The 240,418-nt window shown below is 52.6% G+C and overlaps 13 protein-coding genes and 2 long non-coding RNA genes across 23 annotated transcripts; 4 read left to right on the top strand and 11 right to left on the bottom strand.

Moving 5' to 3' along the window:
• Nucleotides 1-8,974: 8,974 nt before the first annotated feature.
• Nucleotides 8,975-25,041, bottom strand: GATA2 (GATA binding protein 2). Of its 2 annotated transcripts, none has more exons than XM_015875391.2 (5): nucleotides 24,876-25,041; nucleotides 19,015-19,464; nucleotides 17,792-18,391; nucleotides 15,154-15,332; nucleotides 8,975-12,316 (listed from the first exon to the last, which is right to left on the bottom strand). In XM_015875391.2, the coding sequence occupies exons 2-5, from the start codon at nucleotides 19,241-19,243 to the stop codon at nucleotides 12,146-12,148; spliced, it is 1,179 nt and encodes a 392-aa protein (XP_015730877.1). In that variant the 5' UTR covers nucleotides 19,244-19,464; nucleotides 24,876-25,041; the 3' UTR covers nucleotides 8,975-12,145. The 2 variants fall into 2 exon arrangements, with proteins under 2 accessions (XP_015730877.1, XP_015730876.1); XM_015875390.2 differs by lacking the exon at nucleotides 24,876-25,041 and adding an exon at nucleotides 19,888-20,144.
• On the top strand, nucleotides 19,021-28,765 carry LOC107319976. Its single transcript, XR_001558060.2, has 3 exons — nucleotides 19,021-19,122; nucleotides 26,471-26,893; nucleotides 27,342-28,765. It is a non-coding gene; the product is annotated as an uncharacterized LOC107319976 (long non-coding RNA).
• A 466-nt stretch (nucleotides 28,766-29,231) lies between these two features.
• Nucleotides 29,232-48,260, top strand: LOC107319735. Its single transcript, XR_001557911.2, has 6 exons — nucleotides 29,232-29,425; nucleotides 37,419-37,519; nucleotides 38,654-38,794; nucleotides 39,406-40,665; nucleotides 40,991-41,187; nucleotides 42,004-48,260. It is a non-coding gene; the product is annotated as an uncharacterized LOC107319735 (long non-coding RNA).
• A 4,087-nt stretch (nucleotides 48,261-52,347) lies between these two features.
• RPN1 (ribophorin I) lies at nucleotides 52,348-59,790 on the bottom strand. Its single transcript, XM_015875382.1, has 10 exons — nucleotides 59,344-59,790; nucleotides 58,979-59,043; nucleotides 57,369-57,675; nucleotides 56,952-57,161; nucleotides 55,792-55,984; nucleotides 55,367-55,466; nucleotides 54,983-55,121; nucleotides 54,674-54,793; nucleotides 53,979-54,224; nucleotides 52,348-52,937 (listed from the first exon to the last, which is right to left on the bottom strand). Exons 1-10 carry the CDS (start codon nucleotides 59,773-59,775, stop codon nucleotides 52,755-52,757), a joined length of 1,995 nt encoding a protein of 664 aa, XP_015730868.1. The 5' UTR covers nucleotides 59,776-59,790; the 3' UTR covers nucleotides 52,348-52,754.
• A 5,078-nt stretch (nucleotides 59,791-64,868) lies between these two features.
• Nucleotides 64,869-83,056, top strand: RAB7A (RAB7A, member RAS oncogene family). The gene is made up of 6 exons (XM_015875077.2): nucleotides 64,869-65,000; nucleotides 79,024-79,084; nucleotides 80,073-80,199; nucleotides 80,955-81,173; nucleotides 81,395-81,523; nucleotides 81,704-83,056. The coding sequence occupies exons 2-6, from the start codon at nucleotides 79,032-79,034 to the stop codon at nucleotides 81,797-81,799; spliced, it is 624 nt and encodes a 207-aa protein (XP_015730563.1). The 5' UTR covers nucleotides 64,869-65,000; nucleotides 79,024-79,031; the 3' UTR covers nucleotides 81,800-83,056.
• A 2,569-nt stretch (nucleotides 83,057-85,625) lies between these two features.
• On the top strand, nucleotides 85,626-87,193 carry LOC107319845 (histone H1x). The gene has a single exon (XM_015875076.2). It carries the CDS (start codon nucleotides 85,876-85,878, stop codon nucleotides 86,521-86,523), a length of 648 nt encoding a protein of 215 aa, XP_015730562.1. The 5' UTR covers nucleotides 85,626-85,875; the 3' UTR covers nucleotides 86,524-87,193.
• Nucleotides 87,194-89,255: 2,062 nt separating this feature from the next.
• Nucleotides 89,256-91,302, bottom strand: LOC107319847 (histone H2A type 1). The gene is made up of 2 exons (XM_015875078.2): nucleotides 91,269-91,302; nucleotides 89,256-91,186 (listed from the first exon to the last, which is right to left on the bottom strand). Exon 2 carries the CDS (start codon nucleotides 91,131-91,133, stop codon nucleotides 90,753-90,755), a length of 381 nt encoding a protein of 126 aa, XP_015730564.1. The 5' UTR covers nucleotides 91,134-91,186; nucleotides 91,269-91,302; the 3' UTR covers nucleotides 89,256-90,752.
• Nucleotides 91,303-92,129: 827 nt separating this feature from the next.
• On the bottom strand, nucleotides 92,130-94,962 carry HMCES (5-hydroxymethylcytosine binding, ES cell specific). Its single transcript, XM_015875075.2, has 6 exons — nucleotides 94,734-94,962; nucleotides 93,695-93,838; nucleotides 93,459-93,578; nucleotides 92,905-93,071; nucleotides 92,632-92,824; nucleotides 92,130-92,548 (listed from the first exon to the last, which is right to left on the bottom strand). Exons 1-6 carry the CDS (start codon nucleotides 94,914-94,916, stop codon nucleotides 92,342-92,344), a joined length of 1,014 nt encoding a protein of 337 aa, XP_015730561.1. The 5' UTR covers nucleotides 94,917-94,962; the 3' UTR covers nucleotides 92,130-92,341.
• Nucleotides 94,963-95,033: 71 nt separating this feature from the next.
• Nucleotides 95,034-111,268, bottom strand: COPG1 (COPI coat complex subunit gamma 1). Its single transcript, XM_015875074.2, has 24 exons — nucleotides 111,122-111,268; nucleotides 109,653-109,705; nucleotides 108,769-108,849; nucleotides 107,947-108,018; nucleotides 107,078-107,157; nucleotides 106,550-106,625; nucleotides 106,344-106,436; nucleotides 105,242-105,328; nucleotides 104,949-105,106; nucleotides 104,205-104,338; nucleotides 103,784-103,851; nucleotides 103,497-103,685; nucleotides 102,958-103,053; nucleotides 101,798-102,041; nucleotides 101,348-101,423; nucleotides 101,027-101,130; nucleotides 100,795-100,920; nucleotides 100,331-100,399; nucleotides 99,836-99,978; nucleotides 98,667-98,838; nucleotides 97,612-97,709; nucleotides 96,016-96,154; nucleotides 95,797-95,895; nucleotides 95,034-95,404 (listed from the first exon to the last, which is right to left on the bottom strand). The coding sequence occupies exons 1-24, from the start codon at nucleotides 111,156-111,158 to the stop codon at nucleotides 95,274-95,276; spliced, it is 2,625 nt and encodes an 874-aa protein (XP_015730560.1). The 5' UTR covers nucleotides 111,159-111,268; the 3' UTR covers nucleotides 95,034-95,273.
• A 3,018-nt stretch (nucleotides 111,269-114,286) lies between these two features.
• COL7A1 (collagen type VII alpha 1 chain) lies at nucleotides 114,287-138,490 on the bottom strand. 5 transcript variants are annotated; one of them, XM_015875070.1, is made up of 118 exons: nucleotides 138,357-138,490; nucleotides 137,432-137,513; nucleotides 137,043-137,223; nucleotides 136,799-136,958; nucleotides 136,625-136,718; nucleotides 136,364-136,522; nucleotides 136,111-136,274; nucleotides 135,909-136,038; nucleotides 135,710-135,829; nucleotides 135,340-135,489; nucleotides 135,134-135,250; nucleotides 134,912-135,061; nucleotides 134,675-134,803; nucleotides 134,436-134,582; nucleotides 134,221-134,346; nucleotides 134,007-134,150; nucleotides 133,799-133,924; nucleotides 133,579-133,725; nucleotides 133,374-133,502; nucleotides 133,161-133,307; nucleotides 132,932-133,054; nucleotides 132,703-132,849; nucleotides 132,491-132,627; nucleotides 132,288-132,414; nucleotides 132,067-132,210; nucleotides 131,795-131,955; nucleotides 131,657-131,698; nucleotides 131,504-131,530; nucleotides 131,348-131,392; nucleotides 131,075-131,167; nucleotides 130,880-130,951; nucleotides 130,551-130,586; nucleotides 130,426-130,479; nucleotides 130,210-130,278; nucleotides 130,006-130,119; nucleotides 129,708-129,734; nucleotides 129,556-129,609; nucleotides 129,414-129,476; nucleotides 129,266-129,325; nucleotides 129,151-129,186; nucleotides 128,976-129,020; nucleotides 128,763-128,798; nucleotides 128,571-128,615; nucleotides 128,440-128,475; nucleotides 128,335-128,370; nucleotides 128,214-128,246; nucleotides 127,971-128,042; nucleotides 127,802-127,861; nucleotides 127,681-127,716; nucleotides 127,495-127,575; nucleotides 127,341-127,376; nucleotides 127,227-127,271; nucleotides 127,058-127,129; nucleotides 126,893-126,937; nucleotides 126,777-126,803; nucleotides 126,664-126,705; nucleotides 126,498-126,578; nucleotides 126,388-126,423; nucleotides 126,274-126,309; nucleotides 126,117-126,197; nucleotides 125,958-125,993; nucleotides 125,699-125,770; nucleotides 125,515-125,559; nucleotides 125,302-125,337; nucleotides 125,173-125,208; nucleotides 124,980-125,084; nucleotides 124,851-124,886; nucleotides 124,695-124,730; nucleotides 124,506-124,544; nucleotides 124,368-124,403; nucleotides 124,119-124,250; nucleotides 123,723-123,932; nucleotides 123,606-123,641; nucleotides 123,448-123,492; nucleotides 123,207-123,278; nucleotides 123,001-123,045; nucleotides 122,682-122,744; nucleotides 122,326-122,370; nucleotides 122,168-122,203; nucleotides 121,819-121,854; nucleotides 121,591-121,635; nucleotides 121,344-121,376; nucleotides 121,173-121,235; nucleotides 121,052-121,087; nucleotides 120,864-120,944; nucleotides 120,709-120,777; nucleotides 120,583-120,618; nucleotides 120,462-120,503; nucleotides 120,321-120,365; nucleotides 120,172-120,216; nucleotides 120,060-120,095; nucleotides 119,920-119,979; nucleotides 119,703-119,828; nucleotides 119,543-119,614; nucleotides 119,364-119,399; nucleotides 119,066-119,125; nucleotides 118,929-118,973; nucleotides 118,817-118,852; nucleotides 118,699-118,734; nucleotides 118,565-118,621; nucleotides 118,351-118,422; nucleotides 118,078-118,149; nucleotides 117,957-117,992; nucleotides 117,796-117,876; nucleotides 117,667-117,720; nucleotides 117,482-117,535; nucleotides 117,343-117,405; nucleotides 117,187-117,249; nucleotides 116,921-117,037; nucleotides 116,645-116,722; nucleotides 116,520-116,573; nucleotides 116,313-116,361; nucleotides 116,185-116,232; nucleotides 115,916-116,005; nucleotides 115,604-115,699; nucleotides 115,353-115,472; nucleotides 115,090-115,269; nucleotides 114,287-115,011 (listed from the first exon to the last, which is right to left on the bottom strand). In XM_015875070.1, the coding sequence occupies exons 2-118, from the start codon at nucleotides 137,502-137,504 to the stop codon at nucleotides 114,974-114,976; spliced, it is 8,826 nt and encodes a 2,941-aa protein (XP_015730556.1). In that variant the 5' UTR covers nucleotides 137,505-137,513; nucleotides 138,357-138,490; the 3' UTR covers nucleotides 114,287-114,973. The 5 variants fall into 5 exon arrangements, with proteins under 5 accessions (XP_015730556.1, XP_015730555.1, XP_032303166.1 ...); XM_015875069.1 differs by lacking the exon at nucleotides 122,168-122,203 and adding an exon at nucleotides 122,021-122,056; XM_032447275.1 differs by having other exon boundaries at nucleotides 132,932-133,051.
• A 7,488-nt stretch (nucleotides 138,491-145,978) lies between these two features.
• LOC107319990 (cytochrome b-c1 complex subunit 1, mitochondrial) lies at nucleotides 145,979-154,870 on the bottom strand. Its single transcript, XM_015875418.2, has 13 exons — nucleotides 154,739-154,870; nucleotides 153,924-154,064; nucleotides 153,402-153,488; nucleotides 152,504-152,633; nucleotides 151,536-151,734; nucleotides 150,844-150,923; nucleotides 150,618-150,733; nucleotides 150,203-150,346; nucleotides 149,330-149,490; nucleotides 148,243-148,328; nucleotides 147,694-147,782; nucleotides 147,080-147,155; nucleotides 145,979-146,205 (listed from the first exon to the last, which is right to left on the bottom strand). Exons 1-13 carry the CDS (start codon nucleotides 154,799-154,801, stop codon nucleotides 146,141-146,143), a joined length of 1,437 nt encoding a protein of 478 aa, XP_015730904.1. The 5' UTR covers nucleotides 154,802-154,870; the 3' UTR covers nucleotides 145,979-146,140.
• Nucleotides 154,871-155,129: 259 nt separating this feature from the next.
• SLC26A6 (solute carrier family 26 member 6) lies at nucleotides 155,130-161,281 on the bottom strand. Of its 2 annotated transcripts, none has more exons than XM_015875379.1 (20): nucleotides 161,198-161,281; nucleotides 160,466-160,621; nucleotides 160,212-160,351; nucleotides 159,999-160,109; nucleotides 159,543-159,718; nucleotides 159,295-159,459; nucleotides 158,994-159,146; nucleotides 158,702-158,784; nucleotides 158,460-158,607; nucleotides 158,248-158,361; nucleotides 158,040-158,117; nucleotides 157,758-157,853; nucleotides 157,552-157,658; nucleotides 157,291-157,360; nucleotides 157,050-157,142; nucleotides 156,749-156,853; nucleotides 156,043-156,228; nucleotides 155,901-155,955; nucleotides 155,468-155,592; nucleotides 155,130-155,387 (listed from the first exon to the last, which is right to left on the bottom strand). In XM_015875379.1, exons 2-20 carry the CDS (start codon nucleotides 160,600-160,602, stop codon nucleotides 155,364-155,366), a joined length of 2,166 nt encoding a protein of 721 aa, XP_015730865.1. In that variant the 5' UTR covers nucleotides 160,603-160,621; nucleotides 161,198-161,281; the 3' UTR covers nucleotides 155,130-155,363. The 2 variants fall into 2 exon arrangements, with proteins under 2 accessions (XP_015730865.1, XP_015730864.1); XM_015875378.1 differs by lacking the exon at nucleotides 161,198-161,281 and adding an exon at nucleotides 160,819-161,091.
• A 1,430-nt stretch (nucleotides 161,282-162,711) lies between these two features.
• Nucleotides 162,712-187,016, bottom strand: CELSR3 (cadherin EGF LAG seven-pass G-type receptor 3). Its single transcript, XM_015875381.2, has 35 exons — nucleotides 183,947-187,016; nucleotides 179,619-180,251; nucleotides 178,601-178,823; nucleotides 178,362-178,477; nucleotides 178,062-178,150; nucleotides 177,691-177,848; nucleotides 177,360-177,523; nucleotides 177,078-177,203; nucleotides 176,716-176,885; nucleotides 176,433-176,618; nucleotides 176,222-176,332; nucleotides 175,867-176,035; nucleotides 175,475-175,616; nucleotides 175,170-175,290; nucleotides 174,685-174,868; nucleotides 174,494-174,595; nucleotides 172,373-172,467; nucleotides 171,949-172,158; nucleotides 171,647-171,830; nucleotides 171,228-171,377; nucleotides 170,979-171,156; nucleotides 170,548-170,715; nucleotides 170,106-170,232; nucleotides 169,746-169,952; nucleotides 169,471-169,645; nucleotides 169,059-169,171; nucleotides 168,683-168,762; nucleotides 167,956-168,082; nucleotides 167,378-167,491; nucleotides 167,099-167,235; nucleotides 166,906-167,012; nucleotides 166,413-166,586; nucleotides 166,077-166,277; nucleotides 164,837-165,914; nucleotides 162,712-164,567 (listed from the first exon to the last, which is right to left on the bottom strand). Exons 1-35 carry the CDS (start codon nucleotides 187,014-187,016, stop codon nucleotides 164,540-164,542), a joined length of 9,417 nt encoding a protein of 3,138 aa, XP_015730867.2. The 3' UTR covers nucleotides 162,712-164,539.
• A 694-nt stretch (nucleotides 187,017-187,710) lies between these two features.
• On the bottom strand, nucleotides 187,711-220,074 carry NCKIPSD (NCK interacting protein with SH3 domain). 2 transcript variants are annotated; one of them, XM_015875364.2, is made up of 13 exons: nucleotides 219,833-220,074; nucleotides 210,483-210,595; nucleotides 209,598-209,793; nucleotides 205,955-206,042; nucleotides 203,321-203,949; nucleotides 200,676-200,846; nucleotides 199,949-200,035; nucleotides 198,933-199,071; nucleotides 193,925-194,005; nucleotides 192,579-192,707; nucleotides 191,057-191,149; nucleotides 189,737-189,909; nucleotides 187,711-189,174 (listed from the first exon to the last, which is right to left on the bottom strand). In XM_015875364.2, the coding sequence occupies exons 1-13, from the start codon at nucleotides 220,001-220,003 to the stop codon at nucleotides 188,971-188,973; spliced, it is 2,274 nt and encodes a 757-aa protein (XP_015730850.1). In that variant the 5' UTR covers nucleotides 220,004-220,074; the 3' UTR covers nucleotides 187,711-188,970. The 2 variants fall into 2 exon arrangements, with proteins under 2 accessions (XP_015730850.1, XP_015730851.1); XM_015875365.1 differs by lacking the exon at nucleotides 219,833-220,074 and adding an exon at nucleotides 218,615-218,650.
• A 3,460-nt stretch (nucleotides 220,075-223,534) lies between these two features.
• IP6K2 (inositol hexakisphosphate kinase 2) lies at nucleotides 223,535-239,892 on the bottom strand. 2 transcript variants are annotated; one of them, XM_015875350.1, is made up of 6 exons: nucleotides 239,764-239,892; nucleotides 230,386-230,682; nucleotides 228,073-228,295; nucleotides 227,203-227,378; nucleotides 225,668-225,843; nucleotides 223,541-224,319 (listed from the first exon to the last, which is right to left on the bottom strand). In XM_015875350.1, the coding sequence occupies exons 2-6, from the start codon at nucleotides 230,585-230,587 to the stop codon at nucleotides 223,822-223,824; spliced, it is 1,275 nt and encodes a 424-aa protein (XP_015730836.1). In that variant the 5' UTR covers nucleotides 230,588-230,682; nucleotides 239,764-239,892; the 3' UTR covers nucleotides 223,541-223,821. The 2 variants fall into 2 exon arrangements, with proteins under 2 accessions (XP_015730837.1, XP_015730836.1); XM_015875351.1 differs by lacking the exon at nucleotides 239,764-239,892 and having other exon boundaries at nucleotides 223,535-224,319.
• Nucleotides 239,893-240,418: the final 526 nt, after the last annotated feature.

Raw genomic sequence — 240,418 nt, 5'->3', positions numbered from 1 at the left:
GGCTGGCGGTGGCTGCCTTCTTTGCTCTCCTCTCCAGCATCAGGTTCTGCTGCTCTGGTGCTGCGGTTCAGCCAAACAGGGCAGGGAGGGAAGGAGGAAGGAGTGGGGGGAGCTGAAAAAAAAAAGAAGAAGAAAAAAAAAAAAGAGAGAGAAAAAGAGAAAAGGCAGTCATTTGGGGCCTGGGCATGGTGGTGGTTTCACCGCTTCCGCTGCCTGATCCACCTTTTCAGACACGCATGAGGAGACTTCTGAGAAATGGCCCTGGGCTGGCCCCAAGCACTTCAGCATAACTGTACACACGCGTGTGTGTGCGAGCACACAGCCCTGCACACATACTTGCACACTGGGATCCTTCCCATGAGGCTGGGCTGCTCACAGCACACACTCTCACCGCACACCTACCACCCTCCATCCACAAAAGCGGTCTCTTTCATTTCCCACGAGAGGAGGAGGTGGGAGAGAGGGAACTAGAAGGCTGCGAATTATTCAGCCTCATATCTCACCTCCCTCTCCGTCTGTCACTGCCAGCCAGCTCCACATTCAGGAGCCATGGCTACCAGTAGGCAAAGCTGGACAAATGTGCTTTTCACCTTGAGACAACTTTCTGTCGCATTGTAAAGTAGTAGTAGTTGTTATTCTTTTCAGCATTGCCTTTCAGAGAAACCTCAGTACTGTTCTAACTCTACAGGGCTAAGCTGCTGTTTGGTTATTATGATGAGCATGCTTTGTGCTGTGCTTGTGGCATTTTCTTTCCCTAAGTTATCCCCTCCTCGCTGGCAGCCAGCCCCAGGAGGCTTGTCTTTCATGCATATTGACAATTACCTTGTGCTAGAGCAAGGCTTTTCCAAACCCTTAGCAAATCTGTTATTTCAAAGGGATGTTGCTGTCAAGTGCCCAGCTTGTCAGAGAACTGTGAGCTGGAGCCAGTAAAGCAGCAGGTGGTACCCAGGTGTGTTAGGTTAATCCTCAGCTCTTTTAAGCTAGTTACTTTCTCCTGTGAGTAACTAGGATGAGCACAGGAGAGGGTGTAGCCCTTGTTATTTCACAGTTGTTTGGTACTTGCAGGCTCTCCCTTATTTCTACAAGGTAGGTGGTGTTCTTTCTCTTGTGTCATGCATGGATATGTCAAGGTAGTGGCTGAAGTCTTAGTGTTTGAAGCTTGTGTCTGTGAGGTGGTGTTTCTGAGCCTTTTCAGGGCAATTCTGGTGTTGTGCTGTGGCTCACATAAGAGCAGATGGTGTAGGAGGGAGTCTAGCTGGCACTTCTTTGCCTGACACTGTAGTTATAAACAACTAGTATCAATCAGAAGCTCTGCCTGAAAGGCAAGTAGGCACTGTCTCTGTTTTAATAGGGGAAATCCTGTGCACAGAGATTTCAGGACCTGGTGGCTGGAGTGCAGAGCACATGGAGAGAAAGCTCGCTTTTGCAGAACATTTCCCAAGGCATCCAAGGACTCTTGCAAAGCCACAAAGCTTGCCCTATAAACCACAGCTGCAACAAAAGAGGAAGAGTCCACAGCAGAACTTGGAGCATATTAAACCTTGAAAATAGGTCTCTTCTTGGGGGAGGTATATTTGTATTAATACATATGTATGTGTACATGAAGAGCTGGGTTTGTTCAGCACTGGGGCTAAAAGTGAAAGCAGGCTGTAGGAACACAAGCAGGGATGGTGATGTCAGGCAAAGCCAAAGAATTGACAGGGATTGATCGCACTGTGGCATGTAGCAAGGGCATCACAAGGAGAATGGCTGGTCTTCCCAGGCCCAACAGACACTAATGGAGCAGAAGTAAAGGAAAATAGCTGGTTTGTGAGCCACAAAGGTAAATTCTGCAAGGGTGTAAATATGAGAGACGTTGAAAAGAGAGTGCATAACTGGTGCATAGAGCTTGGACCAAAGGAGCATCTTTGTGGGGTACTAAGGAATAACACAATGGGGGGGGGGGGGGGGAGGAAAGGAAATGTGAAATGAGATTTAAAATGGGAGTATCTGGTCCCATGTCAGTTCCTGCTGATCCTCATGCAACATAATGTGGTTGCTGTTGAGTTCAGAGTTGTGCAGGCTCCTGTGAAGGCACAGCAGTGCTCAAGGTTGGCCCTGGTGAAACTCCACCTGAGGTGGCTGCGTTCCTGTGCATTGAGTCAGGAGGTCACAGTACAATTAACTCTTTAAAGGATGCAGGACCCTTGCTGAGGAGGCCTGGGTCCCTTGTGGACAGATTTGCTTGTGCTGGAATGACACTGGCCAAAGGAGTCTCACCATGGACAGGAAATGCAAAGAGCCAGCCTATGTCTGAATAGTGTAAGAGAATTTCCTTCATTAGACAAGCCTCCTGCATACTTTGCGAATATGCCTATGGCATGGTTTGCAGTCACAGCTGCATTCTTTACCTGCGGCACATTTTCAGCTTTGTGCATTCATTCTTTAATGCGTTGTCACAATGCTTTGTGAGGGTGGTAAATCCTACCTTAACAGAGTGAGTAGAGGCACTACACAACCTGGATAAGAAGGTGTAGAGCTCATTGTAGATTTCTGGAGTCCATCCTTCCTGGACAGATTGCCTCCTGGATCACTTTGGAAAGCACAGAAGGAAGTGTACTGGAGATCCCTGATAATATTATCTCAATCCTTGTGAGTGCAAGGTCAGTAGAAGAAAAGTCGCTCCCTGCTATGTCTGGACTGCAGGCAGACAGGCTTTGCTGGGCAGGTCACAATCGTTGTTCCCTGGTCAGCTGGGCCAGGGATGTGGTTGGAGCTCCCTAACATCTTTTAGCCTACACACCCGATCCCAAGGAGCCAGGGCAAAGCTGCTGCAACCTTCAACATGAAAGAACCAAGGGCTGGCTGAGACCAGGGCTTACAGTAAGTATTGTTTCCTTTCCTGAGATTATCTGTGTCTCACCTTCCACTGGAGCAAAATTCGCTTCCTGGTGTGAAAGTGATGGAGAAGGAGATTAAAGAGAGCAGATAATGCAGTGGGAAAACATTTCTTTGCATCTTTCCTGGATAGAAGCACTGTCTCTGTTCCCATCACTTGCAGGACCAGCTGTGGTTTCTGGCAATGGCAGGCACAGACATTGCCCTCCAGGTTCCTTTCCCTTTCATTACCCCTCTGGAGAACAGGACTCTTGTTAAAAGCCATGGATGTATCACTGGGAACCAGCTCTATTATGCACCAGCCAGTGAAGCAAGATAGGAATACTCTCCCATAATCTAGGGGTGCCCTGCTGATCTGTTACCAATGGGACTATCTTTAGTGGGATCAGAGCCTGCCCTTTTCCATGTCCCAGTGAGACAACACCTGCCCACCAGAGGACAAAGAGGAAACCTGTTGCGATGGGGGGGAAAAAAAGACAGAGTTCTCCCCAGAGAGGCTGTTTGATTAAGAGCATCTTTCTGCTAGCCAGCTGGTTTGTTAGCTGAGCATCCAACTAAGCTTCACCTCTGTGCAAGAGAGAAAGTCTCTGTGAAGCAAATGCCGTGAACACAGTTTTATATAATCCATCTGAAATCTAGGGAAGTCATTGTGGGGAAAAAGGCTGTGGGCTAAACAAGCTCCCAGGGGTCAGAAGAAAACTATCTATCTATGGCCCAGGGGCTGCTCTGTGTCACGCAGACCGTTGGCCCTGTCCAGAGCTTAGGCCAAAGAATTGAGATGTGGCTGGATGCATTTGTGTATGCTGGAGTTTTGGAGTTTGAGGGATGCTGGTGGAAGTGTAAATGTAAGCAAAACTTTATTTCACTGGATGCAGCACGTAACAAGAAGTTCACCTTCAGTTAGAAAGGATCTTAATATGACCTTCCTTTTTTTGCCTTTTTTCTTTTACTTTTTTTCCTTTTTTTTTTTTTTTAAAGGGGGTATTGTTTTGAGTTGTTAAACAGCTGCTGTGTTCCACCCCAGTAATGGCTGCAATTGAGCAGTGAATAATATAACACTTAGATAAACAGCCGGTAAAATAATTTGGGATCTTTCCTTAGGGGGCAAAGCAGGCAAGTTACTCTACAAAAATAAATCATTATTCGCTCTGCCTAGGAAATGAAGTGTTCTCCTTTCCATCACCAAGTGGGCTGTCACGCATCTCCTCCCTCCCTTCTGTGCTGGAAGCAGCCCAGTTCTGTTTGTAACACTCTTTTACCACCTTCAGCTTCTGAGGAGGTTAGCATTCATGCATCTCTTATGTTTCTTATTGCAGCCTTTGGCTTCTTCTCCATCTCACCCCCAATCTCCTTAAAAACAGCCCCTCCCAGATGTCCATCTGCTGTCCTGCGCCGTCTCCTCATTCAAATTGACCATATCAGAAGAAGAAGTTTGGCGGATCCATTCCTCCTGCAGCACACTGATGTCACTCAGCACCGCTGTGCTGCTTCTGCAGGGCAGGACCAAGGAGCGACGGGCCTTGGGTCTTGGCCTCCATCGGATGAACAATTTCCCGTTGAAGGTTACTCACTTCCTGTTTTCTGTATTTAGACAATCTGGGCCTATAGGGAGGCTTTGATTTGTTGTAAACTTCAGCTGGTTTTAGCGTTAAGTAGTGAGAGAGAACACGGCGGGCAGTGGAGGGGAAAGGCATAGAGACAAATTAGTGCTATTCCATACCATGACTGTTTTCTCTCTGTTTTCTAGCGACAGTCAGAGCATGTGAAAGGAAGGCCAGCAGCTAATAGCATGGGAGATGGAGGCAGCATGGCTTCACAACGGGACGGGTGCACACCGGGCTGTGCCTATGTGCAGCACAGGGAGCAGCCGGGCAGCACACACCGATGACTTAATTCCTCCGATGTGTCACTTCTGCCCTACACACAGCTGTATGGAGGAGGCAGGGAGGAGCCTCTAACCTGGAGACTGGAGTGCTGTGCCCTTCCTCGGTGCCTAGCAGCACACACCACGCACTGAGCTTTGTTCCTACTTGCCCAGAAGTCTGCTGGGATGAGCGAGTCAGCACTCGCAGGCAGCTGATAGGGCAGGTTGTGTCTTTGAGATGCCTGTTTTACAGAGGGGAAACTGAGGCACGGAGTCGTGCACCTTTGCTCGTTATCAGAAAGCGAGCGTGGGAGGGATCGCGGTGAGCCCTGGCGCCAGGCGAGCAGTGCTCTGTCTCCTGGGATGTGTCGTCACCAGGAACGTGTTCCCTGTGTTGGATCTGTGCTCAGCTGGAGAGCTGCAGTGTCACAGCGTGCCTGTGGGTGCAGAGGTTAACTGAGTGATGTGGGTCTGTCTGCTCCCTTCTCTTCCAATGGGTCAACTGTCAAAATGGGGTACTTTTACTTGGGGCTACAAGAAGGAGGGAGAGGGGGAAAGAGGGGGGATTAAAAAAAGATTAGAGAAAGAACTGAATTGCAGTAGGAGGTGGTAGATGAATGTAAATTTTACAGTAAAATCCTTTCCAGAAACACCCAGAAATCCCTCCAGCAGTATAACCTGCTACCAAAATGACAGTGTGGGTAGGTGGGAGTGAATGGAAGATAATCATAACTTAAACAGTTAACGTAAGTGTTCTACTCTTGCTTCCCAAGGAAAGAAATTTGCTGCATCCTCTCTTGTGATGGAGGGTGGGCACAAGGCGTTGAGCTCTAGAGGAAAACAAAGCCACTGAGGAAGACTTTGGTGAAGCACTGAAGTGTTGGGAAGAAACAAGTCCATGCTCACACTCTGCCACTGACAGGCCCAACTTCAAATGATTTATGGATGCCACCAGCCCTTCTGAGCCAGAGCCAGCTTTCTTGCAAGTAACAGCCCAGAGCACAGAACCATGTGGACATGGGAGCAGGATGTAGGCAGGTAGCTGTTTTCTCCTTGGCATTGTTGCATGGGCTGGGTTAACATTATACTTCCCTGGTGCAGTTTTTATAGACCAAAACAGTAGCAGTTCCCTCCCTCTGTGGTATGTAAAAACCTTCCCTTGCGGGAGGGGTTGGTTCTCTATTGTGTTACCTGGTGGCTAATTTTATTTATTTATTTATTTATTGCATCTGAAAGTGACACTCAGCCTGAACCAAGAATCACTGCAGAGAATTGCACCCAGCGCCATTCAAGCAAAGGGTGTTTCTGAATCGGCACCAGTCGGCTGCTGAGGTTTGATCTGTTAGATCCAGAGCAGCCTGGTTTGCACTCAGATCACCATGCTTAAAGAACAGTCACTTAATCTCACTTAGAAATGTTTACTTGCAAGGACCAGATGGCCCAGGGAGTTGGGCTAAACGAAGCGTTTTACTTCTGGGTCATGTGTTCTAATCCAGCCCAGGTTGGTAATAAATGAACATACTCACCTGATAGCCACTTTTGGCTCCGTTTTTGCTATTTTTCAGGCTGGTTTCCAAGTAGATGTCACACCACAAAATCTCCCTCTGTGCCGTGCCACAGTCACTGCTCAGTCAGACCATCTCAGCGGAGAAGCCAAGGATCAAATGCCCTGAAGTGCCAGACTGTTTTCTTCCCCAGCCTGCAGGTAAGGGGAAGTTGTGCCATGTCGTGCCTCTGCCATGGGCAGCATTTCAGTTTGCAAGGCTGCCAGTCCAATCCCCTCCACCAACATGAGATTCATTTAAAAATAAGTAAATAAATAATGGGGAAATGTTTAATTGCAGTTGACATATAGCAGAGAGTGCCTGTGAACTTTACACACAATCACTGATAACAGCATCAGAATTAATGCCTGCTTCCCACTTGTCCTGCTATAAGCAATAAACGTTTGGCAAGTCAGTAAATAACAAAATTCTCATGTGGCCATCTACAGGTCACAGGGATACTTAAGAAGTTTGCGTTAATTATACCATGTTTGCCATCAAAGGGGGGCTGTTAACCCTTTGAGCTGTTGCAGGAAAGCAGTGGAGCTGTTTGGAAGCAAATGAAGTCTTGCCACTAAAAAAGTGCAACCTTTGAAGGGGGGGGCTGGGAGAAATGAAGCAAAAAACTCACTAGAGCTCATGGAAAATAGGCTACATTTTCAGCTTTCCTTTTATTTATTTTGTATTTTGACATCAAACACTCCCTGTAACCTAATCTTCTCAGCTTTTGATGTGGCTGTGGAGACATGACAATTAAGCACAGCTTAAAACAATAATCCCAACAACGGGAACTGAAGGTAAGTGGTGTCAGGGTTCCCTCCTCGCAACAAACCTGTCCCCCTAGTATTTGGCAGTAGTGAAAGGACCATCAGTCCCAATTTGTTGTCTCAGTACCAGCTCTGTGCTTCCACTTTGTGTTGAACTTTGCACGCTTGCTCCGTTTCCATTCCCTGCTGTTTGTTTTCCTTCTGCTTTGCAATATGTCTGGAGACAAACGGGACACACGCGTTGCAGAGGGCTGGTTTGATCTTTTGCTGTTTAGTGGCACCCGATGAACGTGGCAATGTTTGTTATATATGCTGCAGGAATGGGCCCATCCCAATGTGGGGATGGAGCACGGCCCCAGTGCTGCCAGCGGGTAGCACAGCCCCCATGAGATGCCAACAGAGAGGCAACACCGAGGTGAATCCTCATCAAAGCCTGGGTTTGGGTGTGTGATGTGCAACCAAAGCAAGTGGTTGGATTATTCTAAGTTGTTTTTTTTTTAATGATGTGGTTGGTGCTCCTGTTCTCTCTTCCCAAGAGTGTGTCTGGCATTCAAATATGGAGCAAGGGTGGGTGACTTCACTTATAACTCCATTTTGAACCCGTCTGAGGATGAACGTGTTTCTTCGTAAATGAAGCTTGCATGGTATGCCATAAATTGCTTCTTTTTTTTTTTTCACTTTTTTTAATGGGTGTTTGCACTAAGCCTTGCTAAACAAGTTAGAGAGATGATTAACTTGTCTGAAATGGCACAGGAAGGCCTTGTCCTGGCCGTCCTGTGGGCTTTGTGCAGCACATCCAGAACTGCTGTGGCCCCGTGTCATCTGCTTGCTAGCAGGGCCTGCAGACAGGGCCGGGGTGGAGGCTGCACCACTAATAAGCAGTGATATGAAAGGTTGGAATTTGCACATGTTCACTGAAAAAGGAACTGGTGTGTTTTTTTTCTTTTCTTAATAAGCAAGGAGTTATCCCAGACTGGCTTCCACAGAACTGAGCTGCTACTCCCAGGGGGTCAAAGGAGGAAACCCAAAGTTCATTAGCAGTTTTCTTGCAAACATTGTTTTAGTCGCAGCAGCTCTCGCCCCCGCGCATGGCAGGGACACTCGCAAGGGCTTTGTTTCACTTTATACAGCCCCAAGAGTTCCTTGTGCGGGTCAGACCAGAGCATGTGATGAAAGCAACACAACGTGTTGGCCATGGGAGAGCTGGCCGGTGGTGAACCCTCATCCCCAAGAACACAGACAGCAGAGGGGCTCCAGGCTGGCTGTCTCCCCTTGCTCCTTTCATGCCATGCATGACACCAAATGGTAAGAAACACCAGACTCTGTCACACCAGAGTGGGAGCCTACAGCAAGCTGTGCCTGGTCTAACAGAGGCTATGCCCTGAAACCCATTGGGATGCTTTTCCACGTCTACGGCGCAGCTTTGCCAACTAAAGGTTTCCTTGCTGAAAGCAGCCTGCGGGACAGAAAGCCGGGCACAGGTCACTTCACAAAAAAGGTATTTTATTATTCTTAGCAATATTCACCTTGAAGGAATATGAGGAAAGCATACGCTTTTTTTACAGACAATATATAAACATGTTGTACATAATTAACAATAACTTAGTTCACTAATCCAAAAATAAGCAAAATTAAAAAAAAACTTAAAATAAAAACAGAAAATACTGCAGATTTTATTTATTTTTTTTCTTTTAATATGCTGATACAAGTACAAAATAATTTAAATCTCAACTGCCATTGTCTATGCTGCAGTGACCGACGATATATTGCACTTTGTCAACTGTATCAGTAATCCCTGTCTTCCACCCACGTCCCTTCCCCACCCCCTGCACAAATCCTACCGCAATTTGAGTCGGGTACAAATAATGTACAACTGTACCATTGTAAAAGGTAGAAAGTAAGAAGGATCCGATTCTTTTGGGGTTGTTTTTTTTTTTCCCTCAGTAGATTAAGAAGGTTTGTGATTTCTCCCAACTGCTTTTTGTTTCCCCCCGTTCATTTCCACTTCTTTACAAAGTGCACCTATATGCCTACACAGACCAGGAAAAGGATGCAAGCAGGATTTTCCATGTCTGCCTGCTTCTTAATTCATCACCAAATATTCGAATTACGTGGTTAGAAAAAGAAAATCAACATACAGCCATTTTTATTTGTTCTGTTGTGGCTTTGTTTTTTCTTTTTTCCCCTTTCTTTAAAGCAGGACTTTTGCAGTAAAGATACAATTGGCTTGATCCAAAAAAAACCAAAAACAAACAAACAAACAAACAAAAAAAAACAAAAAAAAACCAACCCCAACAACGACAAAAAAAAAGTTAAAAGTTTTTTTTTTTAAAAAAAAAAAAAGAAAAGAAAGAAGCTTGTCACAGAGTTAAGCTTACATGGTTTACATTATCAAACCCCTCTGCTCATTGGGGCGTTTTCATCAGAAGTATAGCTAAATATGTACACTGTATGTTATACTGGAGCTTGTGTTCACGAGAGGCATCAGATCATAACAATCAATAGAATACACTTCACATTCGCAATAGCTTTGTTTTCGGTCATTTACGTACAATGTGGTTTAATAATGGGAGATCTAAACTTTTTTTTTTTACTTTTTTTTTTCTTTTTTTTTTCTTCTCTTTTTCTTACAAAATGCTCTATGGAAAGTGGCCGTACGGCACTTTCCCTCATCTCATCAGCTGTCGCTGCGTCTGGGATTTGACGGATGTGTGAAGCTCAAACTGATTGTCTCTCCTTTTCCCCTCTCCAGTGATCTCAACCTCATTTCTGCCCTTCCTCCCTGTGAAGTCTGTGGGGGCTGGATGCCTGAGACAGCACACGCTGCCTTGCTGCGTGCGGACCCGCTGTCGCGCTGCCCTAAGTTTACCCAAGAAGCTGAGCTGCATTTTTCTAAGCAACAGCTGCCAACACAACAGAACAAAATGCTTCAACCTCAGCAGTCTGTGAGTTGGATGGTTTTATGCCCTGCCATTTTATTTTTCCTGTTGTTTTGCTGCATGTTAGCTGCAGCGATTTGGTATTTCACCCCTCGCTAACGCAGGACTGCCTTCCGGGAGCGTCTTCCCACCAGTTAGTCAGATGGGAGCTGTCTGGTTCAAGGAATAATAGTGTAGCTGGGAGGGGGGCTGTTGTGTGGGGTTTCTTTTTGTTGTTGTTTTTTTAAAATAAGTCATTCTTTTCCCTAACATGAAAGAAGAAATTGTGTCAAAAATAATCACTGTCTTGGGCGCACTGAAATCCCATACTGCGGCTACAGTTCTTGCTTTGCCCACCCTCGCTTTATTCCCTTCCTAGGGGATATTTTGGTACAGAAGATAGATGGAGCAAATCTAGGGAGGCCGCTGAATAGTGTCCCTTCCCATATTTATGAAGGCAGATTTTCATACAGGGTAGCCATTGCAACCAACAGCACACAAACATGCACTCAGAGGGGTTGAGGCTTTTTGTGGAAAACAAGAGCAAAATAAATATGACTTTGTGTCTGATTTCATTTTAAAAATTAAGTTTTTATAAAGACATCCTTTTTCTTTTTTCTTTTTTTCTTTTTTTTTTTTTTTCTCCTTTCCCCTCCCCAAACAGAGTCCACAATAGAAATCCAGCATGTGTGGCTTCCAGTGAGCCGATTCCATCCTGGGAGGCTGCTTATATCTCTTTACAATATTCACAGTAATAACAAAGAGAGAAAGGAAAGCCAGTTCCAGCCTCTTCTTTCTGCTTCTGCCACCTTTTGCTTTCTGCTACACAACTCAATATCGACCAGGTGAGTTCTTCTTTTCCTTATACCTGAGGGGGCAAAGTGCATTACAGGCACCACTACACGTTTCTGCAGGAGACCCATCACTTGCAAGGCTTTAGTCCAGCATGAAGAATTAAACCACACGGGAGCACAGATCCCCTTTTTCGCCATCCCTACATTCTCCTCTTGGCAGAACATTTTCTTACTTGGTGTCGTCTTAGGTAAAGCCCCATGTTCTCGATCTCTGGGTGGGTCTCTTAGTCGTCAGGTTTTATCCCATGGCTGTAACCATGCTGGATGGGTGCGGATGTCCAAATGAGATGCTGGAAGATGGGTGGATAGGGGTAGGTGTTGGTAGGATGTGTCCAGAGTGGCTGAAGGGTGGCAAATGCCCCATAGGTGCCATGTGACTAGCAAGGGCAGCAGCGCTGAAAGGAGACGATTTCTCTTGCATGCACTTGGACAGTTCCTCAAAACACTCAGAGCCTTTCTTGCTTTTCTTTGATTTGTTGGACATTTTTCGGTTTCTGGTCTGAATTCCTTCTTTCTTCATAGTCAGGGGTCTGTTCACCTGCAAGAGATGAGAAAATCAGGCTCATGCTGACAAAATGACTTTATTGTGCAAAAATGAAAATATTTGGACAGCCCCCATGTGTTTTTCCTGGATGGAGACCTTTTTCTGGCCAGAAAAAGAGGGGAAAAAAACGGTGTTTCTCTCTGTAGAACTTGTTTATATTGATTTGTTTAATAAAACCACACACACACACACACAAACCCAGACATGAAAAACAAATTGAACTGAATTTGGCAGCCGATGACTCTCTTTCCCGTAGGCTTGCCCTCAGTCATTCATTTCCTAAGAGAATGAGATCAAACCAGGAGGCACACGTTGACCTAAATTCAGACCTTAGACGTGAACAATCCAACACCAGTAACCTCAGTTACCTGTAGTTTAAATAACTTTACAAAAGGACAAGTGATTCCTGCTTAGAACAAATTTCTTTTTAAAAAATAACAAAAACACAAAGCCTTAGATGCGTTATTATTTTTAAATCAAAACGAAGATGCTCCGTTGGGATCAATTCTTGCCCAGAGCCTATTTCCCACGGCCAAAAGATGCACAGAACATGCTTAGTTAAAACCAAGTGTCATGCACAATTTGGCCTGCTTTGCCCAAGCGTTAGAAGCCAAGCTCATACATTGTAATGTCATCTAACTTAGCATCACTATGCTGACAAAGAATGGCTGTCACTCCCCAGGGGAACCTTAGAGACCAAGGGAAGGAATAAAACAACAACCAGCCCCCCCCCCCTTCCCCCCCCAAACCAATAAAAGCCCAGTGTACACCGCGCAGTTAAGACATCAATCCCCGCGACACATGAGATGAGCAAATACTCACATTGTGCAGTTTATAGTAGAGTCCGCAGGCATTACAAACTGGGTCCCCATTGGCGTTGCGTCGCCATAAGGTCGTGGTGGTTGTCTGACAGTTGGCACAACACGTCCCTGCTCTCCTGGCCGCTGACTAACCAAAAGAGAGAGAAAATTAAAAATCTATCAGCAGGAGGAGGGGGGGATCATGAGAAAGGTCAACTTGGGCTCGATATTTAGGTTGGGTAGATCTAATACTAAGGTTTTGCAGAGCATTGGGGCAGAACGAAAGCTCCTGTCAGTTTCGTATGCTGTGGCCGTTGGGTTTTTGTTTAATGTACATATTCTCCTATGCAGGCTGCAGTGCTGAGCCCCGTGGCACCATGTGTGCAGAGGGAACAATGCATCTCTTCAGCTCCCTGAACAAAAAATTTTAGGAGGGGGAAATCGATGTTTGATTTGTTCAAGGTTTCCCTTTGAAGGATTCTAGAATGTGTCAGGAAAATCTATTTTTCTTTCTCCTCCCCTTTTTTTATTTTAAGTGACCAACTTAAGTCAGTGACAGTGTAGGGTTGGAAAAGAGGTAATGATCTTAAAGAATGTGATTTCCCAGCCCCCCCCCCTCCTCATCCTCTGTCCTTTTAAAGATGTCCACAAAAGAAAACCAACCACATTGCTTAGCTGGGTGCAGTATTTATCAGAGCCATCGCTGAAAATTCAGTTTCCATTTACAAGTGAAAAGGAGAAAACAAAACTGGCTCCAACTTTCTTTAAATATTTAGCAAACCAAATTTCATGCCTCGCAGCAATGATTGCGCTGACCCGGCTGCCGCCTCTGTCCCTACTCAGTCTCTGGGCTGACAAGCCCTCAGCCAACCATCTTTAAAAAAAATATATAAAAGGATCATTTAAACAGCATTGTTCTGCCGAAACCAGGGCGGAGGGAGGGGCAAAAATATCCCAAACATTCACCCACCTCCCAAAACAAGAGCAGGAAGAGAAGAACAGCAGGCAGCGGGTGATTTCTGGATGGGCCCTTCTCTAGCAGGCCTTACAATAATAACACTCTGCTCGCTGGTTGGAAGCATTGTGGACTTGTCAATGGCACCCCACATTTTGGGAAAGAATTTTATATAAGAAAGCTATGGTTCTGCCTCTGGAAGTGGGTGAAACACAATTCAGTGTGTGCAATTGGGTTAAAGGAGAGGACTCGATATTTTCTTTCCTTAAATTAGCGCAGTTTACTTACTAACACACATAAATTGTGTTAATTTCCCCAGGGCCTTGCTCTCTAGGTATTTCTGCAATTAGCCACCAGAGCCACGCAGTGAAGCAGCAGCAAGGTTTGCATGAAGCACTGATCACCTCTGCGAGCTGACAGCATCATCCCAGTGTTTGGGGTTTCCCAAACGAGAACGCTGAGCACTGGTGGACCCGGCTCACAGAAGGGCAGCGCTGGGTTTGTAAGCGCTCACTGCTGGTTTTACACTCTGGCTCTGTAACTCTCCCAAAGTGATGGACGGCTCAGCAGCTTAAAGCGGGAATCAGCCCTTTGGGACTTGTATATTTCAGCCCCCAATCACTTGTGAGAACAGGCCGAAGGCAGAGGGAAGGGGTACCCCCTACTGCAAGTACGCTCATGCAACCCAAACACAATTAATGCCAGACCTCCAAGCACTGACATTAATGATGGCTTTGCTATTGCATGTCAGATGAACACATTCCCAAAGATGGCCATCTCTCTTCTGCAAACAAGCAAACTACAGTGGAAAAAGGGGCAATAAACAAAGCTGTAAATCAATTAAAACAACAACAACAAACAACCAAACCAAGAGAAAAGCTCTGTGGATGCTTGCAGTGGGGTAAGTACAGAAAATGAAGAGCAACCCTCTCCTAGCACAGGGCAAGGTGGAGCGCTATGTTTGCAGATGGGACGCGGCTCACTGATACTGCTCGGCTCAGTAGCCTGTCCCATTCAGCCTGCAAAGCACTTGAGCCTGAGAGATGATAATATTACACTGTTGTCTTAACATTTTTCTGTATGTCAGTCACTAAGCAGCCTGCATAGCTGAAATTCTGACTCACGACAAATCTTCTGCATCTCATCCCAGCCTCAGAGCAGCGGTGCCAATTTTCTGCTCTCCAAACCTCATTGAAACGTGCCCACGAGTAGCTGAGAGACTTAGGCACCATAAATCACAAAGCTCCAAAAAAATATATTTATTATTCTTAGCATTTTACGCCTTATTTGTGGAATAGAGTGTATTAGAAATTTCAAAACAGTGAGCATGACTGGCAAGGCTCGCCTATAGAAACTCTCTAAAGCTTTTAGAGTCAGGAAACAGATACACAAAGTTTCCTTATCTTTAACGTACAGATATCCGGATAGGAAACTACTACCAGGAGCTCAGAAAGGACATTTTTTTTTAATGGCTCAAATGAAAATACAAAGTATAGGTGACTCCATGGAAAAATAATAGGATTTCTTTTTTTTTTTAACAGTAGGGGATTGTCTGGGGAGGGAACCAATATTAGTATTGCCAGAGAATATAAGAGTGAAAATTACTTCATGGCTTTTATACAAATAATTATTAAGTAGGGAGCAGTAGCTTTGACTCATCTGATTTGTTTTGCTTTTTGGAGCTGGAACTTTTTTTTTTTCCTTTAGCACACGGTGGAGAACATTGACGCTCATAACCCTTTCGCTCCCGAAATGTCCCGAGAGGCCAAATGAATGAGGAATTAAATTAAAAGCTGTCATCTGAGGATAAACGGGGAGACGGATACCCGATCTCCCACTGGCCTGGCAGCGCAGAAGCTCGGCTGGGGGCTCAGGGCAGGGGGTGGGGAGGAGGGGGATCTGCCCCCAGGCATGGCCTGACCCCGCTGTGACTATGGGGCTGAGGGCTGTGGGATGTGTCGGGCTCGTGCCTGCGTGTGGTCCCTTTGCTACATGTATCCCCCAACCCAAAGAAAGTCAAAGACACCTACCAGCCTTCGTTTGGGTTTAATGAGAGGTCGGTTTTGACCGTTCATTTTGTGGTAGAGCCCGCAGGCGTTGCACAGGTAGTGCCCGGTGCCATCTCTTCTCCAGAGAGGGGTTGAGGTAGCCCCACAGTTCACACACTCCCTGCCTTCTAAATGGAAACACGAAGAAACCGGATTTCTTTCTTTAAAAACAAATTCACAAAAGCTTTTTGCATTGTCCTTTAGGCATTTTCCGAAAGTCAAAACAGAGCGTTAAGGTTCAAGCACGGGCAGACAGCAGGGACACGCGCAGCACATGCAGCAGGGAACCTTGAGAGCACCGTGAGTAGTGCATGTCACCAGCAGAGATCAGCTCGTGCTCCCCGTTGGGAGGGAAGGACTGACCCGGTTATGGTGCTGGGAAAACAAGAGCTCCCTCCCGTACCCACGGCACTGTGGTGTTGGGGCTGTGCCTTCTGCCCTACACACACGCACACACACACACACACCTGCAAACACACAAGATGTGAAACAAACAAACAGTAACAAAAGAAAAAAAAATGATGAAAAAGAACTAAAAAAAGGGGTTTCCTAAAATTAAATCTAAGCATAAAGACCTCCTCTTCTGGGCTTGCTCTGTTTGCTGCAAACACTACCGGCCAGGAAAGCAAAGCCGAGCAGGTTGGGAATAGACACGGCGTGCAAAAGTCTGTTATGAGTTTTGTTCTAAAGGCACAATACCAATCCTTTAGAAACTTCAGTTCCAGCACTGACTCTGGGAATTATTGTAAAAAAGTCCTTTTCTGTCATTTTTTCCCCCTAGATGCAGTGGGGAGCAGCTACCCACGCTACTGCTTTGTGCTTCAGCACAACATGGGAAACATGGCAAGACAGAACGGCCCTACGGAAACCCAGCACGCAGCTCCTACGTGTGTCTGTGCCTCAGAAAGCTCTCTGCTAGAAGTTCATTCGCCTCCGATGGTTCGAGGGCAGGTCTGCTTAATATAGAAATCTCTTCATATAGTTTATGCAAATCCTACAGCGTTTAAGCAGAGAGGAAATTCTCCTTTTGCTAATAACTGCAGCGGGCCACGCCGAGTTCAGCGGGGTTGTGCCTCCTTTAATCTAGGGAGTGGGTGGCTTTTAAACAAGGCAGTGAAAAATGAGGGGAGCTCTCGGCGTTGCGTTTGGAGCTTTTGTCCCTCCTTGGGCAGGAAGCTGCCGGAGTCGCCGTGTCGTGAGCCCGAGCTTTCCTACAAAAACACCGGGTGGTCACGAACTTTCCCCAGTTCCTCACACAGGGGGCTCCCATGCAGGAAAAAAAGAAGGAAAAACAAACATCGGAGCCCCAAGCTTCCTCCATTTAATAAAGACGCCGGCGACCACAGGATAAAATAAAAAGCTCCTTGAAATCCGGTTATCTTCAGAGATGGGGGCCTTGGGTCTGTTTGTAAATAGGGGGCTCAGGCTGCTAATTGCCTCTTCTTACCGTGCTGTGCACAGCCAAAAGAATGCATGCACGCAGCAGTGACTGCATTTAAATAGTGGACCGTGTGGTTCCCTTCAGAGGGGCTGTTTGGAACAGAGCTGGTGTCTGATGCTTTTGTTGCAAAACTCGTAAGGGAACACACTTCTGAACTGCTCTAAAAATAATTGCATGTGGTGCATTCAATGGTGTTTAAGAATACACACACAACAGCTTATCCGGTCGCTAATTTTTAAGGGTTATCTTAATTCAGTACCAATACACTGTATTGAAATACATCGTACATCATTTCTTCCTGATGCTGAGGATTTTAAATCAGGAAGGTCGGAGTCACAGAAATTCCCTTAATTCTATGTCAGTCTGAACAAGCGGGGGTCACTGCAAGGCGCGATCGGAATTCCATCCATCGCAGTTTGCTGATTTGGAACTGCACTTCCAGGTAGAAATGCAAGGCAGAGCTGTGCACTGAGAAAGCTCTGCACTGCGGAGCAGAGATGTGTGGATCAGGAAAGAAGGAGTGCTTTCTGGTTGGGCTGCAGTAAGTTAGTGATGACTGGACACCTTAGTCTTTAGCACTGGTATGTAAACTATATTTGAACTTTTGCTCCTTTAAATGTGAAGGAAATAAGGCCCGCACGGAGCGGCCGGGGAAGTTTCGCTTTCACCCTGCAATGGGGCCTTCTCTCTTACTGAAGAGGAGACGTGAAAATTATCAAAGGGGAAATAACTCTGAGCAGAAAGTCCCCACGTGGAACTGGGGGGGGGTTTAACAACTTCAGGGGAGCCTGAGCCCCTCGGGGGCTGCAGCCTGCCGGGGGCTGTTTGACATTCTTCCCCATATAAATCCTTCTTTGTATGTGCGATCTGCTGTGCCGACTCTGTATCCCTCAGCCCCATCTGAGTGCCCCGGGGCTCTGCGGCCACCGCCAGCACGATGGCACCAGGGAAGCCTGGTACAAGCTTAATTTAAAAACAGCAAAGCACGGCCAAGCAGTCACCTGCCCTTCTGTCCCAGGGAGAGCTGGCACAAACTGCTGGCCCTACAGCCGCCTACAGCTTCAACCATATACACAAGCACAGCCAACCACGACATGCACGCATGCAGCACAACAGCCCTAAATTTAGTCCTCCCATCCCAGGGATATCATCAATGCATGATAGGGGTGCTCTGCTTACCCGAACAGGATCTGGCCTTGCTTCGTGGCTTGGGAGTGAAGCTGGATGCTGGGCCCCCCAGGAAGCTGCCTGGGTGGAAGAGGCTGCTGCTGTAGTCATGGGCAGCTGGCACGTAGGAGGGGTATGTGGGGATGGGATGGTGGGTGGAGGGCTGGGCCCCCATGCTGGTGAGGCTGCTGCGGAGCGGGCTGGCGCTCTCCATCTTCATCCCTTCCGACAGCGACACTTGGTACTTGATGCTGTCTTTGTCCTCCTGCCTGGCCCCAGCGGAGGACGAAGGGGAGGCAGCGCTGGTGGAGTTGGGGTCCGGAGACACTTCCTTGGGAGGGGTCGGGGGGAAACCAAAGAGATGGGAGCCTGAGTGCGAGGCCGGGGTGAGTGAGGAGACAGATGCGGTGCTGGACGTGCTGCTGCCAGGGTACACCGAGATGGCCCCGGGTGCTCCAGCTGCCGAGGGGTGCAGGGGGGTCTTGGTGAAGGGGTTGACGGTCCAGGGGTTGTGGTGATGGGCAGACAGTGCCGCTTTGCTGCTGTCCAGCCAAGGGATCCCGGGGCTGTGGATAAGATGAGGCCGGCACATTTGACTCCCGGTCAGGCGGGCTGTAGGGACACAAGAGCGTCAGGGATCAGTTAAATATGCCAACTCTCAGCTCAGAGTGCTGCAGGGGAGCCAAAGCAGGGTGAGATTTCCCAGTGCAAAGCGCACACAGCCCCTCATCCACATGCCCTCCAAGGGAGACCCCCAACCACCTGGGAAAGCTCAGAGGAACAGAGCTAGTCGGGGAAGGAGCAAAGGACCCCCCTTTCCTCCCACCCCACCCTACCCTACAAGAAGCAGCAAACCCCCTTCTGTGCTGTCTTCCGAGCTGCCACAGTGCTCTCTCTTCAGATCCTACAAACACCCCAAGTAAAATCCATTGCCGATTTGAATCTGTTCGTATTTTGCATCCGGGAAGCAGCCGTGTCTGAGAAGTTTGAGCCTCTGCACACACTATTTCCCCTTCCTCTCTCACCCTCCCCTTCTTTCCCTCCCCTCCGCCAATGCCTGGTCATTGCTAGGGTTAAAATCTACCCATGCCTCCCTTTCTGTTCTATTTCCTTCCATCTCCTTTCCCCCCCCCACCGGCCCCGACACACCGGAGCAGCTGCAAGCACATCTCCCCACCCACACGTCGGAACGGGCTGAGGTGGGGAAGGGGCCGAGGAGCGGGATGCTCATTTACCGTGCGCCTGGCTGTAGGAGACCCGGGCCCGGGCATGGGCAGAGTTGGCGTAGTAAGGGTTGCCCTGGGAATCCAGGTGGTTGAAGAAGACGTCGACTTCGTCCGGAGGTAGGAGCTGCGCTGGTTCCATGTAGTTGTGAGCCAGTCCCGGGTGGTGGCTCTCGGGGTGCTGCCCGTTGAGCACGGCGTGGTGGGTCATCCAGCGAGGCTGGTCCGTGGCCACCTCCATGGCCTCGGGCCTCCCCTCCCGCTCACCCGCGGGGCAGCGGCGAGCGGCGGTCGGGGTCTGCAGGCGGAGGTACCGGGGAGGTTTGTGGGGGGGAGGTTTAGCAGACGGGCGATTGTTTAGGAGAAAACCGTCGGGTGTCCGGAGATCGCCCTCGGGAGGATGCGGGGTGGGCCCCGGAGTCAACGCGTCCCTCTGTCCGCGGGCGGGTGGCGGGGCAGCACCTGTAAAGAGACACGGGGTGAGCGGGTCCCCCTAAATGTATAGCGAGGTGGCGGCCGAGCCCCTCCCCCTTCCTAAAATATCTGCTGCCCCCGACTCCTCACCCTGCTCTGTCCCGTCACTAAATAAACAGATCTCATTTCGAACTTTACAAAAAAAAAAAAAAAGAAAGAAAAAGAAAAAAATCCAAAGGCTTCCTTCCCCCCCCGCCCCCCCCAGCCCTCTCGCTACAAACGTCAACAGGAGTTTTTCCAGCTGGCTTCAAAAGGGGAGAGGGGGAAGGAAGGACGGCAGATCCCATAGAGTCCCAGCGAGAACTTGGGCTGACACAAAAGGAAAACGAAGGACGGAGGAGAAAGGGAACGAGGGCAGAAGGGTGGGAGGAGGGGGAAAAGCGGCGATGCCCCCCCGCGCCTCGCACTTACCCGGGGCGGGAGGCAGAGAGGAGACGGGTGCCCGCTCGGAGGCTGCGGGAAAAAGGAGAACGAGAGGAAAAAAGAAAGGGGGAAAAGCCGAGCGAGCGCGGGAGGAGGAGAGCGGGAGGTTGGATGGAGGGTGTTACTCAGATGGCAAAGCCGCGGCTCTGGCCGGCTCGGTCCCATCCCCGCGCATCCTATATGAGCGCTGGCGCCAGCTGGCCGCGGCGCCGCAGACGGGCCGGGGCGCGCAGGGCCGGCGGCCGGGCCAGCCAATCCCGCCGCCCCACACCGCCCCCAACCGCACCCCCGGCCCCAAACGGAGCCGGCCCGGGGGGGCGCGGCGCGGACCCCCTCCTCCGCCCCCTGCCCCCGCCCGCAGCATCCTCGCCCGGCAGCGCCGTGGGGGCTTTCCCCGCCCGGACTCTGCACGCCCCTGTGGGGCGGGGACGACGGAATAGGGGGGTCCCGGCGGGGTGCTCGGGGATGGGAGGGGGATCGGGGCGGGAAGGGTTCGGCGCCGGGGGGCGGCTCCGTCGGGGGATGCCCGGGCGCGGGGCTGCGCTGCCGCCGGGATGCGCGGGGCCGGGAGATGGAGGCCGGTACCGGGGAGATGGAGGCGTCACGGCCCCCCCTTCCCCCAAACGGAGCACAGCGGGACGGAGCCCGGCGCGGTCGCTGATGGCATCACGTTATAGTTGGAAAACGGCAAAAAGAAACAAACTCGAGGCTCCGCATCGAGCGGGCACGGCCGGATCCCGTCCCGCAGCGCTCCCGGGAAGGGTCCGCGGCGTGTCCCTCCCGGTGGGGCAGCGGCGCCGCAGCTCTGCCTTTATTTTCCTTCCCCCCTCGGTTCTTTAAACGGTTTGATTATTCGCAGTCACCCCCGTGCTTCGGGCCGTGCGTGCCCGGGAGCTGCCCCGCACAGCGGGAATGCTGCGGCCGCAGCGGGGCTCAGCTCCGGGTCTTTCCGAAAAGAGCCTCGGGACCCATCCGCTTTTGGGGCAGGAAAGGAAAAACAAAACAAAACCGACATAAAACCAAAACGAACGCAGGGAAAGTCGCAGCCAGACGCCAGCCGCGCTATCGGGGCTGCCGCAGGTCCTGCTGCACAGGCTCTGCCTTCCCGTTCCTCAAACCTCTGCTTTCGGAGGAAAAGGGAAACGAGCGCTGAAGCCTCCGAGCGAGGAAATCGTGGAGCAAAGCCGGCCGGGCAACGGCAGCGGCTCCCACCCGACGGCGCGGCCGACCCGGGGGTACCCGGAGGAGTCGGCGAAGGGAGCACCGCTCCGAGCCCCCCTCGGGCAGCGCTGGGAGCCGCGGCCCCCCCCTGCCCGACCGCCCCAGTCACTACGACGCCGGGGCTCTGACGTCACCGCCACTGCCAAATTCGCCAGGAAATGAACTTTCTTTTAAAAAATAATAACAATAATAATAATAATAACGGCAGTAATAATAATAAAAGCCTCCCTTCCCCCTCTGCGCTGCCCGAGCGAAGCGGGGCTCCCTCGCTCCTGCCCGCTCCTCACCCGCTGTCCCCTACGAGAGGCCCCCAGAAGGGGCTGCGGAGCACCCCCATCTCCGCGCCCCTTCCTCTGCCTCCTCCCCGACCTGAACCGGGCTCGGGGGGCCCCGGGCCGGGCAGGACGGGAGCGGCCGCTGGGTGGGAAGCGGTCGGGGCTGGGGAGGGCAAAGTGCCCCCGTGCCCGGGGCGCATGGGGACGGAGCTTCCAGGGAAAAGGAAACAAAGCGAGGGGAAAATAAAGAGGAAAATTTCAAAATGGAAAAAATATATATAAAAAAAGGAAAGTTAAAAGGCAGAGCGAGAACCGAGCGAGCTTTCTAAAAATCAGGCTTCTCCTTCTACGGCCGAAGGTGTTTTCTTACCACGGGCAGAAATAACTCTACCAAAACCAGACAGATATCCCCAAACCGAGACTTTCCTTTTGTTATTACGACTATTGTGTAAAAAGGGCGAGAAGGAACCAAAGCGGCCGCTCGCAGGTAGGTCTCAGTACACCCGGGCCGGGTGCGGGCATCCCCCGAGAAGGGCCGCAGCCCCCGGCCGTGCCCAGCGCTCCGATGATGATTATTACGGATGTTTTAATTACTGCCCGGCTGCCAATCGGCACGGGGCCGAGTTTTTTGGGTTTTCTTTTTAGTTGGTTTTTGTGTGTGTGTGTGTGTTGTTTGGGGGGGTCAGGGGGTGGGCTGTTTGTTTTAGGCAGGTGATAAAATCGCAGTTAACGAGCTGATAATTCGTCCGTGTTTGTTTTAAAAGACAAATTGTAAAGATTAATCAGGCGGCTTGATTTATGGCGAGGCAGACCCCGGAGCTGCCCGCCGAGGGCTCTCTCCCTGAAGCCCCCGGCTCGGGTTACCCCGGGGCCGGCGGCAGGAGCACAACAAAAGGGCCGAACGAGCTCCGGCTCCGGTCGCGCTGCCCCGAGCCCGGCCCCGCCCGGGGGGTCCCGCTGCCCCGGCGCCTCCCGGAGCGCCCAAACCCCCACGTACCCCCCCTGAATCCTCCTCAAAACGAATGAGCGATCCGGCGGGGAGAAGCGATATCAGCTCAGCGGAGAAGGGAGGATTCCTACCGAACCGGCTTGGAGCATTTTCATTTCTTACGCTTTATTTTATTTATTCTTTTCCTCCTCCTATCTCACATCCCCGATGCCGGTGACCGCGTTGCGGACCCGGGGTTGGAAATGGAACGAATGAATGAGTTCCCTCCGGGGAGCGCCGCGCAGGGCAATGCGGGCAGGAGGCTGCGCTGCGCTCCGCAGTCCTTTCTCCGGGCAGCCGAGCCCCGCAGCTCCTGCTCTCTCCCCATTCTCCTTCTTTTCCCTTCTCTCCGCTTATTCCCCCATCTCCCCCCCCCCCCCTTTTTTTTTTTTCTTTTTAACCGATATCCGGCCTCACTTTTATCAACTTTATTTTCTTATTGCCGTCCCATTATTATTATTTCTTGCAATAAGGGAGATCTCCCAGCGCTGGCCGCACAACTGGTCCTGTGGATGTGATTGACAAGTGATGTCACATCGCTCCGGGGGGGGGGGGAGGGGGGGGCAGACGGCACCGTGTTTTAGCAACAGTTAGCGATGGAGCTGACACCTCTGCCCGGGCAGACGCGAAGCCAGAAAACAAATATCGCAGTATTTATTTACACGCCCAGATTGGGGCTCTTTACCCTCTCCCCCCCCCTTCCATTTTGTCTTCTTTTCTGGGGGGTATGGAGGGGTGGGGGATTACTCGCTTTCTGCCTCTTTCTGTGTTTTTTCCCTCCGCTTTTCTTATTAATCTTCACCCCTCCACACCTTCCCCCCCCCCCCAAACTCCTCTGTGCATTACCAGCACGTATTAATGGCTGCTAATAGGGTTATAAAACGACACAGTCACCTTTTAACCACAAGACCCAATTTAGGCTGCATTAAAAAAAAAAAAGAAAGAAAGAAAGAAAAAGAAAAGAAAAAAAAGCAACAGCTCGGGGAATAAACCACGACAGAATCTCTTTTTCATTCTTTTTTCCCCCCTTAATCTCACAGAAGCCGCCTTGCTGTCCCCTTCTCCTCCTCCCCCCCCAAACCCCACTAAGGTTTGTCCTACAGCGTGGGAATGGCGGGTCCCCCCCGTGCCCGTCCACATACACACACACGCACAACTTCACCTCCGCTCTGCCCTCACTTTCCCCTCACTTTGCTTCCCCCCGGTGAGGAGGACAAACCCCACCGTCCTCCCCCCGTCACCGCCTTTTGTGCACGTTCCCAAAGCAGAACGAGTGCGGGGGGCTTCACACGGACACATTCATCCGGATAAAGGTATACCAAGAACGTTCAGCCTCTGCCTCGAAAGGTTTCGTTCTCAGGAGCCCGCTGGATTTCTTCCTTTTTTCTTCTTTCCCTTCTCCTCCCCCAGTCGTTTCCCCCCCCCCCCCATTTTAAGGTGATTTCGGATACCCCGCAGGTCTCATTCTGTTTCCCCGCAGCGCAGCGGGTCCGGCACCGCCCGCGGCCGCGTAACCCCGCGTATCCCCGAACCGGGCTGACTCTTCGGACCGTTTTCTTTCTTTCTTTCTTTTCTCTTTCTTTTCTTTTCCTTTCTTTTATTTTCTTTTATTATTATTATTATTATTTTAATTGCGTTTAATTAATAAAGATCCTCTCGGGTAGAACAGGAGAACAATCCCTGGCCAGAGAACCCCGCACCTTCCTGATGGAAATCGCTTTTCTTATTGAAATCGCCTCAAATCCAAGCTCCTGTTGGCTATTTTTTCTCCCCCCCTATTGCCTTTCAGCCTCGGCACCCCAAAGCAAAAGGCGGATAAAGAGAGGGGGACTTTGCACATGCACACACACACACACAACAAATAGGGGAAGAGAGAGAGAGAGCGGTGGAAGAGCAGCAGAGAGGAGCGGGCCGTGCTGGGGTAATTCTAAATCATGCAAAGCCCCATAAAGCTGCCGCACGGGACTGGGCCGGGCGGCTCCCGGCGGGCAGGTGCTCTCTCCGGGCAGAACAAACCCCTCATCTTTGTGTTTGCTGTCCAAATCTGCCAACAATGGGAGCGAGGAGATATAGGATGCGGGGAGGGGGCGAGGGGTTCCGCACACACACACACACACACACGCACACCCCTTTGCTCCGGGAAAGTGGCTGCCCTGGGTGAAATGCAAACTTTCAAAGATGGAGATTTAAATAATTAGCGCGGTGATAATAAGAAGAACGAGGGGAGCTGAAAGGGGGGGGGGGAAGATACGAGGGGAGAAAAAGGGAAAAGAAAAGCGAACGAGGGCGGCCCCGCACCCCGCAGGGTACCGACGGGCAGAGCAGCACAGCCCCGCGGCTCTGCGGTGCCTCCAGCCGGGTCTGTGGAAGGAGGAGGCCGGGAAGGGATGAAGGGATTTTTTCGTTCTTTACTAAACCGCCCCGCTCTGTTCCCCGGGGAAAATCGCCCCGGGCGGACGGACGCGGAGCGCCGCGGAGCCGCACTCCCTTACCTTGCCTTCCTCCCGTCGCTGTTCGCCGCCCGCTGCCTGCGGAGCGACCGCTCTCACCTTCGGGCTGGGGAGGGGGGCTCCGGCCGCGTGTCCTCCCCCGCCCGTGGGTGCGCGCAGCCGGCGGAGGGGCTGCCCGAGGAGCGCTCTGCTTCGAACTGGCGGCACTTCTCGAGCTGAGCCCTTTTTTTTTTTTTCCTCCCTCCTTCCCCCCTTCCCTTCCTCCCTCCTCCCTCCCTCTCTTTTCCTCTCTCCCTTCTTTCCCTCCCCTTCTCTCTCTCACTCTCCTGCATTCAAGGATGGCACAGCGAGCCACTGTGTATTTATGTACATAATAAGGCAGCTCGTCCCCTCCACTTCATTTGCATCATTACAATATCTGTACAAGCACATCACATTGTCTGTTGCTTGCACCTTTTGTTACGGTTGCTGTCACAGTCTACGCGACTTGACTTTCATATTTTAAATGAATTGATATTATACCAACACAACACACGCTCGCATCTCCGGCGCTGGGAACGGGGCTCTTCTGCCCGCAGCTCCGCGCCTCTCCTCCGCCACCGGACCCCGAGGAAGGTGGGGCGGGGTGGGGGAGCGTTTTGTGGTGTCAATTGTGGATATTAAATATCCCTATTCCTATTAATTTTTCTTCCACCTTTTCATACCTGGCTGACCCTTTTTAATTTTATTTTATTTTATTTTATTTTTGCACTGACCAACCTGTTTTTTTACTAACTTCGTGTCTCTTCTCCTCAATCTCCCTTCCCAAACTCAATCTTTCGGTCTGTGCACCTGCAACTAAGAGAGACAGCAGATGAGCTGGAAGAGGCACGAGCCTCAAAGAGTCGTTGTTATAGCTAGAAAAGAAACGGCGAAATACGGATTTCGTAGCACTGGGCGATTCAGCCTGAACGAATGCTTTGGGAAATGTCGCCTCGCCTTAGTCCCCGGCTTGGCACTGCTCACCTGCTGTGCCTTTACCTCCCGGTGCGTGCGTGTGTGCGGGGCTGGGGTCCCCTCGCCGAGCCCCGGAGGCTGCATGGGGTCGGCGGGAGCCGGGGTTGGCCGCGGGGGCAGCGCCGAGAGCGGCAGTGGGGGCCGCGCCGGATCGCCGCGGGGCGAGGGGAGATTTTCCGATGGAGGGTCGGGGAGACCCCCGGAGCGGGGAGCGGGCAAAGAGTCCTAACGGAGGGACAAAGGCCGGAGCGTCCGGTGGGGGCCCTGTGCGAGCGGGGGAACGAAATACGGTTCGGGAAGGGAAGGAGAAAAGTTTCTCTGGAGCGGAATTATCATCATAATGGAGGTAAAAATGTGAGCAGGGGAAGGGAGGGGGGAATCCTATTCTGCTGGCATTTTCTGTCTGTCTTTGTGATATGGTTCGGGGGAAAAAGGGTCCTTGATATGCGGGAGATAATTCTTATCAGCTCCACGCAGCCCATTTCTAAAGTAAGTGTTTTAATTACTCCTCCCGTATTACCCTTCATCCTCTGAGAGAAGATACGTTCTCAGATTTATACAGGGGAAAAAAAAATACAAAAGAATGTGGTATTAAAATATATACGTATATACATATCCCCCTCTTTTTCCCTTGTGCCCAGGACGAGGGAGACGGCACCGCATCCCTGGATCGCCCCGGCACGGAACGACTCCGGAACGGGGGAGCGTCGCCCCGGAGTAAAAACAGCACGAAAAGCGGCTTTGGGAGCGTGCAGAACTACCCCGGGCGGGGGCACACGGGGGGGTCCGAAGCGACGGCCGGGGGGGTGCTGAGAGCTGCCGAGGAGCCGCTGCGCTCCCGGGGCGATCCGCGGTGCTCTGCCGGGATATCCCGAGCTGTGTGCGGGGTCAGAGCCGCCCCCGAGTGTCACGAGAAGCACTGGGGACACTGGGGGGAAAGCGGTGTCCCCCCCGATGCCCGCTGGAAGAGAAGGAAGCTTTCTTCTGCTGTTTGCCTTCTGTAACTAAAGATGTCATCTGAAAGTCTGGGAGGAAGGGGAGACCGTGCTCAGCTCTCTTCCACGGTAACAACCATATTCTTCGTATGGAAAAATATGATAGTCAGCGGGGAAGGCTTTTTTATTTTATTTTATTTTATTTTAATTTCTTTTTCTTTCATAAAATAAAATAAGAAAAGGGGGGAAAAAAGGAAAAGAAAAAAAAAAAGCAACCTTTTCAATATTGATTCAACAAAAAAAGAGAGGGAGAGAATTTTAAAAGGAGAAGAAGCAGCAGCAGCAGTGGGGAGAGAATATGGGCTCAGCAACTCTCCAGGTTCGCTTCCTTATTATTACTATCCAGGGGTAATTTTTCATCTCTGCTAGCTAATCTTTGTTCCTTGTGAAGATAATGAATAGCCCAATCCTTATCTCCTGGGCTCCTGGAGGCTGCTGGAGAATGGGGTTGAACAGGGTTGAAAATTGGTTCCAAAGTGCTGCTGAATAAATGGTGTTCCTTATCTCTCGCTTCCAGATTATCGGAACCCTTTCAAAACTCACACAACAAATACAGCCACCGCATCTAATGCATCATTTACCAGAGCAGATCTCCGCGTTTGATCGGCAGATAGGCAAAATCTATGTATTCCTTGCTGTACTTAGTATGCATGGACGGCGGGCTGCTGTGCACGCGGGGTGCCCCGCCGGGCCGGGACACCCCCGGGGCTCTCAGGAGTGTCTCCTGCCCTTCCCCGACGCGGGGAGCGGGGTGGGAGAGCGAGGAACGGCGCAAGGTGGATTTGGCCCCGCTGGGACCTACGGGGGAGGGTAGGGGGAAACGAGGTGCCCGCCGCTGCTCAGCGCTGTGGGGCAGCAGAGCAGGACCCCAAAGCCGGGGGGTTTCGGCACCTCCGGCTCGAAGCTGAACGAGACCTTTATCCCAAGGGAGGAACGGGACACCCGCAAAACCCCACAGAAAGGGAATTCATCCCGCCTGGAGTTTGCCTGAAGTCTGTCCGCTCAGAGGAGCACCAGGCTCTTGCCTTCCTTCCTTTCTTTTTTCTTCCTTTTCATTTTTTTTTCATCTTCTTTTAAACTTTTAATTTTTTTTTTCCTTCTCTATTTTATTTTATTTTTTTAATTTGATTTTTATTTTGGCCACTACCAGCATCATAACAACCACCTCTCAACCTTGGCTCCAGAGCAGGTGATTCCACAACGCTGAGCAGCCCTCATCACCCCCTTCTTTCCCCTGCTCAGATACCGAACAAGACGGCGTTGAACTGCGCTCCTTATGTCCCCAGCACTGCCCCATTAAGCACACGGTGCCCGCAGTGCCCCCAGTCCCCTTTGCCCATCCCCTGCAGTAGGAGCCGTCCCCTTGTCCAGGTAAAGGAGAGAAACTTCAGCGGGACGTTGTGTGTGAGCAGCAGCCCTGTCAGCCCCTGCCCGTGCCCAGGAGTTTTGCAAATGTTCAACTTGTACTAATTTTTTCTTTCCAGTTGTGTTCACAGTTGTTCCCCATAAAAAATGGACCTGTGTTAGTTTATTAATAACCTAAACATTACGTATTAAAGACCTATGAGTGACACGAGATGACAAAAAGCTGTATTTTTCCAATATACACAAGCACACATTTAATAACCTTCTATTGCATCTCAGCTAGGCCTTCTCTCTGATGGTTCCCATGGCAACTGAGATAAAAAAGCAGCCATTTTCCATATCTCTATGAAAGTCTATTATATTGCAGGATTAGTTCATCTTCTGCTAAGGTCAAACACAAAGTCATACAACCTGAAATATTTAGAATCCATGTACATTCATTTTTTTATATGCCCTTTCATTTCCCACAAAAGACGGGGCTCCTCTGAGGTTTTATTCCCCGAGAAAATGCTAAGCAAAGCAATAAAAAAAAATCACGATTAGCGGCTGATGAAAAGTTCAATTGTTTCTTTTTTTTTTTTTTTTTCTCCTCCCTAAAGTTTCCCCCCCCCCATAACCCCCCCCTTAAAAAAAACCACGCGCTATTGTTGCGCAGATAGCGCCTTCCCCATTTATCTCTATCAGCAGCCGTGATTGCGGCGATACGGCCGCTAATTGGGGCCGGCCGCGATCTGCGGGCGGACGGCGTCACCTTCTGGCCGAGCCGGGCACCATCCCGAACACCTCCGAGGGTTCGGACAGAAATCCCGGCTGTTTGAAGACACACATATTAAAACACAAGAGGAGAGGTTCGCTGTCATCTGCGCCACGAAGAGCTACGGCGCTTTCTTTGCTTTTCCTTCTCTTTTTACCCAAGGTCACTCTTGAAAACCAAATAAGGGAATGTGTGTGTGTAACCACAGCGTAATTCACTGTGTTCCCCCACCTGTGCACGTATAAACACCCACACCTGTGGCTCTGCCCTCTCTTTCAGGCTCTGCCCCTATAAGAAGAGAGCAGACAGCAGTGTTTTGAGGGTTAATGTGTAATTTTGTGCTTTTAAGCCTTGGGTCACTTGCTTTTTCTTTAGACAGGAGGTTGTTGTGTTTCTGGTAGTGGAATTTATAGGGAAGGGCAGAAGGCCAAAAGCACACCCTGAGCTGGATGTCTGAAGAGGAGCACAGAGCAACCCAAAATGTAGGTGGTTTTCTTTTTTTTAAGCCTTGTGGTTTCTTCCCTTCCCTCTTGCATCCTTCCTATCCTGGCAGCAGATGCGCTGTTTGGGGTCTGCAGCCCTGAAAAAACCCCTAGAAGCACCAGAGGAGCTGCACCCTCTGCCCAAAGCTGTGTTCCCTGCAGCATGCCCATTCCTCAGGGCAGTGCTATTGCTTCCCTTGGCACTCTGCTTGTACCCCTGGAGGAAGGGGCTGTCCCCAAACCTGGTTGCTCAGGGATGGCCCTAATGGGCATTCTGCTTTCTCAGCCCCACAAACGTGGCTCAGAGTGGTATGGGATTCAGGGGAGGGTGAAATGCCCCAGGTTGGCCCTGGGCTGTTATTCTGTCTCTGTGACATCTGGTGCATTGCTGCGAGTTCCCAGAAAGAGGCCCTGATAGAGGACGTTGGGGTAGGGAGAAAGGAGCTGACCTCGCGATTAAAAGCCAAAGGGAATGGAAATGCTTCAGACAGCTTCCAGCAGACGTCTCTGGGAAGAAAATCTCCTTGTTCTGCTCCATCGGGCCCTGGTGGGCAGCTTTGTCTGCTAATTGCCCGCTTTGTGCTGTGCTGGAGATGCGTGATTTATCCCCGCTCCTGTCGTTGTGCCTGAAAAGATCTTGTGGAGTTGGAGAGGGATTTAAGCCCCACTGATCCCTCATGGATTCGTACATTCATGTGGTCTTATAGCAGTGCCAACAGCCCCGATGGGCTCAGATCAAAGATGCTCATCTCAGACTGGAGCCTGGAGCTGCTGGGATCCCACCCATCCCAGTGCTCTCAGTGATGCTCAGATCTCTGCTCAGAGCAGGGTCCCGTGCAGGGAGGAAACCTTCACACCGCATGGTGCTCTCTGTGATGGGGGAGAAGCAGAGTAATTATCTGATTAGCAGCAATAAGCCTTGCTTACAGCTTGAGATAAATGAATGTTTGAAGCCCTCTTGGCTTTTTGGCTGCGATCAAACGTGGCATCAGTTTAACAACTGTATCCTTTATCTGGGGAGGGGAAGGCAAGCCTATCTTGATGCGGGGCGTGAACTTGAGCTAAAAGGGCTCTCCTTCAATTTTTTTGCCTGTGCTGCGTGATGCTGCTGGGTGATAGAATGGGGAGCACAGGGCTGCAGTACCACGAGGATGAGGACAGAGTGTGGAGCTGAGCAGGATATTTGGAGAATGGTGAGTGGAACACATGCCAGGTGCCCCTTCCCTTGTTTTGCCCAGCTTTGTTTTGGAGACGGGTGGGTGGTGTAGGGCAGAAACCTGCCCAGCCCACAGAAGCCATAGCAATACTTCCTATGGGGTTGATAAAAGCAGGTTTACTATTTTTATACTTTTTCTTTCTCTGGAATCCAAACCAGTCGTTTCCATGTCCCAGGCGCATCAGGAGGCCAGTGCAGTGTGATGGCTGTGCACCCTGTGCAGGTGAAACAGGAACATCCCTGCAAGCAGCCCTTTCCATAAGGCTGAATGCTGAGCCTTGCCTGCCTGGCGCCTAAACAAAGCCCCTTCATTTGGTACCATGGCCACATTTTTTGGATGAAGGGATGGATTTCTCCATAAATCACTGTTTTTTTCCTCAAATTAAGAGGGGAAGAGAAGTGGGGAGGAAGGGGAACCCCCCAGTCCTTGTCTTGGTGACTCGTCATGCTTGCTTTTAATTGACAGAGCTCATTATTAATGTTTTCCAGCCGCCTCTCATCCAGGGCTCAAACCTCCCTTTTAAAGCCCTGTCATGTTCAAAATTGACGTGTGTTGACTTTGGCCTGGGAGAAGCTGGGCCCTGGCTGTAGGTAGGAACTGCATGTGTTTAGTCTGGCGTAAGTTTTATTTTCCCCTTTCATCAAATTAGTTCAGCTGTATTTTTATTTTATTTTTTTTTTCCTAAAGGAAAGAAAAGAAAAACTCTTTGACAATCCAAAGCTCTGGGTTAGAATTGCAGCATGGCGTTAAAACAACAAAAAATAACTCACAAATATGGGCTGGGTGGGATGGGGATGCCCTATAAGGCTCTGCCTTGAGGAGTGGCAGATGCTGGGGGAGAGGAGAGCGGGGGATTTAGTTTAGTTTGAGCTGCCTATCTCAGCGCATTGACCATTAGTCTCACCCATTCATGTGCCATCTCTTTCTGTGTTGATGCTGTGTTGTATCTGCCGATGTAGCTGGGCTCCACCAGGGCAACACCTATAGCATCCACTAGCTGCTATTAACATAGAATGGTCTGGGTTGAAAAGGACCACAATGATCATCCAGTTTCAACACTGCTATGTGTAGGGTCACCAACCACCAGGCCAGGCTGCCCAGAGCTACATCCAGCCTGGCCTTGAATGCCTCAAGGAATGGGGCATCCACAGCCTCCCCAGTGAACCCCCAAATCATAGAATCATAGGGTAGTTTGAGTTGGAAGGGACCACTAAAGGCCACCCAGTCTACACCACAATGAACAAGGACGCCCAAAGCTCCATCAGGTGCACAGACCCATCCAGTTTGACCTTGAGTGTCTCCAGTAATCCACCACCTCTCTGGGCAGCCAGTGCCTCACTGCCCTTACTGAAATGAAGTTCTTACACCCAGGGAAGTGTGGGGGAGGTGGAGCACTGCCGCCTCTCCCCCTGATCCCTCTCCAAAGGGTCCCATACAGAGGGGCTGAAATATTTCCTAGCAGCTACTTCTGTAACATTAGTGAAATCAAAGCAAAACGTGTCAAAATTCCCATTAAGACACTTTTGACTTCCCTTGTTTCAAGACAAAGTGTCTTTGCCTGCAGGCAAGTTTTGGGTTCACCACAGTGGCCATGGGGGACTATTGGATTACAGGGCAGCTTGGAGCCAGGTTTTGCTCTTTGGGGTAAGGGCTTTTTCTAATCAGGATTGGTTTAATTCTGTCATCTGAATTATGAGTTTGGCTCTGTTTCTGGCTGCCACAGGAAGGAGCCGAGGGGAAGGAGTGTGCTGCTAGAGGAGGGGAGTGGACGAGGGCAGATCCCTGGGACCTGCTCTTTGCACTGCAAGAACTTCATATTCACCTTTCAAATGATGATGGATAGTGGAAGGTGTGAGACTTCCAAGGGTTTTGCAGATACAGACTAAACCTCACCTCCCCACTTTGTCACTGATGAACATTGGCCTGATTTCCAGGTGGGGAAACTGAGTCAGGATGTATGCTGCCTCTATCTTCTACAGCAGGGAAGGAGGCCAGGGGATGTGGCACCACTAAAGCTGAGCGAATTTCTCATTAAACAGAGGAGATGGCAAAGTCTCTCATTTCTGCCTGAGAAAGGCAGTGTCTCCATATCCTGGCTCATGTATCAGGGGAAGCTGTCTGGCCCTCACCACATCCTTACACTGAAAAGGATACTTTTATTTTTTTCCCATTCCTTTCTCATTCCAAGAGCGGGGGTGGAAATCAAAAAGCTGTGCTTTCCCTGTTTTTCTCCTGCAAACTTGCAGAAGGCAATGGAGGAGGCAGAAGTAAGGCAGCAGGTGGACCCCGTTGCTCGGTGTGAGAGATTTTTGGGTCCAGACTCTATTTGGAAAAGGGAATTGCTTCCAGTTGCCTGCAAGGGGAGGAGCAGCTGCCAGGATGAGTTTGGGCAATTGCTGGGTAAGTCACTGGAAACTGCACTGCAGTGCATCTTCTCCTTTGTGCCAACATGGCAAGTGGCTCCTTGTGCATTTTCTCCTTGAGAATAGAGCCAATTCAGTGAGACCTTCCCCATCTCACAGCAGTGAGACCCCGCTGTATGATAACCTCTGCTCCTTGGTTATGCTTGGATCACAGTTGTTCAGAGGTCTGGGCCCAGGTTGGACTCAGATGTGTTGGCAGAGATGGAGAAAATGGGTGAGCTGCAGAGGAGTCTTCAGCAGATCTACCACTGGGTCATGTCCCACTGGGTTTTTAAAAGGTTTCCTTAGCACCAAAGAGATCTAGTTGGTACGTGAAGTGTCTTCAGCCCATTGGATTCGAGGACAGTGAGCTGTATGCTCCCTAGCTGGGCCAGTCCTTGGCTGGAGCAGGGAAACTCTGAGTAGGGCAGTTGGATGGTACAAACAGTGCTGGGTTTTGGCTTGTTGGTGTTGGCCTTGCAGCAGTCAGCTTACAGCAGGGCTCAGCTATAAGGGGACAGAGGCTGATGTGATGTTTTTGGCTTGGTTCCTTGCTGGCATAATCAATCTTCCAGAAGAGATGCTCTCTGCTCAGCATCTCTGATGTTATCAAATCCCCACTGTCAAGTGCAGGGTGAAAAAATGTCCCAGTGCTTTCATTTTCAGTCACTTAAGCCCTGAGCATCTCTAAAGCCTTGGTTCCATGCTGCTTTCTGCATCCTCACCTCCCTGCTGATGAGTGGCCATTGCACAGGGGAGACATCTCGCATAAGCAGTGTCCTGCTCTGCAAGGTGCAGCTCTGTTGCAGCAACATCTCCAGTGGGATTTGGAGTCAGTAATGGGTGCCTGTCTTGGAAGGGCAGAGTTTTGTCTTGTTTTATGCGCTGGTGTGATGAAATATTTGTGCAGAATGCCCCTTTCTGAATCTTTAGATATGGATCATAGACGAGAACCATGGCTTGTATCTTACAGGGCAGGTGCTGGCTCATCTGATTCCTTTCCCCGTATCCTGGTTTGTTTAGTCTGTAGGAACCTTCATGTCAGAGACTCTTTCTTCCTAAACTGGAATCTGATAGCTGCATGCAAGCCCAGGAAATCAGTAATCCTGGAATTCTTTTCTTGGCTTCCTTAATCTGAGGGAGTCAATGTGACATCTCCTTGACAGGGCCCAAAGGTATTCCAAAAGTAGTTTTATGGGGATAATACTTTGGGATGTGCTGGTTTGTCTGCATTTGGGACCCTGTTGTGTATTTAAGTCTGTTGAGGATTGAAAGATATGATGATAATTTATGGATTGATGCTGAGAGCCAAAGTTCCCTTAGGTCATTGTTGTAGGCTTCTACCATGGAGCTGCTGGAACCATTATCTGGGAAACATGAGGTACCTGTGTGTCTCTTTGAGTGTCTTCACCAACATTTGCCAACCAAGGAGTCCGTATATCCCGGTCTCCTGTTTTCTATCATTTAGAGGGAGATACTGAAGGGACAGTATATGATGTTGGCTCAAGACTTGGAGGGCTGCACCCTCTGACATAAGCCACCAGGTTGGGAAGGACAGGGATGGCACTTCCCAAGGCCATTAAGTGGGACAAGCTCCACTGTGCTGCAGCAGCATGTCTTCTCTAGTGCTACCTCAAGCCCTGTCTTGCAGCTACCTCTTGGAGAGCCTTGGCCATCCCTGCAGCTCCAGCCAGGCATTACAGTGTGCGTTGCCACACATCCATGCGGGAGGAATTTGCTCTGGTTGCTGTGCTGGGGCAGAGCTGCCTAGAGCTGCTAGGTTAGTGCTGGCTCCCCTCACCCCAGGGTGCCCCACCAAAATAGCTGCTATGGAAAGAAGTTTGTTGACTTTTTTCTTTTCCTTTTCTTTTTCTTTCTTATTCTTTCTTCCTGTGTTCAGACTTCCCCAGGCCTCCTCAGAAGGCCCTGGCATATCATCCTACAGATGTGGCATAAAACCCCTGGTTGCAAAATATATCCGTCCTGGCAGTTAGTAGTGTTGTGCAATCTCCATCAACTTACGGAAACCACTGTGAGATCCTATTAAAGAGAAACTCCAGCCCCATCCATCACTCCAGCCACAGTCACGTGTCCGGCTGTCAGGCAGGAGGGTACAGGCAGGCTGTAGGCACCAAGGAGAGAGCTTTGCCTTGCAGTGGGTGCTCTATTGCAGGGACAGACAGGATGGGAGATCTGGATTGACAATAGCTCCCATTGTGCACACCAAGGGCTGTGGGATCACAATCAGACATGGGCAGACCTGAGCTGGAGGATGTGGATCTCACCAACTCCATCCATCCCCTTCCTTGAGGCACCTTTCCTTCAGCCCCGTTGTCAGACCTCACAGGACATTGGGAAGGGATGTAGTGTTGGTACGAGCATCCGTTGCTGACGGACCCCGCTCAACCTGGCAGCTTTATTGTGTGACACCTCTCCCTCTCTGCAGCCACATTAATCCCCGAGGGCTGCCCAACCAAAATTACTGGTGCTCCATTACTCTGCTGTCAGCATCTGTTTCCCTCGTGAGAATCAGGCTCCACATCAGAAAATAATAAAGGCGATATTATGAGCAGAGGGGAGAGGAGATTAAAAAACCTGTTCAAAGAGCCTGCTGCTCCCTGTGCTGTTTATTGCACATCGTGGCTTTGCGTTGTTTTTGTTGTCACTGAAGTTGGACTTTTAATTTTCCTTCGATCATGAAGTGACTGGTTTGTAATTTCCCTATAGCTCTGAGGATTCAAAATCCGAAACTGTTGCTGTGGGTTTTCATATTGTTTTATTCAAAGTACCTGTTGCTCCCCAAGATCAACTGGTGAATGCTCTCATTGCTCATTGAAGTGCTGATAAAACCCTTTATTCCCTCAGACCTTGACACGCACTGGGATTAAGCCAACCTCCATGGCAGGGACGGGGTTGTTGGGGGGTCTTTGTGACCCAGCGCTGGGCTGGTTCTTCTCCCCTTGGAGTCTTGCTGTGATAAATGCCATTATCCAAGACTTTTTTTTCCTTCTTTTTTTTTTTTCTTTTTAAGATAGGATTTTCTTTCCAGAATGTTTTGGTCAATTTTCACCCTTAATGCCTTTGGCTAATGAGCCTGCTGAATCCACAGAATGGTTTTCATGCTCTGACACATTTGTGCTGCAGGTTGGCAGCTCTAAAGAGAGAAGATATTTAAGTCCTGAAGCCAAAAACACTATATCCTCAACCCCTGTGCCAAATACTTTATCTGTGATTGTTGGTTTTTTTCTCCCTGTTGATGATGTACCTTTATTTAATGGGTGACTTGTGTCAGTACCAAGCTAGACAGGTAAATTGTGTAGGGTTGTGCTGGGATGATGCTATAACCGAGGTCTACTGGCTGGGGATCACTGATACTCCACTCCAGATGTGGCCTGCACACCCCTGTGGATGCAGACCCATAAATGATAGAATATCCTGAGTTGGAAGTGAACCATAAGGATCACTGAGGCCAACTTCTGATGGCAGGAGGACAGCAGGGCTCTGCCTTGCTCCTGGTCCATCTACAGAGCCAGGTTTAGGGCTGCCCCACCAACACTTTTCATTGGCATACACACACACAAAAGGGGGGGATGGGGAGGGAAATGGAGCAAAATAAATTAAAAATCCATTTGTTTCTGAAAGAAATCTCCCAGCTGAGCTTTCCCAGCTCGACGGTAGGGGACGGTTGCTTTGTAATCACACCCAGCTTACTGTTGAAAACATTTTGGTCAGATTTTTATCAGCTTCGGAACAGGAGCAGCCCCAAAGGACTGTCTCTGGGGAGATTAGGTGGCTGCCAGCGCAGGGCAGGATCCTGTTCAACCAGCTGGGATATGCTGCGAGTTGCATTGATTTGTGCCTGCCTAGAGACTGCATCCCCTCTGTGCTGTGGTGGAACTGGGTGGCTGCTATCTGACCAGGTGATGTGTGTGGTGGGGAGTGGGCATGGGGTTGTCATCTTCCCACAGTACCAGGGAAGCTCAAAAGAGAAGAGTCCTTGTCCTCATAGTGGTGTGGAAGGAGCAAGGAGGCACAGGGCTGCCCTATGCAGACGGCACCTGTGTTAGCATTGAGTTCCCAAGATGGAACCCAATGGCAACTCCAGAAGAGCTGGAGACAAGATGAGAGAGCAGGTGGTGTGTGAGGAGCTGGAAGGAGTGAGATTTCATGGAGTCATAATGATTGAAAAAGATATCTAAGATTATTTAGTCCAACTGTCAACCCACCACCCACATCCCTTGGTGCCACATCTCCACAGTTGTGGAACACCTCCAGGGACAAGGGACTCCACTGTCTCCCTGGCAGCCTGTTCCAACCACCGAGCACTCTTTCAGACAAGAAATGTTTTCTAATATCAGACTTGAACTTTCCCAGGGCTACTTAAGGCCATCACCTGTCGTCCTATTGCTGTTACCTGGGAGAAGAGGCCAACCCTCACCTTGCCACCACCTCTTTTCAGGCGGTTGTACAGAGTGGTAAGGTCTCCCCTGAGCCTCCTCTTCTCCAGATTGAACCATTTCAGTTCCCTCACCTGCTCCCTGTAAATCTTGTGCTCCAGACCTTTCATAGCTCCCTTGCCCTACTCTGGACGAGATCCAGAGCCTCAAGGGGCCCAAAACTGAATCCAGCATTCAAGGCACAGCCTCACCAGGTCTAAGTACAGAGAGGCAGTCACCTCCTGCTCCTGCTGGCTGTGCTACTGCTGATACAAGCCAGGATGCCATTGTCCTCTGCAGGGACAAATCCTCTGCAGGGACAAATCCTCTGCTCATCTTCTGCTCCCCTCTCTGACTTTTATACCCTTACAGAAAGAGAACAATCCCAACCCATCAGCAGCAGCATGAGCCAGCAGGAGGGAGGACAGTGAGGCGGCAGAGGCTCACACCAGCCCAGTGACACCTGGAAAATGCTGGTGGCTGCACTGGGCAGTGCTGGGGTTTCCAGTAAGCCTTGTCCTGGGGCAGGAAGCGTGCAGCAGGAGGCAGGAAGCTGCTGCCTGTCTGTCCTGCATTCCTGCGTGCTGGAAAGCCGAGTCATGCTTCCTGCAGCCTGCCTGGAGCTCCTACGCCCCGAGCAGTACAAGGCTGGATACAGCCCTGCTGCTCTGCTTGGGAATGAGAGCAAAGGGATGCTCGGGTGCTCTGGTCCACCCTTAGGTGCCCAGACTCCAGTTGCAGCCCCTCTGGTGCTTGCAGCACAGCAGGGAGGTGTCTGTGCTCAGGGGAGATGAGGTGCATCTCCTCCATGCTGCACACCTTCCTGCTCTCAGGTCCCATTTCCATGCACATCTCTGTTCTCCTCTTCCTCAGTTTGGATCCTGGAGAAACCTAACCATCAAGCACTGCAACAGCTGGCAATGGACCTGCCTGTACAAGTTGTTTCCCCTCCTCCACATATCTATATCAATGGGATATTGATATAGATATGGGATATATCAATGTCAACAGGACAGCCCTCTTCTATGCTCCCCTCAGGATGCATCCTTGGGATCTTCTCCCCAACCCTCTTCTGTGCCCATCTTTGAGTTATTTCCTTTAAGGTCCTTCTGCTTTAGTGCTGGTAAGATCTCAACTGGATCTCATTGTAGTTTCTATTTGTTTTCCTTCTAGATATCTGCAAATCCCATCCGCTGGTGGCCACTGACTGCTTAATTTATCAACATGCCATATAGCTGAACCTGGGCAATGCACTGGCTCTACAATGCATCACTGAGAGGTTTTCAGGTTTGTTTTCCTCCAATAGCCCACCAGGTGAGCACAATCTTCTACACGTTACAAATGTCTAAATATGCTCATATCATCATCTCTGTTTCTTTGTCTGTTTATTCTTATTGGATTAGTGATCATTCAGTTTTGGGGCTCTCACTATGAGATATTAGAGGTCCTGGAGTGTGTTCAGAGGAGGGCAACAGAGCTGTGAAGGGTCTGGAGCACAAGTCTATGGCAAGCAGCTGAGAGAACTGAGATTGTTCATTCTGGGGAAGAGGAGGCTTAGGGCAGACCTTATCACTCTCTACAATTGCCTGAAAGGAGGTGGTGGTGAGGTGGAGGTCAGCCTCTTCTCCCAAGTAACAGCACTAGAATGAGAGGTGATGACCATAAGTTGCCCCCAGGGAGGTTCAAGCCAGATATTAGAAAACATTTCTTCTCTGAAAGAGTGGTCAGGAATTGGCACAGGCTGCCCAGGGAGGTGGTGGAGTCCCTGTCCCTGGAGGTGTTCCAGAACTGGGGAGATGTGGCACAGAGGGATGCGGTTTATTGGCCATGGTGGTGGGTCAGTGGTAGGACTGGAATATCTTAGTGCTTTTTCCAGCCTTAATGATTCTGTGATTCTCTATTGTTTACCTGGTTGGCTTGGATAGAAAAGCCCATCTGAGGATCATATCCTGGCCTCACTCTTCTACTGCTGATTACAACATTGCTGCTGCTCACAACACCTGGAAGCAACCTGACATCTCTTGAGAGCCCACCTCTATTCATCAGCTGCTCTGTGCTCTTTGAGTGTTGTTGCAGGCTCTGGTGGCTCCAAAGCAGCTCACGGCCAACACGTGCTAGTGATGCCAATGTCCCTGCCCTGTCCAGCAGCGACCCCAGACTGCACAGAAACCCACCCCATAGGAAGCGGGATCACAGCTGATGACTGCGGTTTCCCATGCGGCCGCCGTTCCCACTGCCATTGCCTTGTTGATGGGGCTACAAGCACACTGCGGGGTGCCGACGTGGGGATGAGTTATCCAGAGCTCTGAGTACGGCAGAGCCAGCGGGGTTCCCATGGAAGGAAATCCCAGCGCTTCATGAGCTCCAAAGAATGGCAGGCAGCAAGGAGCAGGAAGCGCTTGTTAGGAAGGAGCGAGGAAATGGAGCCTCTGCCCCAATCCAAGCAAACTTTTGAGGACCGGAAAGTGGGAGTAGGAAGGTGTAAAAGTGCTTTGAGCTTTGGCAGAAGATTGCAAAGGGCAAAGGGTGAAGGGAGAGGGACAAACACCGCCGCAGAGCTCAAGGAAGGGGCAGCCTGTGTGTGCGTGCCGTGGAGGGGACTTCACGGTGGAGCTGCTAATTAAATAAAGAAAGGCTCATCGCCATGCCTGTTAGGTTAACTCAGCAGGGATATTGCAAAAGCAAATTCCTCCCAGCAAGTGTAATTACAGGGCCGGAATTCCTCCAGTTCCTTGTCCTTGCTGTGGATTCTGCTAAAGCCATCAGGTGAGGGGGAGCATAAAAGTCCTGTGCAATAACAACCCCCTCCTGGAGAAGCAAGGATTTCACATCAAGGCTTGACACTTTTCTCGCTGATTATTCTGGGGTGGAAAGTACACGTCAGACAAAACAGTCAGGGTCGTAGGGCTGCTTCCCCCAGGGTGGCACGCTCTCATTAGGCGTGGAAAGAAGACAGTGAGGGGTCTGGGCAGGGCACTGTCAGGATTTGGGAGGTGCCCACATGCAGGATCCAGCCCCTTCTGCTTGGCTGAGAATTTACAGCACTCAGATTGCTACATCCCAGTGCATCGTTGGAACATTGGGATGCCTGGGCTCATCGTGGTACCCTATGCTTACGTGGGGAGGGAAGACGCTCACAAGAGTCAGCACGTGAAGACATCTCACCTGGTTTTGGGGGACAACAGGTACCTGGGGACACGGGAACAAGGCAGACCACTAGGTATGGGTCAAGGGGAGTGCTTGGGGCTGGGCAGAGGGGATGGAACACATGGAGTGGGGGGAGAGGAAATGTGTGGGGGAGGAGAAAGGGTGAGCCTGGGACCTTAAAGAGCAATTAGTCAAAGCTGAATTGTTTTTCTAAACTCTTAATGAAAACAAAGAGTGGGGCATGGCCCAGATGGTGCCAGGGGATCAAATAAATGTCGCGCTCAGGAAGCAGCTGCTACTGGGAATGTTTCCTGCCAGCCCCGCTGCTGCTCGCAGCCACTTTTATTATTTGTTATTTTTCAGGACTGCAGCTGGGGTTTCCCTCCAGCTGTGTGGAATTACACTTAGAGCTGGTCCACGAAGAGTCCACAAGCGGTTGTCCCTGCCTGAGCATCCCTGGGGCACTCAGCATCCCTGCAGCCCTGATACCCCCACCCCGGAACAGAGAGGTCCCGTCCTCTAACCCAGATGCTTTGTGCCTGTATAGGGGTTTATCCAAGGTGAGTATCCCATTTCCCCACCCGACCCCTGAACTGGTTCATGGGGGCTCAGCCTGTGCCTGCTCCAATCCTGTAGCTGATATGAATGACCAAAGTTGAGAATTTTTATGAAAATGAATAATTTGGGATGTTGTTTTCATTTGCCTGCTGCTTTTAGAAAGACGGAGAGATATTTACCTGTAATCCCAAGGTGGGTGTTATTGGGGTGTACCCTTTCCAAGGGCCATCCAGATGGTGATACCTGTAGGATCCCTCCCAAGAAACCAAGTGCTCATATCCTGGCACTTTGCCTTTTATAGACTGAAAACCCCACAAGAACAGCAGGGCAAGACTCTTGACATATAGCCTTGACACAGGAGCTCTGCCAGAACCAAACCCCCTGCTGCTTTGGGATTTGAAGGTGCCCACCTGGGGTCTGGTGGTTGCTGCTTCCCAGCTGTGACAGCCTTGGCCAGCTCCTGCTGGAGGCACTGCTTCCCTGCCCATCATCGCATGCCCCGAGCTCGCTGTTACGTCCTCAGAGCCATTTGATCCACAAAAATCACAGCTGATCAAAGGGGCAGCTTACGGGAACACGCCGTTGGTGACTTCCTCTGGTGGTGCCAGGGGCTGCGCTGCAGAGGAGAGATGCAAGGGAAGAGATTGTTAACTGCTCAGCCTCCCTCAGACAGCACAGGCAAAGAGATTTTCCTAAAAAGATTTAAAAAATAATAATAATTAAAAAACCACAAAGCTGATGGATGATTTTAAATTTCCCTTTGTTTTTTTTTTTGGTTTTTTTTTTTTTTGGGTTTTTTTTTGGTTTTTTCTTTTCAGAAGCATATTTAAAAGATGACCAGGCAGGGATGACCACTGATCTGAACTGAGCTTGTGACTGGGTTCTATGCTGAACCAAAGCACCAAACAGCTGAGATGGGAAACATCACAGAGACTAAGCAGACACGTGGTGATCCCACCCTGTGTGCTGGAAAGAGACCGCTCCCAGGTAAGAGGGGGAAGCTGGTGGTGATGATGCATTCCAGATGACACCATGAAATCAGAGAGGTTATTTATAGGTGGCTAATTGATTAGGGCAGCCACAGCAGGAGGAAATGACTTTCAGGAGTGCCAGCCAGCTCTGGAGAGGTGTCAGGAAGAGCAGAAAGTCCCAAGATGATCAAAAGGCTTGAGAAAGAGATGTTGTTCCTGACTTGGATAAGGCCCGAAGAGAAGCCACGTGCCTGTGCTGCTCACAGAGCTCATTGGTAGGACAGAGCTGCTGTAGGTCTGGGAAGCCACCATCAAATATTGGTGGCTGTGTATGATGCTAGGGCAGGAGACATCTCTTGGCTCTTCACAGCTGACCTTGTGGGTCTTTCTTTTCTGAGCTCCACTTAGAAGCTTGAAGTTCTCAGCTTTAATTCATTGAAGGCTTCAGAGAATGCCCCAAAATCTGCTCAGTGTCTTCCTAGGTGGGATGAGTTTATCCCACAGCTTCTTGAGCAGAACTCATTCCCTTCAGCCACAGGATCATAGAATAATTAAGGTTGGAAAGATCACTAAGATCATCTAGTCCAGTTGTCAACCCATGTCTCTGATCACTCTGGCCATGTCACTCAGTGTAACATCTACCCTTTTAGTGAACATCTCCATGGGTGGTGACTCCGTGGGTGGAGCAGCCTGCTCCAATGCATTAGCATTCTTTCAGAGAAGTTTTTCCTAATATCCAGCCTGAACCTCCCCCATAGGTACAACTTAAGTCCACAACCTCTTGTCCTGTCAGCAAGGTTGACCTTGTTGTTGGCTGTTGGGCTACCCAAATCAGCATCTCAGAGCAATAGCAGCTCTTTTTCTTCTGACTTTTTTCTTCTTATAAATTTTCTTATTATTCCAGAATAAACCTGTGCAACATCACATGCCTGTGACAGGGAAGAGGCCATTCTGAGGAGGCAGTATCCCAGCTGGCATGGATGTGGCTCACAGGGAGGTGGTGCCAGCCATGCCGGAGGGAGCATGCAAAGCAATGTGAGCAGCAATGGTGCACTGTCTCAGAGACTGTTCATTTGGAAATGGTGCTCTTTTCAACGGTTCTGTTATCAGATGGAGCATTTCCTTCATCAGTGTTAATATCCATGTAGTGAAACAATGAAAGGGCTTCCTATCAGTTCCAAATAGGACGTGAAAAGCTCTCAGCGTTAAGAGTAGAGGATGCTGGAATAGGGCAATGGGAAACGCCTGAGTCACTGAAATGCCTCTTTGATTCCATTAGGCTGATATGTTCAAAAGGGAAGAAGAAAAAAAAGAGAGAGAGCGAGAGTGGAGCTAGTTAATGATCTGAGGGACAGAGGGCAGGAAGGGCCTGCACTCAGCGTGATCCCTGCAGAGGAGGGAAGGCACGGAGGGATGTGCTGGCATGAGCTTTGGAAAGTGGTGAGCACAGCAGGGAGCTGTGTGCAGGGAGCCACACGGTTTGTTTTTGGAGGGAGGGGAGGCTCAGTAGGGGAATGGAGAAATCCTTAACCCTGTGCACTTTGTCCTGCTGCCTCCTGGCTGTTGTGGTGCAGCGTTGTTCCCCCTGCCTGAGTGGTGCTCTGTCTGTGATCTCTATCAGGGTAGGGCTGTGCAGTGATGTGCAGCACAGAGCAAGGAAATGGCACAGGGAAAATGAAAGGGCTGAATGTGATTTAAAGGCTCCACCAAGTGCTGCAGGCAGGGGGGGGGAAGGGAAAAGCCTGTTTGCCAAGCATCCAAGGCCACCAGCCAGAGCAGGAGTGGTGCCCTTGCCCACCATCCCATCTGGGAGGGCACATGGCCACTTGTGCTGGAGCTGTGGGCACTAGTGAGGGATCTGCCAAGGCTGGGAGCACCTGCAGCCTGGGGCACAGCAAGCAGGATTTCCCGACTGGAGTGGGGCAGGCAGCCAGGGCCATGCAGTCACTGGCTGTTGCTCTGCAGGGATTGAAGCACTCACTGCCCATCCTGCCAACCAGGTGTCAGGCTGCTGTACAAACATGTGGGCTTTGACACGTGCCAGGTCAGGGGCTGTGAGCAGATTCTTTTCACTTTTTATTTGCTATTGTAAGAAAAGCAGCAAAGAGAAGGATATGGCAGATCTCTGAGGAGGGTGGCCAAGCTCTGCATTCCCAAGCCCCTGCTTTTTTTTTGCTACGTGCCCACACCTGCTCTCCAGAGAGGTGACCCACTCCTTATCCCTCCCCATCCTTTACACAGGAGGTGTGCTGGGCTCTCAGGTACAGGGCTGCCCTTTGTGGCAGTGAGATGGGAGGTGCTGAAAAGCTGGGGAGCTGTGCCAGCTCTGCTGAAAACCTACCCTGGGGAGCGGGTGGCCAGGAGGCTGGTGTACAAAGGGCTGTCCTGTCCTCACACCTGTGGGGAGGCCAGGTGCTGACATCGGGGGGACTGAGTGCCTGGCAGGAGGGAAGGTGATCATTGCGCCTGGGCATGGTGCTGTGTGGAGGGGATGGAGGAGCACGGGTAGTTCTCTTCCCCATCTATCCAGCACTCAAATCAGGGCATCCAGGTGGTGCTTGCTGGGATGCACCTTGGCCAGTTCGTTTTCTGCCACTGTAGGAGAAACTGGTGCCATCACTGAGCTTCAGCGCTGGCGAAGCTTGGCCGATGGTGCCCTCCCGCGGTACAGCAGTCCGGCTGCGAGCCGCGTCCCCGGGCGGAGCTGTATCCAGGCCGGGATGCTCGCAGTGCCCAGGGGAGGAGATGGCTCTGGGGTTCTGAAGTCAGCCCCACCAGCGTCCCGTGGGATGCGCTCGTGCTGGACACCCGCTGAGACCCCGGGGCTGGAATAAAGGTTCGTGGAGCCTCAGGTGGGGCACGAAGTGATGGGGTGGCCCCAGAGGAGCTTCTCGGGATAGGCAGTGTGTGGTGAGTTACGCTCAGTGCTCATACACCCCTGCTGTTTGTGCCCTGAGCAGGGACGGAGCGTTTCTTTCCTGTCCCAGCTGGGAAGGGCTGGGTCCCTGCCAGCTTTCCTGTTTGTGTTCCATCCTGCCGCTCCCCAGCAGCCGGGCTCTCGCAGATCCCAGCCCTACAAGCCCCCACTGCACTACAGGACACACTGGGCCATGCGGGTGGCTTGGTCCCTGCTCCACATGTCCCCAGGGGCTGTGCAGGAGGAGAAACAGTGTCAACCAGCTCTTTTCAGAGTCTGAGCAACACCTGTAAGCCTTCAAGTCACAGCCTTTGGAGCTGCAGGCATGTAAGGGGTAACTCTTTGTTTTGCTGGGGTAGGGGGAGGAGATGGGCTCCCTCCAGCTGGCTGTGCCAGCCGATCCACAGGCATACAGTGGTGAGAGATGTCTCCTGGAACTGTCAGGACACGAGGACAGAGGTTCCAGCCCTGCCCTGCAGATGGGCTGAGGTAGGGCTGCTATCAAAGCAAAGCCTGGAAGCTCCAGAATTAGGAAATTAAGGGCTTGCATTGTTTTCCCCAGTCCAGATGGGGTGGATACCAGGCAGGATTAGTCTGGCAGAGCTTCCCAGTATTCTGCAAGGGGCACAATAGGACCTTAAAGAGAAGAAGCTGCACTGATGACAGGTGAGAGGCACATCTCTCAGCATCCTCTGCCTCCTTGATGCACATGGGATGCACTCACTGCAGGTGCTGCTGCTTTGTGCTCCGCTATGACAGGGAACACTTCCCTATGTATCCTAGCACCACTGGGCTGCAGGGTGGGCTCAGAGGCACCAGCCCTTTTAAGGCATGGGGAGAGGAGAGGTAGGGTATGGTGGGGAGGGATGGGAGCAATGCCTGAGAAAATAGGGATGTGAGGTAAACAGATAATTATCACTTGTGGGAGTGATGGCTCCTCTGGTACGGAGTGAGGTCATGTGGGGAGCAGAGCAGGAAGCTGCTAGATGGCACCTCCTGCCCAAATACATGTCCTTGTTGGGCATGGATAGAAGGTCCAGACCTCCTGATGAGGCTGGGGCTCAGCTGCTTCCTCAGGGTGCAGGGTGATGCTTCAAGCCTTATGTGCTTTACATGGAATTTCCCAGAGTCTGGTGCCTGGGCTCAGACTCTTGGCACAGGAGAATGATGCTGGTACTACAGACAGCACTTCTGTATGAGGATGTGCCTCCCCCCCTCTGCAGCTGGTTCCTGCACATAGGTTGTTCTGTGGGTGTCTGAAACTGGTTTGAGGTTGTTTCTGTAATGGGGAAAAGGGGAAGGAGGGAGGAGAAGCCCTTTCATGCCCATTCAGTCCCTGCAGCAGCCATGCTCCTGCTTCTGAGTTTTGCTGAAACCTATATTGCTACGAGCCAAATATAACTGAATAGAGAGACACACCTGAGCTGTGAGGGGTGGTAAGAGAGAGCCAGGGGTGTTCACTGCAGCCTGGGGAGCTGCCACTCCAGTGAGCTGCAGTGATTGCCCAGGTCCTTGTCAAAACCACAGCTTTGCCCTGTGGCATGCAACAGCCTCTGTTCCCCTGTGATAACTTGTGAGCTGTGATAGAGCATGAAGCCATGGGGAACACAAGCACATGTCATCAGTCAGCTCTTCTACTGTGGGTAACCCATAGGCTTGGAGCTGGCTTGTGCATGGCAGTGCTCAGTGTAGCAGTGCTATGCTGGGCTGTGAGTGCACACAGGCTGCTGAGAGAAGGTAGAAACTCGCTGCCTAGCCCACTGCAAGAGCTGCAGTGCTGCAAGCCGGGCTGGGAATTGGAGAGATAATGGCACACCTCAGGCATCCAGCAGCAGCACCTCTGGGTCTGGGGAGCCTGGGGGGCATCTCGCTGCTGTTGTGGTCCCACAGAGCATCCGGAGCATCTGTTGGGCTTTAGGGCCAGGCATCAATGCACCCTGGCTGGCACACCGTGTTTATGAAACCCCCCATTCTTGCGGTTGACCAGAAGGCTGAAATAAGCCTGTCCGGAATTGGTTGCAGGGCTCTGTATCCTGATGTGGTGAGGAGCTCAGCAGGGTGGCTGCTGGCTGTGAGGATGGTGGGGTTTGGCACAAGGAGCGCCCCAGGGCCCCGCCAGCACCCGGAAAGCTCAGCCTGGCACTAACGGAACTGTGATAAAAATGAACGTGACCAGGACAGCGAGGAGAGGGAGATTAATGTCTGATTGTCAGAGGGGAGGAAACTAAGGCAGACAGTGCTCAAACAGATACTGGAGAGGGGCTGGTGCTGCTTTTCCCAGTATTGCTGCATCTGTAGGTCCGCATCTACCCCTGCGGCCTTCATGGAGAGAGGAGAGGACAAAGGGCATGCAGCCAGCCCATGTCCCATCAACATCCCACCCCTGCAGGTGAGGGACATGCTCTCCAGACAGGCCTGAGCAATACCATCATCAGCGCTTGCTGCCTGAAGCATCACATCACTGCACATCCCTGTGGGGCTTTTCATAGGCCAGGTTTGCTCACTTCCCCAAAGCCCCCGCAGTCCCCTTGTGGGGAGGATTAGTTCCATCAGTGTCAGTGAGCCCAGCAGCGCTTCTCTCCAGCCCTCCCTTCTGTAGGTCATCTCTGCCGGCCCCGATCCCCATCCCTTCCGAGTGAGACAACCCAAGTGTGGACCTGCAGGGACACCTGGTGGCTGCCAGCCTCACTGCGGGGCAGGAAGGTCCCCGGGGCTGCGTGGGAGCTGCGTGACTGCCCCGTGGGAACTCGGCCTGGGACTGCTGCAGCGTTTGGTTTGGTTTGAGATTTGTTCATTTGTGGTAGCAAGTAATTAGTGTCCCCCCTTTCTCAGCTCTGCTCCACTTTATTGGGACAGTGCTGAGCTCCTCTGCAGCTATGTCTTTCCAGTTCCTTATTTTTAGAAGCCATCTTTTATACAGCCCAAGCAGCAGCCCCAGCACAGTGAGCTCTATTAGGATGCTCACTCTGGTTCTCTAATACCCTTTAGCACCGATGTAACTCACTCCCCGCTGATGGCACTTGGTCCTCCACACCTGAGCTCATAGCTTGTCCCTTTTGCCTGCTGCTAAGACATGGTGCCATCTGGATTTGCTCTTTCAGCATCTCCTCCCCAGCCTGTAGGATTTCCCAGAGGTCACAATAAAAGTATGCTGACTTTACTATAGGGATTCTGAGCATCCCCTTCCTTTTCCCTGCTCCAAATCAGTGTGAGGTTAATCTGTGAGCAGTGAGCAGGAGACCTTCAGCCTGGAAGGACATTTGGGGTGCCACATTCTCTGGTCCTGACTCAGCCCAGGACCTGGACCCTTCCATGTTCAGAACCAGAGGGTAAGAAATGCCTGGGGCCCCATGCCCAGGCTGATGTCTGCATCCTTCAATGAGGAAGGATTTATATGACACCCAGCACTGCTTTTGCCATGTGCTCGCTGCTCTCCTGCTGCCTTCCTGTGTGCTCTGAGAGGTGCCAGCAGGGGATCCCCTCCTTTCAATGTCTCACAGCACACTGAGAACCTCTCTGAGGTCTCTCTTTGCTTTCAGCTCAGCTCCCTGCAACCAGTGGTTACATGCACGGTGCAGCCACATCCCTGCTGGCCGGGACATGCTCTGCACCCGCAGCCCTGCTGCATGGGCTACAAACCAACACAGCCCTCATGTTCCCATGAGGAGCATGTCCCCATGTCCCTGCAGCCTCCTGATGCAGTGGTGCCATTGGGTACAATGGGAGACATGCTGGGCATCACACAGGGCCGCACAGGGAGCATTTGAAGGGGAAGCCCTCAAGTTGTAGCCATCAAAGATAGGTTTGTGCCACCAGGGCAGGCAAGGCCCACGCCATCCTACTGAGCCCTGCATCCTCCACGTGCACAGCCACAGCCCCCAGGAGGAGGCAGTGCCTCCAAGCACAGCTCAGGGCCTGGCACCTGGTGCTGGTTCAGAGTGGCAGGGGGGGTTTTGTGGTGGCCCAGGTGAGGTCAGGGACACTGAGCCAGGCCTGGAGAGCTGGGCAGGCCCTGAGGAGCTCCCCAGGCCGGGGAAGTTTCCTGTTTGCTGCCCTTGCTGAAGCATCGGCCCTGCAACCGCCGCCGGGCTCGTGCTTCCGGCCGGGGCTCCCGCCCGGAGCCCCCCTGCACTATCAGCTCGCCAGATGCCTTTTTCAGGATACTGTGGTAAAACTGTGCCGGGCAGGCGCTGTCATTTGGGGTTTTCTCTCATGTCAGCCTCGAAGACAAATTGGACAAGGAGGAGCGGGAGGGGAAAGAGAAAATAAAATTGAAAAAAAATAAAAAAAATAAAAATAATAAAAATAGAAGAAAGGAAGATGCCCGCTGCCATCCGCCTCAGGGGCCGTGCAGCAATGGCACCACCAAGCTGTGGGGTGAGGTGATGGCGGGATGGGGTGGTTGCCTGGCTGCTGTCGGCCTCTAGTGGTGGCGATGGAAGCGTGGTGCCATGGTGGTGTTGCTGCCGGTCCCAGCGGTATCACTGGCTTTCTGCCTCCCCTCCTGTGCTGCTGTTCAGTCTGGATGTGGCCTCTGTGTGCTGCCTCTGCCAGGATGTCATCCTCCATTGAGACACCATTTCAGGTGCTCGTCCTCCATCAGGATGTCAGCATCGATCAGGATGTTGGCCTCCATCACAACACTGTCCTGCACTGGGACCTGGCCCACACCATGATGGCAGGGGAGCAGCAGCAGCGTGCACTGCCTGTCTTCACCTAGCAGCAGCAGCAGCCAGGCAGGCCACAGTGCCCCAAAGCACCCACAGTGCCCTCCTGGTCATTGCTCTGCACTGTATAGCAATGAGCATTTGCTGTGCTGGGCAGACTGGTAGCTGGCTGGGGCAGACTGGGAGAGCATGGAGGGGGAAAAGCTGTCCTCTGGGATGCAGTAGTGCAGCAGCACCAACTGTCCTGCAGCAGTGTGAAGGACAGGGATAGCAGAGGACAGCAGAGCCCAGCACACATCATGGGCAGCCCAGTGCCACCCTGCCAGGCAGCGGCTGTGCTGAGCCAGTGACCTGAAATCATGGCCGCTCGCTTTCACTGGCAAATCTTGTGTTTGTGTGGTTTCCTTTTCCTTCTTCAACATACTCTTTTTTCCTTCTCTCTTAGTGTTGTTCCCTTTCCTGTGGAGGCAAATAGCAGCCCTTCCAACCTTTTGGTTCCACATTCTGCATAGGAGCAAAACTAATCAGAGTCCCAGCGGAGTTCAGCTTTAATTACCCGTGAGATGCTAATCTGCTGCAGGGTCTATTCGTTCCTTCATCCAAGCTTTCCTTTTCCTTCTGCTGCTCTGCAATTCCCCTGGCATGTCTCCTGATTCCTTACAGCCTCCCCAGGCAATTTGCTCTGAACAAGAGCCAGATATTGTCAGCCTGTGCCTGACCAGGGACTTGCTGGACTGACTACAGCTCTGGTGGCAGAATGGACAGTGGCTGTGGCTGAGCTGGCAGCAGCGAAGGACACAGTGGGTGCAGGAGGAAAGCAAGCAAACTGAGCCACACAGCAGAGAGACTGAGCTCCTTGATCTCTCTCCTGATGAGGACTGCTCCTTCAACAGCACCTGAGAAAGGTCAGCCACCAGGGGAGGATCTGCTAGCCAGAAACCCATGTGCAATGGGGCTTTTGCAAAACAATTTAGATTAATTTTGACCCCACCCCTCAGGCTGGAGGCCTCTCCCTTTAAATTTGACAGCTGCAGCCCTAGTTGACCTACTTATTGTTCTCAGGTGTTATTGCTCTAGCTTTTCTCCAGCCTCTGAGATCCCAGTAGGTGCCATTTTACTTTTTTCTTTCTCCTTTTCTAGTGTATTGTCAGGAGTAAGTTTGCAGGAATCCATAAATTGTTCTGATTTTTAGGTCGCTCTGCTGCTGAACAATTGCGGGGGGGTGTTTATGATGTATATGTGTTGCTGTAGGTTATGGTTGTGGAAACTCAGCTGTCCTTTTTTGGGAGGTTGTATGTTTTAGAGCACAGGGTGCCTCTGTGCTGTGTCTCCCTAGCAGCCCAGGGGCTGCACACACAGCCTAACCCTGGGCCACCTGCCTGGTGTTGCCCTTCGCATGTATAATTGCTGGCTCAAGGAGCAGTAGCACTGTGTTTGCACAGCACTAGGGGCAGTGGTTGCCCGAGGAGGGCAGCAGAATGTAGAACAGCAAAGCATTGCTTGTTCCAGTGGCAGCTTTATCCTCAGACACTGGAACTGGGACAGCTCTCCTCAGGGACCAGAGGCCACTTTTTCTAGGGCTGTCTGCATTCATCCCTATTTATAGCAGCTATCTCTGCAGCCAAAGCTTCCTTTAAAATGTAGGATCTGAAGCTGCCCAGCAGGCACGAGGGCTGAGCCATGTCAATGATCAAGCAGGGCCCCTGGGAGAGGGAGGGACAGACACAGTGACACTCAGTGTGCCCCCACGGACTTTTGATGTAGTGGGTGTGACAGACACTGCTGTACTCACCAGGGACAAGGCTGCTGGGAGGGATCAGGGCAGGAAGAGTGGTACTGCCTTTCTCTTTCAAGGGGGAAAGATAACTCTCAGATCAGCAATTTGATCGCTCTCCTCCATCCCCTGGACCTGATTACAACATCTCAGATGCAACAGTAGGTCCTGTCTCACTGTAGGTGCTCCTGCTACCTCCCTATGCCCTGCATGTTTTGTTACAGGTTAATGATGATTAATTAACAGGTTAATAATGATGTAAGGCCAGGTACAGCTACCATAGGTGTGGTGAAGCCACAGAGCTCTCCTTCTCTCTCTCCTGTCCAATGTTTCTTAAAGAAGGAAATAAGTATGCACTAATTGGCACCTTGAAAGCTGGCTCCTGGCACCAAAAGCTTCCTCAGGCACCAGTCCAGGGGCTCTGAGCAACAGCAAGAGCTGAAACTGAAGTTTACTGATGTTTCTCAGGCCTGCTAAAAACATGTGCCCTCTCAGGAGGGAAAAGCCCTGGGAGAGGAAAAGTTGTGTTTGTTTAGCAGAGAACTGCACATCATCATGGAGTGGACCTGTCAGGGAAGCGACAGACAGTATCAGCAGTCTGAAAGGGCTGGGGTGTGCCCAGTTGCAGAGAAGTGTGTTGTGTTTTTATTCCCTGTGAGGCTGTAAGTGCATGCATATCCTTATGGAAGGAGGGCTTGGCTCTCCTGCCTCAGTCAGGGCTGTGCAGGTTGGCAGAGCTCTGCATGTTCCTGGACTAGAGGCAGGGATGGGGCACACAGCACTTCTTCACCCTCCCCTCCCTGTCCCACCATGGAAAGGCAAGGCAGTGGCAGTTTTATCTCAAAGTAGAACAAAGGGTTCTTTTATTCTTTCAGGAGATGCAACATCTGGATTTGCCATGAGCATGTCTGTGCTGTGTCAGCTTGGCCAGGACACATCTATACAGGGAAAACTGAAAGTGGGAGACTTCTGTCACCAGGCTGAGTCTCACTTCTAGGAAAGAAACCCTGTTACCAGCCAAACAGTATGATACTGTGGTCCCTTGCACAGCAGGTGTTGCTGAGCAGACAGGCTCGATGGAACAATCTAAAAATAAAACATACTTGCAGATATTTTTCACATTAACTTTTTTTTTCCTTATTTTTTTCTGGGAAGGAGTTTTGGCTCAATGTGTATCTATTCCCAGGCTTCTCATCTCCTTTCACACCTCTCCCCTCCACCTGACTGCTATACTGGAGAATTACAGCGCATCGAGGATGTTGTCAATTTTGGTGACCAGATCCTGACGCTTGTTGGAATGCATCTTTTCATTCTCAATGTAGGTGTCCTTCTTGAGCTTGCCAGCTACAAGCCGCTCAGCTTCCACCGAAGACTTCAAAACAAGCTCCTTGACTTGGCCATCCAGCTTCTGAATCTCACTTACCTTACAGGAATAAGAAACAAAAGGGATATTAGAGAAAACAAAAAAAATACCCCACAAAAATCCTCAACGTCCCTACAGTGAAGCTGGAATAGATGACTGAGGTATAGCAAAAGATGAAGTCAGTGCTAAATAGAAATGTCTCCAATCCCTGCATGTTGCCTCCTGAGCTGCTGCCTCTTCCTGCCAACACATTATGAGGAACATCTCATGAATGGATAATTAAGCAGAGCAGATGTAAAAGGGCTCTAAGGACCCAGGAGCCATACTGGCAGGAGACAGATGCAATGACTGTTAAAGAGAGCTTAATGATGGGTTTTAAAGGCTTTAAGCTATATCACAACTATGACAGCTGGAAGATGTGCCCCTGCAGTTAATGTCAATGGTGTGCAAGCAACAGCTCTATAATGACAGAGCTACCCCTTCAGGTAATAACAGATTAAGAAAAGTGTCTGTTGGTTGAATGGACCTTAGTGATTAAAACATCCCCTGCTTGGGGTTAGGTGGCTGTTCCAGGTAAGTTCTGAAATACAGCAGATGCAGTGAGGTGTGCTCTCTGTATTGCAGCTTTCAACACAGCACAGCAAAATACCCCCTGAGGAGCATCATGTTATGAAAGATCTATCAGCATCAAATTTATACCTGGAAGAAAATATGAGATTAGGGAGATGATAATAGCTTGGCCTGTGTCAGTAGTAGAGTCAGAACTGATGTTGGTAGTTTCCATTTTTGCCAGCTGTCCCAGTAATGAGCAAAGTGAGCATCAAGATTGTGTTACAAAACTACTACCCATGCAGCAGGTTTTAGGGGCTGCTTAAGAAACAGCACAAGCAGCTGTTTAACAACATGGCTGCATAACCAAGATTACTGCAAGTGGAAAAAGAAGGAAAAAAAAGTATCTTTCCCTCTGGCAGGGATCAAGACAGTTTTTGCAGGGGAGAGGGAAAGATACAAGCTGCAGAAACTAAACACCATATTAAAAGTCAACTCAAATATCTGACTGAGCCAAAAGCAGGAGAGCTTTGGAAAATTAACATTTCTTACTTTATCACATAAGTCAGAGCCTTCTGTCTTCAGTTTAGACTGCAGACCAGCTATTTCATTTGTCAGGGCCTTATGTTCTGTCTCCAAAGACTTCTTGCCACTGTTTAAGGTGGAGATGTCCCGTGACTGTTTGTATTTATTCACTGCTTCATCGAAATGACGGTACAGCCCAAGTCTCTTGTTTACCAGAGTAAGCACTTGCTCTGTGATGCAGGCAACTTTCATCCGAGCTTCAGCAGCTGGATCCTGGAAGATGACAGAAGATCAAAGCAGTCCTATCTTTGATCTGCATTAAGCCTTGCCTGATATGTACCACAAGACTGTTACAGAAATGGCACTCTTTGCAATTAGGTCAACTGACAGCAACTAGGAAACGGTACAAGTACTGACTAGGGCAAGCACCCTTCAGAAATTCAGCACAGCCCAACAAGGAGCTTGAAAAATAGCAAGCAAAAGCACTGCAGAAAGGTTTGTAGATGTTCTTGTTTATCAGAGACAAATTGTTACATATATATTTTTTTATCCAGGAGGCAAAACTCAGATTAGCCACAGTACACCAAACCCTGTGGGAGTTTAACAACAGGGATCCACTTAAATGTCAAGTGGGAACAGCTGGTGAGAATTCTGGCATGAAAAATCACTGGCCGTAGCCTGAGTAAGCAATTAACATTTGCAAAGAGCTCTTCATACAGTACCTTAGTGATGGAGAAGTCCAGCCTCACGTAGATGATCACAGTGAAGAACAAGATGTAGAAAGCTCCAACCACCAGCAGAGGTTCCTGCAGCATCAGTATTTTATTGAAGGAGTAATGGACCTACGAGAGAAGTTTGAAACACTGAGCAGTGACCCATGTTACCAAAGGACAGAACACCTTAGGCAGCAGAACAAGCTGTAGTTAAGGAGGTGTTCATTTCTGAAACCAAACATGAATGTTTTGGCCATCATGACAAATACAGAGGAGGCCCAACTGGTCAGGTAAACCTCACAGGGTGGATATGCTCACCACTATGTCTTGGATGTGCTGCTCCACCAGGTTGCTCTTGTGTGCCACAATAACTGGGCGTCCAAAAGTGTCCAGGTATGTGTAGTGAAGCTCATCTGAAGCACGATTGATTTCATAGGGGCTGTCCACATGGATATTCCTGTGGATAAAGCCAGACAGTCCTGTCTGAGTCTACGCTAGGACTTGGCTGGCCAACTGTGGCCTCCAGCATAAGGCCAATTATGCAATTTAAACAACACTCTAAAAGGAAGCAAAGCTGTGTACCAAGGTCTCTACAAGTACAGTCAGTGTTGTTTCACTGCCTTTAGTCCAACAGAACAGCCACAATAACTGCTACCAACACAGCATCTTCTACAGCAATAAACCAGGAGTAACAGCACTTACTTGGCACCTTCTGGAAGTACAATCTTGACAGTCAGAGAATCTGTAACTTGCTCATCAAACACATGGTCCACAAATCTCATTTTCAAGGCATACTGATCGCCTAGGAGAGTGAAGACCACGGAGTATTTAGGTTTCAAAGAACAAGGAGCAAGCCTGAAGCTCAGCTTCTATTAGAAGCAAAACCAGAATTCAAACAGATGCGTCATACAGCAGGGGGCACTAGCGCACTCAAAGATGTTTTAAACATGTCTACAAAAACCTGTAGGAAGCACAGGAAAGAGGAATGGATTTGCATATTCTAGAAATAGCTCCTAGCAACAATTGCTAAGGTACAGCATAGCATGGCTTTGAATTCATTACTGAACAGCAACCACCTTTAAATGCAGAGGAAAAGATTTCTTATTCCCTTTGCCCAAACAACCCACCGAGATTGTAGAGGTATTCGTAGCTTGGCAGGTTATAGCCAATGATGTAATGGGTTTTCCAACCCCCAAAAAGTGGGAAGCGGGGACGGATCTCCATCTCAACAGAGTCATCCAGGACCAGCAGGTGGCTGGTGGAAATGTTTCCAATTTCATCTCTGTAATAGACGTCCTGAGCAGCAGCTGGGAGAATGGTCTGTGTGAAGAGAAGCAACAGTCAGTTCCTTGACTAAGAATTAGTTCCAGTGGAACTGACAAAGCCACCAACAGCAGTTAGGTATCAGAAAACAGTGCTCCCACATGAGACAACAAAATGCCATTCAGCACTAAGAGGTAAAATTGTGGTATTCTGAGTGATCAGTCACTGAAGTGACTGCCAGTAGTCAATTTACCTGACCTATAAGCGAATGTGAGTAAGTGGAATGTGGAAAATCAGGGCATTCTCCAACCTAGTTTCAAATATTCCAGACAGCGGAGGATTTCATCTCACCTACCAGAACAGCAATTCTCTTTTCACTCCAGCTCACTGCCCCGAGCTCTCACTGAGCTTGCTGGTTTATGCACAGCAAAATGAGATTTCTCTTTGGCAGCATCACCTTGCAGAACTACATCAATCAATTCTGGAGGCCTCAAGCAGTGAGTGGGGAAGGTTTTGGTTCAGATGAAGACATAAAATACTTTCTCATATCTGGCTAACAGAGCCACAGCTTTAACTTTTGTTAAGTGTTTTATGAGCAAGGAATGGATGGCTGAGTTTCCAATTATTGTTCAACGTGCTATGATAGAAAAGGCAACTCTGAAAACAGGAGGATAGGGAAAGGATGAAAGGCCTTTGTATAGTGGAAACAGGAAACCAGAACTGTTAATGCATTTGATTAAGGGGTTTAAGACAGTTCTTGAGGCTGGAGGGTTAAGAGTGCAGAGAGATGCTACATGCCTGGCATACGCAGTTTCTTTGGCCACCAGGTGTAATAAGGCATATAGCCTTCAATTTCTATTTCCAAAAACCACTTTTGGCTTTTTGGAATGATCCTTCTCTAAAAACATATCAGAGCTTTAATAATCCCGTATTACTCACAACTGGATATTAATTTATTGATGTACTTGAATCTAGGGATATGAGGAAGAAGCCACAGTATGAACAGGTGATGCAAAATGCCAACCTTGAAAGACTTGACAGAAGAGATTCCGCTGTCTGGTTGTCTCTGGTAGTCGTATCTGGAGAAGGGCCCTTTCAGCACTGCTCCTGTGTGCTTTAAATCAACTGTCTCTTCAACTGCAATGTTTCCCCAGTGGGACACCTCAATAACTCGGGTCATACTGGTGATGGTCAGGAATGGACTGTTGTTTTCATAGTGCACCTTCAGAGTGTCCTAGCAGGGAGAGAAAGCAAGTGACTAACCCAAAGCGAGGAGCAACCTCCCCTCCCAATTATGGGTCTCTATGTCCCCAAGAGAAACTTCCTCAACAAACTCTACAGAGGTGAAGTTGCTTCTGTATGGGAAGACTTGAGCCACCCCAGCCCAATCCACACAGGATACCAGGTACCATGGTCACAATCTCTCTGTGCAGGTATTTACCTGGCTGTATGGAGGGATGTCCTTAAAGGGACCATATTCAATCATGTCTTCTGTGCGGGAAGGGTTTCCCAGTTTGGTATAACTCTCTACATTCCTTGAGGCCAGTTTGACACGAGTTGTTTGGGTCTTGGTGAAGTATGGTGAGTAGAAATAATGATTTCCTTCAAAGACCACAAACTGCTTCTCGCTCTGGGTAATGTGAGTGGGGTAAGGCTGCAGGACGTGTGTGAAAACCATTTCAACAGAGACTCGGACCTTGGCCCCAGGTGCCAAAGGAGATGGCAGCTTCACAGAGAAAAACTTCCCACTGCAAGGAAGAAGAGGTAGTGAGATCTCCCCTGGAAAACAGTCAGATCCAACCCCCCCTGTGCATGGAAACACATGAGATTCTGTATTGGATACATGGTGTGCAACTGGGAACAATGTTTTATTTGCTCCCCAGAGGCCTCATTCAAGAGGGCGAGCTTACTCTGTACTGAGAGGGCAGGACAACAGGAAACATGGGGTGCACTGTGTTTAGGCACAATTATAGCCTCTTTCACAGATATCTGGGTGTCATTTTGGGAATGGAATGGTGATATGCTCCTGTCTCTAGTTCTGCATTTATAATGCATGCTTCAGTGGCATTTTCCTATTCTCCAGATGACAAGAATGATATGAATCAAAAACAGCATGTGCAAATGTGTTTGAGATATCTATAACTTGTCTTCTGAACACGTTCCACCAAATCTTTATTTTCAGCTTTTGCCTACAGGAACTGAAACCAAAGTACTGTTAGGAAATGAGTACAGTTTTGGAATGGGGTACTACAGAATGCATTGAGGTTTCACTATACTGCTTAGTAAGTACCAGATGGATGTGAGCAGCATGTGGACTTCACACCATGCCTCGTGTCCCACAAGCAAAATAATGTGAGGCTTCCAGCTATGAGGAGCCCAGATCCACCTGAGCAATGTAACTGCACGGCTGCCATCCCCTTAACATTCAGCAGCACTGTACTTTTGACATGCTTTTAAAAAGATCCTTTATTTTCTCAGCACGGCTTTGAAATCACATGCTGGCCCTGCATTGCAACCCATGCACAGCATCCCAAGGTTGGCGGGGCAGAGCCCGAGGCACAAGACAGTGTGCTCTGTCCCCACAGCAGGGACTACAGTACCCCACACACTGTTAATTTCCACACCACAGACTAAGAACAGTGCTTGGGGATACAGCCAAAGAGCATGTGTAATTTGTCATCACCACTGCCAATCATCTGAGGCCCCATAAGGTATTACTAGAGCTATAATTCTTCCACCTGATGGAATAGCATGTTACTTAGGGACGTGGTTGAGCTGACATGGTGGTGATGGGCTGATGGTTGGAATGGATGATCTTAGTGTTTTTTTCCACTGTTAACGATTCTGTGATTCTTACAATGCCTTTGTGCATCAGGACCTGGCCTGACTGCTGTATTCCTTAGCCCTGCAGTCAGCACAGAGCACATCTCAGCTACAAGACCAGGGCTCTCCCTGTTCACAGAACAGTGAAGCACTTCAGTCTCAGCCTGAGGACAGCGCTGCAGCCCAGATGTGTAACTCCAGGCACAGTCCTCCGAGGGTCACACTCACCTTTTCCCCTTCACTTTCGTCTCTTTCACTTCCAAGATGTTCTCCTCCTCTTCCTCACCCTTCACCTGTTCCAGAATACAGCGATCAATGCTCTGTTCTTTCACTCAGTTAAAGCAGCCAGGTTAGATACTATACGTAGCTTTTAAGGGGATGCTCCCACTGGCTTTTAAGGGGACGTATAATCTGACAGGGAAGCACCCACCACCCATAACGCTGCCTGGGGTCAGAACCTCATCCCGCTTTGTTCCGCTGCCGACGTGTCCCATCCCGGCGGGGCGCGGCGCTGTGCCGACGTGGCCGTGCCGCCCCGTGCCGTACCGCAGCCCTCCATTCCTGCGGGTCCCCCCTCCGCTTCCCACACTCACCTGCACCCCCAGGTAGGCCAGGCGAGGCTCCAGGCCCGGCTCTAGAGCCAGCAAGAAGGAGGAGGCGGCGGGGCCGGACGGTGCGTTGGCCAGGCTGAGCTCGGCCGACACCTTGGCCAGGTGGGTGCTCAGGTCCACGGTTCGCCGCACCTCGTCCAGCTGCAGGTCGGCGGAGGCGGCCCCCAAAGCCGCCAGGCAGAGGAGCAGGCGGCACAGCAGCCCCGCCATGGCCGACGCGTGCATGGGGAGGGCGCAAGATGGCGGCGCCCGCGCTGGACGGGGAGGGCACAAGATGGCGGCGCCCAGAGGGATAGGAGACGGCGCGATGGCGGCGCCCAGCAGCGCGTGAGGCCCCCGGTGAGGGAGGTGGCTGTGCGAGTGCCTGAATAGAAAGGCGGGGTCTGATACAGGGTCTGCTGAGCGCTGCTGCATCTTGGGGCTCCCCCTGCGTGTCAGTGTGGGTTTGGTGTGTAACCATCCTCTCCAGCTGTCCCTGCCCTTCCTCCAACCCCAGCCTCTGTCATTGAGACTAAATGAACTCCAGACTGCCTTGATTTCCCCTCCCTCCCTCAGGGAGATTTCTCCTGGCAAAGGGAGGCTAAGGAATAATGCACATTCCATCGTGTCTGAAGATAACTGGGTCTCAGTTGTTACATCCAGAGCCAAAGCGTTGGATTCAGCCCAGATCCTGGCTCTGAGCTTGCTGCCAAATGTGACATTTCAAAAGCTGACCCGTCCCAGACCCCAGAGAGCTGTGAGTCAGGCTGTGATCCGCTCACCCCGTGCTCAGATCCATTCCTAACCGTGATAATTGAGTCATACTGAGTCTGTGTAGCATCTGCTCTCAGCTCTACCACATCGTCCCACATTTATCCTTAGGCTGAAAAGCCTTTAGGATTCTTGCTTGCGGGTCTAGTTTTGCTTGCAGGCCCCTCTCACTGCTGTCCTGCATGCGGTGTGGATGTGGTATGACATAGTGCCAGGCTACAGCTACTTGTGCTGAGTTAATGCTCTCAGAAGGCACCAGAGAAACCCTGGCCAGGTTTGCTGGTTCCATCTGCTCAAGCAGGAAGGGAGAGGCTGGGTTTAAATATGACAAGTGCTGCGGGGCCCTGGCCAGATGCTGCACACTAATTGTTCCAGGCTGCAGGGCCAATATCCCTTGTCCATAGCCCGTTCCCTTGTCCCAGCTGGGTAGCTCAGCTCCTCTGCCATCTGCAAAGGATGTGCTGCAGGGAAAGTGTGTCAGCACAAGGAGGGGATGGAGCTGCTGCCAGCCCAACGTCTGCTGGGCCTGAGGGGCAAGAGTGGTCTGCAAGGGGGATGCAGAGAACATTCCTCTCCCTCCCATCAGCCCCACAACACTGAGGTTTTGCAGTCCCAGCCCTGAGGCTGTAGGTAGGATCTGGCTGACTGACAGCTGAGTTGACTTAGCCTTGCTAAGGCCCTTGAAAAACAGCCTGTGGGGAGGGGGAAGAAGGAAAAAAAAAAAAAAAAAAAAAAGGGAAAATTCCAGTTTTGTTATTTTTACAACCTCATTTTTCAGCCAGTCAGCACAACTCACGCACAGCTTGTGCCAAGGAAAACATGCTGTGATTCCTGGTTTGGGCTCAGGAGTGGTGGGTCTGGAGGGGGTTGTTCAGGGCTTAGTTGCTGCCCTGTGTTCATAAGCCCTGGAAACGTGTCCTGCTTTCACAGAGGCATTGCTGAAGGCTGCTTTATCTGTACAAAGATTAGGAAATGTTTTTGTTTGATTGATCGTGGCTGCCATTAACGCACCTCTAAGTGCTGATAACACACAACCTTCAACCTCTTTGTGTCCGCGTCTCGCCGCCAGGAGGAGCCCAAGCGTCCCTTAATACGAACTGCGTGTATCAGCCCAACTGTGCGGTTCGAGTCTGATCCATCTGATCAGTGGCACTGAGTTTTGCTTTCTGATCCTTTAAGGCCCTGCAAACGTGGGTGCTGGGAGCCACCTCATGTATAGTGCAGTCCCAGAGCCGTGATGCTGTGTTTGGCATCAGCAGGGTGTGCTGAGGCACTGCACCAGGTTCTTGGGGCAGCAACCAAGCTCCCATCTTTGTATGGAACTCCTCAGCTTTTCTCAGAAAGGGAAACACTCCATGTGTATTTACCTTGGAAGCCCATTATTTGTGTGGAGTGTGTTTTCTGTTTGCCAGAAATTCAAGCAGGGACATGGAGCCCAGTTCTGAGCAATGGGATGATTATTGAAGCTGTAACATTCACCCACAGCCATTTCAGCTTTAGGTGATTCTGTTTGGCCGGACGTACCTTCATTTTGGTGGCTCAAGGATTTGCAAACAATGAGGCATAACCCCCTGGGATGGAAATTGCAGCTGCTGGGGCACCAGGCATTGAAAAGCATCGTCCAAGATAAAGCAAAGTAAACCTGACTGCCCACACACCCTTATCCTTCAAGGCTGAGTATCTTTGCCACGCACTTCAAAAACATGCACACAGAATTATACGGTTGCTATTGATACAAAACTTACTTCTCCTTTTAGAAGAGATAAGAGGGGATTGCGAAAATCTGTGATTTGAAAGGACTGAAGCAGATGGACCTGAAGCCAATATGTGCTTGCAGGGAGGTGGCTGGATTGTAGAAAGGCTTTGTGCTGCGGTGTGTGGCTGTGCCCTTCTGAGACAAGGACGCAGAAGAGCCCCAAGGGCCTCTATAGCCCACATCTGGCCCTTCGCATCCAGGATGGACCTGCAGAGACTACATGGAGATGGTTTGGTTCCTACTCGAAAGCTTCCCCTCTCCAAAATGCCTTCAGGACACTTTTTGGGCACTGACTGACTAAGGAAGGAGCTGCCTGCAAGTCACCTGTACCATAAAATATCCCACTCACAGTGCTCACATGGCATCAGGCTCCTGTCGTATGACACATCCTGGGTACAACAACAGCATGACACAGCCACCTTTGCCACAAAACCGCCCAGCTGCGGGGCTCATACAGCCAGTCTGTGCAGGGAAGAGCAGCGGGACACAACCCATTGGTCCTGCAGGCTGTTCCAGGCCTATCTGGCCTGGCCCTGTGGCTGTAAATCCACTCGTGTAATTAGCTGGGAGGTCTCAGGCACACCAGACCTTCACACTCATGGCTTCAGAACCTGGTAAGTCGCAGCTTGCAGAACAAGCTGCTGTAACAAAAGCTTGGTTCCTAAAGAGAGGTCAGTTCTGCAAAGGCCTGTGCTGTTCAGTGCTGGCTATGTGCGTTGCTCTCTATTTAATAGAATTCCTAGGGTTTAAAACAGTATTTACAAACGTCCCTACTTAGAGGGACCTAGATCTGACAAGGTTACTGACTCACTTTGGCCTCAGGGAAGTTACTTCACCCCTGGATCATCTTTTCCATTTGAGTACTGAGACCAATCATGCAAAATTACCCAGCAGACTGCCAATGCAGCTGTAAAAATTAATTACCCACTATTTAGCACCGGGTAAGAAGTGAGAAGCTGCTGCTGCTGTTGTTGGAGAGCCTCTGTACCAGAGAGATCAGCTCAGAGACCCAGAGGGTCTCAAAAGACCATCGCTATTAGTGGGACAGCCTGTTGATGTGAATAGGATGTAGGCACCTTTCTGCTACCGAGCCTGAAGTTGGAACTACAAAAACATGCCTTTGTCCTGTGACACTTGAGTTTTCTGTGGGCTTTGGCTCTCACCAGTCCAGGCTCCAGGTCATTGTGGTGACAAAGCTGTGTGGTGGCTGTTTTACTTTGTCCACTTTACAGAAGCAGACAATTGCTTCTCCCTGCTTGCCATGCCACAGCCAGCATGGGCCCTTAGATCTAAGAGGATGTCCCTGTAAGTCTCAGGCTTTGACAGATGCATTTAGACCCTTTATCAGTGCTTTGTTTTTATGATGTTCAGCCTCCAGCAGCTGCATTTCATCAGTGAGCAGGGATGCCAGTAATCCCCTGCACTGTATGCAGCATCCTCTGCACCTCAGGAGAAGCATGAATTAGATCTGGCATAAGATAACATGATTGCAGCTGCTTCCTGTGGTTGGTATCTGGTGATCTAGTCTTGTCAAGAGCCAGAGTTTTACTTTCATGTGTTGCTGCTGTAAGATTTAGAAATCAGCTAAGGATTGCAAAGGAGAAAGCATCAGTAGATTACCAGAGCAGTATTTGTACTGCAGGCAGGGATTAGAGAAGAGGGCAGGCAAAAGACTACAGCTGTGCTTTTGCCAGTGGAAATGCTTATGTGGTCATGTAAGAGCAGAAGATTTCTAGTGGACAGAATGCCAGAAGCAGCAGGGTGAATCTGGTTTAGCTTGGAGTACAAAAACAAGATATTGTGTGTTTGCTGCAGCTTAGTTCCTTTTTTTTTTCAATTTTATTTTAGCAAGTTCTGACATTACGATGAGTTTTTTTGAGGAAACTGGCCTGGAAAGCAAAAGAGGGCAAGAGAAAAACATTGCAAAGCTCTTGAGAGGACAGCTTCACACAGGGATGACAGGATGGTCAGCTGGAGCTTTATCTTTCCAGACCTAAGAGGCAACAAAGGGTCCCAGTGCTGTGAGCAGCAATGAGGAAGAGGGAACACAGGACTCTGGTGAGCTGAAATAGTCTGGGCAAGTACTAGAAGAATGAGCAGGTTCCCTCTAAGCTTTTAACATCGCAGATGGTTCAAGGTGGGATGGCTGTATGTCCATGGGAAGTGGGTGAGTGCATTAGAAACTACAAGGAACATCAGCTAAGTCAATGTACAGGTTGGCTCCTGGACCTCTCTGCAATCAGCACACGGTGAATCTTTTTGTGTCCATGCTGTTTCTGCTCACTGTGCCACTGTATGGACTGGCAAGAGGAAGGGAGGATCCCTTCCAGTCCAAGGACCAAAGAGATGATGTTTTATTATCCCTCATTGGATGGCACAGACAAGCAAATAGAGATTAGATGTCACAAAGGGAACAAATCAAAGCTGAAGACGTTCTTACTTCCTGGTTCAGCACATGAAATATGCTGAGGTTCCTGCAGTGGTAAATGTCTGTTTGCTATAATATCTAGCTGCCATCTGTGCCCAATGACAAGCACCCAGACCATAAGGCTCTCTCTGCAGGCAGTGATGCTTCTGAGAGCCAGGATTCCTGTGTTCTTCAATGTCCCACAATGGACCAGAGGTGGCTGCTGCAAGACACAGCTGTGGGACACGCCAAGAAAGCCATTAACTCAATGCAAGGTTATCCTCTGTGTAACTAAATAACGTCAGAGATGGGCGGCAGGATCGCTCTGTGATAGAGAGGGAAGGAGGAAATGTTACCCACGGCCCTTGATTGCTTTTTGTATTGTGTAATAAGGAAGAAAAGTGAAATGTACAATCAAATCATTCCAACTGGAACGACCCCGCTCCCCCCTCCCCACCAGCACAAGATGGCGGCGGGCAGCGAGCGATCACGTGACACTCTCCCCCTCCTTTCCTTCCCTCCCCCTTCTTCCCTTCCCTCCCCCTCCCGTTGGCTGCCGGCGCCGTGATGACGTCATGACACCGGGCGGACCCCGTGACCGGAAGTTGTTGAGGGGGGGGAGGCGGAAGTGAAAGCGGGGAGGTGGTTGGGCCCGATAAAGCCGAGCGAGACGAGCGGGGGAGGCACAGCCAGGATCGGGCGGGCGCTGCGGCCACACGCACCACGGTCAGTACGGGGCTGTGTGGGTGTCTGCCATAGGGTTCGGGGCGGGGGGTGCCGGCTCCGGCCCAGCTGCTGTTACTACAGGGCGGGGGGTGGCCTCTCAGGCCCCTCCCTCCGGCTGGAGGGGCCGCTGGGGCCGGCTGGGTATGGGGGGCGCCGCCTTTGTGCTGGGCCCGGTGCCGCCGTGGCAGCTGCTCGCTCTCAGTGTAATACTGGGCTGTTGTGTCGAGCTGGGGCCGGGATCGGCGCTTCCCCCGGAACAATGGAGCTGAGGGATCCTTAGCAAACGGCTCCTCCGCCCAGAGCCTCGGGCACGGCGCTACCGAGGCCTTCCTTGGGCTGTGAGCTTCTAAAGGCGGGTGTGTGGGTGTCCTCGCTGTCAGAGCCATGCGGTGGTCCATGGAGAAGCAGAGCGCATTGTGTGTGTGGCATGTGGCGTGCTGCGCTATGGGCTCGGAGCTGGGGCTGCCCCCAGTGCTGAGGGTTGGGTGGTCAGATGGTGACTGTGCTTCAGGTGGGATGGAGAGGGCATTGGGTGCTGCTTTAGAGACAAGCGGGCTGCTTAGGGAGCATTTAATGCTGCCAAATGTGAGGCTGGGAGGGCTGGCAGTTATTGCGAAAGGAGCTCTCAGCGTGTGCAAAGCCTGAGTCAGTTCGAAGGAGTGTGGGAATGGATGTTGGAAGTGCTTTTTGTTCGGAGTATAATAAGGTAAATGAAATGATGGATGCATTATTAATGGCTCAGGTATATTGAGGCTAATGAATATAGGAATACTTAATCGTTGTGTTAAAGTGAAATGTGTTTTCTTCCTTGTAAATAGTGGATTTCTTATAGTAGTAAGGCAGCTTAAAAAAATAAGTGCCATAATCTGGAGGAAGAGAGTTAACTGCATCAGAATGAATACATCTTAACCAGTAGCTCTGAGTTCTTTGAGTAAAAGATTGAATTCTCAACACTGTTTTCCTGCAGGCTAAAAATACTTGCTGATAAGCAGAGCTGTTGGGATATGTGTTGGGTTTTTTTATGAGTAAACTGAGAACACATGATAGAACAAAGTCCTCCCAGCTGTAAGCAAGCTGTTCTTTGTTTGATAATTGTGAATTGGAAATGTTAAAGCTTCCAGCACCTGGCTGGCCAGCTCTGAGCTGTGCCTTTTGGTGTGGGCTTGTGCTGGGAAAGTGGGGAGTTACCTGCCAGCTGTGTGTAGTGCTTGGCTGTGATTTCAGGGCTCCCTTGTGGTTGTTCTGTGTGTGATCAGTGGTGGTACTAGTGATGCATGATAGAGGCTGCAGCCTTGCTGTGCTTTCAGATGGGCTGGGCTGCTGAAGTGAATGTACTCTGCACTTAGGAGATAGATTCGAGGTTGTGTTGGGTGGAGCCATTTGAATATTCCTTGTTTAATAATCAGAGCTTCATTGCTGTACTTCTTCAGGAAGAACAAGTATACTTGTCTCTTCCCCCCCCCCCTCCTTGTGACTCTCAACAGCTGACTGAACACATGACTTGCTCTCCATGAACTAATGAACAGGCTCACCATGCCTGAGTCCTTAGAACCCAAAGTAGCTCTAATACTGCCACTTCAAAATGCTGCCCTTTCTTTTGTGCTGTTATGCTAATATTCCTGGTGTAGGAAAACTGTCAGATCTGACCTCTCAATAGGGAAGGCTCTGAAAAATCCACTAGCAGTTTCTTGCTTTCTTAATGTGCAGCATGAGGTATAACTGCTAAGGTCTGAAATTCATTTAATTCAACTTCCTTTTTGTCCGTGGTGTCATGCAGTGGCCAGTGTCCTCAAATACTCTATTAATAGTTCAGCATGGCACACTGAGACTTACACCTTAAAATGGAAAGATGCCAAGGTAAAAGCTTAAATAACTGTTGCAGTGACTGTGTTACAGTCATCCTTTCCTTTCTGCCAAATTCAGTGTATCAGCCGCTACCCAGAGCAGCACAGATGTGTTGTGATGCAGGTGAGTCCTGAATTGTAAATGGAAAGCATACAGACTCTGCTGTTGGATCTCTGCTGTGTGATAATATCTTCCTTTGTTTTCTACCCCAAAACCAACGTCTGTGGGCCAAAAGGTTTAGCAGATTGAATTTCTGAAATGCCTTTTTAAAGCTACTGCTGTTGACTTGGAAGGTCATTTGAATTACCTGTCAGAGCGAATCTCTGGCGAAGCTTGTCCTTGAGGAAACATGACAATTAAGATCAAACCATCTGTGCAAAACTATATATAGATTTGTTTCTAACATGTATGAGTTTTTAGTCTGACTTCTCTGCAAGAACGAGACTAGCTCATGTGGAACTGAACATTTGACTGTAAACTAAACCGCTTGTGCTGGGTGAGGATGTTCTTTCAAATGTTTCATCCAGAGATGGTGCTTGGTACCTGGCCTTAGAATGAAGGCTGTGGAATAAGGCACTGGGATATTTGCATTTTTGGAATGAGCTTATGATTGCCTGGGCTCACAGATGCTTGCAGTCCCTCCTGTTGTAGCATACCAGTTTCTTTAGTAACAGAATTGAACTGTGTTAAGTGAGAGTTTGGTGCTTACCAGTGTTCTCTGCCTCCTGGGCTTCCCCGTGGCTGTGACCTGACCCACTCTGAAGCTCTTATTGCTAGGCCTGCTGGTACTGAGATCCTCTTGGTAGAAGGGGATGTAGATGAAAATGAACTTGGGTGCTGAACTGACTGAGTGCTGGTATGTTTATGCCTTGTATGCTGCTCGTCTGACAGCAATCCAGCATCCTTCAGATACAGAAGCACTTCTTTGCACAGCGTAGTTTTGATAACTGCAGTTTAATTGCCTGTTGGGGTTGAGTTGATTTCCCCCTGCAGCCTTTCCGAATGATCTCCTGCAGTTGTTGTGTGGCAGTCTGCCTTCACACACAGTCAAGTTGTGTTGGATTGTGAAGATAAAAGGTTGCTTTCTGCAGCAATGATCCAAACGTGGGCTCTGCTTCTCAAAACAGGATCGAGCATGGTAGCAAATTGAATGACAATCACTAATACCCCATTTTGCAGTTTTACATTTAACTGCTTTATTAAAAGGCATACTTCCCTTTAAATGTGATTTGAATAAAACTTCCAGATGAGTGTCCAAGGTCAGTGACTCCAGTTGTGCTGTTCAGAAATAGCAGGCAGTGAAGGGATGCTCCTCTATCACGTGGCTGCTGCTATTTTCCAGTATCCTTGTTTCTCCTGCTGCACTCCACAGACTGTAGCATGCTTGAACTCTGTGCATGCTGCTGCATTTTCTGCTTGCTGGAGATCCGCTGTGCTGATGTCATTGTTGCTGTCAGTGCTGCTCCTGTGAGATTGCTCCTCCTCCCGGTGCCGGAGCCAGCACTGCACGCATGAGAAAGCTGTGTCAACACTGCTGTTGCTAACTCACGGTTGGTCAGTGACAGAGGGGAACAAGCTTGGCTGGGCCACAGGAGTGTGTTGACTTGCAGCTGATCTCAAATAGCCTTGACATCTCTCACTGGAAAACCTGTTCTGAGGGCAGGACTGTTCTCACAGGGCAGTGAAGCTTCATGGAAAGTGTGTTGTACTTGAAGTGGATTGAAGTGTAAACTTGTGCCAAGAATCCTATTTGTGTAGTTTGAAAGCTCTAGAGGTAGTGAGTTATTTGCCCTCTTGCTCATCCAGAACTATCACCTGAAGCTGACATTTGTATATGTAACTGTGCATGCTTGAGTTTTAAGCAGGAATTCCTGAAATAAATGGCTAGATCTTTATGTAGTTATTCAAGGAAGACTCTTTTCTGGAGCCTGTCCTAGCTCACTACATGTTGCAGCTTTGATTACTTGGCAGACTAGCTGGACTAGTTATGCAGTGGGTGAAAGTGAAGGCAGATAGCTGCAGCTTGCCTTAGGAGGCTTCATGGCTGTGGAGTGCCTGGACCTCGATTGCTGGGGCTGCCAGTCTTATCTAATGAGTCCTTACCAAACACTGGGTCTCTCTTTGCTGGGAAGCAGCTTGAATAGTAGCCTGCTTGGTGTTCGTCTCCTTCAAGTGGGTTGAGTCACTTGGCTCTGTAGGTTTCTCCTCCACTTGACTCCCAGATATTGATAATGTATCTGAACTGCAATCTGGCACTGTGATAATATTGGCTTGAGCACAAATGGTGAGACAGCTGTAACTAAGGCATCCCCAGCTCTGATCTTCCCTCTAGCAAGAAGATATATTTTACCTGCACTGCCTTCTAAATAACACCACACAAGTCACTTCAGTGAGACTCTTCTGGTCCTTTGTAGAGAATAACTGAGCTGGTAAATATCACAGGAGCTGTGTAAGAGGGAGTAATGTGCAAAGTATGAGTCTGAAACAATCACCACGGTAGGAATTCCTTGTGAGGCATTGACTCAGCTGTCATGGTGAGCTGTTTCTCTCCCATCCTGTGACTGCAGTACTTGTCCTTCCTGCTCAGCAAACTGCGTTAGCATAGTAAGAGCTATTGAGTGTGAGTAGGATCAGGACTGCTGCTCACAGACCTAGGTGTAGTTCTTAGATTGCAGCGTGTCTCTAGAAGTCATCACCTGTCTTTGAGCAGACTCATTCTTGAGATTAAGACTTCCTGAAAGAAGAGGAAGGGTGTTGCTGTTAACACTGGTTTTGTACTTCACATCTGTGCGTTTGGGATTGCATCTCCTATCAGTATCTGTCCTGTCCCACTTATTAGGATCCTGGTGCTAAAGCAGAGCAGCTCTGAGGTGCATAGTCTTGCAGCTATCCTTCATGCCATTGTTTGTGACCCTCGTGCCTGATCCTTTATTGAAGTCTTCTCAGTTACTTGTTTCCTGCCCAGCCTCTAGGAACTGGGGAAACTAGCAGCCAGCATTAGATAAAATGAGGCTTGTTTACCAATGGCAAGGTCTGAGATCTGTGTTTTGTTTACCACTGTGAGGAATATCTAACTCCTTCTGTCTGTGTTTCTAAAACTGAAAGCATGATAGGAATGTGTAAAATCTTAGCAAGCTGGAGACAAAGCTAGAAATTAATCCCAGTAGTTGAAAAATAACATTGGATATGGTGGAGGCTTGACAACTTCTCTGTTTCTTAGTGGCCCGACAAATTGGTCAGTCTTATCTATTAGTTATCGTCTGGATTATAACCCAGCTGCCTCTGTGTCTCGCTAACATGGGAACCGTGCTGGGCGTTCAGTATTCATATAGAGGTTCCTGAAACTTGTTTGGTTCCACTGGTGAGGTGGCTGTGTGCCACCAAACTGGCAGCCCTGGCTGTGCGATCCAGGCTGTATGGGCACCATACCATGTTTCAGTTGTATAAGGTTTATGTAGCTTGCTTTGGCAGGTCTCCATTAAGGATGTTCTTGTACAGGCATGGCAACATGGAAGCTGCACTGCTTTGTGTAGGCAAGGCCCTTAGTCAAGACACATGGCTTACTGCCTAGTGTCTCCCAGCAGCCAGTGAATGTGCTCAGCTCTCCTCCCACATCCTGAGATTGTCTCCCCCAGGGCAGAATAGGGGAAGTTGAGCTCCCTTTAATAAAGGGGGAGGGGTGTTAAAGCAAGCATGCCTGCTCTTGTAACAGCCTTATCCCTGGGGAGGATTGGAGTTAGCTGGGAACTACATGAAATCCTGAGGGATTTGGAGCGCTGCTTCCTCCTAGGAGGTAGGGGCACATCAATATTCATACCTGAGTGGCAGTGTAACTTGAGCCTACAAAAGGAGGGTAAGTGAAATCTTCAGGCTCATGCTTTCAGTCTGTTGGGGCTCTTATGTGTCTTCTCATTCCTGGGAGAAAGATATCCTGTAGCGTAAGGAACCTTTGCCTTGTGGAGGAAGTCTGGGTGAGGTGGACTAAGAAACTTCCTGACTGGGGAACATCCAGCTCTGAGGGAAGCTTTTTATATGGCTTTCTCACGGGGCTGTTTTTGTACAGCCTGAAAACTGCTGCTTCAGCACCTTGTTTTTCTGAGTGTCCTGGACTTGGTGCTGTGTGCTTTAGCACATTGCTGCTTTTGAGGCCTTCTTGTACAGTTGCAATCTCAAAATACCTGCTGCTGGCTGTGAAGATGATGATGTTTGTCCTCTAGCTGCTGATGAGCATAGCAAGCTATCCAGGATGGCTACCCAGCATATCTACTTTTATTGCATGTGTTGTACATCCCTTCCTCAGGCTCAGGGCATTTCTCAGCTGGGAGAGTTTGCTTATGCTGCTATAATCTTAGGAGCAGCAGTGCAGGTAAAGTAATGTTTGTGTAGATGTTGAGAGGTGACCTCCAGACCTTTCCTACTGCTCTTAAGCATGCAGGTGGTCTGACTAAACATGTAGAGACACATCTACCTTTGTACAGTAAGCAAGTGAACTCATGCTTGCTTAGCTCCCACTTTCTGACCATGTAATTAGATCAAAACAGTGCTTCCTCCAGAGCAGGGGGCTGCAGTGATACCTAAACCATGAGGGATCTGTTTCTAAGCTCCGTTTCTGGGCTGTGGAGGTGGAGGCAGGTCCTGCCTTGTTTAGACACTTACTGAGCAGTCACAACTTGGTGGCAGCTCCAGAGTAAGAAACTTGTTCAGTTCTCCCAGCGAATGGAAGGCAACAACAAAACAACTCTGATCTGGACGAGTGCCGGGAGGTGTAACAGGGCTGTGAATCAGTGAGGCTTGGCCTGGAGAACTTGGCTTTGAAAGCTTGGGCTTTGAGCCTGACTAATCATGTGCATCAGTGCCTCTAAGGAATGCTGTGCTTTCCAAATCTGTGCTTGCTGCACTAACAGAGCCCCAGCTGAGCTGGGACCTCAGGGAGAGCTGACCCCTTCTCATGTGCAAGTCCTGTGATTCCACTGCACACATCACTCCTACCAGGCACTGGCAGCATTGCTCCTGCCTTCCCTCTGTCCTCCTGGCTCTGGCCAAACTGGCAGTTGGGTTGTCCTCTTTGGAATTATCAGAGCTCTCGTGTATGGCTGGAGGAGTGTGCACAGGCCTGGCATCACACCGTCCAGCAGCGAGCTCTTGGACCAGCTCAGCTGGCTGCTTGCACCACCTCATACCAGCTGCTTGTGCTGAAGCAGCCGGTTGCACTAAGCTCCATGCTGCATTGCTGAGCTGTGGCCGGCTGCTTCAGCTTGGTTTTGGAGCAGATGTGCTGGAGGCTGCAGCTCCACCCTCAAAACAGGGTGGGAGTTTGCTGCTGCCAGCCCTAGTCAAAAAGCTGATTCCCCTGGGATCTTGAAACATGTTTTAATATTCTGTTTTGATCTGAGCTGTGGTCAGTGCACTAGGAAGCGTGCAAAGCTCTAGGCTTTCTTCAAAAAGGGGAAGCTTTTGCCTTCTGATTCCTTGGTAGGGTTAGAAGATGCTGGACTTGTCAAGTGTATACCTACACTTGACAAGTTGTGATACCTTTTGTGTAAAATGCTGTATCAAATAGTAACCTGTAGTTGAGACTCGGTTCCAAGTTGAGGAACAATTGCTGCTTCTCAGGGCTGGGAAAGGTACCAACTGGACAGACGCTGGCTCTTGACAGAGCTGCAGTGAGCAGCAGGCAGCCGAGCTGCTACTGCTCCTGAGCAGGGAACAATGAGCTGTGAGCTCTTGGCTGGGTACCAGCAGGAGGGAATATGTTGGTTGCAGCAGGAACACAAATGTGTGGGGAAGAAGGAGGTGGAAACCAGTTTTGAGCTGCTGCTGTATCAGTAGCATCTCGAATGTACTCTTCTGTGTAACTGTCACAGGAATATCTTGCCAGCTGCCTTTGCTGTGGGCTTTGCTTTAGCTGGCTGCTTTGCTGTGGTGGATTGGTGAAGCCTGGAAGCACTTCTGACTGTGTGTACTGTGGGAGCCCACTGATCTTGTTCCATAGGAGTCTGTCATCCAGGAAGGTAACCCATGTAAAGCACAGTTCTTATGAGCTCTCTACCTGTGTGACAACTTGCAGCTTAGGCACAAAGCCAGCACAATTCCTCTCTAGATGTGAAACCTTCCTATATGGGAAGTGCTCAGCCAGCTGGAGAGCCTGAGCTATTGGTAGATCTGTCATGGGAGAAGAGCAGGTTACCAGCTCCTGTCATTGCGAGGCTCAGCTTGCTACCAGGACTTGATGTGCTTTTACAGCTGTCCTCATTGTGGGGCTTCTCCATTCATAGAGAGCTTGTTTGGTGAGGGAAAACACACCAGCTTAGGTGCTGTCCCACAGGTTAGATCTACTTCTGGCTCCTTGCTTGAAGACAGCTTAGCATCTCTTAATCCATGTTCGTACAAAAGTAAGAGTCTTTGACTGTCCTCTCAGGAGTTTTCAGCCTTTTTTCCAGCTGAAAGGACAGGGTTGTGGCTCTGGAGAATGCATTAAATTTTAGAGGCTGATCTCCACTTGTCTCAGATAAGCAGCCATGTTGAATTGCTCATGCTGGCACCTGTAGCTTTACATTAGAGGGCGCCTTATTCATGTCCTGCATGAGCAAGTAGATGGAACCGAGCTGTTACAGAACTGTGTTGGTAGGATGTGCTCAGCTCCTGCTTGAGGCCCTGCTACAAGTGGAGACTACTGACATGTCAAGACAGGGTTTCTGGACCACCTGAGCTCTCTACAAGCAGAACTGTGGTCCTGGTCAACTAACTGCAATCACAGACTATGTGCCTTACCAAAATGTGAGGCCTTTCATTGTCTTTGCTTAAAAAGTCTCAGCAGAGCTCATTGTGAGCATGGGGCAGCTGATACAAGCCAGTCTCCTGTTTGATCATGTAAGAACAGGATAAACATCCAGTGAGCCTCTCACTTCAGTGCCTGAAGGTCCAAGCAGATGTCACCTCCCATAGTGCCAAACATCCTTGGAAACTTTCTGGTTCTGGGAAGAAACAGGTTCAGTCTGAGCTGGTTCTGAATCATTTTTCCAGCTTCAATCTCCTTGAAGAAATGCAGAACTCTTCAGAAGGGGAATAAAAATAACTCCTTGGCTATGGAGGCTTAATGCTCTGCAACCTCCCCCACATGAGAAGAGGGAGCAGAGGGAGCATTTCCGTACTGGAAATGTATGTAGCTGCTTTTCAGGACAATTCTTTCTGAATTCCAGATACATGCTGGTATCTTCCATAAAGCTGAGCATTCCCCCCTGCCCATGCCTGGCTATTTCTATACCCAAACTGTTCCTGAGCAACTTAACAGGGTGTTTCTATCACAAGGTCTGCTTCTGTCCCAGTGTAACTAATATAAGAGGTCTGGTGGGCCGCCAGTGTGAGCTCCTACTGTCCTTTGCTTGCACCAACCTAATTAATATTGAAGTGCCTGCACTGTCACCTGACGCATGAATGTCTCTAAGGAATCCTTAACCATCCATTTCTACTCGAGTTGAAACAGCTGTCTTAATATAGCAAATGAAAGGACAATTGTAATGTGCTTTGAAGCGACAAGGGAAGTCTAATTAGATTTGGCACAGGCTTTCTTTGCTCTTGCATCTAGGCAATTGTGTTACAGAGCTTCATCAGACAATTCCTGAGTCTTCTGTTTGGTCAGCTAAGTCAGCAACATGTGCAGATCTGTTGTGAGGATTCTCCCTTACTCCTCTTGCAGGCCAGTCTTACACAGGTGGTAATATTACTGACAGTGAATGTGCTGTTTTAGGCTGAATCTCTTGGGAGTCAACACTCTGGTAATGGCCTCCTTTCTTACAGGGATAGGCATTAAAAATTGAGTGGACAGACTCTTCTCTGCTGTCTGAGAAGGTGCTGCATCATTCCTCTGGCACCAGTAGGGCCAGGAGAGAGGAAGATGCTGACTGGTCTCCCAGCTGATGGAGCTTTGGTTCCTAAACAAGGCTAGATGGCTGTGCTGGTAGGTTGTTATCATCAGTTGTGCAGGTGACCTCCCTACTGGAGACTTGGCACAGTGTAACACAAAACTGTTATCTCAAAGCAGGTCTTAATATTTCTCTTCAGGACTTCTCTGAAAGTGGAAGTGTTTGTTCAGAAATGCTCCTGGGACTGGATGGGAGCCCTGTGTGAGCTCACACAATGCCATCTTAAGGGCTTCTGTGACTCTTGCAGGATGCTGCTCAAGAATAACCGCCTTGTGGTTCACCTGCTTGAGAACCTTGTGGAACCTATGTCTCAGCTTGGCCTAGTGATGTCATGCTTCTTGCAGGTGTAACCAGAAAAATTCCTAATGTGAACTAACTGCCTGATGGATGTACAAACCTGCTCCACCTGTCAGCAGAAGCTGTATTCTTGTTCTCCTGTAGGTTTTTTTTAGTAGCAGTGTTCATCAGAAATGAGATCTAAATAGCTTAGGACATGTATGTAGTTATGTTCCTGGAGTAGTTTAAGCCTTTGGTTTCTTTTGTTAGAGACCCCTGTTAGGATATCAGGGCTTCTTCAATCTCTTTGAGCCTTTAAGATCTCCTTAGGACGAGTCACACCTCTGTTTAGCACAAATAGCAGCTTTAAAGCTGGTGCTGCTGCTGGATACCTGCTCAGCCATGTGGAATGTGATAAGGATCAGGGAAATGGTAAAGTAGTGCTACAGAGATCAACCTGATCTTAAACTAGAGGGCCTTTCTTCCGTGGGAAGGCTCTGGGAAATCAAATGCTTTCTCCAAAACCTGAGATAAGGTCTGCTCTCCAATGGCAGTCTTCTCTGAGAATGGCAAGAAGCAACTCTGGTGTTTCATCCTATGTGTAGGGAGATGGTTATTAAGAGGGGTTGGTCCATCTGCTGACTAGGCTTCAAAGCAGCATCGATCAGGAGTAGTAGAAGGGGTGGGAAGCTCTGAGCAGCGACCTCTGCTGAGGGACAGTGGAGCTGGAGCTCCTCACTGCTTTGTGACCCAAACCAAGCGCTGAGTGGAGGCAGCTCCTGCTGTGCTGTTGCTCACATCTGTTGCATCACCTGGGGTGGAAGTGGGGTGCCTCACCTGACTAGCATTAGGGAAACAGTAATGGCCCTCCACTTTAATGGGGTAGCCAGTAAGCTATGAGAAGAAGGCAGGGCTGGGTTTGATTCATGCTTCCTGTGGCTGTTCAGTGAGCTGCTTCCCAGCTGATGAGACCTGATGGAGCAGCATTCCCTCATTTCATTGTGGACTTCAGACCACGGGGAATTTGGGTGCTAGGGTTCCAGTCTGTTAGTGTTGTAACTCAGGTTGCTGTAAATCCCTTACTGAGCATGAGAGCTAACGCCAGCTTGTCTAAAGCTGCTTTGAATACCAGGAGGCAGTGAGCTTGTAGCAGCTGATGGCAAACGATACTAAAAACACTGGGAGGAAAATAGCAGCAGTACATGCTGTGTTCTGACACAGTCACTTCAGGGTGAGTTGTTTACCCTCAATCCTAAGGAAAACAGGTGACTATCACACTAGACCTGAACCTATACAGATGTTTTTGATGACAGTTCACCATACATAGCTGTCTCTAGGCTGTTCCAAGGCTCTGCTTACTTTTCTTACTCCATCTGGGTCAACTGTGCTGCGCAAGTCCCTGGCTTGACTAGCATTAACATTGCTTTAGCTATGTGCTCTGAAAGCATAGGAAGTGCAATCTGCACAAGAGTTTACATGGATTGTTCTGCCTGCTGCTGTTAATGGGATGAGCTGAAGTGTGGATTTTGGCACAAGCAGAAGGTAGATGGATATTGGGGCTTATTGGTGGCATTCAGTTGGCTGATAGTCAGCTGGGTCCTTGAGCCAAGGTAGCCAGAAAGGAGAGATGTTAATAACAGGAGTAACTGTCCCATGCAGGCTCTGTGGTATCTACTGACAACCATCTAAGGACAGCATGAACTCCCTGGATGGGATGTGGCTGTTTACTCAACAGCCTTTGGCTGTTACTGTCTGAGCAGTGTTTCACATCAATGTGTCACTAGATACATGAGGTGGGTGCAGTCCAAAGGGCACCACTTCCTCCACCAGCAGCAGGACGGCTTCTTCAGCTTATGCAACGTTCCTCAATGGTATGGTCTGAAAGACTGCCCTTCTTTCACTGCTCAAAGCCCGATGGTAAAGGCTTTTTGCAGTTAGACTCTGCATCTGGAAAGAGGCTTCTGCAGCTCAGAGGCTGTTCCCTCCTGCAGCAGCAGGATGAGGTGGGTAGCAGTGATCTTGCAGCCTGGGCTGTTGCCTATCCCAGGGAACGCGTAGGACCAAGCTGCTCAGAAGAGGCACGTATTGATGCTGCTGTCAGAGTGAAGGCTTCCTTAGCTGTGAAAGTTGGGAATAGCTCCTGGGGAGTAGGAGTTATGTAGTAGAATGGATGCACGTTGGTGTGGCAGAACGAGAGTTCTAGGGTAGTCAAGTCCCTGTTTAAGGGATTGATACATGATGCCTGTGTCTCGCTCCAATTTAGGAGTGAGGCAAAGGTTCTTTTGATATGTTATGCCCGGCGTGAGATTAAGAAGAAGAACATTCAAATGTTGATCCGACCAGTTTATTGGAAATAATAGACAATTGAGGGGATGGGGAAGGGAGAGCGACGAATGCCAAAATTAGGGTGATGGGGAAGGGAAAGTAGGCGATAGAAAAAGGTAGAAAAGAGCAAGAATTACATTAAAGCGGGGAATAGTCACCTCATGGATGCAGCAGTGTCCCGTAGCACGTTGTTAACGTTGGTCCGGGGCAAAATAAGTGTAGGGGAGAGCAGCAACGGAGTAGCAGGCCACAGATCGATGAAACGCAGAGAAGATGGTCAGAGTAGCGAGGTCTCAGGAAGTGGAGTCTCGGGCAGCGAGGTCCCTCGGAGCAGAATCTCGAGCAGCAATCCCAGAAGAGATAGTAGGCAGCAGTAGGACAACGGTGGAGGAATCTGAGGTCAGATACCTAGAAAACCTAAAAGGTTCTTCAGCATGCAGGCATCTTCTTCAGCATGCAGGTGCTCACGTAGAGAGGCATCTGATGACAGAAAACCTCCTTGTTTCTGTAGTGAGGCATCTGGTGTCAGAAAGCCTCCAATTCGGGGTTTGTACAGGCCCTTTTTATCCTTCTTTCCAGCCTTCGAGACATTTCAGGACGGCTTGGGTCAGAGTCCTGTGATTTCCTCAGAGATGTCAATCTTCCTTGAAATGGACCAACACGAGAAAGACCACTTAAGGGCCATTGATCAGCATCTTATCTCCCTTTCGTAGCTCCCGGACTTGTCCATCTCCTAAACAAAGGGATTTCTCGAACCTTGGTTCCTGTGTGTCTCAGACAAAGGGAGTCCTGGAACCTTGGCCAGGACTTGCCTGAATTTGTCCATTTCAGCAAACTTTGAGACAGTAAACCAAAAAGCATGGCTTCTCACAGCCTGTGTCAAGGGTTTTCTGAGTTCAACGTAGTGCATCTATAACTGTCTTCTGGCTTGTTTAGCAGCAGAGAGCCTGCAGGAGCTGCTTGGGGAGAGTGAGGAAGCTTTCATAGACCAGGTTGGTACTAGACTGGGGTCTGTGATCTGATGGAGCCTGAGCAACAAAGATTTTCTTTTTGTCCTGTTTATTTTCCTGATGTAAGGAGAGGGGCCTTTCTCCATTGCTAATCTGGGCCTGCTCTAGCTGATACAGTTGCAGCTTCACAGATCTGGAGGAGATCTGGGACCAAGTAACAGTGTAGATCCCTGGAGCGCAACTCTCACTCTTGCTAATGGAATGACCTATTAGTGGCATTCTTACAGCCACACACCTACAAAGAGTGGCTGGATACAATTCATGGTCTGGCAGCAACAGACAATGTTACAAGGCTTGTTACTGGAGTCCTACTCCACCTTCTGGGAAGTTGAGGTGGCAGTAGCTTCCTATCTCTTCTGGAAGACCATGTAGTCTGGCACTAGCTGGCATTGTAATTCAGCATTTCAGCTGTCTTGCGTGGTTATGTCTGCTTCAACCACTGCATCTCCAGGGATTCAGTGTCTTCACAGAGTGCAGCTTTTTCTTCTGCCTTTCACAGACATAAAAGGCCAGGCTCTTCCAGTTGCTGATTCTTTGTTGGCAGTCTGACTTCTCAAACTCCAAGCTTACTGCTTTCTGCCTTAAGGAATACATATGGAATATATGCTGATGGAGTCTCATGATGTTATTTCTCTTCCTTTCTAGTTTAAAAGATGACTTCTAGGAAGAAAGTGTTACTGAAAGTCATCATCCTTGGAGACTCTGGGTAAGTGGGGGGAGCCTTTAAGCTGCCAATCTGATCTGGCTGGAGCAGTGCTGTGATCAGTGGGAGTCTGGATGCACAGCAGGAAGTCGGCACTGCTGGGAGATTTCTTCAGCCCTGGGTATTGTATTATATTATACTACAGCTTGAAGTCCCCACAGTTTAATATCTCAAAGACTTTCTGTAATATTAGACAGGGAAATGAAGTGGGTTGACCGAACTGGACAGCCTCTCTGCAAGGAGGTTAAGTTTGAAGGTGAAATAAGCATTTCAAATAAAAACAAAACAAAAGCCACAAAGTAACAGGCATTTTTGTGACTTTAAACTCTGCCTTTCTCAGAGCTAAAGCTTACGTTGAGCCACCTGCTTAGTTTCTGACTGATCTGCCTGGAGCCTTCCCCTTGAAGTAAGGCTTTACTGCTCTGCTCTCTTGAGCAAGGAGCCTGCTAACTCTTCCAGGTTAGGTGTTTGCTAAGCAGGCTGCAACCTGACTCCCATGAGTTGCACTTATTTATACCACTGTGGCCAGCGAGCTGTTGATCAGGAGAGCTTCTCAGCCTTGAAGGGTGTATGTGAACCCTCTGAGCTGTTTCTCTGAGGAGGCTCTCTGCCTCTGAGCCCCTGTCAGGTGTGTATGCTGCTGCTGTGCTGACATAGCCTTGTTCCTCCAACTGAAGCCACTGGGGCACTTAATCTTGCAAGGCTGCCCTTATAATCACTATGTGATGCATACTCCTTACTGAAGATCAGATTACTGATGGTGAAAGATAGTTTCTCAAGACCTTAAGCCTTCATATTCTTATGTAGCTAATGCTTTTATTCAGCATGTTGCCTCAGCACCTATTGCTTCTTATAGAAGTGGGTGTTTTCCCTTAATTTTTTCCCCTCTTGGACAGGAGGTTATGGCAGAAAGTGAAATATTTTGTTTAGAGTGGTTAATTCAAGCATAGTTGCAAAAACAACCTACTTTGTCTTTTTCCTTTCTGTACAGGGTGGGGAAGACATCGCTCATGAACCAGTATGTGAACAAGAAATTTAGTAACCAGTACAAGGCCACGATAGGTGCAGACTTCCTGACGAAAGAGGTCATGGTGGATGACAGGCTAGTGACAATGCAGGTAAGTGACTCTGGATGGAGGTTGTTTAGACCGTGCTTGTGAGGAAGCATCTGGTCAGTGTAGTTTAGAGCAGTTCAGGGGCTGTTGTACTGCGTGTGAATCCTGCTCACATGAAATTGCTCTTGGCCATAGCTGCTGCTGAGCTTCTTTCACAAAAGCTGGATGTGGGCTGAATGAGGGAAAGCAGAGATCAGTTTGTCTGGGCTCAGTTAATGGCAGCTTTGCCAATGCCCAGTTCAAAACAAACAGCAATGAACTCTTGGTGGAAAGATGCTCTTCCTTAGTGCTCAGGAGCTGAAAAGGGCTGAAAAAGGGCTCCTTAATCTGGTCATACTGATCATATTGTGCTGCCCTTACTCTTGTGGGTATAGTGCCATGTAACCTGCCAGTCTGCTTATGTGTCATCTTGTGCTTTCATCTCCATGGTGAGACTGACAGCAAATCAGCAAAAACCCTGCTGTAGCCAGTAGAGGGGAGTCTGAACTGTCCCAGTGTATCCAAGTGCTGCAGGCAGGCTGCCATCTGATCATAATGGCAGGTCTTGCTTGCTTAGAACTTGCCCTGGCTGGATACAGCAGTGGTGAACGCCATCTTTAGGAGGATGTTTCTGGTCTGTGAAACCTAGTTCCTATGGGGAAAATATCCTGAACCTTCTGATGTTGCTTTTGTCTTGCTAGTGGAGAGTCTTTGAAATAAACACTCTGGTTGTCTGTCTTAGATTAGAACTGGTTTATTTGCCCTGTCTTTTGCTGCAGATATGGGATACAGCAGGCCAAGAACGATTCCAGTCTCTGGGAGTTGCCTTCTATAGGGGAGCAGACTGCTGTGTGCTGGTGTTTGACGTCACGGCCCCTAACACGTTCAAAACCCTCGACAGCTGGAGGGATGAGTTTCTCATTCAGGCCAGTCCAAGGGATCCTGAGAACTTTCCCTTTGTTGTCCTGGGAAACAAGATCGACCTAGAAAACAGACAAGTGAGTATCAAATAAGCCTGTGGAGGAAGTGCTCAGCCATACCTATGCTGCTAGAGCTGGGACTGCTAGGGACAGCTCTGTATCAAGCCTATAGTTGTTGAGAGGTTAGAACTGTGCAGTCTTAGCTCAAGTTGACTGTGAGAGGTCTCTGGCCTTGACTTGGAAACAAGTCTTCTTTCCTCCTGACTGGAGGTGGCAATGCTGCTTATCTGTCTTCCCAGGTCACCACAAAACGGGCACAAGCCTGGTGCTACAGTAAAAACAACATCCCCTACTTTGAAACCAGTGCCAAGGAGGCCATTAACGTGGAACAAGCTTTCCAGACGATTGCACGAAATGCACTTAAACAGGTATGAAGGGGTGGGCTGGTGCCCTCTGCTGGTGCTGGTCCTGTCTGCTGGGCTCAGCCAGTGCAGGGAGCTGGGGAGGTTTGGGCTTTTCCAACAGCTTTCCCTGGCTGAGAATCAATGTTTGTGTGCTAAAAGCTGTGTAGAGAGCTGTGGCACTAATTGTTTCTTCCCTCCCGTTAGGAAACCGAAGTGGAGCTTTACAACGAATTCCCTGAACCCATCAAACTAGACAAGAACGACCGAGTGAAGGCTTCTGCAGAGAGCTGCAGCTGCTGAGGGAAGAGGGGAGGGGTTGAGCACAGTCCTTCACAAACAAATATCACACTTAGGCCTTCAAACACACAGCCCCTCTTCTGTGGTTTAAAAACAAAAGTTAAAAAGAATTCCATCTCCAGCTGCCAAAATCCACTCATCTCCCATGAGCATCTGAGAGCCCAGCACTTCAGAGCTCACATCCCCCCCCCCGCACCATCCACATCACACTTCATGGTAACAGACCTTTCTCTTAGTTTAAAATGGAAATTCTTCTGTATGTTTGGAACTGAATCTAATTCCAGGTGTCCGATGGAGAGAAACTGTTTACAGGTAAATCTGTGTAACAAGTTACATACATTTTTAACTGTCTTGTGTTTTCCCCTGTGAAGGCTGCAACTGGAAAGGCTGATTACACATAGTTCAACGCAAGCTCAGCACTCGGTCTAACTAGGTTGAGTTTTGTATGTATCTCTGTTAATGCTTGTTACTTTTAACTAATCAGATCTTTTTACGGTATCCATGTATTATGTAATGCTTCTTTAGGAGAAATCTTATAGTACATGTTAATATATGCAACCAATTAAAAATGTATAAATTAGTGTAAAATTCCTGGATTACATGTTCAAGTACCGAAACACAGATTGTGTAGAGAGTGAGGAGGACACTTGTGAACTGTGGTGTGCTAGAGACACAGAGTCCAGATAGAGGCAGTATTCTGTACAGTAGAGATGAACTATGTAAGTCGTCTTGTTCTGAGTCCAAAAGGCTTCATCTTCTGGAAAAATCTGTCTGGCTACCTTGTATCTAAATTCTCAGATTTGCATAACAGCATTGACATGACATGCACACTGGATTATTGGGTTGAAAATTAAATACAGCTATGAAACGACCTCACTGTTCACCTCCCCTCCTGCTTAACTCCTAATGGCCCGGAGCGAGTATGAGAAGGAGCTGGGGTGCTCCGGTGGCTCTTTGTGCTGTGGAAGGAGCTTCTCTCCCACCTGGGCTGGGGTAGCTGTTTCTGAATGATTGAACCTGGACGATGGATCTTCCCTTTCTTCTTACTGACTGCTAATCTGGATTTTTTGGTATGGGAGAAACTTGGCAATCTAAGTCCCTTTTCTCTTTCTTCCTTTCTTCCTGGTATTTGTTCTTGCGTTTGTAGCTTGCTTAAATGGAGCCCCTCTACCTGTTTTCCAGAGGTCTACATTCTAGTACGTAGGCTGAGCTCTTATGTAAAGAGACAAACATGATGCCAATAAACTAAACGAGAACGAACTTCCCTGTTTACTTCTGTTTCTGACTCTGTTTTTCCTTCACTAACAAGCTTCATTACTCCTGCTTTCTCACCTATTCACTGAGCTGATTCCTACTCATTTGTGCTGCTTTCATGCTATAAGGTTGTTGCCTTTAATAGGGGCTGGGCAGGCACTGTTGAGTTGGGTGACCCCAGAGAGCTGAGTAGAGCTCCCTGAGGCTTGTATTTCCTGGGTGCTGGGTATGACTCTTGCTCTTGTTATACTACTTGCACTCAGGGCTGTTTCCATCGCTTCTGTGCCTGCAGCAACACAGAAAGCAAAGAGAAATGAGGCCAGTTATTTCAAGGGACTTCTAACATCCTTTGTGCTCTGTATCCTACTTTATGACTTTATCCTCGTGCAGTTTTCTCTTGCTTGACTGGCTTTTGCTGTCCACGTAGATTTCAAACAACTGCTCTCCAATAGCACAGTGTCCTGGCAGACCTGCTTTCTTATCTGCATCTTTCTGAAGAATTCCATCCTTTGCCATTGAGAGCATCACCTCAAGCTGTTGTAGGATGATGCTGGCTGGGCTGATGGTCCCTGCAGGCCACGTTGTGTTTAGGGGAAGCATCAGCCCTGTCCCAATGCACCTGCAGCCCACAACGGCCCCAACCACAGCAGCCAGGTGTGCACACAGCAGGGCTGCACCTGGGGAAATGAGGGCACATAAAGCTCCTGGGGTATGTGGAAATGGGTTTATCTAAATGTCTTTGTGTTTGTTTGACATACATTGATGCGTCTACACAAACTTAACATGTATATATATTGTGTGGGTAAATATATATGCATTCACATGGGGCTACATGAACTTAGAGAGCCATAGAGCAGGAGCTGGAGGGCTCTCAAGGGCACACAGAAGCCCACAGGTCCCTGTGTGTGTTAGAGGTGCTTGTTTATGTACTGAGCTAGATAGATGCAGACATTTATGGGCTCCTGTTTGTTTTATGTACATATGTACACATATATGCGTATCTATGGAACTGTGTGTGAACAGCTGTATGTGTGTGTGTGGTGAGCTGTCCTGTGTGTCAACAGCTTTACACATACATCAGCAGCATAAAGGCACAATGTATTGAGAGAGCTGGTGCATGAGAATAACTCAGTACATAGGTGCATACACAGAGGGGAAATACAATGTGTGCAGATGGCTGTGGATGATCTGTGTGTCTGCAGCCCGGATACGTGTCTGTATGACCACTGTGGGTGCATGTATGTATATGTGCTGTGTTTATGTGCATAACAAGAGACATGGAGAAAGCAGGGAGGAGGGAGAGTCAGGCAATCTTCCACCAGGCTCTGTGCAGCTACACTGTATTTAAATGTTTCCTATTCTGATACATTTGTATTCCGGTTCTCTCCCATTTCTTAAGGCTCCACATTGTTCACAGGGATGCCCCCAGGTCACCTTTGTGTCTGCCTGTCCCCCCCTCACCCGCGGCAATCTGCCCACCGCACCCGGCCCCTCTGAGGGCTGAGCCCGGCCCCAGCTCATGGCAGCGGTGCCCCGGGGGCTGGAGGGCCGCCAACGCCTCCCCACGCAGGGGCCGTGCGTCCATCCCGGCGCTGTGCCGCCAAAGGGGAGGGTCTGCGGGGTGGGGACGCTCCCACGATGAGGCCTCACGCGGGGACTGTGCCCGGCCAGGGGGAGGGAGCGTGCGGGCAGCTCGGGCTGGAGGCGCGGGGCGAGGGCGGGGAAATGGCGGCGCGTGGCCGGGGGAGGTGGAGGTGACGCCGAGGCGGTGCGGGATCGAGGCGCGTGGGCAGGGGCGGACTGCGGGCGTGTGCGCGCGTGTGTGTGTGCGTGCGGGGCGAGCACGCGTGTGTGGGCGTGGGGGTGCGGCACAGCCCCGCGTGGGCTCCCAGGGGCAAGTGCGTTCTGCCCGCGCCCCCACAGCCCCTGGCCCGACTGCGCTGCGGGCACACGGACCGCGCTTCCCCAGGAGTTGCAGCAGAGGGACCCCCCCCACTCTCGGGCCCTTCACAGCCCCCATCTCGCCACCCCGAGCTTCAGTTCGCAGCTGGAATTTGCCGGGGGTGCATTACGGGGGGCCCGTAGCACCGCTGCTGGACCCCGCCCCCCTCGCCCTTCGCGCCGCCGTTCACCCCTCTGGGGCCCCGTCCGGGCTGCAGCGCGGTGGGGGGCGGCAGGGAGGCGGCCCCTTCTCCTGGGCGGGGACCCCCGGCGTCGACTCGGCGGCTCCGCGCTGCAGCCGGCGGCCGCGGGAGGGCGTTCCCTGTGTTAGTTCCCCGCGGGAACCAGGGCCCGGCGCCTCCGCCGCCGTCCCCCGCCGTCCCCTTTCGCTCCCCGCTCGCGGCGGCCCCTCTCTAGAGGCGGACGGCGGCGGAGGGGCGGCGCGGGGGGGCCGCCGCAGGGTGCCAGCCTCCGTCGCGCCGAGCACCCCCCTCCTCGCTCCCACCGCCGCGCCGGGCGCGCCCCCCTAATCGCGGCGGAGGGGGCGGGAGGGGCGCGGGGGGCGGCGGAGCGCGGGGAGGCGGCGGGGCGGGGGGCGCGGAGCGGGCGGGGCGGGGCGGGGGGAGACGGCGGCGGAGCGGGAGCCCCACGGAACGGCCCCAAGAAGCACAAGTGGGAGCTGGCGGCGGACCAGGCTGTTGTTGTTCTCAACGCGGTCCGCCCCGCGCCCATATAAGGGAGGCGACTGAGCCCGCCCCGCCAGAGCGCGGCGGCGGCGCGGAGCGGAGGGGAGCAGGAGAGCAGCGCGCAGGGCACGGGCCCCGCCACGCCGCGGCCGCTTCCGCCCGCCCGCCTCCCGCCTCCGTCCCGCGGGGGCCGGCACCATGTCGGTGGAACTGGAAGAAGCCGATCTGCCCCTCACCGAAGCGGAGGAGGCGCCGATCTCCGCCGAGAAAAAGGCGGCATCTAAGAAAGCGAAAGGCGGCGGCTCCTCGTTATCGCCGTCGAAGAAGAGAAAGAACAACAAGAAGAAGAACCAGCCGGGCAAGTACAGCCAGCTGGTGGTGGAGACCATCCGCAAGCTCGGCGAGCGCAACGGCTCCTCGCTGGCCAAGATCTACAACGAGGCCAAGAAGGTGGCGTGGTTCGACCAGCAGAACGGGCGCACCTACCTGAAGTACTCCATCAAGGCGCTGGTGCAGAACGACACGCTGCTGCAGGTCAAGGGCACCGGCGCGAACGGCTCCTTCAAGCTCAACAGGAAGAAACTGGAGGGCGGCGGGGACGGGGCCGCGGGCGGCGGCGCGCACAGAGCGCCCAGGAAGGCGGCGGCCGCCGCGTCCCGACGGGCGGAGAAACCCGCGGGCAAGAGCCAGAAAGCGGAGAAGAAATCGCACAAGAAAGGAGCGGGCGGCGCGGCGGCCAGGAAGGACAAAGCCAAGAAGGCCGCCAAGAAGGGAACCGCGTCCCCCGCGGGCAAGAAGGTGAAGAAGTCCGCCAAGCCCAAGGCGCTCAAGGGCCGGAAGGCATGAGGGGGGTTGGCGCGGCGCCGGGGGGCGCTCCCCGCCCGGACTGGGGGGCGGCGGCGCGGGCCGCTCTGCGGGCGGACCCGGGGGGGCCTCTCGGCGCCGTCCGTCGGGCCCCATCCCCCTCCGTCTCGCTTCGTTTTCCCTCTCCTTTAACCTCCCCCCATCCCGCCCTTCTCTCCCCGCTCTCCCTTTTGTTTTCGGCCTCGCCCCTCCCCGCTCTCAGCCGCTCTCTGGTCACCCCCGGCCCCTTTCCCCGCCGCCTCGCGGGGCTTTTTCCCGCCCTGTTTCCATGGCAGCCGCTCGGCGCCCCCGCTGCCCCCGCGCCACGTGTGCCGCCTCACGCCGCCCCCTCCCCGCCCCGCGCTCCGGCCCGCGGCCATTGAACGCACGGCGCCCCCTGTTGGCTCCCGACCCGCGGCGGCTGTTGCTCTTAAAGGGCCCGCGCTGCCCAGCGGCCCCCGGGGCTGGGGCTGGGGGGGGGTTCTGTGCCGCGCAGTCAGGTCGCGTCTTAATGGCCTTTGATTTTGATTTTCTTGTTGTTTTTTTTTTCTAACCGTTTTGGGGTTGGGTTCGGTTGGTTTTTTGAGGGTGGGAGTTTTTTTGTTTTTTTTTTTTGTTGGTTTTTTTGTTTTTCCATTTGTCGTCGTTTGAAATAAATTGATAATAAACTCGGCGCGGTGCTGCTGTGCTCCCTGCAGGGATTGCCCTGGCAGGAGGAGAGGCCCGGCCTGCAGCTGCCATTGGCAAAGCGCCTGGAGCAGCGATGGGGGGAGGAGGGGGTGGGCTCAGCGCTGCAGCATCACCCCGAGGGCAGCCCGAGGCCTCCCGGGGCTCCATCACCCCCCGGGGCTCCATCACCTCCTCCCTCCCTGCCTGGCACCGCTGGGATCATTCCCCCCGGGAGCTGCGGCTGCTGCTGTGTGCAGGCACCGATGGCTTCGTTGGCATCAGTGCAGTGAGCTGTGAGCTATGAGCTATGAGCAGCTCCTCCATCGGCTGCGTCTATTTATAGCTCCCAGCAGGGAGGTTGCTTAAAGCTCTGCCAGGGATCTGGGCCGTGTTGTTCCCTTGGGCCCACAGGATTTCAGCCCTGTGAGGCACCTCAATTTCTGGCAGCCCCCAGCACCTCACATGGGTGGGCACGGGAGGGAGCAGCGGGTTCACACTGCACCTCCAGGAGCTGCTGCTGTGGGATGAGGCTGGGATCCCCAGGGTGCCCGGTACGTGATGGCTCCCAGCAGGGCAGCAGGGTGACCAGAGATGTGTTCATTGTGGGAGGCCACAGTTGCCCTCCAGGTCTGTATTGTGGGTCAGGTCAGGCACAGCCACAGCTCGGCTCCCTGCCAGCCATCTCAGATGCCAGGAGAGCTGCTGCGCAGAGCTGCAGTCGTCTCTTCAGTCAATAGATGACACTGCAGGTTTTGGAGGAGCGGAGGGGATGATGCCGTCACAGAGCTGCTCGGCCTCAGGCAGGAGCACAGCCACACTTGAGGCTCCCGCAGTTCCCCAAGCAGGCTGTGTGCCAGCACGGGGCTGTCCTTCCTGCAGCACTGACCCTTAAAGCAGCCTGCTGGGCACACAAGGAGATAAACGTGCACTGCTGGCATCCCTGGGTGCAGTGCAGGGGCAAAGGGACTTGGAGCCCAGGGCCAGACAGCAAAGAACAGAGGGAGGTGATGCTCTGTGCCCCATCACACTGTGCACACACAGCAGAGGGGCTGGCAGCGTCCTGCTGCTCTCAGTGGGACTTATCGAGCTGTGGCATCTCTGTGCAACTCCAGGGGCAAAGCCAAGGACTCCCAAGGGCAGGAGGCTCCAACTTCAGCCCAAGAGAACCACAGCAAGGCCCAGCTCTGCGGTATGAGGGCAGAGAGCTTTTGCAGCATGGAGGAGCTTTGTTTCCATGTTCTTGCCCCCATCTCCCCCTCAGACTGCAGCGTGCACTCACAGGAGTGAGCCCTGCAGCACCCAGCTCCTCACAGAGAAGCAGGGGCAGACTTTGAGGCCTGCGTGACCTCAAAAGAAAGCTCCACGCAGCTGAGCCCAGCACCTGCTGTGAGTTGAGCTGCTCTGGTGCCGTGAGCCATCATCCAGCAGTACCTGGAGCTGTGGGGCTGGAGGGCTGGCCCAGCCTCTTGGTGAAGGCTGCATGGAGTCCAGGAGCTCCCTGTGGTCACCCTGCTGTTCACATATAAGGAGACACCACGGCAATGCCAGGCTGCACAGAGGGATTCCCTTTGGTCTGCCAACAGCTGGGCTTTCCCAGCCTGTCATTCATGTGGCAGAGCCCAACTCTCACCCCAGCCACCAGGGTGTGCACACCCACCCCAGCTCCCACTTACAACATGAGGGTATGGAGCAGCTCAGGCTCGAGGGTGATGCAGGAACATCCAACAGAGGGTGTCAGAGGAAACACCCCCCATTACCATCTGGGTCAGCTGTTCCCCTCGGACCTCCAGCAGCTCATGCAGTGCCTCGATGCTGCCCAGCAGGGGCTCTGCAGGCAGCAGTGTTGGAGCAGGCAGTGCAGCCCCACAGCACACAGGGGTTCAGGGTTTCACCTGCCCCCAGGTGGAATATGGAGCACAGGAGATGATGTACGTGCACATGTGTTGGGCCACATCTGCTCCTTTCTGCTCAGGGAAAAGCAAACCCAGGCAGTCAGCTGCATCACAGCCCCAATAACCAGACAGAGCACGTTTGGTGCGGTGATAAGACATCACATCCAACAGCATTCAACGGGGAACCAGTTTAATCAGACGTTGGCTCTGCACCATTCTTTTCAGTACGACAAGTCGTGCGTTATCTAAGAGATACAAAGTACAGAACGCCGGGCCTGAACCAAAGGAGGGAGGAGAACAAGACGGTGGATGCAGACACAGCCCTCACCCCACGGCAGCTCGTGTTTGGGGAGAAAGCCCACAGTCCCCCTATAGAAGGGAGGAGCCAGATGCCCCCCTGCCGGTCAGGGCAGCACAGCAGAACCAAGGGACAGCTCTGCACCGTGAGAGCACAAAACCCCTCCACATCCAGCTCCATGTACCCCAGGTGAGGATAACATCAGCCCCGGGCTAAGGTACTTCATCCACTAGGTTAAGAGCGGAGGCAATAGGCTGAACACATGCTACTTCCAGCACATAAATAGAAGCTGCTCGTTTGACTTAGAAAAACAACAGAAAAAAGACCAGGTTGTGAAGGTCTGCAGTGCAATAACCCAGACATGCACGTGATGATGGGCCTCCATGGAACACGGTCAGCACATCAGCTATTGCTGCTGTCACGGGACAGCCTGCATCACCCACAGCCATTCAATACAGACAGCACAGAGCCGGGAACCGTCCTTGTTATATGAAGAAACATGAACCCACAGAACGTTACACGGAACAGACAGCATCGTCACTTTATTTCTCAGAACCAGAAACGATGTTGAACAAACAGAAAGACACGGCATTTCCATTAGTGCCACGGGGGTGTGATGGAGCCAGGGCTGCTCCCATAGGCAGCACGGGGCTGCAGCACAACATGGCAGCTCCCGGCGGTGCCTGACCTTGCAATGCTCCACAGGGATTTATCACTGCAACACGGAGCCCCCCGAGCTGGGAGCTGCCTTTGTGGGGAATGAACTACCCGAAATCAAATAATAACCTCGAAATAAATAAGACCGGAGCTTCTTAACGGTAGGAACGCACGAGCTTTAAACCACGGACAGGACTAAAAACTAACAGTCGCTCCTTTTGCTGATGGACAAACTTCTGCTTTTCGCATTTGCCAGCCCCCCCTGCCGCAGTGCAGCGGGGATGGCAGCGCTCAGGGCGGGCGGCAGCAACGAGCCTCAGCCCTACAACAACAGGGCAGCGGGGACGGCCGGGGGGGACCCGCAGGGCCCCAGTGCGGGTGGGGGCAGCCGGAGGTGCCCGCGTCCATCCCCACGCAGCCACTACAGTCCTCGGCAGCTCCACGCAGCGACACAACCCTCCCGCACCGCCACCATCTCCTGCTCAAACGCTCCTTCCAGAGACACGGGGCAGGGGGGGGACACAAGGCGGCTTCGCCTGCGCTCCCCCAGCGCCCCACTACAGCCCAGACCGGGGGGGCCGGTGGGTGGAGCTGGAGGGGCACAGCCGGGACTCACCCCCCAGCTCGGCTGTAGGAGCGGGAGGGGAAGCCCGGCCCCGCAGGGTGATGTGCTGGGGGAAGAGGCGAGGACGGGGCCGGGAGCGGGGCGGCAGCGCTCACTTCTTGGAGCTCTGCGTCTTCTTGGGCAGCAGCACAGCCTGGATGTTGGGCAGCACCCCGCCCTGCGCGATGGTGACCTTGCCCAGCAGCTTGTTGAGCTCCTCGTCGTTGCGGATGGCCAGCTGCAGGTGGCGCGGGATGATGCGCGTCTTCTTGTTGTCGCGGGCCGCGTTGCCCGCCAGCTCCAGGATCTCGGCCGTCAGGTACTCCAGCACGGCCGCCAGGTACACCGGGGCGCCGGCGCCCACCCGCTCCGCGTAGTTGCCCTTGCGCAGCAGCCGGTGCACGCGGCCCACGGGGAACTGCAGCCCGGCCCGCGACGAGCGCGACTTGGCCTTGGCGCGCGCCTTCCCGCCCTGCTTGCCGCGGCCCGACATGGCCGGCAGGCAGCGCCGTGCCCAGGAGCGCCGCGCACTGACGGTCCGGGCGCCTAAAGGGGAGACAAACCGCGGTCCGGACCGAACCGAACCGAACCCGTCGTTCCGCAGCAGCCGCTCCGTGCCGCTCCTTACCGCTCCGCCGCCGCCGCTCCGCCCTGCGCGCCGCCCGCCGCCGCACTGCCCGCTACCCCGCCGCCGCGCCGCGGATATCCCTATCCGCGCCTCCCCATTGGCTGCCGCCGCGGTCGGCTCGCCGCCCATTGGCTACCGCTCCGATCCCTGATTTGCATAGGACTCGCGGCGCTCCGGTTCCGCTGCGGGCAGCACCCGGCGGGGCGCGGCCGTTGGGTCCGCGCGTGTCGTGGGGTCCAGCAGGAACCGGCCGAGCACAGACCTGAGCCCGGCACTGAACCCAGCCCCGAGCCCGGCACTGAGCCCAGCCCTGGGCCCGGCCACGGCTCCCTCCGGCGCTGCCCTCCCTCGGGGCCAGCAATGGGAGCTGCCCCGCTGGTGCTGACAACGCCCCTCGCTCCCGGCCGGCGGTCCCCCCCCATCCATGGGATGGATGGACTGTTGAAAGCAGCCCCAAAATAGGCCGTTAATTCCGTTTTACTGTTTTCAAGGCGAATTAAGGAGCGTTTTAAGGCACAGGCCCCGCGGTGGGAGGCTTTGGGCCGGCAACATCTGGCTCTGCTTACAAAATCCCCGACAAAATCCCTGACCTCCAAAGCGCCAGCCCTGCACGGTGCAGTTAATGGCACTGCGGTTATCTGGGCTTTAACGAGCTGAGAGCATCCAGCCACAGATCAACACAATCCTCTCCAAGTCCTCCAATCCCATTAACAGAATGATTGTACAACAACGTGACTCCCACAGCTCTCCCATCCGTTCAGCTCATTGCCCAGCCTTCCCCATCTCCTCCCTGACCCAGGGATGCTCGGTGCATATTGAGGGGGCTGCAGCTGCGTTTAGAGGGTGGGAGCATTAATGGGATTAAGTGGAAAAGAGGTAAGAGTTTAATAACGAAAGGAAAGAAAGAAAAAAGGAAATGAGACAAACAGTAACCTGTAACAACAGACCAACAGAGACGACAACCCAGAACATCAGAACAACACCTGAGAGGTTGGGAGAATCCCATCAGTGTCTGCAAAGCCTTCCAATGGGTTTCTGCATTGTGCTTTGCAGACAAGCAGGGTCTGGCTGCCCTACAACTTCTGCTTCTTGGCAGCCGGTCCTCCCTCCTGCCCCAGCCACTGGCGCAGGATGCCCGCACTGCTCTTCTTGGGCGAAGGGCTGTGGATGAACTGGCTCTTCCACTTGGGCAAAGCATTTTCTTTCTTCTGGGGAGAGCCCTCCTGGGAGCTCTTCAGCCAGCCCAGCATCGCTTTGCTGCTTGCAGTAGCTTTGACCTCCTGGAGGAGCAGAACAGAACAGGAAGAAGTGAGGTGCACAGTGAGAGCCATATGGATGCGGTGCATCACAACCAAGTGCTCACCTTGGGGGCTCCCAGCTCGATGGGCACCAGGCACTCGGGTGAATCGTTGCGGACGCTGTTGACGAAGGTGGACACGGGGTGGAATGCAATGTTCTCTGCGGGCTGGATGAGCTTCATTGCCTCCTGCGTGGGCACCTCAGCAAAGTCCAACCACTTCTCGATGGCCTCATCCCCATCCAGGATGGCCGGCATCCTGGGCACAGAGGGAGCACAGCAATTACACTGAGCCCCGTGTGGATGCAGCACAGCAGTGCAGCAAAATCAAGCACACACCTGTGGTGGATGAAGCTCACATCCTTGGAGGCATCCACGGTGATGATGGTGTAAGTGTACAGCGGTTCTCCTCCTGCTGGTGGCTCCCAGCAGTCAAAAATCCCAGCCATGGTGAGCAGGCGCCAGCCCCGCCATTCCTCACCACTGTCCTCCTCTTCCTCCTCAGCCTGCAGGACACGGCCCCAGTGTCATGCCCGCTCCACCCCAAAGCAACGTATCTGAGCAGCTCAACCCACCACCCCAAACAGAAAAAGGCAGAGAAACCCACAGCTGAGTCCCCTGAGTAACACTTCAGCAGCTCATGCAAACAAGTGGCACAGGAGGAGCAGCAGAGGATGCTATGGGACTCTATGGGACGCTATGGGATGCTATGGGACTGGGTATGGCCGTGTGCTGCTGTGATTTATGGGGACCAGCAGCAAAGTGCCCTTGGAAGACAATTCCTCTCTGCACACCCCAGTTCTGCTGTTCCCTGCCTCGTCCCAGGCACAGCCCCAGGTGTGTGTGTGTGAGTGGAGCTCAGTGCTCAGGCACTAAGGATGATGCCACAGTACCGGGTGTTTCTTGCTCTGAGGGAAGTAGATGAAGTAGGGCTGCTTGCCCCTGCCGCGCTGCTGCCACTCATAGAAGCCGTCTGCCAGCACCACGCAGCGCTTGCCCTTGAGGAGAGGGCCCTGGGGAGGAGACACAAAGCAAGAAGTGAGCTGCAGGATGTGGTCAGGGCAGCCCCAGGGCAGTGGCAGTACATGGTTCTGCCAAGCCCCGCAGTCAGACACACAATGGGGCTCACCTTGTAGGAGGACTTGCTCAACATGGTGTCACTGCGGCAGTTTGAGGTTTTAAACTGCATTTTGGAGGGGTCGTCCTCTTTGAACCAGGAGGGCACCAGGCCCCAGCGCATCTCCATGAGCACCCGCTCTGAGGAGTCAGCATCCTGCAAGCAAAGCAGAGCAGCACCCTGCAGTGATACCAGCCTACAGACGAGGCTGCATCGTGTTTATCAGGAGCAACAAGCTCGGTTTCTGTGGCAGGATAAGGACGGTGATGTGGCTCCATCCCTCCTCTGGTTAACAAACAGCTGGTGCTGAGGTTGAAGAGAACATCCCGGGGGACACAGAGTTCACCTTTATTTGAATAACGTGATTTCTGGTTCACTTTCACTCTTTGCATATTGCCTCAGCTCGGGCAGTGGAAACAGAGCGGTGGCTTTCACTTCCTCCTGCACAGCGCTGTGTTGTGCCTGCCCAGAGCAGCACAGCTGTGAGCACAGAGTGCGGCTGCACTCAGACACCATGGGTAGATGAGGATACACATAGAAACGTGCACTGTATCCCACTGAGCTCCCCCAAGCACCCACACCCCGACCAACTGAGGGGCACCCTGTTCCAACTGCCGGGTGAAGGTGGCTGAGAGATCCATGTTATGCTTCAGGGTGTCATCGCAGGGCTCAGCCTGTGTCTCCCTGTGCACATATAGCTCATATAGACCATGCACAGCCGCCAGCTGTGGGTTGGCCATGGCTCAGTGCCCCCACTTCGGGCTGTTGGGGCTCAAATAACGGTAACCCCAGCGGTGTCACCTCAGCCCAGCCCAGCCCACAATACAGCTCCAGGCTGCTGGGAGAACCCACAGCAGCTCCCGACCGGCCCCCGCAGCAGCGCAGCCCCGACTCCCCGCCCTCCTCGGTGCCGCGCCGATATGAACGAGATACTTTCGTAACACGGACTTTGAGAACCAAAACAAGCGGCCACCACCACCACCCAACAACCCTCCCCGCCCCCCACACCCACATACCCCCCATCCAACCCCACTCCCCGCGGGGCCGTTACCTGCTGGACGTGCTTTCTGGACAGCAGCACCGGGCCGCAGGACTGCGGGCCCTTGTTGTACGAGGGCCGGTAACGCTCCTCCCGCAGCCACTCGGGCTGTTGTCTCCGACCCCTCCGGTCTCTATAGGCGCAGGCCCGGCGGAGCCGCGCGGCCCCGAGGGAGCAGGCCGTGCGCCCGCACATCGCCGCCCGCAGCCCCGCTCTGCCCCGCTCCGCCCCCCGGAGGTGGGGCCGGCAGGGGCGGGGTGTGCGGGCACCGCGATGAGATGGACGGCAGGGAGCAAAGCCAGCATCCAGAGATGGAGGAGGAGCAACGAGAGGCTTTATTGTCAGCTCGGGAGCTGCCGGGATGGCGGCTGGGGGAGCAGCTCGGCTTGGAGCCGCCCATCAGGGCAAAGCGGTTCGTAAAATCAGAGCTTAAAAACAGCGTTATTTTACAGACAGAGCCCCGCATCCAGGTCCCCAAATGCACTGATGAAGCTGCTGCGGTGAACGTGATCCCTTATCCTCCCCTGGCACAGAGGAGGCGGCGGGCAGCGCTCAGCCCACAGAGGCCATGATGACATCCACAGGGAGCTCCTCCGCGCTGCGGGCCGTCACCTGCATCGTCACCGTGTCGGTCAGCAGCAGCCGAGCCCGGAGCAGCAGGTCGTGACCGCCCCGGAACACACCTGGAAGGAGGGGACAGGAACGGGGCGGGGGGTTAGAAGGGACCCCACGTGGGAACTCTCAGTCACAGCGAGCTACACTTGTAATACGAAGTGTCCAGCACTCGGCCATGGGCTGGGCAAAGTGCCACCCTTCTCCCCTCAATCTCCTTCCAGAACAGGATGCTGCAGCTCAGCAAGGCTGCAAGTCCCACCCAGCTGAGCCTCAGCTCACCCCAGTTCCAATAGCAGCCACCCTACACTTGCAAAAGACACAAAGCGATGGCATGGGGTCCATCCCAACCCCACGCAGGGCTCAGGGAGCACATCGGGAGCTCAGGGAGCACATCGGGAGCTCCTGCTTTGACTTTCAGCTCAGTGCAACCTTATGGAGCCGCTGCTCCAGCACAGCTCACCTGCCAGGTACAGCGTGTGAGAATTTTTGTTATCTGGCACTTTATCCGACCGCTCGCAGGGCTGCATCCCCAGGAACTTCACGATATTGCTAACGGCCTCTGTTAAGAAGAAGTACAACATTGCCTTGACAAGGACACACAAATCCTCTTTGTGTGTTGCGGTCTTTGCTCAAGGGAGGGAAATGTTAAGAGCCCTGCTGGGTTCAGACACTGCCTTACCTTCAAGGGTTTTAATTGCAGATAAAGTAAAGGTTTCTTCCTTTTCGTACTCATCACCCACTTCATCCCAAGCAGCTCCAAAGTTGGGCTTCAGAACTCGCTGGATGTGATCAGCCACTGTTACCTCAAGATCTTCAAGCTGGAGGTAAGAAGAGGCCCAAGTGAAACAGGGTTGTTACTTACTTTGCCTTCTCCAGACTGAGCTGCAGACTGGATTCCCTGAGATCAGGCCCAGGAGACAAGTCTTCACTTCTACTCAGGAATAGATCAGAGCAAGCTCTGTCCCTTCTAGTTTGTTCAAGCAAAGAATTAATTAGTTGAGCAGCTGCTTGTCCTGGGAAGCCAAGCTGTGCCACTTGCAGGGCTCACAGAGCAGGTTCCCAACCTGAGCTCAGCCCTTGGCCTGACAGGGATCAGAGCACCAGGCAAACAGCCAGAGCAGTGGACAAGACATAAAAGCTGCTGGCGCTCACACTGCTGTGCCATCTGCTGCCCTAGAACGCACATAAGCTGGTATTTTACCTTCCTGGCCTCTTGTTTTGTAGGCTGGTAAAGTACCGTGAGACACAGTCAGATGTTTGCTGTAACATAAGGCTGCATGCCAGGATAGCTGAACTGCTGCTGTGACTACGTCTGTGTAAGAAACAACTGTGTTGGTTCCCCTGGAGCACATATCTAAGAGCAGTCAGTGCCAGAACTGGCCTGACATTCACTGTAGCAATTGCTGCAGGAAAGAATCTCCCCTTGAATCTAGTTGAAACAGATGGAAGAGTTTGTTTAAACATCACTCTGATGCCCTGATGCCTGGTGGGAAGCAGGCAGAGGGGTCAGCCCTACACATTCCTGTGGTAAAATCCCTCCCCAGTCCTTCTGGGAGGATGCCATGTCCTCAGTGACTCACTGCACAGCAGTTCCCCTCATCAGATTCACAACAGAGACAGGCAACACAGAGAAAACAGCTTCTGAAGGTAACAAGGCAAGCTGAATTCGTGTCACAACATCCCTTCATCTCTGGAGGGAAAACACCACCCTCTGGGAGGCAGTTCCAGTTTTTGACCAAGCATGAGCTTCCTGTGTGATAAAACAGCCAGGAGACAAGATTTCACAGCATCAGTGCTTTCATCAGTCTCACTGCTAAGGAGGTAATGCCAGAGGAAGAGCAAGGATGGCAGTCCTCCTATATCAGATAGACCACTGATAATTAACCACAGAGAGCAATTCTGGTGGGAAGAAGAGATGGCCAACAGCATTCTGTCCCCCAGAACTGCCCGTGCCACTGCTGGAGCCCATAGGGCACAGCCAACCAAGCCCAGGGGACACACCATTGCCTCCCAGAATGCAAGTTCCCTGCATACCCAGGGGTCTGCCTGGAGAGCAGCAGGAGGATGCTCCAAACGAGACAAACAAGCTCTCCAAACACACATCCTGCATCTTGGGACGGACACCACAGGGGTAGAAAGACTCCCATCTCCCTGTGATTCCATCTGCAGCAGTGTCAGTGGGCACACCATTGCTTGCATGGCAAGTTACTGGGTACAGATCACAACACTCCTCATGACGACTGCAGTTTGATGTGGCACGTGCCCAGCTCCTTACCACATATTCATCCTCGTAACCCTCGTCGTCTGTTTCACCCGTGTTTGGATCGCAGTCCTTGACAGTGAATTTCATCATGCAGCTGAATGTGCAGGCCACTGCAGGCAGGGGAGGCAAAAGCAAAGCTCACATTACCACCAGATCCATTCCTCTGCAGGAGAACAGGGCTGGGAAACTTGGGGCAGGTGGGTTCTCCCCCTCCCAGTCAGCAGCACAGGCTTAGCACATGACCTAGAAAGTGTGCTGACAGCTTCTTTCTCTCAAGGACAAAGTACTTATTTGTAATGCTAGGGCCAGCAAACAGTGATAAATACAGACTCCCGATGGCTGCACAATAATCTTCAGATCAAGTCCTGTTACTCATGAATATCAAGTTGTGTTGGGAATACAAACTAAGCGTGTCCCATCAACCTCTTGTGAAGGAGGTGAGACCCTTATCTAGGGATCAGTTCATACACCTTGGAAATGAAACCACCTTGCACTGCAGCACAGCAGATGATTAATATCGTTCAGCTGGGAGAGGAAGCAGTGACTCATCTCTGAAGGCAGGCACTGCTGCATGAAGGGCAGCAGCACACAGGTGAGCAGCCTCAGAACAAGCCAGCAATCAAAGCACAGACTGGGCCTGGTTTATGTTCTGACAGTGACAAACAAGGGAATGCCCTGGAATTCTGGCCATTTGTCTGAAATGCTCCTTGAGTACTCTGTGCCCTCATGGCAAATCATAGCAAAGCAGACAGCTACTCGCCTCCCCGTGTGCTAAGAGCAGGCTAAAGGACACACCAGGGTGCAACAAAGACATTTCAGCAGAGATCTGAGTGCTCATCTGCCAGTTGCCACAGCCCAACAGTGTTTTAACACAAGGGAACCAGGAGGAGAAGGGAGGCCTGACAGCCAGCCCTCAAGCAGCAAGGAGAAGTCATGCTTGGCATCACTCAGGGATGCACCCACACACAGTCTATAAATATCTGCAAGGTAGAATGCATGTGGGCGTAAGCAATACGGTATGCTTAATTTGGGGGAATATCATGGAAAACAGAGCACAAACTGTTTACCTGCTGTTGGATCCTCTTCAGACAGTGCCACCAGCGTGTAGCAGGTGCCTGGCTGGTTGTACACCAGGCTTTTGGCAGGGATGTAGCCAATGACCTCATACCCCTCTGTTGGCTCCATCTGCACAGTGACATTCTCCAGGATCTGATCGTTCAGGGTGTTGGTACAGTCAAACTAAGCAGGGAAGGAGAGAACAAAGACAGCTTGAAGCTCTCAGCTCTAGATGTAAGAGCAGATTCACTTCACGCACAGTGGGAGCATGGTGTTAACTTGTGAAGTGCCTCTGTCTCAGCAGGGAGTGCAGCTATCACAGGGTTCATGCTTCCATTTAGTCTCAGTGGAACTGGCATCCAAATGTTTTAGGGGAGAAGCTAAAAACTTTCAGAGGACTCCAGTTCTCCACTAACTTGTTTTTATATTATATACACATATTTTTAAGGAAACAAGACAGTGATTTCAGCAGATCTAAACCTGATAGTTATACTTGGAACTGAATGCAGTGACAAATCACTCAACTTTATACAGTTGTTTCTGGCAAGTGGACAATAGAAACAAAGATTAACTCCTCTGAGGACTGTGTGAGCAGTTCTGAGCTTTTGAGAAAGAAACAAAACCCTGCTGCTCACAGGGTAGCACAAGACTTGCTTGAACTCCCTGAGGGCCAAGTAGAGAGGCTGGTGCCTTGCTTGAACAACTCCCTTGCAGCAGGAGGGTGATCCAGCTAAGGCTGGATCAAAAAAATAAGCACCTATAATAAATAGGCTAAAACAAAATGCAGGTAATTAAGAACCCTCTCCCATCCTGTCAGGTCACATTTTCAGCCTCCCAGATACGACAGGCTTCACTCTTTTGTGTTCAAAACATGCACCTGGGGACCCTGAGGAAATAACACAGCTTCCTTTGCCAGCTCTTCCATGAGAACAGCCCCACCTAGTGCCTATCCCATTGTCACTTTGATTGCACACATATGCATTGTTCAGTCAAAACCACATGCACACTAATTTATCTTTTCTTCCCAAGGCTCTTCTGCTCTGGGTGAGAACCTAAGGACCCACTACACAATGAGCTTTGAACACAGATATCCTTGAGCTATTTCTTTGCAGTGAAGTTTTTACTGGTCAGGAGTTTATTTTCCAGTCATCTTTTGGCACCACATGCCATAGCTACTCACCTGGAACACCATGTGGCTGACAAATGTGTGCTTGGTGCAACGAACCACATACTCTGTTTCCAGCTCTGTTAGGGCAACAGGTTCTGGGGAAGACTTGAAGAGCGGGCCCAGTCCCCGGAACTCTGGGATCGCTCCCAGTTGCTCTGAAACAGAAGATGTAGAAACAATTGCTTTCCCCAGCCACCGAAAAGTGTTAACTTTCTCAAAGCCTTCAGTTAAATAGCTGGAAGCTGCTGCAGCAAATAGTCACCCATTGAGCAGCCCAGCATTTGCTAGGAACTTCTAAAACTAAAGGCAGTCTCATCTTCCTTTAGCACACATCTGCCAACTGCCCACATCTACTGCAAGCATCCCCAAAAGCAAACAACTGATTCGGATGCCCACGCCACTCTTTGAGGGGAGACAGGGAAAAAGTGGAGTGGACAGGCAGGCTCAGCTAGAAGAGGCTACACAGTTCTCATGTACAGGGGTAAGAGAGGCCTTGCATCACTTTACCTTGGAATATTTCTTGCCGTGTTGCTGCCACTTTCTCTGGCTGTTTGGCTACAGCAACAGGGGCATTTTCTGCAAGAGAAAATAAACAGAACAATGAAACAATCAAATACAACCAGGAATAGTAACTAAATCAGAAACCAGATCATCGACTAAGCAAAGGAGAGCTCATTTCTCATCTTGCCATAGAGCAGGCACCCATTTTTAGCTTCCTAAATACCTCTGGTAATCCTCACTGAAGCTACTGCAATTCAAACGATTACTATTATTAGCAGCTGGACTAACTGAAACACTAAAGTGGGAGTAACAAGATTTGCTGGCCTTTGTCTTTACAGAAGATATAATCCCACAGAATTCGATGAGGATGGATCTCAGCAATTCCCAGCAAGGCCAGTGCTGGATCAAGGGCTGGATCTGCCAGGGAACTATCAGCAATTTAGATCAGCACACAACAGACCGATTCTCACCTGCTCTTTGCTCGATGATTGGAGCTGTTGCCAAAGGAACAGATTTCAAATCAAAGGGTTTTTCAGAGGGTTCCAGAGTATACTGGTGTAGAGCCCTCTCCAGGCCAGGGATGGACACTGTTAAACCTAGGGACAGAAGGAACAAGTCCCTGAGACCGCAGATAATGCCATCTCTTTGGCATGTATTAAACCAGGAGAGGTGCAGTCTTGCTTTGGGGACTTTCTGTATTACCGTTCAGGATGTAGCCAGCATTGAGGGCTTTCTGCTTTTGCTCCAGAACATTCAGGTAGAACGTGGCTCTGTCTCTTACTTCATTGTCATCATCCATCACACATCTGAGAAGAAAGCAGAAAACCTGCTTCAGCACAAGGCAGCAGGGCCCACGTGAATCAATCCAGGTTATTATATATAATAAGTTATAATACATCACATTCTAATGTTATAACTTATTATGTAATACTTAAGCTTAATTACAAGCACAACTTAGCAGTAGCCTTGCTCTGCCGGTCTCCAAATAACCCACCTGTCCCTGTAACATTAAGTGACACTCACCTTTTCAATAACACTAAGATACTGGGTAACATCTCCTCATTCTGGGCTCCAAACTTGGCCAGGGCACTCACAGCACCTGCAACATAAGTCATAAAAAAAGAATAAGGATACAAAAGAAATCACCTGAAGTTTCCTCCGTCCCTGAGCTGTGATCCAATGGCACATCAGAGACCCTAGATCCAGCATACAGCATTACTGCAACTAGAAGGAAGGAGATGTATTAACAAAGTGCCTGGAGACTTCCACTGTCTAGTCCCATGGAGTCCTTCTATCATCTCCTGTTTCTCAGCCGCAGGCCAGATCTTTCATCAATACTACTGCAGGATCTTTGCTGTATAAAAATGTCCACTCAGGACGACAGCAAATCACAATCCTCAAAAACATAAGCGTTCATGCACTATATTTTCTTGACAATCTATCAGAGGGCAGCTTTCCAAGCCTATATCTTACCTGCCCGGACTTCTTCATGCTCCAGGACAACCCTGTTGTAGATAAAGCGAATGTATTTGGAGGGGTTATTGGTTTTAGGCCCTTCTTGGCCCAGGAGGTGGAGGATACGTGTAGCCAGCACAGTAAACTCGCAGTCCTCAATGAATTCACAGAGGTGAGACAAGCCTGTTTCTTTGCTCTCTGAGTTTTCCTCAATGATGCTGATGATGCAGTCCACAATGGCTCGCTTGTATTCAAAGCCACCCTAGGGAGCAAAGGGAACCGCTCAGCTGGAAAGCTCAAAGCACGTCAGACATTCTGAATTAGCCAGGCAGGAAAGAATTTCCTTTGAAAAGGTCACTCACTCTCAATGCTTTAAATCTGTGCTTGAAAGGAGAAGGGCAGTAACGCTGCCCACCTCTTTTGACCCTCTTTATTCCTAGAGGATCAGCTAATACTCAACCTCTCTTGCCAGAATCCTTCAGAATAGCTGTAGTCAAGAAAAAAAATCAAATCCTAGAGAGAGAAACAGAATCCATCAGCCTGAAGGGCTCACAGCTCCTCTACAATCCTCTGCTGCTAGAATTAGTGCATAAAAAACAGCCATGTGGGAGGAGAAAAAAAATCTGATTTCTCTTTAGCACCAGACATCTGAGGATGAATCACACGAGAAGTAGATTATGGATCATGTCTGCCACAGCAGGGCCCAGCAAATGGCCCTATTAGTGTGGGAAGACAGGCAATCAATACCTCCCCAGGCACACCCCATAACCTGACATGCCATTAACGCTCAGTTATCTTCAGACTTATTTACTAGCGTCCTCAATACACACCACAGGATTAAACTGCACGTTATCCTCTACCAATTACATGCACGGTTCTGTGCATTTGGGGGATCTTTCCACAGTTACCTGGGATTAAAGACATCCATTAAACAAAATGGTCTGAACTACAAAACTACATTCATAACAATGCCATCCACCCACAGAAAATCTGGGAAGGTAGCATGGTCCATTTTTCACATGAGTAAAATGAGGGCTTTCCATTGGTTCCCAAACAAGAGGTTGTAATTGGTAGGCGATATCAGAGCAAGCAGCGGTGCCAGCTGTGTGGCAGGCATGTTAGCCCTAAATGTCTGACAATACAACAAAGGACAAAAACCAGTTGCCCTGAAAACTCACCTCTTCCCGCAGCATGGTGAAGAGAAAGTTCATGAGGACAGCGTGTTTGCGAGGGTACTTCTGACACAGAGCATTAATGGCTTGCACTACTACAACCTGGAGGAAAAAGAGGCAAGTCAAAAGGAAGACAGTCTCATTGGGTTGGAATATAAATAGTTGAACTGTGTTCATTTGGTGCTGGTCTCCTTCCTGGAAGCTATGATTTTGCCTTTAGTTATTCAACAGAGTTCCAGGAGGACACTAACCTAGAAATTAGAGGGGGCTGATCTTTAATGTGCTGGTCAGTCCCTAGCAAAAGGCCATGCTTGCTGGATTAAATAAAAAATGTACTAATCAAAAGGCTTCTTCCTAGAAGAAAGCATATTACTCTGGAGCTGAGTTCTATATGACAAAGGCCTGACTTAAGCTGATAGCATCAGATTCTCTCTTGCAAAAACGATGCAGCCTAGCTGCTGGAAAGAGCTTAATCCACAAACATGGACAAAGACTAAGGGGTTCCTTAAGGGATCTGTGTATTCCCCCTATTCCCATCTCCTTACTTTGAATTCATCTGAGATTTCTGACATGAAAGAGGAGATCTGCTTCATGAGCCGGTCGATGCTGCTCTCACTTCCAGTTTTCAGCAATGTGGTGATGGCCAGGGTGGCTATGCTGCGGTTGGAGTCTGTCACAAGGTTCTCCAGGTCTAGATTACAAGCAGTCACAGCAGACGGATGCTTCATGGCCACCTACAGAAGATGACAAAAAGTGGAAAAGCCATTGTGATTACTGTGAACTGATCCTTTTCAAAGACTGCTCTGTAAGCTCTCTGGAAACCAGTTCCTACCTTGTTGAGGGTACGGACAGCTGCGTATCTCAGCGCTGCTTTTGGGGAACTGCAGAACAGCTGCAAAACTGCAAGGCAGGAAAACCAATAAAAGCAGATGTTCAGGCAATCTATTATTGAAAAAGCACTTCCTACCTATAGCATGAGTTTCAATGAAGAGACATGTGACGTGCAAGCATAAGACAGCTTAAAAGCGGGCTTAAGAAGCAACTGTATTTACCAGGTTCTTTCCTCTCCTCCCTGTTGTCCCCTTTGCCACACCTCTGCTGGCAGCCAGCTCTCACCCACCTCCCTCTCAACAGGAGAACAGCACCAAGGCAAGCCCAAAACTATACAAGGTCCCTGCTTCTCAGTGTTAAACAGCAGGCACAGTCACGTAGTCCTAGAACTTCCTCACCATTGCCATGAGCATCACATTTACCTGAGACAGCTGGTGCCAACTCTTTGGCAGTGCAGTTGGGAAGGTTCACAATGGCAGAAGCAGCTTCGTAGACCACCATCTCGTGTTTGTTTCTTAGGCAGCTCTCAATGAAATCAAACAGGGGGCTATCACGGCTAAGGGACAGAAAAAGCAAGAACAAATGAAAACAAAGATGCTAGCAGAAATGAAGAGTCCAGGAGCACTAAAGGACGGGTACGTTGCCTGCAGAAAGGTAACAGCAGCCATAAACCCACTGTCCTCAGATTCTGCAGGGGTCATTACACTGTACTTCCAGCATGCTAAGCTCTCTTCTGAGTTGACAGTCTCTGTGCCTTACAGGCTAACTAGAGCCTCCCTTAGCTCTCACACAGTGCTCACTATACATACCACAAATCTCATCCTCTACGAAGCTAAAGCCCACGTGTATCAGCCAAGTAGAAGATAGAGAAAATGAAAAAGTATCTTGATAAAGAACAGTTACACAAAACTAGAAAGAAGAGCAACAAAGTATTTCACGTGCAAGCACCTACATAGACAAGACTTGCAGAAGCAATTCCCTAACAACATGAAAGCATCCCGTTATTTTCTCTGTTGCCTTTTAACTAGCAATTAAGGGTTAGGAGCTACATGCTTCTCTTGAAAGAACAGAAATAATTGCTCTCATCAGACAACAAGCAATCCCACAAGAAAAGACGGAAGCAGAATCTGTGGAAATCCTTCCTACAGGGAAAGGAGCCTCCTTACCTGCCTGCCTCCTCTTCCAGCAGCTTGCTGGCTACTCGGATCATCATGCAGTAAGCAAATGGTGACTTGAGGCCATGGCGTGTGAACTTGCTGAGCATCTTGTTGACTGCCAGGCGATCATTCTTCCTCACATGGTAGAGCAAGCCCAGAGCATGATACTGTTCAGGGAAACAAAACCACACTGAGCTCTTTATACTTTTACCCCTTCTGCGGCCTGGTGTGTCCAGCATCAACAGTTTGCTCCATTCCCAGCTGCTGTTTGTAGCTCTCCACACTGCCACTGGGCTTCCTACCTGTACCATGATATTGTCACTGGAAGCTGCCTCCTGAGCCTCGTTCACCCAGCGTTTTACCACATCAAAACTGGTCTTCAGCAGGTGCTGCCAGAGACAAAACCACAGAGAACCCGTGAGAGAAGGATGGAGGAAGCTCTGGGAATCACCAACAATAATAAGAAGAAACAAGTCTTCCTCATGAGGGCGCTGGAGGCAACAACTTGTAAAAAGGCAGAGGACTGGGATGAGAGACACGGCCTTGCTGACTGAGGCTTCAAGAGGCTGAACACCTCCCACAGAGTCCTCACACAGCGGGGCTCTACCCTGCAGGAAATCTCCTTCAGTGCTCACTGCAGCATTATTTCTTCTTAACACCATGGTTAAAGTTTGTGCTGGGTATTCCACAAATAAACCCCTTCACTCTTGTCTATCTCCAAACAAGAATTCAACAGACCAAAGCTCCTCAGGCTACTTTTAGTGCTCTTATTGACAGGAAGAACATATATGCTATTGTGAGTGTTGGCCCACCAGCATCTCTGCCACAGTGCCTAACAAGTATCACATGACTGGTTACTGAATCACATTCCACTTTAAAACCTAATACTGCTAAATCTATAAGGTTGTTATTTAGCAGGATGCCCAGGAAACATAAGCATCAGAGGCATCTGCACCCTGTAGCTGGTCATTTCTTCTCTCAAAGACGCATTCAGCCACAAATCACTCAATAAACTGAAGAGGTCCAAAGGCTCTTGTGGCCACTGTAATGCTTTTACTATGTGAGTGTGGGCAGCCCTTGGACAAGCTTCCTTCCTCTGCACTAGTACATCTTGGTCCTGACAGTTCCTTCACCCAGACAGCTCCAAGCACTTCAGACATGGAGAAAGGATGAGCTGCTTTCTAATGGTGCAATAAGTCTCCAGAACTAAATTACTTAGAAGCAAACTTTGATCCAACTGCATTACACTGAAAAATAGTGTTCTTTTTCCCCTCCTCCTGTCCTCTTTTTCACGTATCCTCTACCAAAGGACAGCTCCAATATGACACTCCCAGAATGTCCAGGTCCACCACAGTTCTCCCCAGCTGGACTGTTTGTCAGGCCCACCCTGCAGGGCACACTTACCAAGGAGGACACAAGAGCAGAGCTGGACACACTTGGCACCTTGTCAACAATGGCCTGCTTCATGTAGCGCTCAATGGCCTGTAGCATGGTGCTCTGCAGGGAGAAAGGAACAACAGCTGATATGGAGAACCTGTCAGGAGTATAAAAGAGGAGATGCAATGGGATGGAACAGCCTAGGGCTGCCCCAAAAGAAAAGCCGCACTTACATCAGTGATTTGACAGAGTGCTCTCACAGCAGGACCTCGGTAATTGTCATCCTTCCCAGTCATGTCTTTGGTTAAGCTGGTTGGAAATAGGAAGCCCTCAATACTGCACACTTGAGCCAGCGGCTCCTAGGTGCATGTAGAGAGCCCACAGAGCAGCAGGCAAACAAAAGCACAGCTGAAAGTCAAGCAGACAAGTGCAGGTCTCAAGCAAGTCCCACTAGAGTGGGAAGGAAGGCATAGATCCACTTGCAATAGGGGAAAATACATCAGCACTGCCACATCATGTAACCAAAAGTGACAATTCAAGCACTCAAGAGCACAGGCGATGGGCACACAGCACATTTCTAATGCATGACTAAGAGTTCAGTGTCTGTATTTGAATAGCCTCTCCCAAAGGAGGAGACTTTTCTTCACCAAGAACATTCCCTGTCTTCACAGCGCTTGGAGACAGGAGTTACCTCCAGGAGGCAGGAAGGGCATCAGTGGAGAATGCATGAATGCAATAACAGCAAAACCAAAATGACTGACCTGCTAGTAACAATGATTACATCTTCTGCAATAGAAGACATCTCTTTGATAGTCAGATAACACATCCTGCGAAGAGTTGGCTAACAAGGAAAGAGGAAAAACAAGCATCAACAGAGAGGATCCCACGTAGGAAGGAAACTCCATTTTTCCTGCTTCCATCACTTTACTGTGAAGATCAACAACTTGGTACTCTCAAAGAGTCACAGTGACCAGGCGTAAGGAAATCATATTCATTAACAAAGCAGCCCTTCCTCTTCTAAATCCCTCAACCTGAGAATGAAGCCACAGGGTTACCAGATATACCTATATCTACAATTACATCTTTTACTTGTTCTTTACACAAAGGAGGCAAAAGTCTTGAAATCAGGAGCTGAGGGCAACCCGTTGCCTCAAAAGCAAGAAAAAAAAAAGCAATTTGCATCCCAGAGCCTGAGGATCTCTAAGTTCAGCTCACAATTTCAATGCTTTGTAGTTTGGGGGACAGCTAGTGATGGTAATACCTCTGTGGGTAGGTACTAATTCCTGGCATCCTCCAGGTACCAATCACTAACTCTCAGCAGGAAGCAGAATCTCTTAATACTGGGCACAAAGCATAGCATATCTGATTACACACTTGACCAGTGCCTAGCACCATCTCAAGAGTTAGACAGCACTTTAGAGGAAGAATCTATGTTTCAGGAACAAAGACTGCTTTAGTTAAACTGCTACAGGAGCAAGGTAACAAAGCTGATCTGTTTCTAATCTTTCATCCTACTCTTCCCACTTAGATCGGTAACTCCAGGCACAAAATGACATCTGAGGCTAAAAAAGACACTGCTAACAACTTGTCTCACTAGATAAATACAGCAAAAAACAATTAACAGACTTACATCATTGGACTGAAACAGCTTTGTCATGGCAAAGAAGGATTCGGTAGCTTCCATGACACCAAGGTGCTCCCCCTAGAAGAAGTTTGGAAAGAAGGAAGGAAACCCCAGTTACTACAAGCAGATCTGGTCCTGCAGCAGGTGCAAGGCTCAGTCTCACACATAAGGAGAACAGGCATAGCGTGGTTGGAAGCAGATCTTCTTCAGCATACTCAGAGTAAAATCCTGCCTGACAAAGCCCCCAGCCATGGCTGAATGTTGCTTACTTGTCAGTGTAGGTGACAGCATGATTTATCAGGTTTACAAATAAATGACTTGTGACAAGACAGCTTCTTTATGGGTGCAGAGCAGGTTGGGTCTCCATGGCTTGTGTAAGAAAAACTTATGCCATACTCCCTAAAAGCACCACAGCTAGTCAGAGCCAGCTACAGCTGTTGCATATAATGATGCAGGGAGATCCCAAAGCAGGGAAACCCCACGAGACAGGTAAATAACTTTACAAAGCTGGTCCTTATTGCGCACAGCTTCAGAGACCCAAGGGCCTGGACTGACAACCATTCCTGGCATCAAAGAGCTGTAGGGTTACAACTTCCAAGTCATAAGAAATCACAGACACCAACCTCTCCATATTTGCTGCTCCTACCCTCTCTACCCCACAGAATGTTTTTAGACGCTAAAAAGGCAAGTAGAAGCTTAGTAGCACAGAAACTGTTCTAATTAAAATGTTTTTATTGGATATAGCCAACAAAGCTATTCAGAAGATAAAGTTTAGTTAGAGAAGACTAACAATCAAAAGAACGTATCAGCTTACTTTTTCTCCCTTACCTGGTTTATGAGGTACAGAATCTTGGTGAGGATGTGAGCACATTTTCGTGGGTTTATGGGAGTCTCATTAAACACACGTGCCTGGAAACAAATCACAGACAAAGATGTTGACATCAACACCCCCCATAAACATTGTCCTGTCTGGCCTGATATTATAAACAACAAATTGTCAGTGAGGTATAGCAAAATCCACATAACGACTTTGGATCAGATTTCCCCCAGTTCCAGCTAAACAAGGCCACATTTTAAACAGACAGTTCTATAGTCTCATCCTGAGATTGCAAATGCAAGCACAACGAAAGTTGAAGGGTTAAATCCACCTCACACTTTCACCCACACAAGTTTGGATCGTGTGCTAGCTAAAACACAACCCTTCTGACAGTTGTCAGCCAGCTCTGCAGGGCTAACAGGGACCAACACCATCCACCATATGGCAAACAAACAGATAACACCAAAATAACAGGGGCTGGGGACTGAGAAGTTTGTCTGATGTCAAACAAAAAGGTTTTTATTTCAGAGTAAAATCAGAGACCACTCAATAACCACACGCAGCCTGCTCTCTGGCTTTGAAATCTACAAGTTTATGGTGTTCAAAGCTGATTTCCCAACTTTCCTGTTTTAGGGTGAGCTTTCCCAGACAGTCACATTCTATATTACTGCTTACCATTTAGAGTCTACTTTGTTACAGAGATCATTTCAGCCCTCTCCCTTCTTCATTCCAGCAATAAAACAAGAACTAGTGGGAGTATTGTCCCATACTTTAGTTGCTAGTAGGACCACAACAAAGCCCTGCTTCCCCACTAAAATTCCCCATTGATCTACTCAGGAGTTTGGGACACTCCAAGCAGAAGGGGCAGCACAAAGGACAGCTTCTAAGGATATACCTCTTGCAAGACTGCGCTCTTCTCCAGGTGCTGGAATGGGTTGGAACCCCCACCTGCAAAATAAAGACAAAGAAAGTCCAGGGATTCTGCTATGGGAAAGCAACTATCAAAACACACCTACAGTTTAAAGGTAAGCCCAGCATTTATTGCGTAGCTTTTTCGTGAACACCACACAATCAGTGCTCCTCTTTTGAAGCAGTATTCCCCAGCAGTGAGGGAAGACAGAGCAGGCAGGACGTCCTTTGATTTATCACCCACCAAGAAGTAACTTGCCATGAGTCTGATCAATTGCAAAGTGGGGAGCCCCGAGGTAACGCTTCCAGCCCCAGGGCTGAGATGTTGCTGACAGTTAGAGCATCATAAGACAGTTCGAGGAACAAAAGCTTAGAGTCATAGACACAAAGAGAGTGTTTGCCAGGCTGGAGAGTCAGGAGTGCTTTATCCCTTCATTATAAACCAATCAGGAATCCAGCAGTAAATATTCTTTGGCTCTATCACTAATTAAGAGAACAAGACAGCAAATGAGAGAGTCTGGACACAGAATAACATTCATTGTTCCTCTTAATAGAATAAATTATATTAAACAATGAACAACTCACTAATTAAGGATGAAATAATCTGAGAGAAAAGCATCATTATTCTGCATTCTCTCTATTAGCTTGCCTTCTTTTAAGCATCTCTGAGCCACAGCATCTCAAAAGCTGTCGGTTATTGATAAGCAGGCTGTAATTAGTACCGACGTTCAGCCTTGGCTCTGGGACAAACAGCCTTTTCCAGTGCTTCTCCAACACTTAACAAGCCTGAGATCTAGGATTGGTTCAGCACAACCTGCCCTGCCCCAGAAGCACTGCATGCTGCTGCCCAGAGCCTCTGCAATACAAGGCAAAGCCATGTGCATCCTAACTCATTTCAGGTTCATTGCCCTCCTCTTACACAGGCTGTTTGCAAATCCAGCAGGGGGCTGAGCAAAGCGCGGATGCTTTGGTGACACTGGGAAGAGAAGAAAACACGGGGAAAAAAAAAAAATCAAAGTGTTTCCAGTCTAAACATCTGAAAAATGCTCGCAGAAAGTGGTTAAAGAAGCACAGCACATCTACAGCCCCAACATCACGGTATGGCTTGGGTTGGAAGGGACATCAGAGATCATTTAGTTCCAACCCCATGACCCAGGTTGGGTTGGCAACTACTGAGTGAGGCACCAGCTGAGGCTGCCCAGGGTCCCATCCAGCCTGACCCTGAGCTCTCCAGGCAGCTGTGTCAATGTGTCTCATTGAAAGCAATCCCCGATACCTGCTCTAAACCTCCCCTCTGTTACTTTAGTTGTAGTTACTAATGCTTTTAAGCCAAATGGTTGACACAAAGCCTTCCCAGCAGCATCCTACGAGCCCTCAGCTGCCCATCAACGACAGCACCATGTCTGCACCTCACACCTCACACAGGCCCACCCCCGGCCTCCCGCTGCCCCTCACCCGACTCCTCGTCCTTCTTGTCGAATTTCTTCAGCATGGCGGCTGCGAGAGGCCCCTCGGTGAGTTAAGCCGAGCCGAACCGAGCCGAACCGAGCCGAACTGAGCCGAACCGAACTGAGCCGAACCGAACCCGTCCCGCTGCCGACCCCCGCCCCTTCCTGCCAGCCTGTCACTGCCGCCGCCGCACTGCGCAGGCGCGGGTTGACGCTCCGTGACGTCACTGCCGGTAGCGGGAGGGGGCGGAGCTCCGGGAAGGGGGGCGGGGCGATGAGCGGTGTCCATGGATATGGGTGTGATTGACAGGTGGGGGGGAGAAGGGCGAGGTCTGATTGGTGGAGGGAAGGAAGGGGGCGGGGCTCGGGGGGCTCCGGGGTGGGCGATGGGTGAAGAGTGAGGGGTGTGGGCAGAGGGATGGGGGTACAGCGGGATGGGGGTACAGCGGGATGGGGGTACAGCGGGATGGGGGTACAGCGGGGTCTGAGGGGGCAGCGTGGGGATGGGGGTGTCAGCGGGCTGGGGTCACCGGGATGGAGACACCGGGACCACGGGACTGAAGGACCGGGGGGAGACAGCGGGACCGGGGGGTGCGGAGGGGCTGGTGGCACCTGGGAGTGCTGAGAGGGGCTGCGGGGGTCACAGCCGGGATCAGCAGGGGACAACGTGGCAGCCGGCAGCGACAGGGACTGAACAGTGATGGGAATGGGACCAAACCCCCATCGATATCTGGTTGTCACCCTGCTGTCCCCCAGCATCACCATGGCGGGGCTGGCACCTTCACCCCACACTCACCCCAGAACGGCAGCAGCTGCTCTGCACCCCCTGCTCCATCCCCCAACCCCTGCTCCATCCCCCACCCCGAAATACCACCCCCAAAGAGGGGCACCCCCACACCTCCCCCCTCCAACGCTGTGCATGCTCACCCTGCACCAGCAGCTCCTCGAAGAGCATGGCTGCATCCAGCCCGGCTCCGGCAGCCCCAGCAGCAGCCCCAGCCCCGGCCCTGCCCTTTGCACGGGGCGGCCGCACGCTGCCCGCTCGGTGCTTATCTTGGGGTGCGTGGCAACCCCGGGGCGGCGCTGAGTGGCAGAGCACACTGCACAGGTACAATGCCCATAGGTCTGGGTGGGCTTTATGGTGTACAGAGCATCTGGACAGAGGGTACATGGAAAAACGGGGGTCGGAAGGAGTGGATGGGGGTACATCAGCAGAGGTGCACTGAGGACAAGGACGTGCACACACTGACCCCGCTGTGCCAGGCACGGTGTCAGCGGGGCTGTCTCGGCCCGGTGCTTTGCTCCCACAGTGCAAATTGGGTTGTTAGAACAGCAGCTGCTGTGTGTGCACCGTTTATACAGCACACCCCAAGCATCAGTTTGTCCGGGGCTAAATCCTGCACAGCTGGGTGCAGGGAGCAGCTGCCAGCAGCCCTACGTATCCCCCCTTGGCCCCACAGAGTCCTTTGGCCATGGCTGTGTTGTGGTCACTTCCTTCACCCAATTCGTGCCATCAGCTCAGCGTTGGCAGCTGCCCTGGCTTGCAGCTCCTTCTCCCGGGCCAAGTCCAGCAGGATCCTCAGGATGTGTGTGGGGACATCAAGGGACAGGGACACCTTTCTTGCCTTGCTGCTCTTTACCGCAGCAGCTCTGTTGGTGTCAGGGTTTGGCAGCCAGGGCCATGCTTCTCTCACTGAGTCCTCCAGCAGCAGCTGCGTGGTTCCATCCAACTGAGAGCCATCCCTAGAGCCGTGTCCACGTCTTGCCCCAGGGAGCCCCAGCATGACCCCGCTACTGCCCTCATTGTCCCAGCCACCTTCATGCCAGGGGGCACCGGGTAGAGCAGGGCCGTGCTGGAGGTTCAGCCCCTGCACCATGCTCCATGGCAGCAGCAGGAAGGGCAGCAGCACAGCCTGCAAGAAAAGAGCACAGCACTCAGCATCACCCCCCCACCTGGTGCCCCCTGTCCCATTCACAACAAGGGGACGGGGTGGTGGCAGCGCAGGGATGGGGTGGTGATGGGGTGATGGCAGCATGGGGACAACACAGCGTCTCCTCCCGCAGCCGCTCCCAGCCCCACAGCTGCCCTTTGGTCAGGAGTGTGTGACGTGGGACTGGGACTCGTGCCACCACTGCCTGCTTCCAAGCTGCCCCCCATCAGTTCTGTGGGGCAAAAGCTGCCCTCTCGGATGGGACAGTTCACCTAAAATAAGCAGAGGGGTGACAAGAGCATGATGCAGCCACGTGCACGGCATCTTCAGCATCCTCCTCTGCGGGACCCTGCGCTGCTCTTGGACTGGCTGCAAAAAGCCAGAGGGAAGCAGTGGAATGCAGCCAGCATCCTCATCCCGCATCCCACCTCCTGGGTGAAACCCTTTGGAAAGCACCGGAGCAGGCAGCCAGAGGCAGCTGGATGAGTTGGAAACTGGGTGGTGAGTGATGGCAGAAAGCATCCAACCCCTGCGACCCGTTTCCCAGGTAAATCCCCCTAAAGCACCACTCAGGGATGCAGCCTCACCATTTCCTGCAGTCCTCGTCCCCCGCTGCTCTCACGGTGTAGGGGTGGCAGATGGGGTTTGCCCTGCTTGGGGCTGAGCCCTGACTCTTATCCTGCCCCAGCTCCACCTCCCGCCCCCCCGGCAGCGTGCAGCAGGGCCACTATTAACACGTTTTGCCTCATCACAGATGAAATCACCCCGGGATGCGGGTGGGTGTTTGCCCCCTCATAGCTCATGGAGCTGAATTTGGAGGGGATTTCGGGAACTCAGCATAATTATCTCACATTGGACATCCAACCAACTGCTGCTCTATAGAACCGAGCCTGCTCATAGGCTCTGCTGTGGGCTGGAGTGCTTGTGCTTGTGGGGTGGTGGAGAGAGAGGAAATAAATGGGACTCTGTTCTTCCTTCTGGAGACAGGACAGGAACTCAGCCCCCAGCATGGCATAGTGGCCAAAATTAGACCGGGGCACTGATTCACGCTGTACCACAGCCCCACGTGCCTGTGGGTTGTAGGCACATGTGCGTCAGCAAGGCACAGGGACAGGGCACAGGGATAGGGGGCATCAGGGCAGGAGGGCAGCCAGCGGGCACTGCAGGCAGGAGCCAGAGACAAGGGGTCAGGTTGGCTGTGTTGCCTCGGACCCTGTAGCATACAGAGAGGCACAACATCCTTCCATGAGTACATCTTTAATACCATGTCCCACCCCTGCATTGGTACACATATACATTCGCTGTATACAGATATACACAGAGCAGCAGTGCATCTAGGCTGCGGAGGAGCCAGCGTCACCTTCCTGATGAGCAGGAACTGCCTCTAACATAGCACCATCCTCAGGGTCTCCCTGGTGGGTCCCAGTTTCCAGGCAGAGATATGAGCTGGAGGGTGGCACATGGAGAATGCCTCCATCCCTCCTGCAGTTCTCTGCCAAACCATCGCACCCCAAAAAGGGAACCAGGTCCCAGGTGGGGTGAAGGTGAAATTCATTCAAATGGAGCAGGTTGTGTGGTTGCATGTTGGGAGCCCAACAGGGAGATGAGGGCAGCACACAGCCTTGGGGATTTGAGGTGTTGGGTTTGGGGAAGGGGCCCAACTGTGCCCACTCTCAGCTCTGGGTGGCCAAAGAAGGAACATGGGGCCAAGAGCTGTCCCATTGGCAGCAAATAAGTTAAAAATTAAACCAACACCCCCAAGAGAGCTCTGGTTTGGAAAGCAGATAAAAGGCATATGGGGAGGTTGTGTTCCCATTTGATAGAAATTTCACCTTTAACGGGAAATAGAACCGATGTAAAGGGAAAAACCCATGAGCAACAAGAAGAGACATCAGAAATAGCACCATGTTCCTGCAGGGATCACCACGCTACGCCTCCGGCTGCCGTCCTTCCCCACTGCCAGCACCTGCGGGGGGAGGCGAGGTGGCACCAAGCACAGCACCAGGTGTGATGCTGCTGGAGCTGATAGCCCTGCTGTTCCCACCTGTCCCCATGCGCTGCCTGCAGTGGAGCTCACACTCCTCCTGGCTGCTGAAGCGGTTGAGATTGCCCTGGCAGCCGCTGTAGACGAAGGGCCGGCACTCGGCGGCTCTTTGGTTGTAATACCAGCGTAGCGTGTACCGCTGGCAGCCCCCCTCCTCCAGGGGCTGGGTGCAGGGCTCAGCTGCAGGGACATAGCACAACAGTGAGATCACTGAGGGATCTTCTGTGCCATGCCTGGTGCCCCATGGGGCACAGGGAGCTCACCATCCTCTGCGAGCTGCTCCGAGCTGTCTGCATCCAGAGCTGTGTCATAGTCCTCCTCCTCCCCGTACACGCTCTCGTACTCCAGGTCATTGGTGTCAACGACAACACGCCTGTCCTGCCCTGCAGACAACACTGGCCATGAGTGCAGCACTGCTGAGCTATCCCATGGCCATGTGGGTACCTGTGAGCACAGGGCTTGCAACACACAGAGAGGGGATAAAAGGAACAAACCACACAGGGACAGCACTCACCCTCCTCCTCCTCCGCATGCGACACTTTAAGCACGGGGACGACGTGAGCATTGAGATCTGGGAATGGCTCGGTGGGTGGGTAATGGGGGAAGTGATCTGGGAGGGAAGGACAGCACAGACATGGGAAACCCCCGTGCAGGTGCAGAACAGCCCAGAACTGCCTAGGGAGGGGTTCCTGGGGATGCCCCATTCCCTGGAAGCTCAGAAGTGCCCTGGGAAGCACAGTGCAACTCCTGACAGGGAGGTGGCACTGCCAGGCTCATGGAGGCAGTGCTCCAGTGCACCTGGCTGCAGCTCCACACTCTCCATCACCTGTTTGGCTGTGCTCATTCTCCTGGCGGACGCTTCTCCCTCCTCCATGGGCAGACTTAAGGATGCTCCTGGGCCGAGTCCCCCATCCTCCTTGGAGACAAAGCACCCAGTTGTGCCAGGACCCCGCACCCCATCCCACCCATCACTGCAACCCACATCCCAGCAGGACACAATGATCTTTTTGGGTCCATTCCAACCTGGGATATTCTATGAACCTACTCTAAATTCTAAACCGGGCAAGGGTGTGGGGAGAAGAACAGAAACACAACCTGAGTGCTCACGGGAATCCAAGCGCCGTGGGAGCTGCCCTCCACATGCTGCAGGAGAGATGGGATGGGGGTGAGTGAGGGGCTGTATGGGGCAGCCCTCAAACCCAGGGTGGCTGTGAGGTGCTCACCACAATACTGGCTCATCTCCTGCCTGACAAAGGCGCGGATCTCCTCCTCCTGCCCAGTGGTGGAGCAAATAATGCACAATTAGAGATAGGAAAAAGCTTTCCCAAGGCTCAGAGCAGAGTCTGGAGGTGTGCTACGCTCCATCAGCTGCAGTGGGATGGATGCAGTGCCCCTTCCCACCTGCTGGTCCCATACTGACAGCCCCTTACCGTCATGCCCGGATCCCCCTTCTCCCCACGGAGTCCCTCAGCACCAGGACTGCCCTAAGGACAAACAGAGCAGGGCTGGGAGCTGTACCACTGGGTCTGTTCTGGGCAGGGCTGGGCTTACCCACCTGCTCTCCTCGTTCTCCGGGGATACCAGGCACACCACGGGCCCCCATCACTGCCTGCCCGGGGGGGCCTCTCTCCCCCTGCAAAGAACATGGTCACATCCCATCTGGATCCAGCCCAGCCCCAGTACAGGGGTCCCAAACCCCTGCTCCTAACCCTCCCTGAGCAGGGTGACACAGGGAGGTCCCCAAAGCTACTGGGCTGGTGGGAGAGGTATAGGTCCAGGACACAGCTCATTGTGCCACCAATCCTTGGCCTCTTGGGCAACAGAGACTCACCTTCTGGCCCTGCATGCCCTCGGGACCTCGTGGCCCAACACTGCCTGGGGGACCAGGGGGGCCGGGAGCACCATCACTGCCCCGGGGGCCGGGGTTACCGATCATGCCTGGTGCACCCTGTAATGGAGCAGAGGGTCAGGATGGAGACGTCCACATACCTACAGCCCAGAGTAGACACTTTTGGGAGCTTCAGAGCCCTTTGGACAAGGCTTGATCCCAGTAAAAGCAATGCAGTGTAACCAATGCTGCCTCTTCCCACAGCTCACCCGGTCTCCCTTCTCTCCCTGGTCTCCTTTGGCTCCCTGCTGCCCATCGAAGCCACGGTCACCCTGTAGAGAGGAAGGCACAGGCAGCAGGAGCTCTTTGGGAGCAGCCCTGAGGGGCCATTCCTGAGGTCTCAGCACAGCCTCCCACTGCCCTACCTTGGGTCCCATGAGTCCCTCCTTCCCAGGGATGCCAGGTGCTCCCGACAATCCCAGTTCTCCCTAGGGATTGAAGCAGACAACTGTGAGCCCCTGGTTTCATGTCCTCCTTGTAGCACAGTCCTGGCATGGTGCTTACCGGCTCTCCTTTCCTTCCTGGCAGCCCCGAGCGCCCCGGCAGTCCCGGCTCTCCCTGCAGGAGCAAAGCAAGGTCAGTCCTCAGCCCTGTAGCTCCCCCAGGAGCAAGGGTTGACCCTGTGACCAGGGTCTGTGTGAACACATTGCAGGGCTGAGGTCCTGGCTGCAGAATGGTAATCCTCTCACCTTCTCACCCTTGTCTCCATCGAGGCCACAGGCACCTTTCATGCCCCGCTCACCCTGCAGGGATAAAGGGAGTCAGAGCCACATAAAGTCAGAACTTGTCCTGGCCACGGAGCACAGGGAATGACCCACCTTGGGGCCACGCAAGCCCAGCGGCCCCATGTCCCCCTTCTCTCCTCGTGCTCCAGCAATGCCATCCCGACCAGGCAGACCCTGCAGGAAGCACACAGAATGATGAGGACCACTCCTGCCCTACAGTGGGATGGCAGTGCTACAGAGACGCAGCTCCTCACCGGCTCTCCAGGCTCCCCTGGCAAACCAACTTCTCCCTGGTAAAGGCAACAGCAAAGACGGGGGTCAGGGCTGCTGGGCAGCAAGGGACCCCACAGTGGAATAGGGTGCCCAACTCCTTACCTTCTGCCCACCAGGGCCGCGTGCCCCAGGGAAGCCTGCGGAGCCCTTCTCACCTGGTTCACCCCTTGTACCCTGCAAGCACAGCCCCAGATCAGCACTGGGCAGGAGGAAGAGCTTTGGCCAATGCAGGGCCACACGCTGCCAGGATGCCCAGCACTGAGCCCGAGGCATGGATTCACATGGAGCACAAGGATGCTGTCATGCTCTTTGGTCCCTCTAGCCACTGCCAACCACGAGCTCCCCACTCCCCAGCCCTGCCCTCCCGCCCCATACCTTCTCTCCGGGCATTCCCTGCTCCCCCTTGTCCCCTTTGTCCCCTTCAGTGCCCTTTAGGCCACGATCTCCCTGCAGAGGGGAGAACAGAAGGGTGGTATCAGGGGTCATTGGGGTGTGGAGGAGAGATCTCCTACCTGGGCAGGTACATGGGGGTCCATGGGGTGGATGTGCCCCCTCAGGCAGGATCCCTCAGCAGACCCCCAGCTCTTACCGGCTCCCCCTTGCTGCCTCTTGCCCCAGCAGGCCCCTCCACCACAACGGTATCGCCCTGCATGCAGGAGAGAGGTGGGTGTGAGCTGGGGAGGAACAGCACTGCTGCTCCCTGCCCCAGCCCTGAGGTCTCACCTTGTCTCCTTTGGGCCCCACGGCCCCGATGTCTCCCTGCAAGGAGGGCATGGTGAGATGTCACAAGGGTGGGAGCACTCCCCTCCCTGGCTCCCCAGCCCCAAAAGAGGTTCCTTACCTTGTCCCCACGCTCCCCTCGGTTCCCAGGCAAGCCCTGTTGGATAAAGGAGGATGATGGTTGGGGGGACGGAGGGCTCAGCTGGGAGTGTGGTGAGCTGAGTGGTACTTACCATTGGCCCACGGTCGCCTGCCAGCCCTGGGCGCCCATCTTCACCCTGCAAACAGGAGGGGAGGTGTGAGGGGTGGGTCTGGGGGGTACCATCATGGTGGAGACACGGGAGTGCCCAGGTGGTGTGGTGCTACGTACCCGTGGTCCTGGGTCTCCACGTTCACCTCTGGCTCCTGGCAGCCCAGCTCCTGGGTCACCCTGTGGGGGGAACACAAGAGTTTGTTCCCCTCAGCAGCAGCAGCTCCCATGACCCCAGATGCATCCCCCCTCCATGCCAGGGCACATCCCATGCCCCCTGCATTGCCCCACATGCACAGAACAGGCTGCTAGATGCCATCACCCAGAGTGAGCTCGGCATCAGCCAAAGGGGAGCAGCAGCACCCCACGAGAGAATCAGCCCCTCATCCCTGTGCCATAGGGCTGCCCCCAGTCCTACCTTGTCACCCTTCAGCCCCGAGGCCCCTTGTATGCCCTAAAAGAAAGGAGAGGGGTGAGTGAACCATGGGAGGGCTGTGCCAGGTGCTCTGGCTGGTGACCCCATCTCCCCCCTGAGCCAGCACAGGACCAGGGAGGGAACCTGCACCCACGCTGGGAATGCTGCAGCCCCATACTCACTGCTGGCCCTGGGGGACCTTGGGGTCCGGGTGGTCCTGCAGCACCATCTCTCCCAGGGAAGCCAATCACACCCTGGTGGGGGGACAGCAGTGTCAGAGGTCAGGGCAGGGAATGGGGCTGCTGAGCCCTCACTAGTGCTGCCCAAGCCCACTGCCATTACCCTCTCTCCAGGGGCTCCAGGTGGGCCAGGCTGCCCACTGTCCCCTCTCAGACCTGGCTGTCCTGGTGCCCCAGCGATGCCCGCTAAGCCTGGGGGTCCTGGAGGTCCTGGCAAACCGATGTCACCCTGCAGCAATGGGGAAAAAGACAGCCCAGGGAAACAGCCTCCTCAGATGGAAGAGGAGGGGACATAGGGCCAGGGATAAGGCAGGGCATACCTTCAAGCCTGGAGGCCCATCCTGTCCTGGTGGTCCCCGCACACCTACACCTGGAGCACCCTGTGTGGTGTCAGAGAGCATGGGGACAGTCACCCCTGGGAGCACAGGGCTGGCTGAGCACTTGAGATGGGGATTCTCACCTTTTCCCCCTTGACTCCAGATGATCCTTTGGCTCCCTGCAAACACACAGAGCCATCAGGACACAGGGTAAGGATGTGATCCCATCAGCTCTCCTCCACATCCTCTACTCACATCTTCACCGGGGTCTCCAGGCTCCCCAGCTCCTCCAGGCTCCCCCTGGTAGGAGGACAGAAGCAAAGAGCAGGTGTGGGTGTCAGGTGGGGAAAGTGGGGACAGCTAGAACCCAAGAGAGCATGGTACTCCCATGGCACCCTCCTCACCTTCTCTCCCTTGGGGCCGGGCAAACCTCGGGCACCTTTGGAGCCCTAGAGAGTGAGAGCAGTGTTGGGGATGGGAGAGCAGTGTTGAAGTCTGCCTCAGCCCAGGGAGACACAGGGATGGGGTTATAGGCACCAACTCACCGGTTCACCCAGCAGCACGCCCTCCAGCAGCGCTGGCTCACCCTGCAGCAATATGGGGTCAGACACTGACCTTTGCCTGCTATGGGGAGGGTCCCCCCTAAATGCACACCCCACTCCTTACCTTCTCGCCCTTGGCACCAGGAGGGCCAACGATGCCCTGGGGCAAAGGGGAGAGAAACAGCAATCAGTGGGGCTGTGGTCACCTGCTAGTCCTGGTGAGCAGGGGAAGCTGCAAGGAAGCACTCACCTGCCCCGGCACTCCCGCATCCCCTTGCTCTCCTTTGGGGCCAGTAGGGCCTGATGGTCCTGGCATGCCCTGGCACAAAGCACACAGCCCTCAGCCCCAGCTCTGCAGCCTGTGCTGAGCCCCCAGCCACAGTGTGATGGCACTGGATGTCATACCAACTTCCCAGGCATCCCTGGTTCACCGTCCTTCCCTGGCACACCATCCCGCCCAGGCACACCTGGCTTGCCACTCTCCCCCTGCAGAGTGTGAGAGCAGAGCTGAGGCTAAGCAAATCCTACAGCCAGGCAGCCATGGGGTTGGGATACCCCAGGGCTGAGGGCAGCTCTGTAGAGCATGTGCTTACCACTTGTCCTGGCAGCCCAGGGGCACCCGGTGGGCCCTGTGATGGACACAAAACCAGAAATCAACCCACAGCTGAGGCAGTGGGAAGGGCTGCTCCTGAGGAGTGTGCTGGGAGCACCTACCACCAGACCGGGCGGTCCTGGAGGGCCAGGCAGCCCTATGCTGCCCTGGGGACCAGGCAATCCCTGAAAGGTAACAGCGGGATCAGGGAGGAGATGCCATACTGGCACATCTCTCTGAGGCAGCGGTAGCTCAGCTGTCCCCAGGCAGGGGTTGGTTTTGGGGAGGCTCACCCGGATGCTGGCACCAGGTTCCCCTGGATCACCCTGTGGGGACAGAACCCATGTCAGTGCTGCTGCTCCATTTCCCTGCCACCACCATCACAGCTGTATCCCCATGTATCCTGAGCCCTGAGTGCCTCTAGGAGGGGCCAGACCCCAAGTTCTCCCTGCAGCCCCCAATGCAGGCATGACATCACTCTCCTGCACCAGACCAAACATGGAGATGATGAAGGTGATAATGACAATGGCAATGACATACCTTCATCCCAGTTGGACCCTGGCTCCCTGGTGGGCCAGCAGCACCCTGCAGGGGACAAGGGGACATTACATTCAGAGCAGTGTCCGCTGGTGGCACAGCCCTATAGGGTGGGAGAAGGTACCAGGACAGTGCCATCCCATGACTATCACTCCCACTCATTGCGGGGACACCTGCCCCAAGTCCCCTTTGCAGGGAAGTGCCCTGCATGTGACACAAGGGTCTCCTTACCGGAGGTCCTGGTGGCCCTGGCTCTCCCTGATTGCCCTGGAAAGGAGGGAGAGATGTGGTCAGGATGCCCCTGGTGCACAGTGGTTCTGGGAAGCACCCATGCCATGCAGAGATGAGCCTGGCCAGCTCCCAACAGGATGCACCATGCCTAGCACACACCGAGCAGGAGCCAGGCAGGGACATGCTGGGGACAGACACCTACCGGGCGGCCCAGCACACCGGGGAAACCTGGCAAGCCCTGCAAAGAAGCACATTACAGACACCACGTCCAAGCAGCCCTGCCTGCCCCTAAAGCTCCCTTGGGGATGAACACAGTGTCACCATGCAGTACCCACCCGGGGGTACTTACTGAGGGACCAGGGGGCCCTCTAAAGCCCTGTGGACCCTGTGTAGGAGGGAAGGATGCAAACAACATATGAATGTTCCAATGGGGCTGGTGGTGACTGCTGTGCAACCATGGGATCTGCCCACCCCTCCCAGCCCTCAGCCCCCTGCAGCCACACTCACCGGCTTCCCCTCAGGGCCAGCCAGACCCCTCTCTCCTGGGAGGCCCTGGAGATGGTAGAGACAATAGTGGTGATGAGGATGGAGATGGGGATAACAAGGGCAGTGATTGAGATGGAGACAATGGGGTGGGTTGATGTTGATTGTGATGAGGATGGAGACCATAATGGGGATGGAGAACGTGATGATGGAGATGGAGTCTATGGGGGTGATGGAGAACAAGATGCAGATGGAGATCACTGGGGTGGTGGAAAACATGATAGAGAGGTGGAAACCACAAGGACAATGCAGGATGTGGTGGGGATGGAGATGACAAGGATGATGGAGGGATAAGAATGGAGATTTGGTGCCATACTCACTGGAGAGCCATCCCTGCCCTTCTCGCCAGGCTCTCCTCTCTCGCCCCGTGACCCGCCTTCACCCTGATGTGGGGAGAGGTGCAGAGTTGTAGGACCTGTGCTGCAGGCAGGGATGTCCCTGTCCTCCACATGCCCTCACATCCCGCTTGCACCCAGAGAGGGATGTCCCCAGCTGTGCCCCTGCCCAGGGCTTCATTCTGTGGGGTCACCCTGTTGGCAGAACATGAAGAGGGGAGAGCAGAGACCGATGCTGAGCCCAGAAAGGGAGTGTGAGGAACAGAGAAGCAGAGGAGCCACATGAGACTTACTACACTCAGACCTTATCTCCTTTGGGTCCTCGCTCGCCCTCGGCACCAGGCTCACCCTGAAGGGAAGAGGATGGAGACACCATCAGACCCACCTGCTGCAGTTTGGGTTGCCCACCCACTCTCCCATCTCATTGCAGCTGGCAGTTATCACATTGTCCTTCTGTAAAGAACTCAGATTCTGGCTCCATCTCTGCCCTTCTTTCTCCTGGACACGCACCTTCACTCCCTTAAGTCCGGGGGGACCACGCTCGCCTGGGAAGCCCATCAGGCTGCCCTCCATTGCATCTGCCTGTGGGCACAGTGTGGTCAGGGTTGGCATCCAGGGGACCCCAAAGAGGTCCCCCAGTGGCACAACCCTTCCCGAGCCCCCATGCCAAGGGACGAGACACAAACACCCATCCCTGGAGGCATCTGCTGGCACCTCCTGGGGACAGTCCCCAGCAGCATCCACCACCTACCTTGGGCCCTGGGGGTCCTGGGGGGCCTGGCAAGCCATCTCTGCCCTGGTGAAAAGGAAAACAGATGGAGCATCCCCAAAATGTTCAGCCCATGGGGCATATCCAAGTCTTATGGAGAGCAGAGGGACAGAGGGGACTGCACTCCCATTACAGCTCACCTGCTCACCCCGGTCACCCTTCTCACCCCGGTCACCCTGCAGAAAAGAAAGTGAGGGGGCTCATGGAGCTCCCCAAGCCTGGAAGCCATGTCCGCCCACCCACAGCCCCACACTCACCTTCTCACCAGGACGCCCAGCCTCCCCCAGCTCTCCAGCCCGGCCTGGCACCCCTGGGATGCCCGGCTTGCCTGGCTCCCCCGGCTGCCCTGGTGGCCCCTCCAGGCCCCGCTCACCCACAGCCCGTCCTGCAGGGCCCTGAGGACCAGGGGCACCTTGGTCCCCTTTGTCACCTTTGGGTCCTCGCTCACCAGGGAATCCCAAAGAACCCTGCAAAAAAGCATACCAGGATGTGGGGTGGGCACCCCAAGATGCAGGGAGCTGTGAGCCCCCATGATGCATCCCAGGGCTGGGGGGGCTTCAGAAGGGCTCAGGTCTCAGAACCAGCTGGGCAGGGGGAAGGTGGCAATGAGTCTGAGCAGAGCAGTGCCCCCCCTGGAGCACCACAGTGCTCACCTCCCGGCCTGGGGGACCCCTCTCCCCTGGTTCCCCCCGGCTGCCCTTCTGCCCCCGCAGCCGTTCGGACACGGGCAGAAAGGAGTCCGAGCTCCCATCATAGGCACCCGTCAGCTCCTTCAGAGATGAGATCTGGAAGGGAGGAAAGAGGCAGTGATTAGCAGTCACGCACTCCAGACCCAGTGCCCCAACCCATGCCCCTCTGGTCTCTCACCAGCACCTGGCCCCATCCCCACGTCCACCCCATACCTTGATGCCAAGGGCTTCCAGGCTACGTTCGATGTTCTACAATAAAAGGACATGAAAAAGGAAGCCTATTGTGTTGCTTCTTCCACTGGGGCTCTGGGGTCCTCCAGGGCTGATGTCCCAGCCCAGTGGGGAACTCACCACTGCAGTCCCAGGCTCTCCGCTGACTCCAGGCCGCCCCTAAGTTTGCAGAGCAAGAGGGAACGGGATGTGCCGTGGGTGAGGTGAGCAGTGCTGCTGCTGTGCTCAGTAGGTTTCAGAGTGAACGCTACAGGACACTGCCTGGGAGAGGCCGTGCTTCTCCCACAGTGCTCAGTGCTGGGTACTCACCGGCTCCCCTCGTGGCCCTGGCTCCCCTGGGTCTCCCTGAAATACAGCAATGCAGTCAGGGGGAGCAGGACCAGGATGCCCAGCCATAGGATCCCTGAAGGACTCACTCCCTCTGGCATGGATACTCCACAGACCTCCAGACTGGAGGACACTTACCTTCGGTCCGGTGATCCCACGGAGGCCGGGTGAGCCCTGGAAGGTACAGACAGGACACAATGGCACCCATGGACATGGGGCAATGCCTCAAGGGAACCACGGGGCAGTTAGGGCTTAGGGACAACAAACCTGGCCTGGGGGGCCAACCTGCCCTGGGACACCGGGAACACCAGGGGGGCCAGGAAGGCCTGGCATGCCTCTGTCCCCCTGCTCGCCCTTGGCACCGCTGTGGCCCTGCCAAGAGAGTGGTGTCACACTCAATGACCAGGTGCTGTCCCAGCCTGTCCCCACTGGGGACAACCCACTGCACAGGGCTACTCACATCTCTGCCGGGGGCTCCAGCATCACCCTTGTCTCCCTAACATGGAGGAGAAACAAAAACCTCAGTATGATGCTGTCCCCAGTTCGAGAGGTGACACCAATGGGGACCGTATAGGGCTCCGCTCCTCACCTTCCTCCCATCTTCTCCTGGCGTCCCATCTTCTCCCTGGGGATGGACGTTATGAACCAGCACCCACAGCACGAGTAGTGGGTAGGACAGGGTCAGTCCCCAGGGCACAGGGACCCTGTGCCACATGCCTCCCTCGCCTCTGTGTCAATTTGGGGCTGCCAGCCCTCAGTGTCCCCAGGAGCTCCCCAAAGCCAAATCCCATGCTCTACTCACATTCTTGCCATTTAGACCAGGTTTGCCATCATCACCGGGTTTTCCCTAGGAGGAAGGAGAGGCAGTGAGAGGAGTCCCCAGCATGGGCAGTCATGGGGTCCCAGCTCCTACAGATGTCCCCCAGAAGAGCTGGGACCAAGGCACAATGCAGGATGTCTCCATAGCACATGGGGCTGTTACTCACAGGGATACCAGGTGGTCCCAGTGGTCCTACTGTGCCAGGCGGTCCCTGCTCCCCCCGCAGTCCAGGCAGCCCCTGCAGGGAGAGAAGTGGGGAGGCACAGGGCAGCAGCAGGACACAGCCTCTGCTATGGGAGGTGAGAGCTCAGCCGGGCATGGTGGCATGGCACGGCATGGGGGGCAGTGACCAAGGGGCATGAAGCAGGAGTGTCATGACCCCAGCAGGAAAAGAACACACACCCATGCTCCCAGGAGATACTCACATCTCGGCCAGGGTCCCCCTGCTTCCCTGGGTCCCCCTATAGGTGAAGAGCAGGTGAGCATCCCATGAGCATCTCCAGCAGACATGCAGTGGGACAACTCTGCCCCACCACCACCTTCATCCCCTGTTCCCATTTCCAGTGCCACTCCAGATCACTCACCCTCAGCCCAGCAGGTCCTGGGGGGCCAGGTTTTCCCTCCAGCCCATTGCGGCCATCTAGCCCCGGTGGGCCACGCTCCCCCTGAAACAGAGCAGTGCATGAGGGCTGGGGCTGCACTAAGGGACAGGGGGTGGTGGGCAGCCTCCATCCCCCTTACCTTCTCTCCAGGCAAGCCTCGGTCCCCAGGGTCACCCTACAGGAAGAGAGTGGAGTAAGCACTGTTCCATCCCCAAGTGGGGCTGAGCATGGGAAAAGGAGAAGGGGCACTCACCCGCATGCCGGGGGGGCCACGGGGGCCTTCAATGCCCTGCAAGAGATACATGACAATGGTGGGCACAACCCCAGGGCCCACCATGGCTCTCCAGGTCACCCCACACCTACCCTCACTCCTGGCAGTCCGGGGGGGCCACTCTCGCCCTTGGCCCCCTTTGCTCCGTCCTCGCCTGGATCCCCGGCATCCCCCTGGTAGGGATGGCACAGTGGTCAGAGGCACTGCAATGCTGCAGTCCCACAGAAAAGCATCACATCATCACCTCTCGGCTCTTACCTTCTCACCCTTCTCTCCTGCTCCTCCAAGCCCCACATCCACCTGTGCAGCAGAGAGGGGACATCAAAGCGGGCACAAACCTGCTGGCAGGGAAGGGGGAGGGTACAGCTTACAGCTCGTCCTGGGGGTCCAGGGGGGCCCTGAAAGAAAAGAGAGCAAATGCATTAATGGGACCTGGTGTGTGTTGGGAAGGGGGTGCAGAGCTGGCTCCTGAGTGGGTGACACTCACCGGCTCCCCACGGTCACCCTTGGTGCCAGGTGCTCCAGGAATGCCCTGTGGAGAGGGGTGGGTGAGAAGGGGGATGGGGTACACGGGGGATGAGGTTACCCATGGGGTGAGGGGGTACCCATGGGGTAAGGGGGTACCCACAGGCACTCATGCGGTGGCACTCACATTTCTGCCTTCAGGACCTGGGTCTCCAAGGTCGCCCTTCTCTCCAGGGGGGCCGCGGTACCCAGGCAGCCCCTAGTTGGGTGGCATGGGGAGGTGTGTGTTACCCTTGGGCCACTCAAGAACACCAGGGTCTCCCCTGGCCCAGGGTCCTCACCAGACCAGAACTTACCCGTGGGCCCCTGTCTCCAGGTTTGCCAGGCACACCTGCTTCACCCTGAGGGATAGATGGGATGAGTGGGCTGGGGGCAGCAGGGGGACAGTGCTCCAAAGGATTCCTACTTACCGGGGTGCCTTCATCACCCTTCTCTCCACGCTCACCCTATAGCACAGGTCAGGGGAAAAGAGAACAAGTCACCAGCATCCCTCTGTGCTGTTCCCCATTTCTTGGGGCCTCAGCATCCCTATAGCATCTCCTGCTGTCCCTGGCCGCACACTACCTCCTTGCCACGCTGCCCTGGTTGTCCTGGTGCACCCACTCTGCCTGGCTCACCTTTCTCACCTGGCTCCCCTGCATCACCCTGGTGGGGAAAGAGTCAGGGGGGAGACCAGGGGGAGAAGAGCTCAGTAGCCCATGAAGGATGGACAGATGGACAAAGGAGTGAAGTCTCCTGCAATGCCATTACCTTGGGGCCGCTCCTGCCAGTGAGGCCAGTGATGCCCTGGGAGGTGCAGAAGGACAGTGTGTGTTAATGGGGACCTGGGCATGAGATCAGTGCCCAGCTCCATGCATTTATGTGCACTCACCCTCTCGCCTTGCTCGCCTTTGGGACCAGCTGGTCCTGGGATACTCAGGCCAGGGACACCCTAAAGACAAAGGGAAGCAGCTTGGAACAGTGGGACCAGCACCAGGGCACTGCAAGGAGATCCCAGATGGGCTGTGTGCTCCAGCACCTGCCCAGCCCGAGGTACTCACAGGGGCACCCCTCTCTCCTACATTGCCCTTGGGTCCAGGAGGCCCCTCTGGTCCTGGAAATCCTCTGTCACCCTGGAGCAGATGAAATGGCACCATTAGCCCCACTCCCCAATTCCCCATCCCCATGCTGCAGCTGAGGATCAGCATGGGCATCCCCACAGTGCCAGCATCCAGCACTGCTGTGCCATGCCACCATCCCAGCTGTGCCTTGGGGACACTACCAAAAGTCAGGGACAAGGTTACCTTCTCTCCTCTGATACTGGTCACGCTGGGAGCCTGGGGACAAAGCAGCAAGGACAGCGCTGGGTGCAGCCACCACTCCTTGTGCCAGGAATGGGTTGGGCTGCCACGCAGCAGCACTTACCGGCTTGCCAGGTTCACCGGGTGCTCCCACGTCACCCTGGGGACACACAGAGTCAGTGCCATCCCCTCCTCACAAACCCAGCCCCAGGTCCTGCTTCTCCCTCACCTTCTCGCCCCGTGGCCCGGCTGGTCCCGGTACTCCCTGGTACAGAGAGAGGATACTCAGTGGTTGGCAGTGCCTGGGGACAAGTACTTGTGTCACAGCCACCCCACAGTGCTCTGGGTACCCACACTCACCTCTCTGCCTGATGGTCCTGGTCGTCCCGGAGCTCCTGTCTCACCCTGGAGGAGGAGAGGAAGAGGAAGAGGAAGAGGAAGAGGAAGAGGAAGAGGAAGAGGAAGAGGAAGAGGAAGAGGAAGAGGAAGAGGAAGAGGAAGAGGAAGGTGCCCCTACGAAGGGCATGACCATGGCCATTGGTGCCCACCTACCTTCTCACCCTCAGGGCCAGGCGCACCACGGTCTCCCTGCAGAGTGAAGCAGAGGAACAACTCAGGCAGCTGCCCTCCCACCGCCAGGACCCCATGGTGAGCCCCTGGTCCCACTCAAGACCCCTGGCAGCCTCCCAGGGGCACAATGCCATGTGGAACACAGGGCCCACAGAGGCCATCAAAGTGTCCAACCACACATCAACACCACCTCACCTTCTGGCCCATCTCTCCCAGCTCTCCTGGTGCCCCACGCTCTCCCTGGTGCAGGAAGAAGACAGACAGTGTTGGGTGCTGGCATAGGGAGTAGCACAGCACCCACATCCCTTTTCTCCCCACGGAGGAGATGGGGGATTGGGGTGCATCATGAGAGCATCCTCTCAACACTCACCTTCCTGCCTTGCTCCCCTGGAGGTCCCCGTGGGCCCTGCAGAGGAGGGCAGAGAGTCGTCACCTCCCAATCAGGGTTAATGCTCTGCCCACCCTGCCTTGTCCATGACACTCACCCGGTCTCCAGGGTCCCCTGGGCGTCCAGGTGGCCCTGGGAATCCCTCCTCACCATCACCCTGCAAGGTGAAGAAGCCAGCAGTGTGCCCATGAGATGGGACTATCTGTCCCCATCGCAGATCCAGGGGTGCCCTGGCTCCCTCTTACCTTCTCACCCTTGGGTCCAGGAGTACCAGCAAGTCCCCGTGGGCCGGGCTCCCCAGGTGGACCCTGGAAGAGATTGGCAAGGGGCACAGCTCAGCCCCTGGGGGGACTCACAGCCCTGCTCCCCCCCGAGCTCAGCACTCACCGGGGGGCCTGGCTCCCCTTGAGGCACTGTCCCATCGACCAGTCCAGGGGGTCCCTATGGAAAGAGGGCTGAGCTCCTGCATGGCAGCCCCATAGCTCAGCCCTTTCCAGTGCCCTGGTAGGCAGAAGTACCGGGCAAACATGGTCACTTACCCTCTCCCCTCGATCACCCTTCTCCCCCTGCAAGGTAAAAGAGGACAGGTAAGGGTGGGGATGGGCTCTGTTCTTGACCACTCCCCCCCCCCCACCTTGCCTTCAAATGATGGGAGTAATGATGGGCAGAGCACATCAGCAGCAGTGTCAGGGCACGTGCTATGCTCATGATAAGGATGGATGATATGGGGGTCACAGACAATGAATACAGCCATGCAGGACCAGGAGCTCTGCATGGGAAGCAGCTTCAAGGTGCCGGCTGTCCCTCCATCCCCACACAGTGCCAGCTGGGACATACCTTCACAGAGTCTCCTGGAGGTCCTGGTGGCCCCATTGGCCCAAGGGGACCTGGAGGACCTGGGTCACCGAAGGGACCTCGTGGACCAGGGTTGCCAGGGGAACCAGGGCTACCCTGGAGGAAGGAGATGCTCTATGAGCATGGGATGCAGCACGGGCAAGGAGTACTGGTGGACACTCCCAGCATGCACAGCCCCATCAATACCGGTGTGCCAGGCTCCCCTTTCCGTCCTGGCAACCCCTGTCCTCCATCCACGATCACTCTGGGCTCTCCCTGAATGAGAGGGAAAAGCAATTAAAAAACAACAACAAAAAAAGAAAATCAGTGCCACCGTGCTCCCTGCCATGTCTCTCCCCAGTGCCAAGCTTAGGAGGCAGAAGAGATAAGATGTCCCCCTGTAGCCCTCTGCCCATCACTTACCGGCTCGCCCTTTTCCCCCTTCAAGCCAGGATGCCCTGTTGTTCCCCGCGGTCCCTGGAAATGAATGAGAGTGAGAAGGATGCCCTTGGGGGCATGGGGCTTGGGAGGAGGGCGGCCATACTCACAGGATCCCCTCGGGGGCCAGGAATGCCCTGGTTGCCCTGGAAAACAGCAGAACAAGAGGTGAAAGTATTGTCTCTGCCAGTCAGGGGAGCAGGGATGGGATGACATGGCATGGCATGGCATGGCATGGCACAGGTTGAGATGGGATGGTATGCATTGGGATGGGATGGCATGAATACAGCAATGATCCCACCAATAAGACAGAGCCCCAGCACAGGGAAGGGGTAGGAAGATAACTTAGGGAGCAGGCAGGAGAGGCTGATGGATGGATAGAGCCCATTGGTTGAGGCTTGATCAGCACCAGCAAACCCATGGGTACATCCACACTCACCGGCTGGCCAGGGGACCCAGGGTTCCCAGGGGGGCCAGGAAGCCCCGGCCGCCCATCAGCTCCAGGGTAGCCCTGCAGGAGAGAGGAGCATCACAGCAGGGTCAGACTCCTCCCACGTCCCCCCTCTCCTGCTATGGTTGGGAGGAAGTCCTTGTGCCTGGGACTCCAAGATGCGCAGATACAGGGGGCACTCACCCTGTCCCCCTTCTTGCCCGGCTGCTCAACACTCTCTCCCGGTGGCCCTCGTGGTCCTACAGGTCCTGGAGGGCCAGGCAATCCATGGCGGCCCTGGGACAGCAAAGAGGACAGACTTGGTGACAGGCAGTGGCTAAGGGACTCTTCCTCCATCCACCACTGTGGTGAGGGCTGTATGGATCCCTTCCCCAGCACCCACGCAGCAGGACAAGGGGACACAGGGGCTGTAGCATTGTTCCCCATCTCCCCCCACGATACCCATCAGGACTTTACCGGTTCTCCAGGGGGGCCCGGCTGCCCCACTCGCCCCTGCGGCCCCTGCAGAGGCAAAGACAGCCATCAGCATTCACCAAGGACTGCTGCAAGTTGGGTTTGGGGGGAACACAGCCCTGCCCTAACCCACAGCTGTAGGGGATCCCAAACACTTACTGCCATGCCAGGGTCCCCCTTCTCTCCCTGCAACGGGATGGAGAGAAGAGCTGAGAGGCTGCACTCCTCTGCAGCAGCTGCCTCCAGCTCAGTCCCACACTGTGGGCAAGGTGGGCAACTCACACTGAGCCCCCATGGCCCAGGAATACTCACCTTGGGGCACTGCACAGTGCAGGGCTTTGGCTCCGGCTCTGGCTGGTGAGACAAGAGGAGGAAATGTGAGTGTGGAAGAGAAAGACCTTGGCTCTATGGGGTCTGCTCCCCAGCCCCGGGCAGCCCCCAGTCTCTCACCCGGGTGGAGATGATGGTGCAGAGGTCATCAGTGAGCTCTCCCTCCAGCTCTGACAGGGCACCACGGTTGCGGAAGACAAAGCGTGGGTCCTCACCACTGACCATGCGCCGGAGCTGCTCCTGGTCTGCCCCCTCCAAGCCCACTGCCAGCACTTGGACCCCTGCACCAATAGCATCTTCAGCATCTTGCTGGAGCGCCCAAGGGGACCTCATCCCACGGGGACTTCATCCCATGAGGACCCCATACCACAGGGACCCTTGTCCAAACTCACCTGCTGCCTTGGCATCCCTAGCAGCAGTGATGGCATCATCCCCAGAGGGGCCGTCGGCCAGTACCACCAGCACTGCTGGCACACCACGTCTCCGTCCCGCACCAGGGCTCAGCAGGTAGGTCCTAGCAAAGGTGATGGCTGCCCCTGGAGAGAGGACAAGAGGATGGGGGGGTCAGCAAGGTCCCACTGGCTCCTGGCCCAGCCCCAGCACATCTCCTCACCAATGGCATTGCCGCTGGGCTCCTCGTAGCGCATGGTGCGGATTTGCTCCAGCACAGCGGGCAGCTCGCTGGAGCGGTTGAGGAGCAACCAGGGCAGGCTGCGATAGCTGTATGTGGCCAGGCCCACCTGTGAGGGAAAGGAACAGATGTTGGCACTGTCATCCCCCTGTCCCAAGCCCCCTGGTACCATGCAAGCCTCATACCTGGGTGCCATCAGGGCCCAGGTGGCCCATGGCAGTGACAGTGTTGGAGAGGAGCGTGCGGACAGTGTCAGCACCAGAAGCGCTGTCACGTGTGCCATGCACCAGGAAGACAATGTCCCCTCGGGCGTCCCTGCAGACTGTGAGGGAAGGGGCAAGGTGGAGCAGAGACATCAGCACCCCACCCCCTCCAACACCCATCCCAACCTGTATACCTGGCCGCTCGCTGACGGAGCTCTCAGCACCAGGTGTGCTCCCCAGAAGCGGGCGGATGGTGAAGGTGTAGCGCTGGCCCAGGCGCAGCCCAGGGACCTGTAGGGAGCTGGCAGTGCCCGGCACCACGCGCCGCGCCTCACCACCCACTGCACCCATAGTCAGGGCGATAGGGACAGTGAGACCCCTGGGGATTGCTGCCCCCCACTCAGGGACATGTACCCGCCTCACCTGCAGGGGGACTCCAGGACAGGACGTATTCAGAAGCACCAGGGACAGGGGTCCAGGAGAGTGTCACAGAGTCTCTCTGCACCTCTGTCACTCGCAGGCTGGTGGCATGGCTTGGAGAGGCTGCTGAGAGGAAATAGGGTGCTCCAGCCCATGGGGCAGTTCCCATCCCACTCCCACACTCATCACTCTCCTCCATCCCAACCTCCTTGCAGCACCACACATCCCTTACCGGTGGCAGTGGTGATGGTGACTGGCGCGCTCTCCCGGTTGCCCACCACGCTGGTGATGCTGATATGGTAACGCCGTCCTGGCTCCAGCCCTCCCAGGTCGTAGGAGCTGGCAGTGGCTGGAAGCTGCTGGCTGCGCTGAGGGCCACCTGGTGGGGACAGAGAGGTGAGTGGCCAGGGTTTGGCATGGGGATACACGGCTTGGGCACACTCACCCTCAGCTGGGCGCCAGACCAGGCGGTACCCGCTGCTGCCAGACACTGGCACCCATGCGAGGCGCAGGCGATGCTCCGAGGCCTCTGTCACCTGGAAGTTGCTAACAGGGAGCACTGGGGCCATCTCCGCTGTGGGGGTTATGGGCAGATGTTAGGACACAGGTGCCCACCACGCCTGTGTGCCGTTTCCTAACCCTGTACTCACGGGTGGTGACAATGATGGACACAGGGTTGCCTTCACGGTTGCCTATGAGTGCTGTGACCTTCACAGTGTAGGAGACTCCTCCTTCCAGGTCAGGGATGTCAAAGGAGCTGATGTGGCCTGGAACATGCTGGCTCCTCTCCGAGCCCCCTGCCAAGAGCCACACATCAGCCCTCGTGCGACCATCATTGCCATCCCCACCCCTGCTCCCATCCTACGGTACCATCCCGACGGCTCCACACCACACGGTATGCTGTGGCTCCTGGCACACCAACCCAGGTGACACGGGCAACATTGCTCCTGGATGACTGCACCTCCAGCCGGGATACTGTCCCCACCTGCTCAGCTGCTGTGACACAGGGAGAACCACTGTCACCTGCTGTCAAGGCAGCTGGCACCAGCTGACAGCAGCAGGCAAGGGCACACCTCACCTGTCCTCCCCATGGTGGTGACCGGGGGACCCTCACGGCCATCAATGATGGCTGTGACACCAATGGCATAGACAGTGCCAGCTCGCAGCCCCTCAATGGTGAAGGCAGTTGGGTTGGCAGGGAGGAAGCGGGACTGCTCCTGACCTGGGAGAGACAGCCGAGATGGGGAGAGCTCCCATGGCACCACCGCATCACCTCCAAGCCCTGCACTCACCATCGCTGTCCCTCCATGTCAGCCGGTACCCCCCGGCACCTGGCAACCCCCTCCATGTGACCCTCAGCTGGTTGGGGCCGGCCTCCGTCACCCGCATCTCTGAGACACTGCCCACTGCCGGGAACTCTGCATGTCCGATGGCATCGGGACATCAGCATGGAGACATCCCAAGTGACCACCGCAATGCAGGGCTGGGTATTACCACGTGCACTTACTGACATGGATGCTGAGTGCAGCAGCACTGCCCTCCCGGCTGCCCACAAGGGCTGAGACACGCACCAGGTAGGTGACGCCTTCCCGCAGGTCACCCAGCTCCAGCGCTGTCTGTGTGCCTGGCACGCGCCTTATCCTCTCAGTGCCATCTACAGGGAGCATTGTGCCACGGGGCCCTCAGTGCCACAGGGGATGCCAAGCGATGATGGCACCATGGCTCCATCCCATCCCGCCGGCTCACCCTGGGTGTTGCGCACTGTCACTTTGTACTCAGTGGCTCCGGGGACAGCGGTCCAGCCCAGCCGCACCCTCCTGCCCAAATCCTCAATGAGACGGAGATCCGACACTGTGCCCACTGGCACCTCCACACCTGCAGGGTGGCACCAATGTAACTTTCTCCCAAGTTTGGACCAGCGAGCTGGAGGTCCCATGGCTCTGTTATAGTGATGCCATGCACGATGTCTTGGTCTGGGCTCACCTGTCTGGAAGGTGGTGACGGGGGTGGCCACCTCCCCGCCTTCATACAGCGTGTACAGGGTGATGCGGTACTCAGTGCCCGGCTGCAGCCCTGTCAGCTGGTAGGTGCTGGCACTGCTGGGCAGAGACACCGTCCTGGGGGGCTCCAGCCCTGTGGGAATGGCAATGTAAGCATGGGCTGTTGACCCCATACCATGTCAGGGACCAGGTGCTGTGAGCCCACCTGTGGCTCTTTTCCACTCCAGGCGATAGCCACGGGCCTCATGGATGGCAGTCCAGAGCACCTGGATGGACGTGGGGCTCAGGATGTTGGTCCGCAGCGTCTGCTCCGTGCTTGCCTCTGCAAAAGGGACCCATAGGCTGTGCCATCTCATCTCCTTGTACCCCCATGGTGATACCCCCATGCGGGGACAGCTGCGTGGTGCTTACGTGTCCGTGCAGTAAGGGTGGCGGTGGCTGCAGGCTGCTGTGCATAGCGTGCCCGCAGTGTCACCACATACTCAGTGTTGGGGCGCAGGTTGCTGAGAGTGGCCGACAGCGTACCAGCCCCCAGGTTCCTCTCCTCGCCCTGGGGCATTCCTGGGGGGGACACGGAGGGGTGCGGGCAGGTGTATGGCAGGGAAGGGGTGTGTACAGCTCCCTGCCCTGGGGATGCCAGGCGGTGCCAGGGGTGGGGAGCACGGGGTGAGGCTGGGACGGGGGCCAGGGCAGCGCCCAGGGATGGGGAGGGGCCGCCAGGTGCTGCAGCATACACAGCTACCCCAAAGAGGTGCCTGTGGGGCACGTCATGTCCCCTTACCTGGCGTGGTGTAGCTGAGGATGTAGCCCTGGGGTGGCTCGGGGCCGGGCTGCCAGGCCAGCCTCAGGAAGGTCGGCCCAGCCTCGGCCACATGGAATTGCTGCACACCGCCACGGCTCTCTGGGGACAGCAGGGGGACAAGTGTGAGCCACGCGCAGCCAGCACCTACCTGTATCCCCCATCCCCACCAGGTACTCACGGGTACGCGCCCGCACAGACACCGACTCGCTGACGCTGTTGGCGTACTGAGCAACGACAGTCACCAGGTACTCCGTCCCTGCGCGCAGCCCCCGCAGCACAGTGCTTGTCTCCCGCGGACCCAAGCTCACCTGGGTGGGAGCAGTGTCACCCTGATGCTGGTGGGCACCAGGCACTCTGAGCGGGCAGAGGGCAGCACTCACCTCCTGCCTCTCAGCCGCCAGTGGCTGCCCCAGCCCCGTCAGTGGGACATGCTGCACCCTATAGCCTGTGACGGGGCCACTGGCCGGGCTCCAGCGGATGCGCAGCACATTGGGGCCGTGCTCCAGGACCTCCAGGTTGGAGGGACCAGCATGACCTGGTCCATCTGTGGAGGGACATGGGGCTGTCAGCTCTGGGGTGCATGAGGAGAAGGCATTAAGGCAGCTCCCATGCCCTCTTTTGAAGCTCTCCTACCAGGGGTGCGTAGCGTTCCCCCTGAGCTTGTGCACACCCTGCGTGTCATCAGTGGCACCAGTGTCCCCAGCAGCTTGAAGTCACCCACATAGAAGAAGAAGGAGTCGGTAGGCAGCGAGGCCACACGGATCAGCTCCTTGCGGTCGGCATTCTTGATCCCTGAAGGGGACAGGAACGGTGGGTGAGGGCAGAGCCCAGCTCCAGGGGGAGCCCATCACTCAGGGGTACGGATACCAATGGGCACACCCGGGATCTGCTCACCCACAGCGAAGACCTTGATGCCCAGGCTCTTCAGCCTCAGCGCCGGCTGCTCAGCATCATCCTGGGACTTGCCATCCGTGATGAGGATGCAGATCTGCAGAGCCATGAGCCTCAGCCCCATGGACCCACCGCATCCCTCTGGGATGTCCCAAATGCCACTCCCCACCCCCATACCTTTGGGACCCCGGGCCGCATCTGCGTGGGACCAAAGAAGTTGTCAGAGACGTAGCGCAACCCAGCACCGGTCCGTGTGTTGCCACCCTTATAGCTCAGCTGCTGGATGGCCCTCTGAATGCCTGTGCCATTGGTGTGCTGGGAGAAGCCAAACTCCACCCTGGGGACATGAGGACACATGAGGACACGTAACCTCCCAGCCCCACGGTCCCGCAGCCCCACATGCCCCATCCCCGGGGTTCACCGTGGATCGTCGCTGTACTGCACCACGGCGAAGCGCACTGCCTTCTCGCCCACCACGTGCACGAAGGGTGACACCAGGTCCTCCACGAAGGTGCGGATGGCACGGAAGTTGTTCCTGCCAATGCTGGATGATCCGTCCACCAGGAAGGCGATGTCGGCCTCCAGCACATTCTCGCACACCACTATGGGACAGCACTGGTTGGTACCCACATCAGCCCCCTGTGCCCTGTGGACCCCCAGATCTGTCCCTTCTTGAGCTCACGTCACATCAGTGCCCACTCCCATAGGGCTCCTCAAGCTGAAGTTTAGGGTGCTGCAGCAAGGAGGAGCAGCAGAGCCCCTCTCACCCTGCTGCAGGCCCTATAGTGGTACCCAGTACTCAGCACTCACCTTGGCTCCTCTTCTGCACGGCAGCAGCCTGGGGGGCCAGGAGCAGGGCGAGGAGTAGGAGCCTCCCACTCATGGTGGGGCCCTGCAGGACAGCAGGAGAAGATGCTACAGCCACCACCCTGTGCCAGCCCCATACCTCTGGGCACGGTGGTGATGGATGCATTGGGCAGAAGCAATAAAAAGGAGTGAAATGCCATAACATCACATCGAAAAAGTAAACACGGATAACCTGCAGAGCTGCCCACTGCAGGATGTGGGCATGGCTGGGCATGGCACAGCAGCAGTACCCGTCAATTCGGGTTCCCTGCCCCAGGCTGTGTCCAGAGTACTGCACTGGGTCTGAGAAAGCAGAGCTAGGTGGAAAGTCCCAGCACAAGAGCCACATGCCCAGCACCCAACTCCACTCCATCCCTCCCCATCGCACCCAGCCCAGCTGTGACCCCACTGATGCCTAGAGCTCAGGACAGTAGGGCAGTACAGGAGCCTGCCAACCTGCGTGCCGGCTGTGACCCCACAAACCTGTACTGCTGCCTCCTCGTGCCCGCCCTACACTCACCCCAGCACTCCTGCCCTACATGCAGTGGGGTGGCACAAGCGAGGTCTCCAGGAAGGGCACGATCCCGTGGGGACGGGGAGGGCAGCAGCTTCCCACGAGTACCCGCACGGCGCCGCTTCCCGCACTCGGTTGCGGAGCTGCGGGGGGGATCCGGCCCCGTGCCCGGGCACAGCACCTCGCCCGCCCCGTGTGCCAGCCCCAGCACGGCCCGGCCGAGTCCAAAGCGAAGCCGGTGACCCACGGATGCCCGAGCGCAAAGGCGTGGGAAACCCCCCCCCACCTCCCCGACTCCCTCCGCTGTCCCCCACCCGGACTGAGAGCACGGGGGAAGGGGGGGCCGCTCCCGGAGCTCGCGGCTTCGCCACCCACCTCGTCCCGCGTGGGGCCGCCCCGAGCCGAGCCGTGCCGAGCCGTGCCGAGCCGTGCCGTGCCCAGGCGGCCCCCGGCGCTCCCGCCCCTTTAATCAGGGCGGCCCGGAGCTCGGCGGTGCCGCCGCCGGGGGGGTAGTGCCGCGGCTCCCGCCCTGTCCCGCCTCCCCCCCCCCGCTATTCCCCACCCCAAAGGGCTTTTCCCACCCGCTCCCTTGGGAGGGCGGGATCAAGGCAGGAAGGTGCGTTTTTTCCCGCTTTTCATCCCAAAATGTCCCGGGAATGAGAGAGAAGAGCCCTCCACGCCGGGACCGGGACCGGTTCAGACCCTCGGGGGGGGGGGGGTTTCTACGCGAGTTCCAAAAGAGGCCTCAGAGAGGAACCAAAAGGGCCCCCTGAGCCCGGCAGTCTTTTCCTAACAGTGTCTCCATCCCGGCTGATGCTCGGATGGTTCCTGCGCCCCCATGGGGCGGGGGGCGGCGGCTGTGGGATCGCTCCTGTCCTGGGCACCGCCTCTTGGTGCCGAGAGCGGAGGATGCAGCGACTGAGAAGTGTCCCAGAGACAGAGAAGTGCCGCTGGGATGACTGCAGGAGAGGATGCTCAGCGAGGTGGTGAGCTGGGGGACACCTGGGGCCCCGGCACTGCCCCAGCATTGCCTCCCACCTACGGCAGGGCCATGTGTGGTCCATCAGTGTGCCCCATCCTTCAGCCACTGCTTGTTCCCACTGGGCTGACCCATGCTGATGGGCACCAGCATGTCCCATGCCAGCTCCCTGTTTCCCAGCACCCTGTGCAGCTGTGCCCTGCTGGCCCCATGTGAGGACAGCAGCCTGGGGGCTCCTCTCCCGGTGCCAGCATGGTTCCAGGGGCATCTTCCCGTGGGCTCCAGGGGGTTGGTGAGGGGTCACCTCACCTCTAGGGGCTGGGGCAGTGTCACCTGCCAACAAGCAGGGATGCTCAGGGCAGCTGCAGGCAGCTTTCCCATACACCCGCTGTTCTGAGCAGGGGAGGAGTGGAGGTGCCCCACTGCTCTTACAGGCAACGTGAGCAGATCATCCCAATCCTCTCTGCAGCCAACCCTTGTGGGGCCCCTAAATCTGCTTCAAAGGTCACCATGGCCACAGGTGTCCTCCAACTGCCCCATGGCCGTGGGCCTCACCCCAGGTCAGGGCCATCCACAAACCCTCCTCCCATCACAGCTCGCTTAATGAAGGCAAGACGGCCTGTCCCAATTAGGCAGGGGCTTCATTAATCAGAGAGTGGAGGGGTCTGCCAAGGGTTCTGCCGCTGGCCCTGGGCCCGGCGCTGGCAGAGCAGCTCAGGGTCACTGGTGCACGGGCAGAGCTGGGCACACTGATGCTCTGCCATCGCCCTGGGCCCAGCAGCATCTCTGTGCAGGGAACCCTAAAAGCTGCAATCCTCCCTCTGCAGCACGAGGGACTGCTGGTTCTTCCTGGCTCCCCCGCATACCAGGACTGGGGAAGGAATCTGTGCCTGCGGAGGGAGAGCACCAGGTGTGCGTGAGTCACGCTGTGGGGGGAGAGGCAGCCCTATCTCCAACCAGAGAACCCCACTGCAGGCATTCCCTCAACCCCAAGCTTCAACCTAAACCCTCCTTCTACTCCTTCATCCACCCTTTGTCCCTGCAGCTCCAGGCTTATGCCCTGCAGCCACAGCCACCCCAATCTCAATGGAACATCCTCAAAGCTGCTGCCTACCCTTTCCCAACCCTGGAGGGCTGGCAGCCAGTGCTGGTTCCTGCAGCCTGTACCTGGGGTTCCCCATCTCCTGGCTGGGCTGGCCCCAGGGGAGCACGTGGTCCTCCCGATGGCATCGATCAAAGCATGCAAACCCTAATTCTAACCCTACTCTTAGCCCCAGCCCCTCACCCTGCCAGTCCCTCACCCTGCTGAGCCTCTCCCTGCTCTGCGCGTGCCTGGCAGACGCCCTCACCGCCGGCTTAATGGGAAGGGAGGGAAGGGAAAAGCTGTTTTCTGCAGCCTGGGGTGCAGTTCCAACCCCACATCATGCTGAGCAGTGAGTCACGCGGCACAGCTGGAGCGGGGCTTTGGGCTGCAGATCTGCGCTGCTCTGTCCCATAGCACTGTTGTCAGCTCCTGTGTGCTATGAGTGGGGGGCAGCAAAGCCTGTGTGTGTTTGCATGCATGCAGGGTGGCGGCTCTCGCTCCTTCCCTGCAGCAAGGGTTGTGCAGGCTGCAGAGATCCCTGCCTGGCATCTCCAGCAAGGGCAGACAGAGAGGGAGGGGGCAGCTTCCACTCCATCATGAGCTGGAGGGGGCTCAGCCCTGGGCTGAGTGCATGGGGTTGGGGATGGCTGGTGTTACATGGGGAGGAGGGACTGGGGGGGCCGCCTTCATCGGGCTGGTTGGGACATGCTCCAGGAATGTCTCCCAGCCGCCGCTGGCTGTCCCAGCAAAGCTTGGCAGGGCTGATGTGTGCCTTGAAGGCACCCTGTGACACCCTGTGACAAGAAGCCACAGCGCAGCAGGGCAAAGCCTCAAGCAGAAAGCCCATCTCTACCCAGAGGGATGCTCTCACTGTTGGTTCATAGCCATCCCAGCATGCTGGAGTCAAGAAGCCCCAGTCAGGCTCTAGGACAGCAGAGGGGGACAGTAGAGGGTCGTGGTGGTGCTCCAGCTGTAGGGGACCACCCATACAGCCCAGTTTATCCTGCAGAAATCCAACTCCATGGTCCTGAGCATGGACTGTGCCCCACCGCTCCCAGCCCCATTGCCCCCACCCACATGGGTGTACAGAGGGAGCCCACCTTGCTCATGGGGATGGACAAAGGCACGAGGGATGGGGAGCAGCAAAGCTACCCCTACATTCTACACGGGGCTGGTGCTGTCTTCTCCCATGCTCACCCCATGGGTCCTGGCACAAGTCTCTATCTGCTGCTTCTTTGCAGCAGCAAAGCACCCGCCCTGGGGGCACGTCGTCGGTGCAGCTGCGATCACTGAGCTCCCTGCCCAGCCCTGGCTGCAGGCTCTGCAGGCAGGCACTGGGGTGATGCACAGCTTAACAGGGCTCTGAGGGTTTGTTCTTCCTTCAGACAACAGCAGAGGCGATCACTGCTCCAGTCCTGCACTGCAGCTATGTAAGAGAGGGTGCTCAGCTCAGCTGTCCCAGCCCTACAGCCTTTCTCTTTGTACAATCCTGTTCCAATTGCCCTTATTTCCAGCCTGGGCTACAAAATCTTAGCACCAGGAGGATGGGGTGGTTGCTCAATGCTTCCTCCCTGCCTCTATTAAAGTGTTTCACAACCCGCACCCACACCCCTCTGGAAGGGGCTCCAGGGGCTCCATTGCACATTCTGGCAATGCTCAGACAGAGTCCCTATCACACACTGCCAGCACAGGGCTGTTTGAGTTGTCCCTAGGCACACCTTGAGTCAAGGCACATAAGTAATGGCACACGCTGCTTTACCTGCAGGCTGACATCATGCATCCATACTCCTTACACCAGCTGGTAACACCGGGTTCCCAGCAGCACCTCCATTTAAAGCTACCTGCAGCATGCATGGTGTATGGGAAGGATAAAGCCTTGGGTAGTGCTCTGCTGGAACATCCCACAGCCAGGTAATGGAGGCTGCAGAGGGACGGGAGCAGCCCTGTTGTGGACACAGGGATCTGTGCTGCAGAAGGATTTACGCAGCACACGGGACCAGACTTGTCCTCGGCGCTCTCCCCTGAGAGGCTGTGCCATTGCTCCTTCGGCTCTTTGGCTGGGAGCCCATCTCCAGAAGAAAAGAATAAAAAGGACCAAACATCCGCCCTGCCCTGCCAGGGTGCATCGCTGTCTGTCACCATGGGAACTCATCCCCTGCGCGGACCCATCCGGGATGACTTCATATCTCCGTGAGCAGGAGGGCTGCGTCACCGCCATGGCATGGGGCCGGCGGCTGCACGGCGCACGCAAGGACCTTCAGCCCCATTCAGCCCCACAGGCAGGGAACAACATGGGGAAGGCAGAGGGCAGGAGGTCTGCACCCACAGGGACAGCTATGGGAGCAGTACGGGGCTCTCACAGTGTTGCCACGCTCACCTGTGAGTCACAGCTGCGTGCAAGGCAGCAGGAGATGGTTGTGTCCCCATGTCACCGCGGCTGCGGCCAAGAGCAGCACATCTGGAGCAACTATAAACAATGTGGGGGAGCGGGACAGTTGTGGCCACATGTGGTTTGGGATGGGGGGAAGGGATGGGAGTGCAGAGCTGCCACGTTGAGCCTGGGTGCAGGGCGTGCAGGGCTGGGTGCACTCAGCAGCTTCTTCCTGGGTGCCCTGGCACCGCTCCCTGCCCAATGAGCCAGGGCAGCACCTGCTGGGAGATACAGCTGCTGTGCCCATGCTGGAGCTTCCTGGTGTAGCACATGAGTATTCAGGCTCCTGTTTCAATGTCTTAACTACATAATTAGCCTTGCCCCAATCAGGTCACATGGCATTCGATCCAACTGCTGTCCTTGTGCTGTATGATTCTCATACAGAGCCTGAAATCATTCCAGTGTGCAGCTCTGGTAGGCGATGCAGGGCATCCAGAAAACACATGATGGAATGGAGCTGGAGAGATGAAAAGCGAGAACCACTGATCCTCATTGAGTGGCATGTGGGGTGAGGCAGCTTTAATGAGGATATCCAGCTCAGGCTCATCCCCTTCCACCCAGGCTGCTGAAGAAAGAGCAGAGACAATGCTGACACGTCCTGCACCGTGCCCCACTCAATCTCACACCGCCGGGGATGGCTGGAGCTGGCAGTCAGGCCTGGATGGGCCTTTTGTCCGCTTCTTTGCTGAGCGAAGAATGCATCACAGCTTTAGATGAGCTGTTTCCATTGGGGATTTCAGGCCATGCATGCAGGCAATGCTGCTCTCCTGGCACGCTGTGTCCACATGCGGCACAGAAGGCACAGCGAGGTGCGGGTCTGCCATACACTGATACCAACCTCTGCTGTGGAGATGCTGCATCATAAGGAGCATTCATCCTTCTTCTGAGCCTCAGCAGGAGAGCTGCTGGAGAACTGGCCCCGAGGGCTGAGGGCTCTCCTCCCAGCAGCTCGCTGGCACCAAGCAGAGGCACGGCTCCAAACCTCCCTGCTTCCCCGAGGACAGGCTTGGCTCAGCACCTATGATTAGTATCAACTGTACTTTCCGGGGGGGACAAGGGGGGTAATTAGTTCAGGTGAGGCAACTACCGACAATTGGCTGCTGCAGCCCGTGTCTCTTGGCAAGCACCCACATCCCCAACAAGCAGCTCACATATCAAAGGGGCTGCCTCCTCCACAGGCAGACCCACCCTGCACAGCTGCCCCTGCCCCACATGTGGGGGGTACTGAGAGCTTTCCTTGCTACATACCCCAGTGCAAGGCTGCAGCATGGGGGGAAAAAACATCAAGGTACTGCACAGAGCATTGGCTATACATGCACAAAGCATCCTCCTTCCCAAACCCTCCTCTCAAGGTGTCAGAGAGGGAAGGCGATTGCCTGGAGGTAATGGAGGGTGTAAGCTTCAAAGAAGGAACTTTACGGAGGAAGGATGAGACATTTAACTGCGTAAAAGAGGAGGCAGCCAAGGCCAATTCCTACATCAAATGAAGTTTATCAGCACATTCTAATGGGATCCCAACTAACCTTCCAAGTGAAGTAGCAAAATAAAACACTTCAGCCATTGAGAACTAGGCTGGTCAAAGAGCCCCGACAAACAATCCTGCATTGTCCAGGCAGCCAGGAAACAGATTTATTAGGTCACCTGGGCCATCTCCAGTTTCAGTGAAATTGTCCTGTTCTAGGGATGGTTCCAACTCCTCCTTTGGCACCGCTGCTGTCCTGCACCAGACAGTGCGAACCACAGGAAGGGAAGGGGAGAGGTCCAGGAAAACACCTCGCTTTTTCAAGGCTCAGGAAAAGCGTTTTGATCAGATGCTTCTGTCATGCCAGGCATTTCCAAGGTTGGATTCCCTTGGACTAAGGCTGCCCTGATGGTGGAACAGAAACACACACCTGTGGCGACCTGCCAACTGGATCAGGGCTTCACATCCCCCAGCACAGAGGGACTCAGCTGCCAGTTATCCAACGAGTCTGCCCAAGTTCCAGGTGATGCTTCCCAAGCCCCTCACTGAGGCTCTGCACACAACGCTGCTCACCAGAGCACAGATCCTACAATAGATCCACATGGATTAAAGCATGTGGAAAAACAAAACCACCAAACCTCCCAGCTCTGTGCAACCCAGGCGGCCTTGCAGAGCCCACTCAGTGTGTGAGTTCCCACTGACATGCTGCACCACCTGCCTCTTCTGTGCAGAAACAAAGCAGTCTGGAAAGCAACAGTTGCAGAGGGGGTTGAATCTGCTCCTCAGTACAAAGCAGTGCAGGAGGGGCTGCAGATGGACCCAAGGAAAACCCTTCCTAAGAACCTTCCAACAAAGATAATACACAGGAAATGCTGAAGCAACAACGTACTTCTGCCAGAGCACCCTGCAGCTGGTGAGAAATACAAGGAAAGAAAGATCACTGTGGGGGAAAAAAAGTATATCAAGCAATGGAAGACAGGAGGATCACAGGCTAATTGCAAACACAAACCTAAGGCAGAGCCATTTACTGGTTCCACAAGGCGTTAAGTGAGTTTGTTTAGTTTTGCAGCCCTCGGTGCACTTACAACGAGCCAGAGCTTGCGATGGTAGTTAAATCCAAATTGCAGAGAGAACATTTAACAGTTTCAAACTTGCCTCGTATACGCAATGAGCTCAGACACACTGACTCCCTCATCAAGAATCCCGATTCAGCACAAATGATTTAGTACACTGGATTAGTCTCAAGCGTAATGACTAACCCTCAGAAACTTCTACACTATTTTTAAATCCCACTTGTCAGGGCAGCACCTGGAAATTAAACGAGAATCCCTGGGAGACCTATTCCAGAGACAAAAGGGAGAGGAGAACCCGCAGCTTCGCAGTGTAAGCTAGTGCCACCTGGTGGGAAGCTGCCCTTCAAACCCTGTGCTCGGTTTCATCCTCTCCCGTGTTCCAACTTCCCGAGGGCAAAATAAAGGAGCACCCAGGTAACTCTTCCAGCTTGTCAGACCCTGAGGTATCTTCCAGGTGTAGGACAGGTCATTCTATACTTCAATATAGACAGGTGAGACTGTCTGGATGGATGGTGGCTCATAAGTATGAGGAATACACAGATTAAGGGCTTACTGAGCTGGCCTGCAGCAATTGAATTCTAAAAGATGACAGGCACCACATGCCAGAATGGGCTCTTGACTGTTGGAAAGGTATCCATCCAGCAACAGCTCCAGCTCCTTGGAACATCCTGACTGCTCGGCTGCACTGAGGCAGCATCAGGCAAGGCCAGGTTGATCACGTTCACCAATTAAAGCAGGTGGTGGGAACTCAGCTGGCCAGTTTTGCCTGAAACTGAACAAGGAGAGAGATTACACAAACTGCCCTCCCCAGGGAGGCAGACAACCTAACAAAAGGGTAACAAACAGCATGGACAGAAATACACCATCACACCGCAGGGCCAGGAAGAAGCAGCCTTTCTGAATATACAAGGACAACACATGCGACCCAGCAAGACACAGTCAGCGCCCACAGCAGAACCAACTCCATGTAAGATACATTTATCTTTTTTTTTATTATCCATTTATCACCAAGAAGATAGCCATTTTGATAGGACTCCTCCTTGTCCCAGTATACACGACATTCAGACAGACAACTCTGGGAGCCCTGTCACAGTACGGAGCATCACTGTTCCATCCAGCAGGGACACATCCTACAGACGGACCCAGTACATGCCACTGCGGATACGGTTGTAATCCAGCAGCTGTTCAATGGGACCTGAGTGAGCAGAACAAGAGTTAGTCACTGGAGCTGTAATTAAAATCACTGTGTGGTTTCCCGTGGTTGTAAAGCAGATGGTGGCAGAGCACACTGTGCTCACAATCCACAGTAGCTACGTGCAAAACCTGGTAACTACAGCTGAAACCTGAATCAGGAAAACTGGCAAATGCCATCTCCTGATAGAGAAACCATTGCTTTTTTCCCCCTCAGAACACATTATTTGCTCATGTTCTTCCACAACACCCAATACAGCTTCACATACAAGTATGAAATACAGGGAACCACCAAATCATGGAGATTTTGGCTAATTCTTTCCAACTTCCTGCTTGAAAATCCTCTCCGTTCTGCACTGCTCTACTTTGCAGGCCCACAGTAAGCAACTGCATGGAGGAGGGGAATCCACAACACAGGAAGGAGGAGGCAGCAGAGCAGAGTTGAGCTGCTCAGGCAGGTTTTCTAAGAGGAATTTATCCTTGGCCAGACAGACATGCCAGAGCAGCACAAGAGGACTGGGCCCCTTTGCTTCCCTTACATAAACCACCATGACCCCAGGGTAAGGACACCTGGCAGAGGCCATTGGGCCCACACCCAGCTATGGGACTCCCAGTCTTAGTCATAGCTCCACACCAAGCAGAGGTGGGAGGACAGCCAGCAGCTCACTGTCATTGAGTCTCCATCATCTCCATGTTTGATCTCCTGGCCAAACGTGCTTTGGCACACCTAACGTTCAGAGGCAGGAGAGTAATAACAAAGAGCCAGAGCAGTTAAGAGGCCAAAACAGACATGTAAACAGTGCCTGTACTTTGCTTCCATTCAACTCTTGATCACCCCATCTTTTGAGCTACCACGTACTAACCAACTGGTCACTTACCAACTGCTGCAAGCGCTGGGCATTTGTCATAGATGTATTTACTGCATACATCCCTCACCATTCTTGCATCAACAGCCTAAAGAGTAACAAACAAGCAATTAATGACCCTTCTGGCAGACTTAGATTTCTCAAAGCTTCAAGTTACTACTGTTGTTACATATGAAGTTAATTAAAAACGTGCTGTTGGACCCATGGAGGCCTTCCACACTAACTGTCCAGCCCTGGTCTGCAAGGACAGACACAGTGCTCTCCTCTGAGAGCACTGAAGACATGGCAGTCCAAAATCTGAAGCCTCCAAAGGTACACAAGGGCTACAGAATTATACAGACTAGATGGTGGCCACCTCCAGGGAAACTGTTAATGAATTTCAGGTTGGGCTGTTTAACAAAGCTCTATGTCCTCCTGCTGGGATGGAGTGGATTTAGACATGTCACAGGATACATCAAATCTTTGCCAGTACTCTAATGTACTCCTAATGGTGACCTGACTGCCTGGGCTCCAGGCAGCATACCTAAGGGAGAAGTAAGCCTTGCATTGCTGAGGGAAACTAAGGCCAGAAAAATGGCAGTGCCAAGTGTGCTCAGGGCTCCCAAAGAAAACAAATGGATACCTACAGAAATCCTGGAATCCCATTCCTCCAGAGAGATACGGCGTCCATAATTTAAGAGATGGCTTCCAATTGTTTCACACACCGGAGTGGTACCTAAATGTTGAAGATACTGTCAGCAAAGTTGAACAGTTTCCCAAAACTCACAGCCTGATCATCAACCAAAGCAGACAACTCTAGCCATTAAGCAGGCTCTAATGAAGTCACGGTAATTGTGCTAAGCAGCTTCAGCAGGAACTAAGCAATGCAAGCACTCTTCCTGATCTCCAAATCATTACTGCCAAGGCAGACCTGCTTGGAGGTCTAAATTCCAAATTCACCACACAGTATGTATCTATTATTCACCTGCAGCAGGAAAATGTCAAGTTTACAGAGTCAGAGCCAGCCTGTAGCACAACAGGCTGTGATCAGCTACCTTGAAACCATGGAAGGAGAAGAGAAAAGGAGCTTTGCCCAGCATCTGCCAATAGCACTCTAACATACCCAGCAGAACTCCTGCTCCCCACCAGAAATGCAAAACTGCTGAGCAGCTTTTATTTTATAAACCAGAACATACCATCCAGCTGAGCCACCATGGCATTTCGCAGATAGTTCTTGGCTCTCTTCACCTCTGACTCAGTGGTGCTAGTGCACAGACGCATCCTGCAAAAGACAGAGGAAGACCACCAAAGCTCTTAAAGGCATTTGCCTACTCAGACAGAAATCACGTTCTTCCCTTTCCCAAGTCTGCAGAAATACGCTTTTAATATCACTTGTCTTGCAGGCCCTGAGACTCATTCCTGACCACCATAGTGCAGCTAAGAAATAGAGAGCAATGAACAGCAGGAGGCAAGTGAAAGAGCTGGAGCTGATAGGCAGGGAATATCAGCCAACAGTTTACATGCTGAGTTGCACTCACAAAGGTCTAAGCAGCTCTGGTGTCGACTCTAGCTTGTCTATCAGGCACAGCAGCAAGCAGTCTGTGGTATGCTATCACAAGAGAAGGCAGGCGTGTCAGCTATTCCCACACATGCCAAGCTGCTATGGAAACTGATGCTGAAAGAATAAGACAGTTATACAGAGTCTGTTTGGACTCCAGCTGTTAAATCCCTTCCTCCCCTGCCAACTGCAACGTCTCTGGGGCAAGGGCTAACTCCATCTGCTCCATTCACAGCACAGCACGGCTCTGAAGCTCAGATGCAACCTTGATCCATTAATGGCACATAAGCATACAGAGTAAGACCAACAGAAGGCCTCAAATGCTGGCATGGCTCCAATAGCAGAGCATGTGTCAGTCACAACAGAACTGTTTGGAAGACAGGAACTCTGCTTTGCCCAAGCCTAACGGGACATCAGATACATGTCTTTTGTACCTAGGAGAGCCTTGTCTTTATGGTCTCACTTGTACAGAAAAAGTCAAAGCCTCAGTGCTAATGTGTGGAAGCTGTGAGCCAAAGACCTGAAGAAACCAAAGGGATTAAAATCCTCAAAAGCAATCCTGACACAATTATAGAAACCACTGACAGGATCACATAACCAGAATGCAAGTTACAGAGGCATTCATGCAGAGATGCAGCACTCTGAAGGCCAGACACAACCTCCATCAGCTTACTCTCCCACAGGATCAGATCTTAAACAGAAACCTTTGCCAGAGCTGTACTTACCACTCGCCCTGAGCACAAAACATCATATCATCTACAGACAGAGGATCAGCGACAAAATGAAAACCAAAGAGGCCAGTATCGGAGTAGGAGGTGTTGAACGTCTGGAAGCTGTGGCAGAGTTTATGCTCCACAGCGAGCGCAGCTAGTCTGCTGGACAGGTGCTGTAAGGAAGGAGATACCATCAACCATTTCAACTAGACAGCCTCCCCAGAGCTCACATTCTTTCCCCCTGAGCTGTTCTCACAAAGACCGCAGACAAGACAGAGCGTAACACTTATCAAAGGAGAGTTTAATTTAAGCCCTTCATGTGGGCAACAGATGAGAGTCACAGCTGGAAAAGCCACACACAATAGCCTAGGAGTCCACACAGCAAAATCTTTTCCCTTCCCAGCATCAGATGAGGAACTGGTACATATACCAGTATAGAAGTGGAGATATTGGCAAGTACAAGGTTTCCCAGTAGCAGGGGTTAGCAGTCAAGACAAATTATAGACGAGAAAGGATGTAGTATTGGGGCTTTATACAAGTTCCAATTGCTTTATATATGCAAGGCAGGCTTGCATCAAGAGACTACAGGTTACTCCATAATGTTTCCACCATTGAGCAGTCAGGTCATGAAGGCAGGAAAAGCTGCTCAGAATTAATCACCTGAACTTCTTCCAAACACAGCAGAAAAGGCCCAACTCATCTCCTAGCATCACATCTTAAAAACTATCCTGGGTTAGCCTCGATTACACCTCTACTTTCCATATCTCTGACCAAATCTGGAAGCTAAACAGAACAGCCTCCCATAAAGCAGTTTAATCTGGTGGCTCCACAGTACCTTGCAGAAAAGACTCCATGCTCTCCCTATCACATTCCCAGGTCTCTTACCTTGCCACCTCCAAACGTGCGGTCATAGCGTCCAATGATTGCATTAGCCACATGGAGGACAACGTTATCAGGATCAGCCCATCCTGGCCCCTCCACAGCAAGAGCAATGTGGGCAACAGGCAGAGCATCGTCTCTGGCACGGATCTGGGAAGTCACCAAGGAACAGGAAAGAGCTAACTGAGCATTTTGATGTTGTCTGCAGTCTGATGCTACACCAAGTTGACAAACTGGAGAACTTCACATTATCCCAGTGAAATAAAATTGCCTCAGGCTCTATTGAGGACAAATCAATTGCTCTGATGAAGTATTTCCATTAGACAATGTGAGCAATAGTATCATATTCTTACTGGACTTTGTTTCCATCTAAAAGCCAACATATTGTGACAATAAGACTAAGAACATGCGAACACTTTACCTCGCTCCCTGTGAAACGACAGCGTGGCAGAATAGGCACAGCATCCTCTTTGTATGTAAAGGACACCCCACTGAAGTGTTTCTTAGCTGCATCTACCAATTCCTTGTGAGAAATACCTGTCAATAAGGGAAGTTTCATAGAGCTCCATTTAACAAAATCATCTTATTTTACATTAGAGATGCATGTCAGGGGGTTGATCACTAGAGTCTCAACAATCTGGGCTTACCTCCAGCAGCTGCCAGGACCATACGAGGTGCCTTGAAGTGAGTATCAACATACGAAGCTAGGTCTGCTCGAGTCAGATGCCTAGAAAGCACAAAGAGATACCTAATATATCAGCTTCTCAGAGCTGGAGGGATTAGAGACTGAATTCACAGTGTAGAGGAAAAAGTGATGCTGTTGATTATATCAGTTATGGGATAATAATACTTTCCTGAAGTACATCTGCACTGCCTTTTTTCCCCTGCACTCTAATACTGGAACACAGAGAAAGGAAACAGGTGGTCAAGAGTTAAGGACAGAGTTCAAATGCAGACCAGAGTATCAACCCTTGGTCACAGGGAAACCAACACACTAACAGGTGTGAATGCTTGAGGCCACTGCTTTAATGAGCACCACTAGCTCTTAATGCCTCTAAAGGCATCAAACCAACAAGTATGGGAAAAGGTTCAGCCAAGCCCTACCACCATCAGATCATACATGAAAACTGATTCTGGAGAGGAACATGAGCAGCATTACACATTTACCAGCACTAAGATGGAAAGCACAGTCCAGACTTATGAAGCCCATGGGCACATATCACCTCCACATACAGTCTCACTTATTCCTTGCATACACTCTGACTGGTTTTCTTGCAGGAGTTATGCACCCCAAAGTCTGAGCCCACAAGTCACATAGTGCAGCCAGTCTATAGCTTACTTGATGTTCTCTGTGGTCCCCTCGACGGTGCGGGCCAGTGCAGTGCCCTGGAAAGCAGTGGCGTGAAGGTAATCAAAGGTAACGTTAGTCAAGTCATTGTCCATTTCTTTTAGCTCCTGAAGGATGACACCACGCTCCTTCTCGATCTGAGACTCCTCCAGGGCACAGTTCTGCACAACGTCAGCCAGAAGCTCTACCACTGCAACATATTTGCTACATTAGCAATCAAAAACAAACAAGGCAGCAGGGATACAGCAAGAGGGAAATAGACTGTGCCGGGGTGGTGGTGCAACACAACATATCTACTCCCACAGCATCAGAGAGGGACAAATAACACAGTTTTAGGATGAAGAAATCTCTAAACCAGCTTGCCAAGCATCTGTGATAGTTCACCATTGCCAGCAGAAAGTTGGCAGAAGGTAACAAATACAGAAGGTGATGCATGCCAGAAACAAGGTACTGTTGTAGAAACAAGCTGAATTATTGTGGAGAGTCTGTGATGTCTACAGAGTGGTCCACACTTACAGTAGGACTGAGTCATAACAATAGCTCTGACTCAAACCACCTCCTCTGGACAAAACTGACCCAAAGAGGAGCCTGCACACGATAGGTAGCACAAAGCATATGTGACATCCACAAGAGCGGCACTGAGCACTTCTGACACAGTAGCTGCTGCTAACAGCATTTTCTTAGCTCCATAAAGCAACTACACACTACTGAACCCCTACCCCCTGCCTTCTGGCAATACAGAACAGCCTGACAAAAAAAAAAAGAGGTTTGTAAGGCTGCTTTTAGGTACAAGTGAGCTTACAGCCTTAAAGCACCACCTCTTGGTTAGTGCTCCCTCCAACTGCCAAATACCGTCTTCAATTTACTGCTCAGCAACAGCCTCATTCCCTGGTCAATTACTATAAAGTATACTGGTGGGGGAGAAACACCTGCTTTTTTTCCGCCACTGACCATCCTACCTTTTGGCATGTCCTTGGACAAAGCCTTTATGTAAAAGGCACTCTGCTCACGTGAGGTGTACCCATTGAAGTGAGCTCCCATGCTCTCCACTTCCTTCTCAAAGGCAGCACAAGGACGGTTCTTTGTGCCCTAAAAGTATGCAGAAATACATAGATAGTGAACAGTTCCCCCACATAGCTGAAATAAAGCAGTAAAAAGAACAGTAAAAACCTAATGCAATAAAACCTGCCACGTGATTTGTAAAAAACAAGAGCTGGTGCAGAAAGCAAAATATTTAACACTTGGCTTATTGACTATAGCTAAAAAATGGCTGAAATGTATTTTGAAATGCCGAATGAAACCCAAAGGAAAGGAGAAAATCTAAGCTAAAGTACAACAGGGGCTGAACAGTGTAAGTAAATATGGACAAGTCACCACTAAAAACAGGAAGCAGGTTTCTAGTCCTTTAACTAGCAATATTTGGAGGATACCAGAATAGGAGCAGAAAATTGATTCTGAAATAGAGATTCAGGTCTGCCTGCTACCCTGAGGAAACAAGTTTCATCATGGTTTTATACATGTGTTACAATAAGCTGGGATAGTAAGGAATCGCAGCATCAGAGAACCAGTCCAACTTATTGCTCATGACTTTTTTCCTTTAAGAGGAGAAATACCAACTAAAAAATACTAGCTGTCTTCATTCACAGCCCCACATTCAAACAAAGACCACCATAGAGACTAGATGCCTTTTAAAGTTTATTGTTATACTACGTGCAGAGCCTCTGAGATTCAGATGAATTGATTCTGATTCACAATTACACCTCTATTAATACCTGCAGCCTCCAAAGCAAGAACTAACATGTCAGTGAACGTCTGGAACATTGTCTCCATGCAGCCTTATGCCAGACCAAGTCTTACCTTAAATGCCAGATGTTCCACGAAATAACCAGCTCCATTGTTCTTCTCATTCTCATAGCGGCTCCCCGCCCCAATCCACACACCCACCTAACAGCAAAGATAGCAAGCACACATATTAGAAAATAAACAAGCAGACAGTATGTTCCAAGACTTGTGCCATATATATAACAGCAAGAAAAAGTGTGCTTCAACAGTAGCCCCAGAATAGGAACATGCACCAGCAACTATTTTCAGTATGCATTCAAGCATTGAACACAGCAGTTTAACAAAAGCCATTGACAGGTTTGCCTAAGATGAAACTACTTCTGGTCAGTTACTGCTTACATGTGGGACTACATCAGTGCAAACACTGCAGAGCTCAGGAAACCAGTACAGTGCAAAAGCTTGGAAAGAAACCAGGCTAGGCACAGTATTACTACAGTTTGACTGAATAACAGAGAACTGGGGCAGTCTTCACCAAGCTTCAGTTCAAAGCCAGGTTTGTCACTATGGGAAGTGAGTCTCAATCCACTCGATGCTCACCGTGCACGTCGGCTGGCTGGACTCCTCCGAAGCCACTCGCAGCCCGTTGTCAAGCGTGGTGACGTTCGTCTCAGGGATGTTCTGCAGTGTCTGCGCGTAGGTGGCCGTACCACGGTTCCTTGTCAGAGGCAGCAGAGTCGCCTGGAACAAAGGCTCACAGCACTCAACAACGACCAGAACCTCTCCTCCGCCCCACAGGCCTCCAGCACACACACACACAGCAGGGCACACTGCTGGGCCGGGCTGATGACAGCGGCCCTGTTGTACCCACAGCCCGCAGCCCCCACGGACCACACAGAATCACAGAATGACCCGGGTTGGAAGGGACCTCAAGGATCATGTAGTTCCAACCCCCTGCCTGGCAGGGCCACCAAACATACACCTTTACTACATCAGGTTGCCCAGGGCCCCGTCCAACCTGGTCTTGAACACCTCCAAGGACGGGGCATCCACAACCTCCCTGGGCAGCCTGTTCCAGGGCCTAACCACTCTCCTAGTGAAGAACTTCCCCCTAACATCCAACCTAAATCTTCCCTCTTTTAACTTAAAACCATTTCCCCGTGTCCTGCTATTATCAGCCCTTTCCAAGAGTTTACTCCCCTCCTGGGATTAAGTTCCCTTCAGGTATTGAAAGGCTGCAATGAGGTCACCACAGCCCCCACAGCCCCTCGCGGCCCACCCGTCCCCGTGACCTTCCGGGCCGAGATACAGGCCGTGTCCCGCCGCACAGCACACCCGAGCTGCCCACCCACCCATCCATCCATCCACCCATCCTTCCCAGCTCCCAGTCTCCCCGCTGTCACACAACGACTCACGCAGGGATGGGGGCTCCGCAGCAAAACCCGCCCGGCCGCCCGGCACACGAAGGACGCCGCCATCTTGTCCCTACAGCGACCGAGCGGGCTGCACTGCGCATGCGCCAAACGGGAGGCGGAAGGAAGGAGCGCTAAGGGGAGGGAAGCGCATGCGCAAAATGCTCCGTAGCGCCCCCAAGGCACATGAGGACAGAGCGCTTCTCGCTGCAGCGCCACCTTGCGGTGGGAGGGCGCAACGACGGGAAGGTTTGGGGATGGGACCGCCGTGCCCGGTATGGGGCCGGACGATGGCACTGGGGATGGGGTATGTGCGGTGATATGGGGCCGCCCATAGGGAACAGCGGGACACAGCCGGCACAGCAGCGCCGCCCTTTGCACAGATGAGGCTTAATTGGCTGAGAATGCCTTTATTGAGGAAACCGCGCTGTGCTCTTTGGGCTCTCGCCGCGGTGACAGCCCGCTGCCGGCATCACAGCCCTCCGCTGCCGGGCTCCTCGCCCCAAACACGGGGCAGATCGGCTCCCAGCCCCCCATCCCGTCCCGCAGAGGCTCCAGGCCCCGGGCAGGTGGTGGTGGAGCCCTCCCAGCGGCACGGCCCCGCTGCTCAGTCGTCTCTTCTGCAGGGCTACATTTTGGTGCTGCGGTTCTCCTAAAGGGGGCAGAGAGGAAAGTCGGCTCGTGCCGTCCCACAACGTGTTGGCGGTGGGGATGGTGAGGCTGGGTGCTTACCGAGGCTGGGCGCACCGATGGAGCATTGATGTGGAGCACAGCGTCATTCACCGACGGGAAGAAGCAGTGCTTGGTGATGGTGGAGCTGAAGAAGTTGCCCCGCTCCAGCTGGGCAAGAACAGACGCTGCACAGAGGGAGAAAGAAGCACTTAAAGCTATGGCAGCTGGCCTCCACCCAAACAAGCGTCCCACCCCCTGCCCAGGACATCACTGGACAGCCAGTATTGCAGAGCTCACACTGGGATGCCAGAGCAATGTGCAGCCAATGGGGACAGCCTGGCACCCCATGATGTGCTCCTGCAACTGCTGTCCTCTGGGGAGAATATGGGGTAGGGGACACCACAGAGGGCACAGAAGCCCCATGACCAGCAGCCGTGTCTCACAGGGGTGGCTATTCCCTACAGGGGCTGATAGCTCTATGGTTTCTCCTCACCTGGGCAGCAGGCAACAAAGACGTCCACTTCTATTTCATGGAAATCCCTGAAGATCTGTAAATGGTAAAAATCATGTCAGGGTAAAGGGATGAGCGGCTGCCATCTGGCTGTCCCACTCCTGCACCACCCCTGAGCCCTTACGTTCTTCAGGATTTTGATGGAGACTGTGTCCACGAAGTTGACGGGGCTGAAGTCCAGGATGACAGCATGGAAGTCAGGCTGGGGCAGCCCCAGGGAGCGCAGGGTGGGTTCAGCAGGTGCTCTATCCTCCTCCTCACTCAGCTCAATCACTGCAAGTCCTGGCCCATTGCACTCAGCCTCTGTGTCCTGTGTGAAAACCCCTTCGCCATGTGGGTGCTGGTGGCACTCTGCAGGGCATTGTCTCCCCAGGACCCTGGGTTTGTCCTGCCCCATAGCGCACTGGGGTTTGGAGGGGTTCTAGTTGTGTTATGGTGGTGGATGTGCCAGGAGTGGGCACTTTGCTCACACCCAAGTCCCACTTCTAGGTTCTTTCCAGGTCACCTTGTGAGCTCTCCCCAATGATTGGAACTGGCCTCATTAGACTCCTCTCCCCAGTCAGCCTTTGCTCTTGTGCTTCATTTTGATGATTAACTTGCCCCAGACTATGAATGACTCACCAGCTCCCCCACCTAATCATTAATGACTGCAGCCTCCTCCACTGACGTTAAAGGTGATGTTGTTAACCCAGATGCATGCCAATGCCTCTCCCTGTCTGGTGGCTGTGGGCCAAACTGGGAGCCCCATGGGATGCCTAGCATGAGCAGAAGGCTATGGCCGGGCAGGGAAATGGTGTGGGACAGCACGAGAGGGATGTGCTGGGAAGCACCTTTTTCCTCTTTGCCTTCTCCTTCTCTGCTTTCTTCTGCTGTTTCTTCAGTTTCTTGAGTGCTTTCTTTTTCTTCTCAATCAGGCGATCCACATTGATGCCACTCTGCAAACCCATACAGCCCCATGGCCGTCAGGAAGAGGGGCAGAGCCTAGGAGGCCCAGTGATGCCATGGAAATATGTGAGGGACACCATGCTGCTGCTAAGCCAGCCTTGATGTCCTGGACCACATCTCCCCTGGCAGGCCACAGGGACCTGAGTGTTGTGCCCTGCCTGCTGTGCTCAGGGCAGATTTTCCTACCTTCTTCTTCAGTGCATCGGAGTACAGCTCCACGTTGGCAAAATAGATGGTGGAGGAGGAGCGGAAGATCTTTATTCCAGGGACTTCCTCTGCCTGGGGATGGATGGAGAGGGTGTGTTACCCTATGGACAGAGATGTGCTCCTTCTTGCCCTCCCTTAAAATACCATGGGGTGCTTTTAATTGCTCCCACCTCCTGTGGGTGCTTCTTCTCTTACCATGCCAACACCTCAGTGCTTTTACCTTCTCATATTCAGCCACGTCCTTGTAGACATTGGTGTCAGTGACACGTCCCAGGATGGAATAGTGGGGGCTGTGGGGAGCAGAGCAACAGGGTGTTCCTGTGGGCTTCCTCTGCCCTTGGGAAACAGTACCAGGTCCCCAACACTTCACTACCCCACACCAGGGACATCCTAGTGTCAGCCTTGGGAGTTAGTACAAATGTCCACGTTGTCCCCAAGCACCACATCTCCCTTGTACCCAGCCCAGCCTGAGGGTACTCACAGCTGGGTCCGGAAGATGACAGTGAGCAATGCGAAGGCCACTGAGGCTCCCAGGCCAATGTCCAGGTTCAGCAAGAGCGTGGCTATGAAAGTCACCACCCAGACCATCTAGAGAGGGCACAGTCAGCTGGGGCATGGCCTAGTCCCATGGCACCATAAGCCCCGTGGAGGGTTAAGGAACTCCCTCAGGGCCAATCAATGCCCTACCAAGTCCACACGGTTGGACTTCCAGAGTGTGTGGAGGTCCTTGAACTGCTTGAACATGCCCTTGAGATTGACGATGATGATGGCAGACAAGATGGCCTACAAGAGAAGTCTGTATGCATGATAGTGCCAAGGACACATCTGGGGGGCATTTCACTGTGCCCCGTATCCAAGGCTGCCTCCAGTCATTTCCCACCCCAAATAGAGCATCCCCCTCCCTGTGCTGCCTTTATACTGGAGGTGAAAGACTGGGAAGTGAAGTGGAGGCTGTAGAACTGGCTGCACCTTGGGCAGGTCATGGAAGAGCTCTCCAATCTTCAGGATGGTTACCAGGATGACCAGGGAAGAGATGACACCAGCCACCTGAGGGGAGAGATGGAGTGAACCTGGATGTTCTCCTTGCCCCAGCTCGTGTCTCCCCATGTTGACACCTTAGCATGGGGATATTGGAAGGAATTTTAAAGAGCAGAGGCAGGCACCCACCCACACCCACCTGGCTGTTTCCCCCTGTGCTCTCCTGCACCAGACTTCGTGACATTGAGCAGCTGATGGCAAAACACTGGAAGAAGCCCCCCAGGAAGTTGGAGAGGCCCAGAGCAATCAGCTCCTGCAAGGACAGAGAAGCTGTCAGGCAGCACCATGCATCCTGGGGCTGTGAGCTGTGAAACACTACAGAGGAAGGGGCTGCATGTGTCAGAGCATCACCTGGTTGCTATCCACTTTGTAGCCATGCTTCAGGGCAAAGATTTTACCCAGGGAGATGCAGATAGCGTAACCCACCACAGCGATGGCGAAGGCATTGCCCACCACCTGTCCAAAGTAGCTGGCATTAGGGACCACAGGCGGCTTCAACCTATGTCCAAGGCAGGAAGATGGGGTTCAGGAGGGGGCCTTGTGGGTACCATGGTGCCCCAGCACAGCTGCCCTTGCCACCCAGCCCCACTCACCCGCTGGGGATGTTCCCCACCACGGAGATGCCAAACTTGGAGTTCAGGTTGACACCATAGGATATGCCAGTGGAGATGATGATCTGTGGGAGTAGCTGGGTGAGGCAGGGCCTCCCTGCAGAAGCATGGCTTATGCAGGAGGACAAGGAGGTGTGTGCCCTGGAGTCCCCTCTGCAGAGGCACCCTGTCCCACCCCCCATCACCCTGTGAGGCACAGGGACATCTGTGGGTAATGGCGCCTGCCCCAGGCCATGGCAGTGTCCCCTTGGGGAGCTGGGACAGCTCTGAGTACCGTGATGAGCTCGATGGGGATGGGCATGGGGAGCTTGGCAGCGAACTTGTGATTGAGCTCCTTCACAATGAAGATAGCCACCATGGCAATGATGGCTGTAACCAAGGTGCCCACATTGGTCTCTGGCAGCTTCTTGCAGATCTCAATGAAGGTCTGGAGGATGCAGGAGGCAAGTGTTCAGGAGAGAAAACAGATAGATAGATACCTTGCTGTTAGCTCTTTCAGGGACACTCCATGTATTCTGTAGGTGATGCTTTACCACATCTGGGTAATCCAGGGTGTCAATGACCCCCTCACTCACCACGAACAATGAGAGTGGCCCTGAGTGCTCGCCTAGGGAGACCCCGAAGACATTCTTGAGCTGGGAGATGAGGACGTGCACAGAGGCAGCAGTAGTGTAGCCACGCACCAGTGGGTCTGAGAGGTAGGTCACCACAAAGCCAAACTGCAGGAGACCCAGGGCCACCTAAAAGGAGAGGTGACAGGAGGAGGTCCCACAGCTTGCGGGTATGGGGACAGCACAGCCACAACTCCCTGCTAGGTTCTTACCTGGAAGATTCCTGACAGGACTGTGATGGTGGCTACCAACTCTACCCTGGCAGCGTCCCGCTGTGCCTCATTGACTACAGTAACGTTGGTGCCATTGACAAACTCCAGAAAGTCCTCACTGGGCATCAAGGAGTCTGTCACGCTGCCAATCATGACAGATATGACAGCAAAGGGACCTGGAAACATGCAGGAAAGGAGTCCAAAGTCAGTGCTTGGCATCCAGTTGGGACCTCTCTGAGAAAGCAGGCAGCTGGCCACTTGGTTGGTGTGCCCATGGCACTTTGGCTCTGGTTCAGCCAACTGTCTTTTTCATGGGGTAAAATGAAGGCAGAAGAAAGGCCTCTCCACCCACTTGCTCATTGGCATGGCAATACTGTGCCATAGATGAAGTCTCATCCCCCTCATCCTCACTCCCTCCCCTCCGTTCCCTTGGCAGCACACAGTCCCTTGGCTCACCCACGGAGTTATGTCTGGACGTCCCGAAGAAGAAGTAGAGGAAGACGGGGTAGAAGGAGGAGTAGAGGCCAGTGACAGGTGGCAGCCCAGCAAGCAGCGCGTAGGCGAGCCCTGGGCACAGCAAAGCAGGGAGAAATATTATGAATGGTTGAGCCCCGGCCCTCACCCATTGGGAACCTGAGGCAGGGCACGGCATGGGGACACATCACTCACCCTGGGGCAGGTGCATTATGCCCACACTGAAGCCCGAGGCAATGTCCCCAAGCAGCCAGTCCTTCACTGGGTAGCGGGGCAACCAGCGCAGGACGGGTAAGAAACGGAAGAGCAGGGACTTGGCAGTGGAGGCTGAGCATCTGGAAGGAGTGGGATCCAGGACTGAACATATGGACACCAGGGCTGCTGGGCAGCACAGGAACCCAGAGATGCAGCCCTGCAGGGAGCACCCAGCTCAATTCCCCCAGCCCTACCTTGCCTTCCGGAGACAGTCGTGTGCTGAGGTCTTGCTGGGAGGTTTCCTCTGTGCCAGCTCCTCCAGGTCAGCCTCACTCAGCACTTTGCCATGGGGCTGCCCAGGCCGGCGGCTCAGCACCATCTCAGCCGCCATGGCCCCCGGCTCTGCTGCACTGCAGGCAGATGAGAGATGGCTCAGCCGCACCCAGGGAGCTGGGCAAGGGGCAGGGAGAGTGCCAAGGACACAGCAAGCAATGCCTTGAAGGTGGCACTGGATTGCACCGAGTCCAATCCATCCACTTCTGTAGGACAGCCTTGGTGCTGATCACCTTTCTGCTCCATCCAGCCCAACCCAGCACCCTATACATACCACAGCACATACAGGGCAGCAGGCCAGCACTGCTGCAGAGTAAAGCCCCAGCCAGCACCGTAGCCTTTCCTGCAGACTTTGTCCCTTTACACATGAGGGGAGCAGGAATTTCAACCCTTGGTGAGTGTCACAGGCTCGCCGGTGCCCCAGCCCCCTGCACTGCAGAGCGAGGACTGAGACAGGGGCACTGAGGTATGGGGTAGGGATGGGTTCATCTGCACAGCTGGACAGAGATTTCCCTACAGCCCAACAGCCCTGCCCTGCTTGCGCCAAGGTGCTTCCATTTCTAGGTTGCTTGCCCGCTTTCAGCCTGATACATGAGTTGCTCATAGGATGCCTAGAGAAGCTTAAGCCCCCGCATCACCCCCAGCCCCCTTACCTGCTCCACCACCACCGGTTGGGTGCTGCCAGTTGGGCTCACACTCTGCTCCCTCCTATTAATACCTACCCGTGATCTTTGAGACACCGCTCCCTCCCTTCTGCCCTCCCTCCCACCCTGCCAAGGAGCTGCCGGATTCCTGGGATCCAGCACAGCCCTGTCACTGGGACTCCTGGGGCACCCCTGTAGCCCCACCAAGTCCCAGAGCAAGAAGTACAGCCTGGCACAGCAATGCCCCTGACCTGGTTGCCCGGGGTTCTTTCCTTGCAGCCCCTGCTTACCTGCTGGAAATGGGTGTGCTGTGCCCTGTGGACTGCCCCACTTTTCCCCAGCGTGCATAGACCTGGCCGTTATCTTGTTCCAAAGTTCCCCATCGGGTGCCGTCGAACTCTTTCACACCTTCCTGCGCTCCAACACTATCTGCTATTGCCGTTATTTCTGGAGTGCTTCCAAGCTATGCCTGGCCCAATTACAAGGTAGAAATGCAGCCAGCCATGGACTGGACCAGCTAGTCCCAAACCTGTGCAGTGTGAAACCAGCAGGCAGAGCACAGCAGGAGCTGGGGAGTCCCAGTGGCTCTTCATGGTGGGACAGGACCACAGTCTTCAGGGTCAAAGCAGCCCATTCCCATCCCATTCAATAGGCAGGGAACTGGCCCATAGCAATTGCAGGTTCAGTGTGACTCAGTCTCCATGGCCATTGTATGCAGACTGCTCATCTGGCTTTCAGCAGCAGCAGCAGCAGCAGCAGCGATTACACACCCCTTAATCTCTGCAGCATCTCCACAGTAGCTCTCAGTGCCTGCTCATCTGTTGTCTCCCCACTGATTATCTGCTCACCTGGCACTAAATAGGAGGCAGTCACAGGCCTCATCTAGTAGCAACTGATAGCACAGATACAATTTACTGCCTGCTTATCACTCCAGCTGTTGGCCCCTGCCTGACACTGGCACTCCCAGCCCACAGCCACTGGGCCACTTGACCATAGCCCTGCCACCCAACTGCTCCCAGCTGCCCTCCCTTGCCAGCCTGGTCCCCATGTCCATTAGCATGGCAGGCGCTGGGGGCTGCCAGCATGTACGACCCATGTAATGGGAATGATGGCTGTGCCTGGGACTCAGGCTCAGCCCCTGATAAAGAGGATGCATGTGAGGGAGAGCGCTGGTTGATAGCAACCCTTGCTCTGAGTGCTGTGGGTCAATACTGCCCTTTGCTCACCTGCTCTTTTCCCTTCATCAGTAAGAAAGGGAGGGACGGAGGAAACATGATTGTGCTCAGTGCCTGCTCTACTTCCCTGTGGCCTCACCCAGGCTGGTGGTCATGAGTGCTGGCCACTGCCATTCCCCTACAGCCCAGATCCAAGGGCACTGCAGCAGCTGACTCCATTCTAGGGTAAGCCTCCCTGAAGCCCCTTCCATTAAGCCCTTCACCCAGGACTGGAGACCTCCCCCAGCCCAAGGGATGGTGGTAAGCTCCCAACATGTCACGGGTGCAAGGAGAGAAAGCAGAGCCCAGTGCCATTTTATAGTCTTTTATTTCCAAATCTGGCGCTTCCATGATACACTTTTACACAGCCAGGGAGGGAGCATGGATATCTCCCTGCCCACAGGATTGGGATACGGAGACAGAACAAAAAGACCCAAAACAACAACCAAAACCAAATCCCCAAAGGAATAAAACCCAAACCCAAGGAGGGTGCTCCCAGAGCCCAGGCAACAGCACCACAAGGGGACTGAGCCACAGCCCTGCAGGCTGCCCTGCTCCCTGCCTGGCCCTGTACCACAGGCACAGCCACCCCGATGCCATCAGCTCCACCATGTCTTATCTATTTTTTGGCACTTGTCTCTTGCTCTCCATTTGGCACTAGTTGGGCTGCGGTCCCCTTGCCCAAGATGGAGAGAAACGTGTAAACGAGAGGTCCCGTAGGGTGTGTAAACATGTCAGTGGGGAGATGGGCCTGTGGAGACCCTCCCTGACCCGAGACCTTGGTCTGCCCGGGTAGAGCCCTGGGGGACAGCAGCACAAATCAATCCCCCTGTGTAAACATCCCGGGCTGCGAGGCATGGCGGTGGGTGGCAGTAAGGCAGTGAGCACCACGGCCATGGTGGCACCCAGGGACAGCTGAGCAGGGGCACGGCCTCTCTGGGTGGGCCAAGGGGACTGTGTCAGCCCCCCAAGCCAGGGGCCCCGCTCCGAGTGTAGGCACAGAGGAGAGCCAGCTGGTGAGGGGATGGTGGGGGCCCCGGCTTAATAGAGAAATGCACAGAGCAGCCTGAATTTCCAAAGGGCAAAGTGCCATTTGTCTCTGTCTCCTGAAATCCAGGCTGCTCAGAGCAGGGGTTCTCTGCTGGCAGGGCCTGCATGCACAGAGCCTGCAGGGAATCAGCTAGAAACAACTTCTGCAGGCAATGCCAGACCAAAAGACCAGCGAGCTCTCATTCCTGCAGATACTCATTGGCTGCAGGGCACCAAAACAGCCCAACCTACCACTGAGCTGCCCAAGCAGTACCAGGGACACCCAGCTCTGTGCCTGAAACCCTCACGCTTGCCCCAACTCACTGACAGGAGCAGTCCCAGACCAGAAAGAGGGCTGAAGGAGGCTGAGCTGCAGGGCCAGCACAGCTGCAGGGCACTGAAAGACACAGGACAGTAGGAGGACCCTGCTGAGACACGTGGGGAGCTGTGGGGTGAGGAGCAGGGGGCCTTGCTGGGCGCTCACTGCCTCAGGGAGGAGACTGAGTGAAGCTGGTAAAGCCACAAGGTCTGCTTAGCACTGTCCCTCCAGTCCTGTAGTCCCTGGCACCCCAGGGAAGCCAGAGGAGGGCTGTTGGCAGACAGACACCCCAGGTCCTGGGAACAGACCACCCGCAAAAATAACCATAGAAATTTCTCTTCTCTCTGATTACAAAGATACAAAAAGGTAGAAAACCCTCCTCCACCCCCATGTCCTGGGCTCCATTTCTGTCCCCCTGCCCCTGCTCCACGCACACAAACACACACACACACACACACACACACACAGCCCACATAGAAATGGGTTGCAAAGGAAGAGTTCAGCCCCAGGGCTCTCAACATGACTCTCCCCTGAGCAGGCTCCTGCTATACCTCTCACACCGGGCAGGCAAAGGGAGCAGAGTGACAGAGAGCCCAGAGGCTCCGGATGTGGGTGGTTGGGTCCCGGCCCCTCAGCCCAGAGGGCAGGGAAGGCAGAGTTGGTTTTTTTGGGCCTCTGACCACCATCAGTTCTGCCCCTGCCCCTGGGGATGCCAAACCTTGGCTGGTAGTGTCTGGCTAGGCAAACGGCCCTGCCTCTTCTATCTCTCTTCTGGATGTCTTCGGCCCCTCAGGAATGGCCTTCGTTTCTCATTATTCTTCTCGGAGAAAAGAAAAGCAGCATTAAGACACAGCACCTCCAGCTGCACTCCCTACTGCCTCCCGGCTATGCTAGATAAAGATAGAAACCCAAGCTACTGTCTCCAAGTCCCCGAGTTCAGGGAAGAGGAAAGAGGGAACGGAACAGGGATGGATAGCAGCAGTGCCAGTGGGATATGTGGCCCTCCCCTCCAAGATGAACCCCTGAGGGAAGAAGCCAGGCAGATGGACAGTGCCCAAGACATGGCCGAGGAAGGGATGCACTTACTCTGAGTCTGGCGACAGCTCCGAAATGCTGTGAGAGGTACTGGAGTGGGGCGTTGAGGGGCACATTGCAGAGGGTGTCGAGGTCTGCATGGCAGAAGGGTTGGCAGTGGTCTGAGGGCCTGAAGGAGTGCTGGAAGATTGCACCGAGGACAGGACAGAGGTGTTAAAAGAAGCAAGAATGGAAGATAGGATGTCTAACTGTTCAGTGGAAGGATGTCTGCTGGGGATGGTCTCCAGGTTCTCTCTAGAAGGCTGCCTCCTAGAGAGCGGTTCCAGGCTTTCCCTAGAGAGCTGTCTCCTAGAGAGACTCCCCAGATTCTCCTGCGAAGGCTGCCTGCTAGGCACAGTACCCAGAGGCTCTCTGGAATTAGATTTTCTGGAGAGAAAGTCCAGCTGCTCTCTTGAAGTTTGTCTAGATGACGCTAGCTGGTCCCTTGAAAGTTGTCTTCTAGAAAGCAAATCCAATTGTTCTCGAGAAGTATCTCGACTTGGCAATCTGTCTATGCGGTCTCTGGATCCTTGCCTACTTGGCAATGTATTTAGCCACTCTCTTGAGACCTCTCTTACCAGCCCACAGTCTAGCTGCTCTCTTGACCCAAATCTGCAGGGTAAAGTTTCAAGGTGGTCTCTGGAGCCCTGCCTCCGAGGCAGCGTGTTCCCATGACCTCTTTGACTGGGCCTAGGAACAAGTAGATCCAAGTTTTCTCTCGACCCATGTCTGCTGGGGAGATTCTCTAGGTGTTCAGTAGACCCATGCCTGCTGGGGATAGTGTCCAGCTCCTCCCTGGACCCGTGCCGGCTGGGCACTGTTTCCAAACACTCTCCTGAGTTGTTCCTGCTCAGCTGCTCCCGGGACATCTGTCTCCTCATCAGCATGTCGAGCTGTTCTCGAGACGAGTACCGGCTGGCTGGCTGTGAGAGGCTGCCTGCCCCAGAGTAGATCCTGCCATAGGAGGCAGCGGGGACAGCCCTGTGACCCAGTGTGGAGGTCTTGTACCAGGTCAGCTCATTGGTCATCCTGCCGACGGACGGCAAGCCCTGCAGAGCTGGAGGATACTGGAGGCGGTTCTTCAAAATCCCTACGTCGGACAGAAAGAAAAGTCACATCTTTGCAGAGCAGTGAAAAGAGCATATGAGCTGTGGGAGATAAACCTCCCCAAGGACATAACAAAATAGATGCAATGCTGAGCCTTTAGAGCCACAAACACCAGGGACAGGCCAGGCTGCCCTCAGGCTGTTACCTTTTCTCTGCCGTTGGGTCTGGGTGAGGGAGTTCTCATCTCCGCTTGTCAAGGCCAGGTCTGGCTGATTGTTGTTGGCTGCGTCCTTGTTGATGTCAAACCCCAGTTTCCGCTCAGAGCCCCACTTCTGCAGGGAGCAGGGGTGAACTTCACACTCACCCAAAGCCGGCCAGTATGACATAAGGTCATTACCATCCACATCTGGTGAAGGACACACCGCCGGAGAAGAGGGAGAGAATTCTTCTGTGAGGGGTAACAAAGCCATGGCAAGGCACAGCCTTTCCCCCATGCCACCCCAAGGTACAGCAGACCCCTGCCAAAGCCCACGGAACTTGCCTTTGGGAGCAGTGTTTGTGGGGTTGGTGAGCAGACGCTCACTGTGCGCTGCACGCTTGAACTGGCGTGGGAAGCGGCCTCGCAGGCGCACATTCTCCTCACTTTCTGATGATGGGATGGAGAGGCTGCGTTCCTCATCCAGAGATAGGTCACTGTCTGAGTCCGAGTCCTGGTCTGTATATGGGCATGGCGTGTGTTGGGGTGATATTTGGAAAGAGAGTGGGTGAGGCTTATTAGTGCAAATGGGAAGGATAATTCGTGCCCGCTTCGTTTTCAGCTCCCTGGAGACTAGTTATGCCATTCCCATCTGTCCAGGAGGAGGCTCTGCTAAGTGACAAAGCTGCTGACTCTTATTCGCAGCCTATTTGGGAGTCTCAGTCAAACACTAGTGGGAGGACACAGCCATACAGTCACAGCCTACACAGGGAATGATTTAAGACAGAGCTAATTTGGAATACCTTCAGCTGAGTTAGACCCTAACCCACGTGCTTACCTCCCCCAGCATCACGGTGGAACATAGCCACGTCGATGTCCGTGGGGCCAGCATGACCCAGCAGGCTGTGATCCAGAGCTGAGCCCTGACGTGCCGTCATGTTGTCTCTGAAAGATACAGGGTCCAAGTGGTGACACTGGCACAAACCCTCAGCTCTGCCTGGGTGCTCCTGGCACCTTGCGCCGCTGCCTACCTGTGGTATCCCCTCTGGCTGGAGTGTGTGCGGGCAGAGCGCACGCTGCTCACTGATGAGATGGTGGAAGCCCCCAGGGTGATACGGATGAGCCCGCTCTCCTCAAACAGCGCTGTGTTGTTGTAGGTATTGGGGCACTGGTGAAGCAGGGAGAGAGGCACGGACTCATAATGAGGTGCAGCACAGGAAAGACCTTCCCTCCCACATCTCGGTAAAGATGGGATATCCTCTCATCTCCCAACAAGCAGCTAGTCCCCAGCTCTCCAGGTGCTCACCAACCTGCGTACTCCGAGCAGCCTCCTCGTTCTGCCCCTTCTTGCCAAGGCAGGCCAGCTTCCAGGCCTCCTGTACCTCCTCATTCAGCACACAGAAGAGGACCAGCACAGCCAGGCCCTGCAGGGAGAGAAGCCGTGAGTATGACAGCTGCAGGGAGAGCCCCTCACAGCAGGTTGGCACTCTGCTGCAGAAACAGGAGGGGATGGAAGCCGAGGGCTATTAGCATAAGCACAAGCCCCCCAGGCCAGTGGTCATGAGAGAGGAAGGAGGAGCCAAGGTGTCCCCTGAGGCAAGCAATGCTGGAGGAGTGGCTGTCAGGGTCCCCTGCAGCACCATTAGCTGCATTAGTATCTTCAGCAAGGAGCCTTGGGGAAGCCAGGTGCCAACCTTCTCCCCAGCTGCAACACACAGGGCCTGGAGCAGCCAGTAGGGTCAGTACCTGGGTGCTCCACATCCCTTGCACCCCTGTTGAAGGTGCTCACAGTCTCTGCAAAGTCCCCCCGCAATTCTCAGGCCGGTTATGGGGGCACAGAAAGCACTTTTGCCCCATGAGCCTGTCCTGGTGGAGGCTGGGCAATTACCTGGAGGCTGCAGAGGACAGTGTAGAGGTAGTGGAAAGCCAGGACACTGTTGTTGACAGCCAAGAGGCCAAAGAGCCAGGTAGCGCTAATAACTAGAAGCAGAACAAAGGAGCTCCGTAACGTCATGCTGGAGGGAGAGAGAGACAGACAGGCACATACACACACACACAGGTTAGCACATGTTGTTAATCTACAGTTTAGTGCTTGCAGACAGAGATCCAGAGGGGAAGGTCTCCTCCTGCCCAGCCCTCCATTCTGCCCCACTGCAGTGCTGCAGGAACACCTCAGCACAGCAGTGCTGCTCAGTTCTGACTGCAGCCCCTTCCCTTCTGGAGCACACGTGGCAAACACAGGGCCCAAATGACATGGATCATTTGGAGCCACAGGGAGGAGCTGAGCCAAGCTCTGGGAGGAGGGCGAGTGGGGAACGGTTTCAGAAGGAGCATTTAAGAGAAGCAGCAGGTGCTGAGAGCCAACATGAGTAGATGTGAGAGATGGCTGTGAGGGCAGGTGGGGAAGAGGGACAGGCTGGCAGGGCAGCATGGAGATAGGTAATTTCAGGAACAGTTAACACAGCCACCAGGTGGGAGAGGAGAGCGGCTGCAAGGCTGACACTGATGCACTGAATGGCACTCCGCAATGGTGGAAGAGGGAGGAACGATCATTGAAAATGCTGAAAACTAAGAGCCACAGGAGCTCTGCTGGGAATTTGGCCACTAATACTCACAGAACCGATTTCTTCTTAGTCTCCTTTTGGCCTGGGGAACAGGACATCTTGGCCACAAGCAGGAACATCACCCCATTCATCTGAAAGCGTTGGCACTGATTAGAAGCCATGCCAAGGGCTGGCTCTGACCTGATATCCCCAGTGCAGAGCGTAAGCAGATTCCAGGTCCACCAGGCCCATATGAAGCTCCCCTCCTTGCCCTTTCACACCCAAGCCCTGGCCTCCCCCAGGTTTGGCTGGTGCCAGCAGGGACAGAAAGGGGCTCTAACAGAGGGAGGAGTACAGAAAAGGGGGCAGGCAGTGGGCAGCCAGGGAAGGGGTGAGTGCCTGTGGTGCAGAGAAGGGAGGCTGTAGGTGAAACAGGACAGGGTTTTACCACAATGACGACAGTAATGGGGCCTGCAAAACTCCAGACCAGCTTATCATGAACGGAAATCCAGCAGAAGTCAGGGTTCCCGTAGCCCTCAGGATCCAGGCCAACAGCCAGCCCTGCGGAAAGAAGGGAGAGCACAGCTCCAGACCTAGCAGTTGCTCCATGCCTACTGAGGGAGCCATACAGACACACACTGAGGGGTCAGTTGTCCTCAAAAGACAAGACAACAGCCTGTGACGCATGTTTTCAGCTGGACAACATGGCTCCCCTCCCCTCACCACCTGCACACCCTCTTCTAGGACCACATGAACAACCCAAGTGGCTGGCTGTGGTCTCACACCCCACCAGGGTGACACCAGGGGCTCAGGACGCTGCTGAGAACTTGTGTTTTTGGCATGGGACAAGCAGCTCTTACCAGTGATGATGGCAGGCACTCCCCAGCCGATGGCATAGTAGAAACGCATGGCACCGAAGTTGACATTGCGGGCTTCAGTCAGCATCCGGTAGATGTGGAGCTGCTCCACGAACATCCACGCAAAGGTACTCATGTAGAAGTAGTGCAGGAGGATGGCAATCACTGTACACACAAACTGGGGAGACAAAAGCCATTCAGAGATGGTCCTGCCATGCCAACATTAACTGCACCAGCCACACCTCTCCCCAAATCTCCATAGTATGCAGCCTACAGACCTGGTTTTCAGTGCGGTTGATGCCCAAGAGGAACAAGAGCTCAGAGAAGAAGAGGGTGACCGATATGTTGGAGTGAATGCCTCGTGTGTTGGACTTGAGGCCTTTGAGGCAGGTCAGAAAGGAGAAGGTCAGCAGCAGGGCCACAAGGGAGAGAGACACCAAGGAGTAGGTGACAATTGCCAGCGTCTCCAGGTCACCTTCTAGTTGCTGCAGCAGCAGAGAAACAAAAGCAAAAGGCAGTGTTACAGGGAGACACACGAAGCTCTCAAACTCCCTTTGTGCCCCATACAATCTGTTGCTGCATATCCTGGTGGCTAACAACACCCCCCTACTGCCCACAGCCCTGCAGGCTGAGGTTACCTCTCGGTGTGAGCTGTCCATCAAAACCCCAAAGGTGCCAAACTGGGAGCACTGGCAGTGGACGTGCGTGGTGTTTCGGTACACAAGATCACAGTCCCTGGCTGTCCAGAAGCCTGATGGGTTGGTCCTGTGGCCATCAAAAAGCAGACAGAATTCAGGGGAGAAAACAGTGTGTTGTATGTGGAGGGAACTGCAGACAGCCCATTGGCAAGGCTTTTCTACCAGCACTCTCATGGCTGAAACAGCAGAACCAGAGCCCTGATGGGACTCCATTGTGCCCTCCCAGCAGGAATTAATCCCCTGCAAGAGGGTAAAAACCCCTACATCTAAGTGCTGTCCATTCAGAGCCCAGGAGACCATGGGAGCTAGGAGCTGTCTGTGGAAAGCAGCTCAGAGCAAGCAGCTTGTGGGGCAGAACTGGTCCTAGCTATGTTCAACTCACGGGCTGGAGTGGTTCCACTGGACACAGAGAGGTTTGCTTCTGTTGGCCGTCTCCAGCAGGCGAAATTCCAGCACGAGAGGGGTGTCCAGGGGCCCCCGCAGGAAGGTATGATTTCTGAACACAGACACACTCACAATGGGGGAGTTCATCACAGGATTCTTGGGGAGCCTGCAAGGAGCAACAAAGCTCTACCACCACCGTGCTTGGGGGCTGCAGCCCCCCCTGGGGTGTCCCAAGGTGCCGTGTTGACATCTCGGAAGGAACAGTTCTGCCCAACCCACACTAAAGGGTCAGGAAACATGGAGCATAGCAATGCTGCGGCAGGGAACAGGCAGAGCACTGTAGGACCACCAGGATGGGAACCAAACTGTGGCTATTGCACAGACACTGTGGCTGACCATTGCTTATGGAGGGTGAAGTGGAGGACATACCTGACACTGCGACGATCCACCTGGTAGCGTGCAGGAAGCAGCCCCCCCAGTGTGCGGTACATGATGAGGATGATGACAGTGAGAGCAGGCTCAGGCTCTGGCAGTGCCTGCCTTGCAGAGGAGCTCTCCACTGTGTAGTTTCCTTCACCCCCAGCCACCGTGGGCTCTACCGTGGGCACTGCCGAGGCACAGAAGGGGATGGTAAGAACATGCAAGGCCAGCAGGCAGCATTCCTCAAATGATGCTCACCTTCAGCTTTTGGGGGGCTCAGAACGGACAGCGGCAGCACAACGTGGGTGTGAGGGTCCCAGGCAGGCTGGCCACGGAAGAGGCTGCTGTGGTAGCGAGGATAGCGCCGGCGGATGTGTGAGTGGTTCTCCATGCGGTCAATGCTCAGCACTGAGGAAGAATGAGGGAGTGAGAGGCAGCTCTAAGGCAGCCATCTGGACAGCACACACTCCAGGTGGGTGATGAAGGCAAAAGGATTGCAGGAGCCACAGGGAAAGGTCTCCTATGTTTGGGCATGATGTGAGATTCAAGCATCCACAGCGCTCCTCCCCAGTCCAGACCCTTGCCCTGTTGTAGGGGTTTACCCCTCCGGGACAGGGCGATTGAAGCATGCTCTGCACAACCCCACTAGGCCCTACTACCAGCTGGCTCCTACTCACTGATGTTGGGGGTGACGACACCAACAGGGTTGAGGTAGGTGAGTTTCATGTTGCTGGCCAGTGTGCCCGAGTAGTCCCGCAGCTGCTCCATCAGGCTGGCGCTGCCATGCTCACTGTGTGGCAGCATGGCCCAGTGCTCCCGGTTCTCAGGTGCCAGCACAGAGCTGCCTGCACGCAACAGGTTCTGCATGGGAGAGACAGCAGAGCACAGGGTGAGCCCTTGGGACGCAGTCTGACCACTCATGGGCTGCTAGCACTGTGCCCTCTACCCAGTTTGCTGCACAAGCGTGGTAGTTTCTCACCTCATTGAAGTGGGCATCCTGCGTGGCTGTCAGGCCAAAGCCATGCTGCTGGCTTTCAAACGCCATGAGGCGGGACAGCAGGCGGTAGGTGATGTGCACATCGTTACCAAAGTAGTGGTCCATGTGATCTGTCACAGCCCGGAGACGATGGGCCAACTTCTTGGCTTCAATCGTGTTGAGCTCAGTCTCATTCCTCTCCAAGCCCTCCAGCTGCCAGAGGGAAGAACAGAGAGGATTAACTCATCAGCATGTTCCTCCCTGGAGGGCATCACAGCTCCAAAGGACCGGGGTGTGGGGTGCTGCAAGTCCCACTGCAAGGCCCTCTCCTACACTAAGAACCATAGGGAGCTGAGCTCCTGGTTGTGAGCTCTAGTTCCTCCAGCTCCTGCCCCATCAGGGCTGCAGAACCAAGGTGGGGGATTACCAGCATGGAGAGTTCCTTGAAGGCAGGTGAAGTACAGTTGAAGAGATCTGGCTCCAGCCAGCCCTTCTCCTCATCGCAGTGTCTGACAGCTGCACCTGAAACCAGGAGGAAGAGCAAATCAGAGGGTGCAGGACATGTAGCTCCCCAGCTGCAACCCCCAGCAGAACTCTGCACCAGTTACTCCCGAAGAACAGCAGTGGTAAGCAACAGGGAGGGCCTGGAGCATCCCAGAGCCATCCTCCTGCCATGCATCACTGCAGCTGTTCCACCTTTGGTCTGCATCTCCTCTGTGAGCTGTTGCCATGAGCTTGGTTCTAAGTACGGCTCATACAGCCTGCATAGCACCAGACACCATCACACAGCAATGCAAGGGGGAGTGACCTGGTAAGGCTCCAGCTGGGGAAGCCCCCAGTTTTTGGTGAGCTGTGCCTCCGTCCTTAGGGCACAATTGATTCCAGCCTACAGAAGCCCGGGTGGCTCCAGGCTTTCCCTGGCTGGCAGCCTGCAATGTCTGCTGAGGCCCTTCTATGTGTGTAGAAGGAGTGCAACAGCAGGTGAACTTGCCCTGGAGATGGTGGTGCACTCCCAGAGGGTACAGCAGCCAGCACTGGGTACCAATCCCCGGCTGGGGCCCCAGCACTGCTGGACAGCAGCAGAGATACCAAAAGTGACAAGGGATCAGCTGTTAAGTACCACTCACACCAGGAGCATCACCATGCATGATATTAGACAGAGGAAGTGGGGTGATCCCAGTACCCAAGACCCTCCTGGGGAAAGCACTAGGGCAGGGGAGCTCACTCAGGCCCATGGTGGGAAGAAGGCAGCAGCATGCCCAGGGAGGGTTGAGGAAGCCTGCAGCAGACCCCAAGGCCCAGTGCTCATCACTATCCTCAGCTCCCAGCTATCCAACCCAAACACCCTCTCCCAAGCTGCATAAGCACAGAGACCAATGCCACTGCAGCTGGGAGCGAAGAGAACAAAGCAACACCTGTGCTGCTGGCCTTCCCTCCAGCACAGAACAGGACAGTGCTGGTATCTGTAGCCTGGCTCAGCTGTAGACCTGGGCATGATCTGACCCTGGGGTGCCTGCACCTTGCCTGCCATCCAGATAGCAGGACCTTGTGCTGAGCTTGTGCATCAGTTCAGCCCTTGCTCTCTCACACCAAGCATCTCCCTCCTTCTGGCCCACAGCAGTTCCTTCCTCTCCCAGCCTGAGCAATCAAGTGCCTGCCAGGACAGCCAGCACGTGTCCCAGCCAGGGAGCAGAGCACAGCAACCTTCCGTGCCACCCAGAGCCCATGCTGCAGGACAGTGGGTAGCAGGGACTGCATGCAGCTGCAGCCAGCTCAGTTGTTAGTGCACTGGGAGCAGGGAAGCAATGCGTAGGAGTGGTGAGGCCAGGCAAAGCGTTGAGGAGACACTCAGCAGCTCCAGAAGCAGCAGGAAAAGCGCAGGGGTGTGCAGGGTGCCAGGCAGGAAGCGGGGAAGGAAAACCATGTGGTGCAGCCCTTACAGCGGGGAAGGGAGGAGGAGGGAACAACCTTACCTGCACCCCTCAAACCTGAGCACGGATGGCGAGAGAACCAGGGAGAGAAGCGACAACAGTTAGGAGCCGAACCTGCCTCTTCCCGGGGCGAACGGCTGGAGAAGGACAGGGTTTGTATCGTCCCCTGGGGCTCGCACTGCCCTGCAGTCCCACACACCCTGCTCACACCTCTGCCATCACCCAGAACCGCCTTCTCCAAGCGGGGCTGTGACTTGCACCCAAGGCACTCACCAAGCCTCAGCCTGCTCCCCATGCAGCATTCAGAAGGGGCCCAGCTGCGCAGCACCAGGTGCCACATGTGCCCTGCTGTAGTGTCAGGCCCAACCCCAGCATGGCTGAAACTGAGAGCTGACAGAGAGAAGCTGGGGATGGAGGCTGGGTGACAGCACCAACCCTACAGGGGCTCCCAGCCCTGTACCTCACCCTCAGTTTGGTGCTTCCTTTTCCATTTTCTACCTCCCAGCCCTCCAGACCAGCTAAATGGGACTGAGACAGCTTAGGGTGACCTTGCTGGGGCTGCGACAGCTCCTGCACAACAGTGAGATTCTCCCAACCCCACGGCACCCCTCACTCACCCAAGGAGCCTTTGGGACACAGCACCACGGCCGAGAAGCCAAACTTGGTCTGAGGCCACCACACGCCTGCTTTCAGGCTTTTGGGACATCCATTGTAGAGCACTGCAGAGACAAACATCCCAAGGACCACTCACAGTGGGCAGCTCAAACCAAGCCCCGTGATGCTGGTGCCATGGCACCTCCCCACTCACCCTTGCAGCCACTGGGTGTCACCTCGGCGAAGGGGCTGTCACAGCTGTTGCACTGGCGGCCGATGACTCCAGGCTTGCAGTGGCACCGGCCAGTCTCCTTGTCACAAGAGCGTGAGGAGGAGCCCACGGGGTAGCAGTCACAAGGCAGGCAGGTGTCGCTGCCTTTGGGACGGTAGTGGAAGTCCTGCAGGGAGATGGGGATGGTCATCAGGCAGCCCGTGGGGACAGCAGGTGCTCAGGGAGCTGTGTGAGTGGGAGCTAAAAAGGGCCTTGCTCTCTTCTCTGGGTGCTCATCAGGAACTCATCACAGAGATCCCTGTCTGCTAGCACCCTGCTGTCAAGTTGCTGGGCCAGGAAGGCTGCAGATAGAAGGTGAGCAAGGAACAGGCACAGAAAGCAGCACCTTAGCGGCTGTCAGCCCTGAGGAGTGGACAAGAAACAGCACCAAGGATAAAGAGGGATGCGGGTGAGCCATGGCTCCTCACCTTGCAGTGGCACTGCCCGTTGGTTTTATTGCAGTCGGGGTCAAAGCCCTTGCTCACATCACAGTTGCATGGCCCGCAGGATGGGTTACCCCACCAGCCCTTTGGACACTGCTGGTCCATCCTAGGAGAGAAACACCTCCACTGTTACAGCAACCCAATCTCCTGGGCCTTATCCTGCTACCAGCCCAGCTGCTCAGCAGCTTAAAGGAGCAGGATGGCAGCAAGGTGTCACTCAGCTGGGATGGGAGAGCAGCACAGAGCCAGGCACTGGAGGCTGTGGCCCTGCTGTGTGCCACACATCTCACCTGTGCTCGCAGTACTGCCCAAAAAAGTTCTCTCCGCACTCACACACGTAGCCCAGAGGTGAGCCTGGCTTGCGGCGACACACCGACTTGTTCTTGCAGGGGTTGAGATGACACGCATCCACACATTCCCCTCCGTAGTACCCTGAGGTGTGGATAGAGAGCACCAGGTGAAGAAAGCACCTTTCCTCAGGAGAGGTCAGAGCACCCCAGAGTGGATCTGGGGAGACTCAGGAGGGATTCTGCCCTCCACCAAAGCTAATGCAGGTCTGGCAGGGATTTCTAGGCAGACAACTAGCCCAAAGAAAGGGCAGGCTGTGGGAGTCACAGGGCAGAGAAGTCTTCACACTCTAAGTGAGAAGAGCAATGGGGTGGCAGAGTGCTGCGTGCCCTACCTGGCTGGCAGACACAGGAATAGCTCTGCCACTCATCCTTGCAGATGCTATTGGCTGGGCAGGGGCTGGAGTCGCAAGGGCTGGGCACGCTGCAGCCAGCCTCCACCCGCAGGGCATGGCTGGGCTTTGGCAGCACAGTCCCAGTGACGCTGTCACCCAGTCGCACACCCTGAAACACAGGGGTTAAATTGAAGGGAAGAAAAAACACATAACACTTCAGTCTGTCCAGCCCATATAAGCTCAGGGGGAGTGCATCCCCAGCAGGTCAGACACTGGCAATAGCTGCCAGCCCATGTTTCCACCTCTCTCCACAACAGATCCCCTGGATAAGGAAGGCTCAAAGCATTGGACTCACCTGTATGCAGCCCCTCAGCCCATTCTGCACCTCGCCAGAGCCCAGGACTCCCCCCACGTGCAGGTGTTTCACCTTCAGGCCATGCAATTCATTTCCAACAACCACTGTGTCCTGCAGAATGTACAGAGGGGTGACATGGTGCAAGTGCCATCACATGCAAAGCTTCCCCCACAGTTCCTACCCCAGAGCCAGCGTCTCATGCAGCACACACCTGGTAGAGCCCAAAATCCAGCATGATGGTGATAACGTAGCGCAAGTCCCTCCCGCTGCGGACATCCCGCAGCTCCAGCTGGAGGTCGTGCCATCGCCCATCATTCAGCTGCAGCTGGTCCAGCACGAGGCTGGTGCTGCGCCCTGAGCCCCGGCTCACCATGAAGGAGAGCAGGCCTCCAGACAGCTGCAGAGAGAGGACAGCAATGGCAGCAGTGAGCAAGGTCCTGACCCACTCCAGCTGCCTTCAACCAACCCTCCCTGAGCACTCTGAGTGGCCCTACTTGGCACAGCAGGGTGGTGTACTGGCCAGCGTGGGCCTGCAGAAGCACCCCGTCCATCTGTCGGGTCCGAAACGCCAGCCCTAAATACCACGGCACTGAGATCTTCATGTCTGCCTTGAAGTCCCAGCTCAGGACACTGTTGCCCTGGAAATAGTGGGCATGGTGCATGGCTGGAAAGGAAAGCAGAGATGAGGAGAAGGGATGGGGACCACCCATTTTTACCCTGGGTTTTTCCTCATGCAACTCCAGGCACTGGTGATTCTAGAGCAGCAGATGCAGGGATGACAGAGCCAGCTCATCTCACCTGTACCCCACCTTACTGCGCTGTGTGCATCCCCCAGCACACCCAGCAGCTCACTCACCATGGCGGCAGTCCTTGCCCCCGAAGCCCACAGGACAGAGGCAGGAATAGGTCCCCCAGCTGACCGAGCAGGTGCCGCCGTTCTTACAGGGGTTGGAGTCGCAGAAGCTGTGCTTGGCGTGGCAGCCTGAAGATACCCAAATCACACACATCAGCTTCAACCCACCTGTCACCGCTCTCCTGCCCACATGGCAGGCACTGCTGGCACTCAGCCCTTCCCCGCTGCTGGTGCAGGGAGTTCTGGGGCAGCTCCCAGGGCAGGGGCGGGCAGAGGCACTGGTACCTGCAGTGGTTCCATTGTTGGCAATGTAGGAGGCCAGGTCGATGCGTTTGTTGTCAATGTACAGGTCTCTCATGCATCCCACAAAGTCCCGGTGAGAAACAGGGAAGTTTTCTGGCAGGTTGGGGACTCCTCCAAGGAGCAAAGGACCCGTGAGGTCCAAGGACCTGCGAGGAGAGAAGCCCCGTGACTTCTAGCTGGCCAGGCTGGGAAGCTGACATCCAGAGGTGACACCTGGAGTCAAGCTATCCCTGGTGTGAAGAACAGGCTCCACTGGGGACACAGGCACCCTGCTTCTCTCCCCACCGCAGCAGCACCCCAGTGAGGAACTCACTTCTTGGAGCTCGTCTGCACTCCTTCTGCAGCACACGAGTAGTTCCCAATCTCACTGCCAAACTGCAGGGCCACAGAGGCGTCGCATTCGTCCACTGTCAGGATGGCCACCTTGTCCTTGGAGGGGCCCTGAACCACTCCCAGGGCGCTGACCTTGGGCTGAAAGCAAAGACACGGTGTCAGCAGCACGTGTCCCCCCAGATCCAAACACCCCACAGCTCACCCTACAGCCAGAGAAGGGCAGGGAGCCTGGCACCCCTGCACTGGGCACAGGAGAGAGAAGAGACACCACACTGAGCACAGCAAGTGGTGTGAGGTGGGTACAGATGGCCTCGTGGGGACACAGACCCGGCGCACAGCAGGGCACAATACCTTGTTGTAGTAGCGGAGCTGCACCCTGTGCCACTGCCCATCGCTCACACCCCCAGGCAGGTACGGGCTCACCACTGTGCTGGACTCCCCTGCAGGGACAGGGATAAATTCTGCAGGAAGCCGGATATACAGTAGTAATGTGATCAATAGGACAATCAACACCCAACCAAGAGGGTCCTAATCTCCAAATCACCCCCTGGCCAGGCAGGAGGTAAAGCTCAAGGTGACTGACAGTAGCAGGAACCCTCCTCATTGCAGCTCTCGTGGCCCAAATCCCACAGCAGGTAGGGCCAAGCCTACCTGTGGAGTACTTCAGCTGGACCTGCCCCTGGATGATCTCCACCGCCAAGAAGTCGTGCCGCTCATTCAGGCGCCCGTTGTACAGCAGGAGGCCACCGGGTTCCACTGTGCTGAACCTGGGCAGGGAATCAGGGGGAACAATGGGTGCGTGCAGGGAGCGTGCAGCAGCACCCAGCATGGGGATGGGGGAGAGAACATGAGGTCCAGAGGGCCAACAGCAGAGGGGGAGAAGAACTCACGATAGGGAGAGGGTGAGGTGGAAGCGCTGGCGCAGGCCCCGGAACATGACAAAGGAGCGTGGTGGGAAGGAGCGCGTGGACAGCTCGCAGAACGGCGTCTCGAAGCCTCCTGCTGGGCACTGGCAGCGGAAACCCCCATCAGCACCGTTGGTGCAGGTGCCCCCATTGCGGCACACGCCAGGCTGGCAGCGCCCCGAGCGGCTGTCCACCTCACAGTTCTCACCTGTGGGAAAGAGAATGGGGAGTCTGGGACATGTGCCCTCAGCTGCTCCTCACCCATGGTACCAGGAGCCCCCTAGTGCCGCACGTTGGTGCTGCCAAGTGGGCCAAACAGAGAGGAACCCATCTGGGTGAGGACACTGACCACCTTGAACCTTGCCCAGCTCCAATGAAGAGCTGGGAAATCCTCCCCACTTCCTCAGTGCCCACAGCTCACCTCAGCGCCAGCACACCAGGTTTACCTGGTTTCTCTTTGGCCAGCTCTGCTCACCCAAAGGCCCTGGTGAGGCTGATCTCACAGCACAGCAGTAACCAATTGCTCAGTCCTACACCCCAGACCCAGTTCCCATTGCTTGCTCACACACAAGGAGGACGCAGAGACAGCATGAAGTGACAGTGAAATGAGCTCATTAACCCCTCTGCTAATGGCTGTTCACGCTTCAAATGCCAGGGGTTAATTACCACTGACTCCGCTTATCTCACCAGGAGCCGAGCAGCTCTGAGGCAACCATCTGCTGCCGCGCTCCCCTGCCTACCCTGTAGCCACAGGCCACCTTCTCTCACCCCATGCTGACAGTGGCTGGGCAGAGGTCTCCATGGACTGGTGTGGCCTACGGTGGCTGCAAGACACTGGGGGGTAGTCCCAAGGTCCAGGACTGGATCTTGCCCTGTGGGACAGCAGGGCCTCCCTGTCCACACTCAGTGGGGAGGTTGAGGCAACAGCTTCCCATGGTGTTAGTGTGGCACTGGCTTAAAACCACGGGAGGGGGACAGTTGGAGAGCCCTGGCCGGCACTCACCGCTGAAGTGCTGGCGGCACACACAGGTGTAGCCGCCCTCCTTGCGCGTGCAGGTCCCTCCGTGCAGGCAGGGGTTGGAGTAGCACAGGTCGATCTCGGTCTCACAGTAGTCACCAGTGAAGCCAGGCGGGCAGCGGCACCGCAGGCCAGTGATGGGATGGATGGGGCGGAACAGAGTGGATGGGGAGGCGATGAAGGGCGCAGAGCTGTCAAACTTGAGGACGGAGACACACTTCATGTAGTTCTCACAGGGCTCCCGCAGGCAGACGTTGTCGTCAAAGGGCAGCACCTCCAGCATGGAGGCTCCCGTCAATGCCATGCGCTTCATGTACAGCTGCTCCTGCAGCTCCTCCGAGCTGAAGTAGTGCCCACCCCGCGGCGCCAGAGCCGAGAAGCTGACGTTGAGCACCGTGCCACCCACATCCGTGTCGTTCTGGATGTTGAAGACGAAGATGCCGTCCTTGGTGGTGGAGAGCACTGTTGCCACCCCTTCCAGGAAGGTGGCCAGCAGAGGGGAGAGGAAGCGCTCCTGAGACATGTTCTCCAGGCGCACCGTGATGCTGTTGGTGAGCATGTCGTCCGTGATGATGGTGACGCGCAGGGTGCAGACAGCCGTAACGCTGTGGACGCCGTCTGAAGGACAGAACAGAGATGTGCTGCAGGTCTCCCCCCTCCCGGCTCAGTGTGGACCCCAAAGGCCTGAATTCTTGGTTAAGAAACCTTGAAGCTGTAGCCCAAGGAGTTATCTGGGTGCCACCTGCCCATCCTCTGAGACAACTGCCAGGTTCCCTCCCCATCCTGGATCCGGGCAGCCAACTGAGCTCTCAACAAGGATGCTGCTGAGCAGCAGGCAGAAGGCAGCCCCAGCAGGAGGTTGGACAAACACTGGAGCCAGTGCCAGCACCCGGGGTGCTTCACTCCCCCACTGCCCCCCTCTGTGCTGCCCTTACCCACACTCTCTTCCTGCCATCACTTTCCTCTCTCCTCCAGGGCCTCCAAGGCTTTTGTGCAGGTCTCCCTGCTTCCCCTTTCTCACCATCTGCTCCACATCCCTTCTTCTCTGGGTCCATCTCCTGTTTGTTTAATTCTCTTTCATCTTTATTTTCCTTGGAAACCATCTCCCCATCCCTCAGGGCCTCACACCATATGAACCACCTTCCAAGGCAGTGCAATGTGCCCTCCTTTGTGGCCCCAGAAACATCTCGTGAGGCGTACCAGGCAGCCCATCAACCAGGCAAAATGCATCAACCCATCTCCCAGGCCATTCACATCACCCCAACACCATCAGCCCCACACATCAGCAGCGCGGGGTGATCACCCATGACTCCATCTCACACTCCACATTCACCAAGCTCCAAACCCAGTGTTTCTTTGGAAACTGCTCTTCATCATCACCACCCTGAGACACAATTTGAACCAGCATTTCTCAGCAGGGACACTTTCTATAAGGTTCAGTCCCCACCCCACACCCAAGACTACCTCCTTGTTGGCTCCATGCAAGGGAAAGCAGATGGCTGAAAGAATGACCCTCTGTAAATAAAAGGGGAATGAAAAGAAAAAGGAAAAAAAAGAAAGCTACCAAAAGAAAACCCAAAGCTGGCTGGAGGCACTGACCCCCATGGGAGGTATTTTAATCACGGATGTTCAGCCTTCCTGATTAAATCCTGTGGCTGGAGAGCTGGTGCCTGGTGAATATTCATGCAGCAGCAAGAGGTACCCCAAAACATGCCTGCAGGGCAAGGAGAAAGGCCTGAGGCTCTGACCCCAGTGCTGAGCAGTGCCAGGTCAGCACAGCTGCCCTTCCTGGAGTGACACCTACCAGCTTCAAAAGCAGCACAGCCAGGGTGAGACCCCATCCCTCCTGTCCCCATCACTGCTCCCAAGCCTCCTGTGCAGCACCCACCCCAGGGCCTTTGGGATCCCGTCACCAACAGGGAGCACTGAGGCCTTCAATCACTCCTCCAGTCCTACAGGCCAGATGCCACTGGATGCCACTGTGTGAGCCCCAATACCATGTCTGATTGCCATCAGCGTGGCATGGCCAAGCCTCACTTGGCATCACAGGGCTGAACTTCTATGCAGGCAAGAAGAGAAGAGGACATAAGGGACCTTCCCTAAGGCCAGCAGAACAAACACAACAGCCCCAGTGACCATCACAGAGGATGGCAGTGCCATTATATCAGCAGCTGAGGAGCCACAACCCACCCCCCCATACAGGGAGGAGGGGAGGGCAATGATGGGGAGGAGGGCATGTGTATCCCTTACCACTTCCTAAAGGGCTTTTGCAGAACTCTCTCTCAGAAGTAAATCCTAATTCCCGACACAGCACTATGAATATCATTCTCCCAGCACCAGTAAAGACAGGGACTGAAGCATAATAACCAAGAAGACACCAAACCCACTCCCTAACCAGGAACGGAAACCCACATTTCCCACAAGTCGTGGTCAGCTCCTCCAGCTGTGAGAGACCGAGGAGGGAAGGAGGCTCCTGAGACAGGGCTCCTTAGGAGAGAGGCAATACAAGTTGCAAAAGGGAAATGCAGCCCTGGGACTCGTGCCTGACTTGAAAAGAACGCCGGGCTGCTCACACACAGGGATGACAGCAGAGCGGGGCAGCAGCCATTTCTAGCGCTCACAGGTGCCCACGTGGCGGTGAGGAGCTGTCCGTGGTGCTGAACCGGTGGGTCCTCTCAGAAAGGCGCTGGTTTGCGGCGGCCGCGTTGTCCCTGTGAGCCCCCAAACGCAGTGGAACCCAGCTACGTGCTCTTGTTGCCTTCCCTCAACAGGAACGAGCTGGGCTGGGGCAGACAATGCAGCCCTGGAGCTGCATGGCTACGGCACGGGGGCAGACAGGGCTGTCGCTGGGAGGCTGAACAATGAAGAAGGGAAACAAGCCAGCTCTCCGCAGCTCTGCCAGAGCCAACAAAGGCCTGCTTCCCACTGCCTCGCTGTCCCACCCCCCCCCCCACTGCACGGCTCTTCCCCCTCCATCCTCCCCTCCGCCAGCACACCTCTTCTATTCTCCCATCCTGCTAGAAGATGACGACACACTAATTGCAGGGGCCCTCTCGCTGCCAGGCAGCTCAGCGCAGGACTTTGCAATGTGATTTTCTCCTGCCTTTGTGAGGGGTTAAGTGTGCAAGGAGGCAGGGCTTGCAGGAACACACTGGGAAAGAAGCTGAAAAGGTCAATACCAGCCCCCACCTCCAGCAACCAGCATGGGTGTGTGTGTGGGGCCAGCCAACCCTGCAGCTACAATTAGTCCCCAAAGAGAGTAATTCCACTGATGGCTGGAGCTGGCCATGCCCTGAACAGATCTGCTAGAGCCATCACTCCATCTTTTGAAAGAATGTTTCCTCCTGCTGAATGAGCTGGATAGAGACGGGGTGGGAAAGGTGTCAGCTGGTAGTCAGAGAATTGCAATTTAAAGCACAGTTCTCAGGCGCGCTCTGTGATTCAGTGTTTGGGAGCCCCCCCCCCCCCTTCCCCAGAGCTGCTCCTTGATTCAGCACTGGACGGATGGATGCCTCCATTTCAGACGATGCATCCACAAGCAAAGAAAGGCATGTGGTGCCGGCAAAGCTCAGGCAGCTCCACACACAGACACTGCCTCAACTCAGACAAGCCCTAGGTTCATCCCTGCTCCATCCCCTCCTGGCTGGAGGTGACCGTTATGCTTCCCCTAACCACTCCAGGGAGCTACCACCAGCACCTCCCTCCAAAGTCCCTTACAGCCATTATATGCAATGCAAAGTTGACTTCAGAACAGAGACCCTAAAATTTAGAAGCCACAGCCATCGACAGATGCCACAGCCAGAACCCAGACCTGAATTGTTTGCTTAATGGTACCCTCCAGCAGTCCAGCCCATCCCTCTCCAGTGCAGCTACAAAAGGCATCCACTCCTGGCGAGAAGAACTCACTTGGGGCTCAGAGCAGAGTGGCCAGCTTGGCCACCCCAGGAACACACTGTTTGCATGGCCAGCACCCCAGCATACATCCCTGCTTCACTGGTGACAGCATCTCCAAAGGTGTCTCGCTGGCAGCTACATGAGATCCTCACAGCTGAGTAACGATGCTTTGTTCTTTCACACCACCAGTGATCTCAGCCCCTTTGCAAAATGCTCCTCCTGCAGCATGCAACCCTTTCCATGACTCCCAGACCCTTCAGCACTTCCCGATTTGAAGTAACTCCCCATCCAAACCTTGTCGCCGGTTCCAGCCCCCACAGATTCACAATGGGCTGCCATGCAAAGGGGGATCCCTAATCGCGCAATGCCCCCCAGGGGGTAACATCCCAAATCATGCATTTAAAGGTTTTCACACCTACCTGTGACAGTCACCAGCATGGAAGCCACGAGTGGACGGTTGTTGTCCAGCTTACGGCTCAGCCTCAGCTCCCCGCTAGACTGATTTACAATCAACAAGTGCAGTTCATTTCCCCGTTCAAAGGTGTAGAAGAGGCGGTCGGACACATCTGGATCATATGCTGGGACCTTCCCTATGACTCCAGAGGGAAAGGTACTGGATTTATTGGACACGTAATTATTGAATAGGATCTGAAAGTTCTTGAGAACAGGGCTGTTGTCATTCTGGTCAATGAGTTTGATGTGTACCGTAGCTCTGCTGACCAAAGGGGCCGAGGTGGCCTGCACCACAATCACATACTCTGGTTTGGCCTCATAATCCAGGTCCATCAGGGCCGTGAGCTCCCCAGAGAAGATGTCCAGCTGGAAGACCTCGGGGATGTTGCCCTCCACTATCTGGTACATGATCTGGGCATTGGGTCCCTCATCTGGGTCAATGGCTGTGATTTGAGCCACGACAGAGCCTACAATGCTGTTCTCCTTTACCAAGACCTCAAACTCTTCAGCTGGAAAGACAGGGGCATTGTCATTCACATCCTGAATGGTCACTTGGATATGGACAGGAGTACGCTGAGCAGGGATGCCCCTGTCCACAGCATACGCAGTCAGCTCATAGACTGGGACATTCTCCCGGTCCAGCCTGCGGACAGTGCGAATGATGCCCGATGTGGGCTCTATGGTGAAGTCTCCATCCCCATCCTCCCCGTTCTGGAAGGTGTACTGCACTCTCCCATTGGTGTGGGCATCCCGGTCGGTGGCAGAGATCTGGAGCACACTGGTGAAAGGAGGTGCATCCTCAGAGATTACGCCCTGGTAATGAGGGCTGACAAACTGAGGCGCGTTATCATTAACATCATTCACCATGATTTCAACGTAGGTAGTGTCTGCTTTCTGGGGGATCCCGTTGTCTTTGGCTGTGATAGCCAACGTGTAGGTGACCTGGTCCTCATAATCCAGTTCTGCCTGGAGAGTGATGGCCCCAGAGTCTGGATCAATGCGGAACTGAGGGACGTTGTCTTCTAGGTAGTACGTGATGCGAGCGTTTTCCCCCACGTCGTCATCTGTGGCACTGATCACCACCACAGTGCTGCCCACGGGCCGGTCCTCATTGATGCTCACAGAGTAGTGTGCGCTCTGGAATACCGGCCTATGTGTGTTGGCATCTGTGATGTTGATGTGCACATGACAGTTGTCACGCAGCGTGCGGTCGGAGGCCGTCACCGTGAGCACGTAGCGCCGCTCCTGCTTGTAGTCCAGTGGCAGGGACAGAGTGATGATCCCCACTCCACCCTGCGTGCTGATAGCAAAGCGGTTCCGGGTGTTGCCGCTGGTGATCTGGTAGGTGATGACACTGTTCACGTCCCTGTCCACAGCAGTCAGGGTGAGGACACTGCTGCCCACAGCTGCATCCTCATTCAGGCGAATAAAATACTCCTTCTGGGTGAACTCTGGGCGGTTGTCGTTGACATCCATGACTGTGATGGTGACGCTGGCAGAGGCAGATAATGATGGAGAGCCATGATCGCGAGCCTCCACCCCAAAAAAGTAGTGCTCTACCAACTCCCGGTCCAAGGGCCCACTGACTGTGATCCACCCCGTGGCACTGTTGACCACAAAGGGTGTGTTGGCCGAGACCCCGGTCAGCTTGTACTCCAGACGTGCATTCTCACCATAGTCCGCATCCACAGCCTGGATGTGGATGACAGAATGGCCAAGAGGAACATTCTCCAGCACCGTGGCCTGGAACGGAGTGCTGACAAAGATGGGGGCATTGTCATTGACGTCCACCACCTGGATGCTGGCCATGCCGGTGTTGTTGGAGAGCGGTGGCCGGCCGCCGTCCTGTGCCCGGATCCTCAGGGCATACTCACGTTCCACCTCAAAATCCAGCGGGGCCACCACCTGGATCTCCCCAGTGACGCTGTCGATAGAGAACTGTCCCCGGCTGTTCCCACTGATGATGTTGTAGTGGACGAGCGCGTTGTTGTCCTTGTCCAGATCGGTGGCGGTGACGCGCAGGATTTCGGTGTGTGGCCGTATGTCCTCCCTCACCTGCACAATGTAGCGCTTCTCGCTGAACTGCGGCGTGTTGTCGTTCTCATCGAGCACCGTGATGTACACCTTGACGGTGGCAGAGCGAGGCCCCGGCTCCCTGCCCTGATCGTTGGCTTCCACCACCAAGGAGTACCTCTCCATCTTCTCCCTGTCCACCGGCCCGCTGGTGGTGATGAGCCCCGAGCGCGGGTCGATCTCGAAGACGGCGTGGGCTGCCCTCTCGTTGACGAAGCGGTAGCGGATGTTGGCGTTGGGCGGCGAGTCGACGTCGGTGGCGCGCAGCTGCAGGATGGGGTAACCCACCTCCACGTTCTCGCGGATGCTCTCCCGGTACTCGGGCTGCTCGAACACTGGGTCGTGGTCGTTGCGGTCGGCCACGGTGATGGCCACCATGGTGGTGGCGGACAGCCGGGGCGCCCCGTGGTCGGCGGCCGTCACTCGGAAGTAGTGCAGCTCCATGCTCTCGCGGTCCAGCGTTTGGGTGGTGGTGATGATCCCGGCGTGAGGGTCGATGCTGAAGAGCTCCAGCGAGCGGCTGTTCATCAGCGCGTCCATGGAGTACACCAGCCGCCCCGCCTCGCCCCCGTCGGGGTCCTGCGCCGCCACCGCCACCACGGCCGTGCCCGCGGGCTGGTTCTCGGCCACCTCCGCCTGGTAGTTGTACTGCGGGAACAGCGGGTGCCGGTTGGGGGCCGCCCGACGCCCCCTCCGCGGTGCCGGCGTCGCGTTGCGGGGCGAGCAGCGCGGCGGGGAGCGGCGGCGATGAGCAGCGGGCGGCCCCGGGGGGAAGGCGGGCGGCCCCCAGTGCGGAGCGGCGGCGGGACAGCGGAACCCGGGGAGCGGCGGCCCCCGGCCCGGCGGAGCGGCGACCCCCAGCCCGGGGGGGAACAAAGGCAGCAGCAGCAGCGGCAGCAGCGCCAACAGCGGCGACCCCCGCCGGGCTCGGCGGCTGCTCGGGGGCCGCTGCTCCGCCGCCATGCTGCTCGGCGGCCGCCGCCCGGCCCGGCCCGGCCGCACGGCGCTCAGCTCGGCACCGCCCCCCGCCCCGCAACGCGACGCCGATGCCGGGGGCGGCGGCTCCTCCCGCAGCCCAACATGGCCGCCCCGCCCCGCCGCCATCTTGGGGAGGTGGAGCGGCGCTGCGGGGCTGCCCGCAACGGGACGGGACGGGGCGATGCTGCGGGACGGGGCGGGACGGCATCCCGGGCTGCCGCACCGCAACGCACCGCAGCGTGTGCCGTCATGGAGCCCCGGCAGAGCACGCGCTTTAAAAGGGCTGAGAGCTGTCCGGTCTGCTGGTGCTAATTGCCCGGCTGGCGGCTCGGGGAGGATGAGGAGCACGGCCAGGGTGCTCGGAGCGGATCTCAGAGGGGCAGTGAGGCACTGGGACGGCTGCACATTGCTGCGATGCCCCATCAATGGAGGTGCTCAAAGTCACTGACAGGGCTCTGTGCAGCCTGAGCTGGTGGGGGGCAACCAGCCCATGGCAGGAGGTTGATCTAAAAGATCCCCTCCAACCTCAGCCATTCTCTGCTTCCATGATGAAGCCATACAAGTAGGTGCAATGGAATCACTGCACACACCAAAGCAGAGGTGCAGGTCCAGCCCTGCTCCCAGCCTGCAGCCACTGCCTCAGTGCCACACAGGACAAACAGGGCTGTGCTCACACAACTCCAGTTTAAGACATCTTTATTCCTCTGCATGTTACACTCAGTGCTTAAGAAAATACAGCATCCCTTTGGACATTCATACATTTTTACATGGGAAAAACAGGTTTCTCTACAAGGGCGGTTATTAAGCTTCAGGCCAAACCCTTCCATTCCTGAGCACGACAATGCCCAGAGCTCAGCTGTTGTCTCCTAAAGCCATATATCTGTGCCCAGTGCTTCCAGTTCCAAACGCCCATAGCTCCTACACAGGGTGCTGCAGAGGAACAGCTGGGGACAGGAGCGACCAGACTGCGCACACGGATACCTAAGGGACCCACGTTAGTGTGTGACTATCTGTAACGGGGACACAGGTTAGTCCTGTTGGCTAGAAACCTAAAGGGTTCCCCACACTCGTGCATGGTCACAAACAGCCACTGGACACCAGGCGCGAGCTGCCTCGTGGGCAGGAGGGCAGCGAGCAGAGCTACTGCGAAGCTCAAGGCAAGAAACCCACAGGCATTATGAACACAGCACTGCCCACATGCAGCCCCTCTGCCCGGGGCAGTGCTGGAGGCGGCAAGCAGCTGTGGCTGCACAGGGTGCTAACAGCAGCACCCAGTGTCACAGTTCTGGGCTGCTGCAGTGTGCAAGATACTCACGTCTAAATGTCACTACGGAAAGCGGGTTGAACAAAGCAGCTGCTGCACTAAGAGCAGGACCCCGGGCGCAGTGCTGCCCCAAGCGTTAGCTGCAGGCCAGCAGGGAGGGTCTGGCAGTGAGCTGCTGCCTCCCTGGGCAGCGCTGCAGTGCATTGGCACGAGCAGCAGAAACAAAACAGATGTTACAAAAGCTTCTTCCAAGCACCGACAGACTCCACTTGGTCACTGCAGGGAGAGATGCACATGGAAAAGAAAGTGATGCTCTAAGGCAAAGGCCTTTCGCTTCAGGACCTTGGGACACTGGCGCAGCTAAATGCCCCACCTGGCTGCCGAGTCCCTCTGGGCTCTGCCCTTCCTGCTGGCTTAAGTGCCTCCTGCTCAAGCGCTGGGAGCAAACCAAGCACCAGCACCCAGCCTGCTCTGCACAGCGCTGCCCTCCCTGGAGCACCAGGCCCCAGGGCACCCCGCTGACACTCCTACAGGGCCGGTGAACACTGTCCAAACCTTAGGCCTCGCGCCAAGGAGGGTAAGGTATGAGCTGTACTGGAAGGGAACAGGGAGAAAGTGTCAACAAGAGTGTCTTTGATCCAAGTGGTTCGAACTCGAGTCCGAGGCGAGGGATGGTTAGCTGGTACCAGGGGAGATCTCTGGGAACTCCTTATAGATCTCCAGGATGATCAGTTTGTCCATCTGGCACTGCTGCTCCTCCTCCTCCTCCCCCAGGATACGCTGCAGGATGCCCTGCAGGTCAGAGAGGCGGTGCTGGTGCTGCAGATACGGCGTGGAGCGGATGATGGCGTGCATCAGAGACAGATACTCCATCCTCAGCTGCCAAGTGGGAGGGGAGAAGAAACAGGGCACAGTGAAAAATTCAAAATGAGATAAACAAGCGTGCCAGCCTCCATTACAGCATGAGCACAAGGAGCAGCTGCTGCTGTATGACCAGCCAGACAGAGCTCCAGAGGCACTGCTTTTCTGGAGGACTCACCATTAGCTATGGAGAACTGTGCTTTTCCCACAGCACCTCAATAACGCTCATGATCCACTCTCAAACATAAGCACATTCTCTGCCTCTAGCGCTAATAAAACACAGGAGATCCCTCCTTCTGCTACTCACAGAGGGGCCCTTTTCCCAAAGGTCCCTGAACAGAAGGGCAGAGACCACCAGAGCCTGGCAGACCTTTCAAACACACTTTCCTGCTGCCACATGCAGGCAGGACAAATCCTCCCTTCCTTCTCAGCCCCTTAGACAGATTTCAGCACTCTGAAATGTTCTGCCTGCCCCAGGACTCCAGCTCTGTCTGCACCATCAAGCCCAACAGGTGAGGAGAAATACCATTGCTTTGGGACCACGCTCCCCTACTCAGTGCCCGTGGCTTTGTGTGAGCACCTTGTCTCCGGGGGAGAGATCAGCGATCTGCCGCACCAGGATGTCTATCAGGACCATCATGTCTGTGTGGTAGAAGATGCTGGCTGTGTCCTTGCTGGCAAAGATGTCCTGCAGGAACTTCAGCACTGAGTGGGGTGGCTGAGGCTGATGCTTGAAGATACAAACTGGATCATCTGGGGGTGGCAGAGAGATCGCGTTAAGCCACACACTCCTTGCTGCCCACCTCCTGCACCTCCAGTGCCAACCCCTGCATTGTTCCCCACAGGTTTTGGGGAGGGGGCTGCCCCCACCTCAGCCAGTCGCTCCCTGCCCACGGCCAGCTTTCATGCCAGCAGTCCTTAGTGCCTTGCACAAAGCTGTGTAATCAGGATGGCAGCTCTGCAGGGCACCAAGCTGAGACCAAACTCATTAGCATTAGCATTAATCATTGTTTATGTTTCACCTATTATCCCAGGTGAAAGCTCATTAGCACATTACCTCCCAGTGCCTCCCCTCCTTGCTCAACAGCCACCACTCATTTTCTCCCTGGTTTATTAAGTCTGGTCCAATGACCCCTCTGAAAAGCCCACCAGAGCCTGCATCAGAAATAAGCTTTCACCATGGAGACCAGGCTAGGACTGTTCTGGAAGCAATAAAAGAAACACCTCCAAGTTTAATTTACCCACTGTACCCTGTTTTCTACCAAAACATGGCCCTGCAGACCACAGAAGGGGCTATGGGTACTACAGGAGAAGGGCACAAGAGAAGCATCTTTCTTTGGTTCTGGTTTTCCTGCTCCTCAAAGTAAGGAAATCCTTTTAGAGAATCTCATATGGAGGAGTCTAAACAAAGGCTTTTGGACAGGGCCAGACAGAGAAGCACTGAAATGCAGGCTGCCCTCAAACTGGTATAGCGTGGAAACTGATTTGCGACCCCAAAGGCATCTGAAGCCTGAGTAAGACGAGCTGCGAGCTTCACAGGGTGAGTTACTTACCAGCAAATCAACACAACAAATCTCAAGCTGCAAAGCCCCTGTGCTCCAGAAGGTATTAGAAAGCACAATAGCGGCATGCAGCGCAGGCAGAAATACCTGGCACTGCTCTGCCTGTAGTGATCTCCAGCTTTCTAACAATCTGCTGTGCATGCAGTGGATTTCACTCCATGCCTGGAGCAGGCAGAAAACTAAACCCTCTGCTGGCCAGGCTGAAATGGGAAGCTCCATTCTGAGCAGCACGTCAGCCCCAGCCAACAGCTTCAATGCCACCTGCACCCCCAGCTCTTACCAAGCACCATTCCTGGGAGCTGCATCCCCTGCCAGGCAGGTGACAGTGCCGCACTCACCTCCCCTGTTCAGCAGCAGCAACAGCTTCTCCGTGAAAGTCTTGACATTGGAGTGCTTGCTTATTGTCGTCATGATCACGCTGTGCTCTGGAACTAGGGAAGAAACCTGCTCAGCACATCCCTTTGTTTGCTGAAGACAACAGTAACAAAACAAAAAAGGAAAGCAGCACAGGGCTCCCACTGTGGGGAATTGCAGGGAACCAACCCACCAGGGCTACAAAAGGTTCCAGGGTTCCACCCCTGGGGGCACTCAAGGCCAGGCTGGATGTGGTTGGTAACCCTGTCTGTGGCAGGTGTTGGAACTGGGAGATCTTCAAGGCCCACTCCAACCTAAGCCTCTCTATGAGTCTATGAACATAACATGTTTTAGCAGAGTTTCTGAATCGACTTTGCACATCTGCAATGCAGGACAAATGAATCTCACAGGCAGAGAGATAACACATTAATCCACTGATAAGCAACCTGAGCATCATTTAACAGGTTCTTAGCATCAGAGAACAAATCACTGCAGGCAATGATCCCCCAGAAACACGCTGCTGGTCACACATTATTGCCCAATTACTGCATCCAGGATCTCTAGGGGTAACTATGCAAAAGTGTAATGAACGAAAGCAGCGGAGACTGTACTAAATCAGCCTCTGTGCAATCAACTTTCACATGAAATTAGAAACTTTCACACAAATTTTAATGGTGTACAACTTATAACAAGCAAATTACTAGCCATGTCCTGCTGTTTTATCCTCCCCTTTCTCCACAAAGCCACGGATAAGGTCCTGAAGCAGAACAGCAGTAAATAATTAAATACAATTGGAGCAACAGGAGACCTTGCAAGCTCATTCTGGGTTAACAAGTGTCAGGACCTGGCACTATTTCCCAGTTTCCCAACAACAAGCTTTGAAGCTCCCAGTCAGCCCCACAGGGAATGGGCAGATGCCCTTCTCTGGGGATCACAGGCTTTGTCTATTAAGTAGCTCAGCAGAGGAGGGAGGATTGACAGTGAGGGAAAGGAGGAGAGTGTGCAGCTCAGGCTAAGGGTAATAATCTCAGCTCCAGCATGTAAGCAGTGAGTAAGGTTCAAGAAGTGCAGCTGGATAAGCAGGTTTGTGAAGACCTTCGTAAAGCAAAAAGCTTTCTTTCTGGACAGATACCAAGAAATGCCCATTGAAGCATGCTCCCTTCCAAATCAGCTGTGCCTACAAGTTGGCCATACACATGTCCTGCAGTCCAGCAGTTGCTTCCATCCAGCCAGCTTGAATGTATAGACAGAAATCCACTGGACTTCATGGCTGCTGAAGGGTCAGCTGGTTGGACATGGGCTCTCAGGCTGATTTTCCCTCTAGAGTTTTGTAGAGTATTTGAGCAGATACAAGTAGAAACACAGTGTGCTGCCAGAGGCTGAGAGAGCTGCACAGGTTATCGCAACACCATCAAGTGCCAGTGAGATTCTACATCCCTGCTCTTCATCCCCTCAGTGCTCCAGACCACCTGATATCCTGACAAGGCAGAACAGCACCAAACCGACCTGGAATGTGGAGATTGAAAGCCAGAAGGACGTTGATGAATAAGTCAGGGAGTTGGTCGGTGGTGTCTGAAGGCAGCCCGTCTTCAATCACATCCAGCAAGAACTGCACAAACTGAGAGTTGAGATGTTCTGCAGAAGGATAAAGATGGCACTTACATCATCCGTAAAGTACAACAAGCAACAAGGGACCACGTGAGCCACTTCATGCTTTTAGGCTTAAAGCCACTACTAGAGTGGCAGTGTTAGCCACCAGGAAATTAACCAATGGTTTTGTGCAAGAGACAAATGGCTCCCAGTCAGCCACAGCTCAGACAAATGCTGACTGTTCATTTCCCACTGGCTTTTTTTATTCATTATTCAAGTAAATAGAATGCCAAATTCCGCTCTGGCTGCTGTTCCAGCACCCTTGGCACCAATGAAGGCTTCAGGTAGGAAGAGATTTGTATTCTTGACCACTGGTCTAATCCATCTATTTAGAAAAAAGAAAAAGTAATCATCCAGATCATTAGTAATAACCCGTTTTTCAATTTAGCTATTAGGAAAGCTCAGGAGCTCATGCAAATAAGTCCACCTGCTGGAAATAATTGCCAGGGTTATATGAGGAGAGAAAAGCAGGAGATGTGGAGACTCGCTCCTCAGTCCCCGCTGCACAAGCTTAAACCTTGTATGTGGTTATTGGAGTGTTAAGGTGAAGCTGCTGAGGAGATGATTATAAAAATCTTCATTGCATTCCTAGAGAAACCAAACCCAGAGTTTCCCAACTATTGAGGACACAACACGGCTGGGGAAGAAGCACAGAGAGCACCTTCTAGCTGAAGGTTGAAAGGAAAGAAAGGGTAAAACAGGCAGATCTGGAGCAACATCTGCACTTCCCTCTTGACTGCAATACTCCTCATCATCTCCACTCGCACAAAGAACTTGAAATTCACAGGGCTGTGCCACCCTGTTACAAGGGAGAGCAGGGAGAGGCCATGTGATGCAGCTGGTGGATTTAGTGGACATTCATGGAGCGATCTGAGTCAGCAACAGAAAGAATGTGTTTGAGGCAACTGAGAGGTGAGTGCTGTAGTGCAGGGCTCCAGTATGACTAAATATTTGGACAAGTAAGCTGCTGAGCCACAGTGCTGGGCAAACTGCTGCTTCTGCAGCAAGGCAGAATGCTTGTGCTGCTCTTTCTGAAAACCTGGCATCTCTGGCTCAGTGTTTGCAGCAGGGACACTCCAGTGGTGAAAAGGAGACCTTAATCTCACCTTGCTGACATTGAGCTTTCCCCAAGCTCTCCCCACAAAAGCTCCATCCCCAGGTAACCCATGACCAGCTCTGACACACGCACAGGCTGCTCTTACCATAATGATGGTATGGAAGGGGTTCCCCCATGGAGAATATCATTGCCAGCACCAGGGCAGAGTAGCACATCTTCTGATGATCTGCAAGAGAAACACAGAGCTTCTGCCACTGATTCTTCTGAGGGTGTGGTGCAGCACCCCCAGCTGGTAAGCCACATATTTACTACAGACTTCTCATGCTGATTGCACTGCTCTTTGTTTCTGTGTTTGCTGAACGATGGGGACATTTTCTTTCCTCTTTAAGCACACACCTTCTGCACCGTGCATTTCTAAATTCATTTAAAAATAACCACAACAAAATTCTCATGTTTTGCGTCTTTTTCCCCATCCACTTCAGAGGATGAGGGCAAACTCCACCTGGATAACAAAAAACCTCCCCTGCACAGACCCAGGACACGGCCCTTAGTTATGTAATTACTGAACCCAGAAAAAGCATCCATCTGGCCACCTGCAAGTGCCGCCTGTTCCAACCACCGCCGCCCCCGGAGCGCTGTGCTGCTCAATACCACCTCTGCTCTGCTCCACTTCTGCTACCTCAGCTCTGCCTGCAGGGATGGAAAGTCTCTGGGGAGACCCACCAGATCCCTGCTCATGGCTCAGGCTGCTCCTGTGCCCACTGCCCAGGCCACACACACCTCCACCACCTCCACACCCCGCTGGTCCAACTCCATTTGTGCTGGCAGCAGCTCCGAGTGAATATTCCACAGTCAGTGCCTTCCCTGAACGGTAATTAACAGATACTCCTCAGTAGATGTTTGCAGGGAAACAGAAGTCGCAGAATATGATCTGTGTGATAACAAAATGCAGCCTTGGTCCTGAGCAGTGAGGCTGAAGAAAAACATGCCTTCCATGTACGATGTTTCCCTGGTTCTGGATCCCCCTCTGACCCAGAAAGATCTCTCCATTCACAAATCAATCCATTGCTAAGCACTAGCAAGCTCAATTTGATTCTGCCCACACAGGCTGGTGCCTTCTTCATCCCTAATGCTCCTGGAGTTGTCTAACAGACTTGCAGCAATTGGCAGCTTGCAGGTTTACTCTTAGCACGAGGGAAGAAATGCTAGAGAATCGTTTCAGCCCAATAACCCCAGGAATCCATCCCCATCAGCAGAGGCTCTATAAACAAAGAGTGTGCAGACTTTGTTGAAGCTCCACAAGACGCCTGAGCTTTGAAATAGCAAACACTTCAGTGAAAATGTATCATTCGGGGCCCAGCTAGAGATACTACGCATTAACAAGATTATGAGTTTGTATGAGAGCAGCCCAGACAATGTGGCAGCAAAGCTGGAAACTGCTGTCTGCTCCTGTTAAAAGGAGAGGGAGAACACCAAGTAACTTAAATCTAATTCATTCTTATCTAAGGAGCTCCCAGCTATAAGGTGTCAGTGATACCAAAGCTCGCTATAATAGAAAGAAGATCTGACAGCTGCAACAGGCACCTGCACAGCCAGAGCTGACAGGCAGAGGTGCTTCCAGGCACCACCACCCAGCCACCACGGGCACGTCCCATGTCTGGCTGTGCTGTTTTCCTAACTGTTCATTACAAGACCTCTTCACCTCCATCCCAGGCGCCTGCGGCTGGTTATCAGAGGCAGGGTGAGGCAGAAGGCAGATATGGGGAGCTGCTGTTCCTGTGTTCTTAACAATACTTTCACAGAGAAAACTTCTCTTGTTGCACGCGGAGCAATGGAACGATCTGAGAACCAGAAGCCAGCACTGAACACACAGTTGGAACATACATAGAGGAAGAGATTAATTAGACATGGAATGGGGGAGGAGGGTGGTTACACACGTCCCTGCCCCATCTGCCATGAAATGATGTCCATTTGTGGCAGCTGACGGCAGGCTCCACTGCTAAGGATGCTGCATGTGAGGTTGCTGAGAACAGTCTGAAGGCTGAACTTGGAGCAGATCTGCATCAACCTGGTGCACTCACTCAGCACATACCATGAAAGTGTTAGGAGTGCTCCAATGCAGCCAAGGCTGCATTCCTTGACGTGCTTGCATCATCCTGAAAAACATAGTCATTGCCAGACAAAGCATGGCATATTTTTTTCATCCAGAGCAGCACCAGTGGCAGCAAGTGAATAAATAGCACTCAGAAAGCTCTCCTGAAGCAGAGGGACTTTGGGGACACCAGACTGGTAGGTGTCACTCAAGTGGCCACGAAGGACAGAAGAGCGGTGGCTGTTTGCTCACCAGCCTGTGCTCCCTCAGCACTGGTAGGAGGGCTGCTATTCTGTCTGACAGGGATTTCTCAGAGGCCACCAAAGACCTTGCTTTCCACCTCCAAACACAGCAGGGCGAAGCCAGGGCGCAGGGAGCAGACACAGCTGTCTGCAACTCAAGTAAAGAGAGCCTGGCAGCTGACTTGCACGTACGCTGAGCTGCAACAGGGGAGAAAGTCACAATTACAGAGTGGATTATCCCCGTCTGTTTTCTTTGGAATTGTTCTGGCTAATTCTGCCTCGCTGTGCCTTATTATAAGCTCTTCTAATGCTGATAGATGTGCAGGCCAGCCGCATCAGAGAGAAGTGGCCATCCAGAAGCAATAAGACCCAAGCATCTGGCAGCAGAACTGGCCAGCAGCCAACACGCCTGCCTCAGCCCCAGGGTAAAGCTCCTTCTCATCAAAGGCACCCAGCATCCAGGCACAGAGCTTCAGCCTCGCCTGTTCCTCAGTAACAAGCCAGGAGGGATCCTGCGGAGCCGTGCAGTGGTCCCCAATGGCTTTGTGCTGGCACCAATTGCTCTGGCCCCCGCCATCCACTGAAGGGATTAGCTAGCGTGAGGCATCTCATGGATCAGCTGCTATTCCCCAGTTCCTAGTACCAAAATAAGCTCAAGTCATTCCAGTGCTGAAGGTCATGTTTTCATGCAAGGCACTGCTTGCCATTTGGCAGTGGGATATGAAGCAGTAAACACCAGGATGGCAGGAGGGAACTACTGATGCTTTCAGCCACTTCTGAAGGACAGACATGTCTGGGTCAAGGATGGTTACCTCTCTGTAGCCCTGCTGTGAAGGCCGGGAGGACTGCACGGTGCACAGATGGAATGCTTGCAAGTGCTTGCTACAAGCTTAGTATAAGGAAGGCGGCACAGCATCAGGACATGATGCTTCTGTAAGCAGAAGGAAAAGCAGCCTTTAACCCTTAAACTGTACTGCCTGAGTGTTACAGCACAGAGGGCAAAATGAATCTCACTTGAGAAAAATGTAAGGATAGAAGAAACATCACAGTTGCAGGCTGGAAGTCCAGGGGACGCAGCAGGGTCACTTTCCACCCTTCACTTCAGCTGGAATGCTTTTGGGTGCCCAAAGTAGAGTCCAGCACTTGATGAGAGATGATTCAGCAGAAGTGCCACATGGAGATAGCAAAGATGTGCAGAAGTCCCCTTTGTCAGAGCTTGATGCTCCACAGACAGTTAGCTGTGCTGCCTGAGATGATGCAGCCCCTGGAAGTGCCAGGACAGCAATGCAGTGATCAGATGGGGCATAGCAAGGAGCGCTGAGAACCTGGATCACCCTGCCCGCATGAGGGCAGCTTGTAGAACAGGGCAGAAGACTGAAACCAGCTTCAGCATGGCACAGAAAACCTTTACCTGGAGACAATCTCTATGAATTAGTGACAGATGTATAACAAAGTTTATTTTTGGCAGCACAAAAATCAGGAATAATGTTGTCAGAGATGCACAATCATAATTCCGTAACCAAGTATTATTTGCTTCTCAGGCAGAAAAGCCTCTGCCTAAAGAAGAGGCTTCTCACGCATACCCAGGAAAAAACACCAACAGTGTGACAGGCTCACAGCATATAATTGATATGCTGCAGTAACACAAAGAGAAAGCTAAGCCAACATAGGCATAATGATCTCAGTCCTTTTCCACGCTAACCTAACGTGCATTGTGCTGCCCTCAGTGCTTTTCAGTCACCCCCCACCTATGAAATGCCCACACTGCAAAGCAAATGAGACCACAAAGCCTTCCGGAGCAGGCTTGCCTCCCACCCACAGCCCTGTCCAGGCACCAAATCAGCCCCATTGCTCCTGTCCACAGCACAGATGTTCAGCACAGGCTGCAGCAGCACGCTGGGCACAGGGGCATCTATTATGCACATCCACGATGGTCTTCTTGGCCATTTACTTGGCTCACAAGCAACGGATGAGACAGCCCCTGTTCTAAGCAGAAATATCCTACAGTCTCATCACCAAATTACACTCCTCCAAGGCTCCACAACACCCACAGCAAACCAGCATTATGCAGAATGCAAGCAGGGGACAGGCAGCAAGACTCCAAACACAATCTGACTTCACCCAAATGGTCACTCAGCAACTGCTGCAATTGTGAGCTGCATTTAGAACAGAACAATGCACTTCCAATATCTACCTGGGAAGAAGATATTGAATACATCAAGCCCAAAGGGCAGGAAGGACGTTCCTGCTAACAGCAGAGACAGGTCATCCTAACACAGGGAGTAGGAGCACAAAGTAGGAGGAACACGATGGCAAAGCTTGGGTATGGAAGGCAAAGAGCTGAGGAAAGCAGGGCTGTGGCAGCTCTGCAACTTCATTAACAGCACAACCACCCCTCCTCGTACACAGATAGAGAAGAGGTAATTTCCTCTGCTGCAACACACATCTGTCACCAAGAAACACCTCCAACACCTGGTATAGAAAGCACAGAAAAATTGGCAATAAGGGGCTGCAGAGATCTGTAGGTGCCTCCTGTCAGCATCATGAAGCCAACTGGAACAGCTCAAAAGCTCTCCAAGAAATGACACAGATCACGAGTGGCATGTTCAAGAACTGGAGGGCCTTGCACCACTGGGCTGAAACATCCTCTCCCACATGTTCTCCATTTATAGCTGTAATAAGCCAAGTAACTGTAAAAGCAGGCATCCATGTCCCCAGAGCACACAGAGCAGTCAAGTAGTGACAGGCCGTGACAGCTGCTGTAATTCATCTCATGGGAAGAGATCCCCAGTGACCCCAGGACAGCAGCCCCAGCTCACCTTGAGTGTGAGTCTGCATGTCCCGTGCCAGCTCCATTGGCAGCACAGAGTTTACAAGCGTGGAGATGATGGCAGCATCCAGGTTGCACATGGCTCCAAAGCACTTCAGCAGCAGCAGCCTCAGCGGCACCCTGTGTTCCTGCAACAACAGTGCATTAGATCAAATGATATCCTGGATGAGGGCTCATTCTAAGGTGAGAAACACACCTGGGAGAAGCTCCTGCTGCTATGACAGCTGCAGACCTGCCTAGAGTAACAGTAACCCCAGCAGCTCTACTGCCTTTTCAACAGTGTCACAGGGGTCCTTTCCAGATGCCATTCAGAACTGGGCTGGTCCAGGTTGTGACCTGCTGCCAACTACTCTCAGATACACAATAGTGCCCAGCCCTCAGCTCTGGATTCAGACACAGAAATGAAAGCTGAATGCAGCAAGGCTCGTTGTGCTGTACCTGGGGACTCAGGGACAGGATGGGGGAAAGCCTCCAACCCCAGCAGCATCCAGGAAGAAGCAGAGCAAAACAACACTGCATAGGCATTGAAAACAAAACTTCCACTTCTTCCTCTGAATACTGATTTTCTTCCGCACTCCCAAGGCTTCTACTCACAACCTACTTTCCCAAGCAAAGCTATTTACTAATGCACAGGAGTGCATCAATTAAAAGAGGAGCAGTCCCAGCCTGTCAGCTTACCCAAGGCATCCTCAGAAATTCTTCCTCTCTGTATTATAGATGCTGACTCTGTTCCTCAATGGAGCTATTAAAAGCAGCAAGCTTTACCCTTCACGCTGCTAGCTACTGCTTCAGAGCCTGTAACATTCCCTGCTCCTCCATGCAGCTTGTATGCAGAACATGGCATTTCCCAGCATTCAAAAGGGACACGCTACAACTCCATCGCATTCACAGAACTGCCCTACCCAGGGGGAACATGCAACATGTATTCATTGCACAAACTTGCTCTTTTGCACCTTCAGGGAGACTTCAAATAGAAGAGAAACGCAACTCATGCTGCCACCTTACCATCTGATAATACGCCACGAGGGACAGGATGGATTCGAATTCATTCTTCTTGCACATCTTCTTGCAAACTTCTGGGTCTGCATCTGTCTGGAAGCAGGAATGGACAGGTCAGCCTGGTGTTGCATGACAGCAGTAAGGTGGCTGCTGCACAGAGCTCCAGGGAGGCCAGCTCTGCCATACAGCAGTTCTTAGGCCAAAAGCACCTCAAAACCCACAACCTGAGCAGCATCTCAGTGTGAGCATCTTACGTACAGCAGTTCCAGTTTTCCCATAGTGAGAAGTATTGTACCTCCCACCCAGAGCCCCACTAAATCAGGAGGAAACCATTGCACCTAGTCCTCACCCTTCAGGCCTCACAGCAAGAAAGGAGGTCATGTGTTGAGTTAGAGACAATGGCATTTACTCCACAAAAAATAAATCAGTTCTGCTTATGTCAGAACATACAAATATGCTGAGATGTTTTATACCTGTTCAGAAGTGAGGTTTTCTATTCTCCTGTAATAGGGAAATACCACAGTCACTGTAAATAACAGTTCTGTAATTCTTAAGAGCTTTGTTGAGCAAAAGGATCACACAGACTTCCTGCAAATAATAAGGGATACAGAGGAAACCCCCACTCTCTGAAAGAGCAAATCTGATGGCAACACAAGGACAGAGGCAGCCAGATAAAAGGAACTTCACCAGTGCTGAGTGCCATGTTGTGCCCACAGCAGAGGAGCTGGCTCACCAGGATGCGAAGCAGCTCCTCCAGGTAGCAGCAGATAACGTTCTCATCCTCATAGAGTGCCCAGCTGCGCTGCTGAGCATCATCCTTGTGCCGGGCCAGGTCTGCAAAGATCACCTCCAACCGCTGCTCGTCGTGACAGATCTGTCCTGAGGGCAGCCCCGAGCTCAGGTCCTGCAGGACAGCAGAACAGTGGTCACTGGGGTCCTGGCAGCAGGCTGTTGCTCCATGCAGTCTTTGACTGAGGAGTGCGGCTGACCTCATTCAGTCAAGAGCTGGCAGCAAAGACACAGCCATTATTTCAGCTTTCATACTTGTTGGGCCTCTACTCCCCCTCCTTTCCTTGCACAGCTAGTGCAGTGAATGAATCAAATTGGACTCCTGCCCTCAAAAATAGGTGCCAGGACTGGTGCACGGTCAAAGTCTTTAAATCCAAGCTGTCACCACCCTGCTGGAGCTCTGGCTGGTTTTTGAGGATGCTAAAGAACCCAAGAAGCCTCACTCAAACAGTCTGCACCCCTTTTTGCTTACTGCTTGCCATTACCTAAAGCCAAGCCAGTCAAACCAACACTCCTGAAGCCATGGGAACAAGACTTGTACCCAAGTCTTTTCTGGATCACAGAACTGTAGCACTGACAATCAGAGCACGAGTGGAACAGGCACACCGTGACTGCCAAGCAAAGGGGTGTGCAGCACCTTTTGGGAACCCCACGGCCTTCTGGGGAGAATAGCTCCGAGTTTATTAACTGCAACGTTTAATCTGCTTTATTAGAGCCAGGATTGCCAGTAATTTGCTTTGTGGTATTTGGGGTGTGAACTAATTAAGACCCTGATTCAGTGGTTCAATTATATAATTAAAGAAGCGTTCTTGTCGGGGCTGCTCATTACATAACGTTTGCTGAGCAGATAACGAAGGAAGGAAGGCACAGTTCAGTTTTAACAGCAGACCCAGCCTGTGTGATGCTATGGGAAGCTGGGGATGGCCAAGTAGGGAGCTGCAAGGCTGGGGCTTGGACAGCATGAAGGCTGCTCCTCCAGCAATTAGCACACAGAGGATCCATCAAAGCACTAATGCATTCCTCCCCCTTCTGCACTCACATTTCTTTCAATATCTCGCTAAGGGGTAGAGCCAAATGAGTCAGCTCTGAGAGTGCTCACTGTGCTGACTGCCATTATCCTGGGCAAGCAAAGGGACAAAGGCTCCCTTGGAGGAAAGATAAACCCCAGAGAAGCATTTGTGGTTTGTTAAAGCCGTTCCTCCTTTAAGCACAGCCAAACTCAAGAACTAAGTGGAAGAGAAGGTGTGATGCTGCCCCAGCAGAAGGCCCTTCTCGCCCTCCTAAAAGCCCACTTTTAGGCAGGCACCTGGCAGATGAGGAGCAGTGTGAATGGAAACGGCACAGAGCTTCCACCTTCAGAGCACGCTGGGAATAAGAGCAAGGTAATGGATTCCGGGATTGATTCAGTAAACCAGTGATCTGACTTCAAATTAAGACTGGAACAGGAGCAGGAAGGACATAACTAATTAAAGACTGCAGCACAAGAGGTTGAAACGGGTATTGTATCTGCTGTAACTGGAGCAAAGTTTTAATCAAGGGCGATATCTCACTTATGGAAAGAAAAAAAAGAAAAACAACCTTGAAAAAAATATGCAGAAGAAGCAACAACCACATATTTGCATGGAGTGGAGTGCAGGGGGATTTCAGAAGTTACAAATTAAAGACAAACCGCCCTTGACCTAGAACAGACAGCTCAGCAACAACCCTGCATGGGAACCCCTGAGACGATGGAACGATTTGGTATAATGAACAACACAACGTCTGCATTAATAGCCTGCACCGTCACACGGTGCTCGAGGAGCCAACCACTTGCAATGACACACAACTGGCAGGGCTGGTCTCCAACAACAGCAGGAAAACCAAAGCCTGGAGCCAGGTGAGGTGCTACCGGCAGCATGACGGGATGACTCCAGTGGAATTATGCTTACTGCATCCTGAGAACAGGTGTTAAAGATGATAATAATATCCCAGCCTTGTCCAAGATCCTAATAACAGAAAACGGAACTTCTCCAAAATGAGTCAGAGCCGGAATATTTGCTTGAAACAGCCCAAAATTTGTGCTGAATCGCACACTGACACCGCACTGTTACTGAAGAGGGAAGCAATTAACCATTGGGTCCCAGCCACAACCTGGGAACTGCTGATTGCTCATAGCACACTATTCAGTGAGACAGTTAGCTAGATTATGATTCCACCTACAGTTGGAATGCCATAGTTTTCATATTCAAATGCCTTGGAAGGGTTTGTTATAATCGTGCTGTTAGCAATGGAATTCCATCTCAGATGTCAATATGAAATGCACACCTTGGGGCTGTGTTTAACCAGTGGGAGCTGAAATTTACAATCTCCCCAACTAAGGCATAGGGCAACCCAGATGCACTTTGCTATTTTAACAACTGCTGCAGGAAGCATTCCTTCATTTCCCCCCTTGAGTGCCTGTAATGGAGGAAGGAGGAGAATGTGATCGTTTGGTACAAGGTTTAGAACAAGGTTATCATAATACTCCTCCAGTGGAGGAACTTCTATTGTCCTCACTGCACTACCCCAACCCTTGGCACCAGCCAGTCAGCAAAGCTCTGCATGTATTACCTTACTCTCCACTACGGAGATGAGGATCTGCTCCATGATGCCGCTGGTTGCCGGGACCAAGGTCTGGATGTGGCCGATGACCACCCCAATGGCCACACGTGACAGCTCATAGCTGAGGTGGGTGTTTCTGCGGACCAACTCAATCAGTTCGGCACCTATGGTCTTGGGGACAGATGCCACCAGCCCACTGGGTTCTGGAGGTACTGGCTCCACCACAGCAGCCTTCTTATCTTCGAGACAGAGAGAGCTGAATGATTCCAGGTTTGTGGGGGTCGCTGCTGCAGCTTTCTTGCCCTGCAGAGTCTTCTCCCCATCTGCAGCATGGGACCTCGGGGCCCCCACTTCAGATGGTGGTGCTGGGGCAGCTCGTTTGGTCTGAGGGGATTTGCTGGCTCCATCCTTTGGGGAAGATGTGTAGCGGGAATGGGCTGCGGGGCCGGTGTCCAGGTTGCGTGTGATGGTGGTGTGCACACTGCGGCTGGGGACGGGTGGAGGTGTGGTGGCAGGGCTGGAGGCAGCCGTGGGCAGAGCTGCATCTGAAGCAGAGGAAGGGGTGTACAGGGTGTCCAGGGACGTGGTGCTCACCGAGGAGGCACTGGAAGCTGACCCAGGGATAATTTCCACGGCATCTGAAAGAGAACAATTAAAATGCCTTAGCAACAGCATCAAAGGGAAAAAGAACAAACAAATTGCTACAGCGCAGTCCATTAAAAGGCTCATTGTGCATGCACCAGAGCAGCTTAACTCCTCTTCCTGCCTCACTTATCTCAAAGCAAAATTGTACCGAGTTCCCTCCGGAGCATTCCCACACAATCACCTCTTTAGAAGGGGGAAAACTGCTCTATTGAGATGAATATCCTTCAAAGGGCTTAGTGTTTCACACCCGGAACGGGAGGGAAGAAGAAACAGGACTAAGGGACAGAAGAAGCCTTCTCCCCATGGCATAGCAAGGGCCTTTTTCCTGCGCTCAGGATATGAGCCATCACTTTGAATACCGGTGCCTGCAGGATGTGTGCTGGCACAGGCAGCTGTCAGCATCTCCCTCCTGCCCAGACCTCTCCCTGTGGCACTGACTGCACACCGCAGCCAGCACCGACAGCAGGGAAATATTTGGCTGACATGCATCTGTAGTTCCTCCTTCTCAGCACTCCTGAGCATTCGCTCACAACCCCACAGCCCCACTGGCACACGCTCCTCTCACAAGCCAATGCATTTTCTGCTCTACTTCTACGTGCTTCTCCAGCAATGCCTCACTCTGTCTGACCTTCCTAGGAAAAAAAATCCACTACAGCCAACCAAAGAGACATTGAGATTCTTCTTTCCCAGCATCCAGGCTAATATACACTTGTACCAAACTACGCCCAGTATCTTTTGGGGGCAGAAACATAACTGAGCCCTTCCCTGACTGTGAAAATGGACATTTACTTGGGCAGACATTGGGATGTCTTCACCCAGGGCTTGGAGAGAACAGCTAACGGTGGCTCTAGTGGAGCACAAGTGACAGGGAGCCCAGCCCTTAGGGAAGGCAGCTTCACTCTGTTCAAGTGTTCCTGCAGCCTCGCAGAGTCTGGTTCGGGTTTGTTGGTAGGTCTTTTGTTTGTTTTTGATATAACTGCTTGTCCCCAGGAAGCTCCCCTTACCTTCGCGCTACACATCTTTACCCAGCACCAAGTGAGTGACTGGCAGGACAGCCCTGCAGAGCACCTGCCATGTGTCTCCCACTGAGCAATACATCCTACAGCCAACCCCAATTTCCTGCTGCCCTTTGTTTCTGGAGGCCACTGGGAGGAGGAGCATGAGCTGTGCAGAAAGGCCCCCTCCCTCCCATGGGGGCTCAGCATCCCTCTTTCTCCTTCCTCTTCACCCTGTTTCATTAAATCAAGATAATGAGTTCAAGGGAACTGACCTTTGCAAATTCCCACTACTACAGTGAAAATGACTCAGTATCATTAAGGGAGCCGGTGCCAGCCCCAGGTTTCCATCAACTATATACAACTCAACAGATCCATCCTACTTCCCACAGGGGAACATGGGTGAGTTTGACATGGGCCATGTGTCATCAACCACATATATCCATCTAAGCACAGAAGAGCAGGTGGGCATGTTGGCAGTAAGTCAGAGCATCGCTGCTTGTTTCCCCTCCAGTCCCTCTGTGCTGAGGGTGGGGAAGCTCCTGCACTGGCCCTGTGGTCCAGCTCTGCTCAGAGGCCCTGTAGGCAGAGCACACACAGCTGTGCCCTTGGCATTATTTCTGCTTCATACAGAGACCAGCTGATTCGGTGGAAATCTCATCTGACCACTGTACAAATAAAGCGCATGATGGACTGGGAGCCAAAAGCAGACCTGGGCCTGTCCCAGGAGCACTGCCAGTGAGCTCCCCCTGGTGAAGCAGTGCACTTAGCACAGCCCTGATAAAGTCCCTTTGCCTGCCTGGAAAAGCTCCACGGTGCTGCAGGAGAGACACAGCCCCACTGCTCCCATGTTGGCCAAGCAAGCCAGGCCAGCAGGCAGCAAGCCTTGTGCTGCATTCTCAGGCAGGAGGACGCCTGCCATACCTGGATGGCTGTGCCAGGCTTCCAGGGCCCTTGCAGCAGCAGGACCACAAAGGTTTCTCACCCCAGAAGTCGCCCTTACTTTTCAGGGGTGCGGCCATCTGTGCGTTCTTGCGTTTCTCTGGAGGTGGGGGGGTGATGGGAGCAGCACGTCGGGGCTGCGGCGGGATCTGCAAGGAGAGATTTCACAGCAATCAAAGGAGGCAGGCAATAAAGACATTCTGTTATGAAACCTTCTTCCTTGCGTGCGTAAATCTGCCCTTACATCTCTCTCACCGCTCTGGGAAGTTTTCTCAGGAGGATGGATTATTAATAGGCAGTTTCCTAGAAGAACAAAGCAGGGCTCACACCCGCTCCATCCCCTCCCCGTGACAGGAGGAGCAGCCCTTGTTTAATTGCTGCGTTCAGCAGCACACAGCACATGTCGTGTAGACCTGTCAAGCATTTACTCCTCCTTTCTTCCCAGCACAATCCCACACACTCACTACGGCTTTACATTACTCTCAATAGCTCCACAGAGGCTGCAAACAGAGCGCGTATTTAGGCACTCTTCTGGAGAGATCCATTACATCAGCCACAAATACCCTTGCAGAAAGACAAAGCCAAGGACTGGCGATGTGTAAATGCCTTTTCCACACTCTCATTGCTATTCCTGATAATGCAGGAGGGAAAAAATAGGATAGACCCTCTGTGCAATTCTACACGACCTATAGGAAAATCCATAGGGGGACTAAGGAGCACATTGCATCAATATCCCAACGCACCGGGTCAGGAGACAGGGTTCTGAGTCTCATGTGACTGCTGTGTTTCAGCAGCTGGCTGCCTGCAATGTGCCTCTGTGTTTATGGAGTGCTACAGTTGCTGCCTGCAACAAAACCATTCAGCTCTGAATGGGAAGAAGGAGGTGATGGCTGAAGGGACCAGCTGGAATCTGCTACAGAGGCATTGGGACCAATACACTGTTGATTTTCTAGGTTTCTCTAGCCCTGGAAGAGAAGTTTTCCTGTGAGCTGGGCACAGAGCAGCATGGTACAGCCCAGGTGCACAGGGCAGTGCTGCCCAACTCACAGCAAATGGAGACCGGGTACTGAGAAGTCTCTACTTTGAATGGCTCCAGAACAACAAGGAGAAAAAGCGTAGTGTCACACAGCATGTCACACCTTTCCAAGAGCCTTTAGCCCATTGAGTACAATGAGACACTGCTGCAAACCCCCAGGCTGAGCCCTGCTGTTATTGTCAATCCATCCCCCATCCTTATCTGCATGAAATGCTACGTGATACGAGCATCCAGAACTGGCTGGAATCCACAGAGTAGGTGCCTGCCCTTTAAAAATGACCCACGCTGGTCCAAGAAGAGCCTGCACAGCTGCGAGCACCAAAGCAGATGAGGAGGGACTGAACAATGCAAGGCTGGAGGGTTGCTCCAACACGCAGAATGTTCAGCTGTGCTAAAGGCAAAGCAGCAGCTAACAACCCGAGTTGGGGCTGCTTGGCACAGCACAGACACAGTTACAGGGGCAGTGGATTTAGCAGGCGTGGAGTTCAGAGCAGCAGCATGACATTATTTGGAGGCTGCTAAGGCTGGAACTGCTGGACTATTTCCAGGTTTCATTCTCCTTTCCAAATTTACTACATGAGTTTAACACAACTACTGCAGATTCATGTCTAAATTAACAGATGCAGAACTAATGTTAGTGCAGAGCCCTGCATAGCCTCACACGCAGGCGGCTCTCCAGCCCTGTGAATTCAGCCCCAGAAGCAGTGAGGGGAATGTGAAGCATCAAATGCATTTCACCCCCAGACATGGAGGTGACAGATGACCATCCCCTTTCCGGCCCCATGCTCCAGAGTGGGTTTGAGCAGAGAATGGCAAGCATCAAAACACCAAGGGAAGGAGGAGAGAATGGAGGAAGCATCTCCCATCCTGTGCTGCTCTATGGGGAAGGAGCAGAGACTCGGCATGGTGCCACCTCCACGCATTTCAGCCAGTTCAGCCTCCAGGGGAACAAAGCTACCGAGAAAAAATTTGCACTTCAAATTCTGTTCATGTTTTTATATGCAAACATAAAACGCACCCAGTGAAAAACATGCCTTGACTTCTGCTTTTCTGGAGTTGCTGAGAAAATGTAATTTTCAGCAAGTCTCTCAGACAGCTACATAACCAGACACAGTGGAAGAAAGCAGTGATGTTTCCTCCATTTCCTATTTCTAAACCATACAGGAAACCCCTCTGCTGAGCAGCCATAACCTCAACAAGCCCTTTCAGCACAGGGCTAAGCTGGAATCTTTTTGGCTGCATCCTTGGCGCCAACAGACAGAAACAGCTCTGTTAGCCAACAGGTCCATCCTGCTTCTTTTTGGCAAGCAACCAAAGCACAGACCAGATAGAGATGGGAAATCAGTGTGGTGAATGGGCCTTCAGGTGCTCCGTATCCTGAGCTTATAACATAGAGCCTTGAGAACTGGTTTGGGCGCCCAGAGAAGAAAACTAACAGTAAGAAAAATGGAGTTTGTAGGGATTACTGCATTCCACACAAGCTGGAGCTACCTTTCCACTCTGGGAACTTGTAATTCTTTACATGCAAAAACAGCCTCATGTGCTGCAGTGACAGTGTATCAGTGCCTTATAAGCACTGCCTATCTCAGATAATGGTGTGGAGATGAAGACAAACTACAGCGTACATGCTCATCTATAGGAGAAAAAAAAATCAGTGTGCTCAGCCCTGCTTAGCCTTTAGCCCTAAAACACAGCTGTACCCACACAGCATAATTGGCCACATCACTCTCCCTCAACAACTGCTGCATCTGTCCTTGTCCTTGGCTACTTCACTGAAGCCTTGCCGATGCCACGCATTAACCTTGGAATTGTATAACACTTATGGCAGTTTGCTTTTTACATATAAATCATATTCCCCTGCATCCTACCTTCAATTTATCACGACAACAAGCATTCAGACAAAGTGGGGTCTTTGTTTCTTCATGATTGTGCAGTAAACATTGGCACCCACAGCAGATAAACACTTAAGAACCAAAGATCTCACAGTGCAGATTTGAAAAGGGGGAAACAAAGCAGTGCAGAGTGTGTGGAGGAAGCTCTGCAGCTCACATCAGTGCTGCTTTGAACCACCGTACCATGGAATGGCCTGGGCTGAAAAGGACCTCCAAGATGATCCAGTTCCAACCCCCTGCTGTGTGCAGGGTCACCAACCAGCAGCCCAGGCTGCCCAGAGCCACATCCAGCCTGGCCTTGAATGCCTGCAGGGATGGGGCATCCACAGCCTCCTTGGGCAACCTGTTCCAGTGCGTCACCACCCTCTGAGTGGAAAACCTCCTCCTAAGATCCAGCCTAAACCTCCCGTTGTCTCAGTTTAAAACCATTTCCCCTTATCCCCCTTGTTTTGCAAAGGGTTCTATGGGAAGCACACAACTCTTTTTAGAAAGCCCTCAGGAAACAGTCACTCAATCCAGAGCACAGCTTGCACTGTAAGGTCTTGGACCCTCAAGGATCCCAAAGGTCATCACAAGAGTGAACAACGAAGGACAGTTCCAGGCTTCACAGACACAGCACAGGATCAGTTTACTGCACCCAGGGACACAGTGCCATAGCCTCAGGCAAGCAACACAACACTTGCTCTGAGACTTCAGCTACAAAAGCATCTTATTAAACAAGCCAAGCAGCATTATCCCACTCAAGGAGGAACACGAAGGCGCCCAGCTGCCATTACCTGATAGGGGCCCTCATCCTCAAACTCAGTGTTTGGCAGGCTGTGGTGCCGCTCGTACCCGGTCCGGCACACACCATTGGGCTGTCGTGCTGCATCCAGGTGGTGGTCGCTGGAGGACTGTGTCATAACCATCCCCTGAGGGGTGGGAGAGTGGCTTTTGCGGGACACGGTCTCTTTCCGGTGATGGATCAGCTTTCTGAAAAGGAACCATGACATCAGGAAGAGCAAAGCTTAAGGAAAGGGGTGACATGATCTATTGCTTCGGGGTTACGTATACCGGAATTGGTTATATTACTCCCAACGCCAACGCCAGTTTCATTAACAACTAAGGAAGCACTTCAAGGGGAGGAAGGAAGAGGCTTTGCAAGAAGCCCATGATTTATTCATCGCTTCACTGGAGAAAAATGTCACTTCCTCAAGGGAGAGTCACATATTGCATTGCAAGCTCCAGAAATTGCCTGCACTTTAGAATCCCTGTTCAGCTGAGATTAAACCAGCGTTTCTCAGTGCAGAGGGCGAGGTGTCAGAGCAGGGAAAAAATAAAACCCTCCTCACAGGCAATTATTTGAGAACGCTTTAAGGGCCCTGTGCCACAGAGCCAACCACTGCCACTGCTCCTGGCAGGCAGAGAGGAGAAAAGAGCAGGAGAGGTTCTGGATTTCTCCTCTAAGCATACAGCCTCTTCCTGCACCTGAGGGTGCAAGGACCGAAGCACCATTATACTTGATGTGAAGGACTGGAGCCCCAGCAGCTATCAGCAAAAAGCACTGGAAAGCTCTATGGGCACAGCACTTTGCAGCAGGGGGACTCACATTGGTGGTGGCCATTTCTATCCCCATGCCCTCCCATCACACCACCCACCCCATCCAGCACCGTCCCACTCACTGCAGGACATCCCTCTGCTCCAGGTTGTATTTCCCTCCGTTCTTCATGGCAGCATTGTGCACAGCCTCGATGGCACGGTCGATGGACTGGAGGACCACATCCTGCTCCAGCACCTGAGAAATGCAACATCCCACCCGTTAACCTATTGCATCAGCTGTGACTTGAACTTATGTACTGTTGGAGCTTACAGCAGGATGGACAGCAGCGCAACCCAGCTCCTGCTGCTCTCACCACCCTGCTCCAGGGCAGGCACATAACCACAAACACCACAGCCCTAAAGTCTGGTGCCTTTCAGAGTCGCTTTGCTCCATGTTTGCATATTTGCTCGTTTTCTTTCTGCTGCTTGTTTTGCAACTTGGTGGCTTTTCCAAATCCCCACACCCAAACTGTCATAGCAACACTTAATCCTTCTGCCAGCCCGGCTCAGCTGACATACACGCCAGCCTTGAGACAAGACATACCCGACACACAGCAATCACATAGTTGCTTAGGTTGGAAAGGACCTTAAAGCCCACCCAGCTCCAACCTCATGCTGCATCCAACCTGGCCTTGAGCACACCCATGGATGTGGCAGCCACAGCTCTCTGGTAAGGATGTTATTCCACCTTTCACACTGCCATCCCCATGGTCTATGCAAGCACTGCTCCCCATCCCTGCCTGCATGCTGGCAGTGCTGGCCATGCCGTAACACTGCCATCCCACTGCACCACGGCAACCCATAGGCACTGCTGCCCTTCTACACAGCACAGCATTCTTACACTGACAGAACAGCGCTGTGACAACCAGCTTTTTGCTGCCGTGCTCTTCCCTGTGCTTTCCCACCCAGCCCTCCATTAACACAGCCCTGGCAGAAGGGCTTGAATTCAAAGCACAGCATTAACTTGCTGCTCGCTGAGCTGTGCAGATGGCAGATCCTCAGCTCAGTCACAGCTGAGACACGGGGCACCCACAGCCCTGCAGACGAGCTGCCCTCCAGGCGGCCCTTACATCTCAATTAGATCCCAGAATATCAGAAAGAAAACCAAATTTCTCCCTCCATAGCCCAGCAGAGGAGAATTACAGAAGCATCAATAAATCATTATTTCCTCTCTCCTTGCTAATAACATGAGCAAACAGAGGACCTCCTTGGGGCCACCTGCCGATTTCCTTCTGTCCCACGTGGCACCTCCCTCACTGCCTGGATTTCTCCTCAAATACCAGCCCGTGCTGTTTAAACGCAGTCACACAGAAGAGCTTGCCCAATAGCCCAGAATAACCACACCTTTATGAAAGGCAAACAGGTTGACAGCTGCACCATGCATGCAAGACCCCCCATCTGTATGAGCAGCCCACAAACACAGGGCGGGCTGAGCCAGGGACACACGGCAGCATCCAAGCAGGGCTGCAGGCTGCACCACCACGTCATGCTCTCACAGCACCACGACAGAGGACAGACAAAGTTTTGTCTCTGGTGACAGCTCTGTTTGCTCACAGCTGCACTGACACTGTTGGTTCTGGGCTGTGACCCTGCTGGCACACGCAGGCACGGACTGGCTCTTTGTTGCTCACACCAGAGACCATCACCATCTCTGAGGTCACTTGCAGTCTGTCCCCAGTCACCGCCCGGCCGTCTGCACGCTGTAATCCTTCCAGATCTAAATGATTGCTGCAGTGATTTACAAAAAGCCAGCTGGCCTTTGTTCTACAGCTCCGTGGCACAGCAGCGTACAGATACGAGTTCCCCCTTCCGAACCACACAGCTCACACAGAAGTAACAGAACTCAGCCCTTTTAGTTTGCTTTTGGAAATTCAGATGCTTTCTCTTCCCCTTTTTGCAGCCCCAATCAGAACGCTTCAGTCCCTGGGTTGTCAGCCAAAGAGACAGGCATTCACTTACTCCTGTTGGTACAAAGAAACCGTGCCTCGTAGCACTTCAACACACACCATAAAAATGCATTAGGAACAACAGGCAACTGCCCTGACTGCAGAGCAAATAGGATGAGCAATGCCCCTAACCAACATGCAGCATCCCTGCCGAGCAGTGAGCAAACAAAGACAAGGCTGAGCCCTGCTGACAAAGAGCCGGCCCGCAGACAGCCCTGTGCTCCCACTGACAGCAGCTGCTGGAGCAGACAGCACAAATGGGAAATGAAGAGAAGGGAGAGAAAGGGAAAGGGCTTCTGTTGTGCAAATCCTGCTAAAGCAGGAGGCAGAGCTCCTTGAGAGATGTGCAAACCAGGGCAGTGCAGGCACTCGGAATACACCAAGTCCTACAGGCAGTGGAGGGGGCACGGCCACCAAACCGCAATGGGGCTGCAGCCTGAGCTGGCTGAGTGGAGCTGTTGCTGTTATCAGTTCTCCAGGGGATGTCCTGCTGTCTGCCCCAGGTAAAGAGCTGGCAGACAGAGAGCCCGGGATTTAAGGTTTGGCTGCTCAGCATCCTTCTGGCACAGGGTTTGCAAGATGAGTCAGCATCAGGGTATGATCAAGTAATGGTCACTGCATCTGTGCAGGGGGGAAACAAGACAAATGACATGCATGTATCTTAGAGCTAACGCCTATACTGAAAAGGAAATTGCTGATAGTCCCTGCATTGTAGAAGGCTCAGGGTTAAGAACAGGATATATAAAAGTGGAAGAAAAGTCACTGCAGTGAAGTGCAAGAAGCTATTTGAGGACTGCTGATGTATAAGCAGCTCCAAACCAACAGTCCGGATGGCCCTCACCTCTCAGTGAGACTCAGTACAGCTCCCAGGTGACTCACACGCAGTTATCTTAAGCACATCAAGAAAAAAAATAGATCTACATTGGTTACATTTTTTTGTCATGCTTAATTTCTAACTTCCCAGGGAGCTGGAGATGCCCGGGCCAGGCTGCAAGTCTCTTTGCAGCTGATCACATTTGCTGTTGCTTAAACAGGGGGTAAAGATGGAGCCCAGCAGAAACAAGTCTGGGAAGCCACGTAAGTCTCTGCCTCCTCTGCTGGTATTCAGTTGCTGTGCCAACAAGGATAGAGTGGAGGGGAAAGGAGATCCTTGAGGGCTGCTCCTGCTAATGGCTTTTCAGAGAGCACAATTACAAAGTCTCTCCAAAGTAGACAACTCTGAAAGAAAAGAGTAATTTCTGTATAATGCTTCTAGTGGAGCCCAGAACCATTTAAAGGCTGTGGAGGGAGCAGGTGCAGGACAGCAAAGGAAAAGGCACCAGAATGGCTGAAATGCAGAACACAGGCTGCGTTGTCGAGAGGTAGAGCATGCTAATTGGCCATAGAAAATAATCCCAGGCCTGCCAACGTGCTTATTTATTAAGAGCTGCTGCTGCAAGCAGATTTATTCCTGGTAAAGCGGATGCTTCTGCTGAGACACACAGCAAATTCAGGGAGTCAACACAATTGAGCTATCCTGGGACAACAATCAAGCTAATGTTAACTCTTGCTAAGAGAGAATGAAGATCTGTAGCTGCATCTCCCAACTAGAGCTGCTGTGTGCATGATTATAAAGGCAGAGCACAAACTGAAAACCACAAACCTCACCAGAACTGTAAGCTTGAGGCCCAGTGGCCTTGTGAGCTGCTTTTTGACTGGCAGATGGTGGGGGTGGACAACACATGATTTTTCTGGGCTGCAAAGCTGAAGACACAGCGACAGTTTCCACGCTGACCTACAAAAGTATCTTGAGAATTGCAAGTCGAGCTGTGTTTATCAGTGGAACGAGGCTAACTTGCTGTTATCACCAAATTCAGCTCAAGAACAGATACGGGGGTTTGCTTGAAGTTGTTTTTTTTTTCTCCCACCTCTTAGAGATTAAAGAGTTCAACTGGATTTGCTGACACTTCACCCACAGCAAAGCAAGAGGTGGGTCACAGAAGAAAAGCAATTCATTAGTGCCCACACTATCTGCAGGGAAAAAACCAGCCTGCTGCTCGAGCTGCAAGTTCTAATCCCAACTCCTTTTGCAGCTTAAAACGACACAGGCTCAGAAAACACGATGAAATTGGAACAGGAAGAGAACGACCTCTTAGGACATTGTGCTAAAGGCAGCAGAACAGCCATAATCCTGTTTTCCTCGCTGCCCAAAGCAGTGAAGAAGAGAAACCTAGATTTGTTGGACTGCTCGCTTCTCACGTACCAAACTTTCACCCCGGCTCATTTGCCTTGTTACAGCATTGATTTCTCACATCCACCTTTTCGCATGCCCCATTCACCCTCATCAGTCTCCATCTTGCTCAGCAGCACAAGGACAAATTAAAATGAACATATGCCAGAGAGGCTCTCATGTCCATTCAAAGGGAGACAAATCCCACAGGACAGGAGATGGCCAGGGCTCAGCTCAGCCCCATCAGAACAAGTGGGGCTCAGAGAACCCTCCGGTGCACAAGATCTCTATGGGGAAGAGAAGGGGTGGAAGCTGCCCCAAAGCCAGCAGCCCTCAGGGTACATGGCTGGGACAGCCCCTGCTGGCTCTCTCTCCCTTTATTGCCCTTTGAATGCCTGCAGGTGAAGCTGGCCGCCCTTCCATACTCATGCAGGGTACATAGTGATGGGATTCTGTAGATTAAGCTGATGGTTGGACCTGATGATCTTGAACGTCTTTTCCAACCTAGATGATTCTATACACCACACAGCCCAGCTGGTAGAGGGTCAGTGCTCCCCTACAACTCAACACAAAACCAACCACTGTCAACAGTGCTTTTGTTGGGAGAACATTTTGCTCAGACATCAGCACTGTATCACTGTGTTTAAAGGCTTCCAAAGTGACCAGAGCTCCATGTTACCTTGAGATCTTAAACTTCTAAATCAGATCTCAAGAATGAGAAGCTCAAGAATATAGCCATTCCAAATGTGATCCATGCACACAGACATCTCAGATGCTGTCCCATATCACAAGGGGAAGGCTTCTAGGAGCCAAAGACCACAGATAAAATATGCTTCTCAAAAATGGATGCTGGAGGGACTTGCTTCCAACCCTGATATAAAGAACTATATTGTGCAGCCTTTGGAATAATAACTTCACAATTATTTCAATGATGCAGTTCTCTCTTATCATCAAGCTGCCAAAGACATTCTCTAAATCAAGCCCAAAAGCAATTAAAGGGGATATATTTTTTCAGTCTAAATCAACACAGGCGATTCTAAAGCAGACAAAACTTTGTTACTCAGAACAACAGCACTTCAGGGGACGCAGTGTCAGATGGAAGAGCCTCCAGCTACAAACACTGACTCCACAAGGCTCAGGGAAATCCCTAAGCTTATACATTAAGTAGGTAAAGAACTCTTCTACTTATTGTTCCTACTTACTGTACTGGGTTTTAATGCAATTATTCTTTGCACATGCTAAGAAGGGTGGGCTTCCCTGATACATGAGCCTTGATGGCACATGGTGAGGCAGAACTCCATCCAGGGGCAGTGGTAACCCATTGCTGTAGGGTGCCCCCTTAGGAATAGGGCAGAAAGGAGGGCACTGCAGTCCTGTGAGACTCGGTGTGACTCACCAACACAGCATAACACACCTGATCTTGGACGGTCACATCATGTTACCCCTTCTTTCTTCTGCAAACACACATCCTTTTCTCAGGAAGGGATAGAAAAAGGCCATCTGTGAGCAGCCTCACTGGGTGCAGAGCTCACCGAGCTCACCCAAAATGGGGCTGTCACCACACGAGACTGCACGGTCACAATGGTTTGCATTTGTCTGCTTGGTGGGGAGCTTCAGCTTGATCTCTGCAGGCAGCCATCTGTTTCATCCCACAGCACACCCATTGTGGCACACTGACACTGCCCTGAGCTCAACTGACAGAGAGCTCCCAACCTTGAAAACCCGTCGACAGCAATTTGGATCTCCTGCTTGTGGCATGGGGCTGAGCCTGCAGGGCAGGACAGGCAGAGCCAGGCAACACTGAGCAAACCCAGGCCAGGAAAGCATTCAGGACCCATTTGTCCCCATCAAGCCCCACCAAAGAGGGTCACTATTTTGGGGATCTTACCACACCTCTATCCCTTTGTTTTCAGCTTAATACAAGAGAGATGGGGCCTGCTCTCAGATTTTTGTCTTGCAATGCACTGCCTCACTCATAGTGGGGAAAAAAATAAACCAAGAAATAATTAATAGCTATTGCTTGGAAGAGATCTATCCCGAATGTGGAACTGGTGATTTAGCAAGACGTGACCCACAGCCTGGAATTATCCAGCACACGCTCTGACAGACTTCTCTTTTGTCAGATTAAACCCTGTGAGCAGCTGAACAAACCCCAGTACCAGCACACGTTGGCGTTTCCAGGTCACGGGCACAGAAGCCAGCATCTCACAAACCACCTGCACGCCCAGGAGCTTCAGCTGAGCAGCCTGTGCAGGAAGAAGGAAGGCACAGCATGCAGGACCCCATCCAGCTACAACAAAAGGCAACAACCCAGGAGCAGGTTGATGTGCTCATGGCTACTTGCTGCACACCAGAGGCCATGCTCCCTTCACTCCCCAGTGAGGCCCTGGGCCTCAAGTGGGAGTCACTCCATAGAACTAAACCATCTTCTGTGTGAAGCCAGGAGACATGCTGGCACTGCTCTGCAGCAGGGCAGGGACCAATGTGCTCCTTGCACCTCCAGCATCCCATTTAATCACCTCCACCAGGCCTCGTGGCACAGCTGTGTGATCCTCAGCACACGGCATGACTTGAAAGCAGCTCCTTCCCTTCAGATGTGTGCACAAGATGCAACAAAGCAATCTCAACATACAGGCTCAGCAACAGAGCAGGCTGCAGCTCCAGCTTGCTATCTCTTAACCCACCTGCACACAGAGCTCTGCCAGAAGCCATGGCTTATAACGTTTTGGCTGTAGCTTTGACCACAAAGGGCATCAGCATCTGATAAGCCTAATTTTCTTATAGACTATCTAATGCTACAGTTGCACATGAAGGCTGCTGGCTCTTCTCTCCTTATGAAATACTCTCCCTGCTGGAATTTATCATCTTTCCAAGGCCTGGACTGGCAGCTCACGTGCTGCATGTGTAATCTTGAATGGGAATGACAAAGTTTAAACCCCTTCACAAGGGAGTATAGCCCTTAAAAATGCTGCTTATTTTTACATACATCTGAGGCATATAAGTAAAGGAAGAAAAAGAGGGGGTTGTTTCTGTTGCACAGAGATCTCTTAATGACCTTACCAGAGGGATTCAGCTGTTTTCAATGTTTCAGCTACTGAGAGACATAAATACCCGTTTATATGGGATTTGGCTTTCCCCACAGGAATTAATATGTCCCAGACCTAGCAGGGGATCCTCTTAGGTCAACCAACGACTATGATACTGTCTGCTCCCATCAAAGCCTTTCCTGGTGTGCAGCCTGCACCAAGCATAGAGGTTACTCTTCTTCTACAACAGCACTTAATAGTTTTTAACCAAAGTATCTTGAGTGAGAAGGACACATCCCCATGACCCCCAGAAGATACGTGACCAAGTAAAAACAGATGCTAAAGACCATTAGTATATTTCTACTTTAATCATTAAGAACTGTGGAAGAAGGCACAACTTCTGGCCAAGACGTCCAATATTTAGCTGCAGTAATTAGAAATGGTTAATTCCCCTGACTGTCATTTAATCTCAAGAATGAAACTTCATTTGGAAGCACTAGCAGCTCTGCTAGGATAGCACGTCTTATTGTGACAGCCCAGAGAATAAGGCCTCATTCTTTCAGCTCCTTACATGCACTGAGAAGCACAGCCTCAGCTGCAAAGCACTACCAGCTGCTTATTCTCCAAAATAAAACTTTATTTTTAGTCTAAGTGCTTATTCAGGATCTGTGCAAGCACTCTGATTAAGCTCTCACGCCCATTACAAGCTGTGGCAGATCTGGAATTGATGACACATGGCGATTGTGGCTTCCCAGCAGTGCAGGAGATGGTCAGTGCCACAGCCCTCTGCTCACCTTCTAATCCAACTCATATCAACACCAGCTCCAGGACGTGCTGCTGAACCAACTTGTTTGCTGTCCTGCTAGAAAAGCAGCCACATTTGCCCATAGCATGTGTCAATACTACAAAATGCATCAGAATGAAGGGGTTTCCTGCAAGCAAAGGGTGCTCACAGTTCACTCCTTCCCAAAGCCCCCCCTACTCTTCAGCTGAGGAATGAAACACCATCCCTGTGTCTATCCAACCAGGATTACCTGTGCTGTGCCTCTGTGCATTTGCTTATGCTGTAGGAGAACTCTAAGTTGTTGCTAGGCTGCGTGAAGCAGTCTTATTTTTATCACATGCCTGTTTGTTCCTGTGGAAAAAAAAAAGATAGAAAGAAAAAAGAGCAACCTGAGGCATCCTTAAAGTGCTCGCTGTGCTCTCAGCTACGTCCACGTCCTCACCAGAACAGCTCAGAGCTACCATTCCCCTCTTCAGCAAGCAAGGTTAACACCTTTGCTGAAACGGGGAGCATAGCCTGAGCCAGCACGGCCTGAAGGCAGGAAAACCTGCAAATCAGAAGGCAGCTGATGCTCCCAGCAGTGGGTGGCACCAGGAAAGCAGCCCTGTGCTCTCCCCGAGCATCACTGCAAGGGCTCAGAGCTGCTGCTGCCACTCACCTGGAACCTGACGCACTGCTGACAGCCCTGCCTCGCTTTACAATGGTGACTCCTGTTGGCCACTCGCTCTCCTTGCTAATCAGGAGCTTCGTTTTCCCTGTCGTGATTGGGGTGGAACTATTTGCCTTGCACAGGACCGTTACTAATTGGTAACGGTGCTTTTTTAAAGCTGAGGCTGGTCAGGAGGCTGACACACAGTGAATGGCCATGGCTCAGCTCAGCCAGAGGATGCTCTCACCCAGACAGGGCCCCACTGCCATGCAGGTTGGCTTCAGCTCATTAGAATCACACAGATGGGGCACTAACACAGCTGCAGGGCAGCGTTTTGAGTCCTGCTGCCTCATGCACCACTAGGAGAGCTCTGGCTCCAGAAACTTCACCGCCAAATGAAGATGAGAGGCTGCAGGAAAGGCTCATCTGCTTCCTGCCACCAGCTCCACAAGTACTGGGGAAGCTGCAGCTGAACTGAACGTCACAGGGTCACGAGCAGCTCTACCTCGGGGTCAGTGGGCAACCAACAGACCATCAGGGTCACCCAGAACAGATGGCGAGCGACCTCCGAGCACTTGGGGGGGCTACAGCAGAACATAACATGAATAACAAACATAAGTTCAAAGCAAGGTTTGGAAAGCACGAGCACGGCGGGGCGGTGTGGGAGGGCTGCTCCAGAGAGCTGCAGGGAGAAGGCTGCTATTAGTATGGTGAACACGGCATGTCACACCGATGGGAAATGGAATGGGGGCTGCAGGAGGGATAGCAGCACCCACACGGTCCTCCCTCCCTCCCCCCACCCCCGCCGCCCCCTCCCACCTGCAGCCGCTGTAGGTACGAGGCCGGCGCGTATCCCGTCTCCCCGGAGCCGGCCCTGGTGACGAGCCACCAATGCTGGTTGCTGCGCTCCAGCAGCAGGAAGGTCTCCCCGGCGGTGAACGGCAGCGAGTTGGGCTCAGCCGATCGGAAGCTGTACAGGGCCCGGTACATGGCTCCCACCGCTCCGCTCCGAGCAGCCGGACCGAGCCCCCGTGCGTCACCGCGGCGACACGCCCCTCCCCACGCCCACCAGCGGGACCACCCCTCGACGTGTCCCTGTTTGCAGGGCACCCTGGTGGTGCGGAGGGGAAGTGCTGCTGTTGGGGCTGAGCTCAGGGTGATCCTGCTCAGCAGAGGGCAGCAATGCCCCGCACATGGCAGCAATGCCCCGCACATACATGGTAGCAATGCCTCGCCGTGCTCTGCTCCTTCTTGGCAGCCACAAGTGTCCTATTGCGGGGCTGAAGAGTGAGCCATGCTCTGCTCTGAGGTTGGGGGGTTATTGAAGCAGCACCTCGCCTATAGGGCAGGGCTGTGATCGCATAGGACGTACATCCCTGTCCCCGCTGTGCTGCAGGAGCTGGTGCCAGGGGTGGGAATGGGCTGGTGCCAGCGCAGGGAACAGAATGAATGGGGAGAGATCGGGGCTTGGAACAGAACTGGGGCTGTGTTTCCGCAGAGATTAATTCGTGTCCCAGGGTGAGGTTTCCTCGCTCTGTACAACGTCAGATGTGTTTTCTGAGTGTGTCCTGCAGGGCTCCGTGTCCCGCATGGCACTGCCACCATCATGCAGAGCACAGAGCACTGTGTGTTGGGCGCAGGATGGAGCTGTCAGCACACAGACCCTGTGCCACAAAGCCAAGGGGCTGTAGGGAGTGAGTTAAGGTGGCCAGGTCTACTTCTGCCCCAGGTAGGAATGAAATAACCTACATGGTATGAGCAGCTGGAGCAGGAGTGGGGTGATGGTGATGGTGATGGTGGCCAAACCGCAGTGCAGAGGGTGAGGATGAGCCCCTGTGCTGTGTGGGGGGCAATGAGCGCTCAGAGCTCACCAGGAGCAGCTGCTGATTAGGAGCTGGTTGTTAATTGCAAGCTGCAGGTAATTTATCTTGGCCTGGGTGGGGAAACTGCGTCATATGTGGGTGACTTCTGAAGGCGAACTTCAGACCTCAGATAACGGTGCCTCCATCCATTGCCCCCAAAACCCAACACCACAGCCCCACGCTTCAGGGTTGGAAGGCAACGAGCCCATTTCCCTGCTGGGTGTGCTGCGTCTCTGCACATCCAGCCCCCATGGAGACCATCACCATCTCTTGGAGCCCTCGTGGTGTGGGGCTGCAGTGGGGCCACTCGGTGCGATGGCAGCGATAGGAAGCGTTACACAATAGTGCTCATATGATCGAGGCACAGCGGTGCCAGCGCTGTGTACACTTATATAATCCCACACTGCCCGCTCGTCAACAGGTTGCAAAACAGCACTGCGATCGATCCTGCTACTTTTAGGCGTGCAAATATTATTGTGCAGTACAGAGCTCTCTCGAGGCAAAAAGTCAGAGGGGCTCCGGAACTGAGCAGTAGGCAAGGCCACAGCGTGGGTGTAGGGGTGCAGCATGGTGCCTCTGTGCTATCCCAATATCCCAGCATCATTGCACACCCTGATCCAGGGTGGTACGGCCTTCAGCTCCCTCAGCAGTGGGTTGAGGCAGCAGAGCTGAGCTGCAGGCTGGGCTCAGCCTAGTGCAAGGCGTGCATGGTGCCTATGGACGGCTTGGCCCAGGCCCAGGGCCCCTCCTTTGGAGCAAGGAAGGAACATCCAGCTGCTGTCAACAGCTGCAGTTCCTAGAAACGGCCCAGACAGAAGGGTGGGGGGGAACCTCACGGCCAGCTCTGCGTGGAAGAACAACAGCCCCGTGGAGCTGTGCCCAAGGAGGGGAAGCGGCTGTGGGATGAGGCCTATGGGGATCTGGTGGGGGGCACGGCTGGGGGCAGCACACAGCGGGTGCTTGGCGTGCTGTGTGACACGGGCTGTGCATGCCATGAGCTGGGGAGGCCACGGGCACACCCTCATTTCCATACAATTCAGGGAAGGAGCTCCATCCCCTCGCTTTGTCACCACTGGTCACGTAAACTGCAGCCCAGCTCTGTTAGAAACCACGTCTGGGTGCTGCAGGGAGTCCCACAGCCCCGTGCTCAGAGTCCCACAGCAGCCCCCACTTCACGTAACCTCCTTTCTGCGAACACAAGGAACTGCTCCGAGGAACCCAACACAATCCTTCCAACTGCATGGAAGGAAAACAGCCCCGCTCTTGAACTTTGTAGGGTAATATTTCATTGGGAGGGACACGCTGTCCCGGCTGCCCCCACATTAACCCTTGAGGACGTCCAAGGGCTTAAATCAACACGTGGGTGCAGGAGGCGCCTTCCAACAGCCTGACCTTGGTCCTGTAAAGCGACTGCAACACAAAAAGGCAGCGCTGTCCCTGCTGTCCCAGCTTGCTTAAGCAGAAGAACCCATAGAGCAGAAGGAAGGGCTGCTGCCCTGCTCCCTGCACAGCACACAAGTACACCTGAGTGCTGTGTGTCCTTGCACACACACACAGCTGTGGCACCAAGGGGCTCTGGGTGCAGCCCAAGGCCACGCTCACATTGCTCCCAGCAGCAGAACAAAGAGGGCTTGTTCCGGAGGCAGTTTGCATCAGAGCAAATGCGATTGTTCTCAGCGGATTTGATGAATTCCCTCCAGAGTTCCTACGTAACACAAGTCTATTAGAGGACTTTATCCCTGCTAATTTCAGACTACAAAGTCAAACCGTGTATCAGATGAATCTGCACAGCAGGGCTTATTTATATGCAGCGGCAGCGCTGGGTGACCGCTGCCTGCCAGGAGACTGTCATTAGCTCATTAGCAGAGGGCATCGCATTTAAGCAGAACCCAAAAGGAAACGTCACGTTGGTGCAGGCGATCCCGCCGGTCGTTCCCGGTATCGTGACTCACACCTAGAGCACATCGCGAGGACAGCAGCGAGTTTCACTCATCGCTGCCCAAGGAATTTTGCAACCCCAAGTGCCAACAGTAAACAGCCCCTGAGTGTGCACAGCACAGGCCGGCAGCAGCTCAGCAGGGCTCTGTCAGCTGTGTTAGGTGCAGGGGCACATGGAGCACAAACACGCTGCTGCAATGCTCCCCGTGTCCACATGAAGCTGTGAAATAGGATTGAGTGCAAAATGTAAACGTACCTCATTGATGCTGCCTTTGGTTTGCACCTCAATACCATGAAACAAAGAAAGCTGCCACAAATTAACGTTAAATGTTAAAAAAACACAACACAACAACCCTCTATAAAGTACAAAAGAGCACAGGACAGACACTTCACTTGGGTTATTCACCCATCTTCTGACATCCTGACATTGCTCTCCCACCTATTCGACCCAAGTAAGATCTTAAGCTGCTCAGGATAACTTGCAGGCTCCGCAGCAGCTGCTATTACAGCTAATCCTGGAGGAGTTTCTTACGTATGGTTTGGCTCATCTTAGATTAGGAAAATGTATATAGAAATGGGTTACACAGCAGGAGTCAGTTTACAAGATCCCAAAATAGGAAACAATTTGTTGGCTATTATAAGCCAACAGTCGGCCTCTAACTTCATCCCTCGGGTCCCTCTGAGCCACCTCCTCAGTCAGCAGCAATGACAGAAGCATCACTTACAATGAACAAAAAGAATTTTATTGGAACGTATACACACAGGGATAACAGAGGTATCTGAGTAATCAAATATGGAATGTTTAAGAAAGTTAAAATAAATAAGGATACTAAGTTTCGCCAGTGCTAGGTCCAGCACCAATATAAGTAAATGCCCTCGGAACAAGTCTGACTCTGACGGGACCATCCCTGCAGAGTCTGTAAGGATTCCTACCACCAGAAAGTGGCCAATAATTTTGGAATACAGAGTCACAATAGTGCGCTTCCTACCGATGTGCACTCACACTGTTTATTCGCTATTTTCGTCTCTTATTTCTTTAATAATATCTATTAAATTCTGAAGTCCAAAAACGTAACCCGTGTCTTGGCCCTCATGCACCACGCTATCTTCCCCATAGTACTTGCAGGTGGTGTGGGCAAAGTCTATCATACGGACATCAACAGTACTAGCAGTCGGTTTGTAGGCGTACGCTCCTGCCGACTCATCTGAAGACTCCTCTGAAAGGTCCTCCAAGTCCTCTGGGTCCGAGTCGACAGCAACTTCCTGCCTTTCCTTCCCATCATAGATGATCAACAGAGAGCTCGAGTAGAAGCGGTAGGACTCCTGTTTCTCCAGGACAGACTTGAGTTCAGTCAGTTTTTTAATAACGGACTCAAAGAGTTCCCTGCGCAGGTATTTGCCGTTATGAAAGAACTGGTAAAGTGCTTCTTTAAATCCTTGGACTGAGAGCTTTCTTCCGTGGTACTTATTCATGAACATCAGCTGGCCAGTGCCTGCCTGGTACACCTGTGTATTCAAGCACACACAAGAGAAAAGAAGAGTTAGAAGCACTGGCAACACTGACCTGAAGGCTGAGGGATGTGGAGTGAAAGGCTGCTATGGAAAGATCTTACATGATACATCTTGTAGTTACAGAAACCACTCACAACAGACCCAGCAGTGTCTATGGAACTTGAAGGCTCAGAGGAAGTGGAAAATTCTTTCAGTTTACATTTGAGCTTTTCCACTTGGAATGTGTGATTGAGGAGTTTAAGCAAGATTAGGAAAGCTGTGGCCAAGATCTCCAGTCAAGATATAACTTGTACCACAGCAGCTCACACACCACCTGCCTCTGCTCAGAGGCGTCTACCAGTTTATTCCCACAGTGCTGTGCTCTATGGGACAGCAAACATTGCTTTATAAAATCAAGGTGTGCCACCCCATAAATCTCTGTATTTCCACAAAGCAGGAAGATTGCTTCCTATGGGAAAGTGCTCCATATATGACACAGAAACAACTGAACACCTCCATAAGGTAAGCACTAGAGGTACTGCTAAAGCTCCTCCTTGTTTTCCACCACAGGTCTATACCGGAAGGCAAACTGGCAAGGCAGGCAGCCCGAATCCCAGCAGTGTGGTTAAAAGGCAGAAACAAAAGTGTGGGAGCTTGTCTCGTGCTTTTCTCAGAATTTAAACAGTGAGCTGGACACCAAGCATGCCAAGAGTCACGCTGTGGAACAAGTCCCAGCAAACACTGCTGGCATTCCTGGAATCGACTGGATGAGAGGAAAGAAGCTTCAGAAAAGCCTCAAAAACAAACAAGCTCTTTCCCACTTGTCACTCTAGGAAATACAGAAACAAGTAAACAAAAAACTTGGGTGAAAGTCCATGCATGTACCTTATTTGGCCACTGTTCTCATCACACTTTCTAACCCACTTCACAACAAGCCTGCTCCCAACAGAAAGACATCTAAAGCTTTTCAAGGTCTGCAAGACAGAACTGCCAGCTAGTTCAAGTTTTGGCCAACCCTCACGCTTTATTCAAAGTGCACGTGTCAGCAGGGCTTCTCTTCAGCTGTTTCTTATGCTTACCCTGAGATGTTAATCAAATCAGGACTTCTACTACACAACTTCCAATCACTGTTATGGGGCAGACCCTGCCTTCTTGCTCAGAGAATACAATCTCTGCGATGCAGGGGTTGCTACAAGTTGCTCCTGCGGATGCTGCTACCTTCACCTGTTAAGTCATTCACAAAGGCCTCATTCCTCTCACTGATGGAAATGAAGCACAGCATCTCAAGGACAGCAAGAAATGAAAGTAAAAGACATCAGGAACAGGTACTTGTCGCCTGACACGTAACTCCTTTTCCTCTCACCTGCATGCCACAAACTCTGACTCCAATAACAGCTGACGTACTCTGCTGACATTTACGGATTTGGTTGGCCTTCTTTTCTTCAGATGCATCATCTCCATGCTGCCGGGTTCCCATTTTGAGGTCCAACACACACGGTACTTCATATCGAGATGTCAGGTTTTCCAGCAAAATGAATTCTGGAAATGCCAGTTAAGGAACAACCCTCACAGGACAAGCAGAGGATTTTAAAACCATTACCACAGACATTTTAGGGTCATAATTCCAATCCTAAGTACACCCAGCAAACAGTAGCCTATCAAAACTTAGCTGCAAACACATGGTATCAAAGTGCTCATCAACTCCTAGTTCCACTGGTTCCTCCAGAAAACAGACAAGACAGGTGATTTTATTACAGTAAGTGGGAAAAACATAATTGAGGTCACAGATAAAATCTGGATGATGACCCACAAATTCAGAATTACAAAGTACAGCGTACAGATACTTCTGCAGGTGTGATTTATTACTGAAATATCACACACTTCCTAGATAATTTAACTATCACCTGCAGTGAAGCAGTGACAACACCAGCCACAAAGCGTTATCTCTCACTTTGAACAGTTAATTGGTCACCAAGATGTCCTGGTAATTCATTCACCAGAACTCACATGTGAGGATTTGCTTACCAAAGCATACAGGTATCAATACTGTTGCAGGACTTACTGGCTGCATGCAAGCCTGCATACAAGCAGAACCTTCCCCACCAACACAGCACCACGACTGGAAAAAACGTCCAAGATCATCCAGTCCACCTACCACCAGTAATTCCCCACTAAACTGTCACAATTCAAGGGACAGTGACTCCATCACCTCCCTGGGCAGCCCATGCCAGTGCATCACCAGTCTTTCAGAGAATACGTTTCGTATAGTGAACAAGTTGGAATATCTTCCAACTTGAGGCCATGACTTCTTGTCCTATGGCTGGTTATGTAGGAGCAGAGCTTGAGCCCAATCCCCACCTTGCCATAGCTTTCATTCAGGCAGCTGTAGAGAGCAATGTTCCTATCCTGACAGTTTATATTCAGCTTGTCTTTATCAAAAAGCAGACAGCTCTTTGTATCAGAACATCCCACCCTATATTTAAGACAACACTGAGTTGTTGCAAAGGGAAAGCAGCAACTAGTTTTTGAGATCCTCAGTACTGATCACAGTAATGGCTCTCACCAAGGGAAAAAAGAGTCACCTTCTACCCTCCTCCAAAAGCTTACATTAGTAAGTTGGTTTTGTGGAAGATCCCAAACACTCTTAATGCCTTTCCATTAACTAAGTCCCAATTTGCAGATTTAAGTTATTTGGATTTTACTTCACAACACGCTGGAAAAGCCTGTGTTCTGGAAAGTGCTGGCAATCCCTTCCAAGTCACTATGTAAGTGACTGCTTCACAAAGCCTCCCTGGGTTACAGTTAAGCCTGCACTGAACTTTTATCTGTCATGCCCAAGAAATAAAAAGCAGAGCCCTGCTCATTCCATTGCCATGAAGCATCTTCAGGAAAGGATACTATATTGATTTCGATGTTTTGCATTTTCCTTCATCCGCTGTAACTGCTGCTGGTGACATTTCATGCTCCACGGATTGTGTTGCTTAAGCTGTGAACTAATATTTCCTTTTTTCTCTACAGTATAATATAAAACTTCAGATTTCTTCAGCCACTCAAATTCTTCTTCTAATTTATGACTAGAAAACAGAACAAAGCATCACATTAGAAGTGAAACACAACAATGAATGCTAATTTATAGAGTTAAACCCAGTGAGGTCTATTTTACTTGCCTTCTCTAACAGCTAGCAGTAACTTTTTTCCCCTTTCTGTATATTTGGACAATTTGCACATCAGTAGTACATCAACCACTGGAAAGCTACTTTCATATTGGTGTAAATTAGCATACAGCTAAATATGCTACAGAGCACATAGTCATTTAATTTGTACCTTCTTTACCTGCCTGAATTGCTTCCTCACTACTTGTAAGGGATACTTTAAGGATTATCCCTTGCTAAGGTTAGTGTTCTAGCATAGTACTTCACAGCAGGCCTAAGAAAATGTGAGGGTGAATATGACTAACACAGATAAAGCTTCTTAAAACAGCACAAGTGGAATGTGATGGCTTGGTTGTAATACATCTTTTGTACAGCACTGGAAAACTTTTCTTAGCTAATCCCAGCAAAAAGCAGTCACCGTGCCATCATGAGGACAAGGCAGTTTCACAACTGAGCCTGACTGCAGTGGTCAGGAAAAAAGAAGAAAGAAATGAGAACAGAAACTGAAAGCAGAGCTCTGGAGAGTTCTCTGGAATTCTGGAGGCCTTAACCCAGTTTGACAGCAGAAATGTTCTGCTTCGACACTTTGCATCCCAGCTCTCCCTGTTAAACCTACCTTTTCATTTTTTCCTCTTTCCTGTGCTGTCGGACCCACTCCTTAGATATCTTCTCATTTTCTAACAACACTGTCTTTTTGTTAGTCCATCGCAACAGCTTACTTTTGGGTTCACAGTCAGAATTATCTAAGTTTTCCAAGTTATCGTGGTCCCCATTTAATGGATATGCTATTAGACATAAGTTTCCATCTTCATCCTCTTCAAAGCTCACTGACACCACACCTGAGGAGAGAAAGGACACGAGCAGCTGTGAATTGCTGAAGCAATGAGCAAAGCCTTTTACAACACACAACATGACAAATACAGCAACTTTTGGGTTTTTTCTCTTACCCTGGTCCTTAGTTTCTATCTTGCCACAGGCCAAACCTCATCTGCCAACCTAACAAAGTTCAAAAGACCTGGACAAAGACGATACCTCAAAAAATACAATTTATCATAATGACAAAAGAACAACATAAAAAAAAAAAGTATCTGTTCTCTCCAATTCAGAATCAAGGAAGGATCAAATAATAACAGGAGACAATTTCAATTAATAAAAATGTTTATTATAAAAACCTGACTGGTCTGACCCTAAATGAGATGTAGAACATGTTAACAACTTGCACTGAAAAGTGACCTGCACACAAAAAAAATCCAAACAGACACTGAAAGCTTTAAGTTTTGCATGACAGCAAAGCAAAACCCACTTGTCCAAACAGGATTTGGTCAGCAGAACCCCAGGGGGGAAGACTTGCAAGCAGAGCAAAACAAGATGACGTCACATTACAGTAAAACTGGTCCAAGAGTTTCTCTCTTAAATCACTACATTGAATTACACACTTTCTTCTTTTTGGTATATATTTTATTGATAGCAGTAACGCAGTAGTCTTGTGAAATAACAAAATGCAATACAGAACAGATCTGTGGTACACAGAAAGATGGTGAACCTTGAAAACACTTTTATCCTCCCTCTCCAGAGACTCTGGAGCACTGCACTGCATTGAGTCCCAGCAGAGTGCTCTGACGCAGACATCCCTAATGCTAACATTAACATGTTTCTGTGCGCACTTAAGAAGCCATAACAATATCTGCATTGGTAGTTAGCTTCTTATTTCCCAGTCCCCTCTCCTCATCCTCAAATCAAACCACCTGCACAGTTCTTGCAGCTCATCTTTGGGCCAGAGGGAGAGGTCTCGGCGAGAGATGGGCACTTCTGAGTTGGGCAGGCAGCTCTGACACCTACAGTACCCAGGGGATGGGGTGCAGAAGCTTTGACTGACACTCCTGCTGCCACAAAGGAAAGAACAACAGGAAAAAAGGGGGGAACCAGCCAGTAAATGGCCTTTATCCTGAAAAAATAATAACAGGAGGCCCAAGTGAGGCCCCTTACCCCCCCCCCCCAAAGAGCCATACAGACTGGTACAATCATACTGGTACATTTCCAAAGCGATCAAAGACCACATTCTCTTCCAGTCCAAAAGAACTCGTGTAAGAGGTGTCAGTCTCTGTGAGCACACAGGCAGCACTACTGGGAAACATCTCTGAAGTCTTCTGCCAGTTTGACAAGCAGTGCAAAACGGTCACCCTTACAGCTGGTAAAGTCAGCGTGCCATAAAAAGCAACTCCATTTAAAAAATGCTTCGGTCATGATTTATTAATCACCAGACAGCCATCGATGGAAGAGCAAAGAAAAGGATTTCTGTTAACTAGAGCAATGTTTAGAAGAACTGGAATTTCCACTCCTACATAACATCTGACTCAGCCTCATCACGGCTATTTGATCCTTGCCTACCTAAATGCCGTGGATTTTCGTTTCCTTAATGACAGAAACAATGCTGCAAATATTTAACGTGACACTTCACCGCCGTGTATTTATTGTGATCGAAACGAGAGTGAGAGGACAAACCCCAAAATAAATGAGATCACAATTAAGCTCACACACACCACCACCCGACTTACCAAATCCCTGTAAACAGACATTGAACACGTGGTGAAAATGAATTATAAATCCACAGACACAAAAAAAAAAGCAGCAGAAAAAAAAATCACTGAAAACATTCACAAGCTGTTAGCGACTTACCTGTGCCTAAGGGAGATACTACCGCCAGCAGAGCTGCTCTACTCTAATGCTGTTAGGCAGCCCAAACACCAGCTGGGCAAAGCATTTCCACCCTGCATCTCCACAGCCTGCCTCAGACAACATCGAGATACATGAAAAGAAAAGCCCCAAAATCTCTTCCATGCAGAAGAGATTCCAGAGGCGGCAGAGCACACAGCACACTGCTAGAGCAGGAAGCAGCAGCCCGACCCCACGCTACGGTTTGGTAACTTACCCTCGTACTGCGGAGTGAATTTACGCATTTCTGTCGGGAGAGTCTCATAGAACTGGTGCTCCCGCTGGATCAGGGGCTTACAGATCGTCTTGTCGTTAAACCGGAGGACACACGAGTGTCCCCCGACCTGGTGGACAAAGGGCTCGAGCAGGACTCCCTTGGAATAGTGCTCCACTTCCATGGCTCCAAACGCTGGGCTCATCCTTGTAGCGCATTAGACAGAGGGAGGCGACGGTGTGAGGGCGGTTCCGAGGCGGCGGTGTCGGAGTGGTGCGGGCGGAGCTCCAGCCCAGCGCTCTGTAAGGAAGCACACGAGCACTCGAACCAGCCCCGCACGCCGCTCGGCCGGCGTCGGACTGAGAGCGAGCAAAGGAGGCGGCCAGACAGGTCGCCCGCATCGCCCCGCCCACCGCACAGCGACCAATGGCAGCAGCTGGGGGGCGGGACAACCCGGTACCGACCCGGTACCAACCCGGTACCAACCCCCGCCCCCCCGGGCACCGGGTCACAGTGCGGAGCTCAGCCCGCAGCTCAGCCCGCAGCTCACCCGGCCCTGCAGCAACCATCAATTTTTAGTCGAGTCGCTCCAATTTTAGACCGCATCTTTAATCATTAACTTTCGCAGCGAAAAACAAGCCTCCTGCTCATTCCGTCTGCAGATCGTTACACAAACACCAACACTCGGTTCCAAGGGACCACAGCACGTTCCAGGTCACGGCTCTATTTTTCTTGCCCTCCTTCCCGTTCCCGCACGGCTCAGCCCCGCACTGCACACACCGCACACGGCCGAGGGGGCAGCGCTGCAGTCAAAGCAGCACTTGAGGACACGGATCGATCGCTCGGTTCCAGCTCTGGGCATGTTTACCTGCCCCCCAGCCAACAGATCGATGCTTTACTCACTACACAACACTCGGCTGTTTATTCTCCTTCGCTTTCAAGAACCGTAGCAATGTTACCAAATGAGCCAGCTTCCCTTCTAGCACATTCCAAAGCACCTGCAACGCGGCCAATGCTCAGCACCTCGTTTGCACGACGCACCTTCAGGGCACAAGTTACCCTGCACATACCCCAGCACTGCACACACGGCTCCTGCCTGCACTTCTTTGCTGCTTCCTGAAACACACGGCTTCCCATTCAATGGCTAACAAAGCAAGGGGTGGTTTTTTATAGCTCTGATATTGCGTAACTGTTATTTTTATAATATTTACAGGAGGGAGGGAGAGGTTGGAAACATCTCTAAGAGTCAGACTCTGTGTGCTCAGATGTGAAGGCTGGAGAGACAGAGGGAGACACAGCAGCACAGATAATGTGCCTGGATGAGTAAGCCCTGCTGCTCTTGTCTTGCTGCAAGCCCATAAAGCATGTAAGGTCTGAACAGGGCAGCAGTGCCCAGTAAGTGATACGCCTGTGTGCCCTGCCACTGATTTATATCTCAGTAAATCGAGCAGCTTAAGTTTGCATTGGGAACAATCGCTGTATTTTACCCATTCAAGATAAGAAGGATATCTAATAAGTACAGGTTGTTTGCATGCAATACCTTCAGAGGTATTCTCATTGGCACATCAAAAATAGCCTTAAATTTTGCTCTGTAATGCTAAACCCCCCAATTTCTGCTACAAACAATGTGTTTGCTATTCTAACTTCACTTCGTATTGGGAATTTTGCCACTCAGCTTAACAGAACCCGAATCACTGTAGGGCCCAGCAGAAACACCCTGCACCATCCCATTTACCAACCCCATATAGGCATAAACAGCATTGCATAAATATCAGATCGGTTTTACTTCCTTCAAAAGAAAAGCTCTAACATGAGACTGGCTGAGATTTCAGCAGGATGAGCACAAAGTCCTGCCCTGCTCGTTCCCTGTTCCGTGCCCAGCCCGTTATCAGGCTCTTTATGCAGCACACACACAACAGGCATCTTTCAGCACCTTCCCCAGATACCAAACTGCTGCTCTGCCCTTCACCACGTGCTTTGTTCTCATCCATGCATGACAGTGACTATAAAAGAATAACCACCACGAACTCATTTTTCAGGGTTTTAAAATACATCTTGGGTGACTGCACTCTTTGGCAGGTATTTCATGCCCTTACAGGTTCTCAACTTAGCCCAATAGGCAACTGCATTAACGAATGCATCCTTTGGGAGATCCTAATGAAGCACCAACCCCCTCCTCCCTCACTATCTCACTGAATAACCCTTTTCCCAACACCCAACAGCAGAACTGTTGGCTCCAAACCACCCATTAAAGCTGGGTTTCCCTGAACCCAGCCTGGCCCACCTGCAGCCCCCAGTCAGCCACGCAGAGACTCTATCCAACTTCCTTTAAAGGACTGACTAGACTGGGGGAAAGAAGCCCTTCCATTAGGTATAACTTTAACCCATGGGTTTCTGGCTACCCACACTACTTTGTTACTTATAAATACTGGTAAGGGAAAAAATGCTGAGCTGTAAGTTTCTATGCAAACAAACTTGTTTTTGCATTCTTCTGCAGCAAGTCAATCACCATCATGATCTTTTGGTTGTTGGTGACACGCACTCAGAGCTGAGTAAGTGTGAGGTGTTGTAAAAATCCTCAGCGGGAACAGTTACAGGAGTTAAACATCAATTCCTCCACACCTACACGTTGACACAACGTGTGCATACACTTTCCAAGCAGTGAGACCTTGGCTCCAGCCTTCAATGATCAGAGATGAGGCCTGCACCGTAATGATGTGCTCACTACCACCAGCTACAAAGCAGCAAGAAAGAATGCATCCTTATTATCAGATGGAAAGTATCTGTTCATCTAGAAATTAAAGCAGCAGCACTTGCCCTCCTCCAGTTACACCAACTCCTATTTCAAGCTGGATACGTTTTCCTGTTGTATTACTGGAGAAATGCAGCAATACAACCCGAAGCAAATCTACTGGCATTAGCTTTTAAATAACAGCCTGTGCCCTGTGCCAGAGCTCATCCATCACTGGCATGTGACAAGCAAAACATCGCTCAAGTATTTAGCTCTAAATAAAGTTTCAGGCTCTTTGTAAATCTCTGTTAGCTTTGCAGATCTTCAAAATGAGCAATAAACTTAAAAAGGAAGGTCAGGAGCCAGCAGTGCACACCAGCACCTGCTGCAGGCACCACTGGGCCCTTCCTGCCCAACACTAACACTGTCTGCAACCAACCAACAGAAGATAAGGCATCCCAATGCCTACACACGTATAAAGATGTACACTCGGAACACGGAGCAAACAAAAAGTGATAGCTTTGCTAGCTGCTTTTAACCATAGGGTTGTTTTCCTCTAAATACAAGCAGCAACATTTACTATGAGACAAACAGTGCCCCACAAGCTGAGGCACGCACTTACAGCTGTAAGCTGGGACAGCTGCAGAGCTGCTCTTGCAGCAAGTATCAGCAGGAATTCTGAACGCATCTGAACAGATGAAACTAAGAATTACACAGCACACATATCTATGGATGGCACACTAACAGCACAAATACGTCAACAACGAAATCTATGGGATCGTGTTCCATCACTGCTCCTCACGCACAACCACTGTCCCTTCTGTGCCTAAGCCAGCTCATTATGACTAGGAGAAACCCGCTGCCCCCTCATTTTGTCTTAGAACACAAGAGAGCATCAAGGCAATTGGAGCTTATGCAGCTTTTTCTTAGCAGATGAAGCCACTGAGCTGAGGGAGTGAAACCCTTAAACCTCAACAAGGAGGTCAGGGGCTCCAAACAAGCTTTAGAAATACCAAAAAGCAGCAGCTTTCGGCTCTGTGCACCCTCTGTAATCTGCAAGTTTAACAATTACATAAACAAAGCTGTAGCGAAATGCCAGCTTTATGCCTCAAAGCTATTTAATCTCCCCGAAACAAAAATAAAGCCAAGTTACAGGTTACTAAGCATACTCTGCCTGAAAAGAGCGTGCAATTGTGATCCACGCAGTATTTCCAGGGACTGTAATTTAAGAGTTAGCCTCTTTTCCATGTAAAAATGCCATGGAAACTAAGAAACCTGAACCGCCAAAACTAAGCTACTTAAACTTCCTATTTAGAAACTGATCCATCCCAGAACAGCATTTTGGCACCGCTGGCCAAAAACACCGGTTGCTATAAAAAGACAATACAGCCCTTTGTCATGGAGAAACCAAAATAGCATTCAGCCTTTAATCTGCTGAAAATACGACAGCAAAAGCTACATTAGGTGGATTACAGAAGCAAAAGTGCTATTCAAGATACAGAAACCACCCAGAACTTCAAGCATCGAGGCTGAAATAAACCCATGCAGACACCTTTCTCACTAACACATAGTTAGCAGCCTGGTACTCCTAAGCCCTCAATACAAATTGTGGACCTTTCCAAGCAGCCCTTGGAGATGTGACCAAGCTGCTCTATATGTGAAGTCGTTCAGAAGGGAACCAAGTCTTTCACAAGGGTTGCATTTGCTTTACTACAGGAAGATTTTTCTGTCTACACTCCCTTCAGAAATCCCAATCTCTATTGCTTACATAGACAAGCTCGTTAAACTCAAGCTTTGCCACCCAAATCCTAGAAATCTAACTCCAGAGGAGCACCAAAGACTTTCTATAAGTGAACCACCAGAAGAACAGCACCAACAAACCACAGTCACATATTTCATGTCTCCTGTGTACATGTACATTCATTCATACCACCAGCATACATCAAATGAAGCTTAGTTCCTTTCAGTTTAAAGTAATCTCACAACAACACAAGACAGACGGCAGTAAGAGGTGCCATGCCCAGCCACCTTTCATTCCATGATTCCTCAAATACTGGGTTTGATACTTTACTTTGCATCATGGAGAGTTTTTGCTACTGATCAGCGAAGGCTCATGAGAGTCATCCACCATATCCTTATAACTGTGTTAGTTTCAGAATGCACTGAACCACCCAAAAAACACATCTCTAACCACAAAACCTGAACTTACATCACTGAGGGCTCGAGGGACTTTTACATGCTCCTCTTTCCCCCTCCATGCTTGTAAAGGTACCCTGGAACCAGATTACAGCAAGATCTTGTACCAGCCTGCAACTTTAATACAAGCAAGTACTGCTGGCACAAGTGCATCCACTGGCCAAATAAGCACTAGGACAGGATGACAGCCAGAAACCTCTTTTCTGCTCAATACCCTGCAATACAGCACCATCATTCACGCTGTGCTCATACTCCAATTGTGTGTTTCTGAAGGACAACGCTGCCAGAAAGCAATACTAAGTCACAGCCATTCTTTTCCTCAAAGTTTGCTTTAACTTATAACCCAAGTCAATGACTCCAGCATGAGCACATCACATCCATCCAGTTCAACCTCACACCTTTACTTACACTGAACCACACAGAATCGCAGAATGACCCGGGTTGGAAGGGACCTCAAGGATCATGTAGTTCCAACCCCCCTGCCTGGCAGGGCCACCAAACATACACCTTTACTAGATCAGGTTGCCCAGGGCCCCGTCCAACCTGGCCTTGAACACCTCCAAGGACGGGGCATCCACAACCTCCCTGGGCAGCCTGTTCCAGGGCCTAACCACTCTCCTAGTGAAGAACTTCCCCCTAACATCCAACCTAAATCTTCCTTCTTTTAACTTAAAACCAACCTTCTGAAAGAGCTGATACCTCAGAGACATCAAGATGATGCCCACCAAGCCAGCAGTTCCACTTTGTAACAAGGTGTATAAGCTAATTATCAGCCAAAAGATGATAAATAATTGGCCATCGTGTTCTTAACCATATATCCAAAGTACGAGACAGGTAACGTGCTGTTTTTCAGCAAAAATAAATGAAGAGGAATTGCTAGAAGGAAGCTGTCATCATCAATAAGCACTAAATTAGGCAGTGCCCACAATTCCTGTAAGGTTTCAGGCATTATTGAAGCCTTCTGCATCACAGCACCGTGCTGCTATTTGGGTACTGGCGTCAAAGCCATCTGTGCCTCAATTAAATACACCCAGCACTCATTCTTAATAGATTCAACAGTGCTTGTGAGAATGAGTGTTTTGTCCTGACACTGAGCAACCCAAGCTGTAGATGTCAACAACCTGAAGCATCATTAACCAGTTGCAGCTAATCACCCCAATTCTGTTTGCTCCTTCCATCTTTCTGAGTGTCAGCACAGCTGGAATAGAATATAGCAATCAAGACACACAGTTCCACCAAAGGGCTGCAGTGTGACATCAGTAATTGCCCTTCCTGTCTGGCCTATTAACTGGCTGGTCAGCACGTACCCAGCTCCAAACCAGCCACAGCTTGTGCACTCACTCCTCCCCAGCCATTTATTATGGCAGATGCGCTGAGTTTGCCCCCATCAAACAAGATTCTCAGAGACTGAAAGTGCTGTATGAGCAAAGCTTTATTTTTCTCCAGTAAAGCAATGTAAAATTGGGCACTGCCTGGTTCCAGCTATCTCCAGTAACAGCAGTACTTTCTGTACCTATTAGAAGCATTATTGCCAGTCCAACACATCCCATCAGAGGGGCACTCAGGCCTCAAGGACTTACAGTCATTCAAATCAAAAAATGCCCCAAACCATCAGTGATGATTCAAAGCTCCTGAACACTTGACTGAGCATCATCACCACCAAATCCTCATTGGAACAGTTTTACCCCCATGCTGCCTGCTTTATTTCAGGCAGTGCAGCAGCAATGTATGGCCACTCACAGCTCACTACACTGGGTCACCATTCTATTTAACTTCTTTTTTTTTCCTGCAAAATTGAATAAAAGAATTACATTGTAACAAAAATAGGTCCCAAAACAGTACTATTATCAGATATTTCTAAGAGCTGTAGAAATGGTTACCTATAATTATACCTTAAAAGTACCCAACGTAGACTCTTAGTATCTGAAAACCATCCCCATTTTGTTTCATAGCCACCTTAACCTTGGGCAAGACAGAAAGCCAGGTACGATAATTAGTGATAGAGGAAAAATCCTCTCCCCTGCAATGGAAAATTTTCATCTCTTCAAGCAAGCTACAGAGATGCTGAGCCGGCCCGGCGTTGCCTAGACACCCAGCACAGCTCCTGCCAACAGGGACAAGCTATGCATCAGCAAACCAACAGCTGAGAAGTGGATGAACTGAAAGAGAGATGGTGAGTTTTTCCACACAATGGTGTAAAAAACCACATCACGGCACTACCCCAATTCATGAGATACTCAAGAACCGTTATGAATATAGAGACATCAGCCTAACAGATTAGAATCTGCCATGCTTGGTTCTTACCTCTACACTTATAGGTATACCTGTAAGACATCCAAGAGGACAAGGGGGGGATGGTTTTAAACTGAGGCAGGGGAGGTTTAGGTTGGATATTAGGAGGAAGTTTTTCACCCAGAGGGTGGTGATGCGCTGTTCACAGGTTGCCCAAGGAGGCTGTGGTTGCCCCATCCCTGCAGGCATTAAAGGCCAGGCTGGATGTGGCTCTGGGCAGCCTGGGCTGCTGGTTGGTGACCCTGCACACAGCAGGGGGTTGGAACTGGATGAGTATCGTGGTCCTTTTCAACCCAGGCCATTCTATGATGCTACAATCTGTGACCACAGCAGGGCACTCTCTTACAACAATGTTCACTTATATTACCCCAAACACCCTGCCTCCTCCCCAGCTATCAGGGAACAATGATGAGGCATCACCACAGCACCCAAGTGGCAGGAAGCCCAAGCACGGAGCTGCAGTTATGTGCTTCTTTCTTTAACATCTTTCCTCACCCTGCTTTCTCAAAGCAGCCCACAAGCAACTGGTAGGGCAGGAATGTTAGAGCACAAAGCCCAGCGCTGCCATCCCACCGCTACCCAGCTGTCCAGCTCCATCCCAAACTGCTGTACCACATGCTCACCCCAATGCTGATCTAACTCTGCCTCAAGAATAAACAGCAACATAAAACTGCATTATTTGCATTAGCAGAATATTGCGGATGATTTATTATTCCATCAACAGCAACATCAGAAGAGGTAGGGAGAGAGCTTTTCAATTAAGTTAATGAATCTCAATGTATGGAAAAATACTTGGCCAAGTGTAAGGTCTTACTTTTATTAGCACCAAGTCCATTTAGATGGCTGTAATCCTCACCTTATGAGCCCTCCTCCCCAAACCCTTCCCACCGGCCTTACCAGACACTGCTGATCGCTTCAGGTGTTTAGGAAGAAGAAACAACGTTCTGGATTCTGGCACTTAAACTGTTGCTTTTTCCCCACGTACAAATTATAACAGCAGAACAGTAAACAACAGCAAATAAATAAACGGCACCTAACGACTCAGTTTTAAAGCACACACACGTGTATGTTTATATATAAAGCCATTCTCCATTTCTTGTTATACTCTGAAAACATGACAGGATGAGCAAAGATACCAACATTTCACAGAATCACAGAATGACCCGGGTTGGAAGGGACCTCAAGGATCATGTAGTTCCAACCCCCCCAAGCCCCCAACCCTCCAACCCCCATTTCAAGGCAGCTCAAAACCGTCCCATAACCTGAAGCCAAATCTGCACTAAGCTCGTGTATTTCCCACAGCAGAAACAAGGCCAAGGACACATCAGGGTGGACTCCCACCAGGCCGTTACCCACCAACAGCGATAACACTGCTACACACAACGACGCCCTCCCAAATGCGCTAGGCCCAGGCCATAGCCGTGTATAGCCGTGCCATAGCTATGTAATAGCCATGTATAAGCCCTGTATAGCCGTGTATTAGCCCTGTATAGACATGTATTAGCCCTGTATAGCTGTGTATAGACATGTATTAGCCCTGTATAGCCGTATATAGACATGTATAGCTGTGCCATAGCCATGTATTAGCCACGTAATAGCCATGTATAGCCATGTATAGCCATGTATAGCCATGTATAGCCATGTATAGCCATGTATAGCCATGTAATAGCCCTGTATAGCCATGTAAAAGCCGTGCATTAGCCGCGTATTAGCCCTGTATAGCCATGTATTAGCCGTATATAGCCATGTAATAACCTTGTATAGCCGTGTATAGCCGAGTAATAGCCCTGTATTAGCCGTGTATTAGCCATGTAATAGCCCTGTACAGCCGTGCCAGCCGCCCCGCGCACTCCCTACTCCCCGCAGCGGGGTGCAGTGGCGGCGCATCGTTACACAACGCATCCTGTCCCGTCCTCCAGCAGCGCGGCCCGTCCCGCCCAACGCCGGCCCGTCTCTCTCCGCACATCGGGCACCAACGAGCCGCGGGCCGACCCCCACCGGCCCGTAGCCCCGCACGGCCCCGCTCCCCACCCGTCGCGATCCAGAACCCCTCCCCCACCCAACCACCGCACAACCCCAACGAGAACCGCCCCCCTGCTCCCGGCAGCGGGTCCCATGGCAGCCCCGCACCCCCGGCAGGCAGCACAGACCCCAGTTATTACCTGGGGTCAGGTCAGCGCCGGGAGCGGCTGCGGCTCTTTTGTTTGTCAGACGTGAAAATGGCGGCGGGGAGCGGGGCCGGCCCTCCCCCATCCCGGTACGAAGCCCCGCCCCGGCATCGCGGTCGCCTCACGCTATTGGTTCATCCCGCCCTGCCGCGCGCTGATTGGACGGCAGTTGGCTGCTCTGTTGCTAGGGGAGCTGGGGTACGGGGCTCTCCGCTCAGTTCAATGGGCTCCGCTGACTGACACGGTTCGGCTCGGCCCGCTCCTGGGCTGTCCGTCACGAGCTGTGTCCGCTCGTGGGCTCCCCATGAGGAGCTCCATCAGGACAGGGGTGGTCAGCAGGGATAGGGAGGTGATTGTCCCTCTCTACTCCACTCTTGTGAGGCCCCATCTGTTGTACTGTGTCCAGGTGTGGAGCCCTCAGTACAAGAAAGACATGGAGATTTTGTTAAGGGTCCAGAGGAGGGACAGGAAGATGATCAGGGGGCTGGAGCACCTCCCCTATGAGGACAGGCTGAGGGAGTTGGGTTTGTTCAGCCTGGAGAAGAGAAGGTTGCGGGGTGACCTCATTGCTGCCTTTCAATACCTGAAGGGAACTTACTGCCAGGAGGGGAGTAAACTCTTGGAAAGGGCTGATAATAGCAGGACACGG

This window comes from Coturnix japonica, chromosome 12 (genome assembly GCF_001577835.2).
Source record: "Coturnix japonica isolate 7356 chromosome 12, Coturnix japonica 2.1, whole genome shotgun sequence".
In the NCBI taxonomy this organism is placed as follows: domain Eukaryota; kingdom Metazoa; phylum Chordata; class Aves; order Galliformes; family Phasianidae; genus Coturnix; species Coturnix japonica.
The sequence above is the reverse complement of the archived record's forward strand: the minus strand, read 5'-3'. Positions and strand labels throughout refer to the sequence as shown.

Coding starts and splice junctions, on each gene's coding strand:
- LOC107319845 (XM_015875076.2), top strand. CDS start 85,876: ATGTCGGTGGAACTGGAAGAAGCCGATCTGCCCCTCACCGAAGCGGAG.
- CELSR3 (XM_015875381.2), bottom strand. CDS start 187,016: ATGGCGGCGGAGCAGCGGCCCCCGAGCAGCCGCCGAGCCCGGCGGGGG. Junction 168,083..168,682: donor ACTAAGAAGAAATCGGTTCT/GTGAGTATTAGT, acceptor CTCTCCCTCCAG/CATGACGTTACGGAGCTCCT. Junction 167,013..167,098: donor AGCCAGAGGGGATACCACAG/GTAGGCAGCGGC, acceptor TGTATCTTTCAG/AGACAACATGACGGCACGTC.
- NCKIPSD (XM_015875364.2), bottom strand. CDS start 220,003: ATGTACCGGGCCCTGTACAGCTTCCGATCGGCTGAGCCCAACTCGCTG. Junction 200,036..200,675: donor AGGAGCTGCTTCGCATCCTG/GTGAGCCAGCTC, acceptor TCCTGCTTCCAG/ACAGATGCAGACCCAGAAGT. Junction 194,006..198,932: donor CATGCAGACTCACACTCAAG/GTGAGCTGGGGC, acceptor TTTCTCTTGCAG/ATCATCAGAAGATGTGCTAC.
- RAB7A (XM_015875077.2), top strand. CDS start 79,032: ATGACTTCTAGGAAGAAAGTGTTACTGAAAGTCATCATCCTTGGAGAC. Junction 80,200..80,954: donor ACAGGCTAGTGACAATGCAG/GTAAGTGACTCT, acceptor CTTTTGCTGCAG/ATATGGGATACAGCAGGCCA. Junction 81,524..81,703: donor CACGAAATGCACTTAAACAG/GTATGAAGGGGT, acceptor CCCTCCCGTTAG/GAAACCGAAGTGGAGCTTTA.
- COPG1 (XM_015875074.2), bottom strand. CDS start 111,158: ATGCTGAAGAAATTCGACAAGAAGGACGAGGAGTCGG. Junction 105,107..105,241: donor GTGACAATATCATGGTACAG/GTAGGAAGCCCA, acceptor TTCCCTGAACAG/TATCATGCTCTGGGCTTGCT. Junction 101,424..101,797: donor GCATGAAGAAGTCCGGGCAG/GTAAGATATAGG, acceptor CTTATGTTGCAG/GTGCTGTGAGTGCCCTGGCC.
- SLC26A6 (XM_015875379.1), bottom strand. CDS start 160,602: ATGGCGGCTGAGATGGTGCTGAGCCGCCGGCCTGGGCAGCCCCATGGC. Junction 160,110..160,211: donor CATAATGCACCTGCCCCAGG/GTGAGTGATGTG, acceptor TGCTGTGCCCAG/GGCTCGCCTACGCGCTGCTT. Junction 159,460..159,542: donor TCCTGTCAGGAATCTTCCAG/GTAAGAACCTAG, acceptor CTCTCCTTTTAG/GTGGCCCTGGGTCTCCTGCA.
- LOC107319990 (XM_015875418.2), bottom strand. CDS start 154,801: ATGGCGGCGTCCTTCGTGTGCCGGGCGGCCGGGCGGGTTTTGCTGCGG. Junction 150,734..150,843: donor GGTCCTGGCAGCTGCTGGAG/GTAAGCCCAGAT, acceptor CCTTATTGACAG/GTATTTCTCACAAGGAATTG. Junction 147,156..147,693: donor AATGGGATTCCAGGATTTCT/GTAGGTATCCAT, acceptor GTTACTCTTTAG/GCTGTTGATGCAAGAATGGT.
- COL7A1 (XM_015875070.1), bottom strand. CDS start 137,504: ATGAGTGGGAGGCTCCTACTCCTCGCCCTGCTCCTGGCCCCCCAGGCT. Junction 125,209..125,301: donor CAGGAGAAGATGGGAGGAAG/GTGAGGAGCGGA, acceptor CCTCCATGTTAG/GGAGACAAGGGTGATGCTGG. Junction 119,980..120,059: donor CTGGAGTCAAGGGGGAAAAG/GTGAGAATCCCC, acceptor GACACCACACAG/GGTGCTCCAGGTGTAGGTGT.
- HMCES (XM_015875075.2), bottom strand. CDS start 94,916: ATGTGCGGGCGCACGGCCTGCTCCCTCGGGGCCGCGCGGCTCCGCCGG. Junction 93,839..94,733: donor CCAGAAAGCACGTCCAGCAG/GTAACGGCCCCG, acceptor CTTTGCTTGCAG/GATGCTGACTCCTCAGAGCG. Junction 93,579..93,694: donor TGAGCAAGTCCTCCTACAAG/GTGAGCCCCATT, acceptor TCTCCTCCCCAG/GGCCCTCTCCTCAAGGGCAA.
- GATA2 (XM_015875391.2), bottom strand. CDS start 19,243: ATGGAGGTGGCCACGGACCAGCCTCGCTGGATGACCCACCACGCCGTG. Junction 15,333..17,791: donor CAAGGCCAGATCCTGTTCGG/GTAAGCAGAGCA, acceptor TTGTTTTTAAAG/AAAGAAATCCGGTTTCTTCG. Junction 12,317..15,153: donor TTAAACCCAAACGAAGGCTG/GTAGGTGTCTTT, acceptor TCTTTTGGTTAG/TCAGCGGCCAGGAGAGCAGG.
- IP6K2 (XM_015875350.1), bottom strand. CDS start 230,587: ATGAGCCCAGCGTTTGGAGCCATGGAAGTGGAGCACTATTCCAAGGGA. Junction 228,296..230,385: donor ATTCACTCCGCAGTACGAGG/GTAAGTTACCAA, acceptor TTCTCTCCTCAG/GTGTGGTGTCAGTGAGCTTT. Junction 227,379..228,072: donor AAAGAGGAAAAAATGAAAAG/GTAGGTTTAACA, acceptor TCTGTTTTCTAG/TCATAAATTAGAAGAAGAAT.
- RPN1 (XM_015875382.1), bottom strand. CDS start 59,775: ATGCAGCAGCGCTCAGCAGACCCTGTATCAGACCCCGCCTTTCTATTC. Junction 57,676..58,978: donor ACGAAAGTGAAGGGGAAAAG/GTGAGTGTGACC, acceptor TCTTCCTTGCAG/TGGGAAGTTTTTCTCTGTGA. Junction 57,162..57,368: donor ACATCCCTCCATACAGCCAG/GTAAATACCTGC, acceptor TCTCCCTGCTAG/GACACTCTGAAGGTGCACTA.
- LOC107319847 (XM_015875078.2), bottom strand. CDS start 91,133: ATGTCGGGCCGCGGCAAGCAGGGCGGGAAGGCGCGCGCCAAGGCCAAG.